The sequence below is a fragment of the Heptranchias perlo genome, chromosome 16 (assembly GCF_035084215.1).
Source record: "Heptranchias perlo isolate sHepPer1 chromosome 16, sHepPer1.hap1, whole genome shotgun sequence".
NCBI classification, from domain to species: Eukaryota; Metazoa; Chordata; class Chondrichthyes; order Hexanchiformes; family Hexanchidae; genus Heptranchias; species Heptranchias perlo.
In genome coordinates this window covers 48,760,991-49,049,348 of record NC_090340.1, presented here as the reverse complement: position 1 = coordinate 49,049,348, position 288,358 = coordinate 48,760,991, and the positions used below count along the sequence as shown (strand labels likewise).

At 41.6% G+C, this 288,358-nt stretch overlaps 1 protein-coding gene and 1 long non-coding RNA gene across 5 annotated transcripts; one reads left to right on the top strand and one right to left on the bottom strand.

The window, feature by feature from the left end:
- Positions 1-69,730: 69,730 nt before the first annotated feature.
- cmip (c-Maf inducing protein) lies at positions 69,731-278,560 on the bottom strand. Of its 4 annotated transcripts, none has more exons than XM_067998093.1 (21): positions 277,931-278,560; positions 164,896-165,021; positions 153,474-153,524; positions 128,593-128,754; positions 122,021-122,062; positions 119,171-119,233; positions 118,360-118,440; positions 105,782-105,885; positions 105,363-105,467; positions 104,080-104,460; positions 100,430-100,495; positions 98,092-98,118; positions 95,162-95,210; positions 91,946-92,071; positions 88,896-89,012; positions 85,950-86,090; positions 85,204-85,251; positions 77,834-77,980; positions 74,692-74,806; positions 72,451-72,521; positions 69,731-71,311 (listed from the first exon to the last, which is right to left on the bottom strand). In XM_067998093.1, the coding sequence occupies exons 1-21, from the start codon at positions 278,228-278,230 to the stop codon at positions 71,258-71,260; spliced, it is 2,376 nt and encodes a 791-aa protein (XP_067854194.1). In that variant the 5' UTR covers positions 278,231-278,560; the 3' UTR covers positions 69,731-71,257. The 4 variants fall into 4 exon arrangements, with proteins under 4 accessions (XP_067854194.1, XP_067854195.1, XP_067854196.1 ...); XM_067998094.1 differs by having other exon boundaries at positions 74,701-74,806; XM_067998095.1 differs by having other exon boundaries at positions 91,964-92,071.
- Positions 167,521-184,543, top strand: LOC137333355 (uncharacterized). Its single transcript, XR_010965873.1, has 3 exons — positions 167,521-167,627; positions 183,454-183,674; positions 184,484-184,543. It is a non-coding gene; the product is annotated as an uncharacterized lncRNA (long non-coding RNA).
- Positions 278,561-288,358: the final 9,798 nt, after the last annotated feature.

The window sequence follows — 288,358 nt, the reverse complement described above, 5'->3', positions numbered from 1 at the left end:
ATGGAAATATCTGCTCTATGTATTTGAGTTGGTTGGCCTTGGGCCTTCTTTTGTTAGATTGATTACCATTTTATGTAGTGAGCCCTTCACAGCAGTCTTCCCCCATGGTCATATTTCCCAAGGTAGTTAGGACATATGCCAAGACCTGACAAGGATACCCCTGACACATGTGCTGTTTGGTTATCTATTCTAATTTACACTCACCCTAGGTATTTGCTTCTGAGAAATCACGAGAATAAAGATTAGGCTTTAAACAAATAACATTCTGTTAATTATTATTGACCCAGGGTAGCACCAGCAAGGCTCTTGGATCTGGAACAGCCTTTTTCTACAGGCTAACCGAAGGAAAATTACATTTTCCTGTATCCTCAATAGCATTATGCAACACTGCAGCATCTGGTATTGATGTGCGCCAACACATCAGATATAAAAACTACTTGGATTTTGAAATTATGTACCCTGCAAGTAATCAAATCTATTCAAGAAACAATCATTTGGTATTACTATTATATTTTGGACTCAGTACACACCATGTCCAAATATTGAGAAACTCCCAAGATAATTTATATATGAAATGTGATTCGACTTCACTTTCCATCTTTTAAAATTATTTTTCAAAAGATTAAGATGCTTGTGTTAATATGGCAACTACTAGGCCTTGCTTTAGTGTATGTGGATTAAGATATGAAACATTCAACTCTGTGCATTTGCCCAATTTTTGTCATATTTACATAATCCCATTGTTCAGTGGCTATATCCAAGATAGAAGCTCACTCTGTTGTTGCTATTTCATCTCTGAAAAACCATCCCAAAGTGATTGCTGAATCAAATATCCTCAATAAAATTGAAAAAGCCACTAAAGATAATACTTTAAATGCCTATGGGTCAATCCAATTGTGCAAATTCAGAAAAGCAAAGGGCTGACAACTGCTGAAGAGCTGTTTCACTGAAATGGTTGAAGGAGATATTGTCAAGTACAAGATTAACCAGCCTTGAGTAAGATTTGAGATTAAAAAGGATTCCCCTCTCCCCCAAATAACAAACACATAAAAGACTCCCAACAAAGGCAGCGAATGTTGAGTCGATTAGCACTCTTAGAAAAGAACTGGATAAATATCTGGCTAGGAACAGGATTGAGATTAAACAATTTGAAGAAAAGCAATTATCTAATATGTGAACAATATATTAAGTGTTTCCATTTATTTTCAACTCAGGTATATCATTTGTACCAACCTAAAAGCTCTATGGGTCCATTTCTGGGTGGGAAAAATCATTTGGTTTCCAGACTCTAATGTTTTTTTTTTCTTTTTTTTTAGACTCTAATGTTTTAGGTCACCTGACTCCAGTCATCACCATGGGAGCAGAGAATACAATGAGATAATTTCAGTGTCAGGGATACTCAAATAATAATTCATCCTGTTTGACACTTATATTGATCAATGCAGTTAGATTGGTTGGGGATTATAAATGTTAGAGGCAAGTGAAAAGAGGAATTGTATCAAAAATGGAGTATGTCACTGTGTCAAATCAGACATAATTTGGTCAAAATTTAGGTTGTATATTCAAGATTTTGCAATTTTACATTCTCAAATTGTCATTATTAGCATTGCTTGGTGAGCGACTGCAGTATTTAAAATGCCATATTCAACTGGTTGGCGCTCAGCATTTGTTGACAAAGTGCAAAAATTCGACAACACTGTGACATTACCCAATCCCCACTTTACAAAGAGTTTGGTCAGTAGACGAAGAAGAATGTGAGAATATTCTCTTCAAATGATAAAGGACAAGCAAAGTATGAGTGTGCAAAATCACTAACTGGACACCTTTTATACACTAAGCATAATGAAACACAGTTGGTAAGCAGAGATTTTATTAAATTTAATACAAAAACCTGATTTTGCGTGCATTGACCAAATTAACAAGTTAACACAGTCAGGTTTAGAAATTGTTTCTACTGGCAGGAGGGTCGGTAACCAGAGGAGACAGATTTAAGGTAATTGGCAAAAGAGCCAGAGGGGAGATGAGGAGAAATTATTTTACGCAGCGAGTTGTTAAGATTTGGAACGCACTGTCTGAAAGGGTGGTGCAAAAAGATTCAATATTAATTTTCAAAAGGGAATTGGATATTTACTTGAAATGGAAAAATTTTCAGGGCTATGGGGAAAGAGCAGGGGAGTGGGACTGATTGGATAGCTCTTTCAAAGAGCCGGCACAGGCACGCTGAGCCAAAAGGCCTCCTTCTGTGCCATATGATTCTGTGATTCTATGAATTGAACTGTAATCCTAACGTTGTAGTACCATCAAGATTTGTCACAATATAATAACATGGAAATTCCTGAGACCCCATTCTACCTGCATAAATGTAGCAGGGAAGGACCTCCGCTCGCCCTTACCCTAGACTGGAGACCCTGTCCCAAATGCCAGGGTTGGGGTTATTTGCATAGCAGGAGCAGGCCATTAGCACCTACAAGGGCACAACAGAGGAGTTGGTATATGGATGGGAGGTAGGAGACAGAGAGTAGGGATAAAGAGAATGTACTCTGATTGGCGGAATGTGACCGGTGGTGTTATCCAGGGATCTGTACTGGGTCCTCAGCTTTTCACCATATATATTAATGACTTGGATCAAGGAATAGAGTCGTATATCCAAGTTTGCAGTTGACACTAAGTTAAGAGGCATAGTAAGTAGTGGGAGCAGGAAGTTGCAAAAGGGACATGGATAGATTAAGTGAGTGGGCAAAACTGTGGCAGATGGAGCTCAGTGTGGGGAAGTATGAGGTTATACATTTTGAATCCAAGAACGACGAATCAGAATATTTTCTTAATGGCAAGAGACTAAAAACTATGGAGCAGCAAAGGGATTTGGCTGTTCAGTTACACAAATCACTAAAGCTAGTGCGCAGGTACAAAAAGTAATCAAAAAAACTAATGGAATGTTGGACTTTATCTCAAAGAGAATGGAATACAAAAAGGCTGGAATAGAAAAGATGGAAGTTATGCTTCTGTTTTAGAGTCTTGGTCAGACCCCCTCTGCAGAACTGTGTTCAGTTTTGGGCATTGCATCTCAGGAAGGATATATTAGCCTTGGAAGGGGTGCAGCACAGATTCACCAGAATGATACCAGGGCTTAAAGGTTTAACTTACGAGGAAAAGGTACATAAACAGTTGGATTTAGAAGGCTGAGGGGAGATCTCATTGAGATCTTTAAAATGTTAAAAATATTCGATAAGGTAGATGCAGAGAAGCTATTTCCTCTGGTGAGGAAATCCGGAACAAGATGGCACAATCTTAAAGTTAGAGCTAGACCATTCAAGAGTGAAATCAAAATGCGCTCTCTCACACAATTTGGAAATTTGGAAAACTGTCCCCCGAAAGGCGGTGGATGCTGGGTCAAAGCCCTCCCCCAGGCTTATACATGACTATGTCCTCTCCAGCCCAAGAATTCTGGAGCAAATGTTTGTAAGATCTACCCAAGTGTAGGACCTCCATAAAACTTTTCTTCTACAACCTATAAAAATACAAATGGAAGTCAGAGGTGGGAATAAAAGTGCACTGAGATTCTAAATGTCTGTCAGCAATATTGAAATAAGGCTTCAAATCATCAAGGACAATTCGGTCCTGGTGCAACTAAATATTTTTTTTAAAAATACTTCACCCTATTTACCAAGCTTTGAAAAGTGGCAACAGCAATGAGTTTTAAGTTGATGGTGTTCACTCCTTTTTCTCCCCTCCTTCTCTCCTGAAGGCAATGACTCTTACTGGGTTACAGTTTCATGGGCATCTGGTACCTCATCCAGTGTGACCCAAGACATTGAATGTCAGCAAGTGCATCCAACCATGGAAGGTGGTACAGCTGAGGCCAATCCTGCTCGTGCCCAATGTCCACACATGCACAAGTTCCAGCAGGTGTTACTAGATAGCAATCAGCAGCAGAGATCTAGCTGATTTCCCCCACCCCAACTCATCACCGCCATAGTCTAAGAGCACTGAGGCTAATTTAATTGCCTTAAAAGCTGCTCAAATGGAATCTGCTAACTTATCACAGACTGGAAGTAGAACCTGATAACGTCTGTATAGCTTAGCAATATACTGGCAGTGTCTTTACCCACAAGGCTATAAAGGGAGCTTTGTGCTTGTTCTTTAAATTGGAAGCTTTATTGTGCTCCTTATTTCCTGAAAACGAGTAAATATGCCACTTTGTATGTCTTTTCATGTCCTTATACACAACCCAAAAGTAGTGTGGCACTGACACATGATTCTCCATCTATTGAGTCAACATTGTTTGAGAGGGATAATGTCATTCAAGCTACTGTAGCTATGCAGCCCCCTCAAAATAGCAGTGGCACAAGAAGCTATTGGATTTTGGCTTGCAACGTTTTTTTAACAAGTGTAATAGTTGTCACAATGAGAGTGACGCCATCCAAATTCTGCTGAAGATTTTCTTCCAAATCATTATACAGCAATAGCCATGTTGGTTTTGAGGAGTCCGATATCAAAAGAATGCTCTTTTCAATGAATTGGACGCCTCCCATTCTGTAAGATAATTGTTTCATTTCACCACTAGATAGCAGCACATGCCTGCATAAGGCCAAAAACTAAAACCAAATTAGCAACTGGGGTAAATTGTAAACTTTGAGAACTGTAGATAGAGCATTTCTCAACTAAAATAGATATGGGTCTTTACAAGATAGCAGATAATCAAGTGTGGTGTACATATGTAGTCCTGAGTTGATTTCAGTCCCACTATTTGTGCACATATCCACAACTGCTTTCACCCACACCGTTGCAGCTTATTAGGATGTCAAAATAGAAGGGGATTAAAACATGTTCAATTCACTATATTTGTTCTTACTTCCAAAGACAAAATTCAACATGAGTTAAAGATTCTGAATTTTTCTTGTTACGTTAATTCATCACGAGAAACTTACAGAACCCTCTTCTGCATGCTCTGGGAAAAACTTGCAGGCTTAGAATGCTGACAGTCTTTCAGTCGTCAAAAGTGCAAGATGTACTTCTTTTGTACAATTATTAAGAATTAATTTATCATGCAGTTTCTCTAAAGCATTGTTTTTCAAACTTTTATGTGCACATGGTTGGTGGGAGGGTGGGGGGTTGCGGGTGAGGGGGTGTTGGAAATATTGATGCACTCCTGGGAACCCCCACCCTAACATTTCAAAGGCAGTATTAGCTACCCAATGAAAAATGGTCCTTCCTGTGCACTAAGTTAGCATGCAGAGAAATAATCCCCAAAGTCTTATGGTAGACAGGCAGCAACCTTAGGAAACTCTGATGTATTGCAGTTTGAAAACCGAAGCTCTAAAGCTGAGTGCTGTATAATGAAAACAGAAAATGGGGGAAATGCGTATCAGTCACATCCAGAATGTTAAGCTTTGTTTCATTTTTAGATTCTGATCAGACTCCTGGGCATTTCCAGCATTTACAGTTTTCATTTCAGTATTCACAGATATCTCAATCACACAAATAGCTCGTCATACTTAAACACTGTGACTCTGTGTCATTGGAGAACTAGGTTACAGAGAACATAATGTCCTATCAGATACATAGTGGCAGCGTTTTACCACTGACAAGGATTGTTTCTTTAATTTGTGAAATATAATATTTTTAAGTTATTTTCCACTGCTTGTTCTCATGAGGCCACAGATAATTTTGCCGTTCCAGAACTTAGATAATTAATATAAAATGGGCTAGATAGGAGACATGGAATCATACAGCACAGAAGGAGGCTATTCAGCCCATCGTGCCTGTGCCGGCTCTTTGATAGAGCTATCCAATTAGTCCCATCACCTGCTCTTTCCCCATAGCCCTGCAAATTTTTCCTTTTCAAGTATATATCCAATTCTCTTTTGAAAGTTACTTTTGAATCTGCTTCCACCACCCTTTCAGGCAGTGCATTCCAGATCATAACAACTAGCTGTGTAAAAAAAATTCTCCTAATTTCCCCTCTGGTTCTTTTACCAATTACCTTAAATTTGTGTCTTCTGGTTACCAACCCTCATACCAGTGGAAACAGATTCAAATTCACAAAAATTAACTCTTCACTGAGTGATTCTAAATGCCTCTATTAGGACAGTCCTCTTCTACATACTGTATTGACATGCAGGTAAATCACCCTGGATATAGACTGCAATCCGAATGTGAGCCCTCCCCCCATCAAAAAGAATCTCACCTATTGACTGCAATCCCAGCATAGACTCATTTTTAAAAAATAGTGCAGTATATTCGTGGGTTAAAACATTGCGTAGTGAAGTTATCTGTTCCAGTCCACAGTCAGTCTGCTGATTAAAGCACCACTAGCTGGCATCTCCCCAGCATCCATGAATAAAATAAAAAGGACACCAATGGTCTTCAGAAGTGAATCTTTTCTGCTAAAATGAAAGACTAGATGCCTGGAAAAATAGGCCAGAAATGTCCTCAAAATTATACAAGAATCTTCTTTCTGACACTTTAAATTTAATTTCCTGTACTGCTCAGTTGCCTAGCAACCCAGTTATATTAGTGTCCCATAAAACTGGCATACAACTGGCACAGAATGCTAAAAGATGGTTCAAGCGGGAGTTTCTACTGTCCACCCATGCAGTACAGGAGACATGCATAATGTCACTCACTGAAGCAAACAGGAGAAAAATCAGTGGATTGCTGCTTTAAAGGGGGAAGGAGACCTGATAAAGGTGTTCAAAATTATCAGGGGTTTTGACGAGGTAAATAAGAAACTATTTCCATTGACATATTTAAGAATTTAAAGTTATTTTTTATCAGAGTTGTTAGGATATGAAATATCATGTCCTACCAAAAACAATGGTGGAAGCAGAATCCATAATGGGCCAGAATTTACTGTGAGCAGCAAACAAACAGTGCCTGCTCTTTGTTAGACTTACCGTACAAAATCCCATAGGAAGTCTATGGACAGGTGCAAGCTGCTGCCAATGGGACATCCCTGCAGCACCGCGCCCCCTACAGGGCATCTGGGACCTGCGTGAACAAGGCAAGCAACTGTGTATTTCCTTAACCAATCAGATTGAAGAATCGTTAATAACGGCACAGTTAGAACCAGGAAGTGTAAGTTAGAATAGTGAATTCAATGTCAAATCAGGTACAGAAAGTGAAATAGAGGGAAAGAAAGATTGGATTAAGAGAGAGAGAGATAAAAGAAACAAAGATAAAGTTAAAAAGAAGTTATTTAAAAAGAAATGGCTGAGGAATAGGACTAAGTGAATAGCTCTTTGAGAGACAGCACAGGTGCGATGAGCTGAATGGCCTCCTTTTGTGCTGTAAAATTCTACCATTATAAATTTTCATGCTTGAGAAAGACTTTCATGCCTTACTGCTGCCTACGTGTATAGCTGTTTCACCTCAACTAACAATGGTAATGCACGGCACTGCACTGACATCCTTTCTCTGACATGCATTATAACTATTTAAACTTAGAATTTGCTTACCCAACAGGTCTAAATTCCCTTAATATACTCTCCGGTGATTCACATAAAATATTACTTCATAGTGATTACACTTTTAATCAAGTAATTTCAGCTTCACCTTTAACTGCAAGAGCACTGTTTCCATTTATTGGGGTTGTGATGTGTATGTATATGGATTCATGGCCAAGCAATAAAAAAAGCTTTAATCAAGGGGTTGAAATAATGTCCTGTTTATAACTTTATTGGAATTTATTAACTTTATTATCAATTGAACTCCAGCCTTATTACGCACTCTCATGCTATCTGCAATCATTAATGTATGCACTCCAATATTCAGCAGAAGTTCTTGAGCTCAGAACTACTGTTAAAAACTGCTCTATTGGAAACTGTGGCCGTGTTCACCACTTATTCTGCTGTCTGGAGGAGTGTGGAGAGGAGCTCAAAAGCTATTTGAAGGGGAGTGAAATGACCGAGTAGGATGTTGATAAAAAAAATTCCACGTTTCTCTATGAGATTAACTTCTTTTTATCGGGGGAAGCAAAAATGAAATAGCTGCTCCCAACTTCTGCAAATAAAAAGCTGGATAATATATTCTAGGCGAGATATTCTGAAACTATACTATCCCTGAATGGTGACAATAGTGCTTTTGATGCAAGTTACCTGTTTCGCCACAGACCCTGTGTTGTGGAGCCTTAATGCTGAGTCCTCCTGGGTTTTGACTAGCAGGCCCGTGACGCACACAACACAATCTTGGGGATTCTGGTGGTACATACCAAGAGTTAGTTGGTGTACTCCTCACAGAAATCACTGCAGTACCAGCCAAAGATATTGACTCGCCGATTTGTTTCTCTTTCTTGAAATTTAAATGTAACGATGAGAAGGATCTTTAAATATGAGGAGAATTGGGTTGAAAGCGTCAATGTGAAAAAAATACCTACTAAAAATCCATGAAGGGAAGAACATCCTACTCGTTCCACTTGATGTCACAGTCCGAAATCCATTACATTCCAAACACAAGCTGTAATCATATTTGCAATAAACATGAACATTTGATATCGCAACTTCCGCTTGCCAGACCTCAGATTGTCTGTGCTTTGTTTATAACAGTACACGGCTATTGTGTACTGGTTTTGGATCCATAAGTGATATTTTATAGCATGCCACTTTTTTTTAAAAAACAATTTCTTCCCGCATATACGTTCCTATTCATCGTCCCACAACTCCCCAATTCAAACTGTCCCCCTCCATTAGGAGGGCAGGATAGCTTACCTTACATCCATCTCAGTACTGGGTACAGTAGCATAGTGGTTATGTTACTGGACTAGTAATCCAAGAGGCCTAGACTAATATTCTGGAGTCATGAGTTCAAATCCCACCAAGGTAGCTGGGGAATTTAAATTCAATTAATTAAATAAAAATCTGGAATTTAAAAAAACACTAGTATTAGTAATGGTGGCCATGAAACTACTGGTTTGTTGTAAAAACCCATCTGGTTCACTAATGTCCTTTAGGGGAGGAAACCTGCTGGTCTGGCCTATATGTGACTCCAGACCCACAGCAATGTGGTTGATTCTTAATCACCATCTGAAATGGCTGAGCAAGCCACTCAGTTGTTCAAGAAGGTGGCTCACCACCACCTTCTCAAGGGCAATTAGGGATGGGCAATAAATGCTGGCGCTGCCAGCAATGCTCACATCCCATGAATGAATAAATTTTTTAAAAATCTCTATAGATATCATTGTGTTTTCACTTCTCTTTCTAAAGAGAGCATACAGAAATTATTAATAATTCATATTGCTGCTGGCTATTGCAGATTATACTTTACTGTGGAAATGAACCTTGAATGAGATGTGCAATGTTACCACTGTAAAGCCACTGAAGTGGGTAATGTCAAACATTGCAAAAGCTGATGCTATTAGCATCACAAAAGCAATTGGCTTGTGCTGTTAACTCCACACTGTGTAATCTTCAGTTCGTCAAAAAATCTGCTGCCAGTATTCTGTCGCACATTAAGTTCCGCTCAACCATTACCCCTATTTTTGGTGACGTAGATTGAGTTGCGGTCTCCCAACATCTTCAATTTAAATCTGTCACTCTTGTGTTCAAATCCCTTCACAGCCTGGCTATTCTCTATCTCTGCAATATTCTCCAGCCCTTCAACCTTCCCGAGCTCTCCATTCTTCCAGTTCTGATCTCTTGTGCATCCCTCTCCTTTCGTCCCACTATTGGTGGCCACCCTTCAGCCATTTAGACCCCACACTCTGGAATTTCCTCTCTAAACCTATCCACCACCTCCCTCTCCTTCTTTAAGACTCTCTTTAAAACCCACTTCTTTGACCAAACTTTTGGTCACCCATCTAACATCATCTTCTTTGGCTCAGCTTCCATTTTTGTCTGATTGTCTGTGACGCGCCTCTGTTTTTCGACATTAAAGATGCTCTATTAATGTAAGTTTATGTTGTTTTAACCCTCATCAATCAGAAGTTAATACTGCAGACAGCCATTAATAGAAAAAAACTATTTCCTTGGGCTTTTCAATCAATTATATATTCTGCATTTCAGTCTAGGAGTACAACAATTTGGAGTGTTTTGAAAATGAATAAAAAGTACACAAATGTACTTTTGTTCTATCTATAGGAGAGATTAATTCATTTGAAAAAGAAATGATTTTTTAAATCTATGCAATACAACAACTTCTTTTGTCTCGTAAGCCGCCATGTGATGACTTGAACTTCTCGTAAATCCTTAATCATTAATCATTAATCACCATGAAAGCTCCAAACCACCAAAAGACTCTACGTACCTTTGCAATTGATTCCCTGATCATTCATTGTCCTGCAATAGCTTATTTATATTACAAATCCAACACAGAAGTAACTGTTCAAGCAACCAAAAGATTTATAGTCTAAATACGGCGATGTTGTTGCCTTTGATGTCTGAGACCCACCTGTGTGTAAACCTTTGGATTTTAAGGTGTGTGCCAGTGTCAAAAACACCCAACAGGTCAGTCAGCATTTTCAGTTTTCATTTCAAAATTCCACCATCTGCAATATTTTGCGGTTCACTTGCGTACCAGAGCCCTACTTTTGGTGTTGGCTCCACAATAAATGAAAGCAGTGCTGCTCTCAAAAAGAGATGACAAAAAGCTGCTAGCTCTAGTGGCTGTAGCCTTCATAGGCCTCCCATCAGAAATTGGCTTGATCTTTGCTTTCCTCCATGTGGAGACCCACCATATTGGGTCTACTCTCTCTATAAACAAATAGGTGGCTGACATGAAATGCGATAAGTGACTCAAACAGGGAATTGACATATCTGCAACCATTTACCCGGGCAACCTCAATCCACTTGGTATATAGCTACAGCACGAAAATAGGAGAACTGAATATCTACGTTGGCAACATTCTCTCAACATAAAAGTACCTAACAGTGTATCAAAAGGATGCTCTTGTGTTGTTGGGAGTTAAGGCAAATTGTTAGGGCAATGTAGACGTAGCAGTGCCCTGTATCGAACCTATGTAATGGGTGACCTGGAAGTGCTCAACACTGACACATGAGGTAGAATGTGGAAACGCAACAATTCAACATCAACATCTAACACCTTGGTAACTGCAAGATCAATTGTTTTTTTGAATGAGCTGAATTTTAAAGAAATTAATAAAATGAGCCACAATGACAAGAAGAATACAAGCAACAATACGAACATAAGATGACATCTAGCCCAATTTGTAAAAGACTAACATGACAAAGCATGGTACAAACATTCCAATAAGCTCCATTTATACCCCTACATTCTCCTTTCTAATTAACTTATCAAAAATAACTAGAATAGGTCAGAGATTGGATATTCTGCAGTGAGTGGCTCGCCTCCTGACTCCCCAAAGCCTCTCCACCACCTACAAGGCAGAAGTCAGGAGTGAGTTGGAATACTCTCCACTTGCCTGGATGGGTGCAGTTCCAACAACACTCAAGGTGCTCGACACCATCCTGGACAAACCAATCCACTTGATCGGCATTTCATCCACCAGCCTAAACATCCACTCCCTCCATCATGGATGCACTCCAGCATCTTGCCAAGGCTTCTTCAGTAGCACCTCCCAAAGCTGCGACCTCCACCATCTGGAAGGACTAGGGCAGCAGGTGCATGGGAACACCATCACCTCCAAGTTCTCCTCCAAGTCACACACCATCCTGACTTGGACATATATTGCCATTCCTTCATTGTCGCTGGGTTAAATTCCTGGAACTCCTCACCTAACAGTCTTGTGGGAGCACCTTCACCACATGGACTGCAGCAGTTAAAGTAGAAAGCCCACCACTACATTCTTAGGGCAACTAGTGATGGGCAATAAATGCCGGCCTTGCCAGCGATGCCCACATCCTGTGAATGAGTAAAACAAAAATAGAAAACCAGTGCAATGAAAGAGCAAAGAAAGACCAAGAAAATAAAAAAGTGATAAAAGAAAAAGTGTGATGAATGAAAGAAAAAAAGGTGCCATGTCCTTGTGCCTGTATTAGAATATATAGTTGGACATGTTATTTTAAGTAAGGTAATCTGCATTTGTGATATTACCTGAAATTGCAAATATAATATAACATAAAATAAAAAAAATTCCTTTACATATTACCCGAGTTGAAAAAAGTAGGTTGGCCAGTCAATAATATTGTAAAGGTTTATCTTAACATTTATGCTTGAAAGAATGCATAAATCAGACTCAGTTATGTGGCCTCTACAGGTAAAACACAACTGTTTATTTCATGATGGACATGACATTTGAAAAGAAATGTTAATTTCTGTTGATTTTTAAACCTTTCGCCTTCCCAGATGCACTATATTCCCCAAAGTAGTCCTACACCAAGGATGGCTTTCTTTATAGAAAAAATCCCCCTACACCAAACTTTCAACGGCAGCCAAAAAAATGAAGTAGATGTGATTAGTGGGTAAGTAATTTATTTTCCATTGTGACGCAACACCTTAACTTTCTGTGAAGAAAACTTACAAGCATCTTGACAAGCACTCAATAAAGCATGGCAGTTCTCCAATTTTTTTTGTACATATGCCTTTGCACTAAAAGGTTCCATAATAGAACAGTGTCAAAATACTGCACAGTCTGCCAATATCAGGTCAGTGAAAGATTGACTCTGAATGTGGTACAAGATTAATTACTCCAGCAAAGATTTTACGACAAGCAACAACAGGCATCCCTCTGGCAGAGGTAAATTCAACTGTACCTGACATGACTTGGCTTAGACCTCCGCTCCTGTAATTCTCGCGCCTTTTCAGATCATCAGTCTTATTCCTGTCATTTTCTATCTTCCATTACTTCATCATTGCCCTTAGGCTATTCCTCACTGAGCTAGCTCACTAAACTACAGCATCTCATACTTTTGAGATGCTAGGAGACACCAGATCTGGACTCCCATTCCATAATGAGTACTGAACTAAATTGGACCAGTTTGATTTGGATGGGCTTTGCTTTTAAACAAATAAATGAGGTACATCTGTAGCTACATGCAAACATTCTCCAAATCCCATTAGTTTTCCAACATCATGGTGGTTGGAGGGTGAGTATCTTCTGTCTATAGCTGTGGTGGCTATGCATCCATATTCTGGATGTGCACGTTGATCCCTGTCACTCTGATGTGAACTACATCCAAATTCTTTATGGAATGTCGTGTCATTGATTTCACAACAATTTGAACTTTAGGGACAACGTAGCCAAACCCATAGTTCTGTGGATTTGTTTAAACCCGGTACTGGCCAGAAATGTCAAACCTAAGCCATTTTATACACATTTGGAAATAAAAGCACATCTTTTATATTCAGATTTTATTCTGAACTGTAATCTGCAGAGAACTGAGCAGTAGCTTGCAGATGCTTAGTTCATGTCTGGTACCTGATGACCATTTCAACACCTTGCTTCAAAACGCAAAGTATGAGGAAGTCCTGTCAATTTTACTCACCTTTTTGTGAATAATCTAAGAGGCCTAGGTCAATCTGTTAATGTATGGCAAATTAGATGGTACCGTGGGAGCAGTATGGTTGCGAGCACAAGGCTGACACAATACTGAGCCTTGTGGTACTGTATCCTTAATATCTCATACAATGACGACATTACTTTCTTCATCTGCAATTAATAGGCACCACAAGGTTAACTCGTGGTTTAGTCAAATCATGTCATAAAACTTATGTATGAACCAAAAACATAATAGCACAGTTTGATTGTACGAAGGAAAAAAAGGCTTGACTCTGGCATCATGATTACATCTGAGAGATATTCATCTTCTGAAAAATAATAAGCAAAGCAAAGAAAGAAATCTTCTTGTGAAGGCAGAAGGCATGACTGAGGTACTGAATGAGTACTTTGCATCTGTCTTCACAAAAGAAGAGGATGAAGTCAATGTCGCAGTAGAGGAGGAGGGAGTAGAGATATTGGATAGCATAAAAATTGATAGAAAGGCATCACTCAATGTTAATAAGTCACCCTGTCCAGATGGGATGCATCCTAGGTTGCTGAGAGAAGCAAGGGTGGAGATAGCAGAACCTCTAACCACAATCTTTCAATCCTCCTTGGATATGGGAGTGATACAAATCGTGTCTGATTAACCTGATTGAGTTCTTTGATGAAGTATCGGAGAGGGTTGATGAAGGTAGTGCAGTAGATGTTGTATATATGGACTTTCAAAAGGCATTTGATAAAGTAACACATATCAGACTTATTCAGAAAATAGAAGCACATGGGATTAAAGGGACGATAGTAACTTGAGTATGTAATTGGCTAAGGGAAAGGAGACAGAGAGTAGTGGTGAATGGATATTTTTCTGACTGGAGAGAATATGCACTGGATTCCCCCAGGGATCCGTGTTAGGACCATTGCTTTTCTTGTTATATATAAATGACCTGGACTTAGGTATAAGGTGTACAATTTCGAAGTTGGCGGAGGATACAAAACTTGGCAGCATAGTAAATACTGAGGAGGATAGTAGCAGACTTCAGGAGGACATAGACAAACTGGTGAAATGGGCAGACACATGACAGATACAATTTAATATGGATAATTGTGAAGTGATTCACTTTAGGAGGAACAACATGGAGAGGCAGTATAATCTAAATGGTACTATTTTGAGGGGGGGTGCAAGAGCAAAGGGACCTGGGGGTCCATATTCACAACTCTGAAGGTGGCAGGGCAAGTTGATAAGGTGGTTAAGAAAGCGTATCAGATACCTGGCTTTGTAAATAGGGGCATTGAATACAAAAACAAGGAATTCATGCTAAAACTTTACAAATCACTGGTTAGGCCCCAGCTAGAGTAGTGTAACAATTCTAGGCACCACACTTTAAGAAGGATGTCAAGGCCTTGGAGAGGGTACAGAGGAGGTTTACCAGGATTATACCAGGGATGAGGGACTTCAGTTATGTGGAGAGATTGGAGAAGCTGGGATTTTTCTCCTTAGACCAGAGAATGTTAAGGAGAGACCTAATAGAGGTATTCAAAATTATGAGGGGTTTTGATAGAGCAAGTAGAGAAAAACTGTTTCCTCTGGCAAGTGGGTCAGTAACCAGAGGTCATAGATTTAAAATAATTAGCAAAAGACCTAGAGGGGAAATGAGGAGAATTTTTTTCACACAGAGGGTTGTAAGATCTGGAACGCACTACCTGAAAGGGTGATGGAAGCAGATTCCTTAGGAACTTTCAAAAGGCAATTGCACATGTACTTGAAGAGGACCAATTTGCAGGGTTATGTGGAAAAAGCTGGGGTGTGGGGCTAGATTGGACAGCTCTTTCAAAGAGCAGGCACAAGCATGATGGACCGAATGGTCTCTTTCTGTGCTGTAAGATTGTATGATTCTATGATTAAAATAGGAGAGACAGAATGTTCTACTAGACTTTTTTCTACGTCGTTTCGCACAGTAAAAAAATGTCCTTGTGGCAGGGTTCCCAGTAGATTTCCTGTACACAATGACATTGTATTCCATTGTACAAAACAGCCTAATAGTAATCCATTAATCAATTACTGTACTGCTTCACAATGTTTAGTGGTTTAAACATTTTGTGCTGAAGAGCACAATAGCCACTGGTAGTACTTGTGATCCACTCATTTCCTATTTTCAGAATGAATATTGGTCACAAGAATCGTATTCAGGTATCAGAAATTTTCCTGCAATAATATTGCAGGATGAATGGCTGATACAGAACATATTACAGAAAAGCGTGCCTGTACTTTCTTAATCTCAGCAACCCTAAACAACAACAAAATTATTTTCATTTCCTTTGCATTTAATGGAAAGCCCAAAAATTGCTCACTGCAGCAACAATGCAGGATGTGGTATCAAAGTGCTTGGGTTGTAAACTTGATTAACTATGTAATGGGAAAAGTAGAAAAACAAGTACAGTACAGAAATAATTAAAGAAACAAACCAATCAGCAAGAATGAATACAATTGATGTAATTAGATTTTTCTCCCCCCAAACTTCAATTTATTCAAACAGATTCAATTGAAACGTCTCAATGGACCTACGCAATGAGATGCCAACACACACATTAATGCCTATGATTCCCCATATAAAGAATTTCCAATCTCAGGTGGACTGTCAGGAGGATGTGCTGTTCAAATACTTCCCCAATAGAAGGTATATATCAGAGTGCATGGTCCCTTGGACCATTTTCAGCTTGGTTCAGTTGGTAGCACTCACCTCTGAATCAGAAGGCCATTGGTTCATTCCTCAATGAAGGTCCTGAGCACATAGTCTTGGCAGTACTGGAGAAGATCTGCATTGTTGGAGGTGCTGTCCTTCAGAAGAGAGGTTAAAGTTGGTTTGTGTCTGTGTTCCAGTGGTTCAAGTGGACGTTAACACACATGGCACTATGGCAAAGCAGAATTCTCTTGCTGTCTTAGCCAACATTGCTCCCTCACCCAACACCACTGTAGATGGATTAACTGGTCATTCATCTCATAGCTGCTTATGGAATCTTACTGTGTGCAATATGTTTTCTGCATTTGCCTGCATAACAATAGTGACTGCACTAGTAATTCATAGTATGTGAAGTGTCTTGATATGTTTCTGGGAGATGTGGTCAGACAAAGATACAAGTCTTTCTTTATGCACCTTTTAATAATTGGATTGTGACATTTACAGAAATGGGGGATAGGTTATCCGTCTATCCAGTCAGCTGGGGAATGGTGATTGGACTGCAGTGGGCTTAAAGGAGGAAGAGAAAACATACCTTTCAAGAAAGGGTGGATATAAAATACTGGTTTGTAAAATCTGAAAGCAACCAGTTTACATATGGAAGTGTTTGTTTGAATGGTGCTGTCTGCAACAAGTCTATTAAGTTCAGTTTGGTTGGGTCACTATAGCAATTGATATTGTTGCCTGGGTAATGACTGATTTTTTTCTCCTGCTATTCATCCTTATTGGGATTTTGCAGAAGCATTTAATTCTGAGCTTTCTTGGCTGTACTATTTGTTCAAATTTGAGAAAAAAAGAAAGACTTGCAATCATACAGTGACCCAAAGGGTTTTACAGCCAATAAAGTACTTTTGAAGTGCATTGACTGTTGTAATGTAGGAAACGCGGCCATCAATTTGTGCACAGCAAAGTCCCACAAAAGGCAGTAAGCCAATATTTGGACAACAACCTCAGCATTTGTTCTACTGACTGAGATGAATCACGTCTGACTGTTGCGCAGTGCCTGTATCTCAGATTTAAATAGCTTTTTCTCCCTATGCTATTAAAGTCAATAGGGAGGAAGGGAACATTCTTTGGTTCTGCCAACCAGTAAATTCATGATCAAGGTTTCTCTGTATATACTCAAAACTCAGGAGGGACATTTGTGAAGTTAGAACTAGACATGTTCTCATCATGGAAAAGCAAGCAACAACATAATCCAGATCTTAAAATGGTATAGTCCATGGATGGTGTCGATGTAGGCTTGCTAATAAAATAAAATGTTACTCACAGGATTAAATGAAAGTTTGCAAGTCTCAAAGCAAAAATGGAAGTTAGCAAAAATTTGTTTTCCAAAAAGTGTTAGATTTGTGAAACAGACTATCCTGGTCAGTGTCACCAAGGAAATGGTTGTTGATTGCACTCACAGCTTATTATCTCTTCTTTTCCTTCACAATCTCTACACGGTGTTCAAACTGGTTGACCCTGTCATCCTACTCCACTGCCTCACCTCTGAGGTCCACTTGCTTGGTACTATTCTTACTTGACCTAATATAGCTAGCACATCTCCAGCAATGGCTTCTCCTCCCAGCCCTGCATGGTCACGCCTAGAGCTACCCAAGGATTAATTCTTGGCCCCCTTCTTATCTTCATCTATGTACGCCCTCAGTAACATAATCTGAAGGGATGGGGCATCTTCCATCTGTATGCCAACATTCCTACCTCTGTATCAATTCCCTCAAACCGCCCTGCCACCTTTGTGCTGTCAGACAGTCTGTCTGACATTAAGTCATGAATAATTCTGAATTTCTCCTAATCTGCCTCTCCTCGTCTCTCTCTGCCTTTAAAAGCCTTTCCAAAACATATTGTTTCGGTCTCTTCTCATTCTCCCACTAAAGCTCGGTGCAGTTCCTTTCTTCATCTGTGAAGCACCTTGGGATATTTTTCTACATTAAAAGGTGCTCGAAGAATCCATGTTGTTGTTGTTATTTGACATTCTCAGTAGTTTGGTTTGGAGACTCTTAAGGATAGTGATGGGATTTTACACATCAGACTTTTTTTGTTCTTTCTTTTCTACTCTCCTGAGTCCTTGTCCTCAGCAGTCAGCCAACTAGTCGGCCTTTGCAGACAGTGCTCTGGAAAACAGCTGCCAAGATTCTCTGAGGGAATACGTAAAACTCTGGAGAATTTGGCAGTTATTTTAAAAATTCAGTTATTAAAAAGCTTACACAGTGCCCGAAAAAGTGGTTATGTCCATTTGTCTGTCAGTCCAATCCTGAACACCTTAATAACCTAAAGTGCAAATTTACATACTTCATGGCCAATATCTTGAGGCTTTGTCTCATTAGAAAATTGACAGTGCAATTTACTAAATCACTGACCATATACAATGGGGGAGATTTTCACCCACTCCGCTGGGCGGCAATGGGACAGTAGCATCCTGAAAATCACAAGGGAAAACTTACTGCTCATTCCCACTCCTGATTATATAAAAGATCACCTCAGTGAAGCAAGGAAAAGACATTAAGAGAGCAGGCACAAATGGCTAAAATGATAAAAGACACAGAAATGGCTCATAAGAAAAAGGCAAGAAAATGGGGGAAATTGAAGAAAATAAACACCTACAGGTACAGGAAGTCTTTTTATTTCAAACCTCTGACATCTGCAATGTAACTTACCCATTTTAATTTCTCCATTTACTTGCTTTTGTATTTGTGTGGGTCTTTTCCATGCTTTTATACCATCTTAGCTATTTGGACTTTCTTTTGTTCTGTTAATAGGTTTTTGTTGTCTCACAGATTATTTTCTATATCATCTAACACCTACATCTAATGGTTTAATTTGAAGTACTATTCCAGATTTACCTTTTCCATAACATTTGTTATCATGCATATCTCTATGAGGTCTCCTCTCAGTCACCTCCTTTTAAGGCTGAAAAGTCCAAGTTTCTCCATTCTTGCTTCATAACAGTCCTCTAATACTATGATCAGTCTCCTGACCATTTCCAGGGTGAAGGTTTCCTTTCTGTCTCAATAAGTAAAAGTGAACATAAGCTTTGAATGAACCTGAACATGTAGCCTACACAATGAATGAACCCAAACCTGTATTGTCATTGATTAGAACTATGTTGAGTTTCTGATTTCTTAAGTTTAAGACTCTGTGACAAATGACATGTTACTTAGGGAAGGGATTCAATCAAAACAAAATCTACCTTTTGCCATGAAGCTGTTGATAAATGTTACTTAGGTACCATTTATAAGGTTTTCATCCTTAAATCAGGAAACAATTTATGAAAAGTTCACTAGAATAATGCTATTGCTCCCACTTTGACTATCCAATGAAAGCTCTACCAACGTTATTGTGTGGGAGATCAGCGAGAACTTGCTAAATGATGTAATCTCATCAATGTTATATTAAATCTGCAACAGACAAAAGGATTAACTGACATAAGATTTCAGTGGTAATCTTGTAGTGATGAATGAATGTTTTGGTTATTCATCTCTTCTTTGTTGTGGGCCATTGACTTAGATGAAATTTGTGTTTAGAATATCGCTGCCAAATAAAATTTACAGAACTACATTAATTCTAAGTACAGGGGTAGATTGCCCTTATTACTATGGGAGAAGATTTCCTCTGGCTGCCATTTCTAGTGAAATACTTAACACATTCTTTTAGAATGCTTTTACAATATTGCTGGAAATAGCAAACATAGGAAATCTACCCACAACGGCCAAAAGTGTGTCACAGATTACAAGATAAATATGGATAAAGGAAGCCTATTAGGCCAATTTAGCTTATCCACCCAGGAATACTCTACAGTCCCACAGCATGCCATCCAACTGATTGTTGAATGGTTCCTGTGTTTTTGTCTAAACTACTCTACATGAAAGCTGATACCATTTGTTGATCATTCTTTGTGTGAAGAACTTCCTTAACATTCAACCTAAATGTATTTTTTCACCAGTTGTACAAGATACATTTCGAACAGTCATGAGGTGGGAATATTTTCATCCAGAAAGTAATATTAGCGCAACTTAAATAATCAGCAGTTTTGCATAAGGAGAACACATAATGGATCATTTTCTGAGTCTGTGCTGCAGGCAGCAAACCATGTCTTCCTGCATCACAAACTTGTAAAATTATCTCTATAAAGATAAGGACACAAAGGGATCAAATTTGAGAATTATGCATGTCAAATATGTATATACTTCCTTAAGATTAATGTTCTCTGCTTGTGAAAAATCATATTTTAATATTTTAGAAGTATTTTAATCTTTCTTTTTGGTGTTAAGTATTCAAGCTCTTTTAGTTGGTCACTCTCAGTGCCATCACAATTTGAGCAACTGTTTCTGCCTTTCTGTTGATTTCTTTTTCATCTTTTTGTTTGAACATTGATTTCTGAGGACACCATCAGGGAAGAGAATACAGAGGCTCTGACAGCATAAGGGAGGAGAATCAATAAACACCATAGAAATGATCCAATCACTGATGCATATGGGTTAATGACTATCTATGTTGAATTGGCTCTCATACTTTTCTGATGCAGACAGTTCTCAATGTATTTATCATCCAAAAGGCCTTCTATGAATGAATTACCCAGGGACATTAATAAACCTAAACCTCAGACATCATTCTTCTATGTGTGCAGTAATTGCAAGTGAAGGTTGTTGATAGTTAAACCATTTAGGAATTACATTTGGCCCATGTTTTCTCTCCAGTTCCGAACAAAATCCTCTGAATCAATAGAAACAATGGTTATCCCTGTGAGCTCTTTAATGCTACTGAATCCTTGTCTTTGCACCTGTTAGCTTTATATTCATCACTATCTCAGTCTCATTACTTCTAAATACCGCAATTAGCTTTCTTGTTTTTATACAAACCATTGTGTACCTGTAAAGCCATTCACACTGGTTGCCAAGGAAATCAGATCATTAACAGCATCGGCTATGCTTAGGTGAAAATTGGATCCCCATGGTGATGCATATGTCATCTGCTCCCACTGAAAGCTCTGGTAACCTCAAGTATTTTTTGCAGCCTTGAGAAATAGGGTGTATTGAAGTGCTAAACTAATGGGACGCTAGATTATAGCCCTTGTTTACTGCATACTTTTCAGGCTTTAATGTTTCGGTGAATTCTTTCTCCATTTTGAGAGTGCTTTACATTGAAAAAGTAAGTATAAAACAATAGAAGAATATCGATATTCTGATGGCTTTTGTATACCTGTTCATAAATGATTGAGGACAGTCAGCCGATGAGTTTTCCATTGCACTATGAATGAGATTGCACACTCAGAGTTAAGGATTTTAAAAAAGGAAAATGTGCATATATAAAATGATGATATTTCAATATGCTACAATCTGGTTTGAAATTAAATATTTGAAACTGCAAACATGTGTGTTTATTTGGGAGGGGGGAGGGGAGTGAAGTGAAAGAATAAGTGTTATTGCTTCTTCGTTGCATCGCTGGTGAAGTTTCCAAAGTCACAATGTTACTGTGTATATTTTTATCTTGTCACTTTTTTTCTTCTTCTTTCTGATCATTGATTTATTTGTGTGCACACCATCTCTATCTGTCCACAGAGGCATGTTCGCATATTTGAAAATATATATCTTCAGTTTACATGTCAGGACAGATTGTCAATAAACCGTCTGAATTTCAGGCTCTGTTTTTCCTACGTTCAAGTGAATAAATTCAAGTCAAGGATGAAATCAATTACAAGCAGATCCACACTTTTTCAGGTCAAAAATTAAATGAGGCAGGATGTTCAGAATCAGAAACCTGCAAGTCTAATTGGCCCATTCTGTCAGGAACAAGAAAAACATTATAAGTAAATAATGCTTCAGACTGTCTCCATAAAGTATGATGCGAAAAGGATGAATGTGCATTATTAGCTGTATTCTCAGCTCTTCCTTCCCCCATGGAACTTTATTCAGCCATCTGTATATTATGCAAATGTATGACTGAAGGTGCACTCAACATCAAAGCTTCCTGTCGGTATAGAGAGATGAAGTACTCCCTGTGTCAAACAAGTGGCTACGTGCATCACACCAGAACTGCTGTGTGCAGATGTTGATGTTACCAGGTTTCCTCAGCTTCAACCCTAGTTTTTTTTTAATTCATTTTAATTTTAAGAACATAAGAAATAGGAGCAGAAGTGGGCCATATGGCCCCTTGAGCCTGCTCCGCCATTCAACAAGATTATGGTTGATCTTCGGCTTCAACTCCACTTTCCCGCCTGATCCCCATATCCCTTGATTCCCCTAGAGTCCAAAAATCTATCGATCTCAGCCTTGAATATATTCAATGACTGAGCATCCACAGCCCTCTGGGCTAAAGAATTCCAAAGATTCACAATCCTCTGAGTGAAGAAATTTCTCAACTCAGTCTTAAATGGCCGACCCCTTATCCTGAGACTATGCCTCCTAGTTCTAGACTCTTCTGCCAGGAGAAACAGCCTCTCAGCATTTACCCTGTCAAGCCCTCTCAGAATCTTATACGTTTCAATGAGATCACCTCTCATTCTTCTAAACTCCAGAGAATATAGGCCCATTCTACTCAATCTCTCCTCATAGGACAACCCTCTCATTCCAGGAATCAATCTAGTGAACCTTTGTTGCACCGCCTCTATGGCAAGTATATCCTTCCTTAGATAAAGAGACCAAAACTGTACGTAGTACTCCAGGTGAGGTTTCACCAATGCCCTGTACAATTGCAGCAGGACTTCCTCACTCTTGTACTCCAACTCCTTACAATAAAGGTAAACATACCATTTGCCTTCCTAATTGCTTGCTGTACCTGCATGATAGCTTTCTGTGTTTCGTGTACAAGGACACCCAAATCCTCTGAACACCAACATTTAAGAGTTTCTCATCATTTAAAAAATATTCTGTTTTTCTATTCTTCCTACCAAAGTGAATAACCTTACATTTCCCCACATTATACTCTATCTGCCACCTTCTTGCCCACTAACTTAACCTGCCTATATCCCTTTGCAGACTCTGTGTCCTCCTCACAGCTTACTTTCCCACCTAGCTTTGTATCATCAGCAAACTTGGATACATTACACTCGGTCCTTTCATCTAAGTCATTAATATAGATTGTAAATAGCTGAGGTCCAAGCACTGATCCTTGTGGCACCCCACCAGTTACAGCCTGCCAATCTGAAAATGACCCATTTATCCCTACTCTCTGTTTTCTGTCTGTTAACCAATCCTCTATCCATGCTATTATATTATCCCCAACTCCATGAGCCCTTATCTTGTGTAACACCTTATAAAAGTGCCAGAGCATTTCCCGTTAGAAGAAAAAGGCACTCAGGAATTTTAAAATATGCTATCTGATGGCTTTTAGTTAAAAGGGTGTTTAAGGGACAAAGATGGACATTTTATATTTAGTGTTTTGTGTGGCACCTTATCAAATACCTTTTGAAAATCCAAATATACTACATCCATTGGTTCCCCTTTATCTACCTGCTAGTTACATCCTCAAAAAACTCTAATAGATTTGTCAAACATGATTTCCCTTTCATAAGACCATGTTGACAATGCCTAATCATATTATGATTTTACCACGTACTTAATAATGGATTTCAGCATTTTCCCGATTACTGATGTCGGGTTAACTGGCTTGTAGTTCCCTGTTTTCTCTCTCCCTCCTTTCTTGAATAGCGGTGTTACATTTGCTGCCTTCCACTCCACTGGAACTGTTCAAGAATCTAGGGAATTACAGAAGATTAAAACCAATGCATCCACTATCTCTGCAGCCACCTCTTTTAGAACCCTAGGATGTAGGCCATCAAGTCCAGGGATTTGTTGCTATATAAATGCAAGTTGTTGTTTTTGCAGGTAGTTATGAAGTTTAATTGGGTTTATCCCTCAAGTAAGATATACATATCACGTCGATGCCACAAAACTGAATTTAATTATGAAGCCCTTTAGTGAAACATTTCAAGCAATTTTCATCGAGTTCATTCATTAGATACATTGGGCTCGATTTTACCGTCGGGTTTCCTGTGGGTTTCCAGCGGGGGGGGCCCCCGAAAATCCCAATATCCAGTCACGTGACGGGAACCCGCCACGATCCCGCCCACTTCCGGGTTCCCCGATGACGTGCGGGGGTGCGTGCGTGGCCCCCGCTGGTGGGAATCCCGCAGGCAATTAAAGCCAGCGGGATGCCACTTGAGGTTATTTATTTCGCTTGTTCAGGTCATTAACTGACCTGATTAAGGGACTGTGTGTGATTTTGGGGAAACATGGGACTGTTTCACACGCTGGGGGAAACAGTCCTAGTTGAACTGGACGTGTTGCAGCCGTCAGCCTGTGGCAGGTGCAAAGGTCCATTTGACAGGTGGGGGGGGAGAACCTCACCCATTGCAGGAGGCCGCTCTGTCACTTGGGACAAAGTGTGGCCTCCACCACCCCCCTCCGGACGGTCAAAGTCACCAACCTGCACACTCACCCCGGGGTCCGGAGACATGTGCCTACCTTGCGGACCCCCTCAGATGTACATATTGCGGATGGGGGCCGCCGTAGCTGCAGTCATGACCCCCTTGGAGGGCGAACAGCATCACCAGCCTCGCCATCCACGCCGTCCACCTCTGACACGTGGAGCTCCACAACAGAGTGCTGTGACACATCCACCTGTACAGCAGGAGGGAGGGCTACCGCAGAGAGAGACGCGTCGGAGAGGGCACTACCCTCGCCACAGGGTCCACAGACCGAGGCGCAGCTCCCCGGACCTCTCCGAGCAGCAGTGCACACAGAGGCGCAGATTCACTCGACATGTAGTCGTGGACATCTGCAGCCTCTTTCATGCCGAGCTGCCCCAGCACCATCTGCTTACCTGTCGCTGCCAAAGTCACCACTGCCCTCCACAACTTCTCCTCCGCATCCTTCCAGGGTGCAGCCGGGTACACCGCTGATGTCTCTCAGTCGTCTGCGCGGAAGAGCCCTGCAAATACACCTGCACCTACTCTGCAGTAACACAATGGGTGGCATCAGTGGTGGGTCCTCTTAGTGATACCCAGGAGCAGGCATTATTGGACACAACAGACAGGATTCGCGGAGACATGGCAGTGGTGGTGCCAATATAATGTGTGCTGTTTGTTGCTCTGAAATTCAATATAGGTAACACCCATGGCAAACCCTCAGACACCCTTGTGCATCCCCTTCATGCTCACGACACGTTTGCCTTACGCTGCCTACTGCACATTTGCGATGCATGCCCTGTGGCTGCAGCACAGGTGGTGGCAGGTTGAGTGAGGCTGGCCGTGAGAGAGATGCACGAGAGGGTGAGTATGGGATAGAGCCATGAGATTGTTTGAGGATTGGGTTGCGTGTTAGTGGCGGGTGAGTACTGGCGAGGTGAGTAGGTGCAGGTAAGATGAGGATGGGGTTTGAGTGGGTATGAGGGGTGATGTGACAGAGTAGTGTTGGCAGTGCCGAAGGAGATGTGGGGTGGGGGCAGTGTTGTGGCAGACGGAGTGTAGGGGAAAGACTACGTGTTCTCACTGTGGCTGACCTACTGAGGTCATTGGAGCGCCTCCTGCACTGTATGCAGGTGGGCGATATGTTGGTGGTGCAGGTGACCCCCTCTGCCACCTCGAGCCAGGCCTTCTTGGTGGCAGAGGCAGGCCGCTTCCTCCCGCCCGCCGGGGGGAAGATCTCTGTCCTCCCCCTCCTCCTCACCCCATCTGATGATACCTGGGGTGAGGCATCATTAAACTGGGAGCAGCCTTCCCCCTGGGCTGCTCCATGCTGTAATTTGTTCCATTGGTTGCAGCATCTGTCATTGGAGGACTGCCCCTTTAACTAGAGAGCCTCCAGCTGACAGATCGTACTGCGCATGCGCAGCCCGCCCGACATGCTGACCAGCAGCGCGGACCCCGGAGGAGCAGGTAAGTGATTCCAATTAGTGCATTGCCTGCTACGATCGCGCGGGCAACCCACTAATTTCACCGAGCGCGGAGGCCCGCACCCGAAACCCAACCCGCCGGAAACCCTCAGGCCTGCTAAAATCAGGCCCATTATCTCAGATGATTGTTTACGTGCAATATGAAATATCTGTGCCAGCAGCCTTGGACTATGTTTATAAGATGTGGATCAAGCATGTGAAATGTGATATATGGGGCTTCATTTTAGCACCCGCTATCGGGTGCGTTCCTGGCGGGGTGGGGGGCTCCGAAAATCGGGGAATCCCGGAGCGGGTTCGGAGCCCAGCTCCAACCCGCCCACTTCCGGGTTCCCCACAGACGCGCTGACGTGCGCGCGCAGCCCCCGCATGTGGGAATCCCGCAGGCAATTAAAGCCAGCGGGGTTCCACTTAACAGTATTTACCTTGGTCTTTCAGGTCATTAACAGACCTGATTAAGTGAATATGTGAGGAGGGGTGGGATTTTATTGACAACTGGGACTGTTTCCCAGACTGTGGGAAACACTCCCAGTTGAAATGGACCTGTTGCAGCTGTCAGCCTGTGGCAGCTGCAAAGGTCCATTTGACAGGTGGGGGGGAGGAGGGGGTAGGGGGGGAGGGAGAGGTGGGGAGAGTGGGGGGAGACCCTCACTCATTGCAGGAGGCCACTCTGTCACTTGGGACAAAGTTTGGCCTCCGCCACCCTCCTCCTGACAAGAAAATTCACCAACTTGCACACTTACCCCGGGGTCCATAGACATGTACCTACCTTGCGGACCCCCTCAGATGTACATCTTCCAGATGGGGGCCGCCGTAGCTGCAGTCATGACCTCCTCAGAGGGCGAACACCATCACCAGCCTCACCAGCCTTGCCGGCCACGCCATCCACTTCTGACACGTGGAGCTCCACAACAGAGTATTGTGACACATCCACCTGTACAGCAGGAGGGAGGGCAACCGCAGAGAGAGATGCGTCGCAGAGGGCACTCCCCTCGCCACAGGGTCCACAGACCGAGGCTCAGCTTCCTGGACCTCTCTGAGCAGCAGTGCACACGGAGGCTCAGAGTCACTCGACATGTAGTCGTGGACATCTGCAGCCTCCTTCATGCCGAGCTGCTCCCGGTTGTCCCGAGCACCATCTTCTTACCTGTCGCTGTCAAAGTCACCACTGCCCTCAACAACTTCTCCTCCGCATCCTTCCAAGTTGCCACCGGGGACATCGCCGACATCTCTCAGTCGTCTGCACAAAAGAGCCCTGCAAATACACCTACACCCACTCTGCAGTGACACAATGGGTGGCATCAGTTGTGGGTCTTCATAGTGATCCTCAGGAAAGGGCATTATTGCACAAACCAGACAAGATTCGCAAAGGCGTGGCAGTAGTGGTACCAATATAATATGTAATGAGAGTTGGTCAGAAATTCAATATAAGTAAAAACCATGACAAACCCTCAAACACCCTTGTGCATCCCCTTCATGCTCACGACACGTTTGCCTTACGCTGCCTACTGCACATATGTGATGCATGCCCTGTGGCTGCAGCACAGGTAGTGGCAGGTTGAGTGAGGCTGACTGTGAAAGAGATGCACAAGAGGGTGAGTATGAGATAGAGCCAAGAGATTGTATGAGGATTGGGTTGAGTGGTAGTGGCGGGATGAGTACTGGCAAGGTGAGTATGTGCAGGTAAGATGAGGATGAGGTTTGAGTGGGTATGAGGGGTGATGTGACAGAGTAGTGTTGGCTGTGCAGAAGGAGATGTGGGGTGGGGGCAGTGATGTGGCAGATGGAGTGTAGGGGAATGAGTAAGTACTCACTTTGGCTGACCTACTGAGGTCATTGGAGCACCTCCTGCACTGTATGCAGGTGGGCGATATGTTGGTGGTGCAGGTGACCTCCTCTGCCACCTCCAGCCAGGCCTTCCTGGTGGCAGAGGCAGGCCGCTTCCTCCTGCCCGCCGGGGGGGAAGATCTCTGTCCTCCCCCTCCTCCTCACCACATCTAATGATACCTGGAGTGAGGCATCATTAAACTGGGAGCAGCCTTCCCCCTGGGCTGCTCCATGCTGTAATTTTTTCTATCTGTTGCAGCATCTATCAGTGGAGGACTGCCCCTTTAAATAGAGCTCCTCCAGCTGACAGAGCTTACTGCGCATGCGCAGCCCGCCCGACGCACAGCTCAGCAGTGGAGAACCCGGAAGACCAGGTAAGTGGATCCAATTAGGCTGCGATCGCGCGGGGGGCAGACTGATTTCACCGTGCGCGTTACCCATGCGCCCAATAGCCCCCCCGCCATGAACCCGCAACTCTGCTAACATCAAGCCCATGGAGTTTGATAGTTAATTCATTGGATCTCCATAAATGATCAAAGATTGTTAAGCTGCCAAATTCATCCAGAATCGCACTTATAGTTCTACATAATCACAGAACTATAGATTCATACAATCTTACAGTACAGAAGGAGGCCATTTGGCCCGTCTTGCCTGTGCCAGCTCTTTGAAAGAGCTGTCCAATTTAGTCCCACTCCCCAGCTTTTTCCCCATATCCCTGCAGATTAGTCCTCTTCAAGTACATATCCAATTGCCTTTTTGAAAGTTCCTATGGAAAATGCTTCCACCACACTTTCAGGTAGTGTGCTCCAGATTTTAACAATCCTCTGTGTGAAAAAAATTCTCCTCATTTCCCCTCTAGGTCTTTTGCCAATGATCTTAAATCTATGACCCTCTGATTATCGATCCACTTGCCAAAGGAAACTGTTTCTCCCTACTTGCTTTATTAAAGCCCCTCGTAATTTTGAATACCTCTATTAAGTCTCCCCTTAACCTTCTCTGCTCTAAGGAGAACAACCCCAGCCTCTCCAATCTCTTCACACAACTGAAGTCCTAATCCCTGGTATCATCCTGGTAAACCTTCTCTGTACCCTCTCCAAGGCCTTGACATCCTTCCTAAAGTGTGGTGCCCAGAATTGTACACAATACTCCAGCTGAGGCCTAATCAGTGTTTTATAAAGGTTTAGCATGACTTCCTTGTTTTTGTATTCAATGCCTATATTTATAATGAAGATGACCTTATTTGTGATGTTACATTTTTGGAGAAATATTGACATGCTTTGACCAGGTGAAAGCTAGTTCAAAGACAGAAGTGAGTATTGGAATTCTTACTACATGCAGGGCATTGTATGTCTTTTGGGATTTTCTACATTTTCATGGAGCCATTATCATAGTATCATAGTAGGTACAGTACAGGATGAGGCCATTCAGCCCATCGTGCCTGTGCTGGCCCTTTGAAAGAGCTATCCCATTGGTCCCATTCCCCTGTTCCTTCCCCATTATGCACAAGCTTTGCCAATTTCCTAACTGGCTACAAATGCTATCAGCTATTACATCACTTAACTGGCAATTTTGCTGATTTAGTAGTGTGAAAGTGGGCTTGCGGGAAGCAAGAGAAAGTGGATGGGCTGCCCATCAATCATATTAAAATGAGGCCCAGGTGATTTTTAACTCCTGGACCTCATTTTAATATGAATGATGGGCAGCCCATCCACTTTCTCTGCGCAATTTCTTGCGGGCCTCCCGAGTCCTATTTAAAGTGGGAATGTAACCCTTAAAGTGAGGTGGCATTCTCTGCTTTCAGATTTCACTGTCATACCTCTGTAGGGAAGGGAGTTTCAGAAATGAGTCAGAGGGCTGCCTCCAAGTATTTTGATGCCTCCCTGGCAGTCCTGCTGGAGGAGGTCATGGTAAAGAGGGAGGTTCTGTCCCCCAACACCTGTAGGAGCATCCCCAGGGCTACTATCCAGGTGGTTGAAATGGTTAGGACCAGTAGAAGCACACCCAGGAGCTGGCTTCAGTGTAGGAAGAGGTTCAATGACCTCAAAAGAGCAGCTACTGTGAATACAGCTCTTCATCTGTCAATCTCAATAACATCTGACAACATTCTTTACAACCCCCTGCCCCCCCCTCACTCTCAGTGATTCTCTCTCCTCCATCACAACCTTCAACACACAAGCACAAGGGAACATTGCAACACCTTTCTCTCATTCCAAACATACTCACTTCTTCCTTTGCTCTCTTCACCCAACACACACCAACACCATTCTCATCTCACATCCTAGCACTTGTACAATTTTAAAATGTCTCAAAGAAATTTTCTATTAGAAAACACCAAAGTCAATATTATATAATTTTTATAACAAAGGAATGAATCTCAAAACAGGAAAACTTTTCCCAAAATCTTAAGAAAATAATCAGGAAAAGAAACATATTTAGCACAGATGTACTCTGCTGAGTTAAGGCATTTGGAAACAATTTATTCAACTCTACAAACTCTGCTATAATATATGTAGCATTTCCAAAGCTGACTGATAATTTCAATTCACTAAGGGAATCTGTGTTGCTTGGAACAGTTTTTGGTACAAGTGAACATAATCTTAAAATCAGAGCCAGGCCAGTCAGGAGATAAGTTAGGAAACACTTCTTCACACATAGGGTTGTAGAAATGTAGAAGTCTCTCCCACAAAAAGCAGGAGTTGCTAGCTCAATTAATAATTTTAAATCTGAGATCAATAGATTGTTGCTAGCCAAGGGTATTAAGAGATGTGGAGCCATGGCGGGTGGATGGAGTTAAGCTACAGATCAGCCATGATCTCATTAAATGGCGGAACAGGCTCGAGAGGCTGAATGGCCTACTCCTGTTCTTATGTTCTTATGGGAGGCAGATGTATACATTTTATTCCAATGGTTAAGTCAAATATTATTTGGAGACTGGATTATGCCAAAGGTTAGCACATATGCTCATTAATCTCTTGGAGATTGGTTTGAATCCAGCCCTGACTGATCGCTCTTTCACTCTAATGACTTGGCTGATCTCAAAACAGTTCCCAATACGTATGAACCCACAGCACAAAATTGGTTGTATTTCAGAACAAGTTGGTATTGAATTTGCAGGGATGGCTAAGATAAGAATCTGATCTCCATGTGTATTAACACAGAAAATACATTCATGAAGATTTCCTCTAGGTGGTATTTCAGACCATATTGTAATGCTATTCAAACAGAACATGTTCATGATTTTACTACAAAAATACAAATCAGAGGAAATCTTCAGGAATACATTTTAAATGCTGCTAAACATAATGACTAGAGGAATTCTTAGCACCATTGTTGGGACAGAGTAGAGAAAGATTCATTTTGCATCAAGGAGCCTGGAACTGCTTGACATTGATACTATTTGAGGTAGTTTTAATTTACCCTGCCATATAGAATAAAATTAACTGGCATTTATATAATCAACTTTCACATCCTCAGATGATCCCAAAGTACTTCGTAGTCAATTAAATACTTTTGAAGTGTAGTCACTGTTGTAATGTAGATAAACGGAGTAGCCAATTTGCACTCAGCATGGTCCCACAAACAACAATGAGGTAAATGGCCAGATAATCTCTTTTCATTGGTGTTGGGGCCTCGGTTTAACGTTTTAACTGAAAGACAGCACCTTTGACAGTGCAGGCCTCCTTCAATACTGCGCTAAAATGTCAGCCTAGATTATGTGCTCATCTCTAAGGAATGGGGTTTCAAACGGCTGACCTTCTGACTCAAGAGGCAAGAGTGCTACCACTGAGCCAAGGCGATTTGCAGTTTCACACAGACAGTGTGCACAGCTGTAGCTGTGGGTCTCAGACCAGCATTTACAATATTGGAATTGGAATAAACATAATTGTTTAAAAAAAAAGCCACCTCATTGTTTGAAATCTTTTGGTTCAGCCATTTTAATGAGAAAAAAACATTGGGGGTGAACTTCTTAAGACCTCTCCTGCTCTGCCACCGTAACTTCAGCACAAGTGCAGCAGAAATCCCGTTTGCGCGTGTAAACAGGGTTTCTGCCGCACTTCCGCCAAAGTTATGGGAGTGGAGTAGGAGAAGCTCTAAGGAAATTCACCCTCGTTGAATTCTGGCAACAGGACTGACTGCGTGGGACAGTGAGTTGGAACACTGTTCATAGTTTTCAGGACCTTGATTTGAATCCAGACAAATTTTTGGGATGAACGTCCTTCCTCTAGAATTAATGAGTTTGTGCAATCTCAGTGAGTTACAAGTGAGTGTGCGCCCACAGCACAAAACTAACCTTAATTTGGCACTAAATAGGCAGTGTAACTAAGATAGGTCCCAAACACAGTGTACACAATGATCCAAGGCTAGGTTTTAGACACACTGGGGGACAAATTTCACTTCCACCGAAAAGGAACATGAAGTGGGCAGGGCAACTGCTGTGCTCGCCCAATGATATGGGCAAAAGCATGAACCAAATTCAGATTTGTGCCTCATTTGACTATTTTAACTATCTTTAATAGGCCCACATTCCCCCTTCTAACTCTCCCATAATAATTTATAAAAACTTCTACTGTTAGCATTGATATTTCTTGCAAGGTTTTGTTCATACTCCCATTTTGCACCTCATTACTTTCTTTGTATCCCAGTTGTTTTGTCTCCTAATCTGCTGTATTTCCACTTTTCTTTGCATTTGCATAAACCTTTCCTTTTAGCTTAATACTGTTTCTTACCTCCTTTGTTGACCATGATTGCTTATCTACACAAGTGAAACTTTTCCTTTTAAGGGAATGCACTGGTTTTGTATTGTACCAAAAACTCCCTTGAAAATTTTTAAAAATTGTTTGTCTACGATCTTGAGAATCATATGTGTGTTACAAAACTCGCTCCCACCACACCCTTCTCTCCTTGTTTCAGTTGAAAGGGAATACAGCTTTGAAACTGTGGCATCCCACATCGTATCACAATTTGCCTCTGCATCACTGATGTAGGGAAAGGGTGGGAAACAAAACAGCAGGGGTTTTCCAATCTTCAGCAATGTTCAGTGATTCCACTTATATTGACATGCTGAGTTTTTAAATAAATTCAGTATGAACTTTTATGTAAAAAAAGACCAGCATACCTCTTGAGATTTTATTGTACCATGTGACTTATTACTTATAACCCTGTAATGAATTCAAGCATCAAACTCCCACTTTGCTTGAAGAAACATATGGAAGCCTTTAAAAACAAGTGGAGAACTTATTAAGATCTGTGATCCCACATCCTACACATAATGCAAGGGGATCATATGAATTGTCTTTGTGGATTGTGGTTGTGTGTGCATGTTCAGTACAGCTGTTGAGTATATTGTAACATCTGGGATAGCAACTGCTGCAACAACATGTGACAGGCACACATAGTTAAAAGATGATACAATTCTAGTTAGCAAAAGACAAAGAATAACAACAGGACACAGCAACTGAAATAAATGTGTTTTGATCATGATACTTACGAAAAGATATAGATGCATTCAAAATAGCTCAACGGAAGGAAACGGGGACAATGCTGATCTTAAATCAATGAGCTATGAAAGAGAAACTAAAAGAGTTTTATTGGAAAAAGAGGAATAAGAGGACAAAGATAGGTATGGATGAGTGAGGCCATTTGTCCCATCCAGCTCATCCTCCCATAAAAATCTATAGTTCCTTTCCCCATCACAGCATCTAACTGCCTCTTGAATGACTTGAGTTCTTGGGCTCGAATTTAGCAGGCCTGCGGGTTCCCAGCGGGTGGTCCTCCGGGAGCGTGGTCAACACGCTCGGCGAAATTAGTGGGTTGCCCGCGCGATCGTAGCAGGCAACCCACAAATAGGAATCAATTACCTGCTCCTCCGGGGTCCACGGCGCTGGCCTGCGCGTCGGTCGGGCTGCGCATGCGCAGTACGATCTGTCAGCTGGAGGCTCTCTAGTTAAAGGGGCAGTCCTCCACTGACAGATGCTGCAACCAATGGAACAAATTGCAGAATGGAGCAGCCCAGGGGGAAGGCTGCTCCCAGTTTAATGATGCCTCACCCCAGGTATCATCAGATGGGGTGAGGAGGAGGGGGAGGACACAGATCTTCCACCCGGCGGGCAGGAGGAAGCGGCCTGCCTCTGCCACCAAGAAGGCCTGGCTCGAGGTGGCAGAGGGGGTCACCTGCGCCACCAACATATGGCCCACCTGCTTACAGTGCAGGAGGCGCTCCAATGACGGCAGTAGGTCAGCCGCAGTGAGAACACGAAGTCTTTCCCCTACACTCCATCTGCCACAACACTGCCCCCACCCCACATCTCCTTCGGCACCGCCAACACTATTCTGTCACATCACCCTTCATACCCACTCAAACCCCATCCTCATCTTACCTCCACCTACTCACCTCGCCAGTACTCATCCTGCCACTAACACGCAACCCAATCCTCATACAATCTCTTTGCTCCATCCCATACTCACCCTTTCGTGCATCTCCCTCACGGCCAGCCTCACTCAACCTGCCATCACCTGTGCTGCAGCCACAGGGCATGCATCACATATGTGCAGTAGGCAGCGTAAGGCAAACGTGTCGTGAGCATGAAGGGGGTGCACAAGGGTGTCTGAGGGTTTGTCATGGGTGTTACCTATATTGAATTTCAGAGCAACAAACAGCACACATTATATTGACACCACCACTGCCATGTCTCCGCGAATCCTGTCCGTTGTGTCCAATAATGCCCGCTCCTGGGTATCACTATGAGGACCCACCACTGATGCCACCCATCGTGTTACTGCAGAGTAGGTGCAGGTGTATTTGCAGGGCTCGTCCGCGCAGACGACTGAGAGACATAGGCGGTGTAGCCGGCTGCACCCTGGAAGGATGCGGAGGAGAAGGTGTGGAGGGCAGTGGTGACTTTGACAGCGACAGGTAAGCAGTTGGTGCTGGGGCCAGCCAGGAGCAGCTCGGCATGAAGGAGGCTGCAGATCTCCACGACTACATGTCTTGCGAATCTGCGCCTCCGTGTGCACTGCTGCTCGGAGAGGTCCGGGGAGCTGCGCCTCGGTCTGTGGACCCTGTGGCGAGGGTAGTGCCCTCTGCGATGCGTCTCTCTCTGCGGTAGCCCTCCCTCCTGCTGTGCAGGTGGGCGTGCAACAACACCGTGTTGGGGGGATCCACGTCTCTGCGGCGGACGACGTGGACTGCGAGGCTGCTGGGGCTGGTCATGCTCTTCGTCCTCCGAGGGTGTCCACACACCACCCATCTGGCAGGTGTTGGTCTGAGGGGTTGTGCAGGGTAGGTGTGTGGTTCCTCGGACTGGGGCTGCGGTTTCGTGTCGGTCTGTCCTCTGGCTTGGCGGGGGGTGGTGGGGGGCAGGGGTTGCCCTATGTGACGCGGTGGCCTCCTGCGTGGGTGAGGGCTGTCCCCCGTGGAGTGCACCTTGGCACCTGCCACAGGCTGCTGGCTGCAACACGCCTGGTTGGAGAGAGACTGTTTCCCCCAGTGTGTGAAGCTCACTGCCTTGAACCTAAAATCCCACACTTCCTCTTTTGACAGCTGATTCAGCTCATTAACTGACCTCAACAAGCAAGGTAAGTACTCTCAAGTGGAACCCCGCTGGCTTTAATTGCCTGCGGGATTCCCACCAGTGGGGCTTGCGCGCGCAGCCCCGCACGTCAGCGCGGTACCCGGAAGTGGCCGGGATTTCGTCGCGATCCGGTCACGTGACCGGATATCGGGATTTTCCGGGCCACCCCGCTGGAAACCCGCCGGAAACCCGACGCCAAAATCGAGCCCCTTGTCTCCAATACCCCCCCCCCCCCACAAAATACCATTCCAGGTATTAATCACTCATTGCATAAAGAACTGCATCCTGACCATCAGTCATGAGCTTGCTTCTCATTTCTGTTCTTTTGTTCTGCAGCCAAGGTTTAACTTGAATAATGTTCCAGGTTAACTTTTTCTATTCCACTTACTATATCTATACACTTCTGTAAAATGCTTCTTTCATTCACCTCTATTCATCTTGTTACAAATGCATCCCCTCCCCTCCTTCCCTTTTCACCCTCTCTGCAAAGACATTGGTGTCAATCTGGTTTAGGTGAAGCCTGACATGTTTGAACAGCTTTCTCCACCACAGAATTTGTTCCAATGTCCTATGAATCTGAAACCTTCCCTTCTACGCCTTCTATCTAGTCATGTGTTGATGTACTTCAAATGAATCTGTTCCTCCCTAACTAGTCCAGTACATGGATCCTGGAGTAATCCTGAGATTACTGCACTTCAATTTAGAACCTAAATCTCTAGGTCTGTCTGAAAGACCTCCATTGTACTCTTTCCAATATCATGAGTTCCTATGTATCATAGTAGGTACAGCACAGGAGGAGGCCATTCAACCCATTGTGCCTGTGCCGATTCTTTGAAAAATAGCCAATTAATACCATTCCCCTGCTCTTTCCCCATAGCCCTGTAAATTTTTTCCCTTCACTTTTGAAAGTTACTATTGACTTCGCTTCTACCACCCTTTCAGGTAGTGCATTCCAGATCATTACAACTCACTGTTTAAAAATAATGTTTCCTCATGTCACCTCTGGTTCTTTTGTTGATCACCTTAAATCTGTGTCCTCTGGTTACTGACCCTTCTGCCACAGGAAACAGTTTCTCCTTATTTACTCTGTCGAGACCATTCATGATTTTGAACACCTCTATCAAATCTCCCCTTAACCTTCTCTGTTCTAAGGAGAACAACCCCAGCTTCTCCAGTCTCTCCACATAAATGAAGTCCCTCATCCTTTGCACCATTCGAGTAAATCTCTTCTGCACCCTCTCTAAGGCCTTGACATCTTTCCTAAAGTGCGGTGCTCAGAATTGAACACAATACTTCAGCTGTGGCCTAACCAGTGTTTTATAAAGATTTAGCATAATTTCTTTGCTTTTGTACTCTATGCCTCTGTTATTAAAGCCCAGGATCCCATATGCTTTTTTAACAGCCTTCTCAACTTATCCTGCCACCTTCAAAAATGTGTGTACATACATCCCCAGGTCTCTCTGTTCCTGTACTCGCTTTAAAATTATATCATTTAGTTTATAGTGCCTCTCTTCATTCTTCCGACCAAGATGTATCACTTCGCACTTCTCTGCATTAAATTTCATCTGCCTTGTGTCTGCCCATTTCACCAGTCCTCCTGTTTCAGTCCTCCTGAAGTCTGTTACCATCCTCCACATTGTTTACTACATTTCCGATTATCCTGTCATCTGCAAACTTTGAAATGATACCCACTATACCCAAGTCCAGGTCATTAATATATATCAAAAAGAGCAGTTGGTTCTAATACTGACCTCTGGGGAACACGACTATATGATTCCCTCCAGTCTGAAAAACAACCATTCACTACTACTGTCTGCTTTCTGTCCCTTAGCCAATTTTGTATCCACACTGCCACTGTCCCTTTAATCCCATGGGCTTTAATTTTGCTGACAAGTCTATTATGTGAACTATGACTTCTGGCTGCTTTCCCATCCTTTCCAGACAATTTTCAGCTGGCCCATTATGTTCCTTACACTGGCCTCTGGGAATCAACACATGATTCTGGACTCTCCATCACAGCTGCAAATCAAGGTGTCTTTCCTTGTGATTGTAGAATGCTTCACCATAAACAGATTCCTGTTCTGATGGATTGTGCTGCACCTTTCCCCATAGGTAACTCCATGATCCATGTGCCATGGCGATGCTCTTGATTACCCTTCCTATGGCACTACACCCCGTCCTTTTCTAAATTTGGGCCATCACCAAACACTCTATTTGTGCTCACTGCAAAAAGCAGCCTCCATAAGCTGGCCTGCTCATCTTATGAACCTTATGCATTTGGTGAACAGGATGTGGTGAACGGGATGTGGCATACTTCTGCTCTAACAATCCTTTCACCACTGGATTATACCAGATATTGTATAGATTGCCTACTGTACACTACCCTCGCTAATAAATGGAAAAGCAGCACGCTAGCAAACTATATATTTCAGTCTAACCTAAGAATTTATTTCTGCAAAAAATATAGCTTTTAAATATCTCTTATAATTTGAACTATCAAAATATAGCAGTATAAAACAATCTTTTAAGTATCCTAGTGGACGTATAGTAAAAGTGAAGATGTGAGGATAAATGAACATTCTTTGCTTTGCTTGATAACCTTTGCGGAGTAGGGAATATTTTTAGGAAATTAAATAGGTAGAGTAGATCTCATGATAGGGTGGATTGTAAATGGTATAGACTGTGAAAGGAGTGGGCTTGATGGGTTAAATGGTCCTTCCTCATTCCACAGTTTATGTTCTAATCTATTGATGATCACATAGGACAGAGTCATGAAGAAGATCACAACCTGGAGGCTCCATCCGCCTTTTTCTTGGGCTCCATCCGCCTTTTTCTTGGTAGAAAAGCAAAATAATGGGCCAGAAATTGCTTTTTAAAGTAACGGTGAGCCTAACAGTGTTAATAATGGTGAAATCGAAGAGCAAGCTCCAGCGATCGCACGTGCGCGGTCAAACATGGAAATCCAGAACTTGCTCTTCCTGGTTCGCCGGTGATCTGACAGCTTTGTGTTAAAAGGACCACGCCGGCTGCAATCAATGGAATCAACAGACCAGCACCAACTTGCTGCACTTCCCTGCTGGAAACAAACTAATCTCGCCACAAAACAGATACATTTTTTTTAAGGACTAAACCATGTTTTAACAGCATGGTAAGTATTAATGACTGCCAAACAACCTCTCTGGCACTGAAAATTAACTTTTTAAAATGTGGAGTCTCATTACTCCTGATTTTAATAGTTGTTGGACATTTAAAACAAAAATTTATTTTAAAAAATTAAACTTTTTCTTTGTCTCTTTTATCTGAATCTTTTAATCTTAACCTCTCTTTATTTCGCTTTCTCTATCTCGTTTTATTGTACATTTACTAATCTTGTCTGTCATTTCCTGGTTGTCAGTTTGCGCAGTTTGTGAATGAACTGCACTTCCTGGTTCTCACAACCTGGTTTGCTTCAAGCTGATCGGTGGAGAGGACAGAGAGATCCTTTCCTCCTCTCACCACTCAGAGAAGCCCGGGAACATCCGGTGCACTTCTTGCAGCTCTCAATTAAAGCAAGTTGTCGCCCAGAAGAGCACGAAAAGTTTGTGGGTGAGTCAGTTACTTACTAGCGGCAGGCGAGATGTGCCCTCTGATCGGAGCAATTTCCGGCCCGATGTTGTAATGCAGGTTAGGGGGAGCTTAAAGATGGAGCCCCAAGTGACAAAAGGTAATAAAGAAAGAACTTGCATTTATATAGCACTTTTCACAACCTCAGATCGTCCCAAAATACTTCAAAGCCAATTAAATACTTTTTGAAGTGTACTCACTGTTGTAATGCAGCAACCAATTTGTGCAGAGCAAGGCACCATAAAAAGCAATCAGATAATGACTGGATAATCTGTTTTAGTAATGTTGGTTGAGGGATACATATTGGCCAAGACACCCGGAGAACCCCACTGTTCTTCTTCGAATAGTGCCGTGGGATCTTTTACATCTCCCTGAGATGGCAGACAGAGTCTTGGTTCAACAAGGCAGTGTCCTAGGCCCAACCATCTTCAACTGCTTCATCAATGACCTTCCCTCCATCATAAAGTCAGAAATGGGGATGTTCGCTGATGATTGCACAGTGTTCAGTTCCATTTACAACCCCTCAGATAATGAAGCAGTCCGTGCCCGCATGCAGCAAGACCTGGACAACATCCAGGATTGGGCTGATAAGTGGCAAGTAACATTCGCACCAAACAAGTGCCAGGCTATGACCATCTCCAACAAGAGAAAATCTAACCACCTCCCCTTGACATTCAACGGCATTACAAATCACTGAATCCCCCACCATCCTGGGGGTCACCATTGACCAGAAACTTAACTGGACCAGCTACATAAATACTGTGGCTATAAGAGCAGGTCAGAGGCTGGCCATTCTGCGGCGAGTGACTCACCTCCTGACTCCCCAAAGACTTTCCACCATTTACAAGGCACAAGTCAGGAGTGTGATGGAATACTCTCCACTTGCCTGGATGAATGCAGCTCCAACAACACTCAAGAAGTTCGACACCATCCATGACAATGCAGCCTGTTTGATTGGCACCCCATCCACCACCCTAAACATTCAATCCCTTCCCCACTGGCGCATCATGGCTACAGTGTACCATCCACAGGATGCACTGCAACAACTCACCAAAGCTTCTTCGACAGCACCTCCCAAACCCGCAACCTCTACCACCTAGAAGGACAAGGGCAGCAAGCACATGGGAACAACACCATCCTGACTTGGAAATATATCACCGTTCCTTCTTCGTCGCTGGGTCAAAATCCTGGAACTCCCTACCTAACAGCACTGTGGGAGAACCTTCACCACAGCGGTTCAAGAAGGCGGCTCACCACCACCTTCTCAAGGGCAATTAGGGATGGGCAATAAATGCTGGCCTTACCAGCGACGCCCACATCCCATGAACGAATAAAAAAAAATGTCAACCAATCGATGGCACCTTCAAAGTGCAGTGCTCCCTCAGTATTGTGCTGAAGTGTCAGTATAGAACGTGTGCTCAAGTAGTGTAATTCTTTTTGGAAGGAAAGGTCTTTTGTTAATACAGCGCTACATGATTAAACACAACATTCAGAGCTGGTAGGAGGTAGAGTGGGAGCTTCAATTCCTATGAATTCCACCAGTCAGGAAGTAGCATCGAGTAATCAGGAAAATGAGACACTCTTTCAAAGACTACTTTGCCTGTTTTTTTCTTCCTGGCTAATGATGTAATCACAAAACCCTTCCAGTGTCTGGACTGCAAAATTGATTGCAGATTTGGTACCATGCAGAAAACCGCTCAGCACACACAGAAAACTGGATGCCCACACACTTCCAGTGGAATAAATTACATTTAGTCAGATTAGTTAATAGCAAACAGGAAAATAACCACAAAATTTACAGACCAATATTTGAGCACACCAGTCTTCATATACAGTGAAAGACAGAAAATACTGGAATATACAGCAGGTGAAAGAGACAAACTAACATTTTAGGTTTCAAGCCTTCAGCAGAAAGGTTCTGACTAAAACATGAACTTACTTTTTTACTTCCAGATGCTGATTGATCCACTGTGCATTTCCAGCATTTTCTTTTTCAGATTTCCTGCATGCAGTTATTCTTTTTATACCAGGATGTTTAGGCATGCATTGTGATCCTTTTAAAATGCCACCTGAAGATCAAAAAAATGTGGTGCTGTACCTTTACAGTGGTGTTCATCACACCAACTGAAAAAAACAAATTCATTCTTTCAAATATACATGGGTATTAGAAATGCCCCCCTGCCAAAAAAATTCAATACCACATCTGTCCCTGATTTCATTGCTGAATATAAGTAACAGGCTCACTTCCAACATCGGCACATTCTGGTTTAATTAAAGATGGTGTTTGAAGCAGACTATAGAATCATTGAAATTTATGGCACAGAAGGAGGGCACTTGGCCCATCGTGTCTGTGCCGGCCGGAAAAGAGCTAGCCAGCATAATCCCACTTTCCAACTTTTGGCCCGTAGCCTTGTAGGTTACGGCACTTCAAGTGCATATCCAAGTACTTTTTAAATGTGATGAGGGTTTCTGCCTCTACTACCTTTTCAGGCCGTGAGTTCCAGATCCCCACCACCCTCTGGGTGAAAAAAATTCTCCTCAGCTCCCCTCAAATCCTTCTACCAATTACTTTCAATCTATGCCCCTTGGTTATTAACCTCTCTACGAAGGGAAATAGGTCCTTCCTATCCACTGTATCTTGGCCCCTCATGATTTTATACCTCAATTAAATCTCCCCTCAGCCTCCTTTGTTCCAAAGAAAACAACCCCAGCCTATCCAATCTTTCTTCATAGCTAAAATTCTCCAGTCCTGGCAACATCCTCATAAATATCCTCTGTACCCTCTCTAGTGCAATCATATCTTTCCTGTAATGTGGTGACCAGAACTGTATGCAGTACTCTAGCTGTGGCCTAACTTGTGTTTCATACAGTTCTAGCATAACCTCCATGCTCTTATATTCCATGCCTCAGCTAATAAAGGAAAGTATCCCGTATGCCTTCTTAACCATCTTATCCACCTGTCCCGCTACCTTCAGGGATCTGTGGACATGCACTTCAAGTCCCTCTTCCTCCACACCTCTCAGTATCCTACCATTTATTGTGTATCTCCTTGCCTTGTTTGCCCTCCCCAAATGCAATACCTCACACTTCTGAGGATTGAATTCCATTTGCCACTTTTCAGCTCACCTGACCAGTCCATTGATATCTTTCTGCAGTCTACAGCTTTCCTCCTCACGATCAACCACAAGGCCAATTTTTACATCTCTGCAAACTTGTTAATCATGCCCCCTACATTTAAGTCTAAATCATTGATATATACCACAAAAAGCAAGGGACCGAGTACTGATCCCTGCAGAACCCCACTGGAAATACTTTATATAAAATGCAAAATCACTGAACTACACAAGCAAGATTGATTTTCAATTGGACACTATTTAGAGTATACTAGACAAATTTGCCCTATTGTTCATTTTAATATATAATATTGTCCAGCACCTTCTCCAGCTCTCTAACTCTCTCACCTTGCTGTTACCTCATTATATCTGTTCACAGTTCAATAACTGCCCTGTCTCTGCTTTAAATACCCTCAACTCCCACTCCATCTCCTGGTGCACCAGCCACCTTCATGCCCACAAATCTGAGAGCCACAAGTTTGAGCACACATCATCCATGACCAGATCCGACTTGACCACCTGAAGAACTATCTGAGTAGATTTTCTTCTTCGCTGTGCCTGGAAAATTGGCATTCCCCAGATTCAGTGAAGAGGAAAAGGAAGTGGTGACCCATTACATCGGATTACACCCATTACTGTGCCGCCTTGGGATTTAATGGAACTTTCTCTGCTGGCCTAACTGGGCCTACTCCTGCTCAATAATAGACAGAGGCCCAGTGGCCCCATGTTAATGTCGGACGGAGGCAATCCAATTTTGCTATGAGTACAGCTGTTGTGTGCCTTGGTGTAGCAGTGCCGAAAGAAAGTTGGTGTAAGGGCTTGCCCTGGGGCCGCCATTGGATGGAGGGTTTGCAGGGTTCCCAGGGGCAGCCAAACACATATCCAGTAAGTGGAATTTTTTTTTAAACCAAAGGATGATCTAAAGGCCACTGGGGCTCAATGATGCAAATCAGGAGTGCAGCCACATGCCTGAGAGACCAGTAGCTATGCTCAAAATTCTTCTCCTAAGGCCCAATCCAGGGATGGACCTGTGCCTGAAGTGTGCCTGAGCCATGCAAATGGCCTGAAGCAGGAAAACTCAGATCCTTGCAATGATAGGTGCAAGGATTGAGGTAAATTTACCCCATCATCTCTCCCTCTTGGTGGTCAAATTCTCCTACAACTCCAACCATGTCCAACCACTCCGAGAAACTGCCCTTAACACGTGAGTCTCAATTTTAACTTGGGGCAGGAATCAGGTGGACGGGACCTGAGGCAGGCGGCAAACCATTCTGACTTCGGTAGCATGAGGCCCGGGAGATTTTAACTTCATACAAACAAATATTATCGCATAAAATGTTCAAAAGTTCATTTACAGTTTCCAAGTTTGTAAAATAAGTCCTTAAACCTCAAAAATGTTTCAGAGAGAGCTTATAATTGAATTTTCAACAACAAATCAATCCTTTATAAACAATCATTGTTTTCTTTTCTAATCATCAACAAAATAAACCACAATAACATATGTTGCTGTTCACAGGATTTTGTTATTTACCTGTTTATTGACAATAAATTTTAATAAATGTCAGACTTGCCTGAAATAAAATCTTTGACAATTCACTCTCCGTTTTTTTTCAAAATCTTTTGGAAAAGGCATTATAAAAACCTATGAAATCCTCACAGGAAGACGAGATATAGCCTTCCTCTTTGCAAATAATGTTGCACAAATTGCATGCTGGGAAATTTAGCAAAGTGCACTTACTCAGCATGCACAGATGTGATTGGAAGCTTTTTTGCAATGACAGTTGAAGACTGGGTTTTTGAGATCAGCTGAGGTATTGAAGTAAAAATGTTAAGGAAGGGATTAAAAAAAAAGCCCTTTCAATGGGTAAATTTCAATGGGCATGTCATTATGAATGATGTAATCTTTTGAATGTCATATTTTGTTTAAAACCTTACTTTGGACATTATAAATGTCACTTACTGTGAAAAAAAATTGACACCTAAAAATGTTTTCAAGGAGCATTTTGAGTGATTGAATTGGTTCATCAACAACGAGTTACAGGCAACTGTTACATAAGAAATTGTCATTCTAAATGTTTTCATCGGCAGTTTCTGGTCAATGGTGAGCCCCAGGATGTTGACGGTGGGGGATTCGGCGATGGTAATGCTGTTGAATGTCAAAGGGAGGTGGTTAGACTCTCTCTTGTTGGAGATGGTCATTGCCTGGCACTTGTCTGGCACGAATGTTACTTGCCACTTATCAGCTCAAGCCTGGATGTTGTCCAGGTCTTGCTGCATGCGGGCACGGACTGCTTCATTATCTGAGGGGTTGCGAATGGAACTGAACATTGTGCAATCATCAGTGAACATCCCCATTTCTGACCTTATGATGGAGGGAAGGTCATTGATAAAGCAGCTGAAGATGGTTGGGCCTAGGACACTGCCCTGAGGAACTCCTGCAGCAATGCCCTGGGGCTGAGATGATTGGCTTCCAACAACCATTACCATCTTCCTTTGTGCTAGGTATGACTCCAGCCACTGGAGAGTTTTCCTCCTGATTCCCATTGACTTCAATTTTACTAGGGCTCCTTGGTGCCACACTCAGTCAAATGCTGCCTTGAAGAGCAGTCACTCTTACCTCACCTCTGGAATTCAGCACTTTTGTCCACGTTTGGACCAAGGCTGTAATGAGGTCTGGAGCCGAGTGGTCCTGGTGGAACCCAAACTGAGCATCGGTGAGCAGGTTATTGGTGAGTAAGTGCTGCTTGATAGCATTGTCGACGACACCTTCCATCACTTTGCTGATGATTGAGAGTAGACTGATGGGGCGGTAATTGGCAGGATTGGACTTGTCCTGCTTTTTGTGGACAGGACATACCTGGGCAATTTTCCACATTGTCGGGTAGATGCCAGTGTTGTAGCTGTACTGGAACAGTTTGGCCAAAGGCGCAACTAGTTCTGGAGCACAAGTCTTCAGCACTTCGGCTGGGATGTTTTCGGAGCCAGTAGCCTTTGCTGTATCCAGTGCACTCAGCCGTTTCTTGATATCACGTGGAGTGAATCGAATTGGCTGAAGACTGGCTTCTGTGATGGTGGGGGTAACGGGAGGAGGCTGAGATGGATCATCCACTAGGCACTTCTAGCTGAAGATGGTTGCAAACGCTTCAGCCTTGTCTTTTGCACTCACGTGCTAGACTGTGCCATCAATGAGGATGGGGATGTTTACAGACCTCCTCCTCCCGTTAGTTGTTTAATTGTCCAACACCATTCATGACTGGATGTGGCAGGACTGCAGAGCTTTGATCTGATCCGTTGGGTGTGGAATCGTTTAGCTCTGTCTATAGCATGTTGCTTCCGTTGTTTAGCATGCATGTAGTCCTGAGTTGTAGCTTCACCAGGTTGGCACCTCATTTTTAGGTACGCCTGGTGCTGCTCCTGGCATGCTCTTCTACACTCCTCATTGAACCCAGGGTTGATCCCCTGGCTTGTTGGTAATGGTAGAGTGAGGAATATGCTGGGCCATGAGGTTACAGATTGTGCTGGAATACAATTCGCTGCTGCTGATGGCCCACAGCACCTCATGGATGCCCAGTTTTGAGCTGCTAGATCTGTTCTGAATCTATCCCATTTAGCACGGTGGTAGTGCCACACAACACGTTGGATGGTGTCCTCAGTGCGAAGACGGGACTTCGTCTCCATGAGGACTGTGCGGTGGTCACTCCTACCAATACTGTCATGGACAGATGCATCTGCGACAGGCAGATTAGTGAGGACGAGGTCAAGTAGATTTTTCCCTCATGTTGGTTCGCTCACCACCTGCCGCAGGCCCAGTCTGGCAGCTATGTCCTTCTGGACTCGGCCAGCTTGGTCAGTAATGGTGCTACCGAGCCACTCTTGGTGATGGACATTGAAGTCCCCCACCCAGAGTACATTCAGTGCCCTTGCTACCCTCAGTGCTTCCTCCAAGTGGTGCTCAACATGGAGGAGGGCTGATTCATCAGCAGGAGGTTCCCTTGCCCATGTTTGACCTGATGCCATGAGATCCGGAGTCAATGTTGATGACTCCCAGGGCCACTCCCTCCTGACTGTAAATCACTGCACCACCACTTCTGGTTGTTCTGTCCTGCCGCTGGGACAGGACATTCTCAGGGATGGTGACGGAAGAGTCTGGAACGTATGATTCTGTGTGTATGGCTATGTCAGGCTGTTGCTTGACTAGTCTGTGGGACAGCTCTCCCAATTTTAGCACAAGTCCCCAGCTGTCAGTGAGGAGGATTTTGCAGGGTCGACTGGGCTTGGTTTGCCTTTGTTGTGTCCGGTCCTAGTGGTCCGTCCAGTTTTATTCTTACAACTGAGTGGCTTGCTCGGCCATTTCAGAGGGCAGTTAAGAATTAACCACATTGCTTTGGGTTTGGAGTCACATATAGGCCAGACCGAGTAAGGACAGCAGGTTTCCTTCCCTGAAGGACATAAGTGAACCAGATTCGTTTTTACGACAATCTGGTAGTTTCATGGCCACCATTACTGATACTAGTTTTTTAAATTCCAAATTTTATTTAATTAATTGAATTTAAATTCCCCAGCTGCCGTGGCAGGATTTGAACTCATGACTCCGGATTATTAGTCCAGGCCTCTGGATTACTAATCCAGTAACATAACCACTATGCTATCGTACCTATTCTCACTGGTGTCAATCCACTGGGCTTTGGAAGCAGCTCCAGGCAAATCACCAGGACTTACAACTACATCTATGAATAAAACTAAGTTGTACAAAGTGTATTATAAAAAATAATTGGTAAGAGGGAGTTAACAGCTTTATCATAATCTTGGGACAGACATTTGCGCTAACAATCTCCAGCTGGAATTGCATGCGTCACTGAGGTTATTAACTGCTGAAGTTTGGAGTACACAAGGTTGTTCTGACAACATTACTAACTGCTGAAGCTTACAGGATACAAGGTTGTTCTGACAATTACCTGGTGATAACATAGCAGATCATGCTGAAAAATGCAGAACAATGAAAGTTGTGTACATATTTGGTCATCGTATCTTGCAGTGTTTCTTACAGCAGATCTATGTTACTAACACTGGGATGCCTGTGTTAGTGAAGGATCCCATTCCAGCGCTACAATGTAAGGATGTTCTAAGGAGTTGCATTAAGACAGAAACCATTTGGATAAAGTTAAGAAATAGGAGGAAAAATTATACAATTCTCAGTGTACATTACAGACCATCAAACAGTGAAGATGAGATAGAGGAATAGCTCTGCAGACAGTTCAGACAGACATTGGGCGATTTTATCAACCCCAAGATTAGCTGAAATTAAGCTGACGAATGTGGTCAAAGTGGGGGCGCTTTTAGAATTCATCCAGGACATCTTTCTAGATCAGTATGTTTCAAGACCGACAAGGAAAGTAGCATTGCGTGATTTCGTTCTGTGAAATGAAATGCGGCAAGTACTGATGTAAGAGTAGAACAGTTGGGAAATAGTGACAGGCACATAGTTAGGTTCAGTGTACAATGAAAAAAGGAGAATGAAAATTTAAAAATATGGGTGCTGAATTGGAAAAAGGCAAAATTCAGTGAGATTAAAGGGGATCTGACTCATCAAAAGAGTACTTTGCAGCTGTCTTTACCAAGGAAGAAGATGCTGCCAAAGTCACAGTAAAAGAGGAGATAGTTGAGATACTGGATGGGCTAAAAATTGATAAAGAGGACGTACTAGAAAGGCTGGCTGTACTTAAAGTACATGTCACCCGGTCCAGATGGGATGCATCCTAGGTTGCTGAGTGAAGTAAGGGTGGAAATTACAGAGATGCTGGCCATAATTTTCCAATCCTCCTTAGATATGGGGGGTGGTGCCAGAGGACTGGAGAATTGCAAATGTTACACCCTTGTTCAAAAAAGGGTGTTAGGATAAACCCAGCAACAGTTTAACAACAGCTTTGGAAACAATAATCTGGGACAGAATTGATAGTCACTTGAACAAGTGTGGATTAATAAAGGAAAGCCAGCACGGATTTGTTAAAGGCAAATCATGTTTAACCAACTTGATTGAGTTTTTTGATGAGGTAACAGAGGATAGATGAGGGCACTGTAGTTGATGTTGTGTATATGGACTTTCAAAGGTGCCACATAATAGGCAAAACTGAAGCCCATGAAATAAAAGAGGTCGTGGCAGCATGGATATGAAATTGTCTAAGTGGCAGGAAACAGAGAGTAGCGATGAACGGTTGTTTTTCGGGCTGGAGGAAGGTATAAACTGGTGTTCCCCAGGGGTCAGTACTAGAACCATTGCTTTTATTGCTATATACTAATGACTAGAACTTGGGTGTACAGGGCACAATTTCAAAATTTGCAGATGACACAAAATTTGAACGTGTAGTAAACAGTAAGGAGGATAGTGATGGACTTCAAGAGAACATAGACAGGCTGGTGGAATGGGCGGACACATGGCAGATGAAATTTTACGCAGACAAGTGCAAAGTGATACATTTTGGGCAGGAAGAATGAAAAATGAGGAGAGGCAATATAAACTAAATGGTACAATTCTAAAGGGGGTGTAGGAACAGAGAGACCTGGGGGTATATGTGCACAAATCTTTGAAGATGGTAGGACAGGTTGAGAAAGCAGTTAAAAAAGCATATGGGATCCCTCGTGGGTAACCCGTCCAGTAAAATCCCTCCGTTCCCCGTCGGAAATCTGTGCAGTGGGCGGACTGCGCACCCGCATCACAGGCTGTCAGCTGGAGGAGCTCTATTTAATTGGGAACTCCTCCAATGACTGATCCTGCAGCAAAGAACCACACAGCACCATGGAGCAGCCCAGGGGAAAGGCTGCCCCCAGGTTTAATGATGCATCACTCCAGGTCTTACTGGATGGGGTAGGGAGGAGGAGGACGGAGATATTCTGCCCGGCGGACGGGAGGAAGTGACCTGCCTCTGCCACCAAGAAGGTGTGGCTCAAGGTGGCAGAGGAGGTCAGCAGCACCAGCAACGTCTCCCGCACCTGGATCCAGTGCAGGAAGCGTTTCAATTACCTAACTAGGTCAGTCAAAGTGAGTACACTTACTCATTCTCCTACATTCCGTCTTCCACATCACCGCCCCCACCCCACAACTCCTTCGGCACTGCCAACACTACTCTATCACATCACTCCTCACACCCACTTAAAGCTCATCCTCAACTTACCTGCACTTACTCACCTCCCCAGTACTCATCCCACCACTACCACTCAACCCAATCCTCATACAATGTCATGGCTCTGTCTCATACTCACCCTTTGATGCATCTCTTTCATGGTTAGCCTCACCCAAACCAATGCATTCAGCGGTTGGCCATGTCACTATCCCTCACTCACTCCTCTCTACTTTCTCCCCTTATAGGAGAGAGCCCAGAATGCACGGAAGAGGTTAAAGACCGGAGGGGGTCTGCAACATCAGGTCGTCTTCATGGACGCAGAGCAGGAGGCTTTTGAATTGAGCCGCACCCTCGAGTGCCTGTCCGTCGGGGACGCCGAGACTGCCACCTGACAAACGGCTGGTGACAGAACTTTAACATTCAGCACTCACAATAGCAAATGATGTTAACATGCCTTGCCATCTTCAGCACCTCAACATCTGTCATCATGCTTAATATTGCCTTCTGTTCTCTTACATGGCCTTTAGCGACTGCTGTGACGGCGGAGGGCGATTCCTCAGAGGCGGGGCACCGTCACATCTGAGCGAGCCACCCACCAGCGCAGATACACACATCTCAGTGGGTCCCCGTCCTCAGTTAGTTGGGGTCGTACATGGTGAGTCACCACACACGTGAGCACGAGCAGACACTGGTGGCAGGGGCAGCTGTGGAGAGTCCGCCTCAGCGGGAGCATTCTTCTCCAGGCTCTGCTCAGCTGGACACAGATGCTGAACCCTGGGGGCCATCCTTTAAAAGGAGAATGATCGAGGGGCAGCAGCACATTTGCGAGATGCTGGAACAGATGCCACGCGCACTCTCCACAATCGCGCAGAGGATGGAGGAGTCCAACTCCTGCATGAGTGGAATGGTGGCACAGGTACAGGAGGGAATCTCCGAGATACTGTCACAGGGGCGTGAGGGCATCTCTGAGATAGTGTCGCGGGTAAGTGCGGGAATGCCTGCGATGGAGGGAAGGCTAGCCTCTATCGAGCTTCAAGCACGGCTCACCAATGAGTCCATTGAGGCCCTGGCAACGGCTCTTCGGACTCAGGGTGAACAACTTTCTGCCGCCTTAAACAGGCAGGCAGATACACTAGCACTGGCCTTACAAGGCTTCACACATGTCCTCCATACTGTCGTCCAGCAGGATGGTAGGACTGATGTGGGCATGGTCCAGGAGAGGGATGATGGCAATAGGGGACATGGAAGTGGGGACGCCATTCAAAGCGCTTCCATGTCTCACCCATTGCCCCCCTCTCAACCAGTACCCGCGATGCCTTCTCTCCAGGTGGCCGAGTCTGCCCCTGCACAGGTGCAGGTGGAGCAGTCTTTGGAACGGGCCCTCTCGGGCACCGAAACCCAGAAGGCGTCAGCCCAAAGCATCTCATCGGTCAGGGCATGAACAAGAGCAACCTGCCACTACCACTGCTGCAGCCACAGGGGAAGCACCACGTAGGAGTAGTAGCAAGCGTAAGGCAAAGGTTTTGTGAGCACAAAGGGGATGCACAAGGGTGTTTGACGGTTTGTCATGTTTTTTATTTATATTTGATTTTTATTCAACTCACATTAAATATTATATTGTCACCACTACTGCCACATCTTGGCCATTCTTGACTGGCTTGTGCAATAAGTCCCTTTCATGAGGTTCACCATGAACACCCACACTTGATGCCACCCATTGGGTCACTCTACAGTGGGTGTATGTGTAGTTGCACGACTATTTTGTGCAGGGGGTGGGGGAGGGGGCTGGTGTGGCCGCTCCTGTGTCTAGTTGGTGATGAGGACTGGACTTTTCACACAGTCTGATGTTAGGAGAACCGTTCACATATCAGTGACTCCCTGGCCTCACGAGCAGCCAGGTGAGTCGCTGTTCTGCCCGTGGGTTGCTGCTCCTCCTCTGCCTCCTCCTCCTTGTCCTCCTCCTCAATATGGGTGGCAGATGTGGATGGGGCCTCCTCCAGTGGCACCCCTCTCTGTTGTGCCATGTTGTGCAGGGCACAACAGATGTCTATAATGCGTCCCACTCTGTCTGGTGCGTATTGAAGCGCTCCCCCAGAACGATCAAGGCACCTGAAGCACATCTTGAGCAGCCCTATAGCATGCTCAATTGTAGACCTGGTCTCGATGTGGCTGTCCTTATATCGACGCTGTTGCTCGGTGGTGGGGGTTCCTCAGAGGTGTCATGAGCCATGTGTGCAGGGGGTGTCCCCGAGGAGCCAGCCCTTGCGGGTGTTGGGTGCGTGGAAGAGGGGTGGGACATTGGACTCCCGGAGGGTGAAGGAATCATGGCAGCTGCCAGGGTTTCTGGTGCACACGTGAAGGAATCTCTTGCGGTGGTCACAGGTGAGCTAAGTGTTGATGGAGTGATAGCCCTTCCTGTTGATGAACAGTCCTGGCTGGTGTGGAGGTGCTCGTATTGCTATATGGGTGCAATCGATTACACCCTGCACCCGTGGGAAGCCAGCCACAGCGTGGAATCCCACTGCCCTCTCCATCTGGCTGAGGTCATCCTTGGGGAAGTTGATATAGTGCAAGCCTCTGCAAAACAAGCCGTCAGCGACCCGCCTTATGCACTTGCGTGCAGACGACTGATAGACCCCGGCCATGTCCCCGGCGGCACCCTGGAACGATCCGGAGGTGAAGAAGTTGAGGGCAGTGGTGACTTTGACAGTGACAGGTAAGAAGATGCTGCTCGGGCCAGCCAGGAGCAGCTCGGCATGAAGGAGGCTGCAGATGTCCGCGACTACCTGGCGACTGACTCTGAACCTCCGTGTGCACTGCTCGTCAGAGAGGTCCAGGAAGCTGAGCTTCGGTCTGTAGACCCTTTGGCGAGGGTAGTGCCTCCTGCAACGCTGTTCTCTCTGTTATTGCCCCTCCCTGCTGTTGTGCAGGTGCCTGTGGCGCAGCACTGTGTTGTGGAGCTCCACGTGGTGGAGGTGGACGCCGTGCCTGACGAGGCTGGTGATGTTGCTCGTCCTCGGATGTAGTGATGAATGCAGCCATGGTGCCCCCCATCCTGATGGTGTGAGTTTGAAGGGGTCCGCAAAGTAGGTAAATGTGTTTACACAGCAGAGTTTAGGGTATAAATTAATAATTTTGAGTGGAAAGATAAAGGTGTTGCAGCCAAAACTTTGTCTGAAGTGACAGAGTGCCCTGCTGCAATAAATGAGGTATTCGCCCCAACTGTCAAAAAAATCCTTTGCATCTCCCACTGGCTGCTGACTGAAACACATCTGCTCCAACAGGGAGTGTTTCCCACAGCACAGGAAACACGCTGAGGATCCTTCAAAATTGCACTCTTGCCTAAATCTCCAGTCAATGAGGTCTGTCAAGTACCTCAACTACCTAAATAAGTATCTAAATTATCATCCCGCCGGCTTTAATTGCCAGCAGGAGTCCCGCATGTGGGAGCTGCGCGCGCACCCGAATGTGTCATCGGGGAACCCGGATGTGAACGGCTTGAAGCCAGGCTCCGAACCCGCTCCGGGATTCCGCCATTTTCGGAGCCCCTCCCGCCCCCAATGCACCCGCTCGGCCATCTGAAAATCGGCCCGATAGAGTACAAAAGCAAGGACATTATGTTGATCATTTATAAAACACTGGTTCGGCCACAACTGGAGTATTGTGTCCAATTCTGGGCACCGCACTTTAGGAAGGACGTGAAGGCAGAAAGGATTTACGAGAATGGTTCCAGGAATGAGGGACTTCGGTTACGTGGATAGACTGGAAAAGCTGCAGGTGTTCTACTTAGAGCAGAGAAGGTTGAGAGGAGATTTGATAAAAGTGTTCAAAATCATGATGGGTTTAGATAAAGTAAATAAAGTGAACCATTCTATGATTCTATGAAATTAAGTGGGCAGAAAAGTTAACAAACCTTCAGATCAGCAGTTGGAAATATTTGAATATCAGATGCAGAGACTATAAAATAAATATATATATTCCTATAAGGTGCACCAAAGTATAAAGTTCTGAGGCTAAATAGAAAGATTAAAATTTTACTAAAAGTTAAAATATGATAAAGTTAGGGCTAACAATACTGAAGATAATTATGAGGATTATAGAAAGTGTAGCAGGGAGGTAGAGAGGGAGATTAGAAGGGCTAAAAGAGAATATGAGAAAGACTAACATAATATGTAAGGAAATAGTAAGGGCTTTTATAAACATAAATAGAGCAGTTAAAGAGAGGCTAGGAGCACTCAGGGATGATGGAGGGAGTCTAATTGTGGAGGCTGAAGATATGGCAGAGATATTAAATAAATATATTTCACTTCAGGTTTTACAAGTGATGGCGGAAGTGAGAACATTTGTGCACTATAGGCACTAGAGGAAAATTGATAGCTAACTGTAGAAAAGGAATTGGTTCTGGAAAAAATTAACTGAACACATGGTGGATAAGTCACTGGGTCCTGATGGCATACACTCGAAGCTGTTGAAAGAAGTCAGAGAGGAGATAGCAGAGGCTGTGGCCACAATTTTTCAATCCTACTTGAACATGTAAAATGTGCTGTGAGACTGGAGAGTAAGAACATAAGAACATAAGAAATAGGAGCAGGAGTGGGCCAATTGGCCCCTCGAGCCTGCCCCGCCATTCAATAAGATGGCTGATCTGATCCTAACCTCAAATCTAAATTTATGTCCAATTTCCTGCCCGCTCCCCGTAACCCCTAATTCCCTTTACTTCTAGGAAACTGTCTATTTCTGTTTTAAATTTATTTAATGATGTAGCTTCCACAGCTTCAATGGGGCAGCAAATTCCACAGACCCACTACCCTCTGAGTGAAGAAGTTTCTCCTCATCTCAGTTTTGAAAGAGCAGCCCCTTATTCTAAGATTATGCCCCCTAGTTCTAGTTTCACCCATCCTTGGGAACATCCTTACCGCATCCACCCGATCAAGCCCCTTCACAATCTTATATGTTTCAATAAGATCGCCTCTCAGTAGCCATTCTAACACCCTTGTTCAAAATGAACTGGGTGACAACAGACCTGTTAGTCTAATGCCAATTGTGGACAAACTCTTAGAATCCATATTTTGAGATAAAATTAGTAAACATTTAGAAATGGATTAATTAAGGACAGCCTGCAATAATTTGATAAATTGCAAGCTGTTTTGAAGAAGTGGATAGAAAAAGGTAATATGGTATATGTCATATCTATTGATTTTCAGAAGGCGTTCGACACAGGTATCTCACAAGAGGCTTGTTAGATAAGCATATGGTAGAAGAGGAAATGTAGCAGCATGGATAGAAAGTTGGTTGACAGACAGAAAACAATGAATTATGGTAAATGATATGTTGCTCAGACTGGAGAAGGGTGGAAGTGGTGTACCTCAGGGTCTGTGTTGGATCCACTTTGTTCTCGGTAGATATAGATGATTTGGATTTGGATAGGGAATACAATCACAAAATTTGCTGACAACACAAAACTAAACGGATTGGTAAACAGTGAGGAGGGCTACAAAAGACTTCAGGAAGACATACGTTAGCGAAATGCACAGATGTGGCAGATATAATTTAATGTGGATTAGTGTGAGGCAATACATTTGGGAGAAAAAACAAGGAAATGGAGTATACACTTGGTAGAAAGGTGCTGAAGGGTATAGATAAACAGAGAAACTAAGGGTTAACGTATATAATTCCCTGAAATTGCAAGTGCATGTAGATAAAGCAATAAAACGGCCAACAGCATTTTCGAGTTTTCTAAACAGCGGCATAGGTACTCTAGTCAAGAGCTGACGCCAAATTTATACAAAACATTGGTTGGGCTACAGTTAGAGTACTGTTAGAGCTTAGGACATCCCATTAAAGAAAGCCATAGAATAGGAAAAGATGTTTTTCCTCTGGTTGGGGAGTTGTGACGTGGGGTCATCAGTTTAAACTTGTCACTGAGAGTGAAGGTAGAGATTAGGAGACATTTCTTTACACACGGAGTGGCCGAAGCATGGAATGCTTTTCCACAGGAGGCAGAGTCCATTGCATCTTTTAAGGCAATATTGAATGAATATTTGAAGCAAAGGAAGATACAAAGTTAAAGGGAAAAAGCAGGGCAGTGGGATTTGTTTTGTAATGCTCTAGCAAAGAGCGAGCACAGACACGATGGGCCATATTACCTCCTTCCGTGCTGCGAACCTTTATGATTCATCAGTACAGCAAGCTGAGGCATTCAACATTTTCCAGGAAATAGGTGGGACCAATATAAATAGAATACAAGTTGAGGAACAATGATGCAACAGAACACTTGTCTGTAATTTTGAATTCAGCTTCCTGGAACTTGGAGTAAATTTTCAAATAGTTACAAGATACATAGCATGAAAGACAATGCTGGGCACCACACTTTAGGAAGGATGTCAAGGCCTTGGAAAGGGTGCAGAGGAGATTTACCAAAATGATACCAGGGATGAGGAACTTCAATTATGTGGAGAGATTAGAGAAGTTGAGATTGTTCTCCTTAAAGCAGAGAATGTTAAGGGGAGATTTAATAGAGGCGTTCAAAATTACGAGTAAATAAGGAGAAACTGTTTCCACTGGCAGGTGGGCCAGTAACCAAAGGGCACAGATTTAAGATAATTGGCAAAAGACCAGCCACATAAATGCTATGGGTACTAGAGCAGGTCAGAGGCCGAGTATTCTGCGGTGAGTGGTTCACTTCCTGAATCCCCAAATCCTCTCCACCACCTGCAAAGCACATGTCAGTAGTGTGATGGAATACTCTCCTCTTACCTGGATGAGTGCAGCTCCAACAACACTCAAGAAGCTCGACACCATCTTGGACAAAGTAGTGTGCTTGATCAGCATCTCATTCACTGGCTTAAACATTCACTACCACTATGATCAGCGTACCTCTCTGCAATGTGTATGATCTACAGGTTGCACTGCAACAAGTCACCAAGCTTCTTCCCAAAGCCCTCCCAAACACTTGACCTCTACTAAATAGAAGGACAAGGGCAGCCGATGCATGGGAACACCATCACCTCCAAGTCACACACCATCCCGAGTTGGACATATATCGCGCCATTCCTTCATCGTCGCTGGGTCATAACCCTGGAACTTCCTGTCTAACAACATTGTGGGAGCACTTTCACCACACGGACTACAATGGTTCAAGAAAAAGACTCACCTTCTCAAGAACAACTAGGGATGGGCAATAAATGTCAGCCTTGCCAGTGACGCCCACACCCTGAGAATTAATTCAAAAAATATCCTGGCATTGTAACTCCCTACCTAGCACCATTGTTAAAGCACCATGACCACAAGGACTGCAACAGCTCAAGGAGAAGGTTCACCACCACCTTCTTAGGGCAACTGGGGATGTGTGGAAAATGCAGCATGGCCAGCATCGTCCACATCACGAGAACAAAAAAAGAAACACAGAGGATTGACCTGGTTCCAATCTCCCATTGTCAGGTCAATGTCCCAACAGAGTAATCTGGCTAGATAAGTAGCAGGAAGCTTAGCAATAGTCTGAATTGGTAACCTGTACAGTTTTATCTGGATAAGCTTCTGTAATATCCCTTGGCACACTTGGGGCTCCCTAAATCTTGGTTCTTGCCAACCTGTGTCTACATTCTCTAGGCTTCGGTAAGTGAGATGTGTCATACAGGTAGCTGGTACATTCTTGGAGTGAAAACCAATCCCAAACAGAGCCCACTTACCATGAGTTAGTATTAGAATTCAAAGCCCACAATGAGGCTGGGTTTCAGTTGCAATTTGATTATTGGTGCTTCCCAAGTTTTCTGGTCTTTTATTCTATTCTATTGGAGATGCGTATGATGCACATTTCAAGCTATTGATGGATTCCCTTTGTTAAACAGTTGGAGCTCACTGGGATCACTGGTTGCAGGAGTTTGAGTATAAGATAAAGTAGTCTGAAGTTGTAAAATAAATATTTAAAGAAAGCATGATACAAATGTAAAATAACTACAATTTGTTTTCCAATGAATCTTAATAAAATCATTGAATGACTCATAAAGCAAAAAAGAAAACCAGTCATTTAGTGTTTTATTAAAATCATAAATATATCTATGTACACTTTGAGCCAAGTGATTTCTTCATTTAAGTAATATAAATCAACAATATTAAAGCCTCACAGTATCTTTGAACAGAATATCATGTTTATGATCTACAAGGATGGGGACTGTCCTGCAGCAGTGACTGCTTGTACAATATTAGTAATAAACATAATGAATTGCTGTTGTATGAGTTGTCTGAAAATTTTATATTAGAATGTTCTCATAGCTGCTATAAACAAACCTAATAGAGATTAACCGCCTTAATGATTGTGCACTAAAATAGAAAAAGAAGCAGAATTAACTAAGGCAAATTGGATAGCACAGGTGCACTGCAGTTCTATCTTGAGTAAACCTCCCAGTAACACTTATTTGTATTATTTGATGTTACATCAGTAATGTGCACTCACTGTAAATAAAGAATTCAATCTAACATACAAAAAATTGACACTGAATGTACTGAACAAAGTTTGCCAGCTATATTCAATCTTGGTCAAGTGCAAATGGCATTGAAGCTCAGTCATGTTTGGAAAATGCAGATTTACTTAGGTTGATTTCATTCAGCCCCCCAATAATTTGCTCAATTTGTGATTTTAGCCCACTAACAATAAGCATTACTATTGTATTAGAACCATGTCAGAAACATATAGATATATTTTTACTGTTATTTTCTGATAGATATAAATTGATGTTGCTGTGATATCCAGTCCTCACCCATGAAGTCACATTGTTGGGAGACCAACTAGTTGCATGCCAACCACCCAATGTGAAACCTAGTAAGCCAGCCATTCAATGAATCCAGCTCTCCTGACATGTACCTTACCAGCATCCACTAATTATGTACACCTTCAAGTCCAAATTGACTTCCTTGATAACTATTTACCTTTCACATCTCATTCAATAACCAAGCAGTGAAGTACCTGTATGGATATAAATTTACAACCTTCCGGACTCAACATTGATTTCAATAACTTCAGTTCATAATCACTGCTCCCATTTTTTCGGTCAGCAAGTGCTGGTAATGGTTCTGCTGCTGCCATTTACAGCTACTCCTAATCAATCTTTTGTTTTTTTACTTGTCCCATTACCACCCTCCTTGCCTTGCACCATCATCCCTTTTGTCATTTAATCACTCGTGCCCTCTACCCTATCACAGACCTTCCCTTTTGTTCTTTCCTCCTCTCCCCACCCTCTCCCTCCCTCCTCCCCCCCACTTTCCCTGGCTCTGTACTTGCTCAAAAGCTTTAACTCTTTTAACATCTTCCAGTTCTGACGAAAGGTCTTCGACCTGAAATTTTAACTCTTTTTCTTTCTCCACAGCTGCTGCCTGACTTGTTGAGCTTCTCCAGCATTTTCTGTTTTTATTTTATTATTATTGGAAATAAACTACCTCACTTTATAGCCTCTATCTTGTGTTTTCTCTCACCTGCATTCAACATTGTGTGTGTGAGTATTGAGGCCAGGTAAGTGACTAGTGGGCACCATTCAGAGTGTCACTAAAGCAGAACCTCTTGATGTCACTGCACTCTGTTAGAAATCTTCCTCAACCAACAACTAATGCAGGATACAAGAGACAACTGAGACAGTAGGAATTTTTTTTTTATTGTTCGTTCATGGGCGTCGCTGGCGAGGCCAGCATTTATTGCCCATCCCTAATGGCCCTTGAGAAGGTGGTGGTGAGCCGCCTTCTTGAACCGCTGCAGTCCGTGTGGTGAAGGTTCTCCCACGGTGCTGTTAGGAAGGGAGTTCCAGGATTTTGACCCAGCGACGATGAAGGAACGGCGATATATTTCCAAGTCGGGATGGTGTGTGACTTGGAGGGGAACGTGCAGGTGGTGTTGTTCCCATGTGCCTGCTGCTCTTGACCTTCCAGGTGGTAGAGCTCACGGTTTTGGGAGGTGCTGTCGAAGAAGCCTTGGCGAGTTGCTGCAGTGCATCCTGTGGATGGTACACACTGCAGCCACAGTGCGCCGGTGGTGAAGGGAGTGAATGTTTAGGGTGGTGGATGAGGTGCCAATCATGCGGGCTGCTTTGTCCTGGATGGTGTCGAGCTTCTTAAGTGTTGTTGGAGCTGCACTCATCCAGGCAAGTGGAGTGTATTCCATCACACTCCTGACTTGTGCCTTGTAGATGGTGGAAAGGCTTTGGGGAGTCAGGAGGTGAGTCACTCGCCGCAGAATACCCAGCCTCTGACCTGCTCTCGTAGCCACTGTATTTATATGGCTGGTCCACTTAAGTTTCTGGTCAATGGTGACCCCCCAGGATGTTGATGGTGGGAGATTTGGCAATGGTAATGCCGTTGAATGTCAAGGGGAGGTGGTCATTGCCTGGCACGAATGTTACTTGCCACTTATCAGCTCAAGCCTGGATGTTGTCCAGGTCTTGCTGCATGCAGGCTCAGACTGCTGCATTATTTGCAGGGTTGCGAATGGAACTGAACACTGTGCAATCATCAGTGAACATCCCCATTTCTGACCTTATGATGAAGGGAAGGTCATTGATGAAGCAGCTGAAGATGGATCTAGGACACTGCCCTGAGGAACTCGTGCAGCAATGCCCTGGTGCTGAGATGACTGGCCTCCACAACCACTACCATCTTCCTTTGTGCTAGGTATGACTCCAGCCACTGGAGAGTTTTCCCCCTGATTCCCATTGACTTCAATTTTTACTGGGCTCCTTGGTGCCACACTCAGTCAAATGCTGCCTTGATGTCAAGGGCAGTCACTCTCACCTCACCTCTGGAATTCAGCTCTTTTGTCCATGTTTGGACCAAGGCTGTAATGGGGTCTGGAGCCAAGTGGTCCTGGCTATGTCAGGCTGTTGCTTAACTAGTCTGTGGGACAGCTCAACCAATTTTGGCACAAGTCCCCAGATGTTAGTGAGGAGGACTGTGCAGGGTCGAACTGGGCTTGGTTTGCCTTTGTCGTGTCCGGTCTCTAGTGGTCCGTTCGGTTTTATTCTTATTATGACTTTTTCTAGTGAGGTTTCTACAACTGAGTGGCTTGCTAGGCCATTTCAGAGGGCAATTAAGAATCAACCACATTGCTGTCGGTCTGCAGTCACATATAGACCAGACCGGGTAAGGACGGCAGGTTTCCTTCCCTAAAGGGCAGAAGTGAACCAGATGGGTTTTTTACGACAATCCAGTAGTTTCATGGCCACCGTTACTAATACTAGGTTTTTTTAATTCCAGATTTTATTTTAATTAATTGAATTTAAATTCCCCAGCTGCCATGGCAGGATTTGAACTCATAACTCCAGATTATTAGTCCAGGCCTCTGGATTACTAGTCCAGTAAAATAACCACTATGCTACCGTACCCATTAGATAATTCCCCCTTTCTAACAGTACAGGATAAAGTGAAAACTCAAATACATATTTTTCCTTTTAACAGTGACATTTCTGCTTATATTAACAACATGTACCATTGTAACTGGGCTGACTGAAGAAATTAGCCAAGGCTGTGAAACATATTTTTGAACTCACATCGGTAGTCAGATATAACTGCTTGCACTAAAGAGACAGTCACAGAATTTCAGGAGAAAATTGGAAGCACCAATTCCCTTACCCTATACACTGAAGGAGGTATACCATGTACAAATATGAAACTATCTACACTTCATCTGAATGGAAGAGAGGGGGAATAAGAGCTACAGGTGCCCTGTAATGTCAAAATACACAACAAATGCACTGCCTGAGGGGGTGGTGGAGGCAGATTCAATCATGGCCTTCAAAAAGGAACTGGATAAGTACTTTAAAGCAAAATATTTGCAGGGCTACGGGGATAGGGCGCGGGAGTAGGAATAGCTGGATTACACTTGCATAGAGCCGGCGCGGACTCGATGGGCCGAATGGCCTCCTTCCGTGCTGTAACCTTTCTATGATTCCATGAAATGTATTTTCAAAATCTAGATTAATGATGCACTTTTATTAAAAAAGGGTCCCATTCCTATCTAGTACATAATCATTTTAGTTCTCTGTTGTACTAAAATCTCCTTACACCATTTTATTTGTGCTACATACATACGAATCACATACCTGGATGGCAACGAGTTGGATCCCTAATACAATAAGCTTAAATAAAACCTTCTAATTATTATGTGATTTCCAATGAGAAGACCTTGAAATGGCATGATACAATACAGCTGCTACTAATTGCTATAGTACCCAGTTGTGCTAAAATGCCTAACATGGTTAAGGATTATGGGGGTGAAATTTGTCTTGGGTGTTAGTGCAAATTGGGTGATTGCAAATCGACAGCCATTCCATTGTAGAAGAAAACCGGGCAGAGTGTAAAACGAGCAGCCGATTCACTATTGCCTGTTTCGCGCTACTGCTGAAGATGAATTTCACCCCCACTGTGTACAGTGTTGTACCAACATCAATTGTTCTACAGTTTTATCAACACATGTTGCAAGTGAACACCATGAAATTAATGAAAGTGGTTTTGTTTAAATATTTTTAAGAAGTCATCAGCAAATAAAAGAATGAAAAATGACAATTTTTATGGTCTGCTCCATGGCTTGCTATGTGCTAATTTTAGTCAGCTGATGTCATTAAATATCTCACGATAAAACAATAAAGTAGACTGACATAACAGTCCAACCAAGTATCAGAATAAAAAGACCAGTTTCATCAAAACTACAGCACAGAAAAAGGCCATTCAGCCCAACTGGTCTATGCTGGCGTTTATGCTCCATACGAGCCTCCTCACTCCCTACTTCATCTATCCCTATCAGCATATCCTTCCATTCCTTTCTAGCTCATGTGCTTATCTTGCTTCCCCTTAAATGTATCTTCGCTATTTGCCTCAACTACTCCTTGTGGTAGCGCGTTCCACATTCTTATCACTCTTTGGGTGAAGAAGTTTCTCCTATTGGATTTATTAGTGACTATCTTATATTTACAACCTCTAGTTTTGGACTCCCCCACAAGTGGAAACATTTTCTCTACGTCTACCCTATCAAACCCTGTCATTATCTTAAAGACCTCTATCAGGTCACCCCTCAGCCTTCTCTTTTCTAGACCAAAAGAGCCCCAGACTGTTCAACCTTTCCTGATAAGGATATCCTCTCAGTTCTGGTATCATTCTTGTGAATCTTTTTTGTACCCTCTCCAAAGCCTCTATATCCTTTTTATAGTACAGAGACCAGAACTGTGCACAGTACTCCAAGTGTGTCTAACCAGGGTTCTATACAAGTTTAACATAAGCCACCAGAAAGGGTTAGTATTATTATTTAACCCTTTAAGGAAAGAAGGGCTTTTTGTAGCTAGCAAAATACATATTTGCCCTGATATTTACGAGGAGGCGGGGAGGGAGCAAGGGCATGGGTTTGCGGCTGAGAAACCCGGAAATTCCGGGATCATGGAGGTTCTGCCGAATTTAATAGCAGGAGGTCAACATTTTTTTATTCCGTTTCCCTTCTGGCAGCTGGCCAGATTGAGTGGCTGACCGGCTGCCAGTGGTAGAAGGCTGCAGCTGGGCACCGCTGGGGATGGTTCCCAGCAATCGGAGAAGATTGGAGCATGGTGAGGGGGCTCGGAGCACGGCAGCAAGGCGGGAGGGAAAGACCGTGTGAGGAGTCGGCCGATCGGGGGAAGGGAGAGATCGTGGGGAGGGTGGTGATGGGGGGTCGGCCGATAGTGGGGAGAAATCGCGGGGGGGGGGGCGGTCGGCTGATTGCGGGGAAGGGAGAAATCGTGGGGAGGTTCGGAAGGTCGTGTGGAGATCGCGTGGAGGGAGAGATCGTGGGGAGGGAGAGATCGCGCGGAGGGAGAGATTGCGGGGAGGGAGAGATCGCGGGGAGAGATCACGGGGAGGGAGAGAGCACGTGAAAGGAGAGAGATCGCGGGGAGGGAGAGATCGCGGGGAGGGAGAGAGCGCGGGGAGGGAGAGAGCGCGGGGAGGGAGAGATCGCGCGGAGGGAGAGAGTGCGCGGCGGGAGAGAGTGCGCGGAGGGAGAGATCGCGTGGAGGGAGAAAGCGCGGGGAGGGAGAGATCGCGTGGAGGGAGAGATCGCGTGAAGGGAGAGAGCTCGGGGAGAGAGAGATCGCGGGGAGAGATCACAGGGAGGGAGAGATCGCGGGGAGGGAGAGATCACGCAGAGGGAGAGATCGCGGGGAGGGAGAGATGGCGGGGAGGGAGAGATGGCGGGGAGAGATCACGGGGAGGGAGAGAGCGCGTGGAAGGAGGGAGCGCGGGGAGGGAGAGATCGCGTGGAGGGAGAGATCGCGGGGAGGGAGAGATCGCGCGGAGGGAGAGAGTGCGCGGAGGGAGAGAGTGCGCGGAGGGAGAGATCGCGGGGAGAGAGAGATCGCGGGAAGAGATCACGGGGAGGGAGAGATCACGTGGAGGGAGAGATCGTGGGGAGGGAGAGAGCGCGGGGAGGGAGAGAGCGCGGGGAGGGAGAGATCACGGGGAGGGAGAGATCGCGTGGAGGGAGAGAGCGCGAGGAGGGAGAGATCGTGGGGAGGGAGAGAGCGCGGGGAGGGAGAGAGCGCAGGGAGGGAGAGATCGAGTGGAGGATGTCGGCCGATCGCAGGGAGGAAGAGATCACGGGGAGGGAGAAATCGTGGCAGAAGGTTTACTTGAGGGGCTGTTGGGAAGCACTCCTGCTCCTCCTGGCCAACAAACAATGCTGGAAATGTACTTATCTGTTGGATCTGGCAGCTCTCGCTTCCCTTTAGCTGTCTGGTTTCCCGAGCCCTGGGAAACCCGGCCCACAGCTGTTAAATTCAAATGGCTCCCAAAATCTGAGGAATGGAACCTCATTTAAATATTGTAATTACTGACCAGCCTCTCCAGAGCCGGTTACTCGGGCGCCCCCAAACCCGCCACGGTTAAACCGGAAGTCGGCGTGTTCACAGTAGGTTAGGGGTCAGGTTTCACGAGGTTACTGATTTAACCACCACTCCCCCGCTCCTCGCCCGCTCGTTGTTGGGGGTTTAAAATTGCCCCCATTATATTTCAGTTCAGAATCTCATACCAGGGTTAATCCTTCACTGACTTGAAAAATGGTGGAGTTTTATATTTTTTTAAAGTCCCAAATTACTGGCCATGTTACAGCAATGAATCATCATATTGGAATCCAAAGCCAGCTACACCCATTCTCCCTAGAATGGCGGTGCATTAAGTGACACAACCACTGGAAAATAATATGCATTGCTAATGTTTTGAACTGTTGAAGACTTAACTGACTTGCTATCAAGAAGCTCCAGGTAATGTGGCAGCACGTTGCATTGGAGCATGAAGTGGTAGGATGGATACTTACCCCATGAAGCCCCACACAACGAGGTCATAATCCCAGCCGTGCTGCAATACGCAATTGCCGAGCACGTCTGGTTTGTCCACCAAAAGAGTTTTGCCCTGGAGTAGTCACTCTGATGAGTTCAATTTGTGTCCAGGCATTGTTTTCAAAGTAAAATGTTTGAACTCATGATAAAATTATTGTAATAGGTTCAGGAGTCTGTTAGTAATGTGGATGAAACTAATACTAAAAGTATATCGATCGAACCTATGTCTCAATGTTGGACACATTCAGGAGCAGATAAACATTGCACCAATCTGCTTTCAGCAGCCATAGATAGCATTCTCATTCACTCGTTCTCATTTGCACACCAACTAATCTTCTGGCCCCTGTGACTGAAACTGTCAATTTAACGCCTGTGAGTGCAAAATTCTGACCAGTTTTGTGCTATACAGTCTACTCCTGTTCAAAGTTATATCTTTTGCTGAAAAGAAATTTGAATCCAGAAAGTCGAATTAAGTAATTTAAGTAAAACAATAGAAGAAGCTTTCTTTGGCACAATTTGAATTTGAATTAACAAATAATTCAAATTAAATAATTACAAATTAAGAGTAGACTGTAGATTTGTGGCACAGGGAAACTAGCTCAGACTGTACCAACTAATTTCACATAGAATCTCTACAACTGGGTAGAAAAAAGGAAACTTTATACCATTTCTATCTAAGCTGAAATTTCAGTGCTGTATTGAAGGAGTACCGCATCACAGGAAATGCTGGGGGTTAAATTCAATAACCACCGAATCTGGGCGCGGGGGTCGCGGTGCATGATTAATGCATGCCGGGTCGTTGAGATGCAGGCAGCAGGTGAAATTTGTGCTGCCTGGTCATTTACCTGATTCCTGTGCTGTTGAGTGGCTGCACACACCAGCAGGGGGCCCAATTTGGGGCGTGGCCTGCATTACTTAAAAGCAGCCTGCACCTCTTAAAGGGGAGGTGCACTGTCAATGCAATTGGTGGAGGAGGATAAGTGGAATGGCTGGACCTACAAGAGAGCATGTACCAAGGTTCTCCAATGATGCACTGGAGGCCTTGGTGGACGCGGTGGATGCATGGAGAGCCATCCTGTTCCTGCAGGGTGGCAGGAGACCCTCCAGACAACTGATGTGGAGGCAATGGGAGAAAATGGCCTGGGAGGTGAATGCCAGGAACATTGCACCATGCACGTGGATGCAGTGCAGGAAAAAGTTCAATGATTTGATACGAGTGGTCAAGGTGAGTGAATGCAAGTGTCAAGTGGCACATCCTGCCAACTGCAACACTGCTCCACGCATGACACCCCCGTCACCCACCCACCAACAAATGCTTTCCATCCGTACGCAACACTGTACTTTGGATGCTGCATCTCACCCTCACATAGTAGCACACTTGCGATCCACACATCCACAACTTGGAGGGCACACACACTGGCAGTTATTTGACCATCTCCACATCACATCACCCAAATACCTTGCAGGACACTCACTGACACACTTCCCTCTGTCTTGCAGGAGAAGGTGGCGCATAACAGCTGGCAGCAGCAAAGAATGGACAGAGGGCAGGCACGCCTACACGTCCTCACCCCCATGGAGGAGACCGTGCTTGGGATCATTGGGCGGGCCGTTGCTGCGGCCGTGGCCACTGGCGGCGCTGGAGGTATCAAAGATGAGGGTCTCTGCATACCTAATCCTCCTTCTCGTTTCCCACATCTCCTTCATCCCACAATCTTTTTTGACTCACATGCTGCAGATGGTGTCAGCATGCATGTCTTACTTGCTCCTCTCCTCACTCCACAACTCAACCTGTTTCCCTTTGTCATTGCAGATACCCAAGAACTGGAGCCGGCACCTTCCGAGTTCAAAGAGGAGGAGGAGGACAGAGACATTAAAGCTGCACCGTCACTCAATCTGACATTCACATCTACCAGCTCAGAGACTGACACTGCACATCCTTTAGAGGGTAGGTTAGAGGAGGGATCTGCACATGGTGAGACACTGAGCACAAGTGCGCAGGAGCCAGGGCGGGGGGAACGGGTACCACAGATAACAGCTCGCCGGAGGGCGAGGTCGCACGATGGTTCTGCTGCTGAGGAGTCAGATGATGACTTTGATGGGCCAAGCCACAGAAGAAGGCTGATGGGCATACACCACCAAATGTTTGGTGCACTGGAAAGCCTGTCAGAAAGCCTGCGCACAATGTCAAGGTGCATGGAGGACTCCAGCTCCAACTTGGCACAGGGCATTGCACAGAGCTTGGAGCCCATCCTTACCCACATGGAATGGGTGGTCACCTCCATCAGCACACCCGTGGAACCCACCTTGATGCAGCATCTCTGATGACTGATATCTTAGCTTCTATCGCAGCACAAACAGATGCCATCAAAGGTCTGCATGCTTCATTTGAAGCTCAGACTGCTGCTTTCGAAGCTCAGACTGCTGTGTTACAGGCTCAGACTGCTTATATTGTGGCTCTGGGTATCACTGTGGAATGGGGCTTCCAGGACGTCACAGCAGTCCAGCAATCTGTTCCCCAGTAGATCACCAGGATTGCTGAGGCGCCGCCTTGTCCGAGTGGCAGTGGTGCCGTGGCAGTCGAACCTGCTGTCCTCTCTCAGGATAACAGCATTCCTACTCCTACCCTTGCCACTCCACCAGTGCCCTTGCTGTTGCCCGTCAGCCAACCAGGTGAGACTGCTGCAACCCAGGCTGAGATGGTGCAGTCTGCTGCCGGGCCCTTCCGGCCCAGAGCTACTCGAGGTCGTCCTCCACGGCCATTTGCACACTTCTCAATTGAAGTTCAGCAGCCTTCCACCACTCATATGTCACCCACTTGGGAGGCATCTTGTAGGAGCACTAGGAAAGGAAAAGGCACACAAATGACAGGCACTAAGGGAATGCACAACTGTGAATAGTGCAATGTTGTATACATGATTTCATGTGTAAGTTCATAAATTTGTATTTGAATTCGCAGTTGGTGGTGTTTATTTATGCGATGAGCTGCGGTAGGAATGTGTAATCATAAGGAGGACGATTTGATGGTCCTGTGGGAGAGGAAAGGTGAGGCGTGTAGGACTGTTGGTGACTTGGGAGGTGTCGGTGAGGTTACTGATATCGCTCATGAATAAGGTGAGCACGCAGAGCCCTGGCAGACAAGGCCAGTGCACCTTGTTGCCTCCTTGCCTCTCCCTCCACTTCCTCTTCCTCCGGCTCTGGCTCAGGGTCTTGCCAGATAGACGGTGGCAAGGGCTGTCCTCTCATAAGGGTGAGGTTGCACAGCATGCAGCATACGACAACTAATCTTGACACCCACTCAGTTGAGTACTGCAGGGCTCCACCAGAACAGCCCAGGCAGCTGAAGCGTTGCTTGAGGGCGCCTATGGTGTGCTCGATGACTTTTCGTGTGGCCGTATGGCTCTCATTGTAGGCCTGCTCTGCACATGTGTGTGCGTTCCTGACTGGAGTCGTGAGCCACTTCATGAGGGGATAGCCCTTGACACCCAATAGCCAGCCTTTGACTTGCTGTGCTGGTTGAAAGATGGGTTGGACGTTGGACTGCTGCATAATGAAGGCGTCCTCACTGCTGCCAGGGTAGCGGGCATTGATCGGCATGATGTGCTGCGTGTGGTTGCACACCACCTGCACATTAAGGGAGTGGAACCACTTCCTGTTCACGACGATGGCCAAGTTGAGAAGTGGAGCATGCATGACAACATGCGTGCAGTCAATGGCACCCTGCACCATGGGGAAGCCTGCAATGCGAGCAAACCCTTGTGCTCGCTCATTCCGCTTCTCTTTGTCAAGCGGGAATGTTATGAATCTGTTGCACAGCTCATACAGTACCTCAGTGACCTCCCTTATGCAACAGTGTACTCCATCTGCGAGATGTTGCATAGCTCACCAGCAGTGGCCTGAAAGGATTTAGAACTGTAAAAGTTCAGCACCACGGTTACCATCACAGCCACAGGCAAGGCTGTCCTTGCCCTGCTCTGAGACTGCAGTTGTGACTCCAGCAGTTGACATATCTCCGTCACGACCTCTTTCGTGAACCATAGCTGTCGGATGCACTGATCTTCGTAGGAGAACTGGTCCCTGAAGGGCCTCAATAGATATGGCCTCCTGCTCAGTACCCTGCACCACCTCCTCCCTTTCCTCGCAGCTTGACCCACTCTGCGTGGCCTCTCTGCATGCTCCCAGTTGTGCTCAATGCCTAGCAGGAACCCTAGCAGGCCACCCATGTTTGCTAGAAATTTTGTTCAGCAAACTGTTGTAAATGCCACCAACAGTAATGCAGGATCTGCCAGACCACTCTCTACTATTGCAACTTTCTCCAAGTACAGTAAGCTTCAACAAACACGTCCAATTGTACTAGCAGCCAGAAACGATCCAGCAACTAACCTGCAACACCTGCACGATCCCTTTAAATAGTGCTGGTGGGAGATCCTCCAGGCTGTTTACGACCTGTTCAGCTTTGTATGGTTAAGACAGTGCGTTAGCTGGAGTGTTGAGTTCCAAAATCGTATAAATCAGCGTTGCACACTGATCTAACGCGTATTATCCTTACTTTACAAGCTGCCAGTGTTCGTTATCTGTGCGTGCGTAAACGCCTTTACCAAGATGGCGTCTGGTGCACGCCACGCTAGAACATACATGTGCATTCTGGATGCTATTTTGCGTCCTTAGGAGGCAGTGTAGCACCTACAAAACGGGCGCTACACAGCCTAATTTATAGCCCGCTTTCGGATGGGACGTTAAACTGCAGTCCCACCTGCCTGCTCAGGTGGGTTTAAAGATTCCATGGTACTAGCCAAAGAAGAGCAGGTATGTTCTCCTAGATTCCTGGCCAATATTTATCCCTCGACCAACACCACCCAAAAAAATAGATTTTCTAGTCATTTATCTCATTGCTGTTTGTGGAACCTTGCTGTGCGCAGATTGGCTGCTGTGTTTACCTACAAACTAACAGTTACCTTCAAAAATAATTAATTGGCTATAAAGCACTTGGGACATCCTGCAGATAGGAAAGGCACTATATAAATGCAAGTTGTTTCTTCTTTTCTTCCATTCATCTGGCCTGGATTGATAACCAGGTGAGTGAGTGTGGAGACTCACTCGGTGTCTAGTCCCCACATGATACCATGATTAAACGAAACCAACTACACAAGTGAAAGATATTCACTTACTGTTTATTTTGCCTGAAATTATTTCACATCTCTTTGTACAACAGCTACAGAACAGTAGTAAACCATCTGATAAAAGCAACAGTGCTGATGATAAACAATGGCTGCATTTTTTTTCAACTTTTTTTTCCACGCCTGCATCATCATGCAGTTTGAGACTCGATGCAGAACTCTGGCACACTAACCTGATTAAGACTTAAACCAATTCAAAACAAAAGGGAAAGTGAAAAAGCTACCTAGCAACAAGGTATAAAACAAAGAAGCCTGGCCTCCATTCCTGGATAAGTTACATACAAAACAAAATAAAAGATACGTGTTACAATCTTTTTTTTTGTGTTTTTTTTTCTGAGATGCTGTAAATTTTGCAACGCAGCAACCATGCTAAAAATGACAAGATAACTTTGCTCTATACAACAAAGGCTCATATAAAATAAAGGCAATGGAACAGAAAATAATCAAGGCATTCCATTACCATATGGAACGCTCATAGTGGTTGCTATCACAAAGAAAGTGGAGCTATTGGTTTCGACAAAAGTATCTCTACCAGGACCATGCAAATCACACATGCATGTTGGAACTATGCACAAATCAGGGAAAGAGGGAGGAGGAACAAATTTAAATAGGGCAAAACATTTAAGAAAAACAAGAAGTTATAAAGTTTTTTTTAAAACTCTTGGACGCAGATAGCTTTGGTGGAACCTCACCACGACTTCAGAAAAAAGGTTGGCAATTTGGTCTTTGTAAAGAAAAGTCTGTCTCTTATTTTCCTTCAAAGTCACTGTTTCAGTCTCTTGCTCAGTGGTGAAGCAGAAAACTCGTCCGTTTTGTTGTTTTCTGAATCTCGTAAAAGTTGCAGTGATCCAACATGACAGACAAGAGAAGTTCATAAAGGCAAAGTAAAACCACTTAAAGGAGAGTTTCCAGGCTACCAGACAGCCAAAATAACTAGTTTATACAGTACTATACGCAAAAAACAGGTAAAAGAATTACAATCCATAAATAAGTCAGGTCCCAGACCTGCTATGTGAACAATTTTTAAATATGTGTGTTATGTATACCTTATGTACAAAACAAAAAAGATTATCACTTTGCATATCACTGCAAGGTTTTGGGATGGCAAAGGTAATGTATCCATCGAATAATTGATATCTTCAGCCAAAGACAACAGTGCGAACTTCCAAATTGGTTTGACATTGGTCCGTTCAAGTAGACGAAATAAACAAGAGAGAAAGATATCTTTTTACACACAGCATGAACACAAAGGCAATTAATGACCAGGGAGGTTCCTCTTGTGGCTGGATTGCTGCTACACATTTTTTCATCTTCAGAAATCAAAAAGCATTAAGAATGAAGCAGGGTCCACGACGAGCCCAGCAGAGTACAGGACTCTGCGCGAAGGAACCCATGCTGGCAATCTCAGCAATCCCTGGCCCAAGGTAAAAATGCTGGAAAAAAGTTTCTTTTGCTGATTCTTCCACAAAATAACGTTTTCTCGCTGACTGTCAAATGAATTCACCAGGCTTCTGTGTAACGGACATCCACTTCTTTGAGGTTTGGCAGCTTTGCCTATTGGATATTGGTTGGGGATAAAATATAGTTAGTGTTTGATCTGACCTCATGGAATACATCTCTCTGACTAGAACCAGGTATCTGCACAGTGGGGACTCGGTCATCAACAACAACTTGTTTTCTATAGCATCTTTAGCACAGAAAAACACCCCAAAGTGCTTCATCGAGGCAAATGGAGACTCTGTTTAAGTCTTCATAATACCATAGCTATCTAAGAAGTAGATATTGTAACTGGAATGCAAGGCTGCTGCTTTGTTAATCCTAATGTAGACTTTAATTTGGATCTCTAGCCTTGTGTTTGGATTCCAATTTGGACATCTCTATGTCAAAAGTTGTAAAATAAATACGGTGGCCATGTCTTAGTTTTAAGCCTCGGTTTGTTTTACTGGAGATTTTTCAACTTATTCATTATCTTTTCCTCCTCTGTGAAAATCATAGAATTTACAGCATCAACTCAAACCTACTCTAATTGCATTTTACTCAATATTCTTCCTTTTCAAATAAATATTGATCCAATTCTCCTTTAAATAATTGCCTCAATGGCCACTTGAGATAAAGCATTCCATGTTGTATAACCATGTGTGAAAAAAACTTAAAATAAAACTTCTTTCTCCCTTTCATTCTTCTAGTGATAATCTATGCCCCCTTGGATTGTATAGTGCAGCATTTCAGCATTTCCAAAGAAACATCAATGCTGCTCGTTGTTTGATTCCTTCACCAGAAGCACATTTGAGAGAATGAATGGAAATATCCCTCTCTGACCAGTGTTCTAAACCAGTCTTGGTCAACTTCTCTCTCCATTGGAAGCTTGAATATGAAGCTCAATCGAGACCAGCATTCCAAGGCAAGTCTTCCTGTTTGAGACACCAAATTCTGGCTTTGTAGCCACTAGTTATCTCCAAGTGTTTAAATAATTTGCAGTTCATACCTATTTGAGTGTTGTAACATACATATAGACTTCACATTTCCTACCCTCTGGACAATAGGTCAGGTCCACTCCCTGATACTCACTGAGAACTACCCAGTGCTGAAGGGGAAAAGTTACAATCATAATCCTGTATATTCTGTTTTTCAATTACCAGGTTAGTAATAATCATGGAATAAATTGAAGATCCTACTTTGAACAGGACAATTACCTTGAGATCTTCATACGTATCAGCTGATAGTTTGGTGCTGTTCATGTTCAAGCTGCACAGACTCTTCATGGCTAAAAAGGGGAAAAAAATATTTTCATAAGAATTTTTGATAACGAAACACAAATTTAAATCTGCAGTACCCATGGTTAGATTTTATTGACACACAGGCGTGTGTTTAAGAAGCTTTCCTGTCATAAAACCTCTTTCCAAACAAGCAGTTTTAGAGATATTTCATTTTTTTCTACAATGATCAATTTAAGTTTAGTGGATTTTACATACTGGTTCCTCTTTGTCTCAGTCTCTATTACCAGATAAGAGCAAAAGAGTTCCTCTTTTCTTGCTCTTCTCCAAGCTACACACCATCCCCCACAGAGGAACACCGTTGGTGACCTGATCGCCGACCTCTGTCAATGCCACTCTGAAAGCAGCCACTAAGAGGTGTGGGAACACCTGGAGGTGACTTCAGTTCCAGCTTTCTCTTCCCTCTTGTGAGAAACCATCTGGCTTCTTTTCAGCACATTCCAATGGTAGCACAGATGAGATGAGGAACTTAGCATGCGGTGTATCGCTGGTGTGAACATGCATTCTGCCTCTCACATTGAGGCTTCAACATATTGCAGCACCACATTATCCATGGATATTGAAGCTTTGCTTGTGAGGTCAGGCAGTAGAAACCTGAGGTTTAGGCAATGTTTTCCACCATCAAGAACCTGGGTTTGATCCAGACCACTGGGAATGAAGGAAGATGAAAATCAATTACTACGTTTATTGGCTACAATCATCAATAGACACTTCAGCCCTGATATTTACGGGGAGGCAGCTGGGGCGACTGTCAGTGGCCGGGAAACCAAGAAATACAGGAAATGCGGAGATTCTGCTGAATTTAACGGCAGGACATCATTTCAATTTTTTCACAGTTTGCCACCCGACAGCTGGCCAGATTGAAGGCTGGTGGGCTGCCGGGCGAGAAAGCCAGCGCTACAGGCAGCAGCCAGGGATCGTTGGAGATGGTCACCGGCAGCTGAAAAGATCGGGGTGGGGGCGGGGCGACGGCCGATCGCTGGGATGGGGATTGGTGGTGTTGGTTGATCACGGTATGTTAGCTTTGGGGGCCTGGGGGAGGGACCTCTGCTCCTCCTGGCCTACAAGCACTGCTGGAATAGCACTTAGCTGCGGCAGCGAGCAGCTTCCGCCTCCCTTTTGCTGCCGGGTTTCCAGAGCCCTGGGTAAACTGACCCGCAGCCGTTGAATCCGAATTGATGATAAAATCTGAGGCACGCAATATTATAATTGCCGACCTGCCTCTGCAGAGCAGGTTACTCTTCCAACCCCAAAATGGACTCGATTAAACCGGATGTAGGTGTGTTCACGGCGGGTTGGGATTGCATTTCCCTGTTTTCGGAATTTAACCCCTCCCCGCCCCTCTCCCTTCCATCCTGGGGGGGGGGGTCAACATTCCCCCCTTCATCCCTTGCCACCTCATACCATTCCTGCAGAACCCCTTTCATTGGTAATTAAGTATAAATGGGTTCGAATAAAATGCCTGCGACAAAATGAATCAAAATGGAGCGAACTATGTTATAATGAAAGATAGGAACATAGGAATTATTAGACGAAGAAAGATTGTGGTCCATGTAGTTCACCTTCTACCATTCTGGTAGTCGCATGATGCAATGACAATGGAATCGTTGACTCATCATAGCAATCAATTTTTATCAATTAGTCTACAACAGACTCAAAAATGACACGAGGTAAACACCAGTGGTGGAGAGCTTTAGGAACCACAGGTCCAAAGTCACCTTTTTCCTCCCAAGCATGCCACTACACTTGTTTTAAAATGTAAATATTTAATATTCACAATGCAGTCAAGGAACCTGCAACTACCTAGCAGAGTGATATAGTGATGTTCTGTATCTTTTATTATAATCAGGTGCCACTGTATTGAACTTTGCACTGTTTGCATTACATTCTCATGGGATGTTTGTCCAGTCAATTTTTTCTCAAAGGGAAAACACAATCTCCCAAATTTTTACTAGTACAAAAGAAAATGGTAGCTGCAGTGACATGGAGTGATGCAATCCCCATTTTCATGTATTTTCATGCAGCTTTGTATGTTAGTATTGCTAGGACAGATGAGGTTTTTCTCGGGTTTCAATTTGGAACTTGGCAATCGATAGTTCTAACAATGCCTTTGGATTTCTATTACATGAAGCTGAGGATAATGTTGGAATGGAAACTCACTATACTTACAGCTAAGTGCCAGGAGGCCTGCGTCCGTGACTGGCGTCTCACAGAGATTCAGAACTTGCAGTGACGTGAGGTGCTCCGAAAGCACTCGCAACCCTGCATCTCCAAACTGTGAAGAAGACACAATTTCAGTAAATAAAACCACAACAACAGCCTGACCACATCAAAAGCTATTCCATTGGCTGCTGATTCAATTCAACTTCTTTAGAATTTGCTTTTACACATCCTTCTTCTCATCATCAGAGATATGTAAGAAACCTTGAGCTATTTTTTTTGGAATTTACTTTATCCTTGCAGTATTTCAAATGTCATAATATGTATTAAATTCCTTCTGTAATGTATATTCTTTAAAAGTGAGGCTGAGTTGCTGTATGCTGTTTGTCAGGCAGCACTCATGGGATGTGTGAAATACGATATGTCATTATTATCATACGATATGTCTCTATTACTCCCATAAAAATATTTGTTTATAATAAATTGAGACGTAACGTGGCATGTTTTCCCAGTGAAAAGGAGAATGCAGCTTGCTGAAGATTTAGCATTTTGGGTGTTCCAGCCAAAAATATTTGCTTGGGTGATTTAACTGGTAAACCCATCTTGATGATGTATGGGATTTGCATTCCTCTCAGTCCTGGTTGCTGATCAGGGTACTCCAGTTCAATTCAAAAATTTAGTACTAGCTGACACTTGAGCCCTAGCTGCTACTGGACGATTTAAATGTGTTGGAGTTAATACAAGTGAGTTTTGGCAAGCACAAGTTGAGAATTATGGGGTGGAAATTCTGCTTCTGTGCTCCTGGCCCACACGGTGAGCATGTATTGCAAAATTGTGCACCCCCTTCCCATAATTTTCCATCCATTCATTTTAAAGGATGGAAGATCACAGACTGGGAGCGCACAATTTTGCAGTATACTTTCCCAGCATATGCCGGAATTACAGAGGCAGAATATTTACCCCTAAACTACTAAAAGTGAATCCCACAGCTTTTTTTAATGTAAAGCTTCATTCTCCACCCTCGTTTCCCAAACGATGGAAACATTTCTCTTACGTGACAGTCATCTCAAGCAAGATTTTTGTAATTTTTTTGGATCCTCTGGGCTGATTACCTTGCTTCAATATTTTCACAGAATGCCTGTCTCTTTAAATTTATTTTTCTACAGTTCAGGGTATTCACGTAACCCTATACACGTGGTTGGGCAGAGTATGGGGTATCCATTACAAATGAATACTATATATAAATAAAAGCAGCGTAAACACAGCCCCCTTGTTCCTCTCTCTGGTAGCCACTGAGCTTGTCCAATGGATAGCACAAGAACCGTATGCATACATTTTGCGCAGTCCATGTGCATTGATGTTGGTGCGTTTGTATCCATAGTTAAATACAGAAAGCTGCCAGACTGTTCCCTCTGACCTGGAGTGTTTGTATGATTGACATCTGCATGCCTGATTGACAGCTGCATGTAGTTAGTTAAGATGGATAAGCAGTAAAGAGCACATGTTTGTAAGCTCTGATGTCTTTTCTAGTTTGTTACCAACTGACCTTAATGACAGATGTTACACCACAGACCTCTGCCCTTGTGCCTGACTGTTACTTGCACTGGAAGCAGCACGTTCCCCAGAAACTCAGAACATTATCACAGCATTCTGCAAGTCTCAACATTGTAATTTCATTATAATGAAAAGGCAGGCAGATGTACTGTCAGAGGGTGGCCTGAATAGTCTTGCTCTACGCTTTCCCCTCATTCTGATGCATACTCTGGTTTAGACTGTTAACTCAATGATTGGACTAACACAGGTACAAACTACTTTCTTTCATTCCTTGCCATAGTCTGTTAGCATACTACTGGATCACAGTCCAGCACATATTTTTATTGTTTTGGAACAATACATGTTCAGTACATTGTTCTAAAATTTTTGGACTTCCCCAGCAACCCACTGAAATAATACACGGTTTCAACACCCAGAGCCAGATCAATGAGTATACACAATCTTTCCATCTTCAGGTCTATTCTTCCTTCTGAAGTATTTCACTTATGTTGCTGTTAATTCAGACAAGCCTTGGTCTAAAATTACTTCAATTAAGTTAAAATTATTAGAAGTTTTAATTGAAAACAAGACACAACTCAAACCTGCCATACTTGAGTGGGTTGCTGAGGAAGTTCAAAGATTCTAGAACAAAGTGACAGCTCGGAATACTTGTTGCATTGTTTAAAACAATTGGACAATTTCTGTGTTATGCCTTTCACCCAGAACCAATGAATTGATGGAAAACTAGTAACTTTAAAACTAAGAATAATCCTTCAGTCCTCAAACATAAATGATCTTTGTTAATCCTTTGCTTTGGCGATAAATTAAAGTGATGTAATTGGGGGTAGATTTTAACTATTGGGCACCCAACTGACAGAGCGCGCCAGCCGGCCATATGATCCTGCCAGCCGGCCATATGATCCTGCCAGCCGGAGGCCCAGTTTATTACTGTGCCACCAGCAAACTGCAGGCACAAATGGACGACGCACTGCTGCTCACTCGCTCTGTGGCGGCACAACATCGAGCACCACAGAGGCTGACCTGGCTAGCAAAAAGGACCTGGGGAAAAATGGCGGAGCGGGAACAAGGCGATGAGTCCACCATCTCCATTTTAACTCCGCTACCACCCCAGGAGTTATGATCTCCCCCATTTAGACTAAACAGCTGTCATACTTTGGTGCAATTCAGCCAGGGTTAATGGGTTATAAATGACTGGCCTCAGTAGCAGCTTCACACAACATACACAGTGTAACGTCCTGTTAATGATTGCAATCAAATTTGAGCTCTGCCCCATCTTTCAGTGCTTATACATGCTTATAAAATGCTTTACAATGCAGTAAAGCAGATAGCCTTCCAGTAAACAGCCTCTCCTTCTCATGTGACTGGTGGATTCCAATTTCATTCCCTGCATGGCTGATGGATTTCAGCTTTGGTCAATACAAGACCCCAAAACAACAGAGATGAAGAGCAAGCACCAAACATGCTTTATTACTGGGCCCTATGGTGAGAAATAATTCATAAAACACTTGCTTCTTTACAACATGATCTCCAGACAAGCAGTAACAGTTTCCTACAGTAGCCATCATTATGAACAAAAGAAGCTGCTCACCTGGGTGGACCATAGGTTTAGTTGTTTAAGAGATGGCAGTTTGATTAACTGTTCTGCACAGGCACTGGTTACGTTGGTAAAGGCTAGGCTTAGATTTTCCAGATTTCCAAAAGACCCTGAGCTGAGAAGTCTGGCTAGGTCAGCATCCTAAGGAAAACAAAAAAAAATCACAAAAAGACATATTAAAATATGCTGCCAAAGAGGTTCACTTCTGCACACATTTCGATTCACTCCCAATTACATTTTAACAGTCACTCACAGTGAAATTCACCTGGGTTTTTGCTTGTATCTGACTTTAAGAAGGAACAGAAGTTCTTTTTCACCTATTGGCTCCCGCAGATTTTCATTAAACACGGAGTTGAGGGCTATAGTAGAGCAGGGCTAACAACTAACCCATGCAGCCCTTCATCTGAAACTCGAGTCCCACTTGGTAATGAGCTTTATGTTTCAGTGCCAGTATTGGTATTCAGGGTCAGGAAGGGTGCCGATCCACGCTCAGATGAATGGTAGCCAAATATGAAATGATCACATCAGATTTATTGCCCAAGTTTGTCTTTTCCAGTCGGGAGAGCTGACATGGGAGGTCTGCACAAAGGTGTTCTCTAGTTGTATAAATAAAGGAAAAGGAAAAGACTTGCATTTATATAGCGCCTTTCATGACTTCAGGACGTCCCAATTACAGCCAATGAAGTACTTTTTTTTTGAAGTGTAGTCACTGTTGTAGAGAAATGCAGCACACAACAGCAATGACATAAATAGCCAGATAATCTGTTTTTAATGATGTTGGTTAAGGGATAATTATTGGTCAGGTCCAGGAGAACTTCCCTGCTCTTCTACGAATAGTGCCACAGGATCTTTTACATCCACCTGAGAGAGCAGACCTTGGTTTAACGTCTCATCTGAAAGATGGCACCTCTGACAGTGCAGCACTCCCTCAGTACCGCACTGTAGTGCCAGCCTAGATTATGTTCTCAAGCCTCTGGAGTGGGGCTCGTCCCCACAACCTTCTGACTCAGAGACAAAAGTGCTCCCACTGCATCAAAGCTGATACCTAGGAATATCTTTTCTCAGATATGGGAATTTAAGGCTGTGATTATTCTTGGACAGTAGTTACAGAATCAATTCCAGCCTAGCAGTACCCGATTTATACTGTCTAGGCTTGAATCAAACTCTTAGGCAAGAGGAGGGCTTTGCGTATTCATGCTTATGCACGTGTACAGAAATACACTCCCATCTGAGAAGCTTTAAATGTCTTAACAGCAGAATGTCTGTTCAGGTGCTCAGGTTGCTTCCAGTACTGGAGTAAATAGCACATCTGAATACAAATTAAAAAATAAACTATTTCTTATATTCTGTAACAAAATGAATTAAACTTTTCATTAAACCTCAAACGTATAATCGGCCAATTATACAGTGATGCCTGAAGGAATACTTCAGAGTAAGGTCTTATCCCAGAGTATCCATCTGAAAACTATAAGCCCATATCTGATTTTAAAATGTTAGAGTCGAATAGAAGTAAAAGTATTTTTCCTTAAAATGGTAATTGGGAGCCACTTTCTTGGTATTTCCAAGGTTAGGTTTTCAATAAGCAGCAGGAAGTGCCGGAGCCAATGATAAGCAATGAATTGTCTTGTTTCCAAGTCTCAGCAATCCCAAGAATATGGTGGTCTACATGAGAGGTCAGCAATTATGAAGAATTTAAAACAAATGAAAATATTCACTTATAGATAATATTATTTTAAAAAGTGGATAGAGGGGTACTTTTATACAAATAAAGCATGATCTGCAGTCTTATTCTGGACTGTTCTTTTGAATAACTGGGGTAGAAGAAGTTGACACATCATTATTTTTTTGCAGGAAGTTTAACCTGGGTGACATTTAGCACCGCTGAGCTGAAACTAGGTAACTACCAGCTATCTCAGCTATTGCAGTGACACACACTGAGCGCTACCAGTTACGTGAATGTAAATTGTTCATATATCCAGCTGGAGTAAAATTTCAAGAATAGTTGCTGGATTTTGTTAAAAGATGAAGGATCGGCATTAGACCCTCAAACTGGAGTTGAGTTTGGAGTTAGCTTTAGTTAAGGAGCATACTGAAAGTGTTGGGGCTTTAATAGTGACTCAAAAGACGACACTATCACATTTCCTACAGAAAGATTTACTGCCATCAGCTGACACTATGCGCCGGGTCAGTGGTTGGTTTCCACACCAACAACTTGCAGTCTTATTTACATGACTTACTTTTACTCAGAATACACCATGGGCATGATTTTAAATGGGAAAAATGGGTGGGTTGTGGGCAGGGCAGCAAAAATTTAAACAATCTAAAGCCGCCCCCCAACCCGCCTCCAACCCACCCACTGCCAGTTTAAACGAAGGTGGGATGAGGGGCGGGCAACCAACCCGCTCTCAGGAGGGTGGGGGGGGGGGGGGTCGGTCATTAAAGGCCTTTAGGGAGGCTGCAGGCCTCCATTTTGGCAGTTTTTTTGCTTTTAACCCTGGGAGGATCGGGATTGCCGGGCCTTCTCGTTCACGCCACGTGAGAGAAGGCAAGAAGACCTGAAACTGCAGGTAAGTGCCTTTATAGCACAGCACGTAGGCCCGGAGGAGCAGGAGTGCTTGCCCTAGGCCCAACAAGCCTACCTGCAGTGACCCTACAAACACGATCTCCGACCCCCCTCCCCACCTCATGATCTCTGATCCCTCCCTCACAATCTCCGACCACTCCCTCACAATCACCGACCCCTCCCTCACAATCTCCAACCCCTCCACCGATGACTGACGCCCCCCCACCCCCCCAATGACCCCTGATGACTGAGCCTCAGGGTGTCTGACAGCCCCCCTGATGACTGACCCCACCCCCCCCGATAACTGAGCCCCCCAAATTGCCCCCCCCCAATCTAACACTTACACTTTCATGTCCTCTTCCCCCATCCGACTGAGGCCAGCCTGTCAATCAGGCTGGCCTGTTGGGTGGGAAATGTACAGATAAAAAATAAAAGACGCCCTTATGTCAATATCGTAAAGACGTCCAGGAAACCCATACTTCCGGGTTTCCCAACAGGAATTCCACCCCCCCCATTCCTCCAATAAAATCATGCCCCATAAGTACGTAATTCTGATTCAATTGATACGCTGTTGCCCATGCACAAATATACAAGATTTTAACTTGGCAAAATACAATTAAAATTGGTAAAAAAAATCAAAATGGAAGAAACATTAATAAATAAAACACCAAGAATCTTCCTACTCTAGGAAATTCTCCTGATGGATTATTGAGCAAATGTATGGCTCAGTTTGGTACTGAGCACACTGACCAGGAAGATTCCAGGTTTGATCTCCAGTCAGTGCTGTCTTAGCTGATCACGGATGGGGTGACAGTAGAGTCTTTGCAATTGGATGCCGAGTCTGATTGTAGCACCCCCACTGCTCCCTGAGCTCAGATCAGTTAAAACCAATGCTATCGGGGGAAAAAATCAGTCAGAAGTCCTGATTTGTGCAAGTGTGGATGTCAAGTGTGAAAAGAAGCAGGCTTGGCTGCGATCATTGCCACAAACCGAATAATGCTTAAGCTCACATATGAAGGATGGTCACTTGGGGGTAAGCTACCTGAGCTACCAGCATGAGCCATCCACCATAAGCCCGTACCTTCAGGAGAGGTGGGGAATAAACTGTTGAGAAAAAACCTTCCTGGTTTTTATTCCTCAAAGTTCTGCTGTTTGCTTGCCACAATCAGCTGTTGTAGTTACGTCCTGCAACCATAATGCCTACGTGCACAATGGCTGTACAGTTCAGTTACTGCCCTAATTTTATTGCTGCATGTATACATTCATATCTCTTTAATTGAAGACAAAGATGTATTTAGTAGGTAAATCAAAACCATTTATGGCATGTAAAGATTGAGCAGTGTGTATTGGTGAGGGATGAAAAATGCACCATTCACATCAGGGAGTCTATAAGTCTCATGCCTGCAGTACAGATTGGGTTCAATGTCACTCCCCGTGTGCATTCCTCAATTTGGCCCTCTTTAGCTTTTTCAATTGATAGTACTAAGCTATTGTGTGGAAAGTAGCATAACCACATAAATGCTTTTTACATAGAAGCCACTGCAAGAATCAGTCATGCCTTATGCATGTTTAGAATGGATGACCTTTAGAAGGTCGGGGAGGACTCATATCTTCTTGAACATCTTTCCTCAATGTCAGCATGACCTGCCTGATGATATGCTGCTTATTTGCTATTGTCAACTATGCTGAAATAAAGGAAGTAAGCCATGGCTGCAGGTTTCTTATTCTATAATACTGTCACTTTAATATATAAAAACATACATTACCTGGGTATCAAATCAAAAGGGCAAATGCTGTGGTTATCTTTTCATTTCTAAATATCTGTAGTTTCACAAATTACAGCTGACTCTACTTAAAACGAAAGTTAAGCAATCTTCCCAAATTTCCCATGGTCAACATTTCCACTTTTGCAACTTTTAGCAAAAAAGCAGGCATAAGCAAAAAACAATGTAATATGCTAATGTAGTATTCAAACTCCTTCAAAAATAGATTAATATTTGGGAAAAGCAGGGGAAAAAAGCCAATTGTTGCTTATTAAGGTCGTTAACTTCAGGTTAGAGCTGGCATTAGTGAGCGTAATCAATTTGCGCACGACTGCTGTTTTTGTGTTACTTCAAACAAACATTCGCTGCAATTGCATGCTTTAAAAAGGTGTGTTCCTGAAATTTTATTAGTGGTTCAGGAATGTTGACCAAAAAAAGGCCATTTGGTCCATCGTGCCTGTGCCAGCTCTCTGAAAGAGATGTCCACTTAGTCCCATTTCCATATGCTTTCATCATACCCTTTTATATTTTTTCTTTTTCAACTATTTATCACTTCCCTTTGAAAAACTTATGAATTCTGCTTTCACCATTTTCTCCAGTCGGTTATTCCATGTCCTAACAACCTGCTGTCTAAAACAAAAAAAATTCTCCTAACCTCTCCTTTCATTATTTTAATGATGAACTTACTACCCTCTCGTTACTAACTCATCAACCAGTGGAAATAATTTTTCCTTTATCAAAACCCCCTCATAATTTTGAACTGCTCTTAATTTGTTATAATGAAAATAGCCCCAGTTTCTCGAGTAACCCCTTCATCAACTTAATAAATTTCTTCTGTATCCTCTCCATGGCCTTGACATCCTTCTTAAAGGAAGGTGCCCAAAGTATGACACAATATACTAACTGTGACCTAACCAATAATCTGTATAGGTTCAGTGTTATTTCATCTGTTTTGTACTGTATGCCCCTATTTTTAAAACCTAGGATCCCATAATGTTTTTTTACACACTTTTAAAGATTTATGTATCTTTGCAAATTTTTGAGTCATAATTTCACCTCATTAACTTAAATTGCACATTTCTAAAAGGGCAATAAATCAGAACTGTATAACTAGAAACTGAAAAAAATCTGCCAACAAAAAAAAATCAGAAGGTGAACCAAATTGTTCAAAAATGTCAATCCTTTTGCTGACATTTTTCCCTCAGGGACTAGAATTTCTAATGTTGAAAATAAGGTTTGAAACATATTTTGCAACATGATTAGAATTGCTTATGCAATTGTCTTTTGTGTCCTGAAGTACCTTGATTGACATTTTTGCCAGAAGTCTTTAGCCTCTCTGAGAAGCCTATGGCTGTATAATATTCTTCCGAAACCCATGACTCTGTCAGCTGAGAAGAAGTAACAACACCCGTGCCTGCAATTCCTAAGATGCCAAAATCCGAGCCTGTGCAATGTGAAGAATCTCCCGGCGTGCATCAGTCTGATTCTCAATGCAACGACTCAAAGGATGTCTTTCCTCAGGCTATCTAGTCATTTTATGTTTGGTTTTCCAAAAGATTTGGAAACAAACTGGAATGTAAAGTTTAAAATATTTTTTGAAGTAGGTTTTTGCAGAAAAACAATTTTCAAGTGGTTATGTTTACTTCAAAGAGAATTGCTGAGAGAGACAGAAAAAATAGAGACAGGCAGAGTAAGATCATTACATTACCCATCTTACTGGAAAAATGACTCAATGCGCAATTACACTACATGACGTAGTACTGAGTCATACAGACCAAAAAGATCCTCGGCTTATCTCTGATCTATGCTGAGTTAGTTGATCTCGGTGAAGACAGCAATGGGGATTCTACAATTCACCTCATTGTCCCCAGACCAGTGAGGAAAATTGGCCTGGGGTCCCAGTCCAAATTACTATGCAGTATCGTAGAATTATAGGATGTTACAGCATAGAAACAGGCAGTGTTTTTCTCCACACAAGCCATCCCATCTAATATCGCTTTCCTGCTTGCTCCCTATATACCTCAATATTTTCCAATTTCCTTTTAAAGAATTTATGGTCTCTACTGCAACAGTGGTTTATGGTAGAGAATTTCACATTCTCACCACCATCTGTGTATAACTTTTTTTCAAATCTCCCCTTTAACATGTCAGCCTTAGCTCGGTGATAGCACTCTCACCTCTGAGTCAGAAGGTTGTGGGCTCCAGAGTCCCACTCCAGAGACTTGAGCACATAATCTAGACTGACACTTCAATGCAGTACTGAGAGAGTACTACATTGTCGGAGTTTCTGTCTTTCAGATGAGACGCTAAACTGAGGCCCCATCTGCTCTCTCAGGTGGATGTAAAAGATCCCACGGCACTATTCGAAGAGGAGCAGGGGAGTTCTCTTCAGTGTCCTGGACCAATATTTATACCTCAACCAATATCACTAAAACACATAATCTGGTCATTGTCACATTGCTATGTGCAAATTGGCTGCCGCGTTTCCTACATTGCAACAGTGACAACACTTCAAAATTACTTAATTGGCTGTAAAGCGCTTTGGGATGTCCTGAGGTCGCGAAAGCCGTTATATAAATGCAAGTTGTTTCTTTCTTCTTTAATATCTGAGTTACAACATGGATTGCTTTGAGCCATGCTGTATTTTGCATGCTAGCACTCAATGGGAAAATTCAGACTCTAAGGGGGTCATTTTACCCTAAACCGCCAGGCAGGAAACTGACAGGATTGGATCAGCCGCCTGGTTTACACTTCGCCCAAGTTCATTTTCCACTGAAGTCACTGGAAAGTAAAATCAGGCGGGGTGTTAAACAGGCGGCAGATCTCATCCCATCATTTTCCCATCGGGTGGGTTAGGTTAAAATGACCCGCCAAGTGTTTGACTCCTTTATAAGGTCGGAGCTGGGAGTTACAAACTGCAGTCAACTCTAATCGAGAAACTGCAAAAACAGAATAGGGAGGCTTATTTGTGGTTGTACGATGACATCAGGGTAAAAATAGTCATGTATGGAAAAATGTCAGTTTAAATCCCAACTTACTGTGGATTTGGATGGCAGTGTTAGTCGTGTGGGTCCACCCTTCCTTTGCTGCAAAGAAAAAGAATTTCACATGAATGATAAGCATTTATCTGTCAGATACATCCATAACTCTTTGAACATTAAAAGTATTTTCTACACTCTACTGTTAAGCTTCCTCTCTCTCTTTCTCTGCCTCACTATTTGCAGATTATAACTTGTGCCATTTATTGACAGAGTCTGAATTCCTGAACTTACTTAAAGCTGCAGTTTAATTTAGATGTGTTTAAACAATTAAAAAAACTTCTTTGTGCTCATTAAGGTGAACAACGTCAGTGATAAAGGATGACATTTTAGGAATGGAGCATCAGCATCAGTTATATCGATGTCAGAGTAAAGCTTCTTCTGCTTTGCCCCAAAGCGCCTTCACTCCAACCTCAGAAGAGTAAATCCAATGCACAGTATATCATTTCCACTTGCCACATCAGTCAACCATACGGACCTTCCATTGATAATTTTGTACTGGATTATGGGCAGTACAGCTCCTCAGAAAGGTTGTTGGATGGGACCAAATACTTCTCCAAACAGAGGGCAGCAAATCAAGGGCATTTTTATACACTGCCCAGCATCAAATTGCTGAGCAGCATTGGGAATGGCACTGGAGCAAGCTGATATCTTGGGTTGGGATTTGATAGCGGGGACACTAAAAATAAGGAGAGAATTGCATATAAAATAAGAATGAATTACAATTTTTTTTAAAAAAAACCTACCAGCTCTTTTAATTCCCTTTGTCTGTCACAGAGCTGTTCATACATTTTCTTTCCAACATCTGTACTCTCCAGCGTGGAGATAATTTGAAGCTGTGTGTCATTATTGTCTATGATGTTGTACTCAAGCATCAAACACAGGATCTAGAGTTCGAAGAAATTGAAGGAATTTTTTTAATGTAAAATTTTATACCAAAGAGTAACATCTTATTGACCACTGGAATTTCACAATACAATCCACCAAATATACAGTGACTTCCTGAAGGTGTCAGCCTTGGCTCAGTGGTGGCACTCTTGCCTCTAAGACAGAAGGTCATGGATTCAAGCACCACTCCAGAGCACATAATCTAGGCTGGCACTTTAGTCTAGTACTGAGGGAGTGCTGCACTATTGAAGGTGACATCTTTCTGCTTAGACATTAAACTGAAGCCTCTTTTGGGGTGGGGGGGGGGGGGGGGGGGGGAGGTTGGGTGATCTGAAGAGGGGGCGAGCTCCATACATCAGCGGCCCACAGTTCTTTTGTGGAGCTAGGAAGAGCACTCCTGCTCCTTCCTCAAAAAACAAACATTTTCAAAGTTTTCGGGCTGTTTTTCAGCAGTCCCTTTAAGGACCACTGGTAAGGCTGATTAAAACCCAATACAAATTGGCAGAGCTTGCATGGCACATAGGACCCTGATTTGCCTGAACAATCAGCTCAATGCCTGTTTCAAACGGGCGCCAATGGCCCGATCCAATTTGACAGTCATTGAATGTCGGGTGCAGATCGGGCATGGGATGTCGCGACCCGATTTTGGTAAGTTTTTCCCTTGTTTTATGCCTGAAATGGGCGAAATGTAAGGGACACATCCTCCCATAAGGTCATCAGTGACATTCTTTTCTGCTTATACACTAATTGATTCCCCATGGTGTTGCTCAGGGAAAGTCAGATGACAGGGGTGTTATACCATGTAACATAGGATGTATTATTCTTCAGTGGAGCTGTATTCCTTTACGTCCACAAAGACTAATTGTTGTTAAGTGAACTGAAGCGGAGGCCAATCAGAAAACTGTGCAGGGTAATGTCAGTGAGAGTTTAATTCAGGCAGCAAGTCAGGGCCCAGGATGAAATGTGTGGATTTCTTTCTCTCTTTTTTAAGTATAATTGTCAAAAAGACAGACGTTCTGACTCCTGTGTTAATAAGACATTTTCTGTCATGGGGTTGTTCCTCTGTGCCTTTCAAATGCTGTTTTTTTCCTCTTTTTAAAAAAAGATTTTTTTTTTGAATAAATTTGAATATAAGCCAATTACCTGCAGGATATTAGCCTAGAATAAAGTTGCTTATAATGAAGTGGAATGTGAGAAGTATGACATGACGGATAGGAAATTATAGGACAGACAGACAGACAAGCACTGTATGCCATAGTATACCTTCTGGGCCATAGATTTTAAATTTAATCTAAAATAAAAACAAACTACTTAATATAACTTCAGGTCCACTGCCACTGTAACTTTAGTGTCCTTCCTTCTACTTCAATCACATGCAGCAATCCCTAGTCTAAGCTTGATAATGGGTACCCATAGAGACTTTTTAAAAATAGGATTTGACAGCAAGTAATTATAATGAGAGTAACTGCTAATGTCAGTTTTGTGTCCAACTTTCCTTTCGATTTGGAATTTCCAATAATATTCCCTTGAAACACCATCTCATAAGGAGCCAATGTTCACTTTTTACATTATATTACTCTTGCATTACCAGTATCCAAATGATCTTTTTTAAACAGGCTTTTGCAGTCTATAGTACTGTACATATTATTCACAAAAACAAACTCTTGGCAGTGAACTCAGTGCTGTGATCCAGTCTCTGGAGCATGCCGAGCTTCACTCGTACAGTTTATGAATGTCATCGGAAACCCTCAACTGAATTACAGCATTTTGATTCACTGCCGGCTACCGATTATGATGCATTTAATGATAGTCACTTGGGTACATGACTGTCCTAGACTGTCTAGATTTCTAGAGCAGCTATTTTGAGGTTATCATCATATTGGTTTTTTTGAGCCCAAAAAATAACATATTACACAAGCTGCGGGAATTTTGTATTATTTCCCTTTGAGTATTTGTCGCTTTAAATTTGGTTCCAGTAATCTGTTCACTGTCTGTTCACTGTCAAACTGTCTAAACAGCACTATAAGTAAACGTAAGATTTAACTGACAAGCAGATCTTTTAGAAATGACACTGTCTTTAAGAGAGATAATTCACTGCAATACATTTCTTGAGTTCACAAGGTTTTACGTCAAATATAGGCGCAAAATATGCAAAAAGGCAAGTCCTTTCCCACTCTCACAAAAATAAGTTAGAAGACAGAAGAATGTTTATTATAGTTATTACAAATCATACACTGTCTAGACATTTTGGCCCCATTCAATATCTGAGTCTTTGCAAGTCAGATATTAACATAACTACACATTACATCCGCTCTACACATGAATATGGACGTCTGGAAGTGAGTACCCCTGTCCACCAGCTGGTCTGGAATCAGAGGGCACTAGCTGTCAGAGTAGGAGGCATCTCTTTCTGCAATGTTCAAAGATGCCTCCTGCCAGGCTGACCCTGTGAAAACAGCTACGGATGGATCTTGAAGATATCTTAAGGATAGACTCTCTGCCTCTTCCCAAAAAAGGAGGACAATGACGACTAAGTCGGGGAGAATAAAAAAAATGAAGTAAAAATTATTTTAAAAGTCCAGCTCGCAAGTGGCTGTCTACCCCTACCAAAATAGTTAATATTGGCTGTAAAACAAAAATACATTTTATTGGGAATGAAAGCTTTACCTTTCTTTCTAACAGTTATGAATATCCATATATAAAATGCAAAGTTGCCTGTGACAACAGAGACAAAATATTGATGCAGTATGCAGTTGGAGTGCATGCAGAGTATATTAATCATAAGTTCTGTGTCTGAGGCTTACCTCTACCATTGTTTGGTTTCCTCTCAAAGCCAGCAGCATGCAGGGCCCCAGTTTGTTCTCAGCCAGCGATAACAGGAACTTCTTTGTCTTATAGCAGGAACCCATTAAAATGTGCACCTGAGGAGAGAAACAATATATGACTGCACTCATACAACAAGCACCGCATTACAACTCACACACTGATAATTGCCATTTTCTGGTTTCCAAAGGGACGCCATATAATTTTGTGTTAGTTAAGCAGCACGATGCACTGGTACACCAACATGTGCCATGCAGTTAAAAGTTGCTGGTTTGCTCCACAAAGGACAAGTTTTTAATCTCAGAAGGGCCACATCAAAGAGGCACAGAGTGAAGGCAAGATGCCCCCTCCCCCACTTCTCAGGAGCGAAAGGGAAAAATAAAACAGAGGGGAGACCAGACCATTCACATGTGGCATTTACTCTAGTATTGGCAGCAACCTGTTGTGGAATGATGCTTGGCATTAGGGAATCTTAATAGAGAGGCAAATGCTTTACTGAAAAAATACATTTTAATTTCAACATTCTTGTTAAATAATTAAAGCCATTTACAATGTGCAAAGTTCGGTGTCACTATCTGCAAGCGAACGAGCTAGACTATATGCAAAAAATGAAGCAGACCAGTATAACTTGTCGTTAGCTTAAAAGGGAATTGCCTGAATCTTTCTCACAGGAGAAACAGAAAGGAGATCACATTATACGACAGTGGCCTTCCCTATCTCTTTCACCTGGCCTAATCAGGATTACTCCGTGAATTCCAGCAGTGAAGCCTGTGCACACTCACTTGTTTCTGCCAGAGATTGATCATGGACTCGAAATAGTTCAACTAAAGTTCAGAGTTCCAGTTCTCCTTTCATTACGTGAAAGGAGAACTGGAACTTGCCTATGACAACAAACACAAAGGCCCTATTTATCCTCTGAGCTTCAGACCCTCAAGCTCCTGTTTATAATATAACGACGGATTTGAATTTGTTGTGAATTTGAAGCTAATGTGTTCCGGGGACAAAGTACAAGCCAGAGTGTAGAGCTATTTACTTAAATTACAGGCCAAGTAATGTTTCTCACTCTTAGTTCCTTGTGTAGGCCTTGGCTGTAGAGGCAACTATTTGCAACAAGCAGCGTCATCTGGGTTATTTAATACCTCCTAACACAGACAAACTTGGAGCAGTTGTCTGCGTAAACCCTGGGGAATCATTCTGACCCAAATTCAATGGGATCTCTGTAGGGCTCTGGTATTATTGAGTTTGCTGCAAAGCAACTACATAGTTCAAACTTCAGCTATAGTTGTAGGTATGATAGTAAGCATTGTGTGGAGATCAGCGAGTGGCAATGTGGTGTAAATAAAATGTTCTATGAAGCACAAGGTCTGCTACCATGTAACTTCAGCATAATTGGAATTCTTACCTGAGTGGGAGGTGCAGTGAGCTCTTGATGAAATAAATGCGAACTCTTGCTTTTCTAGGTTACATCCCATTATGAGGGTTAGATTTTAACTTGGGCCACCTGGTGTAAACTGGGACTTAGCAGTCGCAAATGGCTTACCATCCCATTTACCCTGGCACTCTGGCCACCACCACCTTCAAAGTGGCCTACCGCTGGGCGGACAAAGACCCTGCCCATTTCAGGTGGTCGGTCCTTTTAATATGCAGATTGGGTTCTTATTATGTACATAGGACCCGATTCCCATTTTGCACAGAAGTGGGCCAAAAGTAAATTTTTATTTATTTTTGTGGGGCCAGGGGGAGTAGGAGTGCTCCTCCAGACTGCTTAAAAATAATCTAGGTTTCTGTTGCACCGGTTGCCCCCTGCCCCTACGAATAGACCCACCCCTCCTCCAACTATCTTTCGATGATGTGGAGATGCCAATGATGGACTGGGGTGGACAAATGTAAGGAATCTTGCAACACCAGGTTATAGTCCAACAGTTTTATAGTCCAACAGTGTGAAGACCTGACGAAGGAGGAAAGCTCTGAAAGCTTGTGATTTTCAAATAAAACTGTTGGGACTATAACCTGGTGTAAGATTCCTTACATTTATCTTTCGATGGGCTGGGCTGGCCTCTGGGCTACCTGATATTGCATCAGCTTGGAATCAGCGGGGCTGCCCCGGGAGTGCCTGTTTTCCGCCCCCAGCCCACTGGGGGTATGGTAATGAGGTCTGGCCCTCAAAATGGACTGGGCCTCCCCTCGGCACTATCAGGCGGCCGGCACCCTCTGCCGGTCAGTCGCCCGATAGTCAAAATCTAGCCAGAGATTTCAGCCGCAGTACTGGCTGAATTGGGGTTATGGGGAGCGGGCAGGAAATTGGACATGAAGCTGAGTTCGGATCGGTCAATGCCCTGTGGGTGGCGGAGAGGGCCCAGGGGCTGTGTGGCCGGGTCCTGCTCCTACTTCTTGTGTTCTTTAGATTTGTGGTTGGGATCAGATCAGCCATGATCTTATTGAATGGCGGAGCAGGCTCGAGGGGCCGATTGGCCTACTCCTGCTCCAATTTCTTATGTTCTTATGTAACATGGCTGCAATAAACCAGTGGCATCATTATACGCTGCTGAAAATTGTAACTGTCCTTTCTGTTCATATCCTCATAGGAGGTGCAGTGATCAGAGATTGAATACAGCTGTTATAGACCCCCAAGCATGCATTCTGAATTTGAATTTGCTGGCGTAGACTCTTCAGAGTTTATATAATAAAGGACATTAGCCAAACAGATGTGCAAGTATGGTTTGGAAAATGCCTCAGTTCCAGCTGAAATGAATAGAGGGCGAAGTCCTGTCACACTCTGCTGACATCACATTTCTGAGAATAGAATTAATCTACTCAGGATGGGACTATTAGAAGCAAACATATTGTTCAAAAAAAAACTTTCTATCTATAATTTTCAATAGATAAAACAGAACTCCAGCATTAGAGATTAAAGGTTTTGGAGCGTTTACTGCATACAATATTGTGTAAATAAGTGCAATTTTAACGCAGTTTAATCAACAAAATGATATCTGATGGTTATTTGTAACATAAACAGAAGGTATTAACTCACATTATTGCAAACACGTACCATACTGGCAAAAAGTTCCCCATCGTCATCACAGGCTACTCCTCCTGGACTGTAGAGCTGGAACCAACCATCTTTGCCAGCCCGAACACTCAACAAACAGGAATGGACCTGCCGGAATACAATTAATCAGCTTGAGTTTCTGGTATGCCAAGCCAGCGCCCTGTGTTTAGCAAATGCTCAGTGACCCACATTATACTGGTACAGGATGACTTTTACTTATCCAGTGATCTACTTTTCAATTTCAGGTCAGTTTGATGTTTTCACAATCAGCAAACCACTCATTTGAGTTTACATGGCCTTACTTAAAACTGGGACTTGACAGCAAATGAATCACTTATTTAAATGCAACTTACTTTTCTTAATAAACAATGAACAAGATGAAATAATTACATTAGTTCAAAGAACGCATGATGTACTATATTATATATATATATCCACACATTACCAGATTCAATGTGAAAAAAAGTCCTGCAACCCGAATGTCTGGTTTATAGGGTGTGTTGGTTCCTATTCTAATCTCAGGATCCATTTTTCTTTGCACAACTTTGATGGCATGTATCCCAATTTGCATTACTTCTCACTGGACTACCATAATGAATCACTTTACAATGTGCATGCACAATGTGGCACTCCCTCATATACAAATACAGTCTTTGCACAGACAGCATGAATGCTCACGGCATGAATAGAGAGAGATAGAGAGAGATGGGATAGGCTACCATGCACAGATACTGATTGTTATTCTGCCTGCTTTGTAATGTGCTGCCCTCAGATTATACTTGGCATGAAGTTTTGCAGGACCGCGGGAAAGTGTTTACTCTGTGATTAATTTGTCAACCTCATATTGTATGCAAAAAACATTGTGAAACAGGATATAAATCTACACAGTCTGAATTGATAGAAAACAGTAGCAACCTTAAAGGGTCAAATATTGCAAAATGGCTCACGGAGTAGCAATATTCAATACAATGACCATTTGATGCAATGAGGTAGGTTAATTAGTTGTTTTGTTTTTGTTTTGTGTTTTCTTTATGGTCTACTTCTTGGTAACTGTTAACTCTTGTGTTGAAACCAATCCTCAAGGCAAAAGTTAATTTTCTGTGTCCAGTGGTTGATAGTCTATCAAAGGTCTGTCTTTAGGGTCAGTCTGACAGGGCATGAGATCAATTACTAAGCATGATTTTGAGTTGTTTTGTGAATGTGGCTGTGGCACATATTCCTGCATTGAAATAACAATAAACTTATTTTCTTGGATACACTTTTTCCTCTTAGTTTGATCCTGCCTTGTTGCAGCTGAACTTTATTTGAAGCACATTTTCCTTAAGACATTTTGTTATTTTCCCATCCTATCCTTTCCTCACATCCTCTGTTTCCAATGTCACTCGGTAACTCACTGAGCTGGTATCTCCCCATGATGGCACAGCAGAAATCAAGAACTCATTGGGGTAGGTCTTGACTTTGTGCAATAGTGTAAAACAGGTAATGGCGAGTTGTCAACTGTTTTACAGCTCTCCAGATTTCTATTTATTTGGAAATAATAATTGGGAGAGATGTAAAAATGAGCTGCCGACTCGCTATCATGCATTTTACACACTCACTCACTGTGTGGACAACCGATACAAACCAGGCAATGAGTGTCAACAAGTTACTTGACCATGGGGAGCACTACAACTGAAGCTGGCCCTTTCCTCACACAATGTTCACACATGCTCACTACCACTTTGCAGGATTATATCACTATTTCTTCATCGTCACTGAGTCAGAATCCTGGAATTCCCCACCTATCACTGTTACAGGAACGCTATCACCACAAGGACTGTTGTAAGGATTCGCACAACACCAGGTTATAGTCCAACAGCTTTATTTGAAATCACAAGCTTTCGGAGCTTTGCTCCTTCGTCAGGTGACCTTGGCAGTATCATCCACATCCCAAGAACAAATAGAAGAATATACATTAAAGTGTTTTTACTATTCCCATAGGGTGGGGGAGGGGGGGAAGGAGGTCTGTGCACAGGTCTTGAGTTCTCATACTATACCAGAGGATTTGCACACCTGTCTTTTAGAAATCAAAGGTGAATCTGTTTAGATCAAGTCCTTCCCTAAACTTATGCATATGCTCGTTAAACATGGCAGCTAAAGGTGATTCTGTTTTAAGGTGATGATTGGAAAACATTTTTTTTCTTTCTGAAACCAAACTTCAGAAATATTGGTCTGGGTTATCCTATTTTAACATCAACAGTAACCCATTAAAATGAACAGGTTAGTATTGGCATTATTATAGAAAATTCTCAGCTATTTATTCCAAATCAAGCAATGTATTCCAAGGAAGATTTATTTAAGGTGACAAGTGCAAGGCTGAAACCATAAGAAAATGTTCACCTTTTTTGAAATATTAGAACTGAGTAGACCCCCTTTATAATACAATCCTAACAAGCCACGTAAAATGGCCACTACAAAATGAGGTGTCTTACAAAATGTTTTATTTTTTAAACTCCCACGCTAATTTCTCCTCTCCTTTCCTGAAGGCACTGACTCCTGGGATACAATTTCACAAGAACTGGCTCTCCTCCAGCGCCTCACCCAAGTGGCGATTCTTCATGTGTGAGTCCAGACAATGATTGGCAACAAGCTGTCCACTTTGGGGATCACTGCATCCAAGCTTGACTCTACATACTGGGTAATGAATGGAGAGCCTGGCTAATTATTTTCCCTCCCTAGCCCACAATATTGAAGTCAATTGTAGCACACCCGATGGCATCCCAGCTGCGATCAGCTAACTCAATACAGAATGGGAATTGAATTTGGGGCCTTCAAAAGATGTTATAAACAGACTTTACTTTTACTTTTCTATATTCATTAAATACAAAGTATATTTAAATGTAGTTTATAAACACATGCCTAGAAATTACTGTTGGTGATATAAGCAGACAAATACTTGACATGGTCATAAGATAGTCCTCTGCCTGCCATATTAGAGGAAGCATTAACCACTCTTATGCCTCACTCCTGCCATAGATCCACTAGTGGGCCTAAATCTTTTCGGGCCCTTTACCTCCATAAGCTACAATAAATGGATTAAATGCCTGCATTATAGCAGACAATATAGAATCCCATACAAATATTTGTCTACTAATATCACCATCTGTAACTTATAGGTTATAATATTTTTTATCAGGCTATTTTGCAGATTTTACTCACCTCTTGTCTTGGGTCTTCTGCAAATCTCTGTATGACATATTTTAATTCCCTGAGAAAAAGTACAAGTAGGTAATTATAAACCGCCCAACTCCTATTGTCTTAACAAACAATGGCTATAGTGTAAATATGGTGATGGGACATTTTGCTAAGAATAGAAATAGCCACTACCACAACTAGTTTCTGCTGCTGCCGCCAATAAGTGAACTTGAAATGAGGAATCACAGCAGACTAGAAGACGAGAGACATCAGGCCAAGTCAGTATGTCAAAACTTGATGAACTTTTTATCAGATAAAAGTTTGAAAAGACCCCTGCTGTTGTAAGTCACGTGGCTGGACGCCTGCCCGACTGAGGACAGGACTCGAGTCACTTCAGGGGGTAAAATCCATCAAAAAGATTTCCTGGGTACAACTGTGTTAAAGGCTTTCTGCTAACCTTTCATCTGCTTTTAAATTGGAAATTCATGAGCAACCAGCAAATACTGCTGATCTGTCCCTGATTAACATAATGTGCCCATGCCAGCTGTAAGTCTATCACTCATGTGAGCACTCAGCAGGTACAGAGTAGAAGCCAGGTAACATCACTGACGCACTGTCTTTGTGAAGACAGTGTTTAATCAAACAATGACATCCTATGTGACTGTGACCACAGTAAACTATCCCTCCTTATCCTCCTCAACCTGTCTGCAGCCATTGGTTGTGGGACACCAACGCCTCTCCTCCATCGTCCAGCTGGGTGGGACTGCGCTCACCTGGTTTCATTCTTATCTATCCAGTCAAAGCCAGAGAATCAACAACAATGGCTTCTCTTCCCGCTCCCGCACCGTTACCTCTGGAGTCCGCCAAGGATCTATCACACTGCTTGTCTGACATCCAGTACAGGATGAGCAAAAATTTCCTCCAATTAAATATTGGGAAGACCGAAGCCAATGTCTTCGGTCCCTGCCACAAACTCCGTTCCTTAGCCACCAACTCCATCCCTCTCCCTGGCCACTGTCTGAGGCTGAACCAGGCCGTTTGCAGCCTTGATGCCCTAATTGACAGAGATGAGCTTCCGAACATATATCCACTCCATCACCAAGACCACCTACTTCCACCCCCCTAATATCGCCCATCTCCGTCCCTGCCTCAGCTCATCTGCTGCTGTAACCCTCATTCTTGCCTTTGTTACCTCCACACTTGACTATTCCAATGCTCTCCTGGTGGGCCTCCCATCTTCCACCCTCCATAATCTTGAGCTCATCCAAAACTCACACCAAGTCCCGTTCGCCCATCATCCCTGTGCTTGCTGACCTACATTAGCTCCTGGTCCGGGAATGCCACGATTTTAAAATTCTCATCCTTGTTTTCAAATCCCTCCTTGGCCTTGCCCCTCCCAATCTCTGTAACCTCCTCCAGTCCTACAACCCTCCGAGATCTCTGTGCTCCTCCAATTCTTGCCTCCCCGATTTTAATCGCTTCACCATTTGCAGCTGGGCCTTCAGCTGCCTAGGCCCTAAGCCCTGGAATTCTCTCCCTAAATCTCTCCACCTCCCAATTCTCCTTTAAGATGCTCCTTAAAACCTACCTCTTTGACAAAGCTTTTGGTCACCTATCCTAATATTTCCTTAGGTGGCTCGGTGTCAAATTTTGTTTGAAAATTGCTTCTGTGAAGTGCCTTGGGACGTTTTGCTACGTTAAAGACACTATATAAATGCAAGTTTTTGTTGTTGTTGGGATGAGGGAGAGACAAGAGCTAGCTGAGTCCTGTGTTATTTTCATCACATCCAAGTGGCAAGATGATATGTTTCGAAACAATTTACATCATTGTATTGTTTGAAATCAAGATTTGCTATCTGTGCATGTTCAGTTATGTATCTTAGAATAGAATCATAGAGCACAGCTAAAATATTTGATTTCTTGTATTATACCTATGTGTGGGTATATTTTCCTCTGGTCATTGTGAGTGAAAATGTTGGTGGAGTACATTAGCTCACATTAGTAACTGGGGAAAAATATTACTAAACATGTCCAGCAGGCAGTTTGGAACTGTGGACCTATGGTTATCCCTGCAGTTATAAAATGCTGTACTAGTCTACAACCAAATAGTGTTGAATTGTACAATTTATCACACAATTATATTGAAACTTTCTAATCATTAGTAACTGGATTTTTTTAATTGTCAGAATTGCACATACGCACATACCACTAAAGTGTATACCCATAGAGCACTAGTAATACAGACAGCACATAGGCACCCTGCCAATGGAGAAGGTATGATTTAAGCTGCTGACACACAACCTCAGGAGCTGGAATGCACCCTTCTCAATAAATTAATAATCAAATATCTGAAGTATTCTATTTAAAGAGAATCCAATCCAATTCAATCAAACAATGTGCAAGAAACATTGTATAATAATTCACTCCATATCATCTAGCTATGGGACAAAATTAATTTCATGTATTTTAAGGTACTTCTATCGTAGGAACCAATTTTTTTTTAATGAACAAGAATGGGAACTGCTTAGATATCAGTATTTTACTATAAAACAATTCAGTGGTTTTGAGAATAAACAGGTGCACTATTGATAAGTTCAAAGAGTCAGTTGAGCCAGATTTAGATGTACATTTTATGTTGGGTATCACTGGTTTAAGAGGCATATTTGTTCTCCATATATTTTATAGCGGTTTCTCATATGAACAGTTGAAAGAATGTCATAGTTTACTTGCTGAGGGGGTGGAGGGGAAGTCCTAGTTACTGATGTTTGTGCCTGCATATGAGGAATGCAGAGCATAGAGAAATATCTCAGAGTTCAGTATATTTTTGTACATGTACTTCACTGTATTTAGTGTTATACACAGGATATTAGCGGAGAAATTAAATTGAGCTGTTAAATCTGCATTCATGAAAATCCTGTCTTTATAAATTAAAACATATAAAGTATGTTACTTACTTTGTGAACTTCACATGTGCGAGTGCTCTGTTGACAAAATGCACAGACATTTTATATATTCATCCTTAAAAGTTATCGGTTCATTCTACATGGTTTATTACATTTTTAAGTATTTTCAAACAGATCATAAATTCCAGCCATAAAATGTTGGCTACAGAGAAAACAGAAATGAAAAGTAGCTGTTGAAAAATAAGGGTTTTTTAAATTATCAATACTTGCAGGTTCCAAGTGTACAGGATGAGAATTTATTTAAGTATAATACTTTAGAGAACCAATTAAAGGTCATTCATCGGACCATATTAGATTTAGCAAACATCTTAGTGAACGCTAGGATTCTACATGTGGAATAAAATCAAATCACAATATGTCATCCAATGCCTTGTTCGTGAGTTTCGGTTGAAGTTGGCTGTGCTAACTAGATGACACATATGACAGGATGGGGCAATAGAGGGTGACACATTGTAGGCACATAGTGAGTCAGGTGTTAGCTCAATTAAAGCTTCTAATTTTCACCCCAAGGGTTGTACTTTCCAAACCAGCATGCTCATTATTCTGAGTCCCAAGGTGCTACACTGCACAGCAGAGACTATATGTCATACTGATCCCCTAGCTAAACAATGCAGTCTGCATAGAGAAATGTAACACAGTTTCTGAACTGTAAATAACTGCTTACATTGAAAGGGAACCACAGAAGTTATTCCCTTTAAGCTACCGAAGTATCTTTCAATTTTGGACAATTGACCACTTTTGTCTCACTCAGTAATACACTCAATTCCTATGTTTCAATTTGTATTAGCTTTAGCTGTGGTACGCAAATCCAACTATAAAAGCAGCCAAATAGTAAGTACATGCTTTGTCTGCAAAACTCATAACACAGACACAAACCCAATCATACTTAATTGTGGCTGAACAGTGTTTTCCAATTGGTGAATGGCAATTTCACCGGAGCTAAGAATTTAATTGATATTTTACCTCTGCATTTTAAGGAATATTTGGACTATCAATCCCTATGTTGCAGTCATTGCTTGTTCGACTTGCAAGAAGGGGAAGATGCATTCGGGAGGCCAGTAGATGTCACTAAGTGGATTGCACTCAAAGGATCACACATTACTGATACAGAGGGAGTTAGCAAAAATTCACTTTGAGCTAAATGATCTAAGTTTTCCCAATACAGATAATGAAGTGGCCATTAAGAAAATTACTGGCCTGGCTAGACTGAAGTGTTTAATTATTTTGTCATTATATCCCCGGGTGGTTCTCTCTTTCGACTCTACCTTTGAGATCTTGGACTACCTTTTAGTCTAGAACCTTAACTCCTCAAACTCGCCTTATATGATCTCAATCTTTCTCTATCCTATGTCATTGGTTTATGTGTGAACCATAACTTTTGCAAGGTTTCCCCCTTTTCAGAAGTTTTTCCACCAACACCATTATGTCCCTTACCCTGGCAACCAGGAGGCAACACTCCATTTAGGCATAACTGCAATTTTCATATAAAAGAGAACACATTATACAGGCATAGATGCATTCTCATATAAACTAGAGAGCACAACTCTCATATAAACTAGGGGGCACAACTCTAAAAGGGTTTCAGGAACAGAGAGATCTGGGGGTATATGTGCACAAATCGCTGAAGGTGGCAGGGCAGGTTGAGAAAGTGGTTAAAAAAGCATACGGGATCCTGGGCTTTATAAATAGAGGCATGGAGTACAAAAGTATGGAAGTCATGATGAACCTTTATAAAACACTGGATCGGCCACAACTGGAGTATCGTGTATTGTGTCCAGTTCTGGGCTCCGCACTTCAGGAAAAATGTGAAGGCCTTAGAGAGGGTGCAGAAGAGATTTACTTGAATGATTCCAGGGATGAGGAACTTTAGTTATGTGGATAGACTGGAGAAGCTGGGGTTGTTCTCCTTGGAACAGAGACAGTTGCGAGGAGATTTGATAGAGGTATTCAAAATCATGAAGGGTCTAGACAGAGTGGATAGAGAGAAACTGTTCCCATTTGTGGAAAGGTCAAGAGAACCAGAGGGCATAGATTTAAGGTGATTGGCAAAAGAAACAAAAGGTGACATGAGGAAAAAGTTTTTTACACAGCGAGTGGTTAGGATCTGGAATGCACTGCCCGAGGAGATGGCGGAGACACATTCAATCTTGGCCTTCAAAAGGGAACTGGATAAGTTGAAAGGAAAAAATTTGCAGGGCTACGGGGAAAGGGCAGGGGAGTGGGACTAGCTGGATTGCTCTTGCATAGAGCTGGCACGGACTCGATGGGTCAAATGGCCTCCTTCCATGCCTTTTCATGATTCTATGATTCTTTACGTCGCTATACTTACTCTTTGGGAAAGGGAATGGGCTGAAGCAGGCTAGCAAGAGCAGGTCTCCAGTCATCATAATCTGACCTGTGGGATGGACAAACAAATATCAGATCTTGCATTAGTTACATTTCTGTTTACAACAAGCACACAATTTTTCTTCTTAAAAAAAACCTGGAAAATATATGAAAGTACATTGCATATTTCATCACAACTGATAACCAGAACTTTTCCAACAATTACGTGCTTCTATAATGAGCTATTCTATTCTGAATGTGATAAACAAATGAGGTTCCAAAAACTGTTTGTCAGCATCAGGGGTAGAATAAGAGCGCTCAGTGTATTGGTGCTGGTTAAAATGTTGCAGAATATTTCTGTGTAAAACGATTTATTTGTTGAGAGTAAATTGTTCACCATCCAAAGCCAGCAATTTACAGGAGTGAAATATAAAACTGTTGATAAATTAATGTGAATTATCTGGTAATAACTCATAACTGCACACAGTGTTCTAGAACTGATTTAAAAGCCATGATAAGACTCAAGGGGCCATCTGCTCTTAAAAAGAATATGCCACCAGTGAATATATCGTTAGTGGTAGTAAATTCTGGGTATTTTCCACTTATGTGTGAGGCCATGATAAAACTTCACTCTGCTGCTGGTGAGTTATAATCATTTTACACACTCAAAAAAACATCAGGAGCTTGGTCAGATATGCTGTTAGACATATAGGCCACACTAGCCAACAGTAAGTCTGACAAGAACAAGTTTAATTTAAATTCAAGTTTGCTTCATGTAGGGATTTTTCTACAGCATGAAATCCATGTTAAGATCAAAATGTTCCTTTATAATCACCTAACTTTAGCTGCACTGATCCTGTATGTCAAGTGTGTAATTCAAGCTTTCTAAGAAATGTTGTTTCAAGTACGTCCCAAACACCAGAACAAGATGTCCTATTTAAAACCTTCTGGACTGAACGCCTCACTATCCGATTCATTGTCTTTTCCAGAAAAGCTCCCATTATTGTGGAAGAAAAATCTCAGAGTTATGGACAATGAGTTTACAAGGCCCAGTGGAATAATTATGCAATCAAATGGACCATGTGGAAATGTTGGTCTGCCAAGTCACCATTAGTTATTATTCAGCCCACAGATTTAGATACATAAAAATATGGCACTCTTGCAACTTTGTATTTATTTTCAATGGTACTTACTTTTTTAAGATAAGATACAACAACTCACAATTCGGATTTCTGGTATCACTATCTGAATTGATCTGGACATTTAATTTTAGCTGTAGCCTTGGTGAACCATGCAGCTGATGCTGCTGGAAAAGCGACGCATCGTAAAAATCACAAGCAGAAAATGACGGGGTTATTTTCTTGCATTGGCAAAAATCGAAATGTTCCTTTCCTGATATCTCAATTTGTCGAAATGTTTAGAATGGTTATATTTTCCAGTCATACAAATAATTATCAGAATGATGTAATATTGTTTTCTATCTTAAATTAACAAATAATGCTTTAGATTGTATAGCAGGGCTGTCAGTTGGGAAGACTGTCCTTAGCGACTGATATTTCATGTGGGATTCTGCTAAAGATGTTATAATTTATCACTAATAGTTGATAGCTAGTTTGTTATTAAGAGAGTTTAACAGGTCCAATCACAGAGAATGGAAATGGAGGCAGATAAGTATGTGATGGTTGCTCTGCTGTTAACGTCCTCATTTCTGCTTAGCAGCCATGATCCATGTTGTTATTTGTTTACAACATGGGGGTAGGCTGCCCACGAGTCCTAACTGACAACACATGCTGGTAATCTACCTCTCCCTGTAGGCTTTCTAATGGATGAGTTAAGCTTGCTGATGCCATTATTGGCACTTAAAAGGTTCTGAGACAGGAAACTTTATGCAGAGCGCAATCAAGCATATGTGTATCAAAATCTGATTAAGTGCTGTTAAATGATCACAAACTCAAAATAAGTTTACCATTTCCTTATTTCGCCTATTGCAGTCATTTTTAGAAAATGCAGACCGAGGTGAAGATTCCTAGCAAATTACATTTTGTGTGTGTGCTCATTATACGTCTTTCTGCTGCACACTGAGCATTCAGGAAATAAAAGTGAACATTCTAAAATCCAGAATACAAGTGCTCTGTCTCAATCTCCATCAAAGATAAGGTATAATATTAAAAATGTGTCAAATCAAATACAATATTGGTCAGAAAGCTGTGGGTGAAGTGTAAGAATAAGCACTAATCAGTAGTTTGTTAGAATTGTGCCAGAGTTTAAACATTTGGAACTGAGCCAACTATTCCAGTGGGAGGGAAAGATGTTTTGTGTGATTTGGGCTCATTGTTGCACGACCACAATTTTTAACACTCTCTACCACTTTGTCTGCAAACAAAACACTGGTGTATCACAACCCTTGATAAACATGTTGCTTGTTTATTAATGCCTCAGCTGCACAGAGACATATTCTAACTGAACACATGGATGACTTTTGTAGATTTTTTTCGCTAACATACATTAACACATGAAACTTGTTCAGCAAAAACAAAATGATCTGTTCAGATTTCTATCAAATTGTGAGATCCTTTGAGAATCAATGTCAGCATCTTTTTTTTTATTCGTTCACGGGATGTGGGCGTCGCTGGCAAGGCCGGCATTTATTGCCCATCCCTAATTGCCCTTGAGTTATATAGGTTGCTAAAGGTAAAACAATAATTCCATTGAATCAAACTGCATGCAATTAAACACCTTCCAACATTCATTCAATGACGTCATCAGTTTTCATGCCATCTTTAACTTTCTTATATTATTAAAGCAGCATTTTGCTCTTCTGGATTCAAATTGGGACATAAATAATATATTAGAAGAAGCATTTGTTGCTTCTTACAAATGCATTAAGTAGTAACCATTAGAAATAACTTTTGGAATATGTAACATACAAATTCAAGTGATGATTTTAAAAATAGGATAGATTTTCTTCTATGGGTGCCTGCTGTGTGCCTGACAGGACACAGCATACCCGAGATATGTCACACCTGATAGGGAGATAGCTGCATGCATTTTTCTTCTTTTGGCCATTGTATGGCTCGGGCTACAGATCTTGTGGAAATCAGAGCACAGTGGCAGGCCTCGCAGCCCTGCAACGGCTCCTGGCTACCGGCATCAGGACCTTCTGGTGGAAGCAGCTGCCAGAAGCCCATGAGTGCATGAAATAGTCCATGGAGGGGACCGGTTAAATAAGAAATGATTACTTGCCTCCATGGCTTTGGCCTGCCCAAAGTAAGCCACAGACCTACAAGTGATTTGGGACCCAAGGGCAGGCCATTGCATCAAAGCTCTTCAGGCACCCTTCTGATAAGATGCCTAATGAGCTGGGAGGGGAAGGAAGTGCCACTCCCATCTCATTAAATTGCCAATGCTGAATCTGTGTCTACTACCCTTATGTAACCTGTTAAAGCCACAGGAAATCCCAGGGCAGCACAATGTGAACGGAGACCCCATATAACAGGTCTTCACTCCATTTTCATCTTTCTTGTCCCTGGGAAGAGGAACATCTCCCCTAATATGTATCTCATCCCCCTCCTCAGTTAATGTTATTCCTTGATTTAGTGTAACGCAGAACACAGAGCTTAACATTTGGGATGGGTTTGGAGTGGATCTACTTACAGCATTTTGAGGATCTCCACGTAGCAGCCGAGGACCCGCTCAGCCTGTGGGCTTAGTTCAATGACCATGGTGCTGCATGTGGGGCTGACCAGCAAACAGTCAATCAGGCTGGGCTCACTGTCACTGTTGCTGCCGCTGCTGCTGTTACTACTACTGCTGGTGCTCCCTTTCAGTTTCTGATTAACCATGTTGCTCCTTTCCAATTCCACGTGGATCTCGGTTGAGTTCACAATGATGGATTTCACCCTGGCGTCGGTAGTGACCTCCTGTGACACAAGGTCAGGACTGCTATGCAGCAGCCGGAGTGGCAGGTTTGGCTTCCGATCACACTGTTGCTGACAGCCATTGCGTATTTCCTTCAGGCTGGGTGAATTGTCACGACTACAGAAGAACACAGATATGAACTGTTAAACTGAGGAGAGAACTTAAAAAGCTTAGTCCTCTTTTCTGTTTTTTTTATTATTAGTGACAGACTGATAATTCCATTAGTCTCCTCTGATCTGTTCTAGTTTATTCAGTAACTAGTACACTTTCAGTACCTGTACTGTTGGAAACTATTTGTAAACTTGCAGAACAATGAGAGAGTTCAAAACATTTGGTCAGGAATGCTGTAGGATTTGTAGCTATGACTTATACATTGTTGATACAGGTACATGAAACACCTGCCCTAATACCTTCCATAACTTTTATTCCCTCTTCTCTACAAGGCTGCCTTGCATTGATTCTCTGATTGCTGGAATGATTTGGTTGCAGATTCCTCCTTAACTTGAAAGGACTATGTTTCTCGGTGGATCAGTCACACTGACTAGTATGCATTCACTTTGGATTTTCAATATCTGATGCGAATACACATTCTGTTCTATAGCTTTGAGGATTGAAAAGCATTTGTTATACTTTAAAGAAGTACAGTCTTCATCAAAAGACATCTGACAAATGGTTTCTTGTTTAGGGAAACAGAACCATGGATTCATTTTATCATGAAGACATCATTCAAATGTGATGAAGAATTTTGAGATCATCATTATGTTTACAAAAAAAAGTAGATAAAAGTTCACCAAATAATTTTCATGAAGACATTGGCTGTTTAAGAAATATCTTTCACAACACATATCAGATAGATATTCATGCCTAACATACCAATACATCGAAGATAGGATGTCAACTAAAGGGGGAGACCAAAAGCCACTTTACAGCCTAGTTAATCTGATGAGACAATACATTATTATTCAATCACTCCACTTTTGTATTAACACATTAAGTAAACATTAGAATTTTGTACAAACCTGTTAATAAACTCTTCATAACAAGAATAAATGGCAGCTAAGCAGACAGCTACAAGGTTTGGTAGGACCCTTGGATGAGGACACTGTCCAGTTGGACCATGCATACTGGAACATAAAATAATTGAAACCATTGTTAGGTAAAAGCAGTTTATGTGCTAGAAATTTAAAATACAACTAAATGTTATGCAGTTATACTGCTGTAGAATGATGCAAATTTAAAATTTCACATAAAAACTAATTAATAAATAATGCAATTTTAAACTCAATACTCTGATCTATTAATTTAGAAAGAAGAGTTTTTTTTATTCTAAGTTAAATTACATTGTATCAAACTTTACTATGAACCCGTACTCTTCTAAATATATGGGTCATAACATCATATCATTAGTTAATCAGGAAGAATGTAAAATTGTCGATACCTGTGAATGAATTTCTTCACCACCTCCATTCCAGCATTCAGCTCATTCAAAGCAAGAATATACTCCTGAGTAAAAAGTCTCAATCGAGGACACTTGCCAAAATCCTGAGGAAAAAAAAAGGATAAAATATTGTTTGATTCATCAATGACTAGTGTCACTGGGCCATCTTTTACAAGCAGTGTCTCAAGCTCCACCAAACACCACTACAAGACCAGTTTGGCAGAGTTATACTCCAGGTCAACGCAGCAGAGCAGTACAAAAGAACTCACCATTTGTCACAAGATCTAAGGTGCCAAATCAGTAAAACATAAATGATTTAATATCAAGTCCCTTCTTGAATAATTGGTCTTATAAATTTAATAAAAAGGAACTTGACAGTTCTTTTAAAATTTGGTTTTATTGACCTGATCTCTCCTTAACACTGCCATGACTGCCAATTGGAATCAGGATACAAAGCTGGTGGGGATTCCCAGCAGGTCACAAAACCTATATTGTAGTAACCTATATATTTTTTTTAAATCATAATTTATAAAGTTACTGAAAAATTGATTTCACAGATGAAACATAATAAGGCCAGTGGTTCTTTCAGTTTAAACATTCATCTTTTTCTTCATCATCTTGATGGTTTAGTGGGCAATAACAATGGCATTGGCTGGTGTAGCACTAAGCCGTAGGTCTCATTCCCAATTTATGCTTATCTCAGTCAGGTCAGAAATTAGGATGCTACAATTGGGCTCAGTGTCCTTTGGAGAGGGAGATGAAAAATCTGCCAGGGCTTCTGCTCCTGATTTCTATCCAATGACCCCAGTGTGCATGTATGTTACCTTGGGTGAGAACAGGATTGGGCTTGGCTGTGTCATCTCCACAGTCAATTGGTCTGCTGATATTGTCCAGGCTTACACATCAAGCACAGCCACTTGTGCAATTTACTAGAAGGTGCCCAGCCACCAGGGAACCATATCCCAGAAGGTCAGCATCTTCAGCTGAAGACGGGAGAAAATTGGAAGAAAGAGCTATTTTTGCAGCACACAGCTGCTTTTGTAATGCAAGGCCAAAAACACAACCAAAGAAAAGATTTATAACAAATGCCAGGAAAAAAGGACCCTGCTTCTTTAACAGCAAAAGCCAACCAACCATACCATTCAACATGGCTGGACTAACAGTAGAGACTTACACACGTTAACTTTTATGAACAATTTTGGCAGAAAGGGCACCATCATTATTGGCATTATTTGAAAAGACGTTCAGGTTTTGTCTGATAAAATAGGCAAAATGCTATTCACAATTTATTCCTTCTCAAATCCTTTAGACAAATATCAGTCCCTGTGGAGTTCAAAATATATTTATCAGCACTTTTTTCATCAATTGAAAGAGTTAACATAAAACAGTGTACCACATAACTCATGGGAAATCAGTTGCATTCACTATAAAAATATTTGCAGTAAAATTAAGCTAAAACCTTCCTTAGTTTGTTAATATTTAATGATTATATCTCTAATTGTTCTGAAGTTCTTATAGATTGCAGTCACTGGTGGCCATTAATCAAATCAGTGTGCCAAAAAGAAGATTGTCAAATTTAACTATTAAGTATCAGAACAACTTATTCAAAGAAATGGATTTGCTTTCTCCTAATGGTTTTTAGAATTTGATCTCTGAATCAATGAATCCTATACTGGTTATTCTCAAATTAATAGAGTAGTTTTAGTTCTTGTGTTAACATACAGAAAATTCATAGAAGAAAATGAAACAAAGAAGCTACAACTTTTTAGCTCCTTGTTGCAGTAAGCTGAACTTTGCATAATTTTCCTGAGCCAAAAACTTTGGAGTAAACATGGCTAGATGAAACTATTTGGTCATTCATCAATTTTAAGATGTTATTTACTGTTGCTAAGTAGGAATTCCTCCATCTCTTGAATTGTGCAACAATATGCACTATAACTCACAGAATATAATTACAGGACAATCAAGAGATGAACTTATTACATGCCTTCTAACACAGAGAAAATATATTCTTAGCATAACAGAAATACTCATCAGTAAAATGGTAACTCTAAAACAGAACTAGCCAGGTCTGCCAAGAACTGCCAAGTCAAATGAATCTATTAATCAATAGTACAGTGAGGATTACCATCATTCCCAAAGACCTAGTAGCTTGAGTCAGTGACTGGAAGACTCAAATAAAATTCCAGTTTCACTGAACATTAAAACTTGATGTCAGTCAATGAGCAAGTTTCATTATGGTCACCACATGGAGTATATTTGAGTGACAAAGTGGTTTATCATTGACCATTGAAAAATGGGATGAAAAAATGATAAAGATTTGCCCAGCCCTGCCTTAGAGAAACACATCTCCTGACTTCTGCCAATCAAAGAACACAAATAAAAGAGATAAGGGAGAACACGCAGCCTACCCCAATCTGCTCTTTCAACTGCATGAGGAAGCCAGACAGAGTAGTGGGGACTTCAAGGTGAATTAGATACATTTGTGACTTGCATAGATTAATAAGATTTAAATATTTTTGATAGTTGGCATTTTGACAATTATATTTTATCCAGTGATATCTCAAGCAAGTGTGCATTTAATCTGTGTCAATCTTAGTCCATTTATTTATTACAAATTAACAGACCAGGAGAACTTGTGCTCCATACTAAATCAAGGTTCACAATAGGAATTTAAAAAAATCTGTTCTAATAACTGACACCTCATCTTGATGTCATTTTGTTTGCACTCGGGCTTGTAACGTAGAAACATAAATTCAGTACAAGTGAAATCACTTCTGCCTCTTGTGAACATCAGTGCCAAATAAAATTGGCTTTGTTTGGGAAACCTCAGCTCTAATATACCTGAATTAAACAATGCGAAACCTGAAACTCTTGAGGCTGGAATCAACACTGCACAGTTAGATGATCTCAGCAGTACCTGGGATTACCATGGGTTCACATCATAACTGACCTAGACCTACTTGTTACAAAAAGGAACTACTCTATCCATCTGTTGTAATGAGGATTTGGAGCTTTGAAACTTTGGCAAAGTACCAAGTTATCTGTTTATATTTCAGGTTTAAACCTTTCATTCAATGGGATCTCTGCCAGCAATAATCTCTTTCCAACAGCTGTAATCTTCAGCCTCACAAGGCCCCGATTTCTACCTCCTGCTGGCAATAGGTTAAATCACCCAGATGACCAAAAATGATGGCCAGAGTTTTGAAGTTTTGTTGAATTGAACATTGACAATTACAAACTCCTCCCCAAACCTGGCTATTACAGCAATTCACTTGTGTTAGTCAATTCTTACATATTGGTGCCAAGAAGGCTTTCATAGGTCCATCAGAAATGTTCTAACGTTCTGACAACTAACAATGGTGAAATTAAGTACAATATGGCTAATAAACTCCAGAGACTTGTGCACAAATTCTAGGCTGACACTTCAATGATGCACTGATGAAGGTCGTGGGGGGGAGGTGGTTAAAATTTTTAAAATGGGGAACACGTCCCCAACACGCCGCGTACACGCCCAATGTCGTTTTTACGGCGGCAGGTTTCGTGGCATGCGAGTGTCCCGCCGTCGAGAGGCAGGACATTCATTAACATATTTAAATCAGTGCCATTGGGAGCCTGATATAAATGTAATAGTTGCCAAGCGGTTTTCCCAGGGCTCAGGAAACCAGGCTGTGAAAGGGAGGCAGCAACTGCCAGCTAAAGAAGGCAAGTGTCTTTTATGGCACTCCTTGAGGGCCAAGAGAACTAGGAGTGCTCCCTCCCCGGCCCCTCAAGGAAGCCTTCAACCTCCACTCTGCTGATCGCGGCCTCTCTCTCCCCAATGCCGCGATCTCTCGCTCCCTCCCTCCTTTAATTGGCCTCTCTTGCCCCCGCCCAAGCACCGATCTCTCACTCCCTTACCCCCTCCCAACTTCCGGGGACCGTCCCCAAGGATCCCCGGCTGCAGCCTCCTGCCACTGGTTTTCACGCCTGGCAGCCAGCCAGCCTGTTAATTTCGCTGGCTGCTGGGCGGGAAACGGAAGAAAAGCATCATAATGAGGTCCTACCGTTAAATTCAGCAGTTCCATTCTTGCCGGGTTTTCCCCGCACTAGCGTGCTCCCCCCGCACCCTCCCCGTAAACATCAGGGCCATTATGTCTCTGTCAGCTGAGACACTGATAAGACCCATATTACTGAATAAACAGAGATCAGATATAAAACAGGTACAGGCAGATTCAGAGTCTACTTCTAATTAACTTTCTACTCTATGATGTTCAGGTTCAACAACTAAGTTTTAGCTTAACTGGAAATGGCCATTGCCAGCATTTTGGAAATGAACATAATCATTTATAAACAGTAAAGAAATAAGAAAACCTTTTTTTTGGATGTATTAAGTCTTAATTATGGGACAGCAAGTCTTGATGGCTATAGTGCCAGCTAAATAAATCCAGATTCCTGGGCTTTAAAATAGCTATTTAGAAACTGTATATCTGGTTTGCTTGAATGTGGTCATTTACCAGTTGTACAGTAGCTGAATGTAAAAAAACACCTTTCCTTATCAGATTGCCTGGATCAATTTTAAACTGCAGCAAATATTACAGAAAACCCTCACAGAGCGCAAATTAATTTCCTATTATATACTGAACAGAAAAAGAAAAATTATTTACACTTGGAACATAATTTTTCAATGGACCATCTTACCAGTTTCAAGAAATGCTTTTTGTTTAACATAAACCCCAAAAGAACACAGAGAACTTAGTTTGGCCATTGATGTCAAGTTGACAATGGTGTCAATTTGAAAAGGGATAAAGCACCTCAAATTCTTGGCATAATGTGGGCTTATCCCAGCAGAAAAATGGGTGGAGATCTCTTATGCTGCATTTCTGCCCATTTCATTCCTCATCTGATTTTCTGGTTGGGTTTTGGACTGATTCCAGAAGCACTTGCCACTTTGCAGCTAATTATATTAAAATTATAAGCTCCAATAACGTCAGTTAGATATCCATGCAATTTTCCAGCAATTACGCCAGCATAGCATTCAGATATCTACCTGCCCAGATAGAACAGGTGTCCAGGCTTCTAGGGTGTGCCGCTTACAAAAGTGTGTTTAGAAAGTCCTAAATAATAAGATTCATAGCACCATTTTGAGGCTATTTCTCAACCTTTTTTCTTGTTTGTTTTGTTTCTTTCCTGTTTCCACTGAGTTGGTCAGGAGGCTTGTGCCATGTGCACTGACGCTGCTTTTTAAAAAAAATATATGTTCGTGATATTGGGACAATGGGTTTCCAAGTGAGAATTCTTCTTTACGACTGCTGGAGGGAGAAGAGGGAGGAGCAATCGAAGGATGGCAGGCAGGTCAAGCTGCACCCACCTGCTGATATCCTCCCAACCACATTTAGAAGCAGAGGAGCATTTTCAGAGGTTTTATCTTCATTATGCAGAGCTGTTAGAGCATGGAATGCTTTACCACAGGGAATAGTTGAGGCAAAGGCCTTTATATCTCCTAAGCGAAAAGTGGATAAACATTTGAAACAGAGGAAAATACAGACTACAGAGAGACAGCAGAGCACTGGGATTAGTTTTGGATTGCTGTACCAAAGAGCCTGCACAGACATGATAGGCCAAATGGCTTCCTTTTGTGCTTTAAGTGTCTATGGTACCCGGCAATGACCATAGAGAACTGGCTACAGAGGCCCTTGGTTAAAACACAGCCAGAACTGTGTCATCTTCGCCAAAAAGATCTGAAGCTAACATGCACCATAGGGTTGGCACTGCAGTGGCTGTAACGTTCAGCTATGCCCTCAAGTCCTCTTCCTCCACCCCCTTCGAGACATGCTGCAATGCTGTCCTAAGGTGAGGGTTCCCTGGAGTGGCAAGCAGGATCATTCTCCTTGTTACCATATCATTCTACACCATCTCCACTTTACCAGCCATCAAACTGGAATTTTGTGCCAACAAACTGGTTCACTAATGTCCTTTAGAGAAAGAAACCTGCTGTCCTTACCCAGTCTGGCTTATATGTGACATCAGTCTCACACCAGTGCGGTTGACACTTAACTGCCCTCTGAAATGGCCTAGCAAGCCACTCAGTATCAAACTGCTACAGTGGTTCAAGAAGGCCCACCACCACCAACTAGGGATGGCCAATAAAGGCTGGCCTTGCCAACGACACCCACATCAGGAGAATGAATTTTTAAAAATCCCTTGGCCACAGGCTCAGTTTCCTGCTTCCACATTTATTGTGTCAGCCACTGGGTTTTACCAGCAATTTTTGTTAATCAAACAACATTTTGTTCAAGGCTCAAATATAATTTTAAAATGCTAGCAGCCTTTGCAAATTCTACCACCATTCTTATCTCATATATAGCCACTTACCTTTAAATGACTGCATCCCTTTAAATTTACCTGTTCTCTTGTAAACATCCCCTGAAGGCTGCTTACATACAATTTAACCTGCCCCTCACTGGTGAACTCCCAACACCAGGCTCCAAATGGGCTGTAAATTAAGCTGATCTCACAAAATCAGGCAGGGTCTGCACACTCATGGTTAAGCTGGTGCTAATAACACATTGCCTGACTAACACCTGATCAGAAAATCTACCATGAGATTTTTTTAGCCCAGGCAGCATTTTGAAACTCTGACAATCAGATGACTAAAAATCATTATTCTTTGTGAAGGTGAGATGACAAACTCCAAAATTCTGTTTTTTTTCTCAAGCCAAAACCCGAAGCTAATGTCAGATCGCCACTATACTATAAGGGATTAGTCGCTAACTTAGCTGAACCCAAAGTGCCCGATGTTAGGCCAAAGTCAAGTATTTGTCAATAGTCCACAAACTTAAGGCAGTTGGAGTTACAAATGCAGCTTAGTGCTCACATGTAACATATGCAGTACATCATCTCGTTGACAGGGCAGGAATAAGTGGCTATACTTGCAAGCCAAATCTTTGTAAAATGTGGTGTGATTGCCTACTGGGGCCAAACTTTACAGCCACATTCATGTACTTAGATTTATCAATTTAACAAGATCTTGCAAAAAAATCTGTTCCGAAGCCTGTGAAAATATCCCTTCCTATATTAAATGGGCCCTTCGCATTACATTTATAGTGGAAGTGAGACAATCAAACATGTCATTTCTCACACTGCTGGTTTTGCTTGTTTGGCCACAAACATGACCTAACTATAATGATACGTGACTGCACACCTTATCCACATCAGTCAATCTGATGGGCTTGACCTTTATTTCACACTGAAATCCACAGGCTTATGCAACGCTGACTCCATGTAAATAAGACAACACTAAACAAGTATTTGTGATCACTTTGGTATACATATCGTAAAATATTCCAATTTGTGGGGCCATAAGTTTTAATGAATGGAAATCATGGGCCGCACATCCGTGCTCTGAAATTCCCTCCCTAAACCTCTCCGCCTCTATACCGCTATCTCCTCCTTTAAGAAGCTCCTGAAAGCCTACCTCTTTGATCAAGCTTTTGGTCACCTGTCCTAATATCTCATGTAGATTAGTGTCAAATTTTGTTTGATAACGCTCCTGTGAAGCAGCTTGGGACATTTAACTATGTTAAAGGTGCTATATAAATGCAAGTAGTTGTTGTTGTTGAAGGGAAAATCAGTCACAAAAACAGGGTCATACTACTTTCAGATACATGGTTAAGAGCAGAAAAGGAGCCAGATTATTTTCTCAACTTAATCAGGAACAAAAGTACACAGCACTGGGGATTTGCAGAAGGGATAAAATAAATTAACAAAATTTGTGGGGACAAGAAGTTGAAGTATAGCTAAACAGTCACTATGCAGCCAATTACATTCCATTTCTGGTTGCACAATGTTTAAGCGATCATACTCTTCAGCTGCAGTGACTGATTAACCAATCTAATCAATCTTTTGGAGCTATATGCAATTGGCTATTTGCACTACTAAAACACTCCCATTACTCATTAGCTGATTCTGAAGAAAGAGAGGCCTTTGAGCGGTTTTGAATTCTTCTGTCCTCCCACCCCCACCCAGAAAAATAAATAAAGAGGATCTTGGGTCCAAAACTGAATCACATTTCATCTGAGTCAAAACCTGTTCCATAGGTATCTGCTGCTCACCTCAGAAAAGCCAGTATTGACTTGTGTGGATTCTTATGTTTTATTAAACCATAGATTGTCAAGTGAATTCTGTACATGTACAGACCATAAATGTATTCACAGACATATCAGATTTTTAAAACAATTTTAATTCATTATTGTAAAAGGGAAATAATTCCCAAGAAGTATGTTTTCACACGTGAATTCAAGTGGTAATGTTCTGCTAAGGTTGTGATATCCTATTTACGATATAATTTATGTTTGTGGCACATTTTCTCCCACTATTTTAGAAGTCTAAGTGCACAATTCTATTTCAGTTCAGATCAGCACAGCACTTCAGCAATACAGTGGTGTTCTAAATCAGTTCTAAACAGTGCTGTCAGCCATACAACAACAAGCTACAGGTAAATATGGGGCTACTTTTTGTCACTCCAGGCAGTTATGTCACTGAGGAATGAGATGAGATGAAAATACCACTCATGGACTAGGTGTATCTTTAGAGCCTCCTCAGTACAACAGAATCTATGGAAGCAATTTACAAAAGGGATAATTTATAAGAGCTCTGTAATAATGAGGAAGCCCTAAACAATGTGCTTTACATCAGAAAACCTTATAAAGTGGGTCTCCTGTATACATGCATATACACATTGCACTTCAAACAATGTTTACATTCTTAGCGTTTCTGAGTGTTACTAGCAGTGGCATCAAACAAGGTATGGGCTCAGATTGCATTGCTGGACAAATGCCATGGCTTCTAGCATCACTCTCTGGCACTTTCCTGACCACAGGATGTCTTAATACGCCATCAAATGGACATTAATAATTTAAAGTTTTCCCTGCGGCAATCGAGCACTATACTTAAATCATACAAACCAGTTCAAATAGACTCAAACTTCAGCTTACACAAAATTTAGTCTTCTGACAGTCTGAAATATTTGTTTAATTTACTTCTAATAAAACAGAGAGAGAAGAGTTTTTTTATATGCCCACTGAGAAAAGAAGCTCATCAGATATCACAATTCCCATAAATGCTGGCAACACTGCTGGAAAACAACACCATTTGCAGTGTCCCCAAATCCCAGATCTTCAAGATGAAAAGCAGGTAGTGCAGCAAAATTGATGCCACTATATCCATCTTTACAGATATATAATAAATGTTAGCTTCTGTTAGGGGAATTCTATGTTAATTACAGTAGATTTGAATCAAATTATTTTATATGGCATCTTTTACAGTTATAAGATAAGATCTCAACTTTCCCACTTCTCCACCAGTCTGGTGGAGATCACAAAAGAAAACTTGTTACTGGATATTTAGGAGTGTCAGTTAGGCACAATGGAGACAAAATGGCATGACACTGGCATCTGTCTTTTAATTAGATCCACTCTTCCATTAACCATAGTTTACTTGTGTTAGAAAACCTATGAGAGTTGCTGTTGTTTCTGTACTGCCCATATCACAACAGAAATGTCATTAAACCTTCCAAAATAATATACCGTATAAAATAATAAATTAGCACTAATAGTTACCTCATTTTACACCCATTTTTGTGCTCTTCAAAGCTGGGAATGAAACATTTCCCTCTTTTGTACTCAGTGTTAGCATCAAACATTTTTACATCAAGCACAGCATGGGCTAGATAAAGAATAAAAATCCCACTGCACTGCCTGGACGTTATACCTTAAGCCCATTCTCCGACAAACATTCATTCTTTTGGCGCATTTCAGTGAGACTAATAATTTGGCCCTAAATGGGAAATGCTTTCCCGTCACAGAGTTGCTTGGTCCAAGATCAAAAAATTGTTAAACAAGACCCTTGTTTTAGATGGTCTTTTGAAGCAGTGTTATTTTATTCAATACTCAAATGTAACTTGTGCAAAAAACCTCAAAATGGCTTCCATATAACACACTACAATTTGACATAGAAATCCCATTTTGAGCTGTTCTCCATACAGTTAATTTCAGGATTCTCTAATTCTGTAATTTAATATCCTGCGGTCAAGTTATATTCAATTTTGTACGAAAGAGCAAATGAAACTCTTCCATTTTATAAATATTACTTATTTTCATGCCAAGGAAAATTAAACTGCAATTCCATCAGGGTATATTTCACTCTGGTTGTCGCCAAACTGTGAACCAACTACATTGCAACACTGCCAATAATAACAGGGAAGAAAATGAGAAATGTAATCCTTGGCCTCTTCAGCATTACTTTATTCTGTCTTGTCCACCTACATATACTCCACAAATGAACATACTGACTACTTCTCTAGCACGGTTTCCCTTGTTAAACATGATACAGCAAGATTTAAGTATCCACTTCACAATTACTTCAAATCTGATTATAGTATAAACTAACTATAAAACTTATAACTATAAAAATATATAGAAGAGTCACAGCAATCCCACTCTGTGATTGTGCTTCTTTTTACTGTCATTGTCAGTCATATTTTTCTTTTGTTTCAACATAGGAACATATGAATTGCTAGACAAAAAAAGACCAAGGTCCATTTAGTTCATCTTCTATCATCCTGGTAGTCACATGATACAATGATAATGGAGTTGTTGACTTATCATGGTAATCAATCTCTATCAATTAGTCTACAACAGACCCAGTCATGACACAAGGAAAACCCCAGTGGTGGAGAACTTTGGGCTCCAGGGGTCCAAAGTCACCAGTTCCTTCCAAGCATGCTGAACTTACCATATGTCATATCTCAAATCACTCATATACTGTATCCCAAATTTGGATCAGTTTTAGTCAATAAGGACATTTGTAATGTGTATAGTTTTGATTTGGTAAGTTGGAAAGGAGATTGGCAATTGCAACACATTGATTTCTTCTGCCATAGCCAATTATTTACAGTGTCAGACTAGCAGGTGCATGATCCTCCTTTCACTAAGGATATTACCCAATATATGAACACAACACCTGTAGAAAAGAATATGTGTCTTTGGCATGAAACAAGGTAAAAGGTTCTGCTTCTGTTTCCAATCTTCCCAATGGTCCTGGTTTGGCCATTGTTGTGAACATGGCACATTTATATTCTGAAGTTCACATATTGTTGCGATTTTTGACTGCTCCATGGGATCTGGCTCTATATCTGTTCTTCTCCACTGGGGTTGTCCCAAACCATTGCATTTTTCCTTTGCACTTATGTATGACTCTGAGTGTATCTGATTTTGGCTTATAGGGGCATGTTCAGCCTTCCAACCATCAAGTTACCTGAGCCAGCCTTTGAATTATGACTAAAAGAATGCTCTGAACTATGCAAAGTAAACTACGGTTTTCATTACAAACACTTTTTAGGAAGCAAAATTTTACTAGATATAGAATCCTTATAGGATTGCACAGCAGGTTTTACATCAGCATCATTTAAAATACACTAGTAAATTGCATGTAGCATTGCCCATGGTCAGTTAAAGATTTTTCTAAATTACAAAATGGTGAGACACTTCATAAACTCACTCTACAGAGCCACCTAGTGGCAAGAGCCTGCCACAAGTGACCATGAAGCTGTCGAATTGTTGTAACAATCCAACTGGTTCACCAACGTTCTTTAGGGAATTAAACCTGCCATCTTTACCCGGTCTGACCTATACGTCATTCCAGTCCCACGTCAACATGGTTTCCTCTTAATTGCCCTCTGAAGTGGCCTAGCAAGCCACTCACTTGCATCAAACCACTACAAAGGACTGCAGTGGTTCAAGGAGAAGGCCCACCACCACCCTCTCAAGGGCAACTAGGGATGGACAATAAATGCCAGCCTTGCCAGCGATGCCCATATCTCAAGAATTAATAATTTTAAAAAATATCTTCACTGTTGACAGCAAAATTAAGTGGGAAATGTTGTCATAGCAATTTACAAGGATAAATGTTAACAGAAAAGCAGGACCAAAAATTGTGACACTAGGAAGTAAGGTTTGTGGGCAAGAAGCGCCTGCACTTTGCAAAATTTTTAATAATATATATAGATTTCATGCAACAGATGTTCTGTTTTCTACCAGGAGGAAGTAATTCTGCATTCATCTTACAATGCTGTCAAATAACCGGTAACCCTGAATTCAGTGACAGTGCTGTAAATGAGAACTGGGCTGCATGCGCTCGGGGTTCCCAATCGCTACATGACATGGTGGGTGGTGATGGGGGGAAAGGAGCACTCCCAGAAGTAACAGAATCCCCATCAGCACTATAAACATTTCTGCTGCAGCCAGAGGCCACCATCTTTTCTGGCTACGAAACCTTGGAAATCTGTTCAAACCAAATACCGTTTTTGAGTGATTTGTTCTGTGGTAAATTAAAAGTATGCATGATATGATTACTCCTCCAATTGCTATCAGATCACAGGCTGCATTTTAAATTTTCTATAGTAATAACAGTTCAGACTAAAGGACATGTGCCAAAAGAAATGGACCGGAAGAATCCTAATATTTCTCAATCTGCAAGGTATTAAAATATGGGGCATTAACATCTCTGGGTATAAGTGATAAGATTAAATGGGAACACACCATATTGTGCTTGAGGATTCTCTGAACCACAGGTGTGAACACTTCTATGACAACCATCGATCGAGGTCGCTCTCTGCAGTGCTGAAAAAGAAAACACATTTCAAGCTTGTTTTGCATGGAGGAATAAATCATGGAATCATACCTAACAGATGGAGGCCATTCAGCCCATCGTACCTATGCTGGCTCTTTGAAAAAGCTATCAAATTAGCCTGCAAATGTTTTCTTTTCAAGTGTATACCCAATTCTCTTTTGAAAATTACTATTGAATCTGCTTCCATCACCCTTTCAGGCAGTCCATTTCAGATCATAACAACTCGTTGTGTAAAAAAAATTCTCATCTCCCTTCTGGTTCTTTTGCCAATTATCTTAAATCTATGTCCTCTGGTGACAGACCCTCCTGCCAATGGAAACAATTTCTCCTTATTTATTCTGACAAAACTGTTCATAATTTTGAATACCTATTAAACCTCTCCTTAACCTTCTCTGCTCTAAGGAGGACAACCCCAGATTCTCTAGTCCCCCCACGTCTAGAATCTCCAACAGAATCCTTTGAATTGTATTTGCTAATGATTAATAATGTAGGGATGGTTACTAAGATTGGTCTTTGCATTTGCAAAATGATGTATATTTTCATATGATTTGCTTTAATTAGCAGCTGAACCCTCTACAAAGCACAATACGTAGTTTACTTCAATATGACCTGCAGCAAATGCAAATTTGAATTGAACTGTGTTGCACAAGAACTGTTCCAGCCTCCATCCCCATCCCTCCCAGCACACACGGACATACATAAAAAATTACAGATAAGTACCTTGCAGAAAAATTCACAGAGATCTGGAGGGGGATGGTTGTTTTCCAGCAAAGGTGCTATTGCCTAAGGGGAAGAAATGAGACACTTCAAATTATTCCACAATCCTGTTTTGGCAAATTGATTTATCCTTAATCAAATATATTTGTTATTGGTTTAAAAATGAAAATATCCAGGGGAATAATCTCTGCTCAGTGTAATTCCCTCACCATCTCTCTCCTAAATCTATGTACTTATAATTATATTTAAGGAATCTTACAACACCAGGTTATAGTCCAACAAATTTATTTTAAAATCACAAGCTTTCGGAGATTATCTCCTTCGTCAGATGAATGAAGGAGATCTGACGAAGGAGATAATCTCCGAAAGCTTGTGATTTTAAAATAAATTTGTTGGACTATAACCTGGTGTTGTAAGATTCCTTACATTTGTCCACCCCAGTCCATCACCGGCATCTCCACATTATAATTATATTGATTATCTTGTTGTAAATAACCTCAATGTGGCTGATATTTTGCATTCTGCTTCCTTCCGGTAACACAAATTACAGCAGTAGGCCACAAATATTTTTTATCCCAGTTTTGTATCCCAGTTACCCCACCAACATTGCAGAGATCACTGGTAACTACTCCCTTAGATGTTCCTTCCAGTTAAGAGCTGAGTGGAAAGAATCCAAGCCCCTAGTGTCAGATCTACCACATCAGTATCCATTAGTGAACCAGGCTGGCTGGTTGATCATCAACAATGCTCTGAAGTGGACCTGCCTGTCTCCAATATTAGATTCACCAGCAGCTGACTCCCTCAATGCAACCAAAACACGGTAGGCATCAAGTGTGTGTCACCAGGTACAAGAGATAAATTTATACGAGAATGTGGAGGTGAATGGGGCAAGTGTCCAATTGGATTGTTCACACTGCAGTTATCCAAGTGACATTGTCCACATGCCTGCATTATAATAAATATATTAATTTAAATGATTGACAGGCTGGCTGCTGACAGGAGCTGCAATGCCGAGGGGAGGGGGGTGGGGAAGAGAAAGAGGGAGAGCGAGACGTTATCCGGCACTGGAATAGAAGATCCGGGGGGCGTGGGTGAGGGGAGGGAAAGAGGAAGATCGGGGGGGTGCGGGAAGAGGGGGAGAAGGGAAAAGGGGAAGATCGGGGGGCGGGAAGAGGGGGAGATCGGAGAGGGACATCGGAGGCTGAGAGGGACATTGGAGAGGGAGACATCAGGGGCTGGTTTCACCAGGCGTGAATCGGAAACAGTGGGAAAGCCGCCCAGGTAAGTTAAAAATCGTTCCAACTATCGAATGTCACAAGTAAAGTACCTCAAGTACCTCAAAGAGGTACATTTGGTTTTTTAACTATCATCCCGCCGGCTTTAATTGCTGGTGGGACTTCCGGATTCGGGATGTGCGTGTGCACACAGGTGCGTCTGCGGGGAACTCGGAAGTCGGTGGGTTGGAGACAGCTTCCGAACCCGCTCTGCATTTTTGTAATTTTCAGAGCACCCCCACCCCCACCCCCACTGCACCCGCAATTTAAGTTTAAAATTGAGCCCATCATGTCATATTGAAACATCTCAAAGCACTTCACACAAGGAGTTACCTTTAAAGTGCAGTGACTGTTATGTAGGCAAATGCAGCAGCCATTCTGCAACAGCAGTGTCCCACAAACAGCTTTGTAACTCTGCTGCAGATTTCTGTACCTGACATTGTATGAGTGAAAATGGAAAGCACTCAGCCAGAGGTGTGGACACCTTTCAAAATATAATTACTGCCTCACACACTTTCTCGATTCCCCCACTGCCTCTGTGTGGTTAGCTTGCTTGTCTGACATTGAGTTCTGGATGAACCACCATTTACTCCAATTGAACGTTGGGAAGACCAAAGCCATTGTCTTCAGCCTCTGCTACAAACTCCATTCCCTTGTCACCAATTCTATCCCCTCCCCAGTCATGTCTTAGGTTGAAACAGACTCGGTGTCCTATTTGACCCCAAGCTGAACTTCCGAATCCATATCCTCTCCATCAGAAACACTGGCTCCTTTAGATGAAGCCATCTCAATAGTAATGGCACAATTTTGGCTTTTTTAAAAACATTTTGAGTTTTCACTTCCGAGTGACTATTGGCAGTAAAATGTCTGAAAAATACTGTTTCAAATAGACATAATAGGCGCTCTAAACAACTACCTCTGTGCATTGTTTAATTTTGCCAAAGTATTAGAAAATGTGACAGAACCTCTGAATGTGGTAAAGCAAGTAGGATTAACTGGAAATTCAGCAGAGCCACTGATCAGCATGATGTATATGACGATTAGCAAACGCAAGTACATTGAAGGGATATGACATACATACTGGATTTTACAGAAGTTCAAACAGGTCAGCAATAATCCTAGGCTCCCACATTCTCACACTGCTCTGAATGGGTCACTCAAATTAACCTCAAGTAGTTTACACACATCTATTTGGCTATAATTACTAAATTAAATATTTGCACATATTGTTTTCTGTCTTGTTTTGGTCAAAAGCCTACTCTTGTAGCAGGACTGTGATAAAGGAACAAATTCAACAGATTGGTGGTCCAGGCGTAAAACTTCATCGGACAGGAGAACAGATTGGACAATAGGCGTGGAGGTCAGCGCACCCAATCAGTATCCTTAACGATTACCCATTCATTAAAATAATAACCGGAAAATTGGGAGGACTAAGAAATGGGTGCACTGACCCTCCATGCCCAGATAGTCCTCCTATCTTGCTGGGAGTGCTAACTTGTAAAATATACCCCAAACTTGTATCAGAGGTTTCTGCAGCTCCTATGCTTCATCTGAAGACAACTCATAAATAGAGACTCACCACTATGATATTTTCATGCTCCTGAGTCGTTAGGTTGAGGTTCTGGAAGGAGATACAAAAATAATGAAATTCAAAAAAACAGCTTAATTATGATAACATTTTTATTTTAAAAATCACATTTGTTATACCTAGCAAATAACAGTTGATTTAACTTAACCAGCTCTAGACTCAGGACAATATCAGATGATGGCGTGATTGTAGTTGAGTAAAGGTAGAGCAGACTGCAGCAAATGACTTTGAAATATTGTGTGCAATAGCCATTTTAATAGAGAATATCAGTATATTTTATTATTATTATGATGCACAATTGCATATTCATTAATAGAACACATTGCAGATATCATGAGTTATTATTAAATACTGGTTTCCTTCTCCCAGTGTTTACCTGGTAACAAATAATATAAATTAAAAATTGAATGGATTCCTCTCAGCCTCCTTCATCCCATTCATTTGAGAAATGTGCAGACAATTATGTTTGCAGTCGTCGCTGAGAAGATCGAGGCCATATGGGTTGAGCTAAGAAATAAAAAAGGGGCAGTCACATGACTAGGAGTGTACTATAGATCCCCAGATAGCGAAAGGGAGATAGAAGAACAAATATGTAGGCAAATTTCTGAGTGCAAAAATAAGAGGGCAATAATAGTCGGGAACTTCAACTACCCTAACATCAACTGGGATTCAAACAGTGTGAGGGGCACAGAGGGCGCAAAATTCTTGATCAGTGTCCAGGATAACATTTTTAGCCAGCACGTGACAAGCCCAACAAGAGGGGATGCAATTCTAGATTTAGTTCTGGGAAATAAAGATGGGCAAGTGGGTGAAGTGCCAGTGGGTGACCATATGGGGGATAGTGACCACAATTCAGTTAGTTTTAGCATTATTATGGAAAAGGACAGAGTTAAATCAGGAGTAAACGTTTTAAATTGAGGGAAGGCAAATTTTACAGAACTAAGAGGTGATTTGGCAGAAGTGGACTGGACACAACAACTTGAGGAGAAATCAGTGGCAAGCCAGTGGGAGGCACTAAAAAGTGAAATTCTACGGGTACAATGCAGACACGTCCCCTCAAAGAAAAAGGGTGGCACTGCCAAATTTAGAGCCCCCTGGTTGTCTAGAAGTATACGGGGCAAGATAAAGCAAAAAAAGAAAGCTTATGACTGTCACAGAAAACTAAATACTGCAGAAAGCCTAGAGGAGTACAGAAAGTACAGGGATAACATAAAAAAGAAAATAACGACAGCAAAGAGAGGGCATGAAAAAAATATTAGCTAGTAAGATTAAAGAAAACCCAAAGATGTTTTATCAGTACATTAAGAACAAGAGGATAGCTAAGGAAAAGGTGGGACCTATCAGGGATGATAAGGTTATCTTGTGTGTAGAAGCAGAGGATGTGGGTAGGGTTTTAAATGAATATTTTGTCTCCATATTCACAAAGGAAAGGGATGATCCGGACGTAGTAGTTAAAGAGGAGAGGTGTGAAATATTGGATAAGGTAAACATAACGAGAGAGGAAGTACTAGAGGGACTGGAATCCTTGAAAGTTGATAAGTCACCAGGGCAGGATGGATTGTTTCCTAGGTTATTGAAGGAAGCCAGGGAGGAAATAGTGGATGCTCTGAGGATCGTTTTCCAATCCTCACTAGATACAGGGGAGATACTGGAGGACTGGAAGACTGCAAACGTAGTACCATTGTTTAAAAAGGGTACGAGGGAAAGGCCGAACAATTATAGACCGGTCAGTCTTACCTCGGTGGTGGGCAAACTATTAGAATCAATACTGAGAGATAGGATAAACTGTCACTTGGAAAGGCATGGTTTAATCAGGGCTTGTCAGCATGGATTTGTTCAGGGAAGGTCATGCCTTACAAATCTGATTGAATTCTTTGAGGAAGTGACAAGGAGGATTGATGAGGATAGTGCAGTGGATGTTGTCTAAATGGATTTTAGTAAGGCATTTGACAAGGTCCCACATGACAGACTGGTCAGAAAGATAAGATAAAAGCCCATGGGATACAGGGAAATGTGGCGTATTGGATCCAAAATTGGCTCAGTAACAGGAAACAAAGGGTAAAAGTCGATGGATGTCTTTGCGAATGGAAATCCGTTTCCAGTGGTGTGCCACAGGGCTCAGTGTTGGGTCCCTTGCTGTTTGTAGTATATATTAATGATTTGGACTTGAATGTAGGGGGCATGATTGGCAAATTTGCAGACAAAACAAAAATTGGCCGTGTAGTTGATAGTGAAGAGGATAGCTGTAGACTCCAAGAAGATATCAATGGGTTGGTGGAGAGGGCGGAAAAGTGACAAATGCAGTTCAATCCGGAGAAGTGTGAGGTAATGCACTTAGGGAGGGCAAACAGTAAAAGGGAATACGCAGTAAAAGGGAATATATTGAGGGGTAGAGGAATTGAGAGACCTTGGAGTGTATGTGTACAGGTCCCTGAAGGTGGCAGTACAGGTAGATAAGGTTGTGAAGAAGGCATACGGAATGCTCTCCGTTATTAGCCGAGGTATAGAATACAAAAGCAGGGATGTAATGATGGAACTGTATAAAACGCTGATAAGGCCACAGCTGGAGTATTGTGTGCAGTTCTGGTCACCACATTACAGGAAGGACGTAATTGCTCTGGAGAGAGTGCAGAGAAGATTTACAAGAATGTTGCCAGGGCTTGAAAATTGCAGCTATGAGGAGAGATTGGATAAGCTGGGTTTGTTTTCCTTGGAGCAGAGGTGGCTGAGGGGAGACTTGATTGAGGTGTACAAAATTATGAGGGGCCCAGATAGAGTAGACAGGAAGTACCTGTTTCCTCTAGCGGAGAGTTCAAGAACTACAGGACATAGATTTAAGCTGATTGGCGGAAGGATTAGAGGGGACATGAGGGAAAACCTTTTTACCCAGAGGGTGGTGGGCGTATGGAATTCGCTGCCTGAATTGGTGGTAGAGGCAGGGACCCTCAACTCTTTTAAAAAGTACCTGGACCTGCACCTAAAGTGCTGTAAGCTGCAGGGCTACGGACCGGGTGCTGGAAGGTGGGATTGGAATGGGCACCGGGTTGTTCTTCGAGCCGGCGCAGACACGGTGGGCCGAATGGCCCCCTTCTGTGCTGTATCTTTTCTGTGGTTCTATCTTTAATATTCAAGGAGTTAAATCAGCTGCATAGCATTGATTTTGCTCAGGATACAGTTGGAATATTACCACTATAGATGTTATACATTCTCAAGTGGAACATATGGGACCAACTAACATGACCATTAAGGGTGATGGAGGAGACTCACATTATGCAGAATACAAAATACTTACGAAGAGTTACATTATGGGAATGTAATTTCCAAAGTAGGAGAGAAGGAAAAGAGAAAGAATAGCAAACAAAGACAAAGAAAGAGAAAGAAAAAAGTCAAATGAAAGAATGCAAAGTTAGAACTTTCACATATATAATTATTAATTACCATAAAATTAAAACAAAAACGCAATTCAGTTGAAGAAAATAAAGAAGCTTTTATTGTGAGAATACGAAAGTGAAAACAAGCCCTCCGTTTTCGTTAAATCAATTTTTATAATGGGACTCCTTTTTAAACCTTCCATCTAATCTTAGTGGGAAGCCTTGGCTGAGCACTAGGTGTGATGGATGCACAAGTCCAACAAAAATGTGGGAGACATTGGTCAACTATTCACTAGGCTGGCGGATAGGATGCCAAGTATGAAATGAAGAATCTTGCATTTGGAATATACAAATATTGCATTATTTTGCAACCCTCCCCTCCTAAACTGGGCAGAATGCGGAACATCGAAGGAAGTGCAGGATTGCATATGAGCTTTTTTGTACACAACTGGAGGTAGATATATACTACAATTAGAAATAGAGGGGGAGAGAACTTAAAGTAAAAACAAAGTCACCCACTAGGAGCAATATTGATAAAATTAATGTAATGCAATGCTAATATGAGCAATATTCAGTGCAAAATCGAAAGTCATTAATATCATCTTGCAGAACTGTGGGCATATTTCTATCAATGTCACCTACAAATATAGGCTAAGAGTAAGAAAAAATGTTCTTATGATGTGTGATGCTTGTTACTCTAATGCACTCTATACATTGCTCTATAATAGTAGGTTCTCAGTGACACAATGTTGCAACCACAAGACAAGACAATGCTGAACTTTTTGAAATATACAGGAATATATAGGTTATAAAATATATCTTTACTATATATATATATAGTAAAGATATATATATTCACCTTAAAAAATTGAGAACTCCCATGCTCTTCTTCAAATACTGCAATTATACTGCAATTTCTGAATTATTGCAATGTGAAACTATATTGTATCAGTGCAGAAACTGTGGTACAATTGTGCTTCAAAGTAATTTATTTGCAGGCAATTTGAATGTTGGCCACCAATACAAGACATCCTTGAGCAGACAGTCTCGCATATATTCACCCAGCTGTAATATAGCTCGAAATGATCCTAAGTAATTTTATGAAGCTTTAAAATAAAACTTCAAATAGTTCCTCGGTGGTCTGTTGGAGTGACATTACATTTAAAGGTAATTTTCCTGGGTCCCGTTTGCCTTGGTGCTAGACAGGCGTAGGCCCACCAGTAGTTCCTGTCCCAAGCTATTAACATGTCCAGGGCCATCTGCAGCGCAGGCTCATTCACCCCTGGCAGAAAGGGCATGAAATTTAAGCAGCCAGAAGGCCCTGATTAGCTCTGACCATCCTGGAAGGGATGAAGAAATCAACAGGGCCTCTTACCTTCCTGTCTTTGACCAGTCTGCAGCACCCCCAGCTGGTGAAGATCCTGGGTCAGGCCATAGCATCATGTTTCACTAGGCCTGGGTGCTCAGTGAGCGTTGCAGTAGGAAAATAAGTCAGGAGGCTGGGAACACTCCTCCCGTCTCATTTGCATTTCAGTGATGGGTCTGCAATTTCTGCAGGTGCAGGTCCAGCTTCAGCCCCCACAAGGGAAGCCTCAGAAATTCCAGGGCAACTGAAATGGGACAGCAAAAGAGGTCCCTGCTCTCTTTTCCTGACCTTTACAATGGAGAAATGGGCATTCCCCAGGGGCAAGGGGCAGGAAATTTTGACATTTAATGTTGGTAAAGAGTTAACAAGACAGTCATTTCAATCCCTTCACCAGCACTGATGACTCTCACATACTAAAACAGGCATCAGAAATTCATTACCAGAGTCTATAATTAAGGATAGAGTGACTGAAAAACCTTAAAAATTTTCAGCTGATCAGAGAAAGTCAGCATGGATTTGTAAAGGGTAGGTCATGCCTGACAAACCAGATTTCATTTTTTGAAGAGGTGACTAAAATAGTGGACAGGGGAATGTCTATGGATGTTGTTTATATGGGCTTCCAGAAGGCATTCGATAACATCCCTCATAAGAGACTGTTAGCTAAAGTTGAAGCTCATGGTTTTGAGGGCAAATTATTGACCTGGTTAGGAAATTGGGTGAGTAGCAGGAGACTGAGAGTAGGGATAATGGACAGGTACTCAAATTGGCAGGATGTGACTAGTAGTGTCCCACAGGGATCTGTGTTGAGACCTCAACTATTCACTGTATTCATTAACAATTTAGATGATATGATAGAGAGGCACATATCCAAGTTTGCCAATAACACAAAGATAGGCAGCATTGTAAGCAATGTAGATGGAAGCATAAAATTACAGAGAGAGATTACTAGATTATGTAAATAGGCAAAACTTTGGCAAATGGATTTCAGTGTAGGCAAGTGTGAGGTCATCCACTTTGGACCTAAAAAGGATAGATCAGATTACTTTCTAAATGGTGAAAAGCTCGAAACAGTGGAGGTCCAAACAGACTTAGGGGTCCATGTACATAGATCATTAAAATATCACGGACAAGTACAGAAAATAAACAAAAAGGCTAATGGAATGCTGACCTTTATGTCTAGAGGACTAGAATACAAGGGGATAGAAGTTATGCTACCGCTATACAAAGCCCTCGTTAGACCACACCTGGAGTATGGTGTTCAGTTCTGGGCATTGCACCTTAAGAAGGATATATTGGCCTTGAAGGGAGTGCAGCGTAGATTTACTAGAATGATACCTGGACTCCAAGGGTTAACTTACGAGGAGAGAATACACAAACTAGGGTTGTATTCTCTGGAATTCAGAAGATTAAGGGGAACTGATTGGGTAAAGAGAAACTATTTTCACTGGTTGGCCTAAAAATTAGAGCCAAGACTTTCAGGAGTGAAGTTAGGAAACACTTCAACATGCAAAGGGTGGTTGAAGTTTGGAATTCTCTTCTGCAAACGGCAGTTGATGCTAGCTCAATTATTAGCTTTAAATCTGAGATTGACAGATTTTTATTAACCAAAGGTATTAAGGGATATGGGGCTAAGGCAGGTGTATGGAGTTAGGACACAGGTCAGCCATGATCTCATTGAATGACGGAACAGGCTCGAGAAGCTAAATGGCCTACACCTGTTCCTATGTTCCTAAATCACTTTCATTTGAATTTGAATGACTTGAGCCAAAAACTGCCCACTTTTCCAATCTCTAAATCATCTTGACTGACTTTTAGTTGGCTCATACCTCTGAGAGGAGTTTAGAGACGATCTCCAGTGGTGCTTGGTGAATGGAATCATCCTGAAGTGGTGAGAAAAGCGCCATGTCCACCAGAGTCCGAATCTCCTTCAAAACAACCTCCCAGCGACTCGGGTTACTAAGTACCTTTTTGTACTTGTATATCTTTTTCTGAAAGAAAGGAAAAGATAAAAAAAAATGAAAAAAACCGGAAAGCCCTCGAAACTTGAGATGAAGCTGTTAGAAATGGAATTTACAAAGATTTCCATTTAATTTGGCAAGCTATTTGGTCTCATGATTGAGGCCTTAAAACAGGGCATAATTTTCATGGGAAAGGGTTGGACAAACCTGTTTTTGTTTGGGCAGAGGGATGATACAGAGGAGCCATGCAAAATTTTTCTTACAGCACAGTACTGCATTTTGGCACAATTAATGTGTCAAAATGCATTTTGCGCTTGCATAAAACTGAAAAAATTGTTTGCCAAGTAATTTTTTCATACCCCTTTTAAGAATTAAAGACTGTCCTGTGCAGGAGGAGGTGCATCCACATCATCCATTAAAATTATTAACCATCTGAATATGTGATCTCCACAGTGAATCTTGTCAAAATGTTAGGGAGTCACCAACGTTACATTGATAAAGTATTGACTTTGAGGATGCACTGGCATTAATATAAACAGAGGGTGAAACCTCAACACAGTACGGGGAGGAGCTTAAACAAACTCAGAGTGCATGGTTAAGCTCTATTCAGAGTAATAGGCTACAACAGCTCACTCTGGCTCTATAATGAACCAGCTGATTTTTGTTAAAGGGAACTTGAACCCTTTGAAAAATATAACATTTGAATAGATTAACAATGTGCAGAACTGTAGCATTGGGAAGAGACCCAGCTTCTCAAGTTGCTTCTCTTTATCAACAAGGGCACCATTGCTTCTCCTTTCCACTGTGAACTATAGATAGAATGACACTGTGACCAGCTTGCGATCCGTGCACAATTTCCCATACATTTTCTCTCATAAATAACCCAATATTTATTATTACAAACGCTTAAGGGGCATATTAATTCTGCCCACCCAGGGGACTTCTCAAGGGCAATTAGGGATGGGCAATAAATGCTGGCCTTGCCAGCGATGCCCACATCCCATGAACGAATAAAAGAAAAAGGACTTATGAATGAGCTCGTAAGCCCCAATAAGGATTTTCATTGTACACCTACTATAGATCTTGCAACAATATACTTAAAAGTATTGATCTTAAGACTATACTAAGGCTGCGAGAGAAACTAAACTCAAAAGGTATTTCTCAATATATGGCTAACCAGGTGATTCAGCCTGACTCAGCTCAGATTTTTCACACCCAGATAAAAATTCCTGATTCTATAGATTTGAACCTTCTAGGCGTTATTTTACAACTAATTTAGTTCTGCTACAGGTCCATTCATGCACAGTTAGATGCAATTCCATGCTTATAACAAGTATAAGCTGCATGTGTTGATACTTCCCTTTCATTATGTTCTAGAATACTTAGCAAAGTGTCTTTTTCAGAATATTTGTGCGCAGGATGTGATGAAACAGATTTGTTCCTCAGAAGCTAAAACCAGTTTCTTCAAATGGTTTCTGATCTTGCAAATGCTGTTCCCGCACAATGGTGTTACAACTGGAATCAACTTCTGCCCATGTTACAATTGTGCTGCCTGGCTGACCTCATAGCTAATGCCAGGCAACCGCTAAACAACCGCTGAATGTGGTTGAGGCTGCTATCCTAGCATTCATTTTATGCTCATAACGATCATACCCGTCACCTAACTGGCACGACTGTTCGAACTGATGAGTTCATCCCCAATAACACATAATCTAAATATTACATGAATAAACCTTTTCTGTTAACCTGTAGGTCTTGATCTGCAGTCCACCTCACACAAATGGCCCATGCCAATACTATTTTGTACAACTGGTATTTTTGAAAATCTTCTGAGTCTGAGAGAAAACACGAAGGGGGTAATTTTATGAGGCCGTCGGATGGAAAATTGTGGGCAGTGCACACCCAAACTTATGATTTGCAATGCCAGTGGGTGAAGCTGCTCACCAGCAGTAGAGCCTTGTAAAATTACCCTTAAATATATACACTTGACCAAATACTAAAAAGGAACATGTGGTTCCTGTTAGCTCTCTGGGTAAATGCATTATATGTGTCGTTCAGAGTCACTATGGAACATTCCAGGTTCAAACCTCAGTCTGTGCTGAGTCTATCAACTTCAACTGAAATAGTGATGGAGGTGCTAAAATTGACCTCAGTGAAACCAGACATTTTAAATTAAATCCCAACTAAACAATGAATCTCTCCATATTAGTTACTGTCTTGCAGTGTTTCTGTGTTTTTCTAAAAGTTGTATGAATCAACAATTTTCTTCAATTTTAAGGCACTTCCAAAATAACCACTGAGAGCAAAGCAATTTTTGTCAATCACTGGGAACAATAGTAACTGTATTTTACATGCCAAAGCACAAAACAAGTATTTTAACTCGTGATGTCTGGTGAGTGAATCTCAAAGTTCTAATTTAAAAGACATTGTTGCTGAACTTTTGCACCTCTGCAACTAAGTTGCAGGAGAGCTGATGAGAAACAGTCACAAATACAACAGCAATTAAGCAGGCCAATTTCCTACCACTTCTCACATCCCTCCGTTGACCGCATAACAGAATCAATTAAAATAAAAGGTGTTTGGAAACTTTACTTCATTTTTCTGCGAATACAAGATTGCCCATTGTCCTTGATACACTTCCTCCACAGCACCATTCTCAAGTCTGTACTATACTTCCTCCACAGCACCATTCACAGGTATGTGCCATACCTCCTCCACAGTACCAGTCTCAGTGCTATACTTGCTGCATTACATTGCTATTTGGCTCTCTGTACCTCCTCTAACACTGTTGTTATATGTAAAGAATCTTACAACACCAGGTTATAGTCCAACAATTTTATTTGAAAATCACAAGCTTTCGGAGGCTTTCTCCTTCGTCAGGTGAATGTGGAAATCGTTGAACGTTTCGCATTTATATTCAGAGAACAATACCTGGTGATTACAGATAATCTTTCCAACTGCCCGTTGTCAAGGCAATCAAAGTGTTCAGACAGAGAGGTGTTACCTACAGGACCACCGAATATACAAACGGCCAGAACACAAAACAGAGAGAGAGGGAGAAACATCCGAAAGGAAGAGAAAGACAGAAAATGACCCGTTGTATTAAAAACAGATAACTTTTATTCGCTGGTGGGGTTACGTGTAGCGTGACATGAACCCAAGATCCCAGTTGAGGCCGTCCTCATGGGTGCGGAACTTGGCTAAGGACACCACCCACCAGGTACATGGTTCATACTCCTGTGACTCGGCCAACGTTGTCTACCTCATACGTTGCAGGAAAGGATGCCCCGGAGCATGGTACATTGGCGAGACCATGCAGACACTGCGACAACGGATGAACGGACACCGCGCAACAATCGCCAGACAGGAGAGTTCCCTCCCAGTCGGGGAACACTTCAGCAGTCAAGGACATTCAGCCACCGATCTTCGGGTAAGCGTTCTCCAAGGCGGCCTTCGAGACACACGACAACGCAAAATCGTCGAGCAGAAATTGATAGCCAAGTTCCGCACCCATGAGGACGGCCTCAACCGGGATCTTGGGTTCATGTCATGCTACACGTAACCCCACCAGCGAATAAAAGTTATCTGTTTTTAATACAACGGGTCATTTTCTGTCTTTCTCTTCCTTTCGGATGTTTCTCCCTCTCTCTCTCTGTTTTGTGTCCTGTAGGTAACGCCTCTCTGTCTGAACACTTTGATTGCCTTGACAACGGGCAGTTGGAAAGATTATCTGTAATCACCAGGTATTGTTCTCTGAATATAAATGCGAAACGTTCAAGGATTTCCACATTCACCTGACGAAGGAGAAAGCCTCCAAAAGCTTGTGATTTTCAAATAAAATTGTTGGACTATAACCTGGTGTTGTAAGATTCTTTACATTTGCCAACCCCAGTCCATCACCGGCATCTCCACATCACTGTTGTTATATTGATTTCATTTTAATTTTAATTTGCATTCTAGGAGACTAATAGCTATGAGCAGGCTTTTGGTGTTTATGTTCCTTATCCCCGCTGCAATGTTGTAGAACCACAAAAACTGGTCCTGCAAATCTGCTGCAGTCATAAGGGAATCGGAATTAGCAGAGTGAATTCTAGGAACTGGCTCACAGGCGCTGGTGTCCCAGAATTTAATCAAAGCAGTGCCAATGTAAGACCAGTTAACACAACAGAAAGTGAGGGATCCCCTCCTAAGGAGGAGAGGACGGGTGACTGAAATCTGATGCTGTGTTTGCACATCACTAAATGAAGTCAGCACCACACATTGTCACACGCTGTTTAGCGGCAGTGGACTGATAATCCAATCATCACCCACGTCTATTTGTTTACCTTTTGAATGGTCATTGAGCCATGTGAGTATTATCAGGATCACAGGCCATAACTGGCAGCAGCTGGTGGTCCTAGACATGTCACATATTTAATATGATAAGGTTTGCATTATTATAATTCTGGGGTTAGCTGCAGGGAGATCTCTTCACTTTACAGCATCGGTCTTAAAAGAATTTATATCAGCACTTTTGTATGCAGCTGTTTGAAATTTTAGGAATCTTACAACACCAGGTTATAGTCAACAATTTTATTTTAAAATCACAAGCTTTCGGAGATTATCCCCTTCATCAGGTGAATGAGTGAAAGGTTCTCAAATCGCATATCTTATATTAGGCTGGGATAGCATCACACCAATCAAAAGGTGTCGTTGTTGTTCAAACAGGCTAGTCACGGAGAACAGTACGTCCCAGTACACTGAATATACATTGTGTCAATTACACTTACAGAGAGAAAGAGACCCAAATGGCAGAGAGAGAGAGAGAATATTAAAAACCGATAACTTTTTTTTCCCTTTTGCTGGTGGGGTTACGTGTAGCGTGACATGAACCCAAGATCCCGGTTGAGGCCATCCTCATGGGTCCAGAACTTGGCTATCAACTTCTGCTCGACGATTTTGCGTTGTCGTGTGTCTCGAAGGCCGCCTTGGAGAACGCTTACCCGAAGATCGGTGGCTGAATGTCCTTGACTGCTAAAGTGTTCCCCCACTGGGAGGGAACCCTCCTGTCTGGCGATTGTTGCGCGGTGTCCGTTCATCCGTTGTCGCAGTGTCTGCATGGTTTCGCCAAGTTACCATGCTCCGGGGCATCCTTTCCTGCGATTTGAGAACCTTTCACTCATTCACCTGACGAAGGGGATAATCTCCGAAAGCTTGTGATTTTAAAATAAAATTGTTGGACTATAACCTGGTGTTGTAAGATTCCTTACATTTGTCCACCCCAGTCCATCACCGGCATCTCCACATCATGTTTGAAATTTTTGCAGGCATATAGTTGCAAAGTATCTATTTTGATGAATCCAAATAGTTGCAAAGTGTCTATTTATCTTTTTTTGGTGTGATATTCTATGAAACATGGCTGAAAAAATTCCAACCTATTTGACATGGGTTAATGATGCTTCCTGGTGCTCGCCAAAGAAAATTATGTTTTGTACATTTAACAATAGACAATTCACTGGGCATGTAAAATGAGACTTCGAACTTGCTTTTGCTAACCTTTCCAAATGAGGTTTTGTTGAATTGTTTTTTTTACATAAACCCAGCAATAGTTTTGGTAAGATGACAGTCTGAAAACTTTCCATTTACTTCCCAAGGAGCATGCAGTCACAGTACACTGTCGCACAATGCTTTGTCGTTTTGAAAAATCCAAATGTATTCAAATTTCATGCGAGCAATATGCTTTTAAAACCAAGTACTGACTGTGAACATTTAATTTTCATACATTAAAGCAGGAATGTGGCATAAATCCCGCACTTTCCTCAGGCCCCAATTGTTTACGCTGATTTCTGTTTGTTTTACATTGGTTCTTACTAATGAGATTCTCAGGAAATTTCGGCGTAATTTTCCAACGGTAAAATCAGTATAAGTTTTGGTGTAACACCGTTGGAGGAAATTCTGGGAGTGTCATTCTCAGACTGAAGCGGCAGTGGATATTTTTAGAACATTACGCATGGACATCATCATGGGTTGAGGGAATTCCACCGTGTTCCAACCATGCTCCTATGAGAGGCAAAGAGGCAGCCACAGGGCAGAATGAATATAGAGTATTCTAGCACTATATGGTCATTATGATTATGGTGTGAGGAATTACATAGAATTTGCGGCACAGAAACAGGCCATTCGGCCCTACTGGTCTGTGCCGGTGTTTATGTTCCACACAAGCCTCCTCCCACCCTACTTCATCTGACCCTATCTGAATATCCTTCTATGTTTAGGAAGAGCTCTCACACGCTCCCCCAACAAATCATAATCACTTCCAAGCTCAGGAACTGTGTATGCACATGGGATAATTAAAGGCATGGCAGCAGAGGAACTATTGACAAACAGAACATTACTTAGAAAAGCGGTGATACTGAGCTTTTAATTTTAGTGAAACAGAAAATACACTCTGGGTGTAGTGCTGATTGAACAGCGGTTTGGAAAATTAGTCAAAAAAAGCCCCAGTCTACCAAAAAGAACAGAACAAACAGAAATTCAAGTAGCATTGGAAAATAAAGACTAAGGCAGCCTAGTGGTGACGAATGTTGATGCACCAAAGCAGTCGTACTTTCCATCTCAATTTCCTTGAAATAACGCAGCAATTTTCCAGTACTGAAGAGGCTTTATCCTACAGATGTATAATCCTTCGAGAGATCTTTCTGATGCTATGATTGCCTGGGGTTACGGTGGGCTTTGAGCAGTTTATGGAATAATTTATTAGAGGTAGATTCAGGAAGTTCACCAGCTTGGAAACTCTCCGACAGCCTCCTTAAAATCAGAGTTGCTAAAAAAAAGTATTATTTTGTGTCAAAAAAGTAACATTGCTATTTGCTTAGTTAAATACAAGTGAGAGTTTACTTGAATATAGATGACCTTCCAATAATGTAACAAAAGTGGAATTGTCCTCGAAGATTCTTTGTTCTATGATCAGCAGATTTGAGGCACAGCAGTGTATGAACTCTATCCAGCCAATACTGTGAACTCTAACAAGAAAAAGAACTTCAAAGAAAAAAGGCAGGAGTGTACTTGTAAAGATATGCACATATATGCCATCCATCCGCTTTTGATGTGAACATATGGGCCGAGAAATTGGACCACGCAGCGCCCATTTATCAGGTGAAAAACTAGACAATGAAGTACACGCCATGTTGGTTAAGGTGCCCGCCTGAAACAGGCGCAAGGTCCATTGCCTATACAATTGGGGGGCCTAATGTCTACTTCAGGCCCCTTTGTGAAACTGGTTGTCGCCTGGCCATAGCATGCGCCGTGCACGCGGTGGTCATTTTTCTCAGGCGTACAGCAGCCAAACCAACGGTCTTTAAAGAGACCACTGGAAGCTGCCACCAAAAAAGTAAGCAACTTTTTTGATATATATTAATGACTTGGACTTGGGTGTACAGGACAATGTCAAAATTTGCAGATGACACAAAATTTGGACGTGTAGTAAACAGTGAGGAGGATAGTAATAGACTTCAGGAGGACATAGACAGGCTGGTGGAATGGGCAGACACATGGCAGATGAAATTTAATGCAGAGAAGTGTAAAGTAATACATTTTGGCAGGAAGAACGAGGAGAGGCAATATAAATTAAATGGTACAATTCTAAAGGGGGTGCGGGAACAGAGAGACCTGGGGGTATATGTGCACAAATCGTTGAAGGTGGCAGGACAAGTTGAGAAAGTGGTTAAAGGATTGTGGGCTTTATAATTTGAAGCATAGGGCCCGACATTAGGAGGGAGGCAGGTTGCCAGCGGGGGGTCGACTGGGTGCGTGGGTAACCCGCCCAGTAAAATCGGTGAGTTCCCCATGTGATCGTAAGTAAATTGAAGCCACTTACCTTGGCTTCCAGGTTTTGCGCTGGAAAGCTGCGCAGCGGGCGGACTGCACACCCGCATCATAGGCTGTCAGCTGGAAGAGCCCTATTTAAAAGGGGAAGTCCACCACTGACTGATGCTGGCAACCCGCCTCCCTCCTAATGTCAGGCCCTATGCCTCTAATTATAAAGCCCAGGATCCCATATGCTTTCTCAACCTGAACTGCCACCTTCAACTGACTGATGATGCAGAAAGGAGCCAAAATTACAGCATGGAGCAGCCCAGGGTGAAGGCTGCTCCCAGGTTTAATGATGCCTCACTCCAGGGCCTACTGGATGGGTGAGGAGGAGGGGGGGATCAGAGATCTTCTCCCCGGCGGACGGGAGGAAGTGGCCTGCCTCTGCCACTACGAAGGCCTGGCTCGAGGTGGCAGAGGAGGTCATCAGCCACCTGCATATCACGCACCTGCATATAGTGCAGGAGCCGCTGCAATGACCTAAGTAGGTCAGCCAAGTGTATTCCCCTACATTCCGTCTGGCACATCACCACCCCCAACCCACATCTCCTTCTGCACTGCCAACACTACTCTGTCACATCACTCCTCACACCCACTCAAAGGTCATCCTCATCTTACCTGCACTTACTCACCTCGCCAGTACTCATCCCACCACTACCACTCAACCCAATCCTCATACAATCTCATGGCTCTATCTCATACTCACCCTCTGATGCATCTTTTTCACAGTTAGCCTCACCCAACCTGCCACTACCTGTGCTGCAGCCACAGGGCATGCATCACGTATGTGCAGTAGGAAGCGTAAGGCAAACGTGTCGTGAGCATGAAGAGGATGCACAAGGGTGTTTGAGGATTTGTGATGGTTTTTACTTATATTTGATTTCTGATCAACTCACATTACATATTATATTGTCACCACTACTGCCACATCTTGGCCATTCTTGACTGGCTTGTGCAATAATGCCCTTTCATGAGGTTCTCCATGAACACACTTGATGCCACCCATTGTGTCACCCTACAGTGGGTGTATGTGTAGTTGCACGACTACTTTGTGCAGGTGCTTGTTGCGCAGCACTGTGTTGTGTAGCTCCACGTGACGGAGGTGGACGGCATGCCTGGCGAGGCTGGTGATGTTGCTTGTCGTCCAATGGAGTGATGAATGCAGCAATGGAACCCCCCACCCCCACCCCATCCTGACGGTGTGAGTGTGAGGGGGTCCGCAAAGTTGGTAAATGTATTTGGACAGCAGAGTTTAGGGTATGATTTAATAATTTGGAGTGAGGAGACAACGGTGTGGCAGGCAAAACTTTGTCTGACAGAGTGCCCTGCTGCAATGAATGAGGGTTTACCCCACACCTGTTAAATGGACCTTTGCAGCTGCCACTGACTGCTGGATGCAACATGTCTGTATAAACAGAAAGTGTTTCCCCCAGCATGGGAAACATGCTCTGGGTAGTCCAAAATCAGAAAACTCCTAAAATCTCCAACTAATGAGGTCTGTAAACGACCTCAAGTACCCAGATAATGATCTTAAGTGGGATCCCGCCAGCTTTAATTGCCGGTGGGAGTCTCGCATCCGGGGGCTGCGCGTGCACCGATTCGCGTCATTGGGGAACCCGGAAGTGGGCAGGTTGGAGCCGGGCTCCGGACCCGCTCCGGGAATCCCCAATTTTAGGAGCCCCCCCGTCACGAACGCACCTGCTCGGCCATCCAAAAATTGACCCCATAGAGTACAAAAGTAAGGAAGTTATGATGAACCTTTATAAAACACTGGTTCGGCCACAATTGGAGTATTGTGTCCAATTCTGGGCACCGCACATTAGGAAGGATGTGAAGGCCTTGGAGAGGGTGCAGAAAAGATTTACTAGAATGGTTCCAGGGATGAGGGACTTCAGTTACATGGACAGACTGGAGAAGCTGGGGTTGTTCTCCTTAAAGCAGAGAAGGTTGAGAGGAGATTTGATAGATGTGTTTAAAATCATGACAGGTTTAGATAAAGTAAATAAAGAGAAACTGTTCCCATTGGTGGAAGGGTCGAGAACCAGAGGAAAACAGATTTAACGTGATTGGCAAAAGAACAAAAGGCGACATGAGGAAAAAGTTTTTTACATAGCGAGTAGTTATGATCTGGTATGTGCTGCCTGAAAAGGTGGTTGATGCAGATTAAATTGTGGTTTTCAAAAAGGAATTGGATGACTATTTGAAGAGAAACAATTTGCAGGGCTACGGGAAAAGAGCGGGGGAATGGGACCAACTCGATTGCTCTAACAAAAAGCTAGCACAGGCATGATGGGCACATGCGCAGTCAAATGTGGAAATCCGGAATTTGTTCTTCCTGGTTCGCCGGCGTTCTGACAGTTTCGTGTTAAAGGGACCTTGCTGGCTGCAATCAATGGAATCAACGGACCAGCGGCAACTTGCTCTCCTGCCCAGCTGGAAACTAACTGATTTCACCACAACAGGTACGTTCAGTTATATCAGGTCTAAACTAATTTTTAATGGCATGTTAAGTCTTAATGACTACCAAACAAATGTATGCTCCTGTAAATGCCATGTGAAGAAAATGTACAACAGTTGCAGTAATCTGTAAACTGGTATACAGTTTTCTTTTTAATTAAAAAAGTTCAAAGCTCCAACCTTTGCAGAGTGGGGCCAATTGGATAGCTCTTTCAGAGAGCCGGCAAAGGTACGATGGGCCGAATGGCCTCCTTCTGTGCTGTATGATTCTATGAAAAGACAGGACATGCAGCTGCCCAAAATCCACATACAGATGATTCCAATGTGTCTACATATAGGAAACTTTGGGAGGTAAAGCTGGTATCTGCTTGATTGGAACTACATCTCCGTTCCCCCCACTTCAGCAGCTTTGACTCCTGCTTTTTGACTGTTTGCTTAGAGTAGCCAACTTTCAGATATTCTCAGCCAAACTATAAGCAGTGTAGACCAAGCTCAGACTCCAGCCCCTGAAACTGACCTTCCTTCATACGTCATGGAAGAAAATTATGCAATAAAACCGGCCTTTGATATTTGCATGCTTTTTCTGAGGGGGGGGTGTCGAGAGAGGGAAATAAAAATGTTCACTGCAGTAAATTGAAATTATAACGGCAAACAAAATGAAAGAGTCTATAATGAAATAATTTTAAAATATTTGAAAAGAAAAGCTGAGTCTTTGGATACAGTGTTAGGCCTCCTCCCAAAATCTGAGAGGCTTACAAAAGTAAAACAAAGTAGAACTGGTTAGAATGCCTAGACATGCTGGACTTTGCATGGCTTGTACTTCGTAGTTCTAACCCTGACATTATAGTCCTGCTATGGAACACTTAGAACAGGCTGACAGCCGCGTTGTGACATTGAAGTTCCAGCTCTTTCTCCTTGAAAATCAAAATGTTGCTGAGGTCTTTAAGAATGGTAAGACTTTTGTCTTATCAGAAGTCAGTTTAAATCCCGAGTACAGTATTTGTTAACTTTATGTTCTGTGACTGTTGACTGAGTTAGTAATGGTTCTCATAAATCTCGAGGTCACTGCATTACAATGGAGTGTGGGATTAACAAAATATGTGAAACAGATTAAGATACTGTTGCAACACGTTAGTAATCACTAGGCCTCAAAAAAAATCTTAGTATGATTGCGGGAGAGCAATCTAAATGTTATGAAGTATTACATTTTGGAAAGGGACAAAAGAAAATCTTTGAATTGTAGAAGGTAGGCAGCATACTTTCTCAACCGACATGTTGGACTCTGGTGGGCACTGGATGACAGATCAAACACCTGAGCATAGCGCTGTTCAGATCAAATAACAAAGGTAAGAATACTCACCTAATATAATATTCCTTCCCTGCTCCTTTAGAGGTGATCTCACTTGATTCCTCACTGTTTAATAGTTTAAAGAATCATAAGCGGGTAGCAAGCAGATGCATTGCAGCAGCACTCAACCCCAGACTTCACTCTATCTAATTGATATTATAGCCAACCTGTGAGTACTTTTTAATATAAAATCTTTATTTTGTGAAAAGAATCATTATAAGTCCAAACGGGAAATGTTCAAGTTATAAGCATTTCTTTAAACTACTGAAAGGGAAAGATTATACATTGCACTTGTTTATATATTGGTGCAGAACACTTTCATAAAATGGCATTTTCAGGGGTTGCTTGGACAGCACAGGTGTGTATACTTGTACAGCGGTTTCACATGCTTTTGGGTGGGGTGAACTTGTGAGTATTTCACGATAGGACAATGTAGAAGGAGCTTTATCCTGCATGTTATACCTGGACTGGGAGTGCTTGACATTGATAGTGAGGGCAATTGATGGGAAAATATTCATTATTTCTACTTTGTATTTATTGAGCTGGTGGAGTTCCACGTGAAACATACCTCTGAATGTTGCATTCTGGGTTTTTTTGATGAAACAAGTTGTCTTTGAAGTATCTATAGCTTGGAGCATGTTTTTAAAGCATTTGAAGTATTTAAATTGTGTGAGACCAGATGCCTATTGGTGTGGAAAATACCAGCTTTAATCAGCACAGTTCTTCCATTCATACATGGAAAAATTTGTAATTTTGTTAAACATAATTCGGGAAAGTCGCAACATCCCAATGATTAACTAGGTGGCCACTACATATTATCATGTGGTTTGATGATGTCAAACACACAATGTTACAGAAAGTACTAAGCTTTAACAAAAAGTTCCAAACACAGGTATATCTCACGATTCAGATAACATTCACATTCTGTGGCATCCCTATCTCTCTAACCTTGAGTGGGCTGCAAAAACTTCTCAATGAATACTGGATTTCATAAGCTTTGCTCGAAAGCGTTTTTCAGATATTATTTTTAAATACGCACATTAGTAATATGAAAGTTTAGGTTCCACCAAAAGAAACTAGGCAAATTGTCCTGATACAAAGCAAAGCTTAGGACAGTAGTTTCTCTGGAGAAAAAAAACAAGATATAACTGTCTTAATTTACGTCAAATAGTGGAAACTCCATTTTGTTTTACTACAGATTAAAGAGAAGTAAGGTTAAACACCACAGTTTAGTTTGCCTAATATCAGGCATTCTCTTCTATTTGTTTGGCATTGCACTTTTTTTGTTGTTGTGAGGGATGTCAGTGCTAGGAAATGAAACGCTTTTAGTATCTAGTACTCCCATGATCAGGTATAGCACAATGGAACTCCCTCTATTTTCCTCAAACAAAGGCCCAGAATTTGCTGTCAAAATAACAGCGAAGCTAATGACGCTCACCGTTATTTATGCGCAAATAACACAGCAACTTCAGGCGAGGGCAGGTGCCCTGTTAAACACAGAAATCCAAAAGTTGCTGTCCGAGATGCGATGCTCCACCATTGGCTTCACGAAAACAGGATCTCACTGTCTGCCTCACCATTCAAATGCATTGTGAAGTTGTGAAGTTCCTGGATTTGCACGGTAGATACAAACTAAACTCGCCACAGAAAGTTAGGGCTTGTCCATTTCAGTTAAGTACCCTTTTACCGATGTGATAAGTGTTAATTACTGCCAGTCAACCTCTCTGGCACTGAAAATTAACCATTACAAATGTGCAGCCTCATTCCTTCAGGTTTTAATTTGTTGGAGATTTTTTAAAACATTAACATTTTGTTTTACTTTTTCTTTCTGTCTCTTTTTTCTCTCTCTCTTAATCCAATCTTTCTTTCCCTATCTTTATTTCTCTTACTGTACTTGATTTGACATTGAATTCATCCCCTTCAATTCACCCTCCTGCTGTTAATTTCAGTCGAGTTAAGAGGATGCACAGTTACTTGCCCTGTTCACTCAGATCCCAGATGGCCTGTAGGGGTTGCCGCACCGTTTCCATCTCACACTTGCAGCAACTTGCAGTGCAAAATATCATGGAGATTAAACGGCCATGGGCAGGTCTAAGTAATGGTGGGTGCTGTTCATTGACTAGCTACAGCAAATTCTGGGCCATTGTGTTCCATCCTCAGAGGAACAGCTCCTATTGCATTAAAGTGATGTTCTTTTATTTTCCACACCAGCATTCTATGATTTCCCTTCGTAACATTGGCAATCTAGTGCTGAATTGGCAGTAGTATTGTGCTGTGCGCCCATGTCCACTAGGAGCTGGTTTGAGAATGTCCAAATGCATTTCACGTGAAAACCCTAAAGTCAATAGAGGAAGCTTTACATGTAGCCTCTGGGAGAATGGCACTATCTCCGTGCAATTCCCTCCCCTTTTTATTTGCATCAGCTTGCTAACTGTGAGCCTGTCGAAGGGACAATGGGGCAAAAAAAAAGCACTTGTTTTCTGTGCCTCTCGCCTCTTCGTTCAGGATCCACAAAAAGTTGGATTCTGGACTCCAATGGATATGCAAAGTTTGCCTCTTGGGCATCTGTCACAGTCTACACATTATCTAAACATGCCCTTTGATCCCATCAGTTTATACTAGATTTGACCCCAGGTACCAGAATTGAAAGACAAGTGTTTAGTTTATTCCATCTTTCCACAAATCCCTCCTCCTGAGGGCATCGCAGTCTCTAACCAGTATTCAGTTACTGGAGGGGGAGAGGGTTCCCCTGGGGAGTAAAGCCAGAGCCAAAACCAGAGCACCAGGGGTGGCTCAGCTGTACAGGGCGGGGGGGGCGGGGGCAAGGAGACAGGTCAGGAGAGCAATAGTGGTAGGAGATTCCATAGTTAGGGGAGCAGACAGATGTTTCTGCGGCCACAGGCATGATTCCAGGATGATATGTTGCCTCCCTGGTGCCAAGGTCATGGATGTCACTGAGCGGCTGCTGAACATTCTGGGAGGGAAGTGGGGGGGGGGGGGAGGGTAAACAGCCAGAGGTCGTGGTCCACATCGGGATCAACGATGTAGGTAGAAAGAGGGATGAGATCCTGCAGGCAGAGTTTAAGCAGTTAGGAAAAAGATTAAAAAGCAGGATCGCAAAGGTAGTAATCTCCGGATTACTCCCAGTGCCACGCGCTAGTGAGACTAGAAATAGGAGGATAGAGCATGGCTGCAAAGGTGGTGCAAGGGGGAGGGCTTTAGATTCCTGGGGCTTGGGACCGGTTCTGGGGGAGGTGGGACCTGTACAAGCCGGATGGGTTACACCTCAACAGGGCCGGGACCAATATCTTTGCGGGGAGGGGAACCTGAGTGTGGATACAGATGGGATAAAGTCGGAACTGGAAATGAAAGGCAGAAAATTAGTGAGTGAGTCTGGAAGGCAGAGGGAATGAAGGTTAGAAAATAAACAACAGAGGAGTTTGGCAGTCTTTAAATGTATTTACCTCAATGCAAGGAGTATAGGAAATAAGGTGGATGAGCTGAGGGCACAGATAGGTATGTGGCAGTATGATATCTTAACTATTACAGAAACATGGCTTAAAGAGGGGCAGGACTGACAGCTCAACGTCCTTGGTTACAGGGTTTTTAGATGCAATAGAGAGGGGATAAAAAAGGAGAAGGGGTGGCAATTTTGGTTAAGGAAACAATTACCGTTGTGAGGAGGGATGATATTTTCAAAGGAGCATCAAATGAGGCCTTATGGGTTGAGCTAAAGAACAAAAAAGGAGCAGTCACACGACTGGGAGTGTACTATAGACCCCCAAATAGTCAGAGGGAGACAGTGGAGCAAATATGTAGGCAAATTTCTGAGAAGTGCAAAAACAATACGGCAGTAATATTAGGGGATATCAACTACCCGATATTAACTGGGATACAAATAGTGTGAATGGTATAGAGGGCGCAGAATTCTTAAATTGCATACAAGAGAATTTTTTTAGCCAGTACATAGCAAGCCCAAGAGAGGGGGGGAGGGGGCAGTTCTGGATTTAGGTCTAGGAAATGAAGAGGGGCAAGTGGAAGAAGTAGCAGTGGGAGAGTATTTTGGTGGTAGTGATCATAATACAGTTAGTTTTAGCAGGAGTTAAAGTTTTCAACTGGGGAAAGGCCAATTTTACTAAGCTGAGAGGTGATTTAGCAGAAGTAAACTGGAAACAGCTACTTGAAGGTAAATCAGTGTCAGAGCAGTGGGAGACATTCAAAGGGGTGATTCAAGGGTTCAAGGTAAACATGTTCCCACAAAGAAAAAGGGAAGGGCTGCCAAATCTAGAGACCCTGGATGTCAAGAAGCATTCAGGGTAAGATTAGGCAGAAAAAGAAAGCCTATGATTGGCATCGGGAACTCAATACTACAGAAAGCTTAGAGAAGTGTACAAAGTGCAGGGGTGCAGTTAAAAAGGAAATTAGGAAAGCAAAGAGAGGGCATGAAAAAAATATTAGCTGGTAAAATCAATGATGTTTAATAAATACATTAAGAGCAAGAGGATAACTAAGGAAAGAGTAGGGCCTATTAGAGACCAAAAAGGTAACCAATGTGTAGAGGCGGAAAATGTGGGTATGGTTCTTAATGAATACTTTGCATCTGTCTTTACAAAGGAGAGGGATGATGCAGGGATTGAAGTTAAGGAGGAGGAGTGTGAAATATTGGGTGGGATAAACATAGTGAGAAGAAAGTATTATGGGGATTAGCATCTTTGAAAGTGGATAAACCACCAGGGCCAGATGAAATGTATCCCAGGCTGTTAAAAGAAGCCAGGGAGGAAATAGCAGAGGCTTTAACAATCATTTTCCAAACTTTACTGGATACAGGCGTAGTGCCGGAGGATTGGAGGACTGCTAACCTTGTACCATTGTTTGAAAAGGGAGTAAAGGATAGACCGAGTAATTACAGGCCAGTCAGCCTAACCTCGGTGGTGGGCAAATTATTGGAATTAATTCTGAGGGACAGGATAAACTGTCACTTGGAAAGGCACGGACTGATCAAGAACAGTCAGCACGGATTTGTTAAGGGGAGGTCATATCTGACTAACTTGATTGAATTTTTCGAGGAGGCGACAAGGAGGATCGATGAGGGTAACGCAATTGATGTAGTGTACATGGATTTTAGCAAGGCTTTTGACAAGGTCCCACATGGCAGATTGGTCAAAAAAGTAAAGGCCCATGGGATCGAAGGGAATGTGGCAAATTTGATCCAAAATTGGCTCAGTGGCAGGAAGCAAAGGGTAATGGTCGGCGGGTGTTTTTGCGACTGAAAGGCTGTTTCCAATGGGGTGTTGCAGGGCTCGGTACTGGGTCCTTTGCTTTTTGTGGTATACATTAACGATTTGGATTTAAATGTAGGGGGCATGATTAAGAAATTTGTAGGTGACACAAAGCCTCTCGAGCCTGTTCCGCCATTCGATGAGATCATGGCTGATTCGTGACCTATCTCCATTTACCCGCCTTAGCCCCATATCCCTTAATACTTTTGGTTAACAAAAATCTATCAATCTCAGATTTAAAATTAACAATTGTACTAACATCAACTGCTGTTTGCGGAAGAGAGTTCCAAACTTCCACCACCCTTTGCGCGTGGACTCCTGAAAGTCCTGGCTCTAATTTTTAGGCTGTGTCCCCTAGTCCTAGACTCCCCAACCAGCTGAAACAGTTTCTCTATCTATTTTGCTGTGACATTCAAGTCTATCTGAAGGAGCAGACACCAATTGGCTCATTTCACACACAGATTTGCTCTGGTATTTAAAGAATACCAAAAGTACATTCTTACGAAACTCAAGCTGTCAAAACGTAGGCCAGAAACCTCTTCCAATCCAGAACATTAGATTTTTACTTTTAATTTAATTTTCTCTTGGGACGATTGAAACAACCTTTTAGCTTCTCTACTCACACGTCTCACTGAGAGAGAGTCCGGAAACATTTCTATCAGGTTTCAGCATAAAATAAACTGTGGTTAATATTTCTTTCTCATCCAATTATAAATTGTAGCATGATACATGTCTCTCAATGTACTTCTGCTTTATGTATATTCCATATTACTCACTGCTGTGGTCTGGTTTAGAGTCTAGCCAATGCTTTCTTGGCTGAGTGCTGTAAGGGTACGAAGCAGAAACTATATTTCCTCCATTTCTCGGCCAAGTTACAAACTACATTTTCTTGCATCTTGCGGCATGGAAGTACCATTTGGCATCCCACCAGACCTTCCATGAAGTAGCTTTGGACACCTTGCCTGTGTTACGACAGAGGAATTCTTCGAGCGCTGTGCTAACACATATCTTGAAATGTGTTCACGTTTTACAGGCAACCATAATTATTTCTCACAGCAAGTAAATCTTGTACATATATATAAAAAAAATCTGCCTTTTCCAAATTTCTCCCATTCTCTGCCCTGATGTAGAATTCAAGTTATTCAAAATTTTACAAATCCATTCACATACACTGCCCTAAAGTTCTGGAGGGGTTCTCCTGGTCTCTCACCATAACTCCCGTGAGAAACTGGCAGAACCCCCAGGGAATCACTGTAATGACGGGAAACATCCGATTCTGCCGTTCCCTGGGGATTTTGCCACTCTCCCACCACAGTTTCAGGGCCATAATGTGGTTTCCTTAAAGAGCTTATCTACAGGATGCACTGCAGCAACTCGCCAAGGTTTCTATGTCAGGACCACCCAAACCCACGACCTCCACCACCTAGAAGGACAAGGGCAGCAGATGCGTGGGAACATCATCATCTCGAAATTCCCCTCCAAATCACGCACCATCCCAAATTGGATATATATCGCTGTTCCTTCTTGGTCGCTGAATCAAAATCCTGGAACTCCCTACCTAATAGCACTGTGAGAGTACCTTCACCACACGGACTGCAGCAGTTCAAGAAGAAGGTTCACCACCACCATCTCAACTGCAACTAGGGATGGGCAATAAATATTGGCCTCGCTAGCGACGCCCACATTCTAAGAATTAAAAAAAACAATGCACCTTAACCTCATCTTCAAGAGGTTACCCACCAGTGCACCAATGTGACATTTCTTTTTCCAACACCAGCAATCATTCTGCCCTGCAACAGCCATTACCCTAATAGTGGCAATTAGCTCTGAATTATAGGCTGTTGGCTTATGTCCACCAGCCCCTGGGTTTGAGCCTTTCTGTCCAGCTTCTCAAAACCCATCTTTCCAAACAAACTTTCAGTTACCCCTCTTGACTCTCCCTTCCAGGTTCAGAATGTGTTTCCCTTACTTACCTTTAATTGTGAAGTGCCTTGGAGCAGTTTTTTTTTAACATTAAAGGCATTTTACAATTGCAAGTTTCTGTTGTTACTGTGACTGTCTAAGGTGCATTTGAATTTACAGATTCTATGTTATCTGCTCTAAAACTATTTAGATTTGTCACCTGGCACTCAGCATAGGTCCGCTGGAGGTCAATGGAGAAAATTACTATGGAGCTTGCAAGACACGCAAGAATACAGAAGCAGCACCACATATTTAGTGCCATAATACAAGAGGAAGTTAATCTGATGGCAGCTCATAAGGGAGAATTAGTCTTCAATACTGTCAGAACTTCAGAGGTCAAACTCTTTACATTCAAATGTGCCTTCAATGTTAGAGGTACCTTGCGGTCGATTTTGCAATGCTGATGGGTTGGCAGCGGGGGGGGGGGTGGGGGGGGGTGGTGAAGGTGCGCGTGGCATGAACAAAACTCACCGTTTCCGATGCGATCTCATGACGATTGCTGATGATTAACGTCCTCTCCGGGTTTCGCGCCCGGCAGCCAGCCTGATTGACAGGCTGGCTGCCATCAGGAGCTGCAACGCGAAGTGGGGGGGGCGAGAAAGAGAGAGAGCGAGACGTCATCCGGTGCTGGACTGGAAGACCGGGGAGGGGAGAGGGGAAGATCGGGAGGGGAGAGGGGGGGGGTGAAGAGTGGGACATCAGGAGAACATTGGGGGGTGAAGAGTGGGACATCGGAGAAGGAGACATCGGACATCGGAGCAGGGTGCAAAGCTGGGTTCATTTTGTGTCTTCACTTCCATCTATGGTTTTTTAAATTTAATTTATTTAGTTTCTTGTTCCCTGATCCAGCCCTTCACGCCTGGTTTCACCAGGTGTGAATCAGAAGCGGTGGGCAAGCCGCCCAGGTAAGTTAAAAATCGTTGTAATCACTTGCTCTGTCACAGGTAAAGTGCTTTAAGTACCTCAATGAGGTACATTTGGCTCTTTAACTGTCATGGGACTTCCATTTTCGGGCCGCCCATGTGCACACAGGTGGGTCCCTGGGAAACTCGGAAGTCAGCGGGTTGGAGCCGGCTTCCAAACACAAACTGGATTTCCACGATTTTCGGAGCCCCCCGCCCCCAACGCACCCACAATTGCCCCCTAAAATCGAGCCCCTTATGATGCAGTCAATATCACTCTGAGGTAAACCCACTTTCATTTCATTTCACTTCGAGAACTTTACAGCTAGAAAGAGGGTCTTTTAATCCATTAATCCAGAATAATTTCCAACCCAGCCCTCCATCCCACCACCACCTCCCCAACCCAATTTGCAAGTACAGTCGCTATTTGTAGTTCTAATATACATCAAAGTAAGTATGAAAAAAAGGGATGGCACATTCTTTATGTGCCAAGGAACATACACAAATGCTTTATAGCACTTGTCTTTCTTAGATCCTTAGAATGAGAGTGGAAATTCTGTGTCAACTGCATATCAAAAACAAAGTGTAGACAAACCAAATAAAGTGGATAATAGATGTTTAATTTGCTCCTGAGGTACCTAGGATACACATTGCTCAAGATCTCTTGAGACAAGCCACACCAACAGGCTCAGGTGCAATGCCCAAGCCTATTAATAAAATATGCCATGTACAAGGAGGTAATTTATGAGAAACAAAGATGTAGTGTTTATTTACTTTTCATTTTAAAGGCAGGCTGCTTTGATAGTGGAGGGAGTTGCCTCTGGCACATTTATTGGCATCACCACCTGCAACACTGACAGCTACATGAAAGGAATGCCATGCATTTTGATAGGCAATAGAGAGAAAGCATTTTAAAGCAGCACAAACTCCAAGATTGGAGAAACTTGCCTTATAGATGGGCAGTGAATAAAAATGTCTCAGCATTTGTTGTCTTTTGAAAGATACCACATTTAAAATCTTTGGGGCTGAAATTCCTGGGATGGAGGAAGGCGGAAAAGGAAATACCTGCCTGGAGGAGGCCTAAAATTGTTGCCGGAGAGCAGTAGCCAACTCTTCTGCCCGCCTCCCTCTGCCATGGGGTGGGCCTGGGGAGTCCCAGCTACACCGAGAATTCTTCCACTTATGCTTCCGTTACGCCCAACAGAGCTCACGGCAAATGAAAGCTGGCGAGAATTTTGTTCAGGATCTAGTAACGGTCCCAACAGTCAACAAAACAATCAATTAGCTTTTAAATCAAGGCCCTTAGTTTCTATAGGAGCTGAAAAAAAAATTACCTTTTTCTACTTTCAGCCTGGGAAGGAAGGGCCTTTGGGTCTCTCTTGAAGAATGGCCACTTGACTGAGGTACCGATGTACGCCCAGCAACTGTGGAACCATATCCCAGCAAGAGTTAACCTCTTCAGGAAAAAAGAGAAAAATTGACAGGAAAAAAAGGAAACAGAAATGAAAGAGGATGTTGTCATCTCCTGAGCTGGGATCATTATTCACATTTTTCCACCATAGGGAATTACTTTGGTCAATAGGTATAGTGACAGTGTAAACACGTTCTTTTTGAAAGTGCTTATGACGTCACTACACATTGCACCCATAGGATTCTTGCCCCCTCAACAACAACTTACATTTATATAGCGCCTTTAAAGTAGTAAAACGTCCCAAGATGCTTCACAGGAGCGTCATCAAACAAAATTAAACACCGAGCCACATAAGGAGGTGTTAGGACAGGTGACCAAAAGCTTGGTCAAAGAGGTAGGTTTTAAGGAGCGTCTTAAAGGAGGAGAGAGAGGTAGAGAGGTGGAGAGGTTTAAGGAGGGAATTCCAGAGCTTAGGGCCTAGGCAGCTGAAGGCACGGCCACCAGTGTATGTCAAGGTGTACAAAATGCAATGGTTTAATCACTATTTTTTTAAAAATCCAGTAGCTGTTAGTTTGACTCGAGAGTCTAGCAATAAGAGATTAGAAAATGAAAATAAAATACAAATGTTAAATTAAATGGGAAATGTTTAAACTTTAATAAGCTTTTAGCTACACAAGACTGCAATGTGATAATTTCAAGATACACACTTGAAGTAAAGTTCTTTGCTTTTTTATGATTTCAATGGTGGGGTCATGATAAGTCTGGTGGGGGGAGGTGAAGGCAGGTGAATGGGACAGGGGCAAGCGCAGGCTGGCGCTTCTGCTCCTCCTGGCTCCACATTGAGGCAAGTAAAAACCAAGAAATTTACCTGTTCTTTGGCAGTCTCCAGCGGTCGCATTAAGGGCCACTGGCTAGGACATGGTCACACGCATGCTGTGCCCAGCTTCTGTCGAATTTGGCAATGGGGTCCCAAAGCAGGCATTAGAGCTCTGTCTAGTATATTTATGGGGCCTGATGCCTCTTTTAGACTAGGCACTAGGAAATCACCGATTTGAAAGCCAGTGCACTTCCATGGGTGTCGAGCGCAGGGGTTCGTGCCAGTAAATTAGTCTCCTCAACATGAATTTGTGCCCAAAAAGCAGGCGCGACGGTGACCAATTTCTCCCCCACCACTTTGCAAAGTTATTTCTGCAATATGCCAATTCATTTACAAGCATAAAGTCAAACAAATATTGCAGAATGACACTAAGTTTTGCTTTCGATTTACCATATATCCATGAAACATTGAAAGAAAGACAACAAACTGCATTTAACGTAGTAAAATGTTCCAAGACACTTCGCAGGAGCGATTATCAAACAAAATTTGACACCGAGCCACATAAAGAGATATTAGGACAGGTGACAAAGAAGTAGGTTTTAAGGAACATCTTAAAAGGAGGAGAGTGTAGTAGAGAGATGGAGAGGTTTCCAGAAATTATGGCCTAGGCAGCTGAAGGCATGACTGTGAATGTTGAAGCGATGAAAATCGGGTATGCACAAGCGGCCAGAATTGGAAAAGGCAGAGATCTCGGACGGTTGTAGGGTTGGAGGAGGTTACAGAGATAGGGAGGGGCAAGGCCAAGGAGGGATTTGAAAACAAGGATGAGAATTTTAAAATCGAGGTGTTGCAGCACCGGGAGCCAATGTAGGTCAGCGAGCACAGAGATGATGGGTGAACAGGACTTGGTGTGAGTTAGGATATGTGCAGCAGAGTTTTGGATGAGCTCAAGTTTATGGAGGGTGCAAGGTGGGAGGCCAGTCAGGAGAACATTGGAATAGTCGAGTCTAGGAGATAACAAAGGCATGGATGAGGGTTTCAGCAGATGTGCTGAGGCAGGGGCAGAGACAAGCAATGTTATGAAGCTGGAAGTAGGCGGTCTTGGTGATGGAGAGGATATGGGAAACTTTGTTTAATATCCAAGGTTTTCTGACAGGCTTTGCCAGTTTGGCCTTCTTAACCTCAATGGAGTCCCCATTTGTTCTTTGAGACAAATATTTTCTGATGGCTCAGTCCAGTGTGTAAGTGAACCACACAGACCTCGACAATCCAATATTTGATCCCCGGTCTTTGCGAAGTTAACTGATCTAAACTGGGGTGGTGCCAGGTGCACTGTAATTGGCCTCAGCACCTCTGGATTGAGAAGGGGAAAATTATCTAGATTTCTCACTCTGATGGCTATCTAACAACCCCAGCTAGAAGTCTGCGTATGTGAACATCAAGTGAGGTCAAGATCAGAATCAGCTGCAATGGGGTTGAACTATCTGCCAAGGCTCGCACATAAATAATGGATACTTGGTCAAGGTACCAGAAGACAACTGGGCCCATGGAACCAAACACCAGGAGGAATGGAAGAGGGGAAAAAAGGAAGAATGCTCATAAAGCAGTAACATCAGACCCAGTAATAATGGCTCTGAATTTACACTATTGTTAATCATTGAGCTGCAGAGATAATATTTTGTTTCTAGTTTTAGGGATTATAGCAACCATGACAACAAACAATCACCTGAGGACAGCTCAGATTAGGCTTTTTAAAGCTACATTATTAATTTAGAAAAAGACACAGAATTTCCATCTGTTTACATTTCCAAAGAAGAAGATTATAATTCATAAACACATACGCACGTGGGTCATTATATTAGGACTGCCAAGTTAGTTTACATAGGTTTCCTATACCATAACACTGAAGGTTGCAATCGCTATTTGCTGTCTATCCTTTTGACAGTCGTGGAACTCTTGTTTCTATTCTGTATTGCTTGTCCTGTGTAACCTGGGTTACAAAACCCAGCATTGTTTGTCATCTTAATTCAATTACAAAAATAAATGGAAGAAGAACTGTTTTGGAACACAATACAAAATTCAAACTGGTTCTTGAGAATTATATTCAAGAGGCACACATTTATTCCCAGGTAAGACAAATGCCCCTCACATTTATGCGTTCCAGGCTGCTGTCCTTAATTTCTCCTGTACTTTCTCACTCCCACTCCCCCACACACTCCCATTAGTTTGGAATGACCACTGTAAGGTGATGGATAATGGTCTGTCAAAACTGGAAACTCTGATTTTTGTACTTATTTACATTGAAGCATTCTGCTTTTCACTTGCCATACATCATCCATGTCGAAGAGGCAGCCAAGTTATCTGTTCCAGGGACTCTGGTTACAGAGTGCAGCATTGGCAGTCACCATTGCAGTAGTCTCTGGACAATACTCCATCCAGTTTTCCCTCCATTCTTGTGAGGAAATATCTGACAATGATAGGAACTTGCCATAGGATCAGAGGTTTGAACCTGCTTCTTTCTGTTCTGTGGCACAAAGCATCAGAATTCCAATATGTCTGCCCTCAAAGCTTTGATTTTTAAATGCCATCACTATAGACTGTTTCCAAATTCTTATTAATTTGTTCTGTTCCATTATACTTTGCACAGTCAATTTGAACACAAACATGCCATGAGTGGGGATATTGTGCATGTCATTGATTTTCAGATACTTGTCCCACCACCTACCTTCCACTGCAGCGAATGGAACCACTGATCTCGCAGATAACTGTTGGCTGCCTGAAAAGAAGAAGATGACAACACTGGTTAATCACACAGGAAAATCAAACATGAAATAAACACCCAATTACATAGATCATTTAAGTCTGGGTGGTTGTACTATACTAGACTGTAATGCACCAATAGTGCATCAGCAAAACTTGCTGAGTGCCCTGTTTCTAAAAGCAGACCAAAGTACATAGAGACAATTTTAAAAAATCATTTTGGTTATCTTATAAATCAAAACTTTATTACAGACAGTGTGTAGAATACATCCACTGCTTCGTAAATTGGAGTTTTCCAGTCCCAAATGTAAATAAAAAATTGGCTCAAATACAATGAGAGGAAACCACGGTCTGAGGAAAAATATCTCTGGTGGTTCCTCCGGTCTCCCGCCGAAGTTATGACTGGGAGAACCTCTGTGGAATTTCAGGACCTCTGCATTTCAAAGCTCTTGCAAATTGGTCTTAGATCCTTGGTTCCATGGTCAGACTTTTGGTACATTAGCCAGAGAGCGGCAAGGCCTTCTAAAAACAGAGCCGTGAGGCAGACCCGCTAAAATGCACTACAGAGAAAAAAAAATATCAGTGGGTGCGGTTCTGAGAAAACTTGGAGTAAGAGTTTCAAATTCCTCATGCTCTGGAAAAAAAAACTCTTTAAAAAGCAGGTCATGTTTAGCATTATTAGCTGGTATTATTTCTAATGGGCAATGATATTGTCACTGAAATAGTGTTTAGTGTTTTGTCCTGATTTCATCGGAGTTCTTGTTTCTTTACATATCATGGCGGTATTAGATTTTCAGATTCTGCACTGATGTTTACCCCTCACTCCAACTGAAACACGGAGGTCAGTGTCAGAAATGAAATACCTCCAACCTCTGCGAGGTCACAGAGGCAACATAAAAATAAGAATGAGCTCAGGCTTTAACGTTAATCCATTAATGACAAGGTAAACACTCAGCGTCTGTGAAATATTGGCAGTGACTCTGGATGCTGTCTCCTATTACATTGGGCATTATTCTTATTCTTTTTGATTAAGGCACCATTTTAAACACATAACAAAAATCATGACAGAAAACAGCTGTTGCGTTGGGAAGCACATTTACGTGTTTAGAGATTTTTTTCAAAGGCTCAGTCATTTAGAAATGTACTATATATTGCAGAGTTTTGTTTTCAATTTTGTAGATCAGTGCATCAGCACTTTTTCTAATTATTTGGCTTTTCCTTAATGAACTTGACTGCATTCGACCCTTCTGCAAAAAATGTTTTAAATAAAACTTTCTTTTTTAAGAAACTTTTTTTCTTTTATTAATGAATCACAATAAAGAGTACACAGAACTCAAGAAGGCCCAAAAAGGAAACATCATCATCGTTATTATGGATCCATACAGTGTGATTGGTCTGTTAACACATACGAACTTACGAATTAAGAACAGGAGTAGGCCATTCGGCCCCTCGAGCCTGCTCTGCCATTTGATAAGATCATGGTTGATCTGATTGTGACCTCAACCCTACTTTCCAGTCCTATAACCTTTGACTCCCTTGTTAATCAGGAATCTATCTAACTCAGCCTTAAAATATAGTCAATGACCCTGCCTCCACCGCTCTCTGGGGAAGGGAGTTCCACAGACTCACGACCCTCTGAGAGAAAAAATTTCTCCTCATCTCCGTCTTAAATGGGAGACCCCTTATTTTAAACTGTGGCCCCTAGTTCTAGTCTCTCCCAAGGGGAAACATCCCCTCAGCATCTACCCCTTCTAGTCCCCTCAGGATCTTATATGTTTCAATAAGATCACCTCTCATTCTTCTAAACTCCAGTGTATACAGGCCCAACTTGTCCAACCTTTCCTCATAAGATAACCCCCTCATCCCAGGAAACAGTCGAGTGAACCTTCTCTGAACCGCCTCCAAAGCAATTATGTCCTTTCTTAAATAAGGCGATCAAAGCGGCACACAATATTCTAGATGTGATCTCACCATTGCCTTATACAACTGTAGCAAAACATCTCTACTTTTATATTCCATTTCCCTTGCAATAAATGACAACATTCTATTTGCCTTCCTAATCACTTGCTGTACCTGCGTACTAACTTTTTGAGATTCATGTACTAGGACACCCAGATCTCTCTGTACCTCTGAGTTCTGCAATCTCTCTCCATTTAAATAATATACTGCTTTTCTATTCCTCCTGCCAAAGTGGACAAGTTCACATTTTCCCACATTATACTCCATCTGTCAAATTTTTGCCCACTCACTTAACCTATCTATATCCCTTTGCAGACTCCTGTCCTCTTCACAACTTACTTTCCTACCTACCTTTGTGTCATCAGCAAATTTAGCAACCCATACATTTGGTCCCTTCATCCAAGTCATTGATATAGATTGTAAATAGTTGAGGCCCAAGCACTGATCCCTGTGGCACTCCACTCGTTACATCTTGCCAACCTGAAAATGACCCATTTATGCTACTCTCTGTTTCCTGTTAGCTAACCAATCCTTTATCCATGCTAATATGTAACCCCCAACACCATGAGCTCTTATTTTGTGTAGTAGCCTTTGATGTGGCACCTCGTCAAAAGTCTTCTGGTAATCCAAGTACACCATATCAACAGGATCCCCTTTATCCACGTTGCTTGTCACTTCCTCAAAGAACTCTAATAAATTAGTCAAACATGATTTCCCTTTTACAAAGCCGTGTGGACTCTGCCTGATTGCATTGAGATTTTCTAAGTGCCCTGCTATAACCTCCTTAATAATAGATTCTAGCATTTTCCCTATGACAGATGTTATGCTAACTGGCCTGTAGTTTCCTACTTTCTGTCTCCCTCCTTTCTTGAATAGAGGACTTACATTCGCTACTTTCCAATCTGATGGGACCCTTCCAGAATCGAGGGAATTTTGGAAAATTAATACCAATGCATCTAATATTTCTGCAGCCACTTCTTTTAAGACCCTAGGATGAAGTCCGTCAGGATCTGGGGACTTGTCAGCTTTTAGTTCTAATAATTTTTTCAAAACCCTTTTCCTGGTGATTGTAAATGTTTTAAGTTCCTCCCTCCCTTTCACACAGTTAGTAGGTGCTTTCATATTACTTTTGTGCCATGCTAGTGCCATCAGCTCCTGATGTGTGGGTCTTATCTGGTAACAACCCCAAAGTTAACTTGGCGCATTCACTAAAGCCGGGGGACCTGTATTTTTTTTTAAAAACCAGTAACGGGCAAGTTTATTCTGGGGTTGCTGCTGGCTGCATGGGACCAGAAACACTAGCATGATTCCAGACCAATACAAAAACAGATGACGGCACTCCTCTACAGTTGTGGGCACAAAATCCTGTTTGATGCTGGTTATTCCAGTCCAGTTATCAGGGTGTTTCTGTAAATGCCAACCTGGACAAACTCATTGTATTGTTAAAGAGAACAAAGAACTACAATAGTTCTGATGAAAGGTCATCAACCTGAAACGTTAACTGTGTTTAAACAACTACAATAGTTTGGTGTCCCAATGGCTTTACGTCACTTTCAATGGGATAATGTTGCTGAGAATTTCTGCTTTACTAAGCACTGAAAATTTGTATAGTGCTAGATACAGCAGACTCCAATTAACACTGGAAATTTCAATAAACTTGTACTAGGCCCTTCTTTACAAGCAAGAATTTCTAGGTTATATTCTGAGATTGCAAATAATGAACCCCTTATTAAGTAGTACTTTCTGCACAGTAATATGCAGAAGCTGCAATTTGCAATGTCACACTGTGCTCATACACCAAACTGCAGTGCACAGGTCCAATTTTGTAGGATCAAAAATTCAGTCAGATTTCTAGAATTGTTTTTTGCATATCTTATGATCAATCCATTTTTTGGAGAACATTGGGGTAATGGATCATTTTTCAACTTTGCACTGATTGACACAATTGGATCATGTACAGCAAGATTCAAATGTAATAAATTTCTCCCCACTACTTCTTTCATGCCCCAACAAAAAATATATCAGCGCATCAATCTCTCAGAAGAATACCCTCTCTCTATTACTAGTAATATTCTTACGTCCCACAGTATCATATAATGTCTGATGTACACAGTCAGCACAACCATGTGCAAAATACAATTATTGCCATGGAGCTATCCCACTCATTGCCAACAGTTAAAAAAAAGGACAGCTGCATCCAATCCATCAGCAAGGAGTTCAAATATTAAGCCCTGACTATGACACTGGCCTGGACATAAATAAGGCATTAGCTACTCAGTGCCATGGTTAAACTGGTCCACTGGCCTTCAAAATGGATATGAAGATAATTTATTTGAGGGGAAGTCAGCCTCTTTTTAAAAAAAAATATTTTCTCCCTTTTCTTCAATTTTACTGGAACACATGCCATTTTTGTCTGGAACATAGGTTGCTATCCTGGTCCTGAGTGTTGGTCCTTCCTTCTCTGAAGCTGGCCAATAGATGATGTGTTAAGTTGTTACAGGACAGCTTCCCTCCAGATTTCCCTCTTTGTTAGTAGATAAAAGCTTCCCCCAGCAGCACAGCTGAGATTGGGAGTCCAACAAGTGGAGGATTTTTTACCCAAACACATGTCCTACTGCCCTGTATCATAGAGCACTGGGATGGCCATACTATAGTGTGACTGCACCACCTCCTACAAATTACTACAGAAGAAGCTGCATTCACTCACAGTCCTTCACATGGTAATCAATTCCAGACATGTTCACAAAAACAATTTATGGAACTATTCAAAACTAAATTACATTTATTTGAAGACATTAAAATAGAAAAGTTTTTCTATTTTTGTTTCTCCGTGCCCCAAGCCAATCATAACGCAACTGTCCTCCATATCTGGGAAAAAAGCCAACGTCCGTTTATTTTATTTTTTTTAAACAGCGTACGGGCACACATTCCAGATTTCCTTGGGGAAAGCTTAGCAGTTATAATGGCAACTGGTGCTGGGGGAGGACAGAACAGAAAAGAGCTGCAGTAAGCATTTCTTTCAAAAAAGCTTTATGGCCTTTTTAGGAAGTGATTTAGAATGACAAGAGCTTTTTAAATGTTTGATGATGACTGAAGCCAAAACCATCACAGAGGAAAGAATTTCAATTGTTTTTTTAAATATGTAGATTTTGGACCACATAAGATATTAATTGAATTCTGGAAATTAAGTATTTCAACATTTAGAATAGTATTTCCAAAGTTGAAAATTTTAATATCCCCATTTTAAAAAATGATTGGAAACTTCATTATAGATGTTAGTACTGCAACTTGGATGGTGTATCCATTGAAAGGTGTAACTATTAACTAAATAGTACAGCACTTTGTGCCATATCTATACCTCCCAGTCAAAACTGAAATTTAAGGTAATTGGCAAAAAAGCCAGGGAAGAGATGAGGAGACATATTTTTACTCAGTGAGTTGCAATGATCTGGAATGCACTGCCTGAAAGGGTGGTGCAAGCAAATTCAATTGTAACTTTCAAAAGGGAATTGGATATATACTTAAAAAGGAAAAATTTGCAGGGCTATGGGGAAAGAGCCGGGGAGTGGGACAAATTAGATAGCTCTTTCAGAGAGCCGGCACAGGCACGATGGGCCGAATAGTCTACTTCTGTGCTGAATGACTCTATGATGTCAAAAAGGTGACCAAAGACAACTAGTGTAGCAATGCACTCACCTCAAATGGGTTGGAAGGGTTTACTTCCTTTTAGATGAAAAATATTTACATTGGAAAAAGAAGTTAACTCAGCTCAGTGCTAATAGGTTATGGTCCAGCACGTGACAAATGGTGGATTAGTAATGTTTAACATTCCAACCAGTGACTGGCCAATGCTGTTTGCAATCGGTAATATTTAACAATGGTATCATTATCATCAATAAATAAAGGGCTTTTAGCAAATGATGTCCGTTGGCAAACAAACTTACAAATGACTATTGTGGAGAGACTTTGTTTTGGAAATCCATGCTGCGAAAGGGTGCTGTTGAGTGTAATCAATTAAGCTAATAGCTAGCCCTTCAAAAAAAAAATAAACACTGAGTGTTGATCCCATTCTGCCTTACTCCTGGGGTTTACTACTCAGTTAATAACAATTTGACTTTAACCATCTTAATGCCATGCCTCAAAGCAATCTTTTGTGATGTTACACTGTATTATACGTTTCTAAACTCCCCATGATAGCCATCCTTAACCAGTATTTTCATTGGGATAAAATGGGCTCTATTTTAGCACCCGCTATCGGGTGCGTTTCCCGCGGGGGGGGGGCTCCGAAAATCGGAGAATCCTGGCGCCGTACCGGAGCCCGCCTCGAACCCGCGCACTTCCGGGTTCCCCACTGACGTGCCGGCGTGCGCGCGCAGCCCCCGCTGGTGGGAATCCCACAGGCAATTAAAGCCAGCGGGATGCCACTTGACAGTATTTAGTTAGGTATTTCAGGTCATTAACTGACCTGATTAAGGGACTATGTGGGATTTTAGAACAAAATGGGACTGTTTCCCACACTGGGGGAAACACACCCAGGTCGAATGGACGTGTTGCAGCTGTCAGCCTGTGGCAGCTGCAAAGGTCCATTTGACAGGTGGGGTGGGGGGGGGGGGACCCTCCCCCATTGCAGGAGGCCACTCCGTCACTTGGGACAAAGTTTGGCCTCCACCACCCTCCTCCTGACAGTCAAAGTCACCAACCTGCACGCTTACCCCAGGGTCCGGAGACATGTACCTACCTTGCGGACCCCCTCAGATGTACATCTTGCGGAGGGCGAACAGCATCACCAGCCTCGCCATCCACGCCGTCCACCTCTGACATATGGAGCTCCACAACAGAGTGCTGTGACACATCCACCTGTACAGCAGGAGGGAGGGCTACCGCAGAGAGAGATGCTTCGCAGAGGGCACTACCCTCGCCACAGGGTCCACAGGCCGAGGCTCAGCCTCCTGGACCTCTCTGAGCAGCAGTGCACACGGAGGCTCAGAGTCACTCGGCATGTAGCCGTGGACATCTGCAGCCTCTTTCAGGCCGAGCTGCTCCTGGCTGGCCCGAGCACCATCTTCTTACCTGTCGCTGTCAAAGTCACCACTGCCCTCAACAACTTCTCCTCCGCATCCTTCCAGGGTGCAACCGGGGACATCGCCGATGTCTCTCAGTCGTCTGCGCAGAAGAGCCCTGCAAATACACCTACACCCACTCTGCAGTGACACAATGGGTGGCATCAGTGGTGGGTCCTCATAGTGATCCTCAGGAGCGGGCATTATTGCACAAACCAGACAGGATTCACGAAGACATGGCAGTAGTGGTGCCAATATAATGTGTAATGTGCGTTGTTCTGCAATTCAATATAAGTAACACCCATGACGAACCCTCAAACACCCTTGTGCATCCCCTTCATGCTCACGACACGTTTGCCTTACGCTGCCTACTGCACATATGTGATGCATGCCCTGTGGCTGCAGCACAGGTGGTGGCAGGTTGAGTGAGGCTGGCCGTGAAAGAGATGCACGAGAGGGTGAGTATGAGATAGAGCCATGAGATTGTATGAGGATTGGGTTGCGTGGTAGTGGCAGGATGAGTACTGGCATGGTGAGTAGGTGCAGGTAAGATGAGGATGAGGTTTGTGTGGGTGTGAGGGGTGATGTGACAGGGTAGTGTTGGCAGTGCAGAAGGAGATGTGGGGTGGGGGCAGTGCTGTGGCAGAGGGAGTGTAGGAGAAAGACTACGTGTTCTCACTTTGGCTGACCTACTAAGGTCATTGGAGCGCCTCCTGCACTGTATGCAGATGGGCGATATGTTGGTGGTGCAGGTGACCTCCTCTGCCACTCGAGCCAGGCCTTCCTGGTGGCAGAGGCGGGCCGCTTCCTCCCGCCCGCCGGGTGGAAGATCTCTGTCCTCCCCCTCCTCCTCACCCCATGTATTGATACCTGGAGTGAGGCATCATTAAACTGGGAGCAGCCTTCCCCCTGGGCTGCTCCATGCTGTCATTTTTGCTATTTGTTGCAGCATCTGTCAGTGGAGGACTGCCCCTTTAAATAGAGCGCCTCCAGCTGACAGATCTTACTGCGCATGCGCAGCCCGCCCGACGCGCAGATCAGCAGTGGGGAACCCGGAGGAACAGGTAAGTGGATCCAATTAGTGATTTCTCTGCTACGATCGCGCGGGAAACCCACTAATTTCACCGGGCGCGATAGCCCCCCCGCCGATAACCCGCAGCCCTGCTAACATTGGGCCCAATATTATTGCTATTGTCATGCGAGTGTGCATATCAACAGTTTATGCTGTCACTGTGCTAACTTCCTGGTGCGTCACCTTGATGCTCCCCTCCCCCCAGAACAAAAATTTACATGTCAGAGGCTAATGGCGTAGCCTTTAGAAACAAATCATTTTGGATGCTATAACAAGGTATATGTTATAACAAATAATCTACAAGATAATATATTATTATGTATCGTAAGAGTCATGTCTAAAAGTCTTCACAGAAAACAGTACGAGAGTACTATAAATGAGAGAATTAAAGTGATAGGGGTTGTAGAGAGTAAAAAGAAAAATATCATTGACAGATGTTAAAAGTTGAAGCACAATGCACCTTTCCATCATGGAGACCTAAACAATATGTTCAGTATACGTTAAGCATTGCCATATTTATTTAAGCTTAAAAGCCAAGGTTTTTTTTTAAAAAATCACTTATTTCTAAATCATAAATCTTCACTTTGCTCAGTTGGCAATACTCTCACTCGAGTCAGAAAGTTGGAATTTGAACCCCACTCCAGGACATGAAAATATAATCTAAACTAATACTGAGTAGTACTGAGGGAGTGTTGCATTGCTGGAGGTGCCAACTTTCAGATGAAGCATTAATCACATCACACTGTTCAAAGGGCACAGGGAGTGCTCCTGCTATTGTGGCTAGTGTTCTTCTTACAACCAACATCACCAAAAAATGTTTAACTAGTCATTCATCTCATTTGCTGTTTATAGGCTCTTGCTGTGTACAATTGGCTGCTGCATTTCCCTTCATACCAACATTGACTGTACTTCAAAAATAATTCATTGTTTGTGAAACCTTTTGAGACATCCTGAAAATGTGATAAGTCTCAGGCTGAACCAGACTGCTCACAATCTCGGCGTCCTATTCGACCCGGAGCTGAGCTCCTGATCCTATATCCTGTCCATCACAAAGATCGCCTACTTCCATCTCCGTAACATCGCCCATCTCCACCCCTGCCTCAGCCTAACTGCCACCGAAACCCTCATCCATGCCTTTGTCACTCCCACACTCAAATATTCAGGTGTTTTCTTGGCCAGCATCCAATTCTCCACCCTCCGTAAATTTCAACTCATCCAAATTTCTGCTGCCTGTATCCTACTACCCTGCACCAAATCCCATTCAACCAACACCCCTGTCTTTGCTGACCTACATTGGCTCCCAGTCTCCCTATGCCACAAATATATAATTCTTATCCTTATGTTATCAATCCCTTCGTGGCCTTGCTCCTCCCTGTCTCTGCAACCTTCCCCAGCCCTACAAAACCCCCCACCATTTCTCTGACTCTGGCCACTTGTGCATCCCCCTCTCTCTTTACCAGAACATTGGCAGCCATGCCTTCAGTTGCACAGACCCCAATACTCCGGAATTCCCTCGCTAATCCCCTCTGCTTCGCCACCTGCTTTAAGGCCCTCCTTAACATCCTATTCTTTGACCAAGCTTTTGGATGACCCTTCTAATATCATCTTCTTTGCCTCGACGTCTATTTTTTCCTTATGACTTTGTGAAGTGCTTTGGGACATTTTTTCTACATTAAAGGGGCTACATATAAGCAACTTGTTCATGAGAAAAGGAGTCTTTGATGGCTTGGTCTGATTATGCCTATCTGAAATTGAAAAATAATTTCTTAAAATGAATAACCATTCTCTTCAAGAGTTCAAGAATTATTTTTGAGAAACTTTAGTCATTTACCTGGAGGTTTGTAATGCATGGAGGATGAACATAGCGATGTGCCATCTCAATCTTTGTATTTATGATTTATATATAGGAAAATTAGTGAGATGTGTTATTAAGGCATGTAAATGTAGATAGCTAATAAAAGGGGAAGATTTTCTCTGAGTTTTATCACACACAGCCCACAGAGGAAATATTTCTCATCTTTTAGCAGACAATACACTATTCCTCTTTTATTCAATCCATCTATAATTCTAAATTAGTTTTAATCAAAATTCAAAATATTTGAACTATATAAATGCTTAGGGTTATTGTACAAGACTCAAATACTCACAGTCACCCTACTTTGGTTAGTTGTAATTTACAGGGCAGAACAACCACCTTGCATCACCCTCAGAAGGGTTAATGTTTGAAAGATTAGTTATTTGTGGGATCGAGATGTATTATGCTTTCTCTTTCCATAACATTTCAGTCAGAAACTCAAAGAAACACAACGCTCTAAAAGGGAGCACTCACCCCAGCTAAAGTCAACACATTAACAAGCTAACTAAATCTCTAAATCAATCTCCCTCCAACCCAAAATGGATCAAACAAGGGGATTGAACTTTACTGACTATTAAAAGTTGAAGTGAGTCTAATCTCCCTCCATTCTTCATTAGATCAGACAAGGGCATCTAACTAGAAGGTAAATGGATGGAGTCCAAATTCCTTCCAGTCCTCGGTAAATTTGGCAGTGAGCTAAAGGGTGTAATGACCTCCCTTGACTTTGGTAATAGCCACTAGACTATCCAAGGGATTCTATGACAGAATCGCTGGGGATATTGAAACTTCATGAAATTAAAAACCCCAGGACTGGAATAACATTAAAAGTTGGACCTTCTAACCAAAGGATTGGTTAGAAGTAAGAATTGTTTACTGAGGAGTGTGCCCCTGTCAAGAGACCTGGGAATAGAAGACCAAAGCAACAGATAGTGGAAGAAAGAAAGGAAGACAAAAAAGAGGAGGAAGTTCCTGAATCAAAAAAAGCAAAAATATAAGAAACAGAAGCCTGTTTGGGAATAAAATATAAAAAATGCACTGGAATGTATTTGAGCAACTTGAGGAAATTGCTTAAATAAATCAGCATCAGTTACATTGAATTCACTGAAAAGTTAGATTTGTTACAGTAATTGCTGGATGAAATTTGCCAATAAATCAAAATGCTTTGTTCAGAAAAAATTTCTTTGATAAAATATATTCAAATTACCAAGTCTGATCAGAATGTAGGAGCAAAGAGTGTTCACTTGTTAGGAGGGGTATGTGGTAATTGTTACAGTTTTAGTTAAACTTTCCCTTTGCAAATCCTTCAGACGTTTGTGATCGCCTTGGTAATATGTTCCCACTCCTCTTCCACCCCCTTTCCCAAAACAACTACAAAATGGTTCATCCTGAGATGTTTGTATTTTGAGTTTGAGTTTATCAGAGGCAGCACGTGAAAATTTACCTGAAGTAGAACAGTGCCCCCAGGGATGGTGAGCTGTAAACAGTATTTAGGTGCATTCTCCCATGACAACAGCTGAACATCCTCAATAGCACTGTATGAGATGGCATTCTCCATGTAACCGGCGGGCTGCAAAGAAAGCAAAAAGTATTCCGTATTAAATGACCTGTTTAAACAATAGGAAAAGAAAAATCAATTATTGTACACTTTTCTTGCAGGTGCTCAGTGATGTCAGAGGTTTAAGATGTCCAATATTGCCTGATTCATTTGGATCAGTAGATTAGAACTGGGCATGCTGTGCCACTTAATGGTAGGGTATGGGCTCTAGCCCAGTGACTTCATACAGTGCGATTTCCCAGTCACAAATGGAGCTATCTCGGGAGGAATCAAGTCATAAGGTGTTTTTCCCTGAAAATGGGAGAGAAAAATCTGGATCACTGTCAAGCACAGTGTACCAGCTGGGTCAGAATGGGAGAAGTAGAGGTCTGCAAGTGACTCACCCATTTATCCCATCATTGGTCAACTGTTGCAAGATATTGCATGGAAAAAACTCAGTTGAGAAAGAAATAATTTTCAGCAGGAGTTTTCTTTATTCGTTCATGGGATGTGGGCGTCGCTGGCAAGGCCAGCATTTATTGCCCATCCCTAAATGTCCTCGAGAAGGTGGTGGTGAGCCGCCTTCTTGAACCGCTGCAGTCCGTGTGGTGAAGGTTCTCCCACAGTGCTGTTAGGTAGGGAGTTGCAGGATTTTGTCCCAGCGACGATGAAAGAATGGCAATATATTTCCAAGTTGAACATTATCCTAAAGTAAACTATTTTATCTTCAGACGAATATCTATTTTTTTTTTAAGACCGTTTGAAGCACAAAAAGGCAAACAAATATCTGATCAGATTTAGCCCTGTCCTACACTCGGTGTCTTACACTGAATTCAGGCACCAACCAATGCTAGATGCCCTGCTGACACCGAACAAGCACACACATGAGCAGCAAGTGACAACAAACTGCTCTTGACAACAAGATGGGCCAGCAATGAACATCTGAATCTTGACCTGCAAAACCCAGCAATGAGAATCCTGCACAGGAAAATGTTATGTTCCTAGTCAAAAATGATAATATTGAATATTTATGTAGAGAACAATCTTTTCTCTATAAACTGCAATTTACCTCATTCACACATGTGGCAGATGCCACTGTGCTGCACCCCATGGGGTAGATTTTGACTTTGTGCGATTGTGTAAAATGGATCATAGCGAGTCGGCAGCCCATTGTACATCTCTCCCAATTTTTGTTTCCATTGAAGTCAGTGGAAATAAAAGTTGGGAGGGATATAAAATGGGCTGCCGACTCGCTATCGCTTGTTTCACACGATCTCACAAAGTGAAGATCTACCCGCAGAAGTTTGAAACATTCATATAAATCAATAGCAGTCATTAGTATTGATGAGCAGCTGTAATTTCTCAGATTGAACATTAATTCTTCTTATGGAGCTGATGGGAGGGTAAACCTGCTTAAAATCACTCTCATGAGTATCTCGACCTGTTGTGATCAGATTTGTGACAGCCCTCACCTACCAATACTTACTGTCCAGGCTCACACCTGAAAAATGGCCATTTGGCTGAGGTATTGGATGGCTGATGGCATCTGTGGAACTGTCCCCCAGCAATACTTTGGAGAAGAAAGGTAGGGGAGAAACCAGAACTACAGATTGGAGGAAAAAATTAAACAGTTCTCCAGTTAACAATCACCACAATTAGCCTGCCATGAAAGGGCTTACAGGATAACCACCAAAAAACCATCTTAGGTGACATAAAAGTAGAGTGAAGTTAGAGGGGACCGTGACAAGGAGAGATGTTTCCGATTTGACACTGGTGTTTTTTGGAGGAAAAATTTAGGAGAATTCAATTAGCTATCCAGGTTTTCCATAACATGCTGGAGGCTTCAGCAACCATTAATATACTCTGTCACATCATGCCAGCTCTACCATGTCCAGTATATCATGGAACAATTAAAACATAAAATCATATGGATACATCAGGGGTGTCCAAACTATGAAGCACAAGCTCTGGTAATCTGGCCCAAGAAGACTAGACTCCATTGTTCTCATATTTGTTATCTGTTGGTTTATCCTGGTTGAATGTTGTAGACCTAGAGGTTCGAAAGAGGCTCATCTTAATCCTGTTGCCTCATTGGTGACAAATGCTAAAATCAGAATGTCACGATCTATTGGTATCCACAGCTTGGTGTATGTAAATTAATGGAAACATTCATTTAAGCTTTGTATGTGGCCTGTGAAGCTCAATGTTATGTACCTTAATAGTGCACAAAACCAAAAACATGGACACACCTGATATGGACTTCAAAATGATATGACAATTGGAATTGAGTTTAATTCAATCCCCTGATTCCAATGGCATTCAGGAACAGAGCAAGCTTTGTTCTCACAGTTTATGATATTATTAAAACTGCTCAATATAATTTCTGCTTGTAACTAATGGGCAACCCGTCATTAATTAACCTTACTTGTTAGTTTTCTCTCATGCAGGTTCTCACTCATGATGGTTATGTTTCCACAGCCATTGACATCCCTGGAGAACTTTATCCAAGTGACCAAATGTGAATCCAGACAGCGAGCAGGCTATTCAACTAGTCAGCTCAATCCTGTCTTCACTCAATGTCCACACAAGAGAGCATTCCAGCAGGAGTCACCAGATGATACCCAAGAAGAGGAGTCCAGGTTAATTTTTTTTCTCTTTTATAGCCCATGACTGCCTGACATCAGCTGGGTGTCAAAACTGGGTCCTTTTTACTCTATGACTTATTATTGCCACACCAAGTATTTCGTTTACTCACCTCACCATTGGATGAGCCTCAATCATCTGTAATTCTATGCCTGTATGCCACACGCTTATCCACTACTTGAGTGATAAGCAAGAGTACATCAACTGCAGATACTATGGTGTGTTGTTAATGTATTGGGAAGTTTTGAAAGCAAGCTGAGCTCAGCCTAAAATAGCTGTTCTCAGAACGCAGCTCAATGTCATGTTACCAGGCACAGTGGGCGAAAGTTTTGGGAAATTTGGATCACAACAAAAATATGTTTGTTGTACATTTTACATCATCCTGCTCCCATTTGCTACGACATGTTTAATTTGTAGGGCACTGTGTGGGAAGGGCAGAGACAGTATACGTCTACTGAGACACTGCTATTGCAATTTTTGAGGTCTGATGTATAAAATGACTCCGTTTTTGTGAAGCAACGACACATTTTGACAGGAATTACACTATTGTATGGACTACATGCTTCTCACAAAAGGTTGGCCAGACACTTTTGTCAAACAGACAAAAGCAGCTTTAATTCTGCTACATAGCCTTCTGTTCCAGGGAGGAAATGAACTCTGTATTTGTAAAATTCCAAGAGGCCAGTTCTTCCCCAGCGCACAAATATACAGGAAATAGATTGAAACTGGATCATAAAAGCTCATTAAACAGCACAACATGGTGGACTACAGTACTAAAAAGAGTAGTTGAAAGTCACAACTACTGTAAGGTGTAAGGTAATGCAACAAGTGTAAAATATTACTGGGCAGATATTATAGGTGACACAATAATATCCCTTTGCACACCCATGTTTTCCAAGTTGGCAGTGTCGTGAAGCAGGTGCCTTACTGACAATGTAGAAAACGAGAGTTAAATTCCCTGCGTGTACGTGCGACCAATCAAAAAACGTCCTTTAATCTCTAGACTTGTGGAGCAATTGGAAGTGTTGAGAAAAAAAATGTTTCAAAAAAAGAGACTATGAGGTAGAGTTTCATCTTCACTGCCTGAGTGCTAATCAAGCAGAGCAGAAATGAAAATTGAGTGGGTTCTATAAAGGGCAGCCGATCCACTCAGCCAGATTACCACCAGTTGGCGAAGACAAAAATCTACCCTGTAACTTTTTGACATTGGAAATAGTTAAAGAGGCAGTGTCATCATGGAAAAATGTTTGTAAATAATCAAACAATGCAGTGAGTTAAAGCTCATGACTGTGTCACTTAACTGTGCCATCATCATAATAAAAAGATCTTATTGCTCATCAAACAAAAAGAATGTTTACCAAATACTTTCTCGTGAAGGCAGTGCCCTTAACAAGTTCCAATGTCCAAAAGTTGCAGCTTTTTCTTAAAAGAACATTTCTTTCCAGAGGAATAGTATAGCTGCGCAAGAGAAACCAATAAACAAATGCATGTTGACATGAGCTGACAGGATAGGGCCTCTTCATGAAATGAAGTTAACCAGAGATCCAGCTCCTACTTCCAATATTCTATGAAATGTTTATGTAGCAAATGGCCCCCTCCAGATAACACCAAAATATCAAATGAAACAAAACAGGAACAACAACAATAAAAAGTGCATTCCGTGGTAAATGACCAGTCCTTTTTTTAAAATTAGAAATATTTCACTTTTATGTATTTTTTCGGGAAAAATGCTCATGAGCTTCTTGTTCATCCTTGACACAAATAACCGAACAATATCTTAGCCATTGCCATATTAGACATGAAAATAGTGCTTGTTTGACAAATCCAGTTACTTTTTCAACTTGAGTGAGGATTAAAGTACGAGAGAGTTAGTTAGATAGAGTATTTACTCTGCTATGTTTTTTTAAATAGAATTCTCAACACAGTTCTGTGTAAGCAAATATAAACCTGGTGGCAGGAAGTAAGTAGTAATTTGATAACAAGACAAGCAACTCATATTTAGAGCAGACAGCAACCACCTACTAAGGGTAGCACTTTAACCCTTTCAGGACTGTAGCTGCATCTCTGTACTCTTATGAGCAAAATATGAAAAGACTGAAGACTGCAAATACTGCTTACTATCAAAGCTGAGATGAGATTATTAACAACTCACACAAACGTGATGCACAGCTGCCTATATAGGGGCTTGATTCATCAAGGATCTTGTTTTTTTTAAAAATTGTGCTCATCAAGCTGAGGGATGTTAGTGCTGGGGAATGGAACTCTTCCCATTCCAGGCACACAGCGCCAGCATCAAGCATTCCCAAGTCAGGTAAAGCACAGATAGAAGCAGAGTAAAGCTCCCTCTATTCTGCTTAAACAATGTGCCTCAGTCCCAACCTCAGAAAAGCAACCCCTACTGCACCAGCGTGACTTTCTTTCTAGTTCTCACACCAGCCATCCTGCAGACTCTCTTAGCAAGATTGCCATTTAGTGCTGAATCAGGGACAGTTTTGTGCTGCAGATCCATGCCCAGTAGGAACCAGACTGAGACTGTCTAAACATACTTCAGGCAAGACCCTTACAGCCTACAGACAAAGAAGATTTGCATCCCATCAGTGTGGCCTGGATATGAACCCAGATCTGAGAGGTGAAAGGCTGGTATCTAACACACTGTATGCAGTGTGTCATTTACTGTGCTACCTAGTTCCCAAGGATCCTGATTATGCTCACTCATACTCAGAGTATGCTAATGCCCTTCCTTCTCTCTGAATTTTTTTCATATAGTGCTGGATAATTGGAAAATTTAGGGGAATAGTGGAAATTCAGTGGCTACTGAAACCTTTGCCCAGTATCCTGCTAGGTGGTATAAACAGGTTTATTCTTTTATAAACAGACCTTCACGTGTAGAGATCCAATAGCCACTTTTACTTTGCTCTACTGCCATTTGGTAAACGGTGCACGGGACTTGCCCAGTTGGTGGCAATTTGAAAGTAAACTTGCCAGATTCACCAAGACAAGCTGCCAGGAAGACAATGGTATATAAAAAAAGGGTCCTGCCGGCCTTATCAAATACAGACAATTTACACTGGGTCTGTGCTGCTTGTAATAGAACCACGTGTCAGGAGCCAGCAGCACCAGAACGTCATTTAACCAACATAAAAGCAGCTAATTACTGCCACTGTTGTAACACCATATTAACAGCTGTGTCTGGTCCCACTATGAGCGCAGTAAGTAGGTTATAGATGAGTGAGAAAAATCAAAATAAGCACCAAACCTTCACTTTGCATTAACAAGACAAGATTTCAAGCCAGTCCTTATTTTATCACCTATTAACTTAACAAAAACTAAGCCGGCCTAATGATAGACAGATTTGATGGGGTAGATGGCTACATTAATCATGCTTCATAGTTCTGTTTGCTGGATTTCTTTAATACACTATGCATGTGTGTAATAATATACATAACAACATATGGTAAATGAACAATTATTCAACCTTCTCTAAGCAAAGTGTTTTTCAAAGGATGTGGGCAGGGTGTATGGAACATTTGTGGCTGGGGTAAATGTTATGGAATAAACACAAAAACTGAGGATTCTTTTGCAAGAAGCTCTAAATAATGTGCATTATATCACAAAATATGCTCCAAGCTCTGTTACATACAACACTGTCCGAAAACATTCCATAACAAATGCTATATTAAAGACCGCTACTGTATTACATTTGCTTTCCCCAGCCCAGCTCCACCTAATCCCTTGGATCCATTTCAAACTCGCCCTTCACCCTCCCCCATAAAAGAGGTTTATTGTGAAATGGTTGAAGTTGATGATATTACTATTTGACATCACTGGGAGCAGCCTGTGGAATGTCGAAAATATTAACTTGGTGACCTAACCTTCACAGCTCACGACTGGATGGTAAACATCCTGCTGCTAGAAATCTCCTCCATTTTTTTAAAAAGATAGAAGACAAACGAGAACAACACTTATGTTTAATGAGGGTGTTTTGGGCAAATTGAGTTCCTGGAATAGGTGCACACAGCCCCAAGGTTCCTCAGCTACAGTTAGGGTTGCCAACTCTGGTTGGAGGCATTCCTGGAGGCTTGATCATGTGGCATTCTGACCATGTGACATCTGATCACATGATATTTGGTCACATGACTTCTACAAATGTTATTGCATTTACCTTATAATGGTTGGGTCCCCTGTAGTTGAGTTTTCTCCGTTGCCGATTCTCCAGCCTCCTCTTGACTGGATTCCACGCGGTCATGGCTCTGCGGGAAATTTAAATCATTGATCTCCCGGGCTGCTAGAGGCAGCACTCAGGGGAGGAACCCCCAATTCCGGGAAACTCCCAGTCATTCCGGGGAGGGTTGGGAATCCCAGTTACAGTGCCTTATGTTGGCCTCCAGGGCAGGCTCACACTGCTGAAGATTGTATACAGCTGCAATGTGAGCTTTCAGGAGATGGTTTGGACTTCAGAAAAATTCAAAATTCATTTTTTTACCATCAAGGGGAGTCACTGATGCAATAGCACACTTGCCAGGCACATCATTTTGCCCTTTCTGTACCTTAATGGGGTAAAATGATTCCAAAGGCACATTACCATGACAAAACAGGGCCCTTTAAGCAGGAAACATGAACAACTCATGTTAGGGATTATTGCCACTGCCTTCTACTCTTCCACACTAAACTGCACCAAGACCTTTGAACTCAATTCACTGAAATTACACAGTAAAGCAGGACTAATTGCATACATGAAAGAGCAAACGGGATGTGAATGGTCTGTAAAACGCCATCACATTCAGGATAACGTTATTTAATTTGCGGGTGGGACGCTGAGTCAAGGCCCATTTTTATACTGAGAAAAACAAGCCAATAAACTGTGCTGAGAGAGAAGCAGATTACTGGTCTCTGTTGATTAAAGCCAACATGTTCTATTTATTTTGAAATTCAATAAAAAAAACAATGTTGCACTAACTATAAACAAAATCCTTTTGAAATCATTCAGAAATCAATGGAAGTTTAAGCTCAGTCACACGGTCCCCTCTCCTTTTCTCACTCCATCTCTTGGCACAGCATCACCCTACACACTTTGTAAAATTTGTGACTGATCTATGTTTGAAAGATGTAGAAAATTATTCCCAAGACCGTCAAATAATAAATTATTTTTGTGCCTCGAATTTTTTCTTAAATATCACACCTCTGTACTAGAATGATATTGCTGTTCTGATTATGCCTATAGCTGTTTTGTGATTGTGCAGTTCAAAAGATACTGAAGACCCACTTCTGTGAGCACTTTTATAATGAAGAGTGCTGTCAACAGCAGACGCCCAGGACTCCTGCTATCAACAACACTCCTTCATATAAAAGGACCTGATCCCCCAGAGTTCCAGCAGCACCAGCGATCCAGACCGTGGATCTCATAAGCTGCGTCTCATTGTGCCTCCACTTACAAATGAATACGCAGAGCCGGATTCCCCTCCCTTCTAGCTATTGATATTGGGAGGCATTTCTTTTTCCAACAAGCCTCAATTGAAGCAGCTGCGCACGGAAGTTCCAGGTCTCTGTTTGAGCGCTGCCCCCCACCGGGACTTCTTATGATACTGCAAGGATGCCTTTTAAGCATTTGTATTTGAAGCCACAGCAAGTGAGAACTGGGCAAAGAAAGTATGATCACAGGCTGAGAACAGAGACTATGAATGGATCAAAGCTTAGAATCAGACATTTCGGCGCTGAGAATAGGCACTAAAAGGACCATTGTTACCACACCTGACTGATTACGTGATGCGGTCATTTCATCACCAATCATATCTGCTGCGACAAATTGTTTACTTTTAGCAAGATTTTGGTTATATATAAAACACATTGCAAGTGTTCACACTGCAGCTGATATGGCATGTGCTGTAGTCCAATGTGTTGAACTTGTTTTCAAAGCAGTTTGTTCTTGATGGTTCCAAGAATTCAGTCTGCATTAAAACATCCCAAAGTTGTGACAGTGTCCCTTTAAGTTTTAAAATACCAAACTTGGGTTGCTAGTTCTTAGATTACTAGACCTCTCTTGTACTTTTATGCTATATTTATGTATGTGTGTAATATACTTTATGAAAAGGATAAAACTGCTGTGATAATATTATTTTCCATATTTCCACATGTATGTCAACTTTGGCTGAAGTTGATATGATCAGGTCCAAACGTGATCTGTAATTACGCAGATCATCCTTTTCCAGATTTCCCCCAAGACAGATTTCCCAAAACATTACTTAAGATAAAAAAAACTTGCATTTATATAGCACCTTTTTATGTCCTCAGGAGAGCCCAAGGCATTTCACAACCAATGCCTTACTTTTGAAGTGCAATCACCAATGGATAATCCTGCAAAGTAATGGCAGCAGGTTAAGCCTAACGTCATGGTGACCAACAGCAGATTCTTTGCCAACTTTATTACTCAGCTATAAAAGTGCAGGAGTGCTGAAACATATCTGTTAACCCCTCTGCATTACTGTTTTTCTTCTGAGAGACTGTCCGAAATAGCCAGTCAAAAACTCTTGCAAAATAACTTGGACTGCTGACTGATTTATTTAGTGGGCTAAAGTGTCTGTTTCAGCTGGTTTTAGTTCTTGTCAAGCTGCATTAAATACATAGGGCACCAAACTGCCCTGGTGTGATATAACAGGCCAGAAATCGCGCAAAGTGGTGAGGCAATGCTCACCGCAGCTCCTGCGAATTTAATTAATGAAAATACTTACTGCGGGGTCTGTGGCATTGAATTGCTTGAATTCGAACTTTAAGCAAAATGTGCGCTATCAACCCAGACTCTGCGCAGCGCGAATTGCAGTGTGGCTGGAAATGTCTGTGAGAAGACACACCCACAAAATCTATCAGGAAGAGAAGTCACACCCACAGATTCAGGCTGCATTGCTCAAGCAGGCAAGCGGACTTCATTCATTTAAAGTTAATATTCTGGATGTCATTGTAAATAAAAAAAATAATTTTTTTTTATAAAAAGCCAAAGAAATAATTGAATTAAATTAAAGAGACAGAAGGGAAAAGTAAGAAGAAAATTTTAATTTAAAAAAAAATGTTTTTAATGACCAAAGGCTGCTGGGCAGATAAGTAAGTTTGCGTTTTTTCAATGATTTCTCTGATTGCAGCGTGTGATGTCCCTTTAATTCGAAGCTGTCATATCATGGGCGAACCATTAGGATCAGGTTCACGATTTCCGTGTTTTATTGGGCATGTGCAAACGAGGGAACTTGCTCCTACAATTCATCACTAAAACCTGAGAGCACTGTTGAGCTCCTCCATTATTTTGGGAGCAATTTCTGGCCCAACATTTATAGAATTAGTGAAACTGATATGTAAGAAACAATAACAAGCTTATGGATATGTTATGTCGATTTTTATTAATTCTTGGGATGTGCGCATCACTGGCAAAGCCGGCATTTATTGACCATCCCTAGCTGCCCTGAGATGGTGGTGATACAATGGAGTGGCTGAGAGGCACTCACATTGATCCATGAGTTGCATAACTGTGGTAACATTACTTAGACTATAATTTATTTTTATCAAGATTTTTTTGTTGCATGTATGAAAATGTTTCATCCCTGAGGGAATATCAATTTTTTTCAAGGCAGCTGATAAGTGTTCCACTGAGGTCATGTGATGCACTTTGTGTGAGGTCTATGATGTAGATTGAGCATCAGCAGCAAATGAGGAAATGAAATGGAGAACACGTAACAATGGCAACCAGGTCAGACAGATGTGGAAATGTGTAGGAAGTTCAGTGATATGGCTCAAAGAAGGAAGGAAATGAACTAATTGTAAATCAACGGAAGTAAAGAAGAAAGGCTGGGAAAGAAAAAAAGAAACTAACTTTCACATGATTAATAAGCAAGGAGAGAATAAATGATGAACAGGAGAAAATAAGCTTTTTGTTTGGATGGGGGTTACGTTATTTTCCTATTTTTCTTTTCTTCCTTTCTTTCAGATGGGAGGTGGTGGGTGGTGGGTCTGGGATGGAGCCAGATGCTGCAACCTGCCTTTCCCACTAAAGATGGTGAGGAAAATGTGGCCTGCAGCTATGACTCCTATCGCATGCCCTACCCATTCAGCTTCCCACTATTCCCTCATTACCATCACTACCCTTACCTCCTCCCTCTTGAACAATCCACTCAACTCTTGTATCCTCCTTCTCCCTTGTTCTACTGTCACTCGCCTCACCCTTAACTTTACCAAGAAAGAAAATGATGGATGAAATTTTTTAAAATCTAAAAACATTTTGAATGACATGTGGGAAAAAGATAATGTAGCACCACGTGACATTTGACAGAGAACCGTGACAGGCAAGTTGTAAAATTAGCATTGAAGCTCCTATTAGAGCTCCACCCAGTAGTGTAGCAGGTAAACATAAGGATGGACATTTGAACATGGGAATCTGCATAGTAAATGTTTACATAGCAGTTTTCAATGGAGCACATAGGCTTAAATAAGAAATTTAATATACTGATCTACCATGGCGTTACATATGGGAGTCAAAACTAAGTGTAGTGTTCAGAAGGAAGCAGAGTTAAAAAATGAAGGACACACAGATGTAATTAAGTCCCCATTTTAATGTGCTGCATTCTATCCTTAAAAATCAAAGTATTATATAAAAATATCATTTATTGTTTAAAAAGCAACACTTGCAGCAATTTGGGAGGGAAAGTAGAGTTTGCCATAGCATAGGAGGTTTTCTGCAGTACATGTTGAAGAGGTGGGAGGTGCTACAGCACCACCACAGGCAGAAGGGTGTAATTACAGCATGACAAGTTTACATAGTCTGTCACCATTATAAATATGCACATAGGAATTTATAATGGAGATGTGAGCAGATGCAAGGTTTTTTAAACAAATTATAGATGTTATAATTAGTAAGTGATTATAATGTGTTCCTGTAAAAAGATCCTGGTCCACTCCGACACAGTTGAAAAAAAGTCTCAGTGCGGTGGAATCTGATAAATGAACAGCACACTGCAGAGACTGAAATCTCAGGGCACAAATCCCTTTGTTATGAGTTCCCGTATTTTCCAAACCATTTAAGTGAGTTAAGATGTTACCATCTACAACTGAGCTGAGCCTCAATCTACTTAAAGTACTTCATTCTTTGGGAATGACTCACATTGTTTTTCACCAAGCAGCAGAGTTCACAGGAATAAGAAATATATGAGCAAATTATCGCTTTCGAAGAATTCATTTCAAGGCATTGCTGAGATTCCGGGATTCAATTATTCAATTCTTGTCAGTGAAGTTTCTTTGATGAATGCACTGCCTGATGTCAATGCTGAAAATCAAACATCTCCTCCACTTTTTTGTCTGCTGTATCAACAGCAGATAATCTAGGTCAAATATAGGGCAGGCAGGTTTTTTTATTTTCCCTCCCAGTTTTCTCTCCTGAAGGCACTGACATACTGCAGTATGGTTTCAGGGATGCCCACAGTACACCAGAACCTTCCACCAGTGGTTTAACAGAATCACTCATATTCATTCCGTTAGGGTGCATTTATACCACAGGTTTAGCATCAGTGCGAAGTGGTATCCACTTTGTACTGATACTGAACTTGCAGTGTAAATCCAGAGCCCAGACTTCTGATCACTAAGAAATAAGAGAGCATTGAAGCGCTGGATGAGCTACTAAGTTGATGTCCAATAACAGGGGTCTGAGTTATGAGGACAGACTGTAAAATCTTGGGCTTTTCAGCTTACAGTGGAGGCTTCTGAGAGATGGTCTTATAGAGGTATATAAGATTGTTAAGGGCATAGAAAAAGTTATCCCAGAATATTAACTTTAAATTAAACTGAAGAAGTTGGACTAAGAAACATGGGTTTATCTAGTAAAAGTTAATTTTAGGACAGGTATCAGGAAATACTTCACACAGAGGAGGTAACTTTAACAGCGTCGGGAGGGAAATGTTAGGATCTCTCTCTAGATGGATAAACTAAAAGGGAACAAATGGCCTTTCCTCATCCATAATTGTCTTGTGATTCAAACTGACTCTAGAACAAAGCAGTCAGATTCTGGTTGCCACATGGAGGGTGATTCCAGTAAAATGTCAAACCTGGTTTACAAAGTACTGATGGAATCCAAGGAACTTTTTCATTATAACTTATCCTAAATTTAAATGTTTAGAGGGTAGGGATTCTCCCCTACTCATTCTCTAAATATTGAAATTTCTAACTGGTGGTGGTGGGGGGGGGGGGTGCGGGGAAGAGCTGCATGCAACCTTGTATCTAAGCACCTCTTAAAACAGGGCAGGACAGTTACAAGTTCCAGCCAGGCAGGATCCCAGCAATGTAAACAGGGTAATACTGCTTGGCTAGAACCTGAACTAGCTGCAGTGTAATTGCAACCTTAATAAATGGCACTAACTTTCTACAGGTTTCAGTTTAAGCTGCTGTTCACACACTCTTATCCACGTTGCAACAGTATGCATATACAGGCTTTAAAAAGTACTTGTAGCTGGCTCGCAAAAAGTACAATTTCTACATAAATATTCTTTCAATTTTGTCCAACTATACTACTGCACCTAATATACCAGTCAAGTATATGCTGAAATTCAGCTAGAAAGAGAAAGAGGCATTGCCAGGATATTGTGTCTCTTCTCTGGTATGTCAAGGGCGCTAATGATACTAACAAAGTGTTATCTCAGCCAAAGCATCCAGGAACGGAAACTCCCTCCAATCTCTGCCAGATGAAATCAAGTATTTTACATGCAGAGACCACCTAGCTGCCCTAGTAATGATTAACTTTCAACACTTTGGTGACACCAGTCCTAACATTTCCATAATAGAGCTTTTTGTCAGAAAAATGTCATCATATAATCATATACTTTGCCGAGTTACGACAAAAAAAGTGCTTTCTCCAGCATCTTTGGCAGGCTTGTTGAGGCCAAGGGAGGATTTTAGCAGCAAATCTATTGCGTGGGCCAACTCCCAGCATCACAAACAGGTCAGCTACTGGAGACTCCATTCCATACTGAGCATGGGGTTGATAAAAAGTATCATATGTTAAAAAGCCAGTATTGTTGGATATTCAATTATATCTCTTCTCAAAGTAAGCCTTTGTTAATCCCTCATGAACGTCTGATGGCAATAATCATTAAGATGAAAAAAAATTGCAATTATGGGGCACAGTGCCTAGGTACAATATATCACAATACTAAGACAGTCATCCGGAAAGAGAAATGCTGGGAATTACCAGATCAGTGTACATATGTACGAGACCACAATCCTGCGTTGGGTGAAGGCAACCAAACAAATTAGACACCTGCCAATGTCAGGGAGTTGTCCAGCCTGATTAAATACAGAACCCAATTTTATTTGAAAATCGTTTAGTCCTTAAACGAAGGAACAAGAAAACCCTGGTCAGTTCCATTTGTCACCTGCTTTCATTCCTCTGACAATTCCTTCCAATGACCTTAAAATCTTCAACAAATGTGACGAGAAACCCTTTCTCATGCACTCACATGTTAGGCTGGCTCATGACAAACAACTGTCCTCTGTCGGATTGTCTACCGTCAAAATCTTTGATGACATCAAAGCAGACATTTTATGTATATGCAACCATTTTTCACAGTCTTTGCCATTAAATGTGGTGGACAGCAAATTCCTTTATACTTTGTATAAAGGGAATTTATATCATTAGAATGAATGAATTTTTGAAGTTCTAGCACTGCATGTTTGCCTATAAAATTTTAGCTGATAAAAGGTTTGATTAGAATATTTCCTTCCTAAAAGAAAGACTTGCATTTACATAATGCTTTTCATGACCACAGGACGTCCCAAAGCGTTTCACAGCCAATTAAGTACGTTTGAAGTGTAGTCACTGTTGTAAGGTAGGAAACACAGCAGCCAATTTGCACACAGCAAGGTCCCACAAACAGCAATGTGATAATGACCAGATAATCTGTTTGTGTGATGTTGGTTGAGAGATAAATATTGGCCAGGACACCAGTGAGAACTCCCCAGCTCTTTACGTCCACCTGAGAGGGCAGACAAGGCCTCAGTTTAATGTCTCATCTACAGGACAACACCTATCTGACAGTGCAGCACTCCCTCAATGCTGCACTGGAATGTCAGCCTAGAATTTGTGCTCAAGTCTCTGAAGTGCGACTTGAACCCACAACTATCTGACTCAGTAGGCAAGTGTGCTACCACTGAGCAACAGCTGACACCACTGCTCAGTAGTGTTTCATATAGTGACTACGTGCTTATAAGGCAAACCTTCTTATACTATAAGCTGCACAAGACAGTGAAGTTCCTGTAACCAACTGTTTAGATTAATCTGGAATGTTGCAGGATATATCACATGAAATAACATACCTTCAAGTCCTAAGTCATACATTGATTACTAGATTGAGTAATACACTCAGTGCTATATAGTGCTGCACCACATTTACCTTCAATGTCTCTCAGAAACATCCCAAAAGTGCTTCATATAAAATCAATGACTTTGGAGTGCAGTGACTGAGGTTAGGTAGGTAAATGTAGCAGCCATTGTACACACAGCAAGATCCCATAATCAGCAACAATAAAGCCTCAAAAAAGAAAGAAAATATTCTATATATATTCTAAATGATAATCGATACCTCAATGAGGCGCCCAGAACCCAATTGATGGATTCAGACAAAGCCCATAAATTACTCACATTTGAGATGTCATCTGAACCCTTAGACTCCGGATTACAGTCTAGTAATTCCCTTTGAGGTATCAGTTATCCTCTATAATTACAGCCACACACTTAGGAAGCACTAATTTCTTACTTGCCTCCTATGTCTCATGCTACAACAGTGCTTCTAATTATATCTTGTGAATGCTGCAGTACTTTTTAATGATATGTTTGAAAAGTACTCACCCTTTAAATCTTGAGTTCCACAGTTGGTTAACTGTGTTGCAATTTTCAAAGTTAAGTTTGATGAATTTTCCATTCCTCAGATTTTTTAAATCCATGCCATAAGCTTGTCATAATTAAGGGCCCTCCAACTGATCACAGCAACAGCAGTTTCCTATCCTGGTGGAGATAAAATGGCCCCCCAGATCTGACAAGAGCTCTGGCAGCTGGGTAAAGAAGGTCGAGCAGGAAAGCACCTCCACTTCCTTGTTGTTTTAAAATGGATATCTGGAATGTTCATGTAGAAAAACATTATTCCTTTTTGCCAGCCTGTTGTTTTCTTCTCCACTTATTATGTGAGCCAAGGCAATGAGTGTTGGTAGGCTGGTCAGCCGTGTAGGGCATCACATCACAGCTCAGCCCGATCCACACACACAGACTTTTCGCTGAATAGCAGTCAGAAATTCTAGATTAACTAACTCACTACAGTCAGGGGATCGAATCTGGGGCATTCCCTACCTAAACAGCTCAGATTATCTTGAATAAAGTAAGCTTTTATCCATTTTAGTAAAAACATTATTTAAAAAAAATCTGAGGTGCACTGCAGGTTAACGCAAGAAAATCTCATGTCTGAAATTCCAAACAAAAGTCTGACTGTACACAAAAAAAGACCCAAGCCACCGTGGGGGGTGGGCACAAAATCCAATTTCGACAAGGGCGCAAAGCAGGCGGAAGCAGATCTGCTGCCCGTTATACACCCCGCTGCGGAGAGGAGAATCCGCCGGGGTGTATAAGGGGTGGTCGATCCGCCAGCGCACGTTTTGTGCTCCCGCAGAAGTTTGAATTTCATCCCCCATGTTTCAGTAGAACATTTATCTGAAAGACAGAGAATGGAAGGAGCTGACAGGCAGAATGTCATAAATCCCTATTAGCCTTGACATTAATAGTGACACTTTGCAGCTGAGGACTGCGAGGCTTCTAGTTGACCATACAAGAGGTGGTTTCATTTAATGATAAAACTATTCAAATCATCACATGAATACATGGATAGGAAGTGTTTCCGGGCAATTACGCATCCTAAAAGTTCAGGTGAAATAAATAATTCCAGCTTTATGTTGTCATCTGAACGCTGAGATATGTCCCTGACTAAACTATATCACACCGCTACACTGTATAGAGTACACCCATCCCCTCCATACTAGCCAAGCAGGAAACTCCATTTGCACTGCGGACACCATTACTATGCATTACTATGCAGTGCTGCGGAACTCATTTGCTACATGTATTGTGGGGAACCTTTTTCTTTAACGGCCACAAAAAAAACATACAAACATGCAGTTAGTTAAAGCAGCAGTACTCCCTTTTTTCCCAGTTATAAACAACCATGTCAATTCCAGGTTAGTTTTTCTCTTGCAGGTAGTTGATTTCAGAGCGAGGACACAATCCCTAAGTTAATAACTGCAATAAAATATAGTTGAAGTATACGCAACAAGAACATGGGAGGGAACTATTACCGAAATTAAAGACGGGGCAATTAACCTTTATCCTACAGTATATCAGTGTCAATACTGCCAATAAAAAGACACAGAGTAATGAACACTCCAGATTTAATAAACAGTGGTTGCTATGAAGTGATTAGTTTGTCCAGATGACACAAGCTTGGCTAAAGTACTGCACCCTCTCCCACCTTTTGTCAACACAATATAAAAATGTTCTCATAACATTCACTCATTTGTAAAATCTATAATTTACTATGCGGCAGCATTGTGTACAGTATGTGACAGAGCAGGTTGTGTGCACTGGGAGTTGTTTTTCAAACATAACATAAAGAGCACAAAGCCAAAAGGTGTTGCTGGATTTGACCTTGAGAATGAGTCATGGTTCTGAGTGCACAAGTACGTTTCTGAAAGCGACAGATTCTAGGGAACTCTGAGCCACACCATGGCCCATTTGAGTGTACTAAGCTGCATTTCATCAATTGTTTCAGAGTGCATGTAATTTACTTCACAAAGTGTCACACTTTATACTTTCCACCTCTTTAAAGTCCAGGGGCAACCTCTGGTTTCTATTTGATCCTCAATTTTTAACGTAAGGCATCCAATAAACCAGGTTAAAAAAATTACATCGAACAGGAAATTACATTTAGACAGTAGAGGATTCATTTATTGTGGCCAAAATCTCTTATTAAAGAAGATCTTATGCAATGTTTCTCACAGTAAATCAGATTATATGCTGTTTTACAATTATAGGAGCGTTATATCTAGCAACACACAATGTATTATTCTGCTACTACGGCGAGCTGTGTTTAAAGTGTCCTGTCGCTTTAAGGCCACAAAGTCTAATTTCGGTAAGCAAACAAAACCTTAAGTCAATCAGTTTAACTGGTGTTTGGTGAGGGACATTTGCAGATTAGAAGGTGCTTGTAAGTTTTCAGCTCCAGGCAAAGAAAACAAAATATCATCAAATGTTTATCTTTTTATACTTTTGACAAGTTGAAGTGTGACAGACATATCTCAAAAACATATACATGATATAATTATTCTTACCCCATCTTTTCCACTCCCCTCTCCTCATGCTGGGCTATTGGTAACTCTCCAGTAACTTGCCCAAGTGGCCATTCTTCATGTGTCAACTTATTCACTGTCAAGAGGCTATTCAATCTGAAGAATATCAGCTGAGCAAAATCGTGTCAATGGACACACAAACACACACAGACCCAGACACACTTTCCAGCTTGTGTCACTAGCTTGTATCGAGACAGTGATCAGAAATGGTATCCCTCTGAACTAACTTTGACTTAAGAGACTGCATAAACTCTTTGCAACAATAATTACAGAACAAAATAGTGACTTCCTTAAAAATAAAATGATATTTGAAATGGGGGTTCTTAATTATATAGCTTAACAAGGCATTTTTGGTGGTGGAACTGCTAATATTGTAATTCTTGTTTCTAACTACCTTATTTTTTTTTAATGAAGTTATCTGCCATTAGGGAACAGCTGCATCTTTGCACTAGACGAACGACACTACCCTGAGACTGTGGAATCAGCCCGTTGGCAGGGTAATGGAGGGGAGTTCGACGTTGCTTCTGACCCATGCAGTGTTTGATCTGAGATGATGCCAGTAACACGGCAGCAACTAAATGTTGCATCCCTACATTAGCAACCCAACATTATCAGCCCCATTAACAAGTTCACAGGTACAGAACCGAAAGAATCCTTTAACTGATAAATCAAATTTTGGATTCGATGTGTTTTAACCTTTTTAAAGGAATATAACAAAGCATAATAATTATTAAAAGTGGTAACTAGATACTTTCTTTCTGATAAAGTAGATAGAAACTATTTCCTCTGGTGGGGGAGTCCAAAACAAGGTGGTATAACCTTAAAATTAAAGCTAGGCCATTCAACAGAGATGTCAGGAAGCACTTCTTCACACAAAGGGTGGTGAAAATCTGGAACTCTGTCTCCCCCAAAAAGCTGTTGAGGCTAGGTCAATTGAAAATTTCGAAGCTGAGATTGATAGATTTTAGTTAGATAAGGGATATGGAACCAAGGCAGGTAAATGGAGTTAGGATACAGATCAGCCATGGTTTAATTGAATGGCAGAACAGGCTCAAAGGGCTGAACGGCCTACTCCTGTTCCTATGTTTCAGGAACAGTACATATGATGGCATCTTCTCGGGTTCTCGATGTTCTGTACTTTTTAAACTTAAGAATGCTCAGTAGATGGAATCAAATTCTAATTATTTGAACATGTGTGCATTTGCAGAGTTGAAAAGACTTTCCAGTAATAAAGCTCTTGGGATTCCTTCAGGACCCTGCTGTATGCCAAAGCAGCTTTTTATATTAAACAGCCCTGTTTTTTGGTCTTTGGTTTCCAATCGCATATAATGATTTTTGTTTAGATTAAAATAAGCAAATGCTGTATTAAAACAAAAAAACTGATCTAAATAGTTACACAGGCATTGCTTTCTAAAATGGAAGCTGAAATATTTCCTTCTTTTAGGGTCATGAATTGTTCTGGAGTGTTGAGAAGAAATCAGGAGCATACAGGTACACACAGCTGCAGGAGTGAACATGGAGGGGACACAACAGAAACAGTGTGAAAACAGTGCAACAGAGCAGATTCATGAGAGGACATAATGGAACACAGATAGTGTAACTTCAGACACTAATGACTTGCTATACTGCGGATAATATATGAGTGTCATTGGAAGCTTTGAATGCTTATTTTTGTCTAAATTCAAAAAAATGCTCCATTATGTATCGCCTTTGTTGAATTTCCTTGAAAATATATTTGGTCACTTCAGTGGCTCATTTTAATGCATCTTTTCTGTGCCATCTCAAAACAATTTTTAAATGCATATTTACCAAGACACAACGTTGTCATTTTCCAACTTTCAATTTCATATCAAATGCGTTTCCATTAAAACACAAGATATCAAACCCCTGCAACGAGATTTACAAAACAGGGTGGGGGGGGGGGGGGTGATGGAAGAGGAGAGTAATTTCAGTGTAAAGTTACCCCACTCCTCCTTTCTTTTCACAGTACTGTAGTTGAAGGATCCATCCATGATGCCCAGAAAATTGCCATTACATGCAAAAAAGTGGATGTACTTTGTTTTACTCAAGAGGCAGGAGGATGGAACTCTGTGGAATAGATCCACTGACTACCATTGATTTCAATGATCTGTATGCAGACTCATTGGAAAAATACATTTTTATTTTTAAACAGTCCCTATTGAGTTCTCATCCATCTTCTCCCCTATGGTACCGCCAACGCTAGACTTATTTTTGAAACCAAGTGTGCCCTGCAACTCAAACTACAATGTCCCAGTTTTGTAAAATGTGCTAATTTAAAATCTGGTTATCTGGGGTCAGAATGGAACAAATTCAGATCTACTTGGTGGTTTCTGAAAGAATCCCGCCCCAATCAGTTTGACCTCAAATGATGGGTAACAAGTAAAATAATTCTTGAAGCTGGTAAAGGAATCCAGATGTGAACTTGAAATTTACAAAATGGAGTTTTATCTGTTGGTAATTTAAGGATAATCCTTCCCCTACTACATATATAATGTAATACAAACTATGGGAAATGCAAACATGACTCTACAAAGACGACTCAATGGTTCATTGTTCCAAGTGGATTTTCAATTTAAAGATGTTAGTGCAGGTAAATGGTCAGTAATATAATCTAGCAAGAGAGAGTATAACCACCTCTCCTTGACATTCAACAGCATTACCATTGCTGAATCCCCCACCATCAACATCCTGGGGGTCACCATTGACCAGAAACTTAACTGGACCAGCCACATAAACACTGTGGCTACAAGAGCAGGTCAGATGCTGGGTATTCTACGGCGAGTGACTCACCTCCTGACTCTCCAATGCATTTCCAACATCTAAAAGGCACAAGTCAGGAGTGTGATGGAATACTCTCCACTTGCCCGGATGAGTGCAGCTCCAACAACATCCAGGACAAAGCAGCCTACTTGATTGGCACCCCATCCACCACCCCTCCACCACCGGCACACTGTGGCTGCAGTGTGTACCATCCACAGGGTGCACTGCAGCAACTCGCCAAGGCTTCTTTGACAGCACCTCCCAAACCCACGACCTCTACCACCGAGAAGGACAAGGGCAGCAGGCACATGGGAACAACACCACCTGCACGTTCCCCTCCAAGTCACACACCATCCCGACTTAGAAATATATCGCCGTTCCTTCATCGTCGCCGTGTCAAAATCCTGGAGCTCCCTTCCTAACAGCACTGTGGGAGAACCTTCACCACATGGACTGCAGCGGTTCAAAAAGGCGGCTCACCACCACCTTCTCAAAGACAATTAGGGATGGGCAATAAATGCTGGCCTTGCCACATCCCATGAACGAATAAAAAAAATCTAGCCTTTAACTCTTTTAACACACCATGAAAATGTGATTTACAGTTTAACAAAGTCAAGTGATAGATAAATGTTTATTGTATGTTTTTGATCACATTGAAGAGGCACAGTCTTCATGAAAATGCATTTGGCAAACCTTTTTTCTGACGGGGAAAGAAAAAAATGTCTAACGGTGCATATCTTCAAGATGATGACAAATGACACTTGGATGCATTTGAAACCAATGTACAGGATTCTTTCGTGATTTGACTAACTCATTTTGAGGAAAACAGTACCCCTTCACTAATTAAATGCTGAAATCCTATCTTGTACCTACAAAAAGATTTTTGGCATATTGATGGGCAGTTGATGAACAGGATAATTTGTCACTCATCTTTTTTTGAAATGTTTATAACAGAAACGGAGAATTTGTTGACGATCTATTACAGCAGCAGTGAGTCAAATTTATGGCTCCGTTAAAGGAGAACTATTCAGCTAGAAAAAGCTGGTGTTCATTTAGTTCCCAAACACTTATGTTGTTTGCGTCAATGAGGTTGGACCCACAGAGAATTCTGCCAAAAGAAATGGGAAACTGAAGCTGGTTTTGGCAACATTCAAGCTTTTGTGCTCTGCAAATTGTAGAATTTTAGAAGTGTATACATTTGTTGAACTATTTAAAAAAAGAATGGTTCAACTCATAAAGCTCTGAAAATGTTTAAATATTCTAGGAATAACTTAACAGTTAAAATCACTTAAATCATTCCACAACCAAATACTTTGTCTTTATTCAAAGATCATTTTGTCTCCTTAACGTGGTATACATCACAAACCTTTTACAAAATATTTTCAAGATTTGATTTCTGCAAGTCCTGTTCCCTTTCTGCAACCACAAATAACATTTCAATGAACAAAAGGTTTGGCATCGTTAGGAAAATGTCTAGAAACTACAAAGGAGCCACAGATCCAGGGCAGTAAGTGAGATCAGAGATAGGGGATCCTCAACTGAGTAGAATACATGTCTGAAAGGGACTAGAATGGAGGAGATGTATCATGGTTGGAAGACTACAAGAAGAAAGAGATATATTAGGGGACATATTAAAGGATCAGCCATCTTGTCCATGATATTTCTCTACCCCTGTGCCTGGGCACTAGTCAGACGCAGCACACCTGGATTTGTGGGTTCAGGTCACTTGCATGGCCTTGACAAGTCCTCCTTGTAGACCTGCCTCCTGGGTAGGGCCTGCACCCAGAATCAAGGGTGGAATGGAAGCCAAGTTGCAGGAGCAGTAATGGCCACTGGCTATGGGGCCTCCAGCCCCAACGTCCCTGTGAAAGAAACTTACTTTTTTGAGCTTTCATTCTCTTCTTCCCTATCCCTCTCAGACTCCCCCATTCTAAAAGGAGGCCAGGCACAAGGACTAGCGACAGCCTCTTCAGGTATCCCTAACGTTCTGGTAAACCAAGATGAGGTGGAAGGGCCACAGATGCTCCCTCCCTTCTCATTTACGTACCTGCCATTTGCCTGCACCGATTTTATGCACAGGCATTCCACTCACCTTAGGGTGGTAGAGAAGTCCCATCAATCCTGAGCAATTGTAAAGGGTGTGGAGATCAGGCATCACAGGTCTCTGCCTCTTTTTCCTTTCCTTTGCACATGAGAAGTGAGCATTCCCCACGGATGTTGGTTCATTATCGTTAGCAACATAAGCATTAGAAAACTTAGGCCTTAGGGCCTTTTAGTTAGAGACCATAAGACCATAAGAGATAGGAGCAGGAGTAGGCCATTCGGCCCCTCGAGCCTGCTCCACATTCAATGAGATCATGGCTGATCTGATTTTTACCTCAACTCCACTTTCCCGCCTTTTCCCCATATCCTTTGACTCCCTTGCTGATCAAAAATTTGTCTAACTCAGCCTTGAATGTATTCAATGACTCAGCCTCCACAGCTTTTTGGGGTAAAGAATTCCAAAGATTCATGACCCTCTGGGAGAAGAAATTCCTCCTCATTTCCGTCTTAAACGGGCAACCCCTCATTCTAAAACTATTACCCCTAGTTTTAGATTCCCCCATGAGGGGTAACATCCTCTCAGCATCTACCCTATCGAGTCCCTTCAGAATCTTGTATGTTTCAATAAGGTCTCCTCTCATTCTTCTAAACTCCAATGAGTATAGACCCAACCTGTTCAACCTTTCCTCATAAGACAACCCTTCCATACCCGGAATCAACCTAGTGAACCTTCTCTGAACTGCCTCCAATGCAAGTATGTCCTTCCTTAAATAAGGGCACCAGAACTGTACGCAGTATTCCAGGTGTGGTCTCACCAGCACCCTGTACAATTGTAGTATGACTTCCCTGCGTTTATACTCCATCCCCTAGAAATAAAGGCCAAATGTTCCATTTGCCTTCCAGATTACCTGCTGCACCTGTATGTTGACTTTTTGTGTTTCATGTACGAGGACACCCAGATCTCTCTGTACCGTAGCATTTTGTAGTATTTCTCCATTCAAATAATATTTTGCTTTTTTATTTTTCCTCCCAAAGTGGATGACTTCACATTTTCCCATATTATATTCCATCTGCCAAATTTTTGCCCATTCACTTAACCTGTCAATATCCCTTTGCAGACACTTTGTGTCCTCATCGCAACTTGCTTTTCCACCTATCTTTGTATCATCAGCAAATTTGACCACAAGACACTCTGTTCCTTCATCCAAGTCATTGATATATATTGTAAATAGCTGAGGCCCGAGCACTGAGCCCTGCGGCACCCCACTAGTTACAGATTGCCATTTTGAAAATCCTCTATCCTCTATAGCCAATCCTTTAACCTCTATTCATGCCAGAGGCAAAAGGAGTGTGTGTGAATGCCTGGCAGTCCAGATCTGACAGTGTGATTAAAAGTGTAATAGAGGCTACTAGCATAAGATACACTGAATAAATAGATTGGATGATCCATGACCGTTGAGATTGGTAGCATGGTTAGAAGTGTGTGAGTGAGTAACTGTATTGATCAGTAGATTTTGTGCCATTGGGTTCAGTATGCAATTCATCAAAAATAAAGCCACCAGTTTGTTGTTTAAAAACAAACCAGTTAAGGGGCATATAGTCTTCAGGAAAAAGTGCTTGGCAAAGCTTTTTTAAAATTTATTTACAGACACACAATAAAGTAAGTCATGCTGAAATGCATCATTATGATGAATATGATCCAAAGCTCTTCTCCTTTACCAGACAAGAAAAGGTTATCCAAATACTTTTTTCATGAAGACAGTACCCCTTTAACAGAACTGACAGCCAGAACTACCTCAGCCATAACATGAAGAGTGCGTTCAACCTTTTTAGACAAAACATTGCAGTGTATAGAGTTTTTAGAAATGATTCCTGGATAGGAGCTAAATGTGTAACCCACCTCAGATTTGAAATGATGTCATCTGACCCCCTCAATCTGATTTATTGCCATGTAATTTTCTCCCAGTTTTTTTTTGTGTAATTCTGTATAATTATTTTAGCTTTCATTATATTTCTAAAGAATCTAATACAGACATGTCCTGCTATATAAACCATAAAGTACAACACGCTGAACTGTCCAGCAACTTAAACAATGGCACATGATGTCAATGTCGAGGTTAATATATGACTAAAATTTTGACATTCTCTCACTTTTATTTCAAAATATACAGCTGACTTTAATGAACTCTGAAAACTCTCTTATGTAAAGAATACCAGAAGGTTAGCAAACATTTTGATGCAAGATCTTCACTGGGTGCTGGCAAAGACCAGTAAGGTATATAATAGGAATTTATTGCTGACACCAACACACCTGGCCCACCAATTTCCTTATACTGCCTTTATGGACTACATTACATTCGTCTCCAATTCATAATGAAGGCCTGTGCAATGATAGCTATGTCGTTCCCACTGTGCTGCAAATAAAAAGTTCTATGCCAAATTAATCTGGTTTGAAAATGCTTTCCTTTCCCAAATGGCACTTCGGAAGGTTAAATGTTAAACATATACATTTGTGTTCAGAACATTGAATAGGTTGGAAAGAGGCCTGTTCTATGCAAATTCATTGGATCACACAGGACAACTGCAGGGAGATAAGAAGTCTTTAAGAGTTTTGTGATTGGTTAATTAAGTATTCGGCCTAGTTAATTAAGCATTGGGTAGAAGTAGAGATGGACAAATTCACTGCCAAGCCAAAGGAAACCAACATAAAATATGTTAAGGGGTGGGTCTGTAAGGTTCTGATTGATTGTGCCAGGAACGTTTATCAGAATGAAGGGCAAGCCAAAGAAACTTGGTGTAAAATCAGAATGGGGTACATCTTTCTAGTCGACAGACTGGAAAAGATATACTTCATTTTGGCATCCATACATTGATGTTACACTCAACTGCCTCAGTTCACTTACGTAGGATTTCCCACAAAACATTCTCAACATTACAAATTTGAATCCCTTAAGCATCAGTACTCGATATGGGCTAATTCAAATTGGACACAGTTAACTCATCCTTAGCACCAAGTTGCAACATTCATTTTCGATGTTAATTTGTGGTTCAAAAGGCAGTGACCTGCTGCCACCCTTTGGAAAGTAACCCAAGAGCTCTGTGTAACAGACACTTTGAAAACTAGGATCTACCATTTTGGTCTATTTTTGGTGCATGTCTTCTTGGACATTCAGATAAATATTATGTTTCCTTTTCTGTACAAACAGAAAGACAATATTATTTTGATGCTTTATTTTGTGATCCATTATTCACAATCTTTACACTTTGTTCGTACTTTTTATGGCAAACACAGTTTTCCATTGATTTCTGAAGTTCACAAAAAAAGCTCGTATGATAGAATAGGTTGTAATAACCAGTAGAAATAGTATATTTCACATTTGAAGAGAGTTTGATAATTCAGCCAGTTCTTCACTGTTCATGTATGTTGGTGAACCCATGTGCACTAACAGCAGCATGCAATGCCAGTGTTTTTTTTCTAATCACATAATGCATAATTCAACATCTCCTGCTACTCACTGTACAATTAGTAGTTAATCAGCCACTGTCTACCCTGTATAATGTGATTAATTCAGGTTTGGTTTTACCCATCCAGAATTGGCATACCATCACATGTAGTTATCCTACCCATAGAAAGAAAGAAATACTTGCATTTATATAGCTATTTTCACGATCTCAGGACATCTCAAAGCACTTTACAACCAATGAAGTACTTTTGAAGTGTAGTCACTGCTGTAATGTAGGAAACACGGCACCAATTTGCCACAGCCAGTTCCCACAAATAGCAATGAGATAAATGACCAGATAATTTGTTTTTCGGTGATGTTGGCTGAGGGATAAATACTGGCCAGGACAACGGGGAAAACTCCCCTGATCTTCTTCAAAATAGTGCCATGAGATCTTTTACATTCATCTGAGAGGTCAGACGGACCCTTGGTTTAACGTCTCATCCAAATGATGGCACCTCCAACAGTGCAGCACTCCCTCAGTACTGCACTGAAGTGTCAGCCTAGATTTTGTGCTCAAGTCTCTGAGGTGTTACTTGAATCTACAACTGTCTGACTCAGAGGCGAGAGTACTACCACTGAGCCACAGCTGACACTTACAGGTACATTCCATATAAGAGGGCAAGCAATATCCATAGGTGCGGGCATTTTCAAATTTAAGGTTGGGTCCCCAGTATTGATCACTGCACCTGTCTCTCTCCTATTTTTAATTCTTGCTCCCACTCTAAATTAAATCCTATTTAAGGCAGAAGATCCATGATTAGTTGGTAAAAGGTACTGAAACTGGCTCTGCACAGTCTTAAGTGGTGACCCAATAGCAACTGGTTTCAGATGATGTTGGGATTCCAGAGATTCCCCCCCCCCTACTTTATATTAAAGACTGTCATTGGCACTGATAGGACTACACATCTGCTGCAAATGACAATCTTCCAACGGTAAACCTATTTTAAAATACCAAAGCTAGAACTCAGAACAGTCAACATCAGGAAAATATTACACATTTACAATCAGCAAGAGTAAACTCCAAACCCATTTAAAAATGTAGAACTTTTTTACTCTCAATATATAGTATATTAAGAGTGAAAATTAAAATAAGTCACACATGAGAAACAAAATGCCTGATTGCCACTCCTAATATTTGGCAGATGACATTATAATGTGGTGCTGTTAATTGTTTTGCGGGAGCAAGTGTTCTGTGTCATAAAACAGGAAGTCTTAAAAGGAAGTGTCATTGCTCCTTAACCCTATACTTCTACAAGAATGTGTGTTGTGTAGCAAACAGGAAATAAGCTGAATTGACTTTAGCTAAAATGGCCACAGTAAATGAACATACTGCTAAGATCAAAGATTCACACAATATAAAATTAGGTATTTACCAGACAGTACCAGTCAGCACCACTTAAATAATTATTCCTATTTTAATGAAACAAAATCAAACAAAATATAAAATCTCTATTGGGCCAACAATCCCATACTTAATGGATCTGATCCAGGTAATTAAATGATATCTATGTCACTCTCTCCTTGTGCAGAAGGAAACAGGAGCATTTCAGCCACTCAATCTAACCGTTGCCAAGTTTCTTTGCCACCTTTACTTCCAGTTTCAGTGACATTTGTGATTATATTGCAGGCAAAGATAGACGTTCTTTTATTTTCTAAACCTAGCTAAATAGCAAAGGCCCATTGACACATCCATTTCCCTATAGACCAGCAAGAAACTCACAACTAACTACTCATAACAAAATCTACTCAATATGCAACATGTCCAACCTTCTTTGAGGAAGTGACATCCCAAGTGAAAAATCCCTTTGATGTGGTGTACCTAGACTTCCAGAATGCATTTGACAATGTTCCACATGAAGGGCTATTAGCTAAGCTCAAAGCTGTGAGGATTCAAAGTAAATCTTGGGAACGGATAAGAAATTGGTTGAAGGTTAGAAAACAACAGGTACTTGTTGGAGCAGTTATATAAGGGGGGACGGGGGAGGGGGGAGTACTGAGTAGGGTGTCCAGGGCTCAGTGTTGAGAACACTGCTGTTTCTAATTTACATCAATGACTTGAATTCAGAAACTCAATGCAAATTGGTCAAATTTGTAAATGATATCAAATTAGAAGGGGCACTGGAATCAGAGGTGGCAACTCAGAAATGACAAAATGAGTTGGACAAAATATGCATTGGCAGAACAATAACAGATGAAATTGAATGCAGATTAGTGTAAAGTTCGACACATAGAAAGGAAAAAAATGGACAATGTGAAGGGTGTTGAAATAGCTACAGGTGAATTTGAAAGGGACCTAGACTTGAATGGGAAGGAAAATCAAGCGAGGTGTATAACAGGCAGCTGATCTGCTCAGGTGTCTGAGAGGTGATCTTATAGAAATACGTAAAATAGGGGAATAGAAAAGGTATATCAAAAATATTATGATATTACTTTAAATTAATTTGCGAGAGTAGGACAAGGGAATACAGGTTCAAAATAGTAGAAGGTAAGTTTCAGACTGATCACCAGGAATTTACTCAGGCGTTTTCCTGATCGACAATGTAACTTCGGCAGAAACTCTATCCAGGGTTTCTGACGGTCTTCTGCCAAAGCTATGGCAGCTGATTAAAAGAACCCCCACGGAATTTCCCAGCGAATATGTCAGGAAGTTCTTCATACAGAGAGTGATAAACATATGGATTGGACTTGAACCACTGGAAGCGACAGGCTCAGATCGCTTTAATGTTTCATTTGAAGGATAGCGCCTCCGACAATACAGCATTCCCTCGGTATTGCACGAAAGTGTCCCCCTAGATAATGTACTCAAGTTCTGCAGACTTAAACCCAGACATTCTGACAAAGCACAAAGAAAATTCAGTACTCTTAAGGGTTAAAGAGGACATTTTTTTACAATGATCTGTATCTTAATAGACAATACTCCTTAAGTTTTGTTGCAACTGGGTACAATGCCAGTCTTTTCTATCAAATGGAAAAAGATGATAGGTCAACCTACAGTACATATAGCAACATACCTATATTTGATAAATAGAACTTAGTAAGGAAAATGGCCACATTATGGGTCAGAAATGGATCAAACAAGTCAGGCAAATGGATTCATAGCAGATTCCTACCTGCTATTGACACAAAATGCACAAGGCAAGAGCTCCTATTTTTATTTTCTTCTTTTTGAATTGATGAACAATTTTGGCCCCAGGACAACCTACTAATCATACCAAGAGTAATTACATTTAATATAAAACAACTAAATGGCAAATATTTCCTTCTAGTCCCAGAATTGGTGCGAACTACGAGTAATCTCCTAATTATTGTAAAAGTTTTAAAAATTTCACTATAGGCCAGAAATTGTTGATGGTGTAAAGCTTTAGGCCAGTAGTACCTAGCAGTGCCGGAGTGGAGTATATTGCTTACTTACCACCCAGTTCCCATGACTAGCAAAATTGCTGAGAATTTACAGTGTGAGTGCGAACATGCTCCATTTGTGTATTATGGCAATTAAGCCAACACTTAAGATGGAAGTGCTCTGTATTGCAGCAGTAATGCATCGCTGGTGTGATGCATTAATCTCACACAAATGGAAAAGTCATTACTGGAACGGCTGTTGTGGTAAAGCTGGAATCTTCATTTAAAGGTGAGTGGCTTCAAATTTTCTTCCTGCAGTCAAGCTTTTTGTGAACTATGGGGACAACATACAGTATTCCACCGGCACTGGGCTTGGCAGAAGAGGGCCAGCAAGACCACAGAAGAGCTGCCTGTTATGCCAAGTGGGTCGCATAGTGCATTGTTCAATCTTACTGCTCTGCTACGTACTTGGTCTCCTGAACCAGGCATAGCTACCTAGCAGTGAGAGAAGGCACATCCTAATAAGACTGGTTTTAGTAGCCAAGTATCAACAGAGTTGAGCCATCTCCTTTGGGAAGCCCTCCGCACATTATGTAATGTCTGCACAGTATTGTCAATGGCTGTCAAAGTTAGCATGGTCCTCAATATCTGTATATCGGGCTCCTTCCAGGGTGGCACTGTGGACATTTGCAGTGTCAGGGAGTTGGATGTCATAGAGCATTATAGAACAGAGCCAACAACTTCATCACTGACAACACTGACAACAGCAGCAACGTGAGACGACAGAACAATTCTACAGAACTCTTGGTTTTCCAAGAGTATGATGCTGTGTCCTGTATGACCTGAAAGGGATTTGTTTTATATCAACGTGCCTATGGTATGTGACCACTAGCACAGAATCATGCAGGTCCACAACTGCTTGCCTGGGAAGCTCTCTGGATGTCTTCATTTTAAGGTAATCATTGGTGCCAACTTGTTTGAAGGGGAATGAAGAGTAGATCCAGGGAGACCAAGGCCACTCTATGCAGCCTTGGCTCATGACACCCATGTGCAAACCAGACAAAGCAGAGCACAGATGCTTATACTACAACCAAATGATCAAGCATACCACTGGTTTCTTGTAGCTTCACATGTTTGAACCGATTGGTGCAACCTCATGGTACAACCCCCTCACCCAGGGTTTTTGGAATAATTGTCATCTACTGAATTCTGCATAACTTCACCTTGAAACAACAGCCTCGATTTTAGTCTAATCCACCTGGCAAAAGCGGGGCAGGTTTGAGTCCGACATCCAATTTACACTCGGCCCGATATTACCCTCAATTGACTTCAATAGAGCCGTAAAACTGGGGGGGAGAGGGTTGTATTTCAGTGTTCGACCCGAACCCTTCCATTCTCGATGGGCAGGTTAGATTAAAATCAGGGAGTAAGTCTCAGCATGTAAGTCGACAACCAGGATGGCAAAGGTTGCCAATGAGGAATTAGCAGTGGCACCAGCAATGCATCAAAGAAGACTGGTGGATTGGGCACTAAGTCCAGATGCCTCCCAAGGACTACCACAGTGGCAGCATTTCTTAAAGGGGCAAACCGAGTAATTGTACCCAAACCCCACTGTCCTACATTTTCATAGTATTCAAATACTATCTACTGTCATCTTCTGCTGGGCTCCTGCTGTAATATAGCCAATAAATACTCAGCACAATGAAAGTGTAATGCAGTTATTTCCTCTATTATGTTCTACATGAATGTTGACAGTTTGAGAAGGGACGATGCCATCCTTTGGGGCATATGCTTTGTTTCATATGTGTGACTCCTAACCTATCACTCCTTCCAAGTAGTTCTCTTGTGAAAGGAGTAAAAGAAAGACTTGAAAGACTTGCATTTCTATGGCGCCTTTCACAACCTCAGGATGTCCCAAAGGGCTTTACGGCCAATGAAGTACTTTTTGAAGTGTAGTCACTGTTGTAATGTAGGAAACATGGCAGCCAATTTGCGCACAGCAAAGTTCCACAAACAGCAATGTGCTACTGTCAGCCTGCTGGGATTCTGATGGCCCTAGACTTTCTAAGGATGTGCAAATGTAAGGAATCTTACAACACCAGGTTATAGTCCATTAGCTAGCTCACTGTGTGGGAGATGTAAACCAATTTTAGCCCCCAGACTAAAAGAGTAAAATTGTGAGATAACCAGTGGTTTCTCCTAAAAGCTCTAAGTATCCTACAGTTAACCTCCCCAAAGAGAGGGACAATGCAGACATTGTAGTTAAGGAGGAGGAGTGTGAAATATTGGATGGGATAAACTTAGTGAGAGAGGAAGTATTAAGGGGATTAGCATCTTTGAAAGTAGATAAGTCACCAGGGTCAGATGAAATGTACCCCAGGGTGTTAAAAGAAGCAAGGAGGGAAACAGCGGAGACTCTGATCATTATTTTCCAATCCTCACTGGATACAGGTGTAGTGCTGGAGGATTGGAGGGCTGTTTACCATTGTACCATTGTTTAAAAAGGGAGCGAGGGATAGACCAAGTAATTACAGGCCAGTCAGTCTAACCTCGGTGGTGGGCAAATTATTGGAATCGATTCTGAGGGACAAGATAAACCGTCACTTAGAAAGGCACAGAGTAATCAAGGACAGTCAGCATGGATTTGTTTAGGGAAGGTCAAGTCTGACTAACTTGATTGAATTTTTGAGGAAGCAACAAGGAGGGTCGACGAGGGTAGTGCATTTGATGTAGTGTACATGGATTTTAGCAAGGCTTTTGATAAGGTCCCACTTGGTAGACTGGTCAAAAATGTACAAGCCCATAGAATCCAAAGGAGAGTGGCAAGTTGGATCCAAAATTGGCTCAGTGGCAGGAAGCAAAGGGTAATGGTCAACGGGTGTTTTTGTGACTGGAAGGTTGTTACCAGTGGGGTTCCGTAGGGCTCAATACTAGGTCCCTTGCTTTTTGTAGTATATATTAATGATTTGGACTTACATGTAGGGGGCATGATTAAGAAGTTTACAGACGATACAAAAATTGGCCATGTGGTTGATAGTGAGGAGGAAAGCTGTAGACTGCAGGAAGATACCATGGTCTGGTCAGCTGGGCAGAAAAGTGGCAAATGGAATTCAATCCGGATAAGTGCGAGGTAATGCATTTGAGGAGGGCAAACAAGGCAAGGGAATACACAATAAATGGGAGGATACTGAAAGTTGTAGAGGAAGTGAGGGATCTTGGAGTGTGTGTCCACAGATCCCTGAAGGTAGCAGGACAGGTAGATAAGGTTGTTAAGAAGGCATATGGGACACTTTCCTTTATTAGCCGAGGCATAGAATATAAGTGCGGGGAGCTGGAACTGTATAAAACACAGGTTAGGCCGCAGCTTGAGTACTGTGTTCAGTTCTGGTCACCACATTACAGGAAGGATGTAATTGCAGTAGAGAGGATACAGAGGAGATTTGGAGGATGTTGCCAGGACTGGAGAATTTTAGCTATGAGGAAAGATTGGGTAGGCTGGGGTTGTTCTCTTTGGATCAGAGGAGGCTGAGGGGTGATTTAATTGAGGTGTACAAGATTATGAGGGGCCTAGATAAAGTGGATAGGAAGGACCTATTTCCCTTAGCAGAGAGGTCAATAACCAGGGGGCATAGATTTAAATTGATTGGTAGAAGGATTAGAGGGGAGCTGAGGAAAAATGTTTTCACCCAGAGGGTGGTAGGGGTCTGGAACTCACTGCCTGAAAGAACGGTAGAGGCAGAAAACCTCAACTCATTTAAAAAGTGCCTGGATGTGCACCTGAAGTGCCGTGACCTACAAGGCTACGGACCAAATGCTGGAAAGTGGGATTAGGTTGGGTGGCTCATTTTCAGCCGGTGTGGACACGATGGGCCAAATGGCTGTAAATTTTATATGATTCTATGATTCTAAAATACAAACATCAACTTCTGGGCTTCTTATTAATATTCACTGGGCCACCATGACACACTGATCTATTGACTAACTCTATGAGTTCCAAAGAGGGACATATACCGAAAACTAAAACTTATGACAAGTACTTCGATTCTGCCTCAAAGATACACTCAAATGAGTTGCACATCCCTCTGTGTGCAAATACTGTGTCAAGTGTTTGGTTCAAAGGAATCAACCGTCATTTAAGATACAGTTGAAATTTTCTGTAACAACCACAAATTCTCCACGTGCTTAAACATTCTTCCTGCCCCCAAACAGCTGAAAATCCTGTTTCAGTGTTAAAGGTGATGATCACTGGAAACTTTGCTGCCACTACCCTCCTCCTCCCCCAACAACCTCACATCAAAATATATTGTGCAAACCTGCATACTTAAGCCATGGCACTTTAAGAGTGTTGAGTCAGTGGTATCGTGGCATTAGGAAGTAAGTCCAAAGCATTAAATGGCCTTTAAATTGTGTACTGACAGGTGGTGTGGTGAATGCTAAATTGTTGCTAAGAAACAAAGAAGATACTGTATGCATGGATGCACCCATACAGCATTTTGGAGTGGTGTTTCTGTATGTTTACATCACTGTGATATCTGTCACATTTGACAGGTAATGTTTGCCTCAGCTTTTAAGAGTAAAGGGCCTGTGGGTGATGAGGAGTTCCCACACAAATGGCATTCAGCAATTCTGGCTGACATTTTGCACATATTAATGTCTTATCAACAATGCATAATTTAAACAATAGACAGGGATCCTTTTCCCCTGAGCACTTTCACCCCCAGCATTCATCTGTTGGAGTTTTCAGAAAGTATCTGAATGTGGTATTTTGCAGTATTGCAGAGTTAAATTCAGCAACTGTATTTTGTAGATACTAAATGATGCTAAAGGAGTTATACGTGAAAAATAAATGTAATTTGAAGTGATTACAAAATCCAGGCATAGGGCATACATTAAGGCCGCCACCAAAAAACAAAGGAAGAAATTAGGAGGGTTTTTTTTTACAAAGGTGGTGGTTAGAACATGGAATGTCCTACCAGAAACCGTGATGGAAGCTTTTAAAGGGGAAGTGGATAAATATTTGAAAAAGAAAAATATAAAGGGTATTGGGAAAGGGCAACGGAATGGGACTAAGAGGATAGCTCTTTCAGAGATGGCCTCCTTCTGTGATGTTAAATTTTCTATATATATCGCTTTCCTCCATCCTGCCTCTAGATTAGGTTCATTGGCAGATTGGAGTCCATTGTGTTTGTTAGAGGAGCACACACAGTCTGGGAAGCAGGGACAGGCTGTAGATGAGTAGGACCAGACAAATAACATTTAAAATAGTAGTGCTGGCAGTGACATTTTTAAAATGTGGATGATAGAATTGCAATATCCATCTCCTTCAATCTCACTTCTCACCACTCCATCCTCCTTCAACATCTCTCTCTGCAATCCAACTCCAGGGTAATGCTTTCGCTTGGTTCTGCTTTCATCTGACTCAATGCAGGCATACATTATTTCTAACAGCTTGCATGGTAACCTTTGGTGTAACCCAAGAGTTCACCTTTGGCACCCTCCTCTTCACGATCTACATGCTACCCCTTGGTGACATTATACGGAAGCAGTTGATGCCATCCAGTTCTATCTCACTACCTCCTCTATTGACCCAAGGGTTGCACTCTCTAATTGCCTGTCTAGCATCAAGACCTGAATGTGTCCAACTTCCTCCAGCTGAAAATTTTCAAAACTGAGGCCATCCTTTTCAGTTCTTGGCAACACCTGACTGCTGCCAGCCCTGAGTCCATCAACCTTCCAGTAACCATCTCCAGCTGAGTCAGGAAGTTCAAAACCTGTACCCTGTTCAACCCTTGGCCCAGCTTTCTCCATCAAATCCATTGTTACCAAAATTGCTTGCTTCACCTCTATAAAATAACTCACTCCTCTTTTGCTACCTTAGTCCATACCTTTGTCATCTCAATCAACTTGATTTTTCCAAGCCCCTCTTAGGGGCGATTCCTCATCAACCCTCCACAAGCTTCAACTCATTCTAAATGCCACAGTCGACATCCTTGCCCACACTAAGTCCAGCACTCCCTACACCCCCAGCATCTTCAAGCTATATTGGTAACCGATGCCGCAGAATGATGATTTCAAAATTCTTGTCCTTGTTTTCCACTTCTCCATATCAGTGCTCCATCCTACTTTGGTGATTTCTTCCCGCTTGATGGCCTTGCATGCACCTTCCTCTCCTCTAACGCTGACCGTCTTCTCACCCATCCCTCTACCATCAAATCTTACCTGGTATTGTTGCTTATCCTATTCATGAATTGTGTTGTGTAAAATAGGAATGGAAAAATGGTGAATGAATACTACGTTCAACCACTATTTTACTGCCCTCTGGAATTCTCCATCTAATTCCCTCCACCTTCAAAAACCTTCTCAAAACCCTCCTCTTTGACTGTTCCTTTAGTTCTCCATCCAAGCTCTCCATTCCCCTCCCCTTTCCCCACGTTTGGTGTCTGTGGTTTCCCTTTCCTCCTTCATATTAATCGCTCTGAGATGTTTTCCTGCACGGAAGTTGTTGTAGGAGTAGCAATAGTGGTGGTGGTGGTAGTAATAGTAATAGTAGCAATAGTATTAGTGGTGGTAGTAGTAGTAGTATTCATTCTTCATTTTACCATTCCTGTTTTACACAGACAGTTCAAGAATATGATAAGCACAATACCAGATAATAACCGATGGAAGTTACAGAGAAGTATTTATTACAGTAGCCTCATTGGAGACACTCAGATTTCAAGACAAGATGCTTCAAAATTTGGATCCTCTGATTCTCAGCACTGGATAAAGAGGCTGTTATGCAGGGAGATAGCCCTGCACAGGCCACCAAAGACCTCAGATCACCATTAAACTGTAAGGGTTTGAATCTATATCACCTATCCAGCAAAATTCCAGGGATCTGACATATCGAACCCTCTGAATGCCTGCTAAGGAAACTGGATGCAAACAAAACAACATAAATTAACATATGAAAATCATTCAGAAAAAAATTATTATTAATAACGACAATTTGTATATAAGCCAGACATAGGCACAATTAATTCTGATTGGTACTATGGTTTTCACTTTTGTCAGGCTGTTCAAACCTGAGAGAAGAAAGTGACTGAATGTACAAAAGACGACAGATGGACTAAGAAGCTAGAAAATATAGCCTCCAGTACCTTCCTATCATGTGTATTCCAGAATGTGTACATCTGAAAAATGTAAATAGGTATTAGCAGCATACAAACAGAATGCAGTTTTGACATGTGGGAACCTTATCAGGTCAGGTTATCAAGAACTGAACTCTTCTACTGACTATAATAAAGTTTCAGTTAAGACCAGGGAGCCACTTAAGTTTTCAGTTCATATTATATATTCTCTTGTTATTAATAAGAAAATTACACATTTCTTGCCTCCAAGGAGAGGCCTTGGATCATGTTAGCTTTTGGCAAGAGATCAGGTTGGCATTAAAGCAGTCGTCCGATGCCAAGGTATCCCTTAGTCTGTAAAAACCATCACTGATAAATTAATTGAACTATATTTATCTTCCAATCCGCAATACAGACTTTCACAGCCAAAATGTAAAGGGATATCTCTTTGGGAATGGTGAGTTATGGCAGTTCTTTGCTGAAAAAGAATGACCCATAACTTGCTTCCCTATGTGAGTAAGATAGATCTTTTGGGTAAGTGGGAAAAAATAGTATTTTAGGATATTTCATTTATTCAGTGGACATGTTACTCGACCAAAATCCTACACATGGGAGAAGGTCCTGGATTGATGGCTGGATACCATACAATGTTAAAGATTGATTCACACGTGTGAAGTAATATTTTGGATTTTCACCCAAATAAAAATTCTGTTGGTCATTAAATTAACCAATGCATGAAAATAGAGCCTATGGTATATATCAGAATTCTGTTACATGCAATAAGACAGGATGAAATACACTGCCAGACTGCCATGTAAGACTGACTTCTATATCACTGCAGACTATAAGAACAAATCTTGGACTTGGGAATAATCTGCTTCTATCTGGACTGCACATGGATGGATTGAGCTATATTTGAAGCGATCTAGAACAGAAAGGCAGAGGATCAGTGAAGCTGTAGAATCAGTCCATTATATAAAGAATTAATTTGCAAACATAAATGCTTGAAGAGGAGTTGTCTAAATGAATTAGCCACTGCTCTGCTCAAATCAATGCTGATAAACCACATACATACCTCAAAGTTTCCAAATATGCAGAAAAATCGATATTCCCAATTAAAGCACTCTGTCATATTCATTTGAATTCCTTACAATTATTTAACATTCTTTTAAAGTTTTATGGGGTAATGCATAGATTGTCTTGTATTCCCTTGAGTATAGAAGATTAAGGGGTGGTCTAATTCAGGTTTTACAATGATTAAAGGATTTGATTGGATAGAGAGAAACTATTTCCTCTGGTAGGGAAGTCCAAAACAAGGGGGCACAACCTTAAAATTTAGAGCTAGACCATTCAGGGGCGATGTCAGGAAGTACTTCTTCACACAAAGGGTAGTGGAAATCTGGAACTCTCTCCCCCAAAAAGCTGTTGAGGCTAGGTCGAATGAAAATTTTAAAACTGAGATTGTTATATTTTTGTTAGGTAAGGGTATTAAGGGATATGAAAACAAGGTGGGTAAATGGAGTTAAGATACAGATCAGCCATGATCTAACTGAATGGCAGAACAGACTTGAGGGGTTGAATGGCCTTCTCCTGTTCCTATGATGAATATTTTAAAATATTTTTGTAAGAAAACATCATTCCAGGTATCATTGTTATTGAGCATGTAACTGGCTTCAAAATAAGAAATGTTGAAATGTGTTCAGATTTCTGAAACAAACTATGTTTGTGTGTAAAGATAGCGGTGTGTAATGGTGGCTTTAGGAGAAGTAGTACATCATTAAAGAACTGCCCCTCTCATCAAAGGCAGCAGTGGCCATAAGAGGGAAACAATGCAATGGAAACAAGACCATATGTGAGCCACTGAACTAAAATATACTACTTTATGGTCTGATTAGTTTTAAACATCAGATAAAATCTTTAGTAATTTTATGAGCCAATAAGGCTTGTAGCATTTAAAGATGAAAGTCCCATGTATAAACCCCAGGCTTTAGATCCTTTTTATCTTTTCAATATTAGTCTAATTTATGAACAGTACAAAACTACTGGTCGGCTGTAGTACTATTATGAAACAATCCTAAATGAAGTGTGCATTTACTGTGCGTTCAAGCACTTTGCAATCCATTTGGTACAAGGCCAAGGTCTTTCATTATACACTCATATACAAAACATCAGATAAGAGTGTCTACTGTGAACTGAATGCTAAAGCAGGCTCAGGTAAACAAAGGCACATTTCTGAGTCATATTACAAAATAAATTTAAAAACTGTCTTTAAATACTCATGTACATGGTTTAAAATTGAAACTCTGGAGAGATCGAGAGCTCATAGTGCATACCTGACCAATTGGAACTTCCCTTTGTGAGAACTCAATTGTTGAGCCTTAATGGCTGCTTCTGGCAGGGTGAACCACATTTCACAGCAGCTATTCATCCAGGAATATATTTAACAGAAATACAAAAACTCACAGTTTTCATTTTCATGCAGTCTAGGTCGGTCATTATGAAGCTGAACACTCAACCACAAATGTACGAATCTAAATCAGTGAAAGGCACTCTGCTGTTCAGTGCATTCCTAAAAGCCACACACAGGCAGCAGTATTGCATTCTGTTTAATACTGCAATGATTTCAATAACAGCCAAATGCATAATATAGACCAGAGAGCAGTCACCTTGATTTCCATTGTGAAGATGCAGGTTTTTCTGGAAATGTTCTAGCAGCAATAGCTTTTGGCCTTAGTAATTAACCAGGGTTTATATTGACATTAAACAGTTCAATAATGGAAATGACTGCCAAACACTGGAGGCAAGTTAAGCCATTACCACAAACTAAACCTCAGTCAGTATAACACTTTAAGACAAACCTCCATCAATCACTAATGTATTTATCCTCCAACTCTGAACTATGGCCATGAATCCCCATTCCAGGAATTCCCAGCTTCAACCATAGGGATATGGGGATAGGGTGGGAAAGTGAAGTTGAGGTAGAAGATCAGCCATGATCTTATTGAATGGAGGAGCAGGCTTGAGGGGCCATATGGCTACTCCTGCTCCTTTTTCTTCCTTCTTACGTTCTTATGTAGGTGTTAACTTGCATGCAACATTGTTGGAGGTGCACCTTCAAAGTTACCATTAGGAGAACAGCTACTCCCTGGCCTCCACTGCATCACCATTTACAACCTCAACCTCTCTCCTAAGTAACCATTTGCAACTTCAGCTATGTTAGAGAGTAGAAAGGAGAGAAAAATTGAAGCGGTGAGTCAACCAGGAATTTTTTGGTGCATTTCCTGAAGCACCAGAGGCCTGGGAGCAGATCCGCCCTTTTAGCTGGGGAACCATGGGTGACTGCAGAACTAAACGTAACACAAATAAAACAAGTTATATGTGGACAAAATTAAAAAATTGTATGATATTGCTGTTACAATATTAGTCAAGCCAGAAGCTTTCAATTGCATAGCTATGGCCTTTGGATCTTTGAACCCTGACAATACATTGCAACTTTCTAAATATGCTACCTTTAACAATCGAAAGTTCAGAAGTCCACTCTCTCTTCCCTACCATCCCACAAAAAATGTTGACAGGGACAGTTGGAAAAATGATTCAGAAAGCAATCAAAATGTCAAATCTAAACAAGGATTAAAGTTGCATAATTTGTACTTTGATCCATTTTATAGATCCAGGTTAAAATCTATAATATATTGCCTTTGTTTTGCATGTTTATAGTTGTTTAATTTTGGTTCCAGTTATTGAAAGTATCTAGTTACTAGTAGCTCTGCTTCAAAATTAGCCGAAGAATTCAGGTTTTAATATAGCTTAGTCAGTTTTGAATGTCTGAAATTAACCTGAAAGTAATAAAAGCACATTGTAACATAAAAGATTCTGCAGCTTTCAGAGGGCAGTGAATAGTTTTATTGTCGTAACACCAACTGTCTCGGCATGACACACCCATTTTACAGTATTTTTCAGGTGTCAGCCTTGGCTCAGTAGTAGCACTTTCCAGTGTGAGGCAGAAGGTTGTAGGTTCAAGCCTCACTCCAGGACTTGAGCACAAAATCTCAGCTGATACTTGAGCACAGTACTGAGGGAGTGCTGCACTGTTGCAGGTGCTGTCTTTCAGATGAGATGTTAAACTGAGGTCCCATCTTCTCTCCCAGGTGGATGCAAAAAATCCCATGGCACTATGTGAAGAAGAGCAGGGGAGTTCTCCCAGTGTCCTGGCCAACGTTTATCTCTCCTACAACACCATCAAAATAGTTTAATTGGTAATTTATCTCATTGCTCTTTGTGGGACCTTGCTGTGCACAATTTGGCTGCTCTATTTCTCTACATTACAATAGTGATTACATTTCAAAAGTAATTTGGGATGTCCTGAGGTCATGAAAGGTGTTATATAAATATAAGTTGTTTCTTCTTCTTTCTTTCTATTTGTACAATCTTCACCAGGTGGAGCAATCAGAAAAGTGATAGCTGGGGAGGAATCCTGGACACCAGTTACAAATGCGTATCTAACTGACATCCAACTGACTACTTCTTGATTTACCTCATCTTCCCTTCTACTCTTCAATTTCGTGATCTTCAAGCCCCGTGGAATGGAGTGTTAGGAAGGTGGCAGAAGTAGCAGTGTGAGGGTACAATATGTAAGTAAGAGACTATCATAAATTATGCCATTGTAACGACATTTATTCAAACTTCAGAAAAATACAATGGACTACCTGAGAGGCTCTATAATCGCCAATCTGTGACCTGGCTGCAATACATAAATGCCAATGTTAGTGGTTACTCAACATACCGTGCTTGTATTGGATGACAAGAAAACCCTAACACGGATAGGTACTGGATGTGACACATTAACACTGATAGGTACTGGATATGACACATTAACACTTTAGGTACTGGATATGACACATTAACACTGATAGGTACTGGATATGACACATTAACACTGATAGGTACTGGATATGACAGACTTTCCCTTCCCCTGGCACACATTATATTGTGGAGATGCCAGTGATGGACTGGGGTGGACAAATGTAAGGTATCTTACAACACCAGGTTATGGTCCAACAGTTTTATTTGAAAATCACAAGCTTTCGGAGGCTTTCTCCTTCGTCAGGTGAAGTGTGGGATTCCTTGAAGGTTACCGCATATATTCTCTGACTATATATGCAGTAACCTTCAAGGAATCCCACACTTCACCTGATGAAGGAGAAAGCCTCCGAAAGCTTGTGATTTTCAAATAAAACTGTTGGACTATAACCTGGTGTTGTAAGATACCTTACACATTATATTACCACAGATTGAACTAATCAGAAACATTTAAGTCATGTAGCTCTAGCTCCAGCTACAGACACATGGAAAACTTTTGGCAGGTCATGAAATGCCATGTGTGCAAATATATTTTATTCCTTTGTGCAGATGCACTGCCAATTTGCTTAAAGGAACAAGCAAATCTGAATCCAAGGATTGGATATTGACAGATAAATCCAAATCAGCTGACTCAGACCACTTGGATTTGTTGTTTAATGCCAGTTGGAAACCACAGAAGAATCCACAACCCACCTATTCAATCCACCAAGAGGAAGAGGGTGGCACCAACAACAAAGTCCTCAGGCTCCTAAATCACCATTTTAGAAAAATACATCAAAATTAGAATTGACCACTTTGTGTATTCTTGGGCCCATTTGCTACTTGACCACCTTCCCTGAAGTTCACCAGCGATGGACTAAATGACTGTGCTCAGTTCTGAAGTAGAAAAGAAAATTGTTTGAAAGTTGAGACCCAACAGATAAGTGATATTGATGCAAAGAGGGTTTTCCAGCATGACACTGCAAATTGAATGTAATAATCTCACTGTGTTGATGTAATGATTGTTCTTAATTCATTATTTTTATTGATGATCAGTTCTAATTAATCATGTTCTGTTTTTGAGTACGTCTTTAAGTAAATCTAAACCATGATGTATTGAATTAACCCATATTGTGTAATGATGGACATAAAAAGTAGCACATTTACCCAACGAGTTTGTAACAGTGTCAGAGTCAACTTTTGCCTTACCATATTGTGAAGTTTATCTCTTATTCTTATTGACTTGAATGAATGAGGAAAGTAACAGGACACAAATTGGCATGTCTAATTTGATTTGTAATGTGCATGGATTGGCATTTGTCTAGAATACAGCATGTGACTGTCATAGGCATCTGTGATATAGAAATGTTCTAAATTTATAGGGAGACCATCCTCGGGGTAGCCTTGAAAGTAGTGAAAACAAACTTAGAAATTAGTTTCATTTACAACATTTGAATGATTCCATTGATTAACTTTGAACAGTACAAATCAAAGTTTCATGCTACACTGGCGAAAAATCAACTGAACTGTAGCAGTACAGTAACTCCTGCCACTAATGGAATGGTTAAGTTAGGTTGTTATCTATGTAACGGAGACTTAGCCACTTGTAAGCTCTGGGAACAGTGGAGGAATTTTTCATTTTTACTTGTAATGTCAGGAAAAACAATAGAAATTGATCTAAAATTATTTTTTTAAAATATGAAGCACAGGAGTCAAAGAAAATATGGTCAACAAAGAGATACGGTAAATAGTTCCACTGGTGTGTGTGACCATAATCCACTTAGCAGTTTGTTACTCATGACTTATTTGGTCTTTTTCTCTTGTTGAGATATTTACTGCCTCTCTCTCTACTAGCCATTATATGTACTCTCTCACATCACGCAACCATAACACACAAATGGTTGACACCACAATCAAATACTTGAGGTTTAAAATTTCCTGACAAAACTTGGGCTACTTATCAAAATAAAAATACATCTCTGATTCATCACTCAGTCAAAATGGAGAAAAGCCAACTCTTCTGATAATGGAAATATGAACTCTGTGATGCTGGTTCCTAGGGTTGATTTACTTGTGTTGTAAGAAGATGTCACCACACAACTGCTGACATCTGGGAGGTAATTTCATCCCCAAGAACGGGTGGGTTGGGGTTGGGTGGGAGGTTAAAATAATAGCTTTTTGGAGCAGGACCGCATCCTGGCTCCAACGCGCCCACTTCTGGGTTTAACCCAGGCGCGTTCGGATGTGCGCACGCAACAGACACCCGGAGGTCCCGCCCCCACTTAAAGCCGACGGGCCGATACTTAAAGGGGCAATGTACCTCATTGACATAGTTGAGGTACTTAAGTTTTTGTGTTTCCGATTCACGTCAGGTGAAAGCAGATGGGAAGGGCCAGGTCCATGAGGTGAGTGCCTTATTGCACTGCTTGTGGGCCCGGAGAAGCATGAGTGCTTCATCCAGGCCCAACAAGCTCACCTGGCGCGACATGACCCCACAATCGGCCAACCCCCCCTCCCCCCTGCTAAAGTTGAACCCACTGATCCCGATGCTGGATGCCCCTGATCCCGATGCTGGATGCCCCGATCCCCATACTGAACCCCACAATCTCAATACTGGCTGAACCCCCTGATCTCGATACTGGCTGGATCCCCCACCCCAATCCCGATGCTGGCTGGACCCCCTCACAGATTGTGACGCACTTATTTGGCCTTCGGGTTCCCCACATGAATATCTAGGGATGGGCTGGGCTTCTGGCTCCCAAGTTAAAATCATGCCCGTGGCTTGTAAGCAAAGTCGTTATCAATATCTGACACAAGAATGTAAATATACTCAGTGAACATCTGGTAACTGGGACACCCAGTTAGAAATGATGATATTTATCTGCTCATCCCCAATAAGGAATGCCATTCAGAAGGTTTAAGAAGTGAAATAAGAAGTAATAGAGCACCAATATGTAAGTACATGGAGTAATAGGTTTTGTGTTCATGTCTGCATTCTGCCAAACCTATGTTTCTAATCTTTGCTGCACTGCCATGGGAAAACATGGTGCCTGAGGCAGAGAAACATTGGTGCAAAAGTCAATTTAAGGGTGCTCCCACATACCTCTTAGTGGCTGGGATAAAGTAGCACAGGCAAAGGCCCAGAAAACAGTACAAACCAGGGTTTATTCATGGCCAGACAAATCAGAGAACAGAGAGAAAAATAGAGACACTTGCACTGTCATAAAAAGGTCAAACTAGTAGAGGTCAGATTAGTGCCAGGTCACTGAATACTACAAATCACTGGGGGGGGGGGGGGGGCGGGGGTGGCAGGGGACGATACAAGTAAATGGGATCTTCTATCTAAAAACATGTTACTTTCCCTTTAGACAAATAGTAAAAAACTCCAGAGTCTGGAAATCTGAAACAAAATCGGAAAATGCTGGAAACGCACAGGTCAATCGACATCTGGGAGGAGAACAGACAAGTTATTGTTTCAGGTGTAGGCTCCTCGTCAGAACTGGTTCTACTGACCTGCTGAGTGTTTACAGCATTTGTTGTACTTTCTTTTTAAATTTGAATTTAATGCTATCAGGAAGTTTCTGATAGTAATATTTTCCAGGAACTAGGATTGTTATCAAATAGATGTGGTTACACAAAGCAGGAGTGCCAGACTGATAACATCAAAATATGGTTTAGTTAGTAGGCTTAAATCAATACTAACTTTAGTACATATGGACTCAACTAGTGCTTGAGATATCTTCTACAGATGGGTGCCCCTTTTAAAGTGGTCGTTGAGCAGGGTACAATAGTACAGTGGTTATGGTACTGGACGAGCAACCCAGAGGTCATGAGCTCAAAATCCCTCTGTGGCAAGTTGTGAAATTGAATTCAATAAATCTGGTCATTTGTGGGCTACAGAATGACCATGAAAGCTAACTTTTCACTAATTTCCTTCAAGGAAGGGAATAGTTTGGCCCACATGTGACTCTAGTCCCAATGACAAGGTAAGGCACGTGAGCTTTACTTGCTTCAACACAGACTTGCTACTTTTCTTTTAAAAGACAAATAAATATTGTATGGGAGTCAGTAGATGTGCATTTTAACATTGTGGTTCCATGTGATTCAATGTTCAAAAATAGTGTGACTGCTAATGTGCAAAATTCCACACATGTGCAACACTGTCCTTTTCAGACTTACAAAGCTTCCCCGAGCTGCCCGACAGCCTAGTGGGTAAAGCTGCTGCCTGATGCATTATCTAAGCTATATAAACCAAAGAGGTCCCAAGTCAATTCCCAGTCTTTACAGTGTGAGCTGATCTCAGCTAGGATAGCAGTTAGGATGCTACAATTGGCCTCAGTACCCTGTAGCCTAGCAGAGGGTAAAGTCTGCCAGGATTCCTGCTTCTGACTGCTGTCCAGTGCCTCTTGCCATAAAGTACATGAGTGTGGGCATCATATGAGGACAAAATCAGGCTTGCCTACTGTACAGCTCATGATTGAACAGCCTATCGCCACTTGCCTAGAGAGGGAAGATTGCAGTTTTACAGGGCAAGCATGGACAACAGCGGTTCATTTGTTTTTGAGGTCAACTTAAGAGAAAGTGATAGAGCACAGCTGGACCAAAAACATCAGAAACATTCCTCTCCAGGGATGTTTAATTAAATATTATGCTTATTAAGAGCCACTCACAGTCCACTGTTTGTGCATTGAACTATGTTTAAGCACACATGAGAATGCAGGCCTTGCAACAATTGAATGCAGCATATTGTATAGCATCAAAGATCTAATAACACCAGTTATTAAATGTCATTTATTTTAAATATAAATAATGACCTTAATGACAAAGTCATAAAGGCTTGTGTGTGTTAGAACTGTGGTATTTCCAAAACCATACTCAGTAAGCCAACAACAAGTCCTCCTGTCTCCTAATTAATCGAGTTCTCAGATAGCACTAATAAAGATCTAATAGCTTTATGTTTTTGGAAAATGTCAAATCCTCCTCAGGGAAAATCACTAGTTGTAAACATTGAACTGCACTGTGTTCATTGTGGAGCTTTCAAGGTTAGTCGGTAAGCCGATTAACCAACCACTGAAAAGTGCAAGAGTTCAGATCCAGTTCGTCCATATATAGATTTCCTCTGCGAAAAGAGCATGGCAACACTGGCATCGGTGCGCCTTTTATGACGCCAGGATCCCATCAAATTCTAGCACTGACTGAGTAAGCAGATCTTCAGTGACTGGTGCAATGATACTAACCACTCATACGTTAGCAGAACTCCACACATATGCTTTTGATGATGGTGCCTGTACTTATGATGTCAAACATTGCGTTGAGATGTCAAATACTGCGAAAATGGCCACTGCTTCTTGATAAATAACAGGAAGTTTATATTTTTTTATTTTTACTCTGTGAAGTGTATAATTTTTTTTGGCACTGGTGTACAGATTTCAACACTACAGTTGGGATGTTGATTTTCATCCTTTACTGGAAACTATTTTGTGCCCAGAATGGGATTTTATATTTAAAACCATTACCCATATTCTGCACTTCCACACTATGTTTAACTAATTTTATTATTAATGTATATTGGTATAATTTTAATAGTGTTTTAGTTTTATTACATAAATTTAATGTTCTTGATGGAAAACATTTGGCAGCTTTAAACAAGTAGGTTCAGAACAGGCTGCAAATAATTTCAGAGATGTTGATTAGCAGTGACCAGCAGGAGGCAGATCTTTGCACAACAGCAAGCCCAACTCTCAGAGACACCTTGATCTGCAAGCACTCCAGTAAGCTCAGGGTGCATTTGAGATACTCAAACTATACTTGTGCGCCAATTTAACAAAGGTGACACCACAACGCTATGCTGCAGTAACAAGGGTTACCAGAGAGTATAGTGGCACCACCAAAACACTTATCACAAAAAATAAAACATTTGCCTTGATGCTGTGGCCATTATATTTCACTTTGATCACCCATGTCCTGCAGAATAAACATTAAAAACTTTTGCTTTAAAAACTACCAAAATCTTCCTTCAGTACAACTAAACCTAACATCAGCACACACCTTTCTGTCTCTACATCAAGCTTACCACTGACATAACTTCTGGTGTTGCACATGAATAAAAAGTAACCACTCAAACAAGACTACATGATGATTACCTCTTTATTTAGGAACACCATTAAAATGTATCGTCAAGGTAGAATCATAGAATCATAGAAAGGTAATAGCACGGAAGGAGCCATTCGGCCCATCGAGTCCGCACCGGGTCTATGCAAGAGCAATCCAGCTAGTCCCACTCCCTTGCCGTACTCCCGTAGCCAAGCAAATTTTTTACTTTCAAGTACTTATCCAGTTCCCTTTCGAAGGCCATGATTGAATCTGCCTCCACCACCCCCTCAGGCAGTGCATTCCAGATCCTAACCACTTACGGTGTAAAAAAGTTTTTCCTCATGTCACCTTTGGTTCTTTTGCCAATTACCTTAAACCTATGTCCTCTGGTTCTTGACCCTTCTGCCAATGGGAACAGTTTCTCTCTATCTACTCTGTCCAGACCCTTCATGGTTTTGAATACCTCCATCAAATCTCCTCGCAACCGTCTCTGTTCCAAGGAAAACGACCCTAGCTTCTCCAGTCTATCCACGTAACTAAAGTCCCTCCTCCCTGGAATCATTCTAGTAAATCTCTTCTGCACCATCTCTAAGGCCTTCACATCTTTCCTAAAGTGCGTTGCCCAGAACTGGACACAATGCTCCAGTTGTGGCCGAACCAATGTTTTATAAAGGTTCATCATGACTTCCCTACTTTTGTACCTTATGCCGCTATTTATAAAGCCCAGGGTCCCGTATGCTTTTTTAACTACTTTCTCAACCTGCCCTGCCACCTTCAACGATTTGTGCACATATACCCCCAGATCTCTCTGTTACTGTACCCCTTTTAGAGTTGTGCCCTCCAGTTTATATTGCCTCTCCTCGTTCTTCCTACCGAAATGTATCACTTTGCATTTTTCTACGTTAAATTTCAACTGCCACGTGTCCGCCCATGCCACCAGCCTGTCTATATCCTCTTGAAGTCTATCACTATCCTCCTCACTGTTTACTACCCTTCCAAGTTTTGTGTCATCTGCAAATTTTGAAATTGTGCCCTGTACACCAAGACAAGTCATTAATAAATATGAAGAAAAGCAGTGGTCCCAGCACCGACCCCTGGGGAACACCACTGTACACCTCCCTCCAGTCCGAAAAACAACCGTTCACCACTACTCTCTGTTTCCTGTCACTTAGCCACTTCTGTATCCATGTTGCTACTGCCCCCTTTATTCCATGGGCCACAATCTTGATGATAAGCCTACCATGCGACACTATATCAAACACCTTTCGAAAGTCTATATACACCGCATCAACTGCATTGCCCTCATCTACCCTCTCTGTTACCTCATCAAAAAACTCTATCAGGTTAGTTAAACACAATTTGCCTTTAACAAATCTGTGCTGGCTTTCCCTAATCAATCCACGCTCGTCCAAGTGACTGTAAATTCTGTCCCGGATTACCGTTTCTAAAAGTTTCCCCACCACTGAGGTTAAACTGAGTGGCCTGTAGTTGCTGGGTTTATCCTTACACCCTTTTTTGAACAAGGATGTAACATTTGCAATTCTCCAGTCCTCTGACACCACCCCCCGTATTTACGGATGTTTGGAAGATTATGGCCAGTACCTCCGCAATTTCCACCCTTACTTCCCTCAGCAACCTAGGATGCAACTCATCCGGACTGGGTGACTTATCTATTTTAAGTAGAGCTAGCCTTTCTAGTACCTCTTCTATATCAATTTTTATCCCATCCAGTATCTCAACAATATCTTCCTTTACTGAGACTCTGGCAGCATCTTCTTCCTTGGTAAAGGCAGATGCAAAGTACTCATTTAGTACCTCGGCCATCCCCTCTGCCTCCATGAGTAGATCTCCTTTATGGTCCCTAATCGGCCCACCCCTCCTCTTACTACCCGTTTACATGCCTGTACAAGACTTTTGGATTCCCTAATACGTTGGCCGCCAATCTATTCTTACACTCTCTCTTTGCCCCTCTAATTTCCTTTTACACTTCCCCTCTGAACTTTCTATATTCTGTCTGGTTCTCACTTGTGTTATCAACCTGACATCTGTCACACGCCCCTTTTTTCCGTTTCATCTTACTCACTATCTCTTTTGTCATCCAGGGAGCTCTGGCTTTTTCTGCCTCATGGGAAAGTGCCTATACTGTACCCGAACCATCTCCTCTTTAAAGGCCGCCCACTGTTCAATTACAGTTTTGCCTGCCAATCTTTAATTCCAATTTACCCGGGCCAGATCTGTTCTCATCCCATTGAAATTGGCCCTCCTCGAATTGAGTATTTTTACTTTAGAGTGGTCCGTGTCCTTTTCCATAGTTATTTTAAACCTTATGATAACATGATCGCTGCTCCCTAAATGTTCCCCCACTGACACTTGCTCTACTTGGTCTGCCTCATTCCCCAGAACCAAGTCCAGCAATGCCTCCTTCCTCATTGGGCCGGAAACGAACTGGTCAAGAAAGTTATCCTGAACACATTTCAAAAATTCCTCCCCCTCTTTGCCCCTTATATTATTATTGTTATCCCAGTCTATATTAGGATAGTTGAAGTCCCCAGTTTTCACTACTCTATAGCTTTTGCACCTTTCTGTAATTTCCCTGCAAATTTGCTCTTCTATATCCTTCCCACTAGTTGGTGGCCTATAGAATACACCCAGTAGTGTAATGGCACCTCTTTTATTTCTTAACTCTAACCAAATAGATTCTGTCCTTGTCTCCTCCAGCATATCCTCTCTCTCCAATACTGCAATATTCTCCTTAATCAATACTGCCATCGCCCCCCTCTCCTTTCTTTCCTTCCCTATCTTTCCTGAACACCTTGTATCCAGGAATATTTAGTACTCAACCCTACCCTTTTGGAGCCAGGTGATCTGTCACAGTACAGTCATTCAAAAAGAATTTATTTCAACAGTAATTAGTCAGCATTTATTGTAAAAACTTTCCTGGAATGTATAAAATATCATTAGCAGTGACATCATATGACAAGCCTTTGACATAATCATTGATGAGAAATCTGTTGTGTAACAACAAAGGTATTATTGTTTCCTGGCTGTATGTTAATTGTAAATATTTTTGAAGACGTGCAACCCTCGTTTTTATCCCATGCCCGTTTCCTCTGTTCTAGGTGTTACCAGGCCGTACACATCCTGCAAGTAGGAAAGTGGGTTCCCAGTCCTCCACGTACGCTGTTCTCAAGTAGCTTAATAGGACTTTTGCCTGAAGATCTTTCCTCTGATTTTTCTTACTTTGTATGGAAATGAACAAGACCACGGCTTGACCCCATCCCATAGAAGAGGGACCATAATCAGTAATTCAGCAGAATAAAAGAGATCAGGCCTGTGTCCCATGTCTACTCCTCGTCGAACTGTGTATAGGTGCAGTAATACTGACCATTGTTAAAATGTAGATTTAATAAACTACCACAATACTCAGAAGCAAAGGCTTCACTTCTGCCTTGTCTTCTGATTTCATCTTTTTATGTAGTCTATTCTTTTAGCTATGTATTAATAATTCTTCATTGGTAGTGAGTCGTTGAGCAAAATGGTCACCAATGACAAAACGGCGCAGAGGAGTCAGTAATTGAACTGTACAGATTCTACAATGAAAGACAATTTGTGAAACTCACAGCACAGACTTAATCTTTTGTTAATCACTTTACCACTGAAATGCTATAAAATGGAATTGACGTAACTAGAATCAACTAGAGAACAGGTCAAGGGTGGCAGTATGATATGGAAAACTTCTCCCTGAGTGAGACTAAACAGGTAACTGATGAAAAGGTTATGCTCGCCTGTCAAAACTGCTTGCCAGGAACCATCTTTCTCAATTCCAGTCACAATAAGGTCAATCACATTCCATTTACACCAGTACTTTAACCTTTAGGTATGCTCATAAATGAGCTTGCTTTTGCAGCCTTCATCCTATTCGACTGCAGCAGTGAAACAATAAGAATTATTGAAGCAATAATTCCAATGGTTAGAGAATTTTCTTGATACCTCAGCAAATATCAGAATGACAGCAGGTCAAAAATGGATTGTCCAGTTTAGAGCCTGTGACAAGTAACACTGCTTACATGAGCAATTCCTTTTATTTACCCTACCCTTTCCACATACCCTTAACATTTTTCGTTTTCAAATATTTATCCACTTCCCTTTTAAAAGCTATTATGGGTTCTGCTTCCACTACTGTTTCCGGAGTGAATTCCATGTCCTAACAACCCTCTAAGTAAAAAAAAGTCCCTAACTTTTTCCTTTGTTCTTTTGGTGATGATGTTAAATTTTTGCTTGCCAGTTAACGTTTCACTGACCAATGGAAATAATTTTTCCCTATTTACCTTAATAATTTTGAACACCTCTATCATTTCTCCTCTTAGCCTTCTCTTTCTAGTGAGAAGCCCAGTTTCTCTAGTTTCTCCTAATAAGTAAAGCCACCCATCTCTGGTATCATATTTGTGAACCTCTTCTCTTTGTTAGCCATGGCTTTGACATCATTGCTAAAGAAGGCACCCAAAAGTGTACAGAATATTGCAAATGTGGCCTAACCAATGACTTATATAGATTTAGCAAAACCTCTTTGCTTTGGTCAATGACACTCATTATGAATTTTCAAGCCATAGGTTACAAGTCTGAATCCAGCCTCAATTTGCACTCAGACTCTTCAATGGTTGAGTTTTGCTAGCTTTGTGCCACTAAGCAGAATGTTACATGCTGTGTGGAGGGTAATGAGTGAATGAAAATCAGATTACCACCTTTATAGAATTGGATATCACTGGGTCCATCAATGGAATCAAAAGGAATAAAATTGAATGATTTTTACATGAAAAATTATCTTTAAAATGAGACAGGAGAGAGATCTTTCATTTTATTGTAACGGAATTAGGGATATAAAAAACATTTCTTACAACTAACTTGTGTACAAGAGAACTGAGGAATAATTTAAGAAAATTAGAACACAAGAAGTCACGGAATGAGAAAGGCCACACTAAAATCCCTCTGCCATTCCTAAGCCCCATTAATTTAATTAGTCCAGATGCATGAATGCTGTCAATGTTTGTTATGCGTGTTATTTGGCCATGTAGCTTCATGTTATCAGCATTGTCTTATATTACAAGGCCTATCCTCTTCCATTTCATTCGTGAGCAGTATGAACAGAAGGAGATACAAAATAGCTCCCTGAAAAACTCCACTGGTCAAAATCACCTTCACTAAAGCTACTTCCATTTATCATTACCTTCTGCTTTTTACTGCTAAACCAGTTTTTAATGCAGTTGATAATATGCATTTATTCCATTTTTTTTGTAACAAGCCTTACATGTAGAAATGTACCAAATGCCTGCTGAAAATCCAAAAAGATTATAACCACTCAAACTTTAGATTACTTTTGACCATATATAGTCTTATTCTTACTATCCCTTAAAATGGCCTTGAAAACATTCCAATGTTCTATTTTCTACTTGCATTTCCACTTCCTCTAAATTAGATCTCCCCATTTCTCCAAAATTTGCTCTGAATAGGTCTTGCACAATCATACTGTTATTTTTGGCCTTGGCCTTAATCACAGTATCAAATTGAATTATACAATAATCATTAGAACCAAACTTTACCTCTAGGACATTGAAATCTCCCATAATTAAAATTGGATTGTGGTTAATGTTTAGTTTTATTTGATTTGAATATAGTTTAGTTTAGTTCCTGCTACAAACTCATTTGGGTTGAATTTTAATTCTAGTTATTAATGATTCTTGTTAATCAAGACTCAAGCTCTTCTCTCAGCTTTAATTGCCCTTCACCTCAGGGCAAAAGGCTTGCAACTGAAAGTGATAGTGTCATCACTAAGATTTCAGTAAAGAATATCAGCAAGCATTATCCTGTCCCACTCACTCCTCCCACCGTTGATCCCATGAACCCTACCACTGGATCAACAATCACCGTCCCTCTGCTCATTCATACCCTCACCTCCGCCTTTGATGTCCTTGTCCCAAGCAAAATGCTTGTTCTCTCCCACTCTGGTCATTCCACTTGTTACATCTCCCATCTTCACTCCATTTAGTCTAAGGGGCGCATGTTTGAACGTATATGGCGCACCACTGGTTTAGCCATTCATCGCCAGATCTGGCAGGACCACATCAAGCACTGTAGGGCTCTGCTCTCCTGTGCCAATAATGCTCACTACTCCAGGATCATTCTGGAATCATTAGGAATGCAAACATAACACCCAGCTTCTTTTCTCCACTACCAATTATCTCCTTAAACCCCTCTTCCATGTCCACTCCATCACAAAGACAGCCTATACCCACCTCAGTAACATCACCCATCTTCAGCCCGTCTTAGCTTATCTGCTGCCGAAACCCTCATCCGTACTTTAGTTACCTCCTGCCTCGACTATTGTAATGCTCTCCTGGTTTGCCTCCCATTCTCTAACCTCCGGAAACTTGAGTGCATCCAAAACTCTGCTGATTGTATTCTAACTCACACCAAGTTCCATTCACCCATCACCCCTTTGTTCGCTGACCTACATTAACTCCTTGGTCCACCAACACCTCAATTTTAAAATTCTCATCCTTGTCTTCAAATCCCTCCATGGTGTCATCCCTCCCTTTCCCTGTAACCTTCCCCAGCCCTACAACCCTCCAAGAACTCTGCGTTCTTCCAACTTTGGACTCATACATTCCCCAATCCTTTTGCCCCACCATTGGCGGCCATGCCTTCACCCGTCTAGGCCCTATGCTCTGGAATTCCCTCCCTAAACCTCTTCATTTCTCCACCTCTCTCTCCTCCTTTAGGACCCTCCTTAAAACCTACCTTTTTGACCAAGATTTTAGTCACCTTTTTTGGCTCGGTGTAAATTTTTGTCTTATTTTGCTCCTGTGAAGTGCCTGGGGATGTTTTTCTACGTTAAAGGCGATATATAAATGCAAGTTGTTGTAGCATTCAAAATGTTTGTACCATGTCCACCTGAAGTGCAAAAATGTCCAGGCAAGGCAATTACAGATTTTGCCTGTCCAAATTTGGGATGCTTCAAAAGGGATGTAACTATAAAGTAAAATGCCGGTGGTTACAGATTTGTCACTGGTGGTGGAAACAATAGGGCTGATTTGCCTTGAGGGCCCTGCAGCATGCCTGACAGATGCAATATACAGGCTCTGTGTCTATGAGGGGACTGTTATCAGTTATCCTGGCCCAGGCTATTTGCATGGTTCAGGCACAGTGTCAGTGCCTGTAGCTACCCTCCTAGCTACCAGTATTTGGACCTTCTATTGGACAGCAGTAGCCAGAAGGGTCTGAGGCCCGAAGATTGCCGAGAGAGAGAAAATTTCGTAAAAATAATTGCTTTTCTTCTGGTTCCCTTACGATCCTCTGCAGACCTTCCAGTCTGCAGAGGGTTCCAGTACAAGTCTCACCACCAAGTTTCTTCGGGCATTCTTCTGTTTGGGGACCTAGAAGGCAAAGTGAGAGGAGAATGAGGTAGAAGGCCGTGAAAGCCTTTTGCGGCCTCACTGTAATGGTTGCGCTGCCTCTGCACCTATTGCAGGCACAGGTTCCACTCCACCCATTTGAGGAAGCTGTGGAAATTCTGGGGCAGCATAGTGGGGATGGAGACTTAACGCAACAGATCTCTGCAACCATCTCCTCTTCACTGCACTTGGGAACTGAGAGTTCACTGATGCAAAGAACAGGAAAGTCTCTCCTAATATGTGAACACTGAATAAAGAGTACTGCACACATTGAAGCATATTGGCTTAAATACAATTTCTCCTGTAGTGTACTGGTGCCTGAGAGCACATACTTTGACTGTTATAGAAACAGGCAATTAAAAAACCAAAGAAAAACATTATAATTTTAATTATAGTACTTTATGACAACTTCAATCCTCTTAAATACATTATTCAAAAATACTGTAAGCTGCCATAGTGAAGTCACACCCATCTAACGACTCAGATGTGTTTTACTACTATTTGTTTAAGAAAGCAGGTTGGTCTTGTTTGACATGCCTATTTAAAAACATTTCCTCTTCAAGAAAATTAGGAATCCAGTGAAGTAAAAGTCAGAAGTACCCTCGTAATAATAACTCTAACAATGCCTTTTTCCGTCAAGGACACACTTTTCAGTCGTGTTATATCTACTCACCCTCCCTGTTCACGCTACACTTCCTATGGCCAGGATGAACTGTTAAGAGTTTTGCTGGTACATCCACACTTTGGAAAAATACTGGGTTTTTTAAACTTTGAGTGTGCATCAAGGCTGATGTTATCTACAAAGCCACAAAGGTTCACTGTGCTGACAGAGGGGCACATTTCACTTGTGGGCAGATTTTTAATGTTCCTGCCCTGTTGGTTGGTATTTCTCTCTGATCCAGGAAAGATATCTGGTGAAAATGAACAACTGTATTGTTACAGCTCTCTGGTGAACTCTGGGGTCTTTTCTGTAAGAAAAAAATTCAGTTTTTCATCTATCCAGTGAGTTCACAAGGGCAGATCAGAAATCTTATCTGTTTTCTTAATCAGAGTCCTGTAGGCAGAACAGCTTTGTATTCCATTGAGTGCTACTTTCTAGTTTTTAATAGGCAGGTAATGATACTGGACTGGTTATGAATAGACTATAAGATGACACAAGCACAGCTGAAGGAGAACACCCCAAAGGTTCATTTTAAAGTATCAACTAAAGCATCATGATTGAGGCAGATTAAAACAACAGCAACTTGTATTTAAATAGCGCCTTTAACATAGTAAAATGTCCCAAGTCGCTTCACTGGAGCGTTATCAAACAAAATGAAGTCAGAGGAGGGATTGTTTCTGTTCAAAACAATCTCATCTTCTGTAAAAAGGATTCTTAACAGGAAACCATTTAGTCATTACAACAGTGACTAATATACGGGCTGTTGAAATTTGTATCATTGAAAGAAAACTTGGATATGGGGAAAGGGCGGGAAAGTGGAGTTGAGGTAAAAATCAGATCAGCCATGATCTCACTAAATGGTGGAGCAGACTCGAGGGGCCAAATGGCCTACTCCTGTTCCTATCTCTTATGGACTTTAAAATAGTAAGATGGGGTGAGGGATTGGCAGAAGATAACATAAGTCTGAAGAAAAAAGAAATAGGAAATGAGAGTAAAGGTCAGACCAAGTTAAGCAATAAGGGTAATATAAATGGTCACGGAACAAATACAATTATAGAACATAAGTACAGAATGACTTTTAAAAAACAAAGGGAGGGGAACAATTCCTAAAAACAAATTAAAAATTGCTTGTACAGCAATGTGCATAGCATCCGAAACAAAACGGGGGAGCTGGAAGCAATAATTTGTGGCGAGGAGCCAGAGGCGGTAGGGATAAATGAAACAAGGTTCCATAAGTTAAATATTGCAGAATTAAACGTATTTAGAAAGGATAGGGAAGGAAGAAGGTTGGGATAGCTGTACTAATTAGAGACACCATAATGGCAATAGAAAAAGGGACATAAGTAACATTAAGATAGAAACAGAATCCATAGCAATAGAGACAAAAGATAAGAAGAGATTGGTCATGTTAATAGGTATATTCTACAGACCACCTAACAGTGGAAGGGAAGTGGAGGAAGAAATATGTAGACAAATCTATGAAATGAGTAAAAAACATCGAATAATAACCATGGGAGATTTCAACTATCCCCAAATAAACTGGCAAGAAGTAGGGAAAGGAGAAAATGGAATGGAGTTTTTACAGTATGTACGTGACTCCTTTCTTACCCAGTATGTGAGAAGCCCGACAAGAGAGGAATCCCTGCTGGACTAGTGATGGGAAATAAACCAGAACGGATAAGAGAAGTAAGCGTAGGGGAACATCTAGGCAATAGTGAACATAACATAATAAGGTTTAAAATAATGATTGAGAAAGGTATAAGTAACACAAAGACCAGAGTAATAGATTGGAAAAAAAGCAAATTTTGAGGGAATGAGAATGGAGCTAGGGAAGGTAAACTGGAAAATAATTTTGACAGACAAAGAAATAGAATAGCAGTGGGTAATATTTAAAACAATGATCAGTACGGTTCATGAGCAATATATTCCTCTAAAAGCAAGAACAAACTAACCAATAATGATACATCATGGATGAATAAAGAGATAAGGGTAAAATTGAAACTAAAGAAAAAGGCATACTCTAACTATATAGACAATAGAAGAGAGGATGACAAAAGGGAATATGAAGAGGTTGGAAAGAAGCAAAGAGGAACTATGAGATTAAATTCTCAAGGAATATATAAAGAAATAGGAGAGTATCCTACAGACACATAAATAACCAAAGAAAAATCAGAATAGGGATAGGGCCACTAAGGGATGCACAAGATAAACTCACATGTAACGACAACGAAATGGCAGATATATTGAATAGTTACTTTGCCCCAGTATTTACCAGGGAGACTAACAAGGTGGGCAGGACATTAGAAGAGATTGAAAAAAATATTAAAACATTTAAGATAGAAAGGGGGGAGATAATTGATAAACTAATCAAACTGAGAGAGGATAAGACCCTTGTCCGGATGGATTGCATCCACAAATATTAAAAGAAGCTAGGGAGGAAATAGCAGAGGCACAATTACATATATATAAAAATTTTCTTGAAAAGGGAATAGTGCCAGAGGACTGGTGAACAGCTAATGTTATTCCTATATTTAAAAAACAAGATAGAACAAGTCCAGGGAACTATAGATCAGTTAGCTTAACATCAGTGGTAGGAATGATGATGGAATCTTTACTCAAAGATGTAATAGAAAGACATCTAGAGAACAAAAATATATTAAAGAATAGTCAGCACGGATTTCAGAAAGGAAAATCATGCTTGACCAAACTTATTAAATTCTTTGAAGAAGTAACAGAAAGAGTAGACAAGGGTAGTAGATGTAATATGTTTAGATATTTGAAAGGCCTTCGATAAGGTGCCACATTGTAGACTCATGGCTAAGGTGACTCATGTGGAGTCAGGGGACAGGTAGCAGAATGGATAGCAAGTTGGCTACAAAACAGAAAACAGAGAGTAGGAGTTAAGGGTAGCTACTGAGACTAGCAAAAGGTGGTGTTCCACAGGGATTGGTGCTGGGATCACTGTTGTTCACAATTTGCATTAACGATTTGGATTCGGAAGTACAATTTCAAATTTTGCAGAGGACACCAGATTGGGGGGTGTAGTTAATACAAAGGAAGAATGCGTCAAAATGCAAAAGGACATTAATAAACTTAATGGGTGTGTAATTGACAAACGAATTTCAATGTAGATAAGTGTGACGTGGTGCATTTTGGTAGGAAGAATAAGGAGGTCATGCACTACTTGTATAATAAGAGTCCAAAGGGGATAGAGAAGCAAAGGGATCTAGGGGTACAGATACACAAATCACTAAAAGTCGTGACACAGGTTAATATGACAATAAAAAAGGCAAATCAAGTACTAGGGTTCATTTCTGGAAGGACAGAATTGAAAAGCAAAAAAGTTCTGTTAAACTTATACAGAACCTTGGTTAGACTGCACTTGGAGTATTGTGCACAGTTCTGGTCTCCATATTATAGAAAGGATATAGAGACGTTGAAGAGGGTGCAAAAAAGATTCACAAGGATGATACCAGAACTGAGAGGATATCCTTTTCAGGAAAGGTTGAACAGGCTGGGACTCCTTTCTCTAGAAAAGAGAAATGTAAGGAATCTTACAACACCAGGTTATAGTCCAACAAATTTATTTTAAAATCATATAAAATTATATAAAAGCTTGTGATTTTAAAATAAATTTGTTGGACTATAACCTGGTGTTGTAAGATTCCTTACATTTGTCCACCCCAGTCCATCACCGGCATCTCCACATCATAGAAAAGAGAAGGCTGAGAGGTGGCCTGATAGAGGTCTTTAAGATAATGATAGAGTTTGATAGGGTAGATGTAGAGAAAACGTTTCCACTTGTGGGGGGAGTCCAAAACTGGAGGTCGTAAATATAAGATAGTCACTAATAAATTCAATAGGGAATTCAAGAGAAACTTCTTTATCCAAAGAGTGATAAGAATGTGGAACAGACTACCACATGGAGTAGTTGAGGCTAATAGCATAAATGCATTTAAGGGGAAGCTAGATAAGCACGTGAGGGAGAATGGAATCGAAGGATATCCTGATGGGATTAGATGAAGTAGGGAGGGAGGAGGCTTGTGTGGAGCATAAATGGCGGCATGGACCAGTTGGGCCGAATGACCTGTTTTTGTGCTATAGTTTCGATGTAATTTGATATAACTCGATGTAACATAAATAGATTAATAACAAAATAAACTAATTCCAAAGTAAGTTACTGGGAGACAGGTGAATTGTCTTCAGGCTAGTATTGGGCAATGTTAGTTTTAAAAAAAACACTAGACTCAAACCAAAAGTTACAACCTGTGCTGAGTTAGCTGATCATAGCAGGGGCAGCATTGGGGTGCTACAAATGGCCCCAATGGCTCTGGGCTAGGGAGGGGAGAAGTCACCCATGTTTCTTCTCTTGATCACTATCTGTTGGGTTTTGCTGGAGACTGCACATGCATGGAGGTCAGATGAGGAGGTTCAGGCTCGGTTGCGATGCCCCGCATTGTCAAATAGCCTGCTAGCACTCACTGTCTAACTCACACTTGGAGAATAGTGAAGCACCAGAGGGCAGATGGCACCCATGGAACTGTATCCCTTACAGCAGGTAACACCTTCAGAAGAAAGGAAAAAAGAGGAAGCCAGTTTGAGGTGTGCTTCAGAAATTATTGGTTCACATACAGTTCTCTACTGAGTATATCTGTTTCACCCCCAAGTGCACCCCCAAAAGCAGCTAGGTATTTCACAATCTACTTCACCGAAAAGATCACCCTATTTCAATCTTCATGCAATCCTAAAGTTGATTTAGTCCAACGTAACATGAATACTGTGACAGCTCAGAAACAATATTCTGGTTTCTAAAGTAGTGAAGCCTTATTTTTGATGGCATTTTAACTGCACTTGGAAAGAAATTCTTCTTTTATGAAAAATAAAAAAACACCCCTTGGCAGCAATGCCTTTTCATTAGCCACAAAAAGTTAGAAAGCACAATGAAAAAGAGCTGTGACAATGATGTGATTCCATAAAGGAAGGCACCTTCAGTAGAGAGAAGGATGGTTACCATGAGGTCACCATAAGCCGATAAAGAATAAAGGAAAATCCTTCAACCTCGACAGGCCCATTCTTTCATACCTGGTGGGTGTACCGCAAAGCTAGGCAGAGCTCCAAATACTTACAAATCGTAGGATGTGATACATATTTTTCTCAAATAAACTCCCATATTTTCCATTACTTCTCAATAAGAGTCAAAGGTCAATTCCCACTTCCACTGTAAAACAATGGGACTTTTAACTTAGTATGTTTCCCTCAGAGGAGATTAGGTTTCCTATGGATAGTTATAATGACGGCCTTAAGTTCTCGAATATTGGAGGAAACCATTGCATCATTGTCTTGGGAACATTTTCATCCAGCTAACGCAGGTGAAACGATATTTGTTTAATGTACCTTGCTCATGCTAGCCTCCCAGGTGTAATTAAGTTTAAGCCCTGTGGCGTTATAATGTTCCCCAGCTAATTTGAGCTTTTCCCTGCATCTAAAATTAACTGTATGGCCTCACTCATAGACAAAGTATCATAAAGATTTGACATGAAAGAGGGAGCCTTGTCATCAGAAAGATTTTTGAAAAATAAAGTTTAGAAAATTATAATTAACTGTAACACCTTTTCTCTTGCGTATTTCTTTTATAAAAAAACAGGAAGTACTAATGACATCATGGGGGCAACTGGTTGGGAGAAGTAGGTAGGGCTGACAACGTGACATAGCTGAATTAACAAGTGTGTTTCGAAATGACAAGGTCATTAAAATTACTTTGTTTAATGACAGTGAGGAATAAAAGCATCCAGTAAAATGCAAGCTGTAATTATGTCATCAACAGGACAGAAGACACAGCAACTGAGACAGTGAGGATGGGTTTTCCTTAATTTTGTTCATCAAGCCAGCTTATTGGGCTGGACATTTCTGGTCTGTACAGCACTGGTACTCTTCATTTCAGGTGTTAAAACTCCTGTCAAATTAAAGTCTTTAAGTACTGCCCTTATCAATAGCTGTGGTGGGATGTCTAACTATTATCCAAAAGGATAATAGGCCCTCTAATACCTGCCTACTGAAAAACTCCAACATTAATAGAACTCCCTCGCACTTTGAGGTCAGTAACTTCTCCAAATTAGTTTCCCCAATAATGCCACCAGAGAACTTAAAAACCAAGACAAACAGTGGAGGAGAATAGAATGATGTTAAAGCTAATCATAATCCATCCATATAAAAATATATAAAAGTCTTGTATGCAATGTGCTTCTATTTCACTCTAAGCAGCACATTCCAAGATGTTTTGCATAAAAAAAGAGGAAGTCAGTTCAAACTTGTTTCTTCTGATATGAAGCTAGGAATTTACAAGCATCAGCCAATCTACAAACTTCCCTCATCAAAAGCCATTAACCTCTGACTGATGTCAGAATTGACAGCAATTAAGACACTGTGGTCTTAAAAGACCAGATCAATTTAAACACAACCACCTTAGCAGCAGAATAATAAATTGTGTGTTACATGGTATAATGCTCCTGTCATTACAAAACAATGTATCATTTGACTTACTGTGAGCAATGCCATGGGAGATCCATTAATTCTTATTAAAGCATAGTGGAAGGGGAAACTCAGAGTAAACTGATTCTATGACCTGATCTAAAAGCATCTCTTTAAAGGCCCTCAATTTGTTATGTTCACACAATTTATATAGATGTCCAGAACCGTTTTTAAAAATCGCTTAAATGGGAAGGGGACAAAATTTGTGGGTTACAAACATATACCAAACTGTGTGCACTTCAACCAACTTGCAAGCAAAAACTGTTTACAACTCACTGAGTAAACAGATCCAACCCTCTGAGGCAATATTAATCCAGGCGATGAGACAACTAATCCAAACTCTCCATATGTGAGTAAAAAGGGACTTAAGATCAGGAGCAGTGCCAAGCAGGCATCTGACGTAAGCCGAGGTGCTATATAAACAGTTCTCTATGCAGCAATGAAACATCTAGTAAACAATAGAAACTGGCGCACAAATAATCAGGCATCTTACAATACACCAGAACTGACTTAGCTATACAGAATAGGCACCAGAAAACTTGATGTAAGTTGATTAAATGAACAAGATGGATGCAAATTTTATTGCCTGCGCCTGTACAAAACCTGTGCTATCTGATTAGAGGATTCCCCACTCAGACTGTATATGTAAACACATCAGAAAGTAATGTGAAATATGTAAATAACAGGCACCACATTGAAAAAATGGCGAAAAACATTGAGGCATGCAAGAAGGATATGCATTTACCCAGAGCTATTTTACATCGTGTGCCAATGAAAATGAATCAGCTCCAGAGATCTGAGAAGATAATATAAATGCAATAACACAGTCTTCCAGTGAAACCCAACTTATATTGTTTTACTGTCTCGTTAAAGATAGAAGGATTTGATTTTATTTTCCTCTAATTACAATTTTTTTAAAGTTATTTTATCTCCTCCCCTTTTCAAGTTTCCCTTCCTCCATCCCCTGACCCTACCCTCCTTCCCTGACCCTTCTCAATCCCATACCAAGAAGATACTCTTGCAATGCTGACATTTGACCTTACGGCTGGGATTGCAGGATGCTACGCTCTCCAATATTCCTTCTCTTTTTCTGGGAATGGCATGGCTGACATCAAGAATTTGTCGCATTGAAAAATCATGGGGGCTGAATCTATGACCTGCCACTCAGTTCCACTCTACCACAGCACCTTACAGCTTTAAGGAGCTGAACCTGAGGACTACCCACGGGGCTGAGTGTTCTAAAGTGACAAGAAAGCTCTTCAATTAGAAGTAAAACATCACGCTTTTATCCCGATTGCAGTACAATCTCAAATTCAGAGACTGTGAAAGTGGAAGACTGAGGGATTTTAGTATTTACAAACCTGGAAAATATAGATTGAAAGAAAGACTTACATATATACAGCACCTAATGATACCCCAACCAATCCTTTTTGGTGTTTCTGCTCCACACATGCAAATAGTTCTAATCATTTACCTACCATGTTCCCATATCCCTTCAACCCCTTTTTATTCATCCTCTTATCCAATCTAATCTTGAATGTTGACATAGTTTCTGCCTCAACCACTAACCTTGGAAGTGAATTCCACTTCTTCATAACTCTGTGTAAAGAAGTTTCTCCTGCCCTCAGCTATATCTCTCACATTTAATCTTGTACCTATGGTCGCTCATTCTTGACCCCTCAACCACGGGAAACAGTCTGCTTTTATATACTTCTATCTCCTTTGAATATTACCGTGAAATTTTTAACATCCACCTGAAGAGACAGACAGACTCCTGTTTAATGTCGCAAATAAAGGACAGCATTTGTAACACTATTTTAGTATGGCACTAGAGTGTTATTTTAGATCATAAACTCAAGTGTCCAGGATGGTGATTATGACTCAGAGGCAAGAGTAATATCAACTAAACAAGCTCAAACATGGAGGGATCAGGAGAACTTGACAATTAACGTAAATCTTTATTGGAATTTTCTCTGTTTACAGCAATCTAAACTTGCAAGCCAGAAAAATGGGATTTGAAGTTCATGATACAAGATAAACCCAAAATAAAAGTACTTAGTGGAACATAGGAACAGGAGTAGACCATTCAGCCCCTCGAGCCTGCTCTGCTATTGGTTGATCTGATCTGTTGTTTAAAAGTAAAAGGAAACCCAGCGAAGGCAAACATACAATTCCTCCTGGACTCAACCCTAAGATGGCTCTCTTTTATTTCCCCATTGATAATTTCCCACATTGATAAGTTTTGGGCTATCCATGTGGTGTTCAGACCAGTGAAGCTGATTACTGGCAACAAAATTGATAGCAAGTAGTTCTTAGTTGCAACAGATAGTTATTGCTTTCTCCTTGTTTCATTGCTGTGGAATTTATTTACCAGGAATCCAGAGTGCCATGGCAAGCAACTCAAATCAACATTCCTGAGTAACTGTTAGTGGTCTTCAAAATATAGATCTTTGATTGGTTTATACAGTAATGTTTACTGCAGTAATAAACATATACACTAGGCTAGGAACAACAGTCTGAATCTCCATGGTATTTCAGGAGGGGGCGCAGCATGTTGGAGCTCTGACACAGTGTCCCGCGGAGTATCAGGACAAGGTTTAATATCCACAGTTCTCCACAAACTGAGTTTCTAACCTCAGTCTTTCCACTCATGTGAGGGCCCTGGAAAATTAGACAGTAAGTGACCAGTCGCTTGCCACACTCATCCGCCTTCACTTGGTGGCTTCAATGGGATTGGCAGAGCCCTTCTTCTACCAGGTATAGGGAGACCAGAGACATTTTTATATTAAATATATGGGGGGTTAAATTGGTGAACCTCCGAATCCGGGCGCGGGCATCGCGATGCGCGATTAGCCCGTGCCTGGTGGTACCTACGCAGCCAGCACGTTAGATTGGTGCTACGACTTCATTTACCTGATTGATGCGCAGTGTGGAGCCACAGCTGCGATCGTCACTCCATTTTCTCCGTTGTCTCCACTTCTCACCAGTAGGGGGGCCCAAATCTCGGGTGAGTTGCTCACACCTCTTATAGGCAGCCTGCACCTCTTACTTGCAAAAAAAGATATGAGTCCGCACGGCATTGCACACGTAAAGCACAGATGCAGGTCCCGTCCCTATGTTTACAAACTGTTGGGCTATGTTAAAACATTGAATAAAGGTTGCGCACTACTAAATCCCACATTCTGCAATCTGCAAGCCAGACCTCATCAATCTGCCGATCTGAGTTTCTACTGGGCCTGTGAGAGAGCGTGCACCAAGGTTCTCTGTGGATGGACTAGAGGCCTTGGTGCAAGAGGTGGATGGCAGTAGGGGCATCCTATCTCCGCAGGAGGGCAAGAGGCATATGGCCCCGAGGCAGTAGGGGACAAAGTCAACACCACAAACATTGATGCAGTGCAGGAAGAAGTTCAATGCTTTGACACGAGTGGTCAAGGTGAGTGAGGTCAACTGTCAGTGGCATCTCCTACCAACTGTACCACTAGCCGCATCCACTGCTCCACGCACTGCACCCCCCATCACCCACATACCAACAAACTCTTTCAATCAGTACTCAACCCTTCCAATCCGACGCTTCGTCTCACCCTCACACTTTACCACTCTTGCAAGCCGCACACCCACAACTCACAGGCCACACACACTGTCAGTTATTCAACCACGACAGGCACATCACCCAAACATCCTGCAGGACACTCACCAACACACGTCCTGCTTTCTTGCAGGAGAAGGTGGCGCATAACAGAAGGCAGTGAGTGGCAGTGGCATTTAGCCCCTCGAGCCTGTTCCGCCATTCAATAAGATCATGGCTGATCTGTGACCTAAATCCATATACCTGCCATAGCCCCATATCCCTTAATACCCTTGGTTAACAAACATCTATTAATCTCAGACTTAAAATTAACAATTGATCTAGCATCAACTGCCATTAGCGGAACAGCATTCCAAACTTCTCCTACCCTTTGCACCTAGAAACGTTTCCTAACTTCACTCCTGCAAGTCCTGGCTCTAATTTTAGATAATGTTCCCTAGTCCTAGTATTCAAGTATAGGAGACCTCCAAAAACAGGTACAAATGCACCAGCAGCCAGAAGCAATAATCCAGCAACTAACCTGTAAATCCTAAAATGCTGGAAATACTCAGCAAGTCAGGCAGCATCTGTGGAGAAAGAAACAGATTTAACGTTTCAGGTCGATGACCCTTCGTCAGAACTGGAAGAAGTTGAAGACTTAACAGTTTTTAAGCAAGTACAGAACCAGGGAAAGGGGGGCGGGTAGGGGAGGAAAGAACAAAAGGGAAGGTCTCTGATAGGGTGGAGGGCAAGGAGTGATTAAATGACAAACTGTTGAGACAGCACCTCATCTTTCGTTTAGGCACTTTACAACCTTCTGGCCTCAACACTGATTTTAATAACTTAAGATCATAACCACTGCTCCGATATTTTCTGGACAGCCAGTGCTGCTAATGGTTCTGATGTTGCCATTTACTGCTCCTCTAGACCCATCTTTTGTTTCTTTACTTGTCCCATTACCACCCTCCTTGACCTGCACCATCATCCCTTTTGTCATTTAAGCACTCCTGCCCTCCACCCTATCAGAGACCTTCCCTTTTGTTCTTTCCTCCCCTCCCCTTCCTCCCCTCCCCTTCCTCCCCTCCCCCCTTTCCCTGGCTCTGTACTTGCTTAAAAACTGTTTAATCTTCAACTTCTTCCAGTTCTGATGAAGGGTCATTGACCTGAAACGTTAACTTTGTTTCTTTTTCCACAAATGCTGCCCGACTTGTTGAGTATTTCCAGCATTTTCTGTTTTTGTTTCAGATTTCCAGCATCTGCAGTAATTTTGCTTTTGAACTTGTGAATCCTGCATGGTCCCTTTAAATAGCACTGGTGGGGGGGGTCTTCCTGGCCGTCTAGGACATGTTTAGCTGGTCGTGGTTAAGACAGTGCGTTGGCTGCAGCGTTAAGTGCCAAAATGGTGTCTATGCCTTTAAATCAGTGTTGCACACTGATCTAACGCACATTCTCCTTACTTTACTTGCTGTCGGCGTTCATTATCTGCGCCTTTATCAAAATGGCATCCGGCGCACATCATGCTAGAAGCGTACGCGCGCATCCCAGACGCCATTTTGAAACTTTGGGAGGCCGCGTAGCGCCAAAACAACGGGCGCTACACGGCCGAATTTCTAGCCCATGTAGTCCCTGGAGACCCATGACCTCAGTGGGCTACTTGCTCTATTTATGTTTGGTGGTACCACTGCTCCTCCAAAAAAATCTTAGCACGGAGAAACAAGAAAAAACAGGAGGGCACACTAGCATGTGGTCCTCCAAAGCCAACAGGTTCCCCAAGCTTGCCAGCTTCATATTTGGAAGAGCTGTCGACAGTGGAGAACTGTGCGCTTGCCATCAATAATAGGCCTTTAACAGTAAACCACCTCAACAAAGATGAAATGGAGAAAATAACTTCAATATGGAATGTCTCCCTTAAAATAAGAAAAAGCAACAAAAACACAAACAAGAAAAAAGAAATTTAACATTAAAAAAGAATTATTTACAAAGTCTGATTTGACTAATCTCATTTTGTTGAGTGCAGTAATTCCACATGATTAACATTATTAGCACAACAAAGATGACTAGCAAGTTAAAAGCCAACATTGAGTTTGCATTATCTTCATGTTCAGCCTGAATGCGAAAATTTTACATCTTTTCTTTGGGACGTAACAAAATTAATCAAAGCAATTTATGTGAAGAAACCAATAGATAGCACTCCAGGCCTGTCACTGCCACTGGTTGAATATAAGCACATTAAACACAATTCTTTCTTTTAAAGGAAACTTTGTTTTATTTTTAAAACAATAATGCAGGATATAAGGGTGAACATTTTGTTTGGCATTTTGGCCAGGATTTTGCTCAACCCCCCTCACCCTGCAAGAGGTTTGGGGCGTGATAGCCGCCCACTACTCTGCCCTCTTGTGACCCCGACCAATTTTTATGAGTTGGGGCCCATTAATTATGCAGGCTGCCAGGGGAGAAAAGTACCAGCAGTGCTGCAGCACCTGAAAGGGAATGGACCGTTTAAACGGGGTAAAGGAGCCTCGAGGATCAGCCATGAATTTTTCGTTTAGGCCTCAGACTGGACCAACCTTTCTCTGGTGAGCGGTCCTGAGATCCCAAAAGGGTGTCCAGCAAACCTTCCACCGCTGCCCCAGGGATGGCCAACCCCTCCCCTCCTTCCCCCCTCCCCCCATATCTCTTGGCAGTTCCTGGGGCCAGTGGGGTCAGTGGTGGAAGACAGCGAAATGGGACAGCTTGCCAGATCCTACATCCTCGCTGTCATTTACTTGCGGTGGGCAGGGAAGGGGCAGCCAATGGCCTTCCAGTTAGGGTGGTGGTGGTGGGGCAGGGGGGGGTGGGGGCAAGAAAAATTAAAATCAGGACGGAAATGTGTTAGTCGGCCTTGCTGCACAATTTTGCTGCTTTTCCGATTTGGAGCGCAATAGTGGAGCAAAATCCAAACCCTTGAGCTTGAGCTTTATTTACTTTGATTTAAGACTAGCAGATGGTTCTAAATCATCAAAGCTTTTTAACCTTATGAAGAGTATATAGATGAAACATCAAAACCTGCCTTTTTCTTTTCACAGATGATATGTTTTCCATAAGCCATGAATCTTCTTTATGTATTAACTTTTACAGTCTGGAGCTCCCCTCCCCATCATGCATTGCCATCTTTTTCTCCATAACTAACGGCCCACTAACAAAATCATGGGAACATGTGACTTTGAAATGTAGGATTTTGTTAGTGGGTCCTATTTTTCTTATTAAAAGGTGACATTCACTCCAAATTGTGTGTTGATATGGAATTCAAACTCATATAAAATTTAACACATCTCAAAAATATATCGTGAAGCACTATTTCTGCCAAGTTTCGGCAATGAACTTTAAAGGAAAATAAACTTCAGCGGCCAGCTCATTTCCTTCACAAATGAGTGCATCTTGGATGGTTGACTGTGCGTGCAAGTCTTTATGGACCAAATGGTACACCTCAGTCACAGCCCACTACAGCCCATAGACTGGTCCTCTGTCCAGGTAGCTGACTCTACTGCTGTACATTCATTCCCTGGAATAGTTCATTCTGCAAGTAATGTGCCTCCAACTATAGTCACACTCTACCATGATACAGCCAACAGTGTCCATTTCACCCATTCTGCAGGGATGAAAAATCCTCTACACAATTGTGACACTGTTGTGCGGAAACATGCAACTCTTGCACTTCTTTCTTAAAGCTTACTCCCACTCTGAACGGGAGTTAAACAATTATCTTTAAAATACCCCACAGTGGAAAAATGCCAATCTTTCTTAACTCAGGCCTTTAACAAGATCTCCACAGTCATTAACTTGCTCTTAGCAATCATTTTTATTCTTTATTCCCCATTTAATTACACCCATTTCAAGCTATGAGTAACACAGAAACAAGCAGTGGAAATTAGAGAACTTATTTTCCTCACATCTACTCGTTCATTAAATCTTTCACACATAGGACAACATACAGTTCCTGTATAAAATCCACCCCTTATGGTAACAGCGTGTTACTTAAATCAGATCTGTGATATACATCAGGGAGAACTTTTACAGGAACCAAGAGTCTGCAGTGACAGCACTTACTGATCTTAGCTGTTGGGAGAAAAAAGCCGTCATGACAACCCAGATGGCCTAAGTAAGTCCGTGCACAGCTCTCTAACCAGAAGAAAAAGAAACAGCTGAAATATTTCCAGCAATTAGGCTATAAAAAGTATGAGTAATGGAATGAAAGGAATGATTTCATCATAAATGTTAGAAGAACTTGCTTTGAGGCTTGAAACTTTAAGGCTACCATGTAATGAAGTTACTTGACATTGACTCATAACAAAGAGCTATTTGGGCTTCCTTAAACAAGGAATTTATAGGGATAGTACAGTATTGCCATTCTGCAGTATGTTGTGTTGGAAGACATTATATCATGTTTATATATAAACAATATTTCCACTTGCGTCCTGTGCTGCAGATTTCATAAAATTAAAACCAAGATAAAAATATTAAAATCTGAGCTTCTCCAGATGGCTCATTGAGTAAATGCTTTGTCCAGTGAGCCACCCAGACCAGGAAAGTTTCTGGTGCATTCCTTGGTCTGTGATTAATTAGTGGACCTCAGTCAGGCTGGCGGTAGAGGTATCACAATTGGCCTCCATACCCCTGGGTGGAGGGTTCCTGCTCTTGATGGTCATCCAGCAAACCTTAGCTGGAATATTCTCGTGTGTGGCCGCTGTTTAAGAACAGGATTCAGGTCAAGTGTAATACCACAAACCGACAGTAAAATCACCTGCTGATATTTATTATCTAGAGTCTAGGCTCATAAGTGAAGAAAGGCAACGCAGATTATGGAGGGATGTCTGTTCCAATGGAAGTATACCCCAAGATGAGTCTGGAAGAGGGTGGGAAGAAATTTTTATGTAATTATGTTTTCTTTATTTTCTATATTAAAATCAATGTCTACTTTTATTAAATACAGATCATGTGTGTTTTTTGAGTAGTTGGCTATCTGGATTGTGCAGAAACTCCCATCACCATATTTAATAATTTCCAAACCAAGCTCCTGAAAAATCCACAAGGGTAGAGTTTCTATTTGCCCAACATGAGGTGCACCCTTTCTCCCAATGGGACATATCCCACTTACCCAAATCACAGAATTTAGCCACAGGCTAACAGAACCAAAGTCTGAGGATTTCTAAGTGTGTGCAAAAGTCCTGCTGGAGTTTAACCAGCAAATACTGCCCAGCCTACCAATTTCAAGCCAGGACCACCTTACCTGTTAGGACACTGACTGACAAGGTTATCTGGAGCCGTGAAGAATCCCAGTCCCAGTGATATGTCTATTTCTCTAGGTTCTGTCAGTGAGTCAGACTGCTTGGTCAATGGTCAACTATGCCTTGGAGGACATTGGAATTGCTTAGCTCAGGCATCCAACTACCAAATCTGCTATAGATGGTTGACTTGGTTCCAAACTTCCATTGCCAGATGTGTCACCGTAAGGCGACGTCAAGCCCAAAGAGATCCCCCCCACCCCACCCCCCCCCCCCCCCCCCCCGCCAACCACAAGGGTGATGGTTACTGGTTGGTAACTGGGAACATTTCTGCGGCAATGGATAGCATTGTTTTTATTCGGTTATTCATAAATGCTATGCAAGGTGTGTTTTCATATTCTGTATGTCAAAAATCAATAACATTTTAAACTGAAAAGACCTTTTCTTCTCAGTGACAGTTGTAACAGATAGCTAGTAATCAAAAGGTTAACACAAATCAAATGGGTACATTGTTAAATATTACACAGAGAAAAAACAAAAGTCTAATCATTCTGGCTGCTGGGATTAATAATTTAATTCCTTGCATTGCTCCAGGCCTTAAAACCATAACTGCTGATTTGCATTTTCTTTCTGTACATATATTGTATTCGAATATGATCTTTTTCAAAGGAAAATCTACACAGTGATAAGTGAAATAGAAAAAAATAGGTAATGGACCTGTTTGTATTATCTAAGATACTGCAAGCAGTTACCATGGAAACAAAATCATGCTCAGTGACCATGGAAACAGTGCAGTGCTGCTCATCTTTAACCAATAATGATTTGACAGCCGAATCACTTGAGACTTATTTTGAGACCAAATTCTACAAAACAATAACAGTAAATATAAAATAACATAAAACTGTAAGAGGGTTTCTTTAACTAGCCCACAGAATTTCAGGCAGGCAAGAAGTCAGATTTTACTTGAGTACCTTTACTTGTTGGGTTGGGCCTTCCCCAGAGTATGAAAAGCAATGAGGCACAAAACAAACAGTCATTTGGACAAAGGGAAAGCACACCAGCCTTAAAATTGCACAGCACAAACAGGAGTGAATGAATTTTTTTGATCTCCTAACTTAAAAGAGGTATTAACCCATTTATGTTAAGATAGGACCGGAGTAGGGTTGCCAACCCTCCAGGATTGTCCTGGAGTCTCCAGGAATTGTAGATTAATCTCCAGGACACTGCTGCGAGCAACCCAGGAGAAAAATCATAGGGGCATTAAAACAATTGCATGCTTTCTTTCGTTTTCTTTGAATACTTTTGTTTATTAGTTATAAAAATATAGGAGATGTGGGAAAAAGGCTGTTTGACTGACAGTCAAGAATCATCCAATCGGGTAATGAAGAGTCTGTTCGCTTTCCAGTTGGTGGGGTGGGGGGGCACCACGAGGGTGGGGGGGGGGGCAACCAATGGTGAGAATGTGGGGGCGGGGCGGTTGGAGATCCTGTGATGGAACCTCCAGGAATACGTCCAACCAGTGTTAGCAACCCTAGACCTGAGGTATTTCATATGAACGTGCTAAGCATAAACTGATCTCCATACGCCATAGCTTCAAGGCCTCAGGTGTAAACAGAGATAAGCGCCTCTATTAAACCTGGAAATATTTACTTAAACAAACCCTTTTTTCACTCTTTAAGCAAAGTAAAAATATGTTTCCCTCCCATGTTGGAACAATATAGCTGAAATGTTCCAGCTGCCAATAAACATCACAGAACATGCTGAGCTATTGTATGGGATTAAATACGCTATGCTGCCTTCCCATGAACAAAATGGTCACTCGCAACTGGTCAGGGGTGGTGACATAATTTAATAAGTAATGTACTCTAAATGCTCATGGGTTGGTCACCTTGAAATGTTATTAACGTCACAAATGTAAGTACATTCAGAACTTCTCTGAAGTGCGTAATTATTTTAAGTGCATACGTATGTAGATGGTAACAGGTTAGCTCATCGTCATCCTGAACAAGTAATTCTTTCACCATGCCAGTTTCTGTATGTTGGTAACTTAAATACTGTTTTAATTCAATGATCATTACAGGCGATAATAATCAGCTGTAAATTCTTTGCAATGTTATTATTGGCACAAAATTGGCACAAATTCATCATTTTAGAATTACTCATTTCCATTTTAGGGCTTAAATAAAATTACTTAACACAGCAATAAACTGTCATGACAGTAGCTGATGGGCAGCTGGGTGTTATGGTGAATATGGAGATTAACACCTCTGTTAAATAGAAAAAGAATTTCATACAAAATGCAGTCGCTCGCATTCACACCGCACAATTTCCACTGAGGGGTCAATGTGTCCTGGACAACGTGTCCTGGACAACATTTATCCCTCAACCAACATCATTAAAACAGGTTAATTGTTCATTTATCTCATTGCTGTTTGTGGAACCTTACTGTGTGCAAACTGGATGCCGCATTTCCCTACATTACAATAGTGACAACGCTTCAAAAGTAGCTGCGAAACGCTTTGGGATATCTGAGGTCATGAAAGGTGTTGTAGAAATGCAAGTTCTTTCTTTCCAAGATCAACAATGTTATTTATCCTTATGATAATTGAAGTAATCTGTATAGTCCTGAGATGAGAGCGACAACGTTCATGGAAAATATCGACTAAATTAAAATAATAGCAGCCCAGAATTGTTGCTATGTTGTCCAAGTTCGTAAGTTATGGGCGTTTTTGAACTTTAGCATTTTTTCTCTGAACTTTATTGTTATTGAACCTTTCTAGGGTTTTGAATCACATAGGGTGCATGATCTCAGGCACAAGGAATGTACTGTACCATAGGCTGTGAAAAAGAAGAAGTTTCATTACAACTGGACGTCATAGCCTCTGGATTTTATCAACATATATTTTGATATGTGGCCTGTGAAGGCAGGGAAAAAAGACTTAGTGCTTTATGGCATTTTGATGGAAATATGTAATTTGGTATACTTTAAAACGGATTTGGGCACACCTTGGGTGCTACTTCCTCCACCTTCATGTGCTTCCCATGTAGCATTCTCTTTTTGATTGTTGATAGTGCCACTTTCATGAAATGCCTCTTACACTGCTGGGTGATAATGCTTCTCATGAAGATCTATGGAAGGCTGTCTTTACCAGGCATCGTCACAAAAGAAGGTAGGAACAGCAGTCTTGTTCACCCTGTATTGAGTTCCATTGTCATATAAAACAACCTTTATATAACAAAGGCCCTCACTAAACCATTAGCAAAATTTTTAAAGAGTGTGTTATGGAAAGTCTACTGTGCTAATCATTCTGCCTCAGGATACTTTCAGTGATGGGCTATGCCAATGGCAAATATTTTGATAAGAATGAGTTTAATCATCAAGGCTCCTTTCTTCTTATATGCTTGATTTTATTTTAAATGAAATTCAGAATACAAAAATAATATTCTCTCAGAAGATATAACTGTGCAACAGATAATATTAAGAATAAAACCCAAGTTAGCAAGGATCATTTGTGGTTGTTTCATAGATGTCCACCTTCTTGATAAGTGTGTCTTCTGAAAAATTCAGTGGGTTCTCATTATTAATTAATGATGACTGATCCGGAGCCTTATTATGTGATAGAATATACAGCAAGCCAGTCTCATGCCAAAATGTGGCTCCCAAACGCAGACATGCTCACTCATTGCTGAGTGTAGGTTGATATTGAGCACTTCTGTAATTGCTGTCCAGCATCTGCTAAATGCTTCTAATGGATTTATTTGGTGGCACCTTGAGATCAGCGGTCAGTGAGCGCTCAGAATAAAGTATTAAACCAGAGCCAAACAGAACTTAAGCATCAGTTTTCACCACCAGGAATCCGTACACCTCGTGTAGAGTTTCTAATAACACTGTTAGCTGGAGCTCTGACGTTCAAAGGTGTCACTCAATCCCATATTAATCAACAGTGCTTTGTTTAAGAACTGCCTAGGAATGGCCTAAGGCCGAAATAGGAATGTGGTCAATGTCAGGCCTTTCAACAGAACAACTTCTCATTTTAGTGACCATAATTCCTGTTCAGAAGGTTTCTGCATCACATTAATTATGACCACCTCATTTTAGGGGTGGCCTTTCACAGCTTTAGGCAACATTTCATATTTTGAAAACTCTTGAGCCTAATGATAATGTTTTTTCCATGGAATTGGTCATTAATCTTCCATATCCTAAACACGATGGGTGCATTTAAGCAGTGTTTAATATCTGAATTTGAAAGTAATAATACATAGGGCAGTGGAAAAAAAACAACGGAAATAGTGTAAGATAAAGACTCTCTTTGGCAGGGGTTGGATTCAAACTTTTCTCAATTTTTCAAACTGAATTAGTAGTTAAAAGTAGAGGTTTGTATTGACTCTTTCTATAATCATTAGGCCAATTAATGCTACAATGATACCAATTACATTAAAACTGCTGTCATAAATCTCAAGCCCTCATTGGGATACAGACAAATACAACATAATAAAAACATAGTAAACAAAGGTACATTTATTTTTCTAAGAAACAAGTTGTTCCGCTTCATTCACCTTAGTATGTTATACACTTGGTACTCGCCGGTAATATGACTATATCATCAGCATGCCACAGCACAGGGCATTTCAGGGAGTAGGAATCAATGCTACAGCAGTCAGGAGAAGCCATTTTATTTTTGATGAATGGCAGTATCTTATATTAAAGAATCATTGTCGTCACTGTATTTTGGAGCTCATGCAAGCCTTGGATCAGCCAACTCATAAACCTCTCTGGGAGTCCAGCGTGTGCTGTACTTGCCACAATCCAAACTTCCGTGTGCAACTTCGCTTTTCAGATTTATGCATTATGCTTCATTCAAACTACAAGAAAGCCAGCTAACTTATAGTAATAGACAGTCAGTGATGCAGCATCAGGCCTTCCAATGGTAAACTGTTCTGCAAGATGGTTTACCAAGGCGACAATTCTTAAATTTTACAATAAATCCCGTAAGGCACCTTTTCAGACAAATGGAAAATCCAACTAACCAATAAGCATTTGTTAACTTTCTCAATATTTAAAATGGTCGTTCATCATGAAAATTACATTTTTTCAGTTAAAATTAAACAACTTTTTATAGAAGACATCTTTGGAAGCTACAGACATGGTAAACTTGTGGTAGGTAAGGTAGCCACGCTGGATCAGTTCAATGCTACCTCCTGAATTAGCAACAAGCATGACACATTGTGTGAAAGCTTTGACCTCTTAAAAGGTCATCAAGCTCATGCCAGTCATATAGTGATACCTTTAAAAAATTTTAAAACCCACAACAGAAGGAAACTGTGCTGTTAAAGTCATGACAAGAACAGCAGTGCTAACCAGGTTACACTCATGCTGTAAAGTTTACCCAGTGGAAGTTACACAGTACACAATGGATTAACACTGCATTAGTTTTGAATGTTGCCTTTAATGCTTAATCACATTTTTTTTGGAAATCTTGTCTTAATAGAACAGTTCATCTGACATAAGTGTGAAAGTTATTGCTTCTATCAGTCAACCTTTTTGAGGAACTTTCTGTAACAGTTGTGCATGCTAGGCCTTCCTTCCTACCAGCTCTGCCCTCTGTACTGTTCCTACTGCAGATTATGAACTTACTAGTTTTGATGAATTTCCAGCACTTAAATTCACTTTTAATGAGCCTAGATTTTGGACTCTCCTTTATAGTGGAAAAAAATACAACTTTTCCGAATCAGAGTATAGTTAAATGTGAGCCGAGTGAGTTAGAGTACTGTATTTTCACTGGTGTGACCTTGACAGTGAATCCAGCCCAGTATTCTCTCCCCCAGTTGGTTGTAAAAGTCTGGAGTGAAATGAATCTAAGGCTCCTTCATTTCATTTTCCCTGGGCAGGAATCCACTTCACAAAATTCAGCCTTAGATTGACAGTCTCATTCTGACAGGCCAGAAGGAGATCTGGGGTGGGCAGTGAAAATATTACATTTATACAGCGGGGGTTGCTCTTCAGGACTGGGGTTTAGCCACATTGTGGTCCTGTAGAAGATGTTGAATGCTATGCCCAAACCATGCTATACCTTCTCTGGGAGTGCTAGCATCAGGTGAAAAACAAAATCAATTTCCCTGCGCTAATTGTCACTTTGACTTTAACAAACACAAAATCCACCAACAAAATGACAAATAATGGTTAAACATGGGTGCTTCACTAAAGGTGAATTTCCATGCCTTACTCTCACTCGTCCACCATGACTTCGGTAGAAGAGCCAAGAAACCTTAGAAAATGGCATCAACACAGTTTTCCCATGGTTCTAGTGGCTCATCCACCAAAGTTATAGCAGACAAGTGGGAGAAACCCTGTGGAAAGTTATCCCTCCCCCCTCCCCCAGTGTATGAAATCCCAAATTGGTTTGGGGTCAATATTTGCCACTCATGTTCGTATAAATCCCAAAACTTGGATTGTGTCCATTCAGATCAATAAGCCATCTGGCTCCCACGTGATAATTCATATGATAAATACATAGATCCGGGTTTTTACTTCCCTCCTTTCTGTAAACATATGCCCAGTTTGTTGACTTTGCAGGTGAGCAGGCACTTTGTAATTAAGAACAATGGAACTGTGACATCAAAGGTACAATAATAAATCATAGAGGGAACAAAAATTTAGGGCTAGTAATGGTGAATATGCTCACGTCATAGCACAAAGTAACACGCTTTTTTGTTTGGTTGATTTCCCATAGAAAACATAGGGGAATTCAATAAGTAACAGGTAACATCTTTCAACAGGAGTAAAAACAAATCCCCCCCCTTTTAAAATGGAGGCCAGAGGATTAAATCATAGAACCATAATTGAAGAATTTTCCAAATGTGAAACCTCAACCATTTATATGAATTATTTTGGAATGGAAATTTAGCATAAATATAGCCCCAATAACAAATAGTTCAATTTTTCTTTCTCCATTACAACAGTTGACATCTAAAATGGCTGCCCGTTTTCTCTACAGTGCCAGGCAACAGCTGGCCATTTTGCTTCTTTCCAAACATAGAGACAACTAAACATACTAATGAATTTATTTTGTCTGGTTTGTTTTCTATTCAGGAGACGTAAGATAGGGAGGGTTTCAGAATTTGGGAGATGGAAAGGCACAGAGTGTGAGCAATGGGATAGCACAGTTTATGGATGATTGTGGGAACACTGAAATAATTTCTTAAAAATTAAAAGCCAGGAAGAAAAATTTCTATGGAATACAACACATTTAGATGAGTTGAAGATTTGTGGTACCTTTAATCTGTAGGAGCTACTAAAGTAGAAAATGGCTTCAACAGAGAAGTTTGTTCTGTCCAGAGACAAGCTTTATGAGATCATTGTAATGTAAACAGCCATCACTTGTTTGCCAACAGGCAAAAGTGCAATAAATTTTCCTCCCATAAGTAGATAAATAGATCACTGAGAAGCAACGTCTGTGAACTGGTTCCACCATTTTATTGTGGTATTAATACAGTGAGCGTTTACCTTATTTCATTTTGGACTTGTATAGAAGAACCAGTGAGAGAGGAAGCCAGCCATCAGCACAGTAACAATGCGCTTTTGATTAGGAACTACAGATTAACTTTGTCTGACCATATTTATGTGACAAGCATGAGTTGGCCACCACTCCCCAATCAATGGTTGATTCGGTCTTACGTCTTTAATTCAGCATTATACAGGGAAATGGTTTATGGCCAAAAATTGTGTATTATACACCTTCTCAGGGACCTGAGCTGTGGTCGACTGGTCTCAATGTTCAGGTCCTAAAGGCCATGCTATTGTACCAAGAGCATGTAACAACAGCAGAACTTGTTGCCAACTATATTTTTTCTAGGATACAGGAAGGGTGTATGGATTTTTGAATTAGACCGAAGAACACACACAATGGGTGAATAATGCTTCTTCCATATGGGCATTCTAATATTACAATATCAAATTTACTACTTGACCTTTTCTAAAGCCAGTTCTATCATTACCAACAGCAAATTAGTACATTGTGGCCTATATCTGCCAGTATTTGAAACAGTGTCCTTTACTCAAAGACTGATAGGAGCTGTAAACTCTGTTAAATAAATATTGACATTGAATGGGAATAAGGTTTTTCATACTTTCATGATCAATATTGCTGAATGTAAACTAGAAATGAAAATTTTTTGGGAGAGTGAAACTCCCTCTCCAAAATGTATTTTCTGCTTCCCCCTATTTTTGGATCTTTATGCTCCACACAACATTCCATGTTGAAAGGGCAGATAGACAAGCTGCTCTTAGGCCGACTCCAACATTGCCTTATAACTATCTGCTTGCAGGAATAGAACAGAGATCCAGTGTGACCCTCCCTCTCATTTTTTCCTTTCCCCCACTGGGATGTTGGGAGTTGCTACTTCTATTTTTTGCTGCAGAATAGCTAAAACTAGTAAACTTAAACTTGCCTTAGCACAAAGTTTTTTTCTCTCTAGTGCAAATGGTTATGAAGTGCATGTATTAACCAAGGCAAAGCCATGGCTTGCCCATTGACTTCCCAATACAAATTCTGCAGGTCTTTCTGTGCTGTTAGGAAACAATGGTTTCAAATACATGAGACGTTTGTCCTTGCAGATGCTGCACCATAAAAAGCAGAAACATAGTCCACATGGAGGACCAGCTAAGAGGACTACTGTTGAGGGGCAGTGATCATTCTTTATCAAAAAGTCATGTGATAGTTATTCTAATTTTTCTCTGTCTCGTTAATTCCAGATTGCAATAATAGATGAGTGCAATTTGGACAAATTATATAGTGGGAAATTCACTCACAAATCCACAGGACTGGTAGTCACTGCCACATATTGAGGAAGTAATATATTGACCAATACCAAAACGGGAGGATTTGAAAGTCTGGAGATTTAGATGAGTAGAGAAACCTGAACTAACATAAGGCTGTTTCAACATGGGGCTGTTTCTGAGCATAGTGGACTTGGGGGTTTTGTCCCGTTTGGAGTTCTGGAGATGTGGACTACTAAGCCTGTGTGACCTGGGACTGGTTCAGAGAATGGGGAAGAACAGTTTATCATTATCTTTTTGATAGAAAATGTAGTCAGTTGAAAGGTTAATCCTACATAAATGAAATGCAGATGTAAACAAACAAACACACCATCTTCTAATATCAATCATCTGCTTCTAAATCATCAGGCTTCTGGAAGCCTCCAATCCAAATTGAAAGAAATGTGCAAATATGTGTAATAACACTGCATAAGTGAAAAATAATCAAATGTCAGAGCTTTCTATTAATGATTTTTTGCTGTTTTCCATCTTTCTCCAAAGCCTCTGAGGTTCTCAGCTAACAATAGTTTCTGAACAGGAGGGGAAGTAAGCAGGTTGGAGATGTCTCCTTGAACCTTACACTGGCCACTCTCGAGATACATGTACAGAGAATTACATTTTAAAAGTTTTTTTTCCAAAAAATAATAATGGTACAATGGAATGGGAGTGAGAGATAGACCAACTGGCCATTTTTATTGTTCTAAACTGCTAAACTTCAATGTTTTGATGAAAGTACTGACACTGAAAATGGGGCCAACTGGATCTCAACATCACATCAAAATGGGCTGCAACATGTTCAACAGCACAATGTATTGAAAGGTACTGAAACATTTTCAAAATATTTCTTGTTCCACACATCAGCTGTATTGCTCAAAATCATTACAGATGAAATTTCTCTCACATAAATGTTATTTCCTTATGAAAATTAATATTTCTACATTATTTGTCTTATTCTACACCTGGCCAAAAAACATACACCGTATAGTAGCATAGTAGGCAGAAGAGGTCCATCTAGCCTACCCTTCCAACCCATAGAACCATAGAAGTTCACAGCATGGAAAGAGACCATTCATCCCTTCGTGAATGTGTCGACTCTTTGCTGGACCAACCCAAACTAATCCTACTGCCCTGCTGTCTTCCCATAGCTCTGTATCTTCCTCAGCTTCAAATATTTATCCAATTTTCCATTAAAAGATGCAATACTCTGCTTTGAACACTCCTTGGGCAAAGCATTCTATGCTCCAACAACTTGCTATTGTCATTTCTATGAAGTACTTCAGTTTGTAAATATTATAAACATTTCAGAATTACAGGCCTTTAGAATGAATAATTATACATTTAACATAAAGATATAAACCTTTTTCCCACTACTGTAACTCTTCACCCAAATTCCTGCTAATAGATCACATAAGATTTGTAAGCAAGGCCTCTTCCATTGGGCAACTAAGTTTGATATCACAATTATGTTCGTTGAATGACACACAAAGTATTTTTACTTTGTGTGTCAAACATTTAGGTTATCATTTTCTAGCTATTCAGAGATCTGCAGGAAGAAGCAGTCGCTGTGCAGAATAAAGCTATCCCTTGGGGCCAATAATGGTCATTCTGCACAAAAATAAAACAAAATTACAATTGTTTAGTATATTCAGAAAATGCTTAAAAAAGAAATGGTCTGCAGCTCAATGTATTTTTCTAATTTGATTTTGTAATTTACAACAAAGTGTCTTCTACACGTTAAAAGATGAAAAGTAATGGGGCAGAAATCGCTCCCATAATAACAGAGAGCTCAGCAGTGCTCTCCATTGTTAGTGGTGAACTGGAGGAGCAAGTTCCAGCGTTCGCACATGCAGAGTGAAACACGGAAATCCAGAACTTGCTCCTCCTAGTACGCCAGCGATATGACAGCTTCTAATTAAAGGTATATCACACCTGCAATCAGAGAATTCATTGAAAAAACACAAACTTGCTTATCTGCCCAGCTGGAAAGTAACGAATTACGCCACAAAACAGGTATACTTAAAAATACAGGTCTAAACTAAGTTTTAACAGCGTGGTAAGTCTTAATCATTGCCAAACAACTAAAAATTAACTTTTAAAAACGTGGAGTCTCATCACTCCTTACCTTAATAGTGTTTGGTCATTAAAAAAAATGTTTTTTAAATTATAAAATTTTAATTTTTTTTTACTTTTCCCTTCTGTCTCTTTTTTTCGTTGTCTATAACTGTTTTTACATTGATTTTAATGTTGTACTTTTTACTTCCTGGTTTAACAATTCAAGCCTGCAGAGACAGTGAATGCAGCGCGTCAAAAATGCTGCGATCTGATTGGTCGAGGGGAGAGCTCAATCCTCTTGCTTCTCCTAGGGTCCTAGCTTCACCTGAACTGACGCTGGGCTCTTCTCCACTTCCCGGGGGTCAATTTTAGGATGGCCGAGCGGGTGTGTTCGTGGTGGGGGGGAGTGTTCCTAAAATTGGGGAATCCCAGAGCGGGTCCGGAGCCTGGCTCCAACCCACCCACTTCTGGGTTCCCCAATGACGCGAATCAGTGCGCGCGCAGCCCCCGCATGCGGAACTCCCACCAGCAGTTAATGCCGGCGGGATGACAGTTTAGATAGTTAGGGAGGTACTTGAAGTCATTGACAGACCTCATTGGGAAGAGATTTTAGCAGGGTGTGATTTAGGACTCTCCTCAGCATGTTTCCCATGCTGTGGGAAACACTCCCTGTGGTTGCAGATCTGTTTCAGTCAGCAGCTATTGGGAGATGCAGAGGATTCCTTGACAGTTGGGGGGAATACCTCATTCATTGCAGCAGGGCACTCTGTCACCTCAGACAAATTTGTGCCTGCCACACCATTGTCTCCACACTCAAAATTATTAAATCATACCCTAAACTCTGCTGTCCAAATACATTTACCTAAATTGCGGACCCCCTCACACTCACACCGTCAGGATGCGGGGTGGGGGGGAGGGTCCATAGCTGCATTCATCACTCCATTGGAGAACGAGCAACATCACCAGCCTCGCCAGGCATGCCGTCCACCTCCGCAACGTGGAGCTCCACAACACAGTGCTGCACAACAGGCACCTGCACAAAGTAGTCGTGCAACTACACATATACCCACTGTAGGGTGACCCAATGGGTGGCGTCAAGGGTGTTCATGGAGAACCTCATGAAAAGGTCTTATTGCACAAGCCAGTCAAGAATGGCCAAGACATGGCAGTAGTGGTGACAATATAATATGTAATGTGAGTTGATCAGAAATCAAATATAAGTAAAAACCATGATAAACCCTCAAACACCCTTGTGCATCCCCTTCATGCTCACGACAAGTTTACCTTACGCTTCCTACTACACATGTGATGCATGCCCTGTGGCTGCAGCACAGGTAGTGGCAGGTTGGGTGAGGCTGACTATGAAAGAAATGCATGAGAGGGTGAGTATGAGACAGAGCCATGAGATTGTATGAGGATTGGGTTGAGTGGTAGTGGTGGGATGAGTACTGGGGAGGTGAGGAAGTGCAGGTAAGATGAGGATCAGGGTTCAGTGGGTGTGAGGAGTGATGTGATAGAGTAGTGTTTGCAGTGCAGAAGGAGATGTGGGGTGGGGGCAGTGATGTGGCAGACGGAGTGTAGGGGAATGAGTAATAGTACTCACTTCGGCTGACCTGGTTCGGTCATTGAAGTGCCTCCTGCACTGTATGCAGGTGGGCGATATGTTGGTGGTGCTGGTGACCTACTCTGCCACCTCAAGCCAGGCCTTCGTGGTGGCAGAGTCAGGCCACTTCCACCTGTCCGGCGGGTGGAAGATCTCCCTCCTCCTCCTCCTCCTCCTCACCCCATCCAGTAAGACCTGGAGTGAGGCATCATTAAACCTGGGAGCAGCCTTCCCCCGGGCTGCTCCATGCTGCAATTTTTCCTATTTTCTGCAGCATCAGTCAGTGGAGGACTGCCCCTTTAAAAAGGGCTCCTCCAGCTCACAGCCTATGATGCGGGTGCGCAGCTTTCCAGCGCGAAACCTGGAAGCCAAGGTAAGTGGCTTCAATTTACTTACGATTGCGTGCCAAACCCACCGATTTCACTGGGCGAGTTACCCACGTGCCCAGTCGACCCCCCGCTGCCAACCCGCCTCCCTCCTAATATCGGACCCCCTATTCAAGGAGGTGGCCGATGAAAAGACCGCAGTAAGTTGATGGGTTGGTATAAATCTATGGCGCAGCGAGCAGTGTTGGTTCACCACTTCAAGCAATTTCTGTCCCATTGTGTTCCGGCAAAGCTGGAAAGGAAACGATGCCCAGAGTGTCATTTATTGCATGTGATATTTAATGTAATTGAATTGATATGATTGCCGCAGCAACAGAAAATAAGTTTGTATTTTATGCTGTAAAGAAATTCAATTCCACAACTAGTAACCTTCTCCTTTCTAAATAATACATAAAACATCAGAATATAGGAACAGGAGTAAACTATTCAGCCCCTCGAACCTAAGCAACTGTAGCATCGAAAGTGCCAAGATTCAGAAGTTATCCTGAAACACATATTGAAAGACAATTCTCCTGTATCTTAACAATTTTTGCATTCCATTTAAAAAAAAATCAAAGCAACTGACATCGCACAATAATATAAATACTAGTTTATTTGTTAATGTAACAAGCACAGTATCTCTAAAGCAATATGCACATGCCATAACACAACAAACAATGCAACGTAACACAAGCATCAATGCAAGCAGCCTCCCTTAAACAATAAGTACGTGTTCACTAAATATAGGTCAGTTATGAAACTGAAATCCAAGGATGCTGGCATTAAAGTGGTTCATATTGTATTCTGAATGTCACTGACTGCGATGATGGTGACACGTCTGAGATTGTTGGTTTATAAAGGCTAAACCCTATTATGGGGGTTTCTTTTTACCCTAAATGGTTTGTACAATTGTTGGATTTTCAACTTTAGTACACAGTGAAATTAATCTTAGACCAGCTGGTTAAAGACATTCAGAACAATAAATTCATGATTTTGGTTTCATTTGGAAAAAAAGATACTGTTTGTCTATAAAGATGGCCTTAAACCAGTCCCAAGGGTGTTCATTAGAAAAAGGCTTCATTGTATATGAACCAAAACTCAGTTAAAGCAAACATAATCTTGTTCACACAGAGACACATCCTCACAGACTCTCTTTAAGTAGGGTTCACTGGTTAGTGATCAAGAGCAGAAACCGTGGCCAATTTCCACCTCCCCCTCCCCAACACAGGGATTAGGATGCCGAATACAACCCTGGTTGAGATCACTCAATACACATTATAGATCAGTGAGTTTTCTTATATAAGTAATTAGGGTTTTTACTGGCATACAATTAGCAGTACATAAACATTTCTCCTCATCCTGAGTTTGAGTTCCATTAATTAGCAACAATATCAAACAGAACAGTGAACGTGGAATAATTTAAACAGTAACCAAGACTTTTCTTCATGCTGAAGCTCTCACTTGATGAGCTGATCTCCCAGACACAGACCAAAATATCACCGTGGCAACTCCAAACTGGCATAAATAGAGCAGGCTTAATAAATGCAACCATTATGCCTAACCCATTTTGTTTTGTGCATTACCTATAGAATCATTATCCTCAATGTGTGCAGTACAAAATGTCTGCATCTACTGCAAGCTACAATGCCACTCGGTCTTCATTTCAATAAACACCAACTATTTTACCAGATATAACCGAGGCACTGCACAGAAAAGTATACACTAAGCTGCAATTTCAAAACTGACATTTCCCACCTTTGATATTATGGCTGGCCTAAGTAAGGCAGTGAAGAAAGGTGAAGCTCAAGCCTTACGTCAATGTCCTTTAAGATTAGGAACTCCAGTCCGAAGTCAACATCTGAGGCACACAGATACCATTTCGCACCTTGCACAGAAACTAATTGGAGAAGTGCCCTCTTATTATCAGATCTAAATTTATTAGAAAAGCACATTTGCGTTCTATAATGAAGAATAGAAACATAAAGTAGGAAGAAATAAAAAAGAACATTTTTAAATCAGAGGAAAGAGGTGTCACTGGTACAGAATAAAGAAGTGAAAGAGAACTTGTGGAAATGATGAATCTGTTCAAAAAGGCCGAGTTAAATGCTAATGTATTGAGGAAGTTGGTCGAAACAGTTGAGATATCACTGGAACATTTAACTGCACTTTTGGAGCTGGCTTGCTGAAACGTTTGTTGCCGAATTATCCCCATGCTCAGTAAATGAAGAGAACAGTTACCGTGATGTTCCTTAGTCTTTCCATGCTTTAGCCATCTACATTGTTTTTTAAAACTTAGGGGCTAGTGCAATATAAAATCTTGCTGTTGAGTCAACAGAATTGAACTAGTGAGGTGAAATCCAATTTAAAAAATAGTACGAGGCAGAAGTTTATAAAGCAGTGCCTGTTGAAAATCAGTCCTTATTGAACAATGGCCTAGCTCAACATGAAACCTGTGCAAAACCACCATTTTGTGTATAAAATGTGCATTGTAATACATTCTACAACTTAAAACTGTTGGAGAGCTAGAACACCACTGAGAGGCTTATAATAGATTGTCACTGCCACATGGCACTAAAGGTCTACTATGTAACAGTATAAGATCAATAGGTAAGTCAAATATGTATGGTAACAATTTAGTATTTAATTTAGAATATATGGAATTGTACAGGAAATTAGCGTCTTGACAGGCAACTGAACCACTCAATTCACACTTTGAGATTTTTGATTTAAATTATTTTTGATTTAACTTATAATATGTTTTTGTTATAAAATCAGATTCAATATTCCAAGAATTAATACCCAAAGATAAAGCATCTTTTTTTACTTGACAGAGAAAAAAATTAGAACCACTAACAAAAGGGGACTAGGGGGGTTAAATTGATTAACCCCCGAAAATGGGCACGTAATATTCGTGCTGTCTGCTAATCTACACGATTGCTACGTGCAGCCAGCGCTACCTGCGCTGTGAATGGCTGCACACACCAGAAGGGGGCCCCGATATCGGGAGTGGCTGGCACTATTTAAAGGCAGCCTACAACTCTTAAAGGGGAGGTGCACTGTGGCTGCAGGAAGTGGTGTGAGAAGTGATTCCAGGGCTGAAAGATATTGAAGAATGGCTGAGCCTGCGAGAGAGCGTGCACCAAGATTCTCACTGGAGGCCTTGTTGGAAGAGGTGGACAGACAGAGGGCCATCTTCTATCCGCAGGGGGGCAGGAGGCCCTCCAGATATATGCTCAAGAGGCAGTGGGAGGCTGTAGCAGACGAGGTAAATGCCAGGAGCATCACTCCATGCACATGGATGCAGTGCTGGAAGAAGTTCAATGATTTGACACGAGTGGTCAAGGCGGGTGCATTCAACTGTCACGTGGCATATCCTACCAACTGCATCACCAGTCTTATCCACTGCTCCACGCACGACACCCCCGTCGCCCACCTACCAACAACTCTTTCAATCAGTACACAACCCTGCGAATCACTTGCTGCATCTCCCCCTCACACATTACCACACTTGCAAGCCGCACACCCACAACTCACAGGTCACACACATTGGCAGCTATTCAACCATGACAGCCACATCACCCAAACATCTTGCAGGACACTCACGAACACACTTCCCTCTTTCTTGCAGGAAAAGGTGGCGCATAACACTAGGCAGCAGGATGGGGGGGGGGGGGAGGACAGGGCGCCTACACGTCCTCACCCCCATGGAGGACACCATGCTGGCGATCATTGGGCGGGCCAAAGCTGCGGCCGTGGCCCCTGGCAGTGCTGGAGGAATCAATGATGAAGGTCTCTGAATACATAATCCTCCTTCTCACTTCCCACTTCTCCCTCAGCCCACAATCTTTTCTGACTCACGTGCTGCAGATGGTGTCAGCACGCACGTTTTACTTTCTCCTCTCCCCTCAACACAATTCAACCTGTGTCCCTTTGTCATTTCAAATACCCAAAACCTGGAACCGGCACCATCAGAGGAGGCAGAGGAAGATGACAGCGATGATGCAGACACACCGTCACTCGATCTTACACTCGCAGCCACCCGCTCAGATACTAACACTGCGCGTACTTTAGAGGCTAGGATAGAGGGGGGATCTGCATGTGGTGAGACACAAGGTACAAGTGCGCAGGAGCCGGGGCGGGATGAATGGATACTGCAGGTGCCAGCTCGCCAGAGGGCGAGGTCATACACTAGTTCTGCTGCAGAGAAATCAGATGGTGACTTCGATGGGCCAGGCTACAGAAGAAGGCTGATGGGCATACACCACCAAATGCTTGGTGCACTAGAAAGCCTGCCAGAAAGCCTGCGCACAATGTCAAGGGGAATGGAGAAGTCCAGCTCCAACTTGGCACAGGGATTTGCGCAGAGCTTGAAGCCCATCCTTTCCCACATGGGTCGGGTGGTCACCTCCATCAGCATACCCGTGGAACCCACCTTGATGCAGCGTCTGATGAACGATGTCTTAGCTTCCATTGCAGCACAAAAAGCTGCCATCCAAGGTCTGCGTGCTTTATTTGGAGCTCAGATGGCTGCTTTGGAAGTTCAGCATGCTGCTTTGGAAGTTCAAACTGCTGCGTTACAGGCTCAGATTGCTGCTATTGTGGCTCTGGGTACCTCTGTGGAACAGGGCTTCCAGGGCATCACAGCGCTCCAGCAATCTGTTCTCCAGCAGATCACCAGATGTGCTGAGGCGCCGCCCTGGGAGAGTGGCAGTGGCGCCACGGAGATGAACCTGCTGTCCTCTCTCAGGATGACAGCATTCATGCTCCCAAACCTGCCACATTGCCAGTGCCCTTGCTGTTGCCTGTCAGCCAGCCAGGCCAGACAGCCGAGATGGTACAGTCTGCAGCCAGGCCCTCTGAGCCCAGAGCTGGTAGAGGCCGTTCTCCAAGGCCATCTGCACGCTCCTCCAGGGAAGGTCATCAGCCTTCCACCACCCATGCTCCAGCCATTGGGGATGCACCTCGGAGGAGCACTAGGATAGGTAAAGGCACATGAACGACAAGCATCGAGGGAATACACAAGGGTGAATAGTCTCAGTTTGTTTGCTTTATTACATATGTTAATTGATATTTGGATTTGCATTTGGTGTTGGCTTTCATTTCTGCGATGAGCTGAGGGAAGAAGCAATGTGTAATCATAAGAAGGACAATTTGATGCTCATGTAGGGGCAGAAAGGTAAGGAGTGTGGGACTGTTGGTGAATGGGGCATGCCCTTGAGGTTACTGGTATTTCTCATTAATAATCTGATCACGGAGAGCCCTGGCAGATAGAGCCTGTTTACCTTGTTGCCTCCCTACCTTTTCTTCCACTTCCTGCTGCACTTCTTCCTCCTCCTCCACTTCTTCCTCCGTCTCTTCCTCCTCCTCCTCCTCCGCTGCCTCTTCCTCTACCTCCGCCTCAGGTTCTCGCCGGATAGGCCGTGGCAAGGGCTGTTCCCTCATAATGGGCAGGTGGTGCAGCATGCAGCATACAATGACAAATCTTGATACCCACTCAGCTGAGTACTGCAGGGCTCCACCAGAATGGTCCAGGCAGTGGAAGCGTTGCTTGAGGACGCCTATGGTGTGCTTGATGATGTTCCGTGTGGCAGCATGGCTTTCGTTGTAGGCCTGCTGTGCACGAGTTTGTGCATTCCTGACCGAGTCATGAGCCACTTCATGAGGGGATAATCCTTGTCACCCAGTAGCCAGCCTTTGACTGGCCGTGCTGGTTGAAATATAGGTGGCAGGTTGGACTGCCACAGAATGAGGGAGTCATGACTGCTGCCAGGGAAGTGGGCACTGACCTGCATGATTCACTGCGTGTGGTCGCACACCAGCTGCACATTGAGGGAGTGGAATCCCTTTCTGTTCATGAATATGACCGAGTTCTGATGTGGAGCACGCATGGCACTATGCGTGCAGTCAATGGCACCCCGTACCATGGGGAAGCCTGTAATGTGAGCAAACCCTCGTGCTCGCTCATGCTGCTTGTCTCTGTCAAGAGGGAATATGATGAATCTATCTCGGAGTGTGTACAGAGCCTCCGTGACCTCCCTTATACAACAGTGCACTGCAAGCTGCGAGATGCTGCTCCAGCAGCAGCCTGAAAGGAGCCAGAGCCGTAAAAATTAAGCGCCACGATTACCTTGACAGACACAGGCAATGCTGTTCTTGCCCTGCTCTGAGGTTGCAGTTGTGCCTGCAGCAGTTGACAAATCTCAGTCACGACCTCTTTCATGAACCGCAGCCGTCGGATGCACTGGTTGTCGCTGAAATTGAGGCAGGAGAATTGTTCCCTGAAGGCCCTCATTAGATATAGCCTCCTGCTGAGTGCCCTGTGCCTCCTCCTCCTCCTCCCTCTTCTCACAGCTTGTCCTGCTCTGCATGGCCTCGCTGCATGCTCCCAGTCATGTTCCATTCCCAGAGGAAGCCCTAGCAAGCTACCCATGTCTGGAAGCAACATTGCTCAGCACACTATTTTAAATGCCACTAACAGTACTGCAAGACCAACCAAACCACTCTCTATATATAATATTGCAACTTTCTCCAAGAATAGGAAACTTCCAAAAACATGTACAATTGTACCAGCAGCCAGAATAACTAATCCAGCAACTAACCTGTAACTCCTGCATGCTCCCTCTAAATAGCGCTGGTGGCGGTGGGGGGGTCCTTCATGCCCTTTAACTCCTGTTCTGCTGTGTGTGGTTAGGACAGTGCGTTGGCTGGACTGGGAAGTTCGAAAATGTCGCCGACTGCTTCAAATCAGCAATGTACGTTGATTTACGTCATAATCTCCCTACTCTACCAACTTCCAGTGTTCGTTAAGTAACCATCTGTACCAAGATGGCATCCTGTACACGTCATGCCGGAAGTGTGTGCGTGCATCTCAGACGCCATTTTCAGTGCTTAGGAGTCCACGTAGCGCCTACACAATGGGCTAACTGGTGAATCATTATCACATGATCTGTTGGAAGGGGCAGGATGTTTGGCAGGAACCCACTTCCAGGAGGGCAATAGCGGTTTGACTGGCAGTTCAACTGGCCAATCCCCATACATGGAAAGCTGGGGGCAGGTCAGAGGTTAATGCTTTTTCTTCCTATGCAGCTAAGAAATAAAGAAACACACAGTCTAGAAATGGCAAGATCGGATAAAGAAGTCAGACAGGAGTGAACAAGAATAGTGGAGGGTTTGGCGATAGGGTCCATGGGGTCAGGCAAAAAGGTTGAAAAGTTAAAAATACCTGCACTAATGAAGGGAAATCACTAGTTTGAGAATGTATAGCAGGAAGTCAAAAAGAACCAGGAATGATGCAGGCACACACAAGTCTTTTTCTAGTCTCATGCGATCCAATGGCAATCTTATGAGAAAATCAAGAACTGATACTACAAGTACCAAGTGCGACAAGGATTGAAAGGCATACTGCACTGCCGCATTGCATTTTAACCCCTGATTAAAGCTCTATTATTGCAATTAAAAAAACCCTTGCTATAAACATACTTATTGTACTACTCTCAAAGACAACTTTATAGAGTGTTTCTACTGACAGAACATAAGGTAGAATCATTTTATTTCATACAGTATCCAATTCAATAATCAACAGTGACGTGCTACCCTTTTGTCCTGTCTGTTAACTTTGACATTGCCATCTATATAAAAGTTTGCCTGTATCTTAAAAGCAAATGACTTAAAGGAGCAACATATTTTAATGAGCTCACTATAACTATTCCCATGTCACGGTCTAGGAAATGGCTTCAGACTACAGGTGGGTTGGAAATCAGAAGTCATTCCCTCAGCCCTCAGTAGGGCAGCAGGGGTGCGCCTTCATTTGTTAAACAAATGTTATTTATTAGAAACATTAAGAACTTTAAGAAAGCAATACTGGCTTTGATTTGGCAGGTTTTACTGAATGAAATGCATTCTAAGATACAGTGGAAGGCACTTTTAAGAGCAATCTACTACCATGCACAAAGTTCAGGGTTGGCATTACTTTGAAAATGTGAATCCTGATAGGAACAGTTAATGATAATAGCAAACAGTTAGTTGAAAGGCCTTTACTGGCTCGCAAAGGAACTGCCAATTTGCACAGGGTTGTGGGGTTTTCCTTTCTTAAGATTAAAACTGCAAAGTGACTTTCTGTAGCAGCGTGGGAGCTGCCTGAGTTAATTGTGGTATTACTAGATCAAATGATTGCCTGAGTACAGCCACCGCACTGTAATGAGATGCCAGGCACCAGATCATATGACTTCTACTTGGACATTACAGCGTTGTTTATTAAAGTGTTTCACTAATTTACTGAGCACTTTATCATGAACACTTCTATTAAAAGTTATGAAGTGCTTTTTTTAAACCTTTTTTTGTTGTTATTTTATTCTCACATTTAGGTCCCTGCTGATGAAAGGGTTAAAACTAACCAAAATAAAGTGTTGCATTCCAACTGTCCAGTGAGACAAAAAGGGAAGTGATGTGACAGAAAGATCCGGATATGGTGAAATGAAGATATGATGCAGTTAAGTTTCAGGATTAAGCAATTCAGTGTTGTTTACACCAAACTAGAGATCCAAATCCCTCTGCTCTCTTGTTTCAAGTTGACAAAAAAAATCTTTTATTACAGCACGAAGTTCTGGCTGCTGGGAAGCCAAGTTTCATTTTTGATTGCCTTGTTAATTTACTGAGAATATATGTTGTCTGTTTCTGACCTTTAGGCGTTCACACGTGCAGTTCATACACAGAATGCTAAAAAGCGAAAAATATCCCCAACTGCAATGAGCAAGAGAAAGAAAACAGTGTAAAGTAAGATGTGGGTTACCATCCATTGCAGCATATTTGAGCTCCATGTCAAATCTGCAGAAGAAAGGATATAGGTTCTCATCAAATGATAGAACTGCATGACCTTGAGCTGCTCATTGTCTGCACATCGTTGAATAAAAATGTTTTGAATCTGCCCACGGCACTATTGAATAGCAAAAATGCCTAAGCCCAAAATCATTTTTTTTTCTGAACGTCATGTCACTATTGAACATTTTAAAAAGATTATTATCCAAAATCATCACTTTGATATTCCATTAAATAGCTGCAATTTGATTCAAAGATAATTTGAGAGGTAGATTTTAAAAAAATCAAAAACTGATGTCCCTTCATAGCCATGTCATCCACTGAGAATGCAGAAGGAACCAGAATGTGTTACCTGTGCTATTTTTCTTAAATGAATGGATATTGGCTGAGATTTCCTATTTGTAGTGCAATGACCTGATGATTCACAGACTGGAATGTAAACAACACAAAATAAAAAGAAATCACTTTCAATTCAATCTATCCATTTTAGATTCTCTGAGATAAAACGGATTTAAAATAAAACGGCAATTTCAGCAGAATCTACTTTTTTGGGTTCAGCCTTGTGGATTTGAGCAGCTTGAATTCCTTTCCCACTCGGGCAAAAAAATGATTTAGTATTGAAACGGACATTAACAATTTAGTATCAATTTATCACAAAATGCCACTGAGCTTGGTATCAGTGCTATGTGTATATGTACCATGTACATGACTATTATAATTCCTCCTGTTTGCATCTCTACACTCTCCTTTGAGCACTCTAGTTACTTTGTTAACGGAGTAATAAAACTGAGACCGTACAGATGGAAAGTCCACACTGATATGATGGCTCAAAATCAGAGATGGAAACCAGGGAATTATAGACCAGTTAGCCTTATATCTGTTGTCATAAAATTACTAGAGTCTATAATTAATATAATAGAGAGAATGAACACCTTGAAAATTTTCAGCTGATCAGAGAGAGCCAGCATGGATTTGCCTGACAAAACTGATAGAATTTTTTAAAGAGATGACTGAAGTAGTGGATAGGGAAATGTCTATGGATGTTGTTTATATGGACTTCCAGAAGGCATTCAATAAAGTCCCTCATAACAGACTGTTAGCTAACGTTGAATCTCATGGAATTGAGGGCAAATTATCGAGCTGGTTAGGAAATTGACTGAGCGGCAGGAGACAGAGAGTAGGGATAATGGGCAGGTATTCAAATTGGCAGGATGTGACTAGTGGTGTCCCACAGGGATCTGTGTTGGAGCTTCAACTATTCGCTGTATTTATTAATGACCTAGATGACGGGATAGAGAGTCACATATCCAAGTTTGCCGATGACGCAAAGATAGGCAGCATTGTAAGCAGTGTAGATGAATGCATAAAATTACAGAGATATTAATAGATTCAATGAATGGGCAAAACTGTGGCAAATGGATTTCAATGTAGGCAAGTGTGAGGGCATCCACTTTGGACCTAAAAAGGATAGATCAGAGTACTTTCTAAATGGTAAAAAGCTCAAAACAGTGGAGGTCCAAAGAGACTTAGGGGTCCATGTACATAGATCATTAAAATATCATGGGCATGTACAGGAAATAATCAAAATGGCTAACGGAATGCTGGCCTTTATATCGAGAGGACTAGAATACAAGGGGGTAGAAGTTATGTTGCAGCTATACAAAGCCCTGGTTAGACCGCACCTGGAGTAGTGTGTTCACTTCTGGGTACCTCACCTTAGGAAGGATATATTGGCCTTGGAGGGAGTGCAGTGTAGATTTACTAGAACGATACCTGGACTCCAAGGGTTAAATTACGAGGAGAGATTACACAAACTAGGGATGTATTCCCTGGAATTTAGAAGATTAAGGGGTGATATTATGGGGAACTGATAGGGTAGATAGAGAGAAACTATTTCCGCTGGTTGGGGAGTCTAGGACTAGAGGACATAGCCTAAAAATTAGAGCCTGGACTTTCAGAAGTGAAGTTAGGAAACACTTCTACACACAAAGGGTGGTGGAAGTTTGGAATTCTCTTCCGCAAACAGCAGTTGATGCTAGCTCAATTGTTAAGTTTAAATCTGAGATTGATAGATTTTTGTTAACCAAAGGTATTAAGGGATATGGGGCTAAGGCGGGTATATGGAATTAGGTCACAGATCAGCCATGGTCTCATTGAATAGCAGAACAGGCTCGAGGGGCTAAATGGCCTACTCCTGTTCCTATGTTCCTATGAAATGTGCTTTAACTGCTCACTACATTAGGAATATGGATGTGGGTCTGGCCATGTCGACATTTACAGTAGTGCTAAATAAAGTGCAGTAGGATATCTTTTGAATGTATAAGTAAATACCACGCTTCTGTTGAGAAAACAAGTTTTAAAAAAATGTTTTAAAAAAGAGGAAGGAAGGATCCAACGTATACTAGAATTAGAACTTCCTGCCACTTAACTGCAGTTTATTTCCCAACAAACCCGAGGTAATGATGTCAGAATCATGAATCCACTTGTGTGCACATCAACAAACGTTAAGAAAGAGAAGCACATGGACAATTAGCTTCAGCACTGAGAATCACAGTAGACTCGAAAACTAATCCGTAAATGGAATGCCCCTGGCAATCACCCCCCTATCCACCGCAAATATACACTTTAAACATTTAATAAAAATAATAGCAATAAAAAATCATTTCACAGCTGTAGCCTGATCAATTCTGATGATGGTTCACAGGTTTATATAAATTAGTGATCATTCTTGTGTATTCTTATTCAGCACATAGTATTCATTATGTTAATAATGGTGAGCTGGTGAGCTGATTATTTAAGCTTTAAAGTGGAATGCATTGTGGAGCTTGTCAAAAATTCTGCCAGATTTATAACCCACAGTGGCTGTGCTTTTAACAAGTAAAAACAAGTCATTACCATTATTATAATACTGCCCATCAACCTCATACACAAAAAAAACACTATATAGGAACACTCTTCGACAAACATATACTGTGTGCCAGGTCATCATGCTCTGAGTTTAAGAATTGTTGTCATAGGTAACCATTCTACAAAACTGCTTAAAGAGGAAATTTAAAAAGATTCATGATAAGAACTTTTAATGGCACAATTTTCTGAAGGTCTTTGTCAATAAATTTCTACAGAACAGTTGCAGTATTCTCCAAGTCTGCCTTTTTTCAGCATTCTTGCACTATTTCTTCAGTATCCACATTGCAGATGATTTTAGGATAATGAATGGATATAAAGTCTAAAGTGCGAAAAGGCTATTCAGGCCATCAACCTGGCTCGAAGTAGACTCAACATAGGATTATTTTGTTGTGGACTTCCCCTCCCCACCTCCCACTATCTGTTGATCCATACTTTAAGGAAAAAATAAGTTCTTTCCCCATCTCTTCTGAAAAGCAATCAAGCAGTGAATTAATATCACTAGAAACCTCAGTCTTTGTTCTCAGTTAGTATTGATCCAGCTCTCTTTTAAAAGTGCCAATTGACCCCAAATCAACTAACTTCACTGGGGATCAGTTCCACATGTCCATTAGCCTATGGGAAAAATTAGCCTTTTCTGGTGACAAACCTTGTTCAAGACTTGTGAATTTTGTACTTAATGATCTGAAAGCCACAAATGAACACCATTCTCATCAATCTCCTTCCTCCACAGAAGATGACAAGATAAACAAACTGTCTACTTAGAAAATTTAATAATAAAAAAAATACACATTCAAATGACAACACTGGTCAGGACAATAGCTGGTGACTTGAGTGGCAATGTTTCCACTTTGTTTAAAATCTAAATAAAATCACAAATGTTTTTCAACATACTAAAAAAACATCACTGGGCAGAGGGATGTTGGGCTGTAACTGTTGGAACATTACCACAATTTTCCATTCTCTTTCTACCTTCCTGGAAAATCTACGAGCCCTAAAAACCAGGCCCAATGTCCTTAAATTTGAATGTACTTTTGTTAGCTCGATAATTTTAACACATATGGGACTATTCCACATGTTGCTCAATATGTGCTGGCATTATTTTTAATCAATGCCAAATTAAGCAATAATATACAGGGTAATATATTTCCCAGTAGTTTGCTACCAACAAAAAGCTAGTAATGCTCGATTGTGAATAAAATTCTTTGAGGGCTTGATAGGGTAGATGCAGAGAGGCTGTTTCCCCTGGCTGGGAAGTCTAGAACGAGGGGGCATGTTCTCAGGATAAGAGGCGGGCGATTTAGGACTGGGATGAGGAGGAATTTCTTCACTCAGAGGGTGGTGAATCTTTGGGCCCGATATTAGGAGGGAAGCGGGTTGGCAGCGGGGGGTCGACTGGGCGCGTGGGTAACCCGCCAGTGAAATCGGTGGGTTCCCCACGTGATCGTAAGTAAATTGAAGCCACTTACCTTGGCTTCCGGGTTTCGCGCTGGAAAGCTGCGCAGCGGGCGGACTGCGCACCCGCATCATAGGCTGTCAGCTGGAGAAGCCCTTTTTAAAGGGGCAGTCCTCCACTGACTGATGCTGCAGAAAATAGGAAAAATTACAGCATGGAGCAGCCCAGGGGGGAGGCTGCTCCCAGGTTTAATGATGCCTCACTCCAGATCTTACTGGATGGGGTGAGAAGGAGGAGGAGGAGGAGGAGGGAGATCTTCCACCCGGTAGACGGGAGGAAGTGGCCTGCCTCTGCCACCACGAAGTCCTGGCTCGAGGTGGCAGAGGAGGTCACCAGCACCACCAACATATCACGCACCTGCATACAGTGCAGGAGGCACTTCAATGACCGAACCAGGTCAGCCGAAGTGAGTACTCTTACTCATTCCCCTACACTCTGTCTGCCACATCACCACCCCCACCCCACATCTCCTTCTGCACTGCCAACACTACTCTATCACATCACTCCTCACACCCACTGAAACCTCATCCTCATCTTACCTGCACTTCCTCACCTCCCCAGTACTCATCCCACTACTGCCACTCAACCCAATCCTCATACAATCTCATGGCTCTGTCTCATACTCACCCTCTCATGCATTTCTTTCATAGTCAGCCTCACCCAACCTGCCACTACCTGTGCTGCAGCCACAGGGCATGCATCACATGTGTTGTAGGAAGCGTAAGGCAAACTTGTCGTGAGCATGAAGGGGATGCACAAGGGCGTTTGAGGGTTCATCATGGTTTTTACTTATATTTGATTTCTGATCAACTCACATTACATATTATATTGTCACCACTACCGCCACGTCTTGGCCAATCTTGACTGGCTTGTGCAATAAGACCCTTTCATGAGGTTCTCCATGAACACCCTTGGTGGGAGTCCCGCATGCGGGGGCAGCGCGTGCACCGATTCGCGTCATTGTGGAACCCGGAAGTGGGCGGGTTGGAGCCCGGCTCCGGACCCGCTCCAGGATTCCCCAGTTTTAGGAACCCCCCCCGCTACGAACGCACCCGCTCGGCCATCCTAAAATTGACCCCTTTGGAATTCTCTATCCCAGAGGCTCAGATGTTGAGTATATTCAAGACTGAGATTGATAGATTTTTGGACTCTAAGGGAATCAAGAGATATGGGGATCAGGCGGGAAAGTGGAGTTGAGGTCAAAGATCAGCCATGATCCTATTGAATGATGGAGGAGGCTCGAGGGGCCATATGGCCTACTGCTGCTCCTATTTCGTATGTTCATGTGTGATGCAGAGGCTGGAGGTGTACATTAGATATCTCCTAGGAGGATCCCAGATCACTTGTGCAAGCATTAACCCCTAACGTTACTGGTAGGAAATTTTCCAAGCGCACAGTTCAGGTGGAGCAAAGGAGCAGTGCAGTCAAAAGGTTTGTCTGCCACATCAGGAGTCATAAACTGGTACAGATGATCCAGGCTCCTTCAGGATAAATCGAAGGAATAGTTCGATATATGAAGGTGTATAGCATCATGAATTACACTTTACCTTCAGCTCCTATCTCGTCATTATCTTTATTACCCTTTCATCCATGTCACACCAAGGGCATCATGCTTAGCAATGCCACCACATAACAATAAAAAGGTTTTTTTCAATGGCATTTTTAAAATTATTATTAAATATTGTAAATGTTTGGCAGTGGTTTTAGGGTAGTGATCCAATCCAGTGGTAGTACTGATGCTCATAAACCTCTCGAGCTTCATTCTTGGAGTTTATCAAAAGACACACTTGATTGAATTATCACCATGTAACACCACTGCCAACCACCTACTTTCCCATATGCATCATCTATTCAAACTGAAAGCTGCACAGAATGACTCAACATATACACACCAATAAATAGGAAGGACGAAAATTTCCCTTTATGTCCACAAAATGACTGACAAATAAATGTAAACTATCCCCTTATGAAATATTCAGTTTGATGTTTAAATAAGGTTGTAATTTGGACTGAGACATACAGCGTAATGATCGCACCAGATGCAATAGTTCTGCTTATTAAACAAAAGGTGTAGTCTCTTTCCTGGTTCACTATCAGATTAAGCAGGGTCACCTGAGGAACAGGTGACATTTTATATAGGTAGTTAAAATGCACCCAATTATGTCCAAATGCCATTTCAACATTCAAATGGTACAAAATGTTAAAGATTACTATGCCAATTGCATATTATTATCTACTCTATACCAACAATGGATGCTAGGAATAAACTCCAAATAGAATCATAATCAAGTCCTTTTGGGCAAAAGCTTAAATTGAGCCATTTTGGATGACTCAAATGATTCATCTTTAAGGTCAGTGCCATGGAGAAGATGGATTGGGATTGTATCCATTTGTTTGTCTATTGTGCGTGGGTGATGCTGTCAGCAGGAACGTGATAAAACCAGATGTTGCTGACAACTAGGAATGACTAACAGGTAAGATCCAATTTCTGTGATAGTCTAGTGGCTATAGAAGAGGCAGTGCCTTTCATTGGTGCACAAGGTGACTGATTGTACACTTCCGGCAACCAACCTCTTCATAATCTAGATGGCAACGCCCTTCTAAAGCAGTGGTTTGACTGGGGAGGGGAACTATTTTTCTGACATATCCATTTCTTGGTGCTTGTGATTCTACAGATTACGATTTAATACCTTCCAATTGTCACTTTTTATTTCTACAAATATGTGCACTTTATTATCACTTGCTTATCAAACCAGCAGATAGATGCAAGTCTGCAGTAACAAATCACCACAGAAAACAAAAAAAGCAATTTATTCTATAGAAACTTTACTGAAACTACTTTGTCTTAAACGTTTCTTGGCGGAATAGGGCATTGACTTCCTGCAAATGTCATACTTGTCAGTTTTTTGGCTGGTAAACCAAAATAAAACAGTACCAGGAATCCCCGTCTGTACAACCTGTCATATTCTGAGCCATACAAAAAGCAGTTGTGTATGGTGTCACTGCATGAAAACAATTAATGTTAGGGCGACTTGTTTAATAAAACCAGTATTCGAAAAGTACAGCAGCTAACTTGTTGTGAGCTTTTAAAATGTGACAAAAATGTTTCTGTTTGCAGATAATATGGTAGTGAGCAATTATGTAATGAAAAAAATTAATGTTTTTTTAAATTGCATTAATAAAAAGCTATTTTCATGAATACATTCTACTGTATCAACTACAGCAACGTTAACAATCGTCGAACGCCAAAGTATGTGTCAGATGACACTGTTATCCTTTAAGTCAAGTGTTACAATCAGCCATAATGCCACTTCCCTTATGTCACACTACCGTAACCTCATAACTGCTCAGTTCCAATGTTTTAAGATGTTGGTAAAAGCATATAAATCATAGACTGCCAGAATATATAATAAGGCATTACAGGCTGTAATCCAATCTGTGTTCATTAAAATTATCAACTAATTGTTTAAACTTCACTCTGGTGGTTAATGACATTATTTGAAATCTTCACTTGCAGTTCTAATGCCTTATCTCCCCTGCAGTTACCTTTTTAGCTGATGAAAAGGCCAACAGGATTTTTTTGCAAATTCAATCCCATTGAAATTATTTATGCTGTTTCTATAATGTGAGATGCCAAGTGCATAAAAATCACTGGGTGGCTTAACGTATTGAAAGAAACCTATCAGTCGAGATGTAGCTCAAGTATAAATAGAGAATGATCTTTGTCTCTTTGGAATAACGCAATTTAATGAGGCTAGTAAGTGACAGTGCCAAAAGTTGTCTATCAGATTTGTTATCCTTTCAGAACTGTTTCCACATTTTTAATAACATACTTTCTATACAACAATGGAGGGTATTGAAAGAAAATAGGTGAGACAATTAGGGAATGCTTTAGTTATAATGTTCCAAAGCATGCTTGGTTTGGGAGATTGGAAGGCAGAGAACATTACATCTTTATTCAAAAAAGGAGGAATGGGCAAACCAAGTAACAATAGTAGTGTGAAAATTACTAAAGTAAGCACTCGGGAAAGTGATTAGGGAAAATCAGGATGGTTTTGTGAAAGATATGTCGTGTCTAACTAATGTAATGAGTCCTTTGAGAGTCACTAAGGTGAATAGAGGGGGATCAATGGATATACAAATATTTTTTGAAGGCATTTGATAAGGCTCTACACAAAAGATGGCTAGTTAAAATTGAGGTGCATGAAATTGGTGGCAACCTGTAGCATGGGTAACAAAATGGTTGGGAGTATATCAAGTTTACAGATAATGCTAAGCTAGGAGGTGTAGTGAATTGTGAATAAGAGAGCAGAAGATTGCAAATGAACATCAATAGATTAAGCGAGCAGGTAAAAAATTGGCAGATGCAGTTTAATGTAAAGTGTGGATGTAAGAATGACAGATGGGAGTATAATCTAAATTGGGGAGCACTAGGGAGCATATAAACAAAGCTATTTAGGGGTTCAGGTATATTCATATTACAAGATAGATCACAGGTGCAAAAAGCAATCAAAAAGGCAAATGAGATGCTGGGCTTCATTGCAAGAGGTTTAGAATATAGGAACAAGGAAGTATTAGTAGATTTATAAAAAGTGTTAGACCTTATTTGGGAGCTTGTATTTAGCTTTCGGTGCCCCACCTTAGGAATGATATAACTGGGATGAAGGGGCTGAGTTATGATGAGAGACTGAGTAAACTTGGGCGAGTTCCCTGGAGGTGAAGTCAAGGGTCCTCTGATCCAGTTGTTCAGAATTGACAGAGTAGACAGTGAATGGCTCTTCGGACTAGTCAGGAAATCCAGAACAAGGGGACATAATCTCAGAATTCAAGCTAAACTGGTTAAAAGAAAATCCAGGAAAAATACCTTCATGCAAAGAGTTGTGAGTATGTGGATCACAAGGCTATAAATGCAATATCAATTGCAGTGTTTAAAGGGAGATGGATATTTATTAATTATCAGCCTGGCGAATCCATACTGGACTTTCTCCAAGTGTATTAAGGGATATGAATGATGTGGAGATGCCGGTGATGGACTGGGGTTGACAATTGTAAACAATTTTACAACACCAAGTTATAGTCCAGCAATTTTATTTTAAATTCACAAGCTTTCGGAGGCTTCCTCCTTCCACATCGTTCACCTGAGGAAGGAGGTAGCCTCCGAAAGCTTGTGAATTTAAAATAAAATTGCTGGACTATAACTTGGTGTTGTAAAATTGTTTACAAGGGATATGAAGACAAGGGAATTGGGATTAAAATGATAGAACTACTGTGGCTAACAAAATGCAAAGCAGACTCAGTAGCTCAAATGGCCTACCCCTATTTATAAAACATAATTTTCTGTACAGTTCCAATAATACATTTTAAAGAGTGGAATTAAAGCAATATGATGAAAAATAGAACACTAAGTTCTGAGTTGTTCCCAGGATAAATTTAAAAATAAAAATATACTTTATTTCCACTAGATATACCCCTCCAAAAAAAGCCATACTTAACTATGGTTTCCTGCAAACTGTGTATATTACAAAGCGATAGAAATATGTAAAATATTTATGTTTATAATGTTACAGCTTAATACTAACAGCTTTCCAGTAGCTATCTGTTTAAAGCATGCTCCTGACGGAATATAAACAGGACTTACCTGTAATGCTAATAACTTTGGCAAGTCACGTATGTTTGATTCTCCTTTGACGCTAAAACAATGACTTTCTAAGTGCGCCACTTGTGAATCACATCTGCAGCGAGTGTACCTTGGCTAAAAAAACATTGCATTAAATGATTGCAATCAGTTTTGCACCAATTGGAGTCATGAAAAGCAATGGAAAAGCACTGGCACATTATCTGATGGTCACTTTGGACAAGACAGATTAATAATGATCTACAAATGCTGTGGGAGGTTGCAGACCTGTCAACGTTATTGATCAGTTCCAGTTAGGTGAATTTGAACTCTGACTCTTGAATATTCCTAATAACTAGGTCAGTTAATGACAGGATGATCATCCCCATGTATTTTCCACATCTTTGCAATAGCCCTCCTGGCTCTAGTTTTGCATTTGTGCTGAATTACCAGTAGGATTTCTACTAATTAACAGCTATAAAAGGGGAACTATTCTCATGAAGAGAAACGTTTGGCAACCCTTTTGTTCTTAGGGAGGCAGAAGAGCCTTCTGGCCATGTCGTCAGGATGATCAAACATGCATGTGGTATATCGTATTTAAGTGAGCTTTATGTCATGTTACATGTTTATAAGTAAATGAATGTCTTCCCAATACTTTTACATGATGATAATAGCCCTTTAATGGTAGTCTTAGTGAAGGCTCTTGTGGGTATTTGTTCGTAGTATATAAATGCTGCCATCATTTATGCTAATTAGTATAGGAGGGAACTAGTTGATGATAGGGGAATTTTAAAAGGCAGCATCTGGTTAACATAGAAAATATAGCAAATATGAGTTGTATATTTAAACAAAGGTATTGCCAAGTGTTTGATTATTCCTGTTTTAAATGCCAGTTAGGTCATTTGGTGGGAGCTGGCAGAAACAATGATTGCAAAGCAAAACATATGGGTCTAGGAATTCCTTACACCAGAACGGGTAGGCCCAAGACCCACCCGATATTGGTTGGGCCACGTGCCACATTAACATCAGACTGGCGAGCTACAGACATCTGCTGAGCATCCCCAGGCAGCTCGCCGGCAAAGAGGCTTGTCCCCTTATGTATATGCAAAGGGTCTGTTTCAGGCGCGGGCCTTTTTTGTTGTCTATACCAATATGACGGTTGGCGCACTTCCGGCTTGTAATGAGTGTTCGCTTCCTGCCAGCCATATTGGAAGCATAGGCACCCATTTAGCACCTGAAAAACATCGAAATTCTAGGCCAAGCTTTCAAAATATAAGTAGACTCAATCACCCATTTTAAGAAGACTGAAAACTACCATGCATGATAAAAATTACATTTCTGAACTGGAAATGCCAAAGATGGGAGATTAAAAAAACTATTTAAGTAAAAATATATAGATGGCGTGGAAATATTTCAGATATAGTTTGCAAAAAAGTGCCAATAAATTGCTACCGGTTATCTCTGTATTAATTGAATCATGTGTAACGCATTGGCCTGGAATTTCCTGCGAGACTGCAACCGAAATTATTCTCATTCCCACACCCATTCTGCGGATGTCATATTCTGCTCAAATTTCCTGCCAACCTCATTAACATACAACATAAAAATGAGCAGAAATCCGCAGAAATCAGCGTAAACAATCAGGGCCCAAGGAAAGAATCGAACTCATACCATATCTTCTTTGAGTATAAGAATTCAAGTTTCAACTCAGTTCACCATCATTTATGCACATTAGGCACAGTATGTTTACGAACCTGCAATCAGGGAAGCTTTTCAATTTTTAACGTGGCTTATGCCATGAAAATGCATTTAAAGAAACAAAAAATACAGTATAGGTCTCAGTCAGGATAAATTTTTTAAAACGCTCAAAACATTGTAATTAAAAGACCAGAAAAATGACTTTGTTTCCTGCTGCATCTGAAAATCTGGTTGTAATTTGAAGAGAGCTTCTGAGCATGTGCAATTGCAGGAAACTTGCTTATAAGGCTCTGTAACTTGGGGGCGTGACCATTATTGTGGGTGGAGATATGTTTGATCAGAGGGACCTTGGTTGATTGTAAAAGATCAAGGAGATTTGGGCATATTGTACTTACGCACGTAACTCACTTATGCCCAAGATTCTGCAATCTTTTAAGCCTGGTATTTTCTTTGCACCCCGATTGTGCATGTCTCTGGGCATAAATGTTAGTTCATAATAGGATGATCATTCCTATGTATACGTGCTACACTATGGTAAATTATGAAGTTCAATTCAATAAATCTGGTAATTTGAGGACTGGCACCAGAAAAAAAGACCATGAAAACTGCTTGATTGTTGTAAAAATTCAACTGTTCCTTAATGTCCTTCAATGAAGGGAACCTGCCACCTATATCCAATCTAGTCTACATTATGTAGTACACTCTTAATGTCCTCTGACGTGGTTTAGCAAACCATTCAGTTGTAAAAACAATTGATACTCAAGAAGATGACCCATCCACACCTTCTCAGGTCAACTAGTGATGGGCAATAAATGCAGTCTTGCCAGTGTTGCCCACATCTTGGGAACAACAACAAGTTGCATTTATATAACTCCTTTAACATAGTAAAATGTTAAAAACAAATAAATTGAAAAATCCTGGTGAGCAGTTGGCGTAAAATGTCTCTCTGAATGCTTACATACGACATACATTTGAATGTGAAGACAGAATTCAAATTGAAGACATTGGCTAATAAAGAAATTGAATTCACAAAGGTGGTTAACAAACCACACATGATTTCAAAGGAACAATTCTAGCTTTTATATTTTGTTTTGCAAGTTGAAACTTAATATACTTGATTTTTTTTAAGTTATCAGTGTTGGTTTTTTATAACTATAATCTCAATATGTCCCCAGGGGATACAAATAGTTGAGAAGGTTTAGTTAATTATCAAAACAACCTCACCAGAACAAAATACAATGGATGAATTTCCATAATGAAGTTTTTGAAATGAATGGTATGACTATAGGCGTCCTCCTTACAAAACAAATCACAGCTTTCCACAGCGGTTTAGTGTTAAATCCAGTCTGATCATTTCTCTTGAGAAACAAAAGAGCACATGTTGAACTATTAAAAACCACAATGCAGTTCAGAGGTCAAGTAATTTTAGTTATGGCTGTAGGCATTCTGGTGTGGATCATCTTACTGTTAGTTTAAGGTACACAAGGCAGCCTACAAGAATATTAACTTATCAAATAGCTAAAAGCTACCCAAATACAATATTAGATTCCAGGTTGTGTTTGAAAGTGATTCAACGTTTTGGGACTTCAAATTTGTGTTAATATAAAACATGTACCAGACTTGGGGCTTGCAGATGACAAGTTCTAAATTAATAAAAGCCTAGTTAACATTTAATAAAGCTGCTGCATTTAACTAAGAGGATCTTTAAATGAATGTTATTCTTAATAATTCTGATGTGCAATAACCTGTCCAAAACAAAGCAGTCACTGTTTCTTAAAACCATGAACCTGTCCACTATAACCCTATAATAGTGACACTATTAAATTATCATGTGTGTAGTCCTCCGCTGCTCCAGCTTCTTGCTATGTGCTTTATTGTATTTTTTGTTCAATAAAATGTACTGTATGTAAACTAACAATACTGGTCATAAACCATTTGTAAACAATCCATTAGTTTCTATACATTTCATCACGTGATGTGAAATTATACATAAAATGGCCATTTTTTAACAGTTATTCTGTTAATTATGAATTGGCCTTTTTTTTACAATTCGAGACTGTGACTGTTGCTTATTTATTTTTCCAAAATTTTCTCTCCTTCTCTGCTGAAGGCGCTGACTCATGCTCAAGTACAATTCCACACGCATTCTGTATATCAACCACATAGCAGTTCTTCATGTGTGGACCTAAAGAGTGAGCATTGTGGACTATTTCACCATGGGAGGCATTGCATCCACATCTGATCTTGTCTTTACCCAGATATCTACACAACCAGACACGCATGCATACACTTTCCAGCAGGATTCATTGAATAGGAATCAGGAACTCTGGCTGGTTCTTCCTCCTCTCTAATCCAGGAACATTAAGAGTAATTGTAACACCCCTACCGCTTCACCAGCTAAAATTAGGTAACTAAGCACAGACCAGAAATCCTACCTGAAATCTTTGTGCTCAGGTCAGTTCTGCACTTGACAGTGTATTTGTCAACTGAGAAATCCTTTATTTTCTATTAAAATTACTTTCACTTTAATTTTTTGCTTTTTAAAAAAAATCTGTGATTTGTATTATTGCAATGGTCTCTCAGGAATCTAGCAAAGCCAGGATATTAAACAATATCTTTGGGTAATACTTTCAGACAATTTTATTCAGTATATGCACATAAACCACGAGTTCTTTCCTTTCAAAAGTTCTTTCCTTACAACGTGAGATACGTTTTTGCATGTGTGGTGCAGCTTGCGAACAGACTCTCAAAGTCAGACACTCACATGGGATCAACATCAATTAATTGGGAAATGGCTCTGATCTACTGATTCTTTTTTCTTTCAAATCACTTTTTGCATTTAAATAATGACCTACATTTGAAGTAGTGGGATTGGGTGGTGCAGTAGGTTAGCACACAGTCCTTTCACCTTTAGGGCATGGGTCTGAATCCAGCCCTGGATAATGGTTTGAGGTTTTTTTCTGGCTGTAAGGGTTCTATGTGAAATTGGCTTGGGTAATCTTAAACCAATTTCTAGTGCCCTTAATTTCACATAAATGAGCAATCTCCCTCAGAGGAACGAAAGGTGCTGTGCAGTTCGGGGTGTTGTTCTGAAGTTGGAGCTAAGGTGCAGTGTTGCTTCAGAATAGAGGGTGCTTTACCTGACTGCTCAGTGTTGGCACTAGATACCTGAAATAAGAAAGTATTCCTTCACCAGTGCTAACTTTTCTTTCCTCTATGGCACAAAAATAAAATCACCAAACAAATCTTCGAACTAACAGTTCTAAAATGTTTATATCTACAAAAGCTGCAGAGGTTTAATTTCTGCCTTCATCACACAATTTTCCTTGAAGAAAAAATCTCTTTAGTCAGAAGCCTGTAACTAATATTTATGTTGTTCCAGACAAATTTGCACCGATCTTTTTTCTACACTTACACAACCTTGGTACATGATTTCCACAAGCATTATGCACCTTTTCTTAAAATGACATTCTGCACTTAAGACATCAACTGGTAGCAGAAAGGCACTCCGGATACATATAAATAACAATAAGAATAGTGCAGGCCAAGTATCTCCTGTGTGCTGCAGTGACACAAGGCTTTTTCTGTAAACCATCCACCCCCAGCATGTTTTCTGTTTATACGTTATGGCTGAGATGAAAGATATCTTTTAGAGTTTAAATTATTTTTTCTACATTATTCACTGATATTGAACACAGAGTTTATGGAGTGACACCCATTGTAAAGAGAGCTTAAAAAAAGTTAACAAAAAGTGTAATTAAAAGTCAGGTTGAACTTCTCAATAGATTTATTACTTTACAATTCACAGTATATTGTAGAGAAAAAATGGATGCTGATGAGCAGGTAATTTATGAAAATTTAAAACTATTTATCTTATGATGTTTTGAACTCAGTGGAGCCTTAAATCGACAGAGTATATATCACCACCAGAATAAACCAAACAATGTGTGGTATATGAAGTACAACCATATTTTTAATCATGATTATGGTTATTGCCAAGGGAAATGAATAACTCTCAACAGTGTATTCTTTCCACTCGCCAATAACCATAAAATCGCAGTCAGCAAATAGGTTCTGTTTTCATTATCACTCAGAGGTGTGGTACATTGTGTTGGTTAGACTTCAATAAACCTCAGTGTTCAAAATAAAAATTTACAATACATATCAAATTGGTTTTTTCCCCCAAAATTGGCGCAGCCGCCAGAGTAACAAAAGACATTTCAGGCCATGGGCTTAGTTTCACTTCACCTTTTTTTAAAAAGCCTTTATTCAGACCATTTTCTCAAATTCTCTTCACAGCTGCTATTGATGATTATCATTCATTTTAAATAAGCTTTTAGCAAGAATAAGGGTTCAGACACACAGAGATAAATGTGCAGCACAGAGGCATGATGAAAAGGCATTGTGTTAAGGTAATGGTGTTTCACCTGGAGAGGCACAGTACAGGTTGCAGCACTGTTGCAAGCAATGTCTACCCCATTACAGCCCCAATTGATTCCATTGAGATATCAAGAGAGACAAAAATACAGCAAGTTGAAACAGTGAATTCGGACTTTTTTCATATTACAACTTTTAGTGACGCATCATTTTATTTCACAGTAATGAATTCAATATGTTCAATGGGTTGTAGCGCTCAGCAAGACCCTTTGATTGATAACAGTATTTAAGAAGACTTCACTCTATCTAAAGTTCATATGACTTTTCCCAGTCTCTGGGTGTGTTTCCAGGATAGTTCCGAAGCAAAATTGTAATGAAACGGTGGTTATTATGGAAGTGGGACGGGTAGCTTCAGTGATTCTCAAACAAACCTTTAATCTTTGTCCACAATCCAATACACTTTTATTTTAGTCAACATCACAATGTGTGGAAGTAAAGAAGCAGAAACTCTCCGATACCACGCAACCCATCAACTATTCTGGGCCTCTGCCCACAGTTGGTAATCCATCCCCTCTCTCTCTGTGAATATAAACAACGAACCCGAATGGTAACAATCAGCTTCAATCAACGGGGAAAATAATTCACGTTGTATTTTTCACGGGACAAAATAATTTTTGAAGAAAACGGCCAGATTTGTGGAATTCCGTTAATACTGTCATAATCAAAATATTTAAACATCTTTAGATGCTTATCATCCCATATATAATGACATTCTATTGCCATGTTAATGAAGAATGGAACTTATTTTCTGCTATTCCCACCGAATGTGTAGAAATGCGGTACCGCACTAAAGAAAATCTGAGGCCAATTTGAAACAGTTTGCAATTTAGATAGGGTAAAATAAAGGATTAAGGTCTTCTTAAATATTGTTATCAATCAAAGGGTTCTTTATGAGACCTCAAACATGTATTTGAATATATACCTTATGCTCAGGGAAGGTTTGGCTGACTGTTAGTCGTCGCATGTGTCATTTTGCCCATTCTTACTACCATTCGTTAGAAAAACTGCAACACATGCAGTTAATTTTTTTAAAACTACGTCTGCAACAGTTTTAAGTGAATCCTATCAGATAATATTAAAATTTAAAGTAAGAATCAACCCATGCCCATTGGTATATAAAACACCAATTGAAGTACCCTAACTATGAGTTTTCAATAAACATCCCACCGTTTCCAGTTACAAATGGACTTCAGTATAAAAATCACTACACAATGGGCACTCCCGGGTTAAAGACATACTGTGGAGCTCCAGTAAGGTAGGCACTTGGGAGTAGCGATGGATCAGGTGGAGCTGCGTGAAATTGATCAGCATTACAGATCACAGTAGAGAAGATATCGATAAATGGGACACATCAAGTTCTCAAATACTAATTCTATTCCCCAAATGTCCAGAGAGGCTCATTCATCCTCCAATGTTTTTTTTCCAATAGTGTAATAATCATCTGTCAAAATACCCCTTTGACAGTGAAAAAGGTCCAAGTACCCACGCACTCTTAAAATTGATCAGCTAATTCCGCAAAATATCACCACTTACAACGAGTTGTTTTTGAGATGTCAGATTTGTCCTGCTCTAAAAAAATAAATATCGCGGCTGTTCAACGTAATGACTAATTTTGATCCCTATCTGATTTTATAAACTACATTGTAACAATAGTCTACTGCAACGTAGATGAAATTCTGTAGCAGGAATAAAGTTTTGATAGTATAATTCTTGCCATTATTTAATAATCAGGTGAAATATTTGATCACTGGGCATTGATCGACATTTGGTCAGGTTTGTGATTGTATTCCAACCCAGAGAAAATCAGAGTAATTTAAAATCAGTGGAGTTTAAACAGTAAATGGATGTCTGCGATCTTGAAATCGATGTGATTTTATCAGATTAATTTAAATGACTTACAATAAAATATAATGCAAGGGATTGGGTATCGTTTAAGTTGATGTTAAACATTTAATTAAAAAATAAAAGCTGTCTTAAAAATGAAATGCTTTCTAATAATTACTCTGTATTCCAATTTTTTGTCTTGAAGGAAATATGTAGATCTGTTCATAACGGAGTGAGTGAAATTAAATGGAGATATGTAGATGTTATGCTCTCCGCTTTACTCTATATCCTTTACACACCCCTTCGGTCTGTTCAGCCGTTTTTAATTACTGTGTTCAAGTGTCGGGCACAGATCTTGAAACATTGTGAAAGCTGCGGCAATGCGGCTGAAACGTGATCGATACGACAAGCAGCTGCAAGAACTGACCACTGTTAGTTATAATATCAACTACTGGGATATACTTCATCTTATTAATTGCACGCTATTCTGTCTTCGCTTAACAAGAATGTCCCCATCTTTAACTTCAGCCAGGGAACCTTGGGTACATCGGAAATGAACACAAAAAAACTTTACACTGCACAGTAACTGTCACTGGCGGCTGTACAGACTTCTACTCTCGAACTGCAGTGCGTGTTCGCTTGAAATAGCAGTAGTAAGACCATTAAAGATAGTCTAAAATCATAAATTATACAATGGGCGTATTTTAATTTAATCCTATACGGCTCTTTGGGCTTAATTTTTATTCGGAAATGTATATGATCTGCTGGTGTTATAAATTATGGCGCTGTGACTTTCAATATCAATTCTTATTACTAGGTGGAGAAAAATAACGAAATAGGTTGTAACTGAGCCGCTTCACCTGTTCACAACCGAACAATGGCATTATGTGTTCAACAGTCTGCTGAAATCGTGAGGATCAGCAGTAAATCACCCAGCATGTTCCAAATATAACGGGGTATTAGTCAATTTGCGGTTAATTAAACACCGTCTTATATTTCCCATCAAAATGCTTCCGAATGAAAGAGATGCATTTTTAAAAAAATTATCAGCTGCATTAAAAAAGCCCCAATACATTTCAGCACCAAGCCCCAGAATCAGGCGACAAATGAAATAAAATGGAGTGTTGGCTTTTGCAAGAATAGTTCTAAAAATGCGCCCAATATGCAACAAAAACAGACGTTTAGCTGAACTAGATATCCCGGATGTGTCTATTCGAAATAACACCAAAGCTGCTTTTCATAATCCAAAACCCGGCTACAGTAAATACATCTCCCAACTACAAACATCCTCCCGTGACCAGCAAATAGCACTGCTCTCCACACTAACTTAGCAATTCGTTTCCATCACTAACAACAGAATTGCTGCTCCCTGCCTCTTGGTTTCTCATGTTATAACTATTTTGAAGTGACTCACATACTGGCATCAACAAATCACAGCTGCTTGTCAATGAAAAGCAACATTTAATTTGATGCTGTAACAATGATTTTTGTTTCCCAGCCGATGTTGCATTATTATAGCATACACGCCCGCAGCTCGTATTTCACGCTCAGTTCTGAATGATCAGCTCAATCTACTTCCCTTCTCGCTGTTTTATGAGGCAGGTTTAATCGGCGGCATTTTCAGGATCAATCCGATGCAACACTGACAGGCTATACGCTGCATTATAACTGAGCTTTTAGCCTCTGCCATTGATTGTCTCGAATCTAGGAGCTTCTCCGTTTTATCCTAACATTACACTATTAGAAACACCTTTTACATTAAGAAACACAACGCCCGGTTCTGAAAGAGGAAAATAGCTAAAAGATTCGTTTTTAAAACAGTAAAACTTGGCCACAATAAACGAGATTAAAAGATGTGAATGAAACAAGGTCATGGACAACGAAGGGATAATCGTTGTGTTTTATATTTTGTCATTATTAATACACTTCCCTTATATTTCCTGAATTAGTTAAGTGCATCTTTTTGTACAGTACTGATTTTAACCAAATAACCCGTAGTAGTTAAGAATGTCAATGACAAGGCACCAACAGACCCATTGGATTTTGCAGTTGAACACAACGCCTTTCAGTGTGTATTGGCTCTGTCTTGTCAGCAGCCTTCATCATGAAGGAAGAGTATATGGTGTCGACACTTACCGTGGCAGAAGCCAGGCTGTTATCAGCCAGGGTCAGATGGTGGGGCTCCCATCTCCGCAAGAATTTGGAGGTGAGGATCTTGCTGAGAAATGTCCTGGGATGCCTGATCACGCACACCTGTATATCCCCTTCCTGCAGCAGTTTGTATCTCATTCCATTAGTACAGTAATTTGCACGCCTGCAGGGTGCTGCTCCCAGTTTGTTGAGATCCGAACTCGAAGACTCGGGCAGCAGGCAGGATCTCTCCTCGGAGCCCTGCTTGTGATCGCCGCCGCCGCCGCCACTGCTGTTCAAATCCATAGCAGCCACTCCAAGCACTCCCAATCTACTACCCAACAAGGAAAGCAGGGCGAGAAAAGACAATCGTCGTTCACTGCAGCCAACAACAGATCCCTTTTCGATAGCTTCTTCCCCCTTTGGTCCTAGAACTGGGTTATACTAAAGAAAGCCATCGTTTCCAACCAAAACAAAAAAAGAAAAGAAAAACTTAAAACCAAAACAACATTAAAGAACGGAGCCGATATTCCCAAAAAGACAAAGGCGAAACGTCACGATTCTTGTGCTTAATTTAGTGAAGACAATCTTGGTACAAGAGGCAGGCAATGAACATTGCAGAAACTCTTTCCCATCTGGTTGGTCTCTGGCTGATCATGTGGCTCTTCACTGACGTCAATGGAGTTGGTGAAACTGACCAGAGCGGATGCACTGCGTGGTTTTAAAGGTATAGCAACAGAGGCGAGAAATACCACCATTTTAAGAATCTATTTAACACTTTTTGTAGGCAGTTTATCAAAGAAAAAGCAACGAGATCATTCTAGTCAGTGTGTGTGCCATTGGAGTAAAGCAGCAGAACGCCATCAATGGTATCTGCAAAGGGCGATCCTTGTGAACAGTGTGTACTTTTTTGTTTGAGGTAGAGTAGGACAAACACATACAAAACCCCACCATTTTAATCCTTTTATGTTGTGTGACAATAATCTAAAGTACCAATGACTGGGGCTGCGGATCGTAGAAATGTAGGGCAAACTGCTCACTGGTGATTACGTTCTAGACACATGGTACACACAGTATAAGCATTTTTAAAGACAGAGTACCACCATTTTTAAACCTTTTATGCTTTATATCATGATATCTACATTGTTCCTTTGATTAAAGAGTGATGTTTCGATCACAGCGACAGACGCTGTTTACATTGTTACCGGATACTGGAGGCGCGCATATCGAATTATTGTGAGAGCGAGTTTACAGAACGGTTTACAGGACAAAGCAAAGAAAATCCACCATTTTAAGGTGTTGCACTGTGGGGATCAAAACGATTTTCATCGTGTTTTGAATTCGCAACAATAAGTGACATTGGATAGTTATTAACACGGATGCCAGCATTTCAGTGGAGATAAGAAAGAGTAAATCTAAAACGATAGACATAACCATTACAATCAACTTTAACGAGGAGAGAGCACAGCACGATCTTTTGCATATTGGACAGTAACAGATATGGGAGGCCTGAATGTCCCACAAGGGGGAGCTGTAGGGCACTTGGGTTTATAATCTGCCATTTGTAATTTGCTGTTTAATCAAATTGGATTTTAAGTACAACCTTCCTACAATTCATTGCCAAAAGATCAATACACTGGATTCTTACATACAACCCTCTACCTGTTCTTCCCCCTCTCCGCAATAAGGTCCAAATCATCCAGTAACCATGTCTGTCAAGCACCTCAAACTACACCCCTAGCCACTGAGAGATGCAGTAAAGGGAAATCCCTTTTCACATTTCTGGATCTTGCCAAGGGGTCGAGCTTATAGCCACATCTGCACTTTCCCCAGTTTGCAAGTTCCAAATTTTGACTGCTTTTAAGATAACGGAGATGAGAGGCTGGGTTTTTCCTCACATGGGGGGATGAAAAGGTAGGATGAGTAACTCCAGAGCACCTTTGTATACCTTTTAGTAATTGGCTGAAGAACACCAATGTAGAATACCTTGAAGTATTCTTTCAGTCAAGGGCGGATGGCTTGAGAATTTAAAGAAGGGGGGAAACATACATAATTGGGGAGATTAGAATATAATGGTATGGAGGATTAGAGTAGGATTACATCAAGTGGCTCAGGGGAAGTGGGTGGTGCAGTGGATTAAAGATTGGCTTTTCTCTTTGTAACCTAAATTTAAATCCAGCCCAGACTGAAGGGATGAAAGTCTGCTCTGTCTACTGGCTGTAAAGATCCAATGTGAAATGAGTTTGGGTGTCTCAATCTAATTCCTATTGGGGTGTGGGTCTACAGTTCAATACTGTCCCTAATGCAGCACTAATTGGCTTGGAGAGGCCATAGGATGGTTAGTGTGGGCGATAAGAAAATTGTCACACTGATGCAGTAAGAGGTACTCTTCTGTGGTTAGGATTTAAGTATGTTGCTGGAGCAGAGTAGAAGGAGCTTTACTCTGCTATACCTGACCTAAGAGTGCTTGAAACTGGGTGCCTGAACTGCGAAGAGGTCCAATCCCTAGCACTTATCTCAATGAGTCCAAAAATGAAAAAAAAAGTAGATAGTTCATATAGTGAAAACACATCCAGTCTTGATGGGAGGAATGGCTTGTTTTCTTGCTGTAACATTCTGTGATACTCTGATAACAATTTAACATTGTGATTTTTTCTTCATTTGAATACTTTCTCTTTTCTGTTTGCATTTATACAGCAACTTTCATGTCCTCAGGATACCCAAAGCACTTTACAGCCAATGAAGCACTTTTGAAGTGCAGTCACTGTTTAATGTCAGTAGACTCTGTGGGTAATTTGCACACAGCAAGGTCCCACAAACAGAAAAGACATAAATGATGAGGTAGTCTGTTTTTTTAATAGTTGTGTTGGTTAAGGGATAATTGTTGTCCAGAATAACAGGAGAACTCTACTGCTCTTTTTCAAAAAGTTTCCATGTTATCTTTTGCATCCACCTGAGAGGGCAAACATTGCCTCGGTTTAACATCTTATCTGAAAGGTAGCATTTCTGATAGTGCAGCACTCCCTCAGCATTGTACAGTAGTGTCAGCCTAGGTTATGTGTTCATGTCATTGGAGTGGGTTTGAACCCACAACCTTCTGACTCAGAGATTAAAAATTCGACCACTGAGCTAAGGCTTACAGTTTCCCATATGGTGAATTTATGATGCTGGAGGAAAACATTCAAGAGGAAACGAGGTGCTTCCTTCTAGCACCAATGCAAGAGCACAGTTTGCAGAAGCTTGGGACAGGTCATAGCTGCACTTGAGAGATCACTAAATCGTGCAATTAATTTGCATTATTGCAACTTATATTTGATTAGGAAGCTGCATCTACTGCTGGCCAATTTACTGATCCACTAAAAGTGGAAAGTACAGCATTGACATTTCTGCTGTTTTACTGCCAATTGACTGGCAACTTATCTCAAATGGCCACCAAGAGAAAACTCCAGGTCAACGGATTCAGATGTGCCAAGCCCATTGCAAATGCATGCCTAACATTTTTTTTGTATTTAGCTTTTGCTTTGGATGGTTGCCATAATTTACAGTCAGAAGGATCCCTAGAATGCTTGGTGTAGGGAATAGAATATTCACAGGGTTTGGGGTTAAAATTAGAATCTGTTGGAGCTGTAAGAGGGATGTTTTACCCTACATCTAACGTCCTGTTACAGCATTATTCTGTAATATTTTGCCACATTTGCAGAAATTGTCAGTTTATTATTAATTGTAGCCAGTGCAGCACTATCTTTCTAAACTTTAAAGTTTCAAATTATTTCAAGTAACCTACTGTAAAGTCTTTAAATTTCTAATGATACAAAAGACTGGCCTTCCCATCAGCGCATTTCTAACTTTAAAGATTTCACTGGCAGTCAGAGGCCAGTGATCATAGCCTCTTGCATATGTTTTAGAATACATGTACAAGTTATGCACTTCCCCACTCAAGAGTGATGTGAGTGGGAAATAAGGTGCTATATCTGTCATGGGAATGCCATTTTCCTACACTCAGTACTCACCACGACAAGCCACAAGAGATATTAAAAAAGTAACGTTTAAGATCACTTGAATCTTATGCTGAGGTTACAAGTTCCTTGGAAACACTGGATCTTTTGGCTGTGTTTAGACTGCCTATGGATTGACGTGATCTACAATGGACTAAGTTGATAAAGTCATTCCATATTTTTTCTTGCCTTTGAAGTGACAAGACCTTTTATTAGATAGTGGACACAGGCATTAACAAATTATCTGTTCCATGGGGGACAAAGTGCAGGAATATGCATGGGGCACACCTTGAGCCGGAGCTTTCCCCAACAAAAGAATACACCAACTGACATTTTTTTTTTATTCGTTCATGGAATGTGGGCGTCGCTGGCAAGGCCAGCATTTATTGCCCATCCCCAATAGATTTGGAGATATCACTGATCATAAACTAAAGATGTGAAAGGCAGTCCTAATAGCTTTAGTCTGAGGCCAAGGGCTGAATATCTACCTGCGTAAACCAACAATAACCATCATATTGTAGACAGTGTTAAAAAAATAATATGCAGATGCATGTGAAAATAGATGAGACAAACTAACAGTTAAAGCAATAGGATATGGAGAGATTGGGGTTAAAATTAGAATCTGTTCGGGTAGTGATGCTGTGAGAGAGATGTTTTATCCTACATCTAACGTCCTGTTATACTGTACATTTTGCAGCATTATTCTGTAATATTTTGCCACATTTGCAGAAATTGTCAGTTTATTGTAGCCAACAAATATGTAAGCTCAAAATAACATCACTTCATGACTAATCATCACGCAAAGGAAAATAAATGAGTGTGTCTAATAAGAAGCAGAAATATTCCATCCCCCACCCACACTGAAATCATAGATTTGCATTTCTTTAAACACCTCCACTGTCAAACTGCACACCAATACCACAATGACATCATTAGTTCTGAAATAATTTCCTGTCAGTCGTTTTATGTGAATTCTCTCAACAGTAAGTGAAGCTCCTTCTATTTCCTGGTGTTGGTTCATCAACATAAGGAATAGTACCTGTGTCTTCAGAGCTGAGCTACAAAACCACCAGAGAAGGTTGAGGGCATGGTTATATGTGATATTTGTCCCATCATTTTCATTTGTTAGCAGGATATTCTTCTCTCGTAAGATAGGATAGGCATCCTATCACAAACATTTCAATTGAGAAAAGACACAGGAAGTTTACTCACTACCATAGAGATTCTAAAGCACACTGGGTTAAATTTTCGTCTCACTACCATCCCGGGTGGTAGTAGGATGAAAATTTAATTTTAAAAACTTCACCAAGTTCGTAGGAGGAACCTGTTCTGATTTTTGGACTGAGCTTTTAATGTAGGTAAACCTACAGTGAAACAATGGAAGAAGTATTTGGTACAATACCAAACCAATACATACCCCTAAAAGGCAAAAGCTCCACTTGTTTAGTTAAGCAACCATGGTGAACAAATGAAGGTAAGAGACAGTATCAACCTAAAAGAAAAGGCTTACACAAATTTAAGGAAAAGTAGAAATCCACTGGACTGGGAGAGCTATCAAAAGCAACAATAGGGGTTTGTTTTCTGATTGGCAGGATGTGACAAGTGATATTCCCCAGGGATTTCTACTGGGGTCTCAGCTTTTCACAATATACTGTATATCAATGACTTAGATGAAAGTATAGAGAGCTGTATATTCAAGTTTGCAGAAGGCATTAAGTTAGGAGGCACAGTAAGTAGTGTGGATGGGAGCAGGAAGTTACAAAGGGACAGAGACTAATCAAGTGGGAGAAAATATAGTAGATGAAGTTCAATGTGAGGAAGTGTGAGGTCATCCACTTTGGATATGAGAAAGACAATCGGAATATTTTCTTAATGGTGAGAGATTCAGAGCCATGGAGGAGCAAAGGGATTTAGGTGTCCATGTACACAAATCACTAACAGCTAGTGCACATGTACAAAATGTAATCAAAAAGGCTAATGGAATGTTGGCCTTCACTCAAGAAGAGGATGCTGCCATTGTAGCAGTAAAGAAGGAATAGTGATATTGGATAGGATAAAAACAGATAAAGAAGAGGTACTTAAAAGATTGGCAGTACTCAAAGTAGAAAAGTCATCCGGTCTAGATGGGATGTATCCTAGGTTACTGAGGGAAGTAAGGGTGGAAATTGTGGGGGTTCTGGCCACAATCTTCCAATCCTCCTTAGATTTGGCGATGGTGCTGGAGGATTGCAAATGTTACACCCCTGTTCAAAAAAGGGGAAAGGGATAAACCTGGCAATTACAGGCCAGTCAGCCTAACATCAGTGGTGGGGAAACTTTTAGAGACAATAATCCGGGACAAAATTAATTGGCACTTGGAAAAGTATGGTCTTATAAATGAAAGTCAGCATGGATTTGTTAAAGGAAAATTGTGTTTGACTAACTTGACTGAGTTCTTTGATGAAGTGACGGACAGGGTTGATGAGGATAATGTGGTTGATGTGTATATGGACTTTCAAAAGGCATTTGATAAAGTACCACATAATAGACTTGTTAGCAAAATTAATGCCATGGGATTAAAAGGACATCTGGAGTATTGTGTGCAGTTTTGGTCTCACATCTGGAGTACTGTGTGCAGTTTTGGTCTCACATCTGGAGTATTGTGTGCAGTTTTGGTCTCACATCTGGAGTATTGTGTGCAGTTTTGGTCACACATCTGGAGTATTGTGTGCAGTTTTGGTCTCCTTATCTGAGGAAGGATATCCTTGCCATGGAGGAAGTGCAAAGAAGGTTTACCAGACTGATTCCTGGGATGGCAGGACTGACGTATGAGGACAGATTGGGTCGAGTAGGCATATATTCACGAGAGTTTAGAAGAATGAGAGGTGATCTCATCGAAACATATAAAATTCTAACAGGACTAGACAGACGAGATGCAGGGAGGATGTTCCCGATGGCTGGAGAGTCCAGAACCAGGGGTCACAGTCTCAGGGTACGGGGTATGCCATTTAGAACCGAGATGAGGAGAAATTTCTTCACTCAAAGGATGGTGAACCTGTGGAATTCTCTACCACAGAAGGCAGTGGAGGCCAAGTCATTAGATGTATTCAAGAAGGAGATAGATATATTTCTTAATGCTAAAGGGATCAAGGGATATGGGGAAAAAGCAGGAACAGGGTACTGAGTTAGACGATCAGCCATGATCATTTTGAATGGCAGAGCAGGCCCGAAGGGCTGAATGGCCTGCTCTTGCTCCTATTTTCTATGTTTCCATGTTTCTATGACAGTGGCAGCGTGGATACAAAATTGGCTAGGAGGCAGTAAGCAGAGAGTAGTGCTGAATGGTTGTTTTTCAGACTGGAGGGAAGTATACAGTAGTGTTCCCCAGGGGTCAGTATTAGGACCACTGCTCTTTTTGATATACATTAATGACCGGGTCTTGGGTATAGAGGGTATAATTTCAAAGTTTGCAGTTGACATGAAACTTGGAAATGTAGTAAACAATGTGGAGGATAGTAACAGACTTCAGGAGGACATAGACAGACTGTTGAAATGGGCAGACTCAAGGCAGATGAAATTTAATGCAGAGAAGTGTGAAGTGATGCATTTTGGTAGGAAGAATGAGGAGAGGCAATATAAACTAAATAGTACAATTTTAAAGGGGGCACAGGAACAGAGACACTTCCGGGTGCACATACATAAATCTTTGAAGGTGGCAGGACAAGTTGAGAAGGCTGTTAAAAAAGCATATGGGATCCAAGGCTTTATTAACAGAGACAATGTGGAAAATTGCCCAGGTATGTCCTGTCCACAAAAAGCAGGACAATTCCGATGCGGCCAATTACCGCCTCATCATTACCTACTCTCAATTATTAGCAAAGTGATGGAAGGTGTCGTTGACAGTGCTATCAAGCGGCACTTACTCACCAATAACCTGCTCACCGATGCTCGGTTTGGGTTCCGCCAGGACCACTCGGCTCCAGACCTCATTACAGCCTTGGTCCAAACATGGACAAAAGAGCTGAATTTCAGAGGTGAGGTGAGAGTAACTGCCCTTGACATCAAAGCAGCATTTGACCGAGTGTGGCAACAAGGAGCCCTAGTAAAATTGAAGTCAATGAGAATCAGGGGGAAAACTCTCCAGTGGCTGGAGTCATACCTAGCACAAAGGAAGATGGTAATGGTTGTTGGAGGCCAATCATCTCAGCCCAAGGACATTGCTGCAGGAGTTCCTCAGGGCAGTGTCCTAGGCCCAACCATCTTCAGCTGCTTCATCAATGACCTTCCCTCCATCATAAGGTCAGAAATGGGGATGTTCGCTGATGATTGCACAGTGTTCAGTTCCATTCGCAACCCCTCAAATAACGGAATAATCCGAGCCCGCATGCAGCACGACCTGGACAACATCCAGGCTTGGGCTGATATGTGGCAAGTAACATTCGCACCAGACAAGTGCCAGGCAATGACCATCTGCAACAAGAGAGAGTCTTACCATCTCCCCTTGACATTCAACGGCATTACCATCGCTGAATCCCCCACCATCAACATCCTGGGGGTCACCATTGACCAGAAACTTAACTGGACCAGCCACATAAATACTGTGGCTACAAGAGCAGGTCAGAGGCTGGGTATTCTGCAGCGAGTAACTCACCTCCTGACTCCCCAAAGCCTTTCCACCATCTACAAGGCACAAGTCAGGAGTGTGTTGGAATACTCTCCACTTGCCTGGGTGAGTGCAGCTCCAACAACACTCAAGAAGCTCGACACCATCCAGGACAAAGCAGCCCGCTTGATTGGCACCCCATCCACCACCCTAAACATTCACTCCCTTCACCACCGGCGCACTGTGGCTGAAGTGTGTACCATCCACAGGATGCACTGCAGCAACTCGCCAAGGCTTCTTCGACAGCACCTCCCAAACCCACGACCTCTACCACCTAGAAGGACAAGAGCAGCAGGCACATGGGAACAACACCACCTGCACGTTCCCCTCCAAGTCACACACCATCCCGACTTGGAAATATATCGCTGTTCCTTCATCGTCGCTGGGTCAAAATCCTGGAACTCCCTTCCTAACAGCACTGTGGGAGAACCATCACCACACGGACTGCAGCGGTTCAAGAAGGCGGCTCACCACCACCTTCTCAAGGGCAATTAGGGATGGGCAATAAATGCTGTCCTCGCCAGCGACACCCACATCCCATGAACAAATAAAAAAAAAACATAGAGTACAAAAGCAAGGAAATTTTGCTGAACCTTTATAAAACACTGGTTAGGCCTCAGCTAGAGTATTGTGTTCAATTCTGGGCACCGCACCACCCTTTAGGAAGGGTGTTAGAGAGATTAGAAGAGATTTACTAGAATGGTGCCAGCGGTGAGGGACTTCAGTTATGTAGAGAGGCTGGAGAAACTGTGGTTGTTCTCCTTAGAACAGGGAAGGTTAAGTGGAGAATTGATAGAGGTGTTCAGAATCATGAACGGTTTTGACAGAGTAAATAAGGAGAAAGTTTCTCCAGTGGCAGAAGGGTCGGTAACCAGAGGACACAGATTTAAGGTGATCGATAAAAGAGCCTGAGGCAACATAAGGAAACTTTTTTTTACGCAGCGAATTGTAATAATCTGGAATGCACTGCCTGAAAGAGTGGTGGAGCAGATTCATAGAACCATAGAAACATAGAAAAGATACAGCACAGAGGGGGGCCATTCGGCCCATCGTGTCCGTGCAGGCTCGAAGAACAACCAGGTGCCCATTCCAATCCCACCTTCCAGCACCTGGTCCGTAGCCCTGCAGCTTACAGCACTTTAGGTGCAGGTCCAGGTACTTTTTTTAAAGAGTTGAGGGTCCCTGCCTCTACCACCAATTCGGGCAGCAAATTCCATACACCCACCACCCTTTGGGTAAAAAACTTTTTCCTCATGTCCCCTCTAATCCTTCTGCCAATCAGCTTAAATCTATGTCCTCAAATTCTTGAACTCTCCGCCAGGGGAAACAGGTACTTCCTGTCTACTCTATCTGGGCCCCTCATAATTTTGTACACCTCAATCAAGTCACCCCTCAGCCTCCTCTGCTCCAAGGAAAACAACCCCAGCCTATCCAATCTCTCCTCGTAGCTGCAATTTTCAAGCCCTGGCAACATTCTTGTAAATCTTCTCGGCACTCTCTCCAGAGCAATTATGTCCTTTCTGTAATGTGGTGACCAGAAATGCACACAATACTCCAGCTGTGGCCTTACCAGCATTTTATACAGTTCCATCATTACATCCCTGCTTTTGTATTCTATACCTCGACTAATAACGGACAGCATTCCGTATGCCTTCTTCACAACCTTATCTACCTGTACTGCCACCTTCAGGGACCTGTGCACATGCACTCCAAGGTCTCTCACTTCCTCTACCCCTCTCAATATATTCCCGTTTATTGTGTATTCCCTTTTACTGTTTGCCCTCCCTAAGTGCATTA

What these genes read in the sequence shown, in the direction of transcription:
- cmip (XM_067998093.1), bottom strand. Translation starts at nt 278,230, where the DNA reads ATGGATTTGAACAGCAGTGGCGGCGGCGGCGGCGATCACAAGCAGGGC. An exon ending in TATGAAGAGTTTATTAACAG is followed by an intron (nt 104,461 to 105,362) that starts GTTTGTACAAAA and finishes GTTCTTCTGTAG; the next exon opens with TCGTGACAATTCACCCAGCC. An exon ending in TGGTACGTGTTTGCAATAAT is followed by an intron (nt 89,013 to 91,945) that starts GTGAGTTAATAC and finishes TTCTCTCCTCAG; the next exon opens with GTGCACATTTTAATGGGTTC.